Here is a 206,194-nt window from a genome sequence, read left to right as displayed (position 1 = left end):
GATGATGATGATGATAATAATAATAATAATAATAATAATAATAATAATAATAACGACGACAATGATGATGATATAATGTTATTCATTGCAGTTCTGTAGTGCCTCTCCTAAGGGAGCGTGCCAGAAGTTCCTCATTCACTGCTTATTACACTGAGCAAATTCTAGAAGTTTTGGGGATGTTTTCCAACGGCATTAAAGAAGATCACTGGAAAGACTTCCTAGGGCTTTTCTGGGACAAGATTGTGCATGTGTGATTGTGTGTGCGTGCGCATATCCTCCTTTTCAAAAGGCAGCAAGTACTTATGAGTTACCTATTGCATCAGGAACAAAAGCCATCAAGCTTTGTGATCAGGATGGCGGTTCTTTCAGGGTGCAATTATTGTGGGCAAAGGAGCATGGGAACCTCAACTGGAGTCAGAGGAATCGTGTGCTACAGCAAGGAACCTGATCACAATGGGAGCCATGGTTAATTGCAGTTTGGAGCGGCCACATTGACCTGGTCAGGATCAATGCGCCTTTAGACAATCTCTGCAAGGAGTGAGCATAAAACAATGGGTGAGCTGGACCTTCTGCTAGTTCAGATGTCTATTCAAAGATGAGAGAGTCCTACCGGTTAAAGAAAGGGCAGACAATGGACCACCAGGGGCTTTTTTAAATGATGATTTTGCTTGCTCCCACAGGAAGAACAGTGCAGGGGTATTGTTACCCCAAGGGCAGAGACCGAGTGCGCTACCTTATTTTCTCTTTGGGGGAGAAAGGATTAGATTTTTTTTTTTAAGAAATACAAAACAATGATCCGAATGTTTGCTTACTGGTTTTATTTCCTTTTTGACAGAAATCAGGAGGCATTTAAAACAGTGTTTCTCAGCCTTGGGAACTTTAAGATGTGTGGACATCAACTCCCAGAATCCCATGGCTGGCTGGGGAATCCTGGGAGTTGAAGTCCACACATCTTAAAGGGGCCAAGGTTGAGAAACATGGATTTAAAGCAACAGCAACAACAAGAACTAAATAGGCTGCTGTTGACTTCTGCTGGCAAGGTCTGGGAGAAAAAAAAATGGGCTGGTGGTCCATGGAACAGTTGCCCACCCCTTGGATAACTCTCAGGCTGTCTTTTCAATTGCTTGAAAACTACTCATGTACCATCTGGAGTACTTTCCTGGCTGAAAGAAAGGCAAACAAACAAATAAAAGGGGGGATATAGTAAAAATGAAAAAAATCTTGGGAATTGGTTGACACACGGCTCTTTTTTTCCTTCCAACCCTGTCATTTTAGAATCCTTCATAAAAAGGAGGCAAGGATTTGCCGGTCTTCTGATTCTCCCTGGTTTTTTGGGGGGGAGGGGGAGCAGAGGGTCAGCTTGCTTGCTCTAGAAATTGCCACGTAGGTCAGGTCTGCTCAAATCTCAAAGGTCAAAATTAACATCTGCTGTATCCTTCCTCTTCGTCCATCTACGTCTCTTTGCTTTCTGAGCGTCCACCAGATATTACGGGTTCTCATCCCTTTGAAACAAAAACCCTGCATTTGTTGGAGCCCTCTAACAAGACGGCTGAAAACAGAAGGTCCAATTTCCCACCATGTTGGGGTAGGAAGCAGAAAAAGTGTAGTTCAGGCTACCTAAATAGGCAAATCGTTGATAAAAAAAAAAGAGGAAAATCTCTAAATCTGTTTTTCTCAAGCCTATAATTTGTGTGGTTTGACTCCCCTCTACTTTACACCCTACATCTTCTTTCCAAAAACGTTCAGTGTGGTCCTTTGGCCATCAAAAGTTGGCTATCTCTGCTACAGGTGACACTTGATTTGCTCCTCAGCTGATACCTGCAGATCACTGTCTCTGCTATGATTAGATACAGTGAAGGAACGGAGCAATGATGTCTGGCCTTCCTTGTAACTCTGGTTCAGGGGAAGGTCTCTAGCATGATGGTTGAACCATGCTTGGCAGGCAGGAAGTCCCAACTTCTTCCAACCCTGAACAAAACCTTAGAAACATGCTGCCATTCAAGTTCTGAGTCTACTGGCCATGTTGCTCAGGTGGTCCTGGGGTAGAAGCAAGGCTCTCAGCTGTCTCAGATATAATTTCCCCAAGTCTGGGAAAACACTCCTAATCCTATAAAGAGAAAGTCCTTTCATTCAATAGAACTGGGGAGAGTGGGGACTGAACTAGCCACTATTATGAGCCTTACTCCAAAAACAGGCAGGGCCAGGACCCATTTTTGGAAAGGGGGTTCAGAGGCTTTAGGGTGTGAATGGGGTACCTTAAGCATATACAAGGCTTAAGGCTTAAGATCTTGCCCATAACCTCCCAACACTTAATGAAAAACAAAGCCAACTTCATGTGCTCACCTCCTCTAGGAGGGCTTTGGGGTTACAGAAGGGATGCTGGAAGAGTGCATGTGGTCCCCAGACCACACTTCTTCCATCCCTGCCCTAGTAAGTGTGCATACGTTTCTAGAATTCAGCTAAGGAATTGTTCTTGTGTCTTTGTTGATGGTGGCTCACACCACGAGCTGTGATTTGGCTGGGGGAAGACAGGAGGGCTAAGAGTGCTGCAATCACAAACAGCCCAGCAGAGGGCACTGTTTGTCTACTGTCAAGAAAGTGCCTTCATTTAGCTGCAGAATGCAATAAGGAACAATTAGATTTCTTGCATTTTTTTTTAACACTGCAGTGAAATGTCCTCATTGCAGGAATCATCTGGAGAATATGAATTAACTGCAGCTTTATTACTGAGTAGAAGTTGTAGTTAATAAAAACAGAGGAGCTTTTTGGCCTGACATTTCTGCTTTCCTTTTCCTTAGTTCTTCTCTTCTCTTCTCTTCTCTTCTCTTCTCTTCTCTTCTCTTCTCTTCTCTTCTCTTCTCTTCTCTTCTCTTCTCTTCTCTTCTCTTCTCTTCTCTTCTCTTCTCTTCTCTTCTCTTTTTTCTTTCCCAGGACTTTAAGGTTCTTCCTCCATTCAGTCTTCACAAGCCTAGTGATGGGAAGTTAGGAAGAGAGAGGGAGTAGCCTAAAATGGCTGAGTATTTAATCTTGGATGGGCCAGACCTTACACTGAAATGACTGCAATTAAACATGACCTTGATTTATCTCTTTCTTAAAGGCACAAAAACTGGACCCAGCAAAAGAATTGGCAACTCTGTAGAGAAAGAGGCCCAAAGTGGTTCCTCAACATGAAGGTGAGACCTTAAACTGTCTATTAAGGCTAGCAGGTCTGGGTGACAAGAACTTGGATGGAAATTAGATGGCAGTTTTATGTAGCAGTTTACTTCCAATTAGTAATCATCTGGGTTTTGCAGCCAGATTTGGTAGCTTCTCCATATCAAGAATCAACTGTTACAGAAATCCTACAGGACATGCACATCAGGAAACCGACAACGCATATGTAATCTTCCTGAAACAAAAGGAGAATGCCATCTGGAAATTTTGAATTGCCCAATAGTGATCTCAGTTCTCAAAGTGTTGGTCCTTATGAAGTCAAAGCAGCAGAGCCTTTTTAAAACAGGGAGCTACACTTGAGCAAAGTCACAGCTGGGATGAGATGTCACATGAGGCTTCCACAAATCTGTGGTTACTTCTCTCTTTTCTGGGGGTATGGTGACTTTGGCTACAGAAGGACTAGAGCAGTGTTTCTCCATGTTGGCAACTTTAAGATGTGTGGACTTCAACTCCCAGAATTCCCCAGCCAGCATGGCTGGCCGGGGAATTCTGAGAGTTGAAGTCCACACATCTTAAAGTTGTTAAGGTTGAGAAACACTGGATTAGAGTCTTGAGAACTGAGGTTATGATGGTACACAATGTGATTTCTCAGAGATTGCTGCATGAACACTGCAGCCCATTCACTCATGACTCCAAGGGGGGAATGTAGTGGGAAGGAATTCTTGATTCCTTCAAGAAACTGTTATGTGAAAATTAGGTTGTGATCTTGTTTGGATCATTTAGGATTAAAAGTTTACCTGGCAATCAACCTCAATCTCATCATTGGGAGCAAGAAATAGCAGACTCTGGATGTTTGGAAGCAGCTGTTCAAACATCTCCAGCACAAACAATGAGTGCCCATCGCAGAATTTATATACATAATCATGGCTTGTAGATAGTGATTATAAGAGAGAAGCATGGTGTTGGGTCACGTAGTCTTAGCATGTTTAACCTATAAACTCCTGACCAAATGAGCATGGAGACTCATTCATGGGCTCCAGAGTTGAGTGCTGTGCCCATGTAGACCCCTTTTTGACAAGCAACCTGGGTCGTCCTGGCTGAACAATGCTAGGATTTTGTGTGCAATAAAATCAACTTCTTTTCTTCTTATTTGAGGCTGTCTGTAGTCTTCAGATCATCTGAATTTGATGGAAAGGGTTTCCTTTCCCTGGTTTGTTAAGAAATATGCCTGATCTGGGTGGTGTGAAATGTGTAATTCCAAGCTCCAGTGGGAAGCTTGACATGCACATGTAGGTAGACAACCTGTTTATTTGTCTAACACCTTCTGCTAACACAGGGTAAATTTCTCTTTTAAACTAGTCCAGGCAGTGTAAATTTTCCAGTGATAGTTTAGGCTGGTGGCCAAAGTGCAAAAGAATAGAAACTTCCCAAATTATAAATGAGCTGTTAAATTCCAGTTAAAATATTGATCCTCTGGGCCTGGTTTCTTTGTTAGTCTATTTTCATTTGAGTATATGAAATATATTTTCATCAGGCAGGGTGGAGGACCAAATCAATAAACACCTGTTTCACCGAACAACATGGAACAACTCTGGCTCTTACGTGCATGTGCATTGTCACTGGGTTCTAATAGCTGGAGGGAAAAGGCATTTAAGAGGTGACCTTTTCTATAGACTCCTGGGGAATGTCCAACTTTGGGGACAGTAGGAGGCCAACGCAAGCCAGATGGGGTTGCTGCTTCATTTTCTTGCTCCTGAACTTGAAGTGGGCAAGCGAACAGGCAGGAGGAAAAAAAAGTCGCAAGGTTGTAAGTTAGGGCAGGAAGATCTAGTGATCAGCACTGGGTCACTTACAGAGATGTGGGCCTGGGCACATGCCTAGTGATTTTGATCCTGGCCCTTGCTCTGCTGTCACTGTTTCTTGCAGAGTTCTTCTAGGTGTTTAACTACTCTGCTCCAATGGCTCTCCCAGTTAGTGCAAAAAATGAAACAGGAATATAATTCTTAGCCATTGATTTGGAAGTTAAGTAGGGTCAAACTTGGTTAGTACTTGGATGGCAGACCTCCAGGGAATATCTGGACTGTCCATGAAGACACCAGGAGTCAAACTCAACTTGAAGGAGATTTGACCTTGGTCTGGATAGTCTCAGGCACCTCATTGGGGCATCTGTAATCCGTAATCTCAGCCTTCCTCTTGAGTCTCAGACAGGGGTTGTTGTAGGGCAATACTTGGTCTTTGGCTGGCATACCAGTGGCCACTTCCCAAAAAGTGTGGGTCTGAGCCAAATAAATAAATTCAACTTACATTTTAAAAATGAAATTAACTATGTATAAATATGACTACTCTCCATAAATCTAACCACATTTCCCTTTTGCTACAGTATAAATTACAAATTACATGCTACTGAGGGTCTCTCTGAGGATCTCACAAGCATCTGTTAATTATCTGCAGTTCTGGTTTTCCCTCTTGGATTTAGCTGATAAAGTTCTGTTAGCATTTCATCAACTTTTGTAGCGTTATTATTAGCAGTATTTTCTAGGGGCCTTGTAATTTCAATTTCTAAAATGTCTGCAGCGTTCGATAATAATATTTTCAATACTTGGAAGGGCAGCTGTGGATGCCTTATAGAAATCAGGGAGTGACCATAAAGGGTTAATTCAAATTACAAAAGTGTTTTTCCTTACTTGTACAGTATAAGGATAAGGGTGACTGGCACAGTGGAGAAAACTCAGCAGAGAAATAACTAATCAGCTTACTATAATCATAGCAGTTAAAACTCATATACATGCAAGCCTGGATTCCCGAGTCTGATGGCATGGTCTGTTAACCTAAAACCAAAAAACAGCAAGCATAAGGAAAATTCTGTTCTGATTTGAATAATTTGGATATCTCAGTGGTTTTATTGCACTGGTTTCATGGGGGAAAGAATAGGACTATATGAACTGGAAAACAATTATGCACTGAATGCTCCTTTTTTTTTAGTTTTGGAAGGCAGTTTTCACCTCCAAAAAGTGCACCAAAAATATATATATTTGGGGGGAAAGTTTCCGTACAAACAGTTGTAATATAAGATACTTTGGAACGGTTCAGCTTCAGATTTGGTCTGCTTCCTTGTGCTTTGACTTGGCCATCTAACTAATGGTTAGTTAAATTGTGTCTTGGATTTGACCAAATCTGAAGCCCACCTCTGTTTTAAATTTCTCTTCCAGCCAACTAGGGAAGGAAGATCGCTTAGCAGTGCAAAGGAGCCTTAGTGTGAAATCACCCTTTAGAGCAGTGTTTCTCAACCTTGGGACCTTTAAGATGTGTGGACTTCAACTCCCAGAATTCCTCAGCCAGCCATTCCCATATGTATACATAGTGATAAATGCTGGCCTGGTTTACACTGTACTCATCTATAATACAGTACGACAAGGCTGTATACTGTCACCCTGCTTATTTAACCTATATGCAGAGTACATCATGAGAAATGCCAGGCTGGAAGAATCACAAGCCGGAATTAAGATTGCAGGGAGAATCATCAATAACCTCAGATATGCAGACGATACCACCCTAATGGCAGAAAGTGAAGAAGAACTAAAGAGCCTCTTGATGAGAGTGAAAGAGGAGAGTGCGAAAGCTGGCTTGAAACTCAACATTAAAAAAACTAAGATCATGGCATCTGGACCCATCAATTCCTGGCAAATAGAAGGGGTAGAAATGGAAGCAGTAACAGACTTCATTTATTTGGGCTCCAAGATCACCGCAGACGGAGACTGCAGCCATGAAATTAAAAGACGCTTGCTCCTTGGGAGGAAAGCTATGGCAAACCTAGATAGCATATTAAAAAGCAGAGACGTCACCTTGCCGACAAAGATCCGCATAGTCAAAGCTATGGTTTTTCCAGTAGTAATGTATGGCTGTGAGAGCTGGACCATAAAGAAGGCTGAGCGCCAAAGAATTGATGCCTTTGAACTGTGGTGCTGGAGAAGACTCTTAAGAGTCCCCTGGACTGCTAGGAGGTCAAACCAGTCAATCTTAAAGGAAATCAACCCTGATTGCTCATTGGAAGGACTGATAATGAAGCTCAAGCTCAGATACTTTGGTCACCTAATGCGAAGAAAGGAGTCTTTGGAAAAGACCCTGATGCTGGGAAAGATTGAAGGCAAAAGGAGAAGAGGACGGCAGAGGATGAGATGGTTAGATAGCATCACTGAAGCAATGGCCATGAAACTGAGCAAACTCAGGGAGGCAGTGAAGGACAGGAAGGCCTGGCACAATATGGTTCATGGGGTCACGAAGAGTCGGACATGACTTAACGACTGAACAACAACATCTATAATACACTTGGCTGATTTTGGTTTCATACAGACATGAACACTCTGCCCCAATATGATTAGTATGGCATGTGAAGAAGGCCATTATGACTTAATCAACAATTCGTGGTTATAAATTTGGGAACAATATTATGTGTGAATGCAGCCTCTGTGATTTCCATTGTCTGTTAGTCTTCATAGTTCCTTTGACACCTTCAGTTTTATGGAGACAAGTGTGCTTCTGTATGGTATTATGGTCAGACCATAGAATAGTGCTAAGGTGCTGGACTGTGACTTGGGAGACCTAGGTTCAAAATCCCATTGACCTTGGAGCACAATGGTGATTTGGGGCCAGTAACGTTCTTTCAGCCTATTATTTTTTACCAGCTTGACGTTGCAAGGACAAAATAAAGATGGCTTCTTATAAGCCATCTTGTGCTCTTTAAAAGCAGAGTGACAAATAAATGAGTGATAAAGACTGCTGAACACTTCCTCTTAACTAATCTAGCTATGGGTTTTCTAGGTTTCCTGGATCACCCATGGATATACCTTTGAAACAAAATGTAACATAAGAAGGTGAAGTCAGGCTGCTTTGAAATGGAACTCATCATCTCACACTCTCTGTAAGTTGAGAAAGGGTTCTTATTCTTTACTTTATCATCAATATATTTATTAGCAATTTTCCAGCCCAGGCCTATAAAGTCGTATATAACAAAAGATGTCCAACTCAGGAAGTCATCAAAACAGTATTTGTAGTGGTCATGGATGAATTCAGAGAAGGGTTGCATAAGACCTTAATTCCTTTGTATGCAGTTTCAGTCAAGAGCAGATTAAAGAGCCATGACTGTGAAAATCTCTTCCCATTTAATCCCCTGTGAAAGCAAGTAACAAATATTGATAAGATGGCTCAGCAAACATTTTGAATGTAAAGTTCTGAGAAAGGCTAAACAAAAAGGAGTGGTCGTTTTGGGTGGCAAAAGAAATGAGGGAGTGCTGGAAGGAGACCTGGAGCAGAAAGTGGCCTACAGGCAAAAGTAGAGGAAAATAATGGGTTGGGTGAAAGTAAAGTAACTTTTTCTTCTGAATCTCCCCTGAAAATGCTCCCATCCTAAATTATGCTATGAGATGAATGCTTCGTTGAGAACTGTGCATTAGACTCTAAGAAACGCAAACCACCAGATTCTTCCTGAAGTGGCTTTCCATTAAGGAAGATGTCAAACCCATCCTCTCCAATGTTTTGGAGACAAGACTCAACCAGTCCTCATGCATATTTGCTAAAAGTAAAATTCTACTTCCTTCAGCAAAACTTTCTTCCAGGTAAGTGTGCTTCAAACTAATTGTGGGTTGTAATGCAAACGGTGAAGTCACATATCTCTGAATTTTGCAATGTAATCTGCTGCTCAATTTACAAAAACTACAAATAAACTTTGTCTTTAGAATCAAGATGGAATGTGAAGGAAATGCATTTAGAAATGTTTATTTTTTAAATAAATCAATATGTTCAAGAATGCTATTTAAATTATGTATACATTGTGAATTTTTTAAATTTTAAAGATTAATGCAGACTCTTTTGAGTTTTGGAAACTTGCAAAAGTGACACAGAAAACATCTTATCTATCCATCTTGATTATTTATGTAAACTCCATTCCTATAACCTGTAATGTGGGAATGTACTTCCTTGATCTCAGAGTTACATCAGTAAAAACATGTATCTGATTATACTATCAAAGACCTGCACAGGTCCAAAAGGTTAACTTTTTGTAAACATATCAGAGAACAAAATTTATGAAAGAGCATGGAAAATTGCACCAAATGAGCTGACATAGGCTGGAGATCAAAAAGAGGATGCTCAGATTCCTTTAGTTCTACTAGAAAAAAATATAGAAAATTTAGTCAGGATCCCAACCTCAATACTTGTGGTGGACCATGACGTGGTGAATTAATATCATTTTAAATCATCCAGGAGAACTGAGTTTGTATTGACCCAAAGCCAAGTTTAGCATCTCTCCTCCCAGAAACAATAATGACTCAACCTGTCACTCCTATACCTGAACGTATTCTGGGCTCCCACCTATATATAAAGTCTGCAGACAAGGCGCCAGGATACAGGGTTTCATCAGCAGGTAAGTGTGATGCTCTCTTTAACTTCTTATGAAACAAACATGAGAAGCTGAGGTCATTGCAGATTTTGTCTAAGCATTAAGAAGGCGGTTTAATGAGGGAGCAGGTGGCTACCAAATACGGTGAATTTTCTCTTTCTAAAGGTAGTTAAGTGGAAACCAAACAGCCATCTACTGGAGATTATGTAACACGGCCTCCTCTTCTCTGACACCTTCCAGAGGTGTTGGAATTACACCTTCCAGAATTCCCAACAGGATGGGATTTCTGAAAGTTGTTATCTCATGATGAATGGAAGATACCAGGCTGGGGAAAGCTTTGTAGCAAATTACTCCCTGGAAATTTGAAAAGAAGCTGGGATTCTGTTTCTAGATCCAAAGGCCAATCTTAACCTTAGAGTTGCATACCAGGGGGCACTCTCAGAATTTTTTTTAACTGGGCTCAGGGTAAAAACTAAATAAGTTTCATACACACGGGTATGTGTGTGTATGTGTATAGATAGATAGATGATAAATAGGTAGATAGATAGATAGATAGATAGATAGATAGATAGATAGATAGATAGATAACCAATATTCAGTCCCCATAGGCCAATCACAATATGTTTTATTAATTTTCTTTTTAGAGAAAATGTTATTGTACTTAGGAATGTTCAAAATCGTGTCAAACGAATAAGGAAGGGTTTAAAAGAAAATGGCAACCAATTTGAATATTTCATATAATTTATATAATAAATTGTCTATAGGGCCTGACTTGGTCTATGAAGGCTGATTTTTGGAACATCCTGTATATGCACTCTCCAGTCATGTATCTCCTAATTATTTATGCTATCATATCAAAAATTATCATTTTTGATTTTTTTTTTGAACATTTTTTTTTAACATGTTTGAACCATGTTTGAAAGATCTCCAGGGGAGTTGTACCCAAAGATTTCTGACACCAGGTCTAAACCTAGGCCCATAAATAGCCCATTTCTGGGAGAGAAAATTCCCCCGAACTATAATATGAGCTTTAATCAATTACAGCTTGAGCAATATGCATCTGAATAAAACAGTAAATTTGAATAAAAGGGAGAAACTTCTTTTTATTTTTTTTTTAGATAATTGAATGTTCTTATCATGGCAGGCATCATTTTTAAAAAAGCATTTTGCGCCGTGCACGGGAGGAAGATGGTTTTGATTGATTCTGGAGCAGCTCCATGAACCAATGAATTGAAGAAAATGTTGCAGCCCCAATAGAAAGAAGAAATATTTTTTAAATTAGCCACAGCTGGTGTGAAACAATAATGAGCATTTTGAAGCCATTCCACTCATGTTGAAATAGGCTGCTTCATTTAATCAATCTTTTCATCAAAATAAATGAGAAAAAGCAATGTGTTTCTTCCCCCTGCCCCCTCCCCCCAAAGCATTTCAGGGATTGGGAGCAGGAGAAAAAGAATTGGAGGTTAAGGTCCAGCCCAGTCCAGGTCTAATCAGAAATACACCCCATTGAGTTGAGTGGGATTTATTTTCAAGTAAATATGCTGGAAAAGCTGCAAAAATCAACCAGCAGAAGTATGCGTGTGTGTGTGAGGGAAGCCAATTTTTCAGGTCACTTCTTGAATACTATATCAATTTCACATTGCTTGGAATCGCTGTTTCTTGCAACTTCTAAATTTATCATGTCTTTTTACAATTTCAGGATTTCAGAATAATAGGCACGGAGGGAAAGGGGGGTGTTCCTGATGGGGGGCATTGTGATACACGTGGCTTTTCTTTCTTTTTATACTATGATTCTGTCAGTCTGGGGGGGCCTAAGCTATCTTCTGGGAAGAAGTTGTCCTAAAGACTGGGGTTGTCTGTAGGGTGGTCAGAAAAGTCAAGATGGCCCACTCCGTGCATTTAAACAATGTTCCCAAGACCTGGAAGCCCAACAGGACCACCCTGCTCTACCCAATGACATTTTTCTGAGCAGTCAAGCCCCTTTTTACAAACCAGTGGGATACTCACCTCATATAATCGTTGCTTCAAGACTCTCCCCAGCCGTTTTGGAGGGCTTGTCAATTATACATTTATACTGCTGTAAAATTAGGCAGACGTTGATTCCCCATCGATGAATCCACCACCAATTGTCATATTTGAATCCTGTTTTGTTTTTAACTTTATTTTTATTCTTTTTTAGATGTTTTAATCCTACCTTTATTATTTTTATAAATCACTCAAGGCAGTGAACATATCTAATACTCCTTCTTCCTCCTATTTTCTCCACCACAACAACCCTGTGAGGTGAGTTGGGCTGAGAGAAAGGGACGGGCCCAAAGTCACCCTGCCGATGACTTAAAAACAATTTTTTTTTGATGTGCTTCTATCTGTAACTCTAGTCTGTGACCATAATAAAATTAAAATTCTATTCTTCTATTTAAGATGGCATCCATGACAGTGTGATCAAAGCTCTGCCCTTTTAAAATATGCACATAGACATTTTTGCCCCCCATTACCACAGATGCACGTGTCCATTTTTTCCCTCCAATAAATTTCTGCAGTGGGCAAATGGGCAGGGTCAGACTTTTGCTAGGCCCATGGTAATATTCTATTTGGAATGTTTTGGATTTGATTTAATTAAGTCTAGTGATCCTTGATATTGAATTTTTACCCTCTTGCAACTCCTGGTCCTTAATTATTGTTTTCCCTTCTCTTTTTCACAGCCATGGGGACGTGCAAACTACTGCCACTAGCTATGGGGCTGGCCTTGCTCACAGGTGAATAGGAAATTATCTTCCAACAAAGGTCTATAGATACACTGGGTTCATGGAATCAGATGAATAAATTGCAAATTGAATTTAGGTAAAACTAGAGAGCAGATTCACATCACAGAGTCAGGAAAGAAAATAGCTTTGGGATTTGAGTTGCAGTAAGTGAATAAGTCTGCCAAGACATTAAACTATTCTGGTGGATGTGCTTTGAAGATATATGAACTCTCAGAAATTTGGTGAAATACTTTAATCTAGAGATAAATTATTATTTATTCAAAACATTCACATGTGAACCATTTCCTCAATGTGTTTGCTAAATATTTTAAGGAGGTGATCAGTTTAAATTGTTCTAATTGTGGATTTGGGGACCCCCTATACATATGTCAAGAGTGCCTGTGGATTTAGTAAAGACTTTGGTCACTGAGTCCCACCCTGCTTTGTGCACGAATCTATATTCAGACATTTCAGATGGCTGTTTAGCCCCTGCATTGATGCATCTCATGGAGAGAAGCCCATCACATTTAAATAATTAATGCCTCTGTTAAATCACTCTTAGGAATTTTACGTTGGACATTCAACAGAAATCTGTCTTTCAGTAGCTTAAACGTATTATTCTGTATCCAATTTCCTGAGCTGAGAGAGGATAGACCATAGACAGCCTCTCTGTGATGTTCTTCAGGCATGTGAAAAGATCGCCGTCTAACAGAAATGATTACTCTTTCCACTGAAATAGTTAGTTTAGGAAGATTTATGAAATGGATATGTGTCTTTTTGCCCACAAAATCCTCCAGACAGCATCCCTGAACATGTCAGTTGTAAAAAAAAAAAAAAAGACTAAAAGCTGAGACATGACAACATTTACAAAGTGGGTAAACTGCCCAGAGTTGCTGGGAGTTCCAGTGACATATCAATTTAATTATTATTATTTGAAACCAATGTTAACTCTGGTAAGAACTAGTTAAAATAGCAATCTGAGGGCTGTTTTCCCAATTCCGGAACCACTGGCCACCTAACAGCTTGAAAACACAAGGGTTAAGCCAGGAATGTCAAATCTGTTTTGGACTGAGGATTTTCAATAGCATTCTTGGGGTTGCACTTCAGAAGGTACATGTATCTAGGCTGATGAAATGGATGGAAAGGGGACAAAAGCTCACTTGATTAAATGAATTCAGTGCAGTTGTTGTAATTGTCCCCCATGTATTTAATAATTTCCCCTGTCATATCAATATTATTATTTAGTGGCACCTTTGGGGTGGTGGGGACTGACACTCAAGGTGTTGGGAAGTAGACTGCAGACTGTTTCATCATTTTCTAGGATTTTACCAAGCCTGTATTTGGAGACTACACTTCCCTGGGTTATTGAATTAACTCATTTTAGGGTTTTGTGTCAGACATTGAACCATCAACAAATTAAATGGGGTGGGTTCACCAACAGACAAAGTTTCCCCCTCCCTAAAGTTACAGAGGTTGACGTTAAGCAAATGTAGTGGCTGTGCAAAAGGAGGAACTGGGTTTTTACCTGATATGGTTAAGCTTGTTGTGTGAATTCATCCAATGAAAGGACATTTCAGGTGACTCAAGCATGTCCGTACGTTGCCTTGTTTTACTTCCTAGCTCTCGTTACCTATGTTTTCCCTTCCTTGTAGGCCTCCATGCTGCAGGACCTATTGGCAAGGAATTCATCACAGCCTTTATGCAAAATTACCAGTTAGACTATACTAAGGCTGAATTTCAGCTTTTCATCTCTGGCAACTTACCGCTCACTACTGTTAACGTCGCAGTCTATAAATCCAGATTCCAGCTTCAGTTCTCTCTTCCCCCAGGACAGACCACATTAGTGAAGATCCCTGCTTATGCAGAGATGTTTGGCACCATTAAATTCTGCCACACTGTCTTGGTGACAGCCAATCAAAATATCTCTGTGGTGGCCTTGAGCTCAAAGAAAAATTCAGCTGACACCACAGTTGTCTATCCTATCCAGAGTCTAGGATTGGAGTACTATGTTCTCACACCTTTGGGAGAAATCTCCAGAATGTACAAGGAGTTCTCTGTCATTGCATGGCATACTCACACTGAAGTAGAGATCCATCTCAAGGGAAGTGTGAGATTCCAAAACCGCATTTATCCTGCAGGCAGCAAGCTGCATGTTATCCTTCTACCCTACGAAGCCATCCAGCTTCAGAGCCACCAAGATCTCTCTGGCACATTTGTCAGAGCAACACACCCAGTAGCAGTGCTAAGTGGGCACAGCTGTGCTCAGAAGAACACCAACTGTAATCATGTGGTAGAACAACTGCTACCAGTGCCAAGCTGGGGCCGGTCCTTCTTTATTCTTCCTATTTCCTTCCAAACTCAATATGATATTGCATATATAATAACCTCCCAGATGACCAGAGTCACCTATATCTCTGGTAGCATCCAGAACATTTATGACCTCAAGCCTGGACAGATACTTCTGCTGAAAGTCACACAATCAAAACCCATCTACATCACAGCCAATGTTGGCATCCAGGTCTTCTTTTTCTGCACTGGTGATACCCATTCTGGTCGCACGTTTGACCCCTTCTTTCTGACCATCCCTGATATTCTCAGCTATTGCACGTCCTACTCTTTTCAGAGCCAGGTGGGCTTTGAGAATTATGCACTCATCATTGCTAAGACTGCTGCTGCTAATGGGATCACTGTGGATGGGAATTCATTGGGAGGTGTCTCTTGGAAACAGATTACAGGAACAGAATATTCATGGAGCGAGTATAGCCTTGGGAAGGAAGGACGTACCCATTCCATAGCCCATCCAAACACCCCCTTTAGCTTGCTAAGTGTTGGCATTGCTGATAGGAATGGCTATGGAGCAGTAGGAGTCTGCCAAAAGGGTGAGTACTGGGATCATAAAGGCAGGACCAGGGAGCTGGATAACGCTTATGAAGCAAAGTGCCATGGTCTTTTGTAGCTGTGGGCATCCAATTATGGAATGATCTCCCACAGAGGCCAGGCTGGTAGCAACGCTGGCTTTAGGTCAAAATCAAATGACTATTCACTTATGATTTGGGGGTTTAATATTCTCATTTTATGTAGGTTGTTGGAAGGGGGGGTCTCTTATGCTTTATTGCTTTTATTTATGGTATCTTACTCAAAGATCTGTTCTTATAGGCTGGTTATAATTATTCAGATTAAGAAATGCAGACATTTTATTTATTATCACATTTATATGCTGCCCATCTCCCCCAGACATTCTTAGTGAACTTTCCTCAACTTGATCCTCTCTAGGTGTGTTGGATTTCAACTCCTTAAACCTATCGAATGAGAGATTCCCTCTAATTTTCTTCTTTTTCTTTATTTCTCCACTTCCTTTTCTCTCCTATTGTATCCTTCTCTTCCTCACTTTTCACTCCTTACCATAGAATGGTTGTAGTAGGTAAGGTGTTGGGGGTCCTAAAGGAAAGGTAAGATAACAATGAACAATTAAATAACATCCTGCCTTTCTTGTCCAGAAGTTCAACCTGTTCCCAAAGCTTCCTGCAGTTCCATGAAATGCCGGAAGAAGGAGACTTGCCAAATACAAAATGGCAAGACGGTGTGTGTGCCTCAGTCTACTGCCATTTGCTGGGCCGTGGGTGACCCACATTATCGGACATTTGACATGCAGAAATACGACTTCATGGGCACCTGTACCTATACCATAGCCAAGACCTGTGGACCAGACACAACTCTCCCAGCCTTCCACATTACCATCAAAAATGAGAATCGGGGCCAGAAGAGTGTGTCCTATGTTGGACTGGTGATGATCCAGGTCTACGGATATGACATAGCGGTAGCCAGAAAGGAGTATGGATTTGTCAGGGTAAGAATAACTACATTTCTACCTCTTAATTATATATGCAAGTGCCCAGATCGTGCTGTAAGACTTCTTGTGTTATCAAAGCCTGTGTACCCTACTCAGCTTTCAACTGGGGGCAGCTCCTTTTTACAACTAAGGCAACATTACCTAACTCACACATCTTCCAGAGGTGTGGAACTCAATATTTCCTCAAAAAATTAGACTTGGCTTTGGTGCAAATTCAAGTCTCCTGGAAATAAGTTAAATATTCAAAGCCAAAAGTAGTGGAATTAAAAATAGAATCCACTTCTCCAAAGGTGATGAATTTTCTTTGATTCAAAATCTACACTGGCTCCCTGGATACCTCTTGAAAATCAAGAGGTAAATTTAAGCAACTTAACTTGTAGGAGCAGAAAGGGGATCCTTCTTAACCATGTTTAGGTTAGCTGAGGAGTCCTGAAAGCTGAAGTACACGCAAACAGCAGATATCTAGGTTGGGGAGGGGGAGTTAACATCAGGCAGCAAGAATGGAAAATGTATCAGGCTGCTAACTGGTTGTTTTATATGTTAGTGAACTGGAATTTGGGTTATATGCTGCCGGTGATTAAATAGCACATCCCCTTTCTGCTCCTACAAGTTAAGTTGCTTAAATTTACCTCTTGATTTTCAAGAGGTATCCAGGGAGCCAGTGTAGATTTTGAATCAAAGAAAATTCATCACCTTTGGAGAAGTGGATCCTATTTTTAATTCCACTACTTTTGGCTTTGAATATTTAACGTATTTCCAGGAGACTTGAATTTGCACCAAAGCCAAGTCTAATTTTTTGAGGAAATATTGAGCATTTGCCAAGACTCACTCCTTTCTCTGATTTTGGTACCTCCACCAAGAAAGAAAGAAAGAAAGAAAGAAAGAAAGAAAGAAAGAAAGAAAGAAAGAAAGAAAGAAAGAAAGAAAGAAAGAAAGAGAAAGATTCATTCATTCATTCATTCAATCAGTCAATCAATCAATCAATCAATCAATTTGTATGGCCACCCATCTCAAATAAGTGACGCTGAGCGGCGAACAATCATAAAATCAATTAAAGCCAAATTACAATCACAATATATAAAAAAATAAATACATACAGCAGCCGAGAAAATATAATCCATAAATGTTAACATAACCAGGAAATGGGGCCCTTAACACACTTTGGGCCCCAGGCCTGGGCATATAACCAGATCTTCAAGGCCTTACAGGGTCGGGGCCATCCTAATCTCTGGAGGGAGAATGTTCTAGAGGGCAGGCCCTATGGCAGGGAAGATATGTCTCCTGGCACTGCCAGCTGACATTCCTTGGCTGACAGGACCCAGAGCATGCCCATCCTGCTGGACCGGACAGGTAGAAACAACTGGGAGAAGATGGTCCCTCAGGTAATCCGGTCCCAAGCCATGAAGGGGCTTAAAGGTGACAACCAGCACCTTGAATTGCACCCAGAAACACACTGGGAACCAGTGCAGCTCACGCAGTAGTGGTGTTACATGTGCTGAGTAGCCAGCACCATTTACTACCCATGCAGCTTCCAAATGCTCTTCAAGGGCAGCCCCATGTAGAGTGCATTGCAATAATCTGGTTGAGCAGAGCCTCCCGATCCAGGAATGGGTGCAACTGGCTCACAACCCAGAGGTGTGCAAAGGCTCTCTAAGCCTTGGCTACCACCTGCTCATTCAGCAAGAGCCATGAGTCCAAGAGGACCCCCAGATTGTGCACTGGGTCTGTCTGAGGCACTGCCACCCCATCCAGGACCAAAGATGGAAAATCCTTGATTCCAGAAGACCCAAGCACCCAAAGCCACTCAGTCTTGCTTGAGTTGAGCTGAAGCCCATTGCACCCCATCCAGGCCTCTACAGCCTCCAGGCGCTGGGATAGGACATCCATGGCATTACTCTGGCAGTCTGGGGTAGAGATATAAAGCTGGGTGTCATCAGGATACTGATACCTTACCCCAAACCATAGGATCACCTCACCCAGCAGCCTCAGGTAGATGTTAAATTTTTGTTTGTCTTCAGCAAATAGTTTAGATCGTAAGGTAAAGCTGATGATGACATGATGTCATACACAGTGTAAGAACGTGATCCCATTCTGTTCCAAACATGGGAACTGACTGAGCATGTAAATGCATGATATTTCAGATGTTACTGTCAATATATTCACCAAAGGCAATGTCATCATTCAATTTGCAATATGTTATGTGATTGTCTTTAGTACTATGATAGTGGTAGGAGCAAATCTCACAAGTAAGGCCTATGTTTGCTTGGCAAAGATCCCAGGTACGATTCTTAGAAATGCTAGTTAGAACAATGAGAAGGATCTATGCTTGAAACTATGGCTGGTCACCGAAAGACACATAATATGAAATGGTATTAGAAAGCTATATTTTTGGCTGCAATTTCCCTTCCGTATGAAATTCTGCTGGGGAGAGATGAAATGGCATGACTGAAAGCATTGCTTTTTCCAAAGGTTTTTGTGTATGTAGAAAACTAACTGATCTAAATGAAAGCTGGATTAGAACATTTATCCCTGAGGTGCTAGTTTTCTGAGGGTAAGAAGAGAAGCCTTAAAAAAAAAAAATCTAAAATGGTCAAACTTGCACTTCTCCCCATCTGCATTCTGGGATGGTCGAGTCCTATGGGGATTGAACATTCTTCTATTCTGAGCATTCTTGCATAGTTCTGAACTTCAGCCCAAACTGTATAGGTGAGTGACTTTTTAAGAGTGGATGGTTCCGCTTTTCAACAGTGGTTGATTCTTTGAGTTGTTATCTGTACTTGAAGTACATTCGGGTGAATCTTTAACACACTTATTGCACCAGGTGAATAACCAGCGCTCCCGACTGCCTGTCTCCCTGCTCAAGGGGAAAGTATGGCTCTTCCAAAGTGGGACTTCTGTCATAATTAAGGCGGACTTTTCACTGACGGTGTCCTACAACTGGAACAGCGGCTTTGCAGTGAAGATCTCCAGTAGTTTCTTTGAGAATGTTTGTGGCCTGTGTGGTGACTATAATGGAAAACCTGCTGATGACTTCAGGACCCCCAGTGGATCCTTGGCCCCAGGTCCTGTGGAATTTGGGCAGAGTTGGAAAGTGGAGGATGGAGACCCATTGTGCTGGAGTGACTGCCATGGACAATGTAAGAATATCCCTGGGGAAAAGCTGATTAAATACAGAGGTGAAACTTTTTGTGGCTGGATCAGCAAAAAAGAAGGTGGCCCATTCAGAAATTGCCATTCCTTGGTTGATCCTGACATCTTTGTGGAAAATTGTGCCTATGACCTCTTTGTCTATGAAGGCCATAGAGAGATTTTGTGTCAAGCGCTGAAGAGCTATGTAGATGCCTGCCAGCAAGAAGGTGGAGTTGTGTTTGACTGGAGGAACCTCACCGGATGCCGTGAGTAGAAATTGTTTGCTTGGGGTAGCTTTCCTCTAGATGCGTTAGGCAGGGACTGATGGGAATTGTTGTCTAGAATACCTGAAAAGAGCCCTGGCTGAGAAAAATTGACTTGAAACTTTGTCATACAGTGGGATGAATACAATAATAACAAATCTTAACAGTTACTTAGAAAGCCCAGCCTTTCCCCCTCTTGTGGAATGACTAACTCCAGGTCAACTTCAATTAATGTATCCCACAACAGCCCATTCATTTCAATATCTTTTGAAAAAGACTACACAAATTCATTGGAGGCACATTTATCAGTAGGTATCAGAAATGAGGAATAATGGGACATTCATGGTAAATGACTCCTGTACCTTTGAGGTTTAGAGAAGAAAAGAGAGAGATTCCCCTTTTACTTAATTTTTATCTTTTGAACTCAATGCGCATCCATCATTGTCACCGTGAGGAATCAAGAGTTATCTAGTATAGCATGCAAATTCTTTAGCACGCTCCACACTTTTTTTACTCACTCTTTGATTTTGTAGTAATATTAATGGGGAACAGAGTCATGGGAATGATTACCCAGCTAAGAGGATTTGATTTGGTGAATGGACAAACTCCCTCCCCTGACAGTTAGTTTGTGAAAGCACACACTGTCAACATTTTAAGTGCGCCTACAGCCCAGAAAAGTTAGGAACTTCTGCTCTAGAGAATCTGGTTAAATAGAGGCTGTTTTGTGTGGGGGTACTCCAAAAATTGAAACCTGTCATAGGAGTAAGATATGAAAAAATGGATGTTTACCAGTCTTCCTTTCCTCACCCATAGCTTTATTCTGCCCTGAGAACAGCCTCTATAAAGTCTGTGGGTCACCCTGTCCTGCCACTTGCAGTAATCAAGACCTTCCATCCCACTGTTCTTCTTCACAATGCGTGGAGTCTTGCCAGTGTAAGGATGGCTTTGTGATGGATGCTGGGAAATGCATCCCACCAGCTGCCTGTGGCTGTCTTTTTGAGGGTCGCCTCTTGGCTCCCAATGAGCAGATCTGGAGAGACAGCACGTGCACGAAGCGCTGCTCCTGCGATCCGCAGACCAAGAATGTGAAGTGCCAGGCCACCGCGTGCAGGCAGAAAGAGCAATGTCAGGTGAAGAACGGCATCCAGGACTGCTATCCAGTGAGCTACAGCACATGTTCTGCCATTGGTCACTCCCATTATCATGGCTTCGATGGACACAGTTTTAACTTCCAGGGCACCTGTCTCTACACGTTTGCTGGGCTGAGTAAGAAGAGCCAAGGTTTGGTTGATTTCCAGATTTTGGTCCAGAACTTACATCGTGGGGGCTGGTCCAGCACCCCTAAAAGGGTGGTCAAGATTGAAATCTACAGCCTGCAGATAATTGTCAGTTGGGCTTATCGGGGCAGAATTATGGTGAGCTGAATCTCATGTGCTTCCATCAGTGTCTCCATTGATAGCTTTAGAATGCAATATGGTAAATCTGAAAACACTTATTTAAATATTTATATTGAAAGACTTATTTCATAAAATCAATATTATATTTATATGCTACTTATACTGCTAATACTTATACTTAAATTTAATTTAAAGTTAAATATTTATACTGAATTTCAGTAGGATTAGATGGGCATTTAATTACTTGTGTCTCTTCCTCCTTCTGACTCTAATTTTACCTCTCTATCAGTTTGCCTACCTAGTCATCTACCTATCCATATATCTTCCTACTTATCTATCTACCTATCTGGAAAACCCACCAACATATCTTATCTCCATAAATGAGATAAAAAGAATATTACAGTTTGTTTTCTCTTAAAATAACTCTATTGGGGGGTAAATAGCATACTAACTAATTTGTCCTCTCCTAATTCTGAGTGGACATGCCTGGGATTACACTGCTCAGCTTTAAGAAAAAAGGGTTTTCATTTAAGTCAACTTTTAAAAACAAAATTCAACACTTATTTTTTAAGCACCCGAAGAAGAAACCTGTCTATTTTAACAGCTTTGATTGACTTAGAGCAGTGTTGTCCAAACTTGGCCACTTTAAGATGAGTGGACTTCAACTGGGTGGGGAATTCTGGGAGTTGAAGTCCACTCATCTTAAAGTGGCCAAGTTTGGACAACACTGACTTAGAGCCAAATTTCTGGCAGATGGTTTGTTTCTTCATTGTTCCTTCTCCTATGTCTCCTATGTCTCTGCTTCCAGATTAATGGCCAGCTGACCAACTTACCCTACAAGGTGGGCCCAGATCAAATTATCATCTACCAAAAGGGTTGGAACACTGTGATCCAGGCAGATTTTGGCCTCATGGTTACCTTCAACTGGCAGAGTCATCTCACGGTCACTGTGCCAACAACTTACCAAGGTGCTCTGAGTGGACTCTGTGGCAACTTCAATGGAGATAAAAACGATGACATGACATTGATTAGTGGTGGGCAAGCCACCAACCTGACAGCTTTTGGCCAGCTCTGGAAAGTGGCTGAGGTCACTGGCTGTGGAGAAGTAGGCCCAAAGGTGTGTCCAGACTTGCAGAGTGTGGCCCAGCATCAACGAGGCGTTATCACAGAATGTGGACTCCTTGTGGACAAGCATGGCCCATTTAGGGAATGCCATAGCAAAATCAATCCAGAGATGTTTTTCCTCGACTGCGTGTATGACTACTGCACATCCAGCAGTCAAACAGCTGCATTGGGCTATATCATCGCTGCTTATGCATCTGCCTGCCAAGCTGTGAGAGTGACCATTTATATTTGGAGGATCCATATAGTCTGGAGTAAGTAAGATTCCATGGAGTCTCCCTGTAGCTGGGGAAAAGATAGGGCTATTGAAGGTACATTTGATCTGCACTGAATGTTTCTAAGGGACTTGACTTATCTTCTAGCCAGTCTCCTGAGAAATTTCAACTCATTGATTGATTGATTATGTGCCATCAAGTTACTGTCAACTCTTAGCAACCACATAGATACATTTTCTCCATGACACTTCAACTTGTTGATTTCCTACCATTTAATATTTCAAATGTTGGGGTTATAATGAATGCTCTAGAACAGTGTCTCCCAACCTTGCCAATTTCCAGGTGTATAGACTTTAAATTCCAGAGTTTCCCAGCCAGAATGGCCATTGATGAGAATTAAAGTCCACACACCTGGAAGCTGCCAAGGTTGGGGAAGACTGCTTTAGATCAACCTTCCCATCCTGGCCTCTCTCTTTCTCCCAGAATTCAGAACACACCTGGAAGATTAGAGAAAAACAAAGCTTCCTTGTACCTGAACCAAACTTATAAATGATAGTCAATATCTTTCCTTATTCTCCCATTTCAGAACTCATATGTCCACCAAACAGCCACTACGAGCTCTGTTCCAGAAGCTGTCAACAGACGTGTGACAGTCTCTATTCTGCTGTGCCTTGCTCCACTTACTGCACAGAAGGGTGTGTCTGTGATGAAGGCTTTGTGCTCAGTGGTGACCATTGTGTCCCTCTGCATCAGTGTGGCTGCACATACCAGGACCAGTATTATCTGAGTGGGCAGACCTTCTACCCAACCAATAATTGCAATATGGAGTGTACATGCCAAACTGGTGGAGCTGTTACTTGCTATGAATTCTCCTGTGGGCCCAGTGAAGAATGCAAGACAGTGAATGGATTCCAAAAATGCCATCCAATTAGTTCAGCCACTTGCTCAGTTTCTGGTGATCTTCATTATTTCTCCTTCGATGGGTTCCCCTTTAACTTCCAAGGCACCTGCTCTTATGTCCTGGCTAAGACTACCAGTGACAGCAAGAGTAAACTGACTCCCTTTACTATCACAGCAGAAAATGAGGCCTGGGGGACAGGAAACGTCTCGGTCGTTAAGCAAGTATCTGTGGAAGTCTATGGCTTCAAGCTAACTCTGCTGAAGAAGAAAATGGGACAGGTCCAGGTCAGTGTTCACTCTAACATTGTCTAGTCTGTTTATGTAAAACATTGCCCTCTTAATCTGAAAAAGCTTAAAACTGCAGGCATAGATCTTCTACAATCTATATAAATATGATAAATAAATAAATAAATAAATAAATAAACAAACAAATAAATTTCACAACAAAGCTGTAGACTACATTGATCAAAAAGGTAGTGGCTGTGGCAAGCAGAAGCTAGTAAGATTTGGATTGGATTATTTTGATCACAGGTCTTTCTGGTCCTAATCTGTCATTCCAACATTTCCCCATGCAATTTGCATTCTTTGCATTTGTGAATTCCTCTGCCCTATGACATCTCTTCTCCATAGCCCTACAGCCCTGACCTTTATGCAGCATTAATAATAGAACTCTGCTCAGGGGCTGCTGTACATGAGAAAAAGAAGATGCTAATGGAGGTTTTTCAAAAATCTATGGCTGCATAGGAGTGGCAGTGCACATGGAATGCTTGTCTCTTTTTCCTACCAATGAGTTCCCTGAACCCCCAAACCTCTCAAGAAGCTTCCTTGGATACACTGAAGCCTTCTAAAAATACTGAATGGTTTTGAAGGGAGCAAAATAGAAAAGGTGGTTTCAACATGAAACATGAAGGACCTTTTCTATCTGTAGGCCATGGGATACATAGAGAGGCCCTTTGGCTGTATTTTGACTGGAACTACTTTTGCATCTATTCTATTTGTTTTCAACCCAGGAAATCAAAAATGTAATTGACTTGGATTAGGGGGGAAAAAGGGGGGGGGTTGAGAGTTATCTAGCTGAGTATTTTTCTAATTAAATAAGGCATACCTCTTGTGAACTGATCTAGCTGGGTTTGAGGATCTATTTTGAAATAGCTTTTCCAAATGGGTTTGGTCCTGAATGGAGCATAGTTAAACTATGTTGACCTTTCATGTGCATGTTTGTTGAAAAGGTCAATGTGTATTGACTTCCACATGCCAAGAATGATGGTAAGGACTGAAAATATTAATGTTCTGCCATTAGAGATCAAAGATCCTTGAGGCCAACTTTGTGACTGCCTTACCAATTCCTTGCTTACCCTCTCTTCCAGGTGAATGGGGTATTCCAGTCCCTCCCCATAGACCTTTTTGAAGGACATCTCAAAGCCTATCAACATGGTACTAAGGTCCTGATCAAAACCAGCTTTGGCCTGGTTGTGAGCTATGATCTAGTTTATCATGTGAGAATCACTGTCCCAAGCAGCTATCAGAAGCAGATGCGAGGTCTGTGTGGGAACTACAATGGACTGAAGGATGATGAGTTCATGCTTCCCAATGGGAAGAAAACTTCTGATGTGGCTGCATTTGGTGCTTCCTGGAAGATTCAAGTCCCTGGGGCAGTGGGACCCTGTTCAGATGGATGCTCTGGGAGAAACTGCCCAAACTGTGCTGAAGAAAAGAAGAATATTTTCAAACAACGCAACTACTGTGGGATCCTCACTGCCTTGGATGGCCCCTTTCAGGCTTGCCACAGCAATGTAGACCCCAATGTGTTTTTCAATGACTGCATCTATGATTTGTGCCAAAGCAACGGAGACAGCCAGGCCTTGTGCCCAAGCATTCAGAGCTATGTGTCTGCCTGCCAAGAGACCAAGATCCTTATCCAGCTGTGGAGAAGTCCATCTTTCTGCCGTGAGTAATGTTGAATTCCAGATCTTGTGGATCTTGCTTTCTTTTCTTTTAAAAGTTTTCCCCTAAATAGTTTAATGGAGGAAAGAAGTCAACATGCTGCTGTATTTATTCTTTCTCTCCACCAAAATTAGAGAAGTGATCCAGTTGAAAACGTGTTGCAGAGATTGAAATAATGGAACACGTCATAATCCGGCCTTTTACAAAGTGATCCAGATTAAAACACCCATCATCCTCAGCCAGGATGAGCTGATAAGGGTTCTAGTTCACTCATCAGTAAGGTGCTAGGTTGGAGAAGGTTGGCATAAATAATCAGATTATTTCCTGCAAGAAATAGTCAGTCATCCATATATACATACATCGTAAATTCTGGAGTAATAGTCCTCTTAATATTGTAAATCAAAGATACTCAGCTTTTTTCAAGCTCAGGGTAATTCTTAGTGTTAGTGTGACATGGGTCACATTTTCAAAATGGGTGACAAAAAAGTAAATTGAGTTTTATTTCAGTATGCATGCACACACACATGATTACTTACCCATCGTGTTTGTATAAATAATATTATGCAAAGTGTAGAAGAGTGAGAACTAATAAGGCAAAGGAATTAAAGGCATGAAAAAAGCAAAAGAAAAGGAAATATAGTTAAATCTAATCTGCACCAAACAATTCATTATACCTCTCCATGCCTTTCTTTTTTTGCAAATCATCCTTTCTTCTACCACATCCATAAACTCTTCTCTGCATGATATATATTATCCATTCTTTAAATTTAAGCAAGATGTACAGTGGTACCTCAGTTCACGAACTTAATTCATTCCGCGACTTTGGTCGCAAACCGAATCGGTCGTGAACCGAATCAAATTTTCCCATAAGCTTCAATGTAAATACGGTTAATCCGTTCTGAACCATATGTATATTTTTTTTAAACCACAAAAATATGACACAAAGTACAGTACAAAGAGAGAGAACACTAACCTTGCTCGAAGTGACTTCTGGCGTGGAGGACAGGAAGGTGGGTGGGAGGCAGTTATTGCTTGGAGGGAGAGTCCCCCTCCCTACAGGAAGCCACGACCATGTGTCACAGCAGGGAAAATGGCCGCAGATCCTGTTCGTCACCCGATGCGGAGTTCGCAAATGGAAGCAAAATTTTGCCAACAGTGCTGGTCCGGATTGTTCGTGAACAGAAGCGTTCGTGAACCGAGCTATTACTGTAATTACAGTTTAACTAAATACAGCTAATAGGATTAATCCCGTTAGTATTTCCATTCTTACCTTTCCAGGGTATGTTATGTTGATTATCGAATTAACCCATTTTCTAGATTTGAACAGTCCATAGAATCATCTACTTTGGGGCGAAGCCCCCAAAGAACCCTGAACCCAGATTAAAAGGGACACCCACGTTCTGCCCCCTTCAAAGAGAAAGCTTTTTTTGCTCAGCGCATGGGTTTCACATGCCCCTACAGAAGACAGGATGCAGAGCCTGAAATATGCTGTGAAGCAGTGATGTGAATCATGCTCTTCCATGGGTGTGTGTGTGTGTATGTGTGTTTCCTCCCATCTCTTTTTTTCAGCTCTGAGCTGCCCTCCCAACAGCCACTATGAGGAGTGTGCTGATCTTTGTTCTGCTGACTGCTCTGGGCTCATGAGCCCCAGAATATGTCCTGAAACCTGCGCAGAGGGGTGCCAGTGTGATCTTGGATACTTCTTTGATGGGCTGGGCTGCGTCTCAGTGGAGAGCTGTGGATGCTTTGGAAATGGAAGCTATTATAGGGTAAGGCAGCAGTCTTCACTTGAGTCAGATCTTTGCTCCACCCAACCCAGTTTTGCCTGTCCCAGGGCAGCAGCTAGTCGAGCCTTGCTCAAGGGGTTCTTCCTTCGTTTTTCTCTTACAATAAGCTAACAAAGCCCAGGATTCAGCCCTGGGCAAAACATTTTCTTCCTTGTGTCAAATGCATGAATATGAAAAAAGAATAACCCAAAACGTAGACAGAGTTAACAAAATATAACATTGAAAGGTGCCCAAAAATAAACAAGAAAGTAAAGGGGGGGGGGCAGAAAGAGAGAAAAAAATGTAGTTGAAGAATAAAGAAAACAGCAAAAGGAAGTTACAGAGAGTAAATATCCCAGAAATAAAACTATTTAAATCACTATATAGTAGTCCTTGTTTAGCAATCACAATTGGGACCAGCAACTTGGTCGTTCAGCAAAGTGGTCATTAAGTGAAACTTCCTTCAGCTTTCCTTTGCTTTGCAGACCTGCGAAGGTCGTAAATGTGAGGATTGGTCGCAAAATTACTTTTTCATCACTGTCGTAACTGAATGGTTGATGCACAAGGCAGTCACTAAATGAGGACTATCTGTATAGCAGAAGAGTGGCAGGAAAGCTGACTTGCATGATTATAGAAGAATTGTGAAGGATTCCTAAAGAGTAATAGAGGAGGTACAGATGAACCTCTTTGGGAGAAAATCCCACACTGGAGGGCTACTCCTGAGAAGTCCAGCTCTTAACTTGTTATTATCATAGCACAGGAGGCTTTCTTATTTTGAATGGAACTCATGGTATTTCCATATCTCTGAGCCTAAGTTCTTGAGTTTTCCTCTTCCTAGCATAAGGACATTCCATATTACAGATAGAATAGAGAGTTTAGGAATTGTGCTACACAACAGCTTTCTGTTCCTTGATGGGGGCTTGAAAATACCCATTGGAGGCTAAACTTACTGAATACTTCCTTTGTCTCATTCAATGCCTTCTCAGCCCAACGAGCAGGTCCTGCTGAACGAATGCCACCAGGTCTGCCAGTGCATCCCTGGACAAGGACTCATTTGCAGGTCTTACCACTGTTCTTCTGATGAAGCCTGCAGGGTCCAGGATGGGATCGTGAGCTGTATCAGTAAAGGTGATTGACACAAGAGCCAAGTTTGCACAACACGCCAAATCCTAATCCCAAATCACCAAAACAATATGGCTGTGTTCACATAATATGTTATGCCCAACTAAATAAAGCATGTGTTGGCTTAATGTGATGACCTGTGTCTCACAACATGCCAAATCAGTGGCTAGTTTCCAAGAACATCCTGACCCCCCCACCCCCACCCCAGGTTACCCAACCCTATTTATCCTAGCATAACATGAAACACCCAGCCAAGATGTTTCCAGAAGGGGGCATTCAAGATCCAACTGACCCCGATCTCAACTTTCTATAAAACAAGATCGCTACATAGAGTGGAATTCATGCAGTATTAGACTGCGGTGTCCAAGGGAAAGCTAGATGATAGCCATACATCTCCAGTGTTGCAATAATGTTGTGTCCATCTCTTTCATAAGCACCCAAATCTTATATGTGTTTATTTCCAAAAGGCCGCTGCTATCGTGTTTGATTTTCTGTCTTTTCTTCTGTTAGATCCTTGCAAAAAGTTACGGTGTCGGATCAAAGAAACATGTAAACTAGAGAATGGCAAAGCCTCATGTGTCCCAACTTACAAGGAGACCTGCTTGGGCTGGGGAGAGCCACACTATCACACCTTCGATGGGTTGAATGTGGACTTCCAAGGCACTTGCACCTATACTTTTGTGAAGTATTGTGGCAATGACACCACACTGGTCCCGTTTGTGGTGGATGAGAAGAATGAAAACCGGGGCAGTCAGGCTGTTTCTTTTGTGAGGCTAACCAATATCTATGTGTATGGATACAGCATCTCCATCCGCAGGAAGGACTTTGGCAAAATCTGGGTGAGTTTGGGGGGTTTTTTGCAGTGAAATTGAGGTAGCATCAGGACACACCGTGAAGGAACCGGTGGAATGGGCAGCCTTTTAGTGGCTGAATGATTATGGATGAAGATATGATGCAAAAGTAGGCCTGGTCACAAAAGAAACAAACAAAAATGGACGTGGTCCAAATAAATCTTCCCTCTCCCCCAGTGTTATGTTTATAATCATCATCCCCCTCCACCTAAAATGGCTTTAAAAGTAAAATCTCCCTTGGATCAAGCTTACCTTCTGATGATATGAACATGTCCATGTTGTTTTGTTGGCCATGATAAAGAAGTGGGTTGCCTTCATCTTCTCCCAGGATGTTGTTCTGACTTCCCCATCTAGCTTGTAGCCCTGGAATTTTAGGATGATCCCCCGTCCTGATACTACCTATGTCCAGCCCTGCTTACCTTTTTTTGAGATCAGCTAAGCTTGGCCAGGTTCTGGCACCTGATATGCGAAGCTAGTCCAAAAATGTGACTTGATCATCACATTCTGAATGCAAACTAGGCCAGTGCAAGGTGACCTAGATTCACTTTGACAAATGCACGCTGCAGAGGTAACATAATTCACTGAAGCAAAAAGGCAATACTCTTTGCTTAGACGAAGCATTTTGTGGAGGCCTTGAAGCTTCTCCCTGCCGGATGCCGAAGCCAGAATAGGCTTTGGCACAGTTTTGCCAAACTAAACTACATTCTAACCTGTTTCTGGGTCAATCTGCATGATTTTTAGACGGCCCCATGAAAATTCATACTGTACACATATGCAATTGTATACATATGTTGTGTATGTATGTGTGTGTGTGTTTTAAAACACAGCTGAATGGTGTCATCACAAACCTGCCTGTGACCCTGGAGGATGGGAAAATCCAGCTTTTCCAGAGTGGTCTGAATGCTATCCTGCAAACTGACTTTGGGCTGGTTGTATCTTTTGACTGGACTTCCATCCTAATGATCACCCTGCCCAGCAGCTATTATGGTTCTCTCTGTGGCCTCTGTGGGAATTTCAATGAAAACCCAAACGATGACATGGTGACACCTGCAGGGGACAAGGCTAATTCTGTGGTTGAGTGGGCCACAAGCTGGCAAGTAAAGGACCGCGACCCGTTTTGCTGGCACCACTGTAAAGACATCTGTCCCACTTGTGAGGAGAGCAAACGGGAGCTCTTCGAAAGTGACGAATTCTGCGGGCTCATCACCGAGGTGGATGAGGGTCCCTTCCGTAAATGCCACTCCAGGTTGAGCCCTGACAACTATTTTGACAGCTGCATTTATGACGTCTGTCTCAATGGGGGTGCCAAGACCATCCTGTGCCAAGCTCTAGATGCCTATGCAACCAGCTGCCGCAAGGAGGGCGTGATTGTTGCAGACTGGAGGACGCCAAGTGGCTGTGGTGAGTACAAGTTAGTGCAGTGGCGTGAGGCAGGATCGAGCTCCTCATATGTTTTCTTTTTTTAATATAATTTTTATTAAAAACCTTAAAAGGTGACAAAAACAAACAAGAATTACTATAAAGAAAAGAAAAAAGAAGACAAAGAAATAGCCAAAAGTGCAAAAAAGGAAGAATGAAAAGAAATAGAAAGAAGTAGCTTCTGATTTTCTTTTCTTTTTCTCTGATTTTCTCATATTTTTTACTCTGGAAAGGACGGGCTGATTTATTTGATGAGGAGCATACCACTTTGCGCCCAACTAGTTGCTGACATACTTATGCAAGTGCTGGTGTCATAGAGATATGGTGGCCCAAATTGGCAGCCCATTCGATAGAAAGCAAGAGTCTCTCTGAGTTTCTTTTAACAAGAGTTATTAAAGAGAACAGGAGGAAGAACAGGATTAAATTAAATTTAAATTAAATTAAATTAAAATTAAATTAAAGAGAACAGGAGGAAATCTCAGCAACTGGTAGAATTCAGTTTAGAATCCAATTTGTCACTCAACTGGTTAGAGTGAAGGGTTTTTTAGTCAATGCTGAGGATCTCTGGGGAAACTGGCAAGCTGGTTGTTCTCTTAACTGATATGGGTAGAATGTCCAGGTGGTCCAGATGTGAACCTCTGTCAGGCTGTGAAGATGCCATTATACTAATATGTGCAGTAAACACATGAGATGGTTGGTAGAGTTTACTGCAACCCTAACTTGTTACATTGGCATTCCATCTGTTCAATTTACTGCGAAGTCCTTGCTACTCTGTTTTGTATCCTAAAGTCCTTACTCTTTTGCTTCTTCCCAGCTTTGCCCTGTCCTGCAAATAGCCACTATGAGTCCTGTGGAAGCGCCTGCCCAAACAGCTGCTCTGACCGACTGGCTTCCTTATCTTGCGAGAAGCCCTGTGTGGAAACCTGTCAATGCAATGAAGGCTACGTGCTCAGTGTGGATAGATGTGTCCCCGTGGGGAGTTGTGGCTGTACCTACAATGGCCTCTACTACAAACCGGACCAGGAATTCTGGGGTGATGAGAGCTGCACCTCTCACTGCAAGTGTGACCCCAGGATGGGCATGGTGGAGTGCAAGCCAGCTAGCTGCAAGGCGAGCGAAAGATGCAGAATAGTCAGCGGCATCCGAGGTTGTCATGCCATCAGCTCTGCCACTTGCACAGTAATGGGGAATCATCACTATGCCACTTTTGATGGGCAGAGATATGACTTTACTGGCACTTGCATTTACCAGCTGGTTGGCTTCTGCACCAATGATCCTACCCTCACTCCATTCATCATCAAGATCCAGAACAGCCAAGGCAAGAAGATGTTGCCATTCTCTTCTGTCATCATCTTGGAAGTCTATAACATGACCATTACAATCAGCCACAAGCATCCTCACACAATCCAGGTAGGAGGGTAGGCTTGGATTATATTCCTTATTTAGGAACGCTGTTTTTATTGTATTTTAAATGTTTTTTTTATGCTTGTTGTTGTAAACCACCCAGAGTCGCTCTTTGAGTGAGAGGGGCGGTGACTAAATTTGAAATATCAATCAATCGATCAACTGCTGCATTTTGCAGCTAAGTGTTGAGTCCAACAGATTTTGTTCATCTTTATTTGGGAGAAAGTTCCACTGTTTTCTATGGAGTTGATTCTGTATAAGGATGTGGTAGGCTGGAACCTCCCTTAAATCTGGTCTCAGTTGTTTCCTCTGGGGTGATGGTCTTTGTTTTCCATTTTGACAGTATTCTCTGTCTTTCCTGTAGGTTGATGGAGTATTAGTGGACTTGCCCTTTTACTATGAAGACAAGATTAAGGCCTACCTTAGTGGAAATCATGTCCTTATAAAGACTCAGTTTGATCTTTCCGTGATCTTCAGTTGGGACAGACTAGTCCACATCGTTGTTCCTGGCAGCTATCTCGATGCAATTTGTGGTCTCTGTGGAAATGGCAGTCAAAAACCTGGTAGAGATCTGACCATGAAGAATGGGAAACAAACAGCCAATTTTATCCAGTTTGCTGACAGCTGGAGAGAAGGAGAGATTCTTGGTTGTGTGAATGGGTGTACCAGCAACTGCCCAGGCTGTAGTGAAAATGAGAAACAGATTTACAAGGCTGACCGCTACTGTGGGATCCTCTCCAGAAAAGATGGACCTTTCAGGCATTGCCACAAAGCCACTGACCCAGCTCCTTACCTTGATTCTTGTGTCTCTGATACCTGCCTGTACAAAGGCCACCAGAGCATCCTATGCAGTGCCATCACTGCCTATGTAACAGTGTGCCAAGGAGAGGGCATCCAGATTGACCAATGGCGGTTGGCCTCTTTTTGCAGTAAGTATTAGAGAGATTTTTGCAAGGGAGGGTCAAAGAAGGAAGCCAGGAAACAACCCTTCTCCAAACCAAACTAGATCTGATGTACCAATAGAAGCAAATATGTGTAGCTCAGGGTTGAACTGTGGTGTCCTTGGGGTTCTCTGAGCTTGGTTGTTTTCTTGCAAATGTTTCATTACCCAGCTAGGTAACATCTTCAGTGCTAGTTGTTATCTTCAGTGAAGATGTTACCTAGCCGGGTAATGAAATGTTTGCAAGAAAACAACCAAGCTCAGAGAACCCCAAGGACTCTATAGATCTGATGTGTTTAATGTGCAATTTGTTTTTTAAATGAAAGCAATGTCAGCTAGAGGGGGGAATTTACCATTAGATGGAAGGTGAATTAATCTTTTCCTTCCGTGTGCTGATATTTGTGAAGAAAAGTCTTTCTTTGAAGGCATTATTTGAGGGGGAAGGGGCTTTATTTATTTATTTAATTTCTATAGCCACCCATCTCAACCAACCGACTCTGGGCAGCAAACAATTCTAATACAATAAAAACAATTAAAAGCAATACAAAAATAAATATATACAGCAGCTGAGAAAATCATCATAATCATTATCAATATAGCCAAGAGACAGGGCCCTTAATACATTTAGGGCCCCATTTTTGGCCTGCTTTTTATCGAAAGTAATCCCAAAGCAAGGTACAATAAATCGACCCAACAAAAACCTTCTGTTTAATGTTCTTTCTATTAAAAAGAAGAATAAACATACATTTAACATTAGCTCTAGTTTAGGTTCCCTGGTACCTAAACTTTTTTTTGGGTTTCTGGTCATGAATAAAGAAGCAATACAGCAATAATACAGAAGGTTTTATTGTCTTATGGCTGGACAAGAAAGAACTTGTAGGACTGTGCAGATCTTCAAAGGGACACGTTCCTTTGATGGAGGCAGGGGCAAGCATGGGAGGGGGTCAAAATCTTCAAGAGGTGAGGCATGACATCACAGTTAAAGCTCCGCCTTTTTAGTACAAAAGGGGAGGGGCTTCCATCTCAATAGTATGCTTGGATCTTGCAGATCTTGATTCTTTCCTCCCTCCCCCACAACATCCCTGATGGAGGCCCAAGCAAAGCCTCAACCAAAGCAGCTTTGCAAAACAACATGGCCCTCTCACTTCTGAGCACAGGGAGGGGGAATATAGCACCCCCAGTGCCCACCATCAAATAGCCAAAGGATCTTCTTCAATTCTGCAGCCTTCAGTAAGGTGCCAAATTGAGGGAGAAGCGATGGTTCAGCTTCGCTCTGCTTAATTTAACCTGATTGTGAGATGCTGTACATCAGTCTGACAGAAATCCAACAGGATGTCAAGCTCAGGAGTCCTGAGTCCCTTCCTGCAAAGTCAACACAGATCCTATTACATCAAGGGAGATTCAACAAATGAGCTGATTTCACACACTGCACCAAGCTGTGATGGGATTTTCTCAGTTTTGGCTTAATGCATTATGTGAGTCCAAATATTGTTTGTAGATCATGTATTATGGCTTAGCAGAGCATTATAGGATCAGGGAATGAAGGTTTGGGAGGTATAATAGTAATCAGCTAGTCTACCCTCTACCACACCCACTGCCCAATGCAGGAATCCAGTTTTCTGAAAGATGGACATCTGGCCTCTGTTCAAACACTATCACCAAAAGGGAGGCCACTTCCTCTCAAAGTGGTCTTTTCCACTGCTGAAGAGCTCTTACTGTTATGAAATGTTTCCTGGTGTTCAACTGGAATCTACTTCCTTGTAATTTAAACCCATTGTTTCTGTCCTGTCTTCTGGGACAACTTTGAATCATTCTGTCCCCAGGTCTACAGATTCTTCAGATTCTGTCATGTCTTACTGCAGTCTTTTCTTCTCCAAGCTAAAATACCCAACAGCTCCAACTATTCTCCATTTTTCCTTTAAGACCCTTTTTATCTTGATTGTTCTACCCTGAACACACTCCAGTTACACAACACCGTTTCTAAAATGTGATGTTCTAAACTGGATGCAATATTCTAGGTGTGTGTGGCAAATTGCTTGTTGTATGAGCCCAAATAACTGTGAGCAATTCAACAAATCATAGTTAAACAAAGCATACATGATCCCTGCCCTAATATTCAACTATTTCTTTCAGGCCTTTCCTGCCCCCGCAATTCTCATTATGAACTCTGTGGAAATGGCTGCCCTGTTACTTGTCATGGCCTCTCAGCTCCTGATGGATGTGAGATATCCTGCAAAGAAGGTTGTTACTGCAATGTTGGGTTTGTCCTGAGTGGAGATCAGTGTGTCCCAATAGGGGACTGTGGTTGTCTGTACCAAGGCAGGTATTATAAAAAGGGTGATGAATTTTACCCCAGTGCCTCTTGCCAAGACAAATGTCGCTGTGGAGAAAATGGTGCTGTGGAATGTCGGAAAGTCTTCTGTGGGGTTCAGCAGCAATGCAAGATTGAGAACGGGAAGCAAGGTTGCCACCCTCTTGGCTGTGGCAAATGCAGTATGACTGGTGGAAGCCACTATCTCACTTTGGATGGAGAGACCTTCAACTTCCTGGGGTCTTGTTCTTACACTTTGGTCAAAGTCTGTGGCAGGGATCCTGAACTTGTCCATTTCTCTGTGGTGGTAGAGAACGAGCGCTCTGGGGAAGGCAAAGTTGTGCCAAAAATGATTGTCATCACTGTTCGAGGTTATGTTGTCAGACTTGTGAGAGGAATGACCTGGCAAGTTCTGGTAGGTCCTCTTTTCTGTCCATTTTGCAATGAAATCAGCAGTGCATTTCTTCCTGTTCTCTCCCTGGTCTAAAGAATCAGTAATGAATCCAAGAAAGGTTGAGTGAGAAAGCTTGTATGAAACATTCAGTGGTAAGGTTGTCCAGGCACTCTCAAATATGGAGCCAAAGTTCCCTCCTAACTTCTAAAGATATATTTATCCAGCAGCAATAGCAGCACCTTGTGGTTCTAGCAATTTCAATTTCCTGTAGTGTCACATAATGATCTTGCTGCCTTTATTTCTAAAGAGGATTCCCATGCCATTCATCATCAATGGATGCTGATTTCAGCTGTTCACGTAGCCCATTTATCAGATTTCAACACTTGCAGATGAGGAGGGTAAGGGTAACCTATAGTCTGTCTCCCCCTTCTGTTGATTTCTCTATTTGTATATTTGCTGTTTCATGGAGAGAGGAAGCACGTCGTGCTTCTCAGAATCAGAGATTCCAAGGTGATTTCCATGCGAGAGATTTATAGCATCTTCTAAAGCCATCCAACCTTTGCTGTGCCCAAATAGCAGTAATGTGGACAGGCTTTATATCACTTCAGCCATGGCTGAACGATGCTATGAAGACGCTATAAATGAATTGTGCAGAAATGACCCAAGTTGTATGAAAGAGTGTAAACCAGAGCTGGGTACAAATGGCCTTTCTAAATTCTGCAAACTAACTTGAGGACAGCAGTTATTAGGGAGACAAATTCTTAAAGTTTCTCCAGGGTGAGATTTCCCCTTTGTGATGAAAATTGCACTGCTAGTGAAAAACCCCAAATGAGAGAAGTTCCCTCATAATGCCTTTCTTTGGAATTTAAACATTAGGGTGCCGGAGAGAGGATTATGCAGCGAAGGGCAAAAGATTCACACACGTGCCTGGGCTACCTCATAGCAAATTAAACACAAGAATACCGTACTTCACCTATCACAGTTTCAGTGAAATACTCTTCTCCTCTGGGAAAAAAGTCTAAAGCCAATTCTCTTTCACTGAACAAGATTAGAACTTTAAGGAAAAAAATCAGGTTATTTTTCTCAGGCTGACACTAATGAAAACAGGTCATTTGCTCTTTTTGGCTATTTTAGTTGTGCTTTTCTTCCCCCTTGGAACATGTGAAGGTGAGTTGTGTCTATCTTCATGTTAGTTAAATCTCACATGGATTTTTCTCTTCTGCCAACATAGGTCGATGGGGAGTTCTATACCCTGCCACTTGGGATAAAGAGAAAGGCAATTTTAATCAATCAAGAGGGGAAGAATATTGTGGTCCAAACTGACTTTGGTCTCAAAGTTCTCTATGATTCTTCCCATTACATCCTTGTGCTCATCCCTAGCACATACCAAGGACAGGTATGTGGCTTGTGTGGCAACTTCAATGGGGCAAGGCGAGATGAATTCCAACTGCCTGATGGAAGCAGTACCTCAAATGTGACCACCTTCGGAGCGTCCTGGAAAGTGCCAGCTGAGCACCTCAGTTGTTCTGATGACTGCAGGCAGAACTGTCCCTTGTGCAATGCTATTGAGACCAGGCCATATCAGGTGGAGAGTTCTTGTGGGTTGATCAGGGCCACCTCAGGCCCTTTTGAAGACTGCCATCTCCTGGTGAAGCCTGCTGAGTATTTTAATCTCTGCCTGTATGCAGTATGTGCAGCTCATGGAGCCAAAGAAGCTCTTTGCCAGAGCCTACAGGCCTATGTCGCTGCATGTCAAGCAGCTGGAGCCACTATCAAGACATGGAGAACAGCCTCCTTCTGCCGTGAGTTGAGAAATGGATCTGCTTCTGCTATGCTCAGCCTCTGATCTAGACCTGCAACTGTTGATGATTCCTTTACTCCTTTTCTTATATCCCTGGTTTCCCATTTTTCCTGAACATCACTTTCTCTAGTAGTTAGAGCAGTGTTTCTCAACCTTGGCAGCTTGAAGACGTGTGGACTTCAACTCCCAGAATTCCCCAGCCAGCATGGCTGGTTGGGGAATTCTGGGAGTTGAAGTCCACACGTCTTCAAGCTGCCAAGGTTGAGAAACACTGAGTTGGACTAAAACTGGGAAAGCCCAGGTTCAGTCCCACTTCTGTCATAAGTTAAACAAACATGTAGCCATTCCTTCGCCTAAACTACCTTTGAGGGTAGTTGTTAGAAAAATTAAATGGGGTAGAGGGAGAAAACCATAGAGGCAGACCTGAAGCTAGACAGACGTTTTGGAGGAATGCTTCAATCTGAGAGGTCTCCATGATCTATACATTTTATTGATTTATTTTATTTATCTATTTAAAACATTTATATAGTTGTCCATCCAATACCAAACTGGGCTGGTCACAACCAAGAGAGAAAACCGCATCTATGTATAATAAAAAGATTAAAAATAAAAAATGTTAGACTTGGCACCATAGTTTCCCGTGCAGCCCGTAACAGGTTCATTTCACAAAAATCATCCTATCCCAGGTCTTGAGTGCTTTTCGGAAGATTAAAAGGATTTAATCTTAAAATTATCTGATGGCATATAAGTGTAGTAATCAATGAAATCCTATTCTTTATTTGTGACTTACCTTATCTTGTCTGCCTGCTTTATCTATCCTGGATATGACCACCTCAACCAATGGCAGACTAATTTATCTTTGCTCCACCTTTCTCTGATAGCATTAAGATAGCTTAGCTAACCACTATTTTAATATGCCAATAGCTTCCTTATCATCTGATCACTTAGCACAGAAGTGGGAAATCTTTTTCTATTGAGGATCATATTTTCTCAGTGGTCATCTGTTAGGGCCTCATGGTAGATGAACACGTAGCAAGTCTTTAGTTAGGTGTTATAGAGTCAGGCTCAACTCCTGGTGATTGCATGGACTGAAATCACCATGTTCTTCCAGGGACCTTCCAATACAGACACCCTTTTTTCTTTTTGACAGCCTCTTCTTTCTTCTAAGCAGCTGACTACAGGAAAAGGAGAACACATCTCTTACTAAAGATAGAACCTGATCTCCTGCAGAGAGTTTTGAAATTAGCTTTAGGATTTCATTAAGTGAGTCAATTTGCCCACACCACATTAGCACACTGCAATGCAGATGTTCAGCCACTATTTCACATGCAGTTAAGCCATCTCTTTCCTTGAAGCATGAAAATCATGGAACACTTTGTATTGAAGTTCTATAATTGTGCTTTCCTTCTTTCCTCAGCCCTTACTTGCCCAGGCAACAGCCACTACGAGCTATGTACCAGGTCCTGTGATCTTACCTGTGCAGGTCTATCTTCTCCCACTCAGTGTACTAAGAAATGCTTTGAAGGCTGCCAGTGTAATGATGGCTATGTTTCTGATGGGGAAAAGTGCACATCCATAGATAATTGTGGCTGTGTACATGATGGGCACTACATGAAGGTAGGTGCCAGAACTGTTCTTAGCTGTTTCATGAGTTTGCAGAGCTATTGTGGTGCCAAGAGAAGAAGAACCAGAAGCTCTTCTGGTCTGATGCACACGGGGGTACGGTAAAAACACTGAACTGAGATGCTTGCAAAATGAGTAAGCCAGCATTTCCTGCTTGCAATCTACTTGTCCTATAGTTTGAGAATCTGTAGTTGCCTCATCCTTCCTTTGCCTATGCATGGTGACGGACCACAAGTCTTAGAATATGCAAAAGGTCAATAATGCTCTAATAATAAGAGGGACTTCTTTTTCCAAGTGGAATTCGACCCAGAGATTGCCACATTCTGGATAGAAAAGGTGGATCCAGAGTTAGGGTAATGGAGGAGGGGTGCAGAGGAGCATCGCTGGAAATATTTCTTGAACATGCCAAGAAAAAAAGTCTCTGTTTAGATGGAAATGCCATTCTTTTAAGGATGTAAGATTGAATGTCAGCTTTTGCAACAATAAGTTGAAATCTCCATGTCCATTTGAACAGAGTTTTTAAAAGAATCCTTTCCAGAACATTGGTATTTATTTTTGTTTGGCAATGTTCTGCCATAGGCTGAAGAGACCATTAACTCCAGGGATTGTTCAGAAAAATGCACCTGCCATACACCAGGCCAGCTTGCCTGCAATAAAACCAGCTGCCTAAAAGGGGAGGTTTGTGTACTTCAAAATGGCAGACGCGGTTGTGTCAAGCAGGAAGCTCAATGCAACCTCACCTCAGAAGCACAGCTGACCACCTTTGATGGTGTCTCTGGGACAATACTTTATGATGGTGCCTATGTGATGGCCTCTCTCTGTGACAAAACAGCCCAGACATGGTTCCGGCTAGTGGTGGATCTCAGGGGCTGCAGTGGTGGTGAAATAAACTCTGGTTCTGCAGTCTACTTCTTCTTCCGAGAGGCTGTTCTTGCTATCAACCAAGAAAAGGAAGTTTGGGTAAGAGATGCTGAGTTGTTATATTTTGTTATGTTTTTGTTATGTTATGTTTTACTTGCAAGATTGATGTCAGCCTTACCAGATAGACCAGACAAGAAACATAGCCAGACAAGCTAATTCTACTTTATTGTAAAGCTACATTAACAGAATCTTGCAAGGCTGAAAACACTTCTCTCCCCCTGCCCCCTTTACGGCCTAAGAAGTTAGGGAGGGTCCCTTCTGAGCCTCTTGCTGCACCCGCTATGCAGCTATGGGCTAGGCTGTCTCTTATCTTCCCTTTCCCTAGGCAGCATCTCTTTGCCTGGTCTCCCAAGGTCATTCCCACATACCATTACAGTAAGAAATGCTGAGTTGATATATTTTGTTATGAAGGTTTTTGGTGCTATAAGCAAAGAAGACTTGTGAGAGAATTAAACACCTTCACTGAACTTGGATTTTGTCCCTAAGTTTATACCCCAGCCTATTATTTATTTCATTTGATTCCTTTAAATCATTTATATGGCTGCCCATCTCACAACAGTGACTCTGGGTGGTGTACAAAGATTAAAACCCAACAATTAAAACAATAATTCATGGCGCCTCTGGTCAATGACACCTTCCAATCATGATGTTTACCTGAAGAAGAGAACTGTCCTACTTTAAAGGTAAGTGCTTTTCAATTGTGGTGTGACTTTTGCTGCTAAGGGGAAGTCTTTCCCTAGAGAAAGTGCTAGAGACGTTTGCCTTTTTGTGAAGAAAGTTAGAATAATCAATCCCTGCCCATAAATTTGGTGGAGAATTCTGGAAATGCTGATTATGTCCACTTCTAATTTGTTTTTCCCTTATTTTTTTTGAGGAGGGGGGAGTTTTAAAACTGCATTATGCCTAGTTTAGGACTTACACATCATGTTTGGGTTATTTCCTGTCACAAAGCAGCAGTCATAGAGGGATTCTGAAGGGGGCAGAAAAGGAGTCCCTGGGGTCACAACGCCCCATCCCTGAGTTAAACCAACGCAGCTTCCCTTAAATTTTTCCACTAAATTTTAAATGAAATAGTGTAAAATCCAGCTGAATATGAATTCACTTTGTTGATTAAAGTGTGTTAACAAAGAAAATTCATTAAATCTTCTGTTTTTTCAGATAGGCATTCTTACAGGGGAGCCATTTTTAATTTCATACAATTCATGTCTTTCCACTCCTTCTGTTCACTCTCACCTCTTACCTCTGAAACAAACACTGGGGAAAATGCTCGTTAACCTTACCATAACCCACCTCTGATTAGACCATTCCCTCAGCTTTGAACTCTGATCTTCCATTTGCAGATGGACGCATTTCAATAAACTAAACATGTGCCATGATCACTTTTTGTTCAGGTCAATGGGCAGCTGGTGGACCTCCCAGTTTCCCTTTCTAAAACTGTGTCTGTAAGTATCTTGGAAGACGTTGTTACAATTAGTCATGGGAAGGCTCTTCAGGTTCTCTTTGGCCTCAAAGGAGAAGTGACCGTGAAGGCCAAAGACAGCTTGGCAGGCAAGCTGTGTGGATCCTGCAGAAACTTCAATGGTGACATCTCTGATGATCTTATGCTACCCAATGGAAAAGTTGTGGGGGACATTTCTGAGATGATTGATGCATGGAAGGCCAGAGACTTCATCAGCTGGTAAGTTAATGCTTCAATCATTCATTCTCTAATTTAGGAGTGCACAGCTGGAATGCTTTTTCTTGTCCAGAACTGTGTTCCCATTGAGATAATCTGCTGAGAATACATGCTAGCAGTGAATAGAGCCAAAGACAAAGGTCAAAGTGGACAGAGCCAAATATGGGTAGAGGCAACTCTCTCTCTCTCTCTGCCAATCTCTTTCTTTCCCCCCTGCTCTCCCCATCCAGCAGCCTGTCAGATTCTTCCTGCAAAAGGCCAGAAGATAGAGATGGAGGTGGAGATTTATTTGCAAGGGGCTTTTGGAACTTAGCCAGAATGGAGGCAGTTTTCCCATCCTTGCTTTATGCTACCAATTTATTTGTGCTTGTAGCGGTAGACCAATCTTCTCAATTAGAAATAGCCAGAAGGCACAGTCTGTCACGCCAGCATCCCACAAGGAGCCTACAACAATGCTAAAAAATGTAAAGCAATGAGTAGAGCTGTAATGAGTTCTCCAGCAAACCAGGAGCATGGGTAATATGGTATAGGAAATGAGATACCACCAATTCAGATGCATTGAACTGGAAGTTTCTGGGCTAGGAGGAAATGATGTTTAAATAAGGCTGAAACTACCTTAAATTCAAAGTGTCAGGCTACCCTTAGGAGGCATGGAATCCCTTCCCTCTGATGGCATTAAAGCAACCATCCTTGGTCAAATCAATATGGTTCAATATAACACTGAAGTCTATGGCAATCTTCACATTTTCCAAAACCCACCTTAAATACTTTTCCAGACTTACTTCTCGATCTGATTTCCTGATTTCTCCTGTAATGCTGCTCTTAGATCTGTTAAGAAATTTCCGTGTTTTCTCCCCAGGTTTCCTTTTAAAATGTAGGATGTAGGGTGCTAATTTAGGCCAAGAAGACATTAGCACCGTTGTCCCAAACAAATCTGATTCCTGGTGGTTTTTGTTTTGTTTTAAGAAATTCTGATTATAAACACCAGGGAGCTGAGATATTTTTATTCAGGCTGGCTTTGGGTTTGTAAGCTGCTTAGCTGTTTTCACTGGGTTCTTACCAATATCAACCCACCTGAGCATCACGTTTAGCAGGAAAGCAGCTGGGGCTATGGAGTCTATAACAATCCAACTTACTTTTCTTTCTCTTTTCTAGCAAGCATTAGTTCAAAAGCTTGATCCCGACCATCAGCCTACATCAGTGACCATGGCTCACAGCTGCTTTGCATCATTTTGCCCTTAAAGATGGTTTACCTGCAATGCCTCGAGAAGGCACTGTAAAAACATACATACATGTCAATAAAAGATATGTATCTATATCTACAGAATTGTCTCTGGAGAAGTCATTGTGCCCAAGGACACCATCCTTTGCAGATTTCTCAGCCTGGAGCTGGAGTCATGTAAGGCTACTGATCATGGATTTTTTTTTTTTTTTAAATCATGATGAAAGATAAGTCATGCTGTCTGGTTTACAAGGAACTTCCCAACAATTGAGATAAAGGATTTCCTTTGAACCAGTGTTTTGATGTCACACAGCTCAGTAATGAATAGCCAATAGCAAAGGAGTCACTTAAAAAAATAAATAAAGAATTGTTGCTCAAGAGACAATTGAAGTGAAATTCAAGCTGTGTAAGTGGTTCAGTTTCTGGAACTCCTCTTTTCCTGAAGCTTGTATATATGCATTGTTTTGAATTTATTTTTCCTTTCTCTCACCCACTCCCACAGAAATCATTGTGACAACTTTGGGAAGAAATAAATCTGGCTGCTAAACTGCTAACATACTATCATTCCACTTTCAGTACTCACAGCTTTTAAACATTACAGAGGAATGATGGTTTGGAACTCAGGGAGCTTCCCCTCATAGTAACCGCTCAGATTTTTGCAAACCACCAGATAAATGGATCAAGCACACTAGTAATTTATTTTATTTCCCATTTGTAAGATATGGGAAGGATGGGGATTTTTGTTACTCCAGCATTTATGATAGTCCAGGGTGGGAAGGTTACTCACTGGATGATAGTTGTTACATTCTGTTATTGTTCTGCTGAAGTTTGGGCTCTGATTCACTTTTGGTGTTCTTTGTGTATTCTCTCTGTTCCTGTTGCCTTTAAACTGGTTTTTGAAGGATTGGAGAGTGGAAAGTATCTTCACTCAGAATTGAGCATTCTACAGATATTGAATGTTCCCTTTGATATTTCCCACTGCATGTAAGCACATACGTGACACAGAAAGCACTTTTAAAAGGCATTCCTCCTAGATCAGTGTTGTCCAAACTTGGCCACTTTAAGATGAGTGGATTTCAACTCCTTCTGGGAGTTGAAGTCCATTCATCTTAAAGTGGCCAAGTTTGGACAACACTGTCCTAGATAGTGGGAAGAAAGAAGAACTTTGACAGTGTTGAGCTGATGACATTCATGCTTTCCAAGAAGTGTGTGTGTGAGAAAGAGAGAGAGAGAGAGAGAGAATGGGAAAAAATATGCACCTGTGAACTGAGGCCCTGGGTCTGATTCTGGCTATTATTCATCCCACTGTGGAAATGCCATTCAGTAGTAAAAAGGACACCTAGCCGTCTCTTGCTATAAATATTCTATGTCTCTCCACAACTTTCTCAACACAAAACCACATGACTGGTAGCATATCAGGTAGCAACAGACTTCGGTGACAGTATCGGAATGTGTAAATAAGTGGAGGTGGAACAGGTTGGTAGACTCTCTCCAAGCAATGGGGAGGAAGCGAATATAGTTCTGTAATGCTCCGTTGAGGTTCCTTCCTAGTAAGTGACACCCAAAGAGGCTTAATGGCAAGGGAGGGATCATAGCTGGTCTGTCCTTGGAACAGGAAGCAATCTATGGGAAAGAAAGAGGATTTAATACTACAAAACTGTGGCTGGGTTCCGCCCAGCCTGATCTAGCTGAGAATGTTGTGCTGATGAGAAAACTAGGCTTGTACCAACCAGAAGGCTAAGGGTCTTATGTGAACACAACTCCTATAGTACAAGAAACAAGAGGATGCTAATGAATATTGCATCTGCTTTTCTCCCATCATGATTAGAAACATTAAGCTAATATCCAATGAAATCATATTATGGGTGAATGTGTATTTCTGAGCAATGGAAATGGTACTGGGCAGATAGTAAAACAATTATTCACTTTGAACCTTCAGTGTACTTCCATCCCAGCTACAACTTAATCCCCTCTTCTCCTTTAAATATGGCACATGCATATGAAGATATTTCACCCAAATACATCCAGAAATACTTAAGAAAATGAGTTTGCATAAATATGTGAGAGTTATCAAAGGATTTATAGTGTGCATATTAATTTATAATGCTTGCTTGCTAAAGCAATAGCTTTGCACATTTTTGTTTCTGAATATGGCAGTATGGGACCAGATGCTGAGTTCCCATTAAGATTCACAAAGCAGTTGGACCCGTTGAAGATAAAGCTTATGATAAAAGGTTCTTGTAGTTCTTACAGTAGACAGACAGATCCTTATGGGAAATCTACAGGTCATTAAGATGAGAGCAATCTGCTACCTTTTCATATGCTACCTTTTCATATGGGGGTTCCATTCTTGTCTCCTAGAGTTAATAATTGATTGCATATTAATTTAACTCAGGAGCGATGTGTTTTATTCTGAAGCTGTCGATTGTAGTGTCTTTTTATTACGGTTGTAACTGCTGCAAAGATCGGAAGTCACTTCTATAAATATCTTTTTTTCTTTTTTGTCTTTTGCTATCTTTCACTTTTTCATTTATTCTTTATATCTTTTTCTCCTTTTCCATTTTCCTGTTTAAGTTTCTGTAGCTTTTTTTAATCTTATGTAAAATTCTTTCAATAAAAATTATGATGGTAGTGTCTTTCGAAAAAATGCTGAAGTGCTTATACAGCCCAGTACATGATTCTACGTATAACCATAACAGCGAAAAAAGAAAAGGACGTTATTCTTGATCTGCTAGTTGATGCTATTTCTGCAGAACAACTGTCCCCAATCTGTGAACCTCAGATACCAAAGGTATTCTTCTTGGTACTTCCTGCTACCCACTCCACCATCTTTTGTTTGAAGAAGACTTAAAGAGGAAAAAATCCAGCCAAAAGTTTGATAAGAAATCAGGATGTGTTCATGGATCCCTTTAAAGTCCATCAAACTGCCATTATTCTGTTTCTGTAATTCAGATTATGTCCATGATGAAATAACTATAATTTGGAGAATCACTTACCATTCTAAACAGCAACAGGCCTCTTGGGAATTAGTAGCTACAGAAAGAAGCAAAAGAAAAAGCTGTATAGATCTAACTTCAAGGAGTTATTGGAAGCCTGTTTTCACCCGTTCACTATCAATATTCAATCTGAGCCTTTCATTTTTCTATTTTGGAAGGTTAAGCATGGGAATAAAAAATCTTCATTGCTGTTTAATCATTGCAGGAAGCGATCAACAGTGGGTTCACATGCTACAAACGATGATATAGTTTCTTCAGCAAAGCCTGGATAAAACAAAACTGGCTGAATTCAAGAGCCATAAACCACTATTTACAAATGGCTAGGTTCACACACCGCAGTACGCCAATACCAAATAAACAATATTATGGCTTAAGGCAATCTATGAACCCATAATAGTTGGGCTTGTGCAGCATATTTAATCAGGTCGCTTAAAAGGCCCTAACCACTGAATTTGCACAACAGTTAAAGGCTGGATTTTGCAACAATATTTTTATGCAAACCCAGGCTGTTTGATTAACTGTATGAACCCAGGAAAATGGATGAATTCAGTAATCAGGTTAGGCACATTGTGAGCACAGGGAATAAGGAAGGAAGGAAGGGAGTGCATTGAGCAAATGGAACTGGGATTGAAAAGTAGGATGTGAGCTTGGAGGGGGCTCAGAAGCATGTGTTATTCTTCTGATTAGTTTATCTAGTCTATCCATGCTTAGCAAGTTGTAAACCCTCAGTTCTGTCCCTGTGATCTCCAATTTAAGTTTCTTATAGCAATGATGAGAGAGATTCAGGGAGCAGATTATGGAAATGGGTCTTTCTGCCCTAGACCCCAGAGAGTCATTGCTATTAGCTCTTAGATTAGTGGTTTCCTGGTATTGTTGGAATATAACTCTAATGATTCCTGAATAACAGCAATATTGTCTGATGGTGATGGAAATTGCAGTCCAACAACATCTTAGGACCCAAGGCTAAAAACCACTGCCTTATTCTTAAATTGTCACAAGCTGCAACTAGCATTACTTACCACCCCAAGAAATCCCTGGCCTTCCAGGCATCAACCACCTCAGCAATGTTATTTGCAATCTGGTCATTCGGTAGCCTTAAGTCATCTGAAGAGTCGTTGTTAAAGTTCCCACAAGGAGCACATAGCTTCCCTGCCATGTTGCTGGTGACCTTCACTGTTACTTTGCCATTGGGACTGTAGAGAACTTGTAGCTGGGAGTTTTGATTGATGACAATGCTGTCCTGAGATTCAGTGATGGAGATGGCTGTGGAGACATTGTGTGGGAGCTGGACCAAGAGTCCATTGACCTGAAAGAAAAGTAATGGGAGACATGGAAAGTGAAGATTCCTGGGCTCAAGACTCTGCTGTTGTGGGTTAATAATGGAATTAAGTATTGTCACGATTTCTTATGTCTGACACTTAAACCTTTTCATCAGTTTGACTTTGTAAGTTTCCCAAAGAATCATGGGAAATGTAGTCTAATTCAGGTACTAAGAACTGTTTGAAAGCTCTAGCTCCAACCTCTTAGAGGTTGCTGGGGAATGATTATCAAGCAGCACCGTCAAGTAGTTTTCTCTTCTAAATTTCTAATTTGGGGTAGAAAATCTTGAGAATTTTATCTGAATGCAAGAATGTAGAACATAGGATAATACTGGAATCCCATTAAACACAAAGTTATAGGTTTGGACAGTAACTTTGGTTACTGAATTAAGCTATGGGCTGGGTTTGCACACTACGTTAAGCTGCAAAAAAACTTATCAAGGTTCATATATTGTCCAGACCCTGAGTTTGTAACTCACCTGCTTAAGAGTGTTATGCAAACACAGCCATAACATGATTTGTTTGGCCAATTCAACAAACCACAGTTAACACAAACCATGGCTTAATACATTGTGCAGCCTATGTGTTGATATGTCCCATCCTGTACATATGTAAGAAGTGCCCTGCTGGCTGAAGCTGGGAAGGCCCATCTGGTCCAGAAAACCGCACCAAACACAAACCTAGCCAAGGTTGGCTAGCTTAGTATTTTGTTTGCTATATCTAGCCTTTTCTTCAAGGGAGTTTATCACCCTTCATTTTAATCCCATAACAATCCTGTGAGGAAGACTGATCTGAAAAGACGCGATTGGCCCAAAGTCAACAAGTGAGTTTCCCTAGCTAAGGGTAGACTTGAATTTGGGTCTCCCTAATCTTAGTCCAACATCTTAACTCTGAAACCACACGAGAGGCCGTGAGGTCTTTAAGTGACCCAGTTACATAGGTTATGTGAACACAGCCATTCAGTAGCCAGTATTTTGCTTTGAGGGAATTGACAAGCAGGAATGGAAGGAAATAGCCATCCACTATAGTATTTCTGTAGATGTAAAGTTCTGCTAACTGAACTTTAGAGCATCTACAGAATCCAGGGGTTTCCTCAGCATGACAAGATGTATGTTGTGACATCACAGTTCCAGCTTCTCCCCTTACAGGGTGCATATACCACTGTAACTCATATTCAAAAGGGGTACAGCTTGCATTGTAACACTGCAGGCCATTGGCCCCTGACTCTTGTCCCTCTCTCCACCCACCCATAATTTGGTGAGACGTAATTTGGGGACACAGAGTTCTATGGTATCATTGTGGGCCACAGCTTACCCAAGTCTCCTTGAGGTTAGTCACTGTGATGAACGCTTCCCGGAAGAAGATGTAGACTGCTGTAGCAGCAGGCACCATGTCATGGTTACAGTCATTGAAATCCACCACCAGTTTAAACCAGGAGGGTGAGTCCTCCTCACAGTAGGATGCAAGCTTGTAAGCACCGCTGGTGATAAGCTTCCCTGTGACACCATCAAAGGAGCTGAGCCATGCGCCTGGGATCAGAGTGCATTGGCCTTCCTGTCTTACACAGCCATACCCCTTGGCTGTGGGCATACAAGTCTCTCCCACAGCGCAGCGGTTCTTGACACGGATGAGCTGGCTAGATGGGTGGCAAGTGCACTTCTCGGAGCAGTCATTGGATAAGATTGTCTCCCCTGCCTGGAGAGCAATTCCAGATGAAAAAACTCCAGTGAAAAATCGTCTTAGAACTACCAAGGAAATCACGCATGGAGCAGAATCAACAAAGCCAAAGAAACAGCACTCTTAAAAAGAAACACATGAACACTTTCTTACCAAATGGGGCTGGTGGTACCAGTTCAACTCCAAATGCTTATACGTTCTGGGCAAAGCCATTTTGCCACAGACTAAATGCCAAACTGGATATGCTTGAGGCCATCTAACTCATTAAATCAGCCAGGAAATGGAATAATTTACTCTGAGCTGAGGTTCTTGCTTTCATCAGGTGAAACCATGGAATAGAAGCCATGCAATGAATTCAATCTCTAGTCTAATGTTTCTCAATCTAGGCAACTTTAAGATGAGCGGACTTCAACTCCCAGAATTCCCCCGCCAGCCATGCTGGCTGGGGAATTCTGGCTATTGAAGTCTGCTCATCTTAAAGTTGCCAAGTTTGAGAAACACTGCTCTAGTCACTCCACTTAAACAAAGGTGCACAACCTGAAAACATTATGTCCACTAGGAGTTTTTAATAGGATAGGTGAAAAATACTTGCAGAATAAGCATTTTATTCCCACCTCTCCCTGATTACATCAGCCTGTCCCATTAGATCTGGCAGGGAATGTATGCTATGGGTTCCATCAGCCAGGAACTTGTATCTGGTGGGTCCCAGGAGGTGGGTCCTGTGGAACATTCTCCCCACTGAAGTGAGGCTCACCCCTTCCCTGCTGTTGTTTAGGAAGTCCCTAAAGTTCTGGTTGTGTCATCAGGCCTGGGGGCCTTTGGGAACCAGAGACATTCTTAGATGGCTCCACTATGATTGATATTCTGCTCTCTCCGTGGAGCTTGTATATTTATATTTTTTGATAATATTTCCATTTTAATAATTATCTGGAGGTTGAGTCATGGCAACTGGACTTCTTTTCTTTTTGGTAGAGATGTTTCGCTACTTGTCCAAGCAGCTTCTTCAGCAGCTTGGACAAGTAGCAAAACGTCTCTACCAAAAAGAAAAGAAGTCCAGTTGCCATGACTCAACCTCCAGACAATTCCACCAGGATGACTGAGAATCTTCATAAGTAATTTTAAAAATTACTTTTTATCTTTTTATAACAATTGCTTTTTATCTATTTGCTGTTTTCTTAATTGCTGTATGCTGCCCGGAGTCACTTTGTGTGAGCTGGGCAGCTATATAAATGTGACAAATATATAAATAAATAAATAAATACATACATACATACATACATACATATTTAACTGTATTAAGTTGAACAAAATCAAATAACATTAAATTTCTACTGTGACCCTATTACATGTTATAACATCTAAATAGAGTCTTTAGTTGCTCAAAAGTTGTGCATCCCTGGCTTTGAGAGCATCATGGGTAACACAACTGATACTCTTTGCCTGATAACCAATAACTGCTACGACTCCTACTTTGAATGTCATTAGCTAGGATGAGGAAATTATCTAATTTAGCATCGCATGTTCATAATATTCTTGAACATCAGCGCATATTCCAGAGCAGCTGCTGTGCAATTAGGCTAGCGCAGTGAGCCCAGTAACTTTGATCAATGACAGATATGGAGAGAAAAAAGCTTTTCTAAAGTATATCACGTGGCTGTTATAGTTAGAAGGATTGGGGGGGAAAATTAAAAAGCAGAAACCTGGGCTGAACATAAGAAATCGGAAACCAATACAAGCTGGGGATTTTTTTGGTGCGCGGTGGGGGGGAGAGGCTATTTGAGTAACTTGGAAAACATTAGATTTAGCAACAGAGTAATATCTGTCCTATCCCCGGAACAGATGGTATTGGATACATAAAAACTGCAGGAACATGTCAATTATAGCATTCTCAGATGGTCCTCAAGTGATCAATTCTGATTGGTTAGGTATTGTTTTAACATCACATTCACAATAGAATCCCTGACTGGCTAGAATGTAAGAGGGAAAAAAGCTTTCAATATGTGTCCAGATATAAATTAGAGAGAAAATGGTTGTGAGCAAGTGTAAAGGAAGGTGAGCATTTCTAGCTTCAGGATTAAGTTTCAATGACTATATCAGGGGATGCAAAGTCCTAATTTAGTCCAAAGACTAATAGCGTGTGGCAACATCAGGCTTGGGGGCGAGCTGGCTGGAAAGCGAAAAACCTTCATTGCATCATGCATGGATAGCCTCGCTGCGTGAACCAGGCAAGCATGTGAAAAACAAGTAGACGCCACGGCCAAGCCAGACGAACCCTGAGAAGATGAACAGCAAGAGCAAATGAATGTGTGGCATAATCCTCGTTTCAGCACTGCCTGGCATGACATTTCAAATGCACCAAAAACTAAAAATTGCAGAGATATGGTCAGAAGGATAAATCAACACATATACAATTTCTGAACCACGGCAGCCACAAATAACTTTGGAGCAATTTTTTTCCCAGGCTCTATCGCAATCATAGCTTCCTGGCTGAATAATGAAGAGTTTACTTCGTGAACAGCACCCACCTTGATGTAGCGCCTCTCATAAACACATCCGCACTTATCCATAGGCACACATTCCTCCCCGTCAAATGCATAGCCGTTGTCACATTCGCAGCCTTCAAAACATTCTCCTGTGCAGTGAGTTGGAGCAGATAAGGCAGCACAGGTGAAATCACAGGTTCGGGTACACAACTCATAATGACTGTTAGCCGGGCAGGGGAGAGCTGAAAAGGGCAAGGCAATTTGCACACAAAGAAGGTGGAATTAGCCACATTCATTCAGGTGGTTCTTAAAGTTCTTTATCAATGCTGGCATCACATAGCACTGCAAGTAGATCGGTAGATCTGAGATACCTTCTGGAGAGAAGACCAAACCTGATGTCTCTGATGTTTCACTTGGAGCTCAAGGCAGATTGTGTCACTACTGATAGTTGAAGTGACATGCCAAAGTTGATTGTGTTGTAGGAGTTCTCTGAGCATGGTTTTTACTTTGAGACCTTTCATTAATGTCTAGGTAGCATCTTCAGTGTTACCTAGGTGGCTAATGAAACATCTACAAGTGAAAAACCAAGCTCAGAGGATTCCCATAATCCACCCGCCCAACCCTGAGTTACCAATATTCTCTAACACTGCAAAGTACCTGCTTTGCGCAGGCCCAAGGTACAGTATTCCCAGTGTCTCTTTGATACAAATTTGCATAAAGACCTTGCCTTGGAAATATAGTGAGAAATAACCGCCAAAGAAAAGCAGTAGTTAAATATCTCAAACTTACAACAGAAGGAGGCTGTTCTCCAAGCTCCAACATTGGCTCCAGCTAGCTGGCATGCAACTGTATAGGCCTGAAGACTTTGACACAAAGTTTCTCCTTCTCCATTAGTCAAACACATGTCATGGAGGCAATGTCTTAAGTAGTCAACAGGGCTAACCAATGGGTGGCAGTCTTTAAATGGACCTGTCTTGCACTGGATCATTCCACAAGAACTCTCAGCTTCATATGGTGCTGTCTGGATGGCATTGCAGGTGGGGCATGTCTCCCCACAGCCATCAGAGCATGTGACGCCATTCACAGGAACTTTCCAGGAAGCACCAAACTCATCCATGCTTTGAGTTACTTTTCCATTAGGCAGCATAAAATCATCACTCTGATCACTATTGAAGTTGCCACCTAAACCACAGAGGTGCCCATGATATGAGCTGGGGACTGACACATGAACATATGAAGAAGTATCATAGAGCACTCTGAGAATAAACGGTGACTGGACAATGATGTTGTTCCCCTCCTGTGTGATCCAAAGCTTCCCATCAACTGTGCTCATTGGCAATGTATAGTACTCTCCATTCATCTGTATAAAAACACAGTTTATAGTTTAGATGAAGGGTGTTAGTTCTAGTCACACTTGCTTAGTTGCAGCCACCTAGGCATATGCAAAAATCTATGACACACATGTGAAACATTTACATTTGTGAGCAACATCAGGATCTGTTATACACTCATACTAATGTATTAGGAACGTACCATAGCCTTCCACTTTATTCCCCTTTCAAGGACAATAGAATGTCCTTGAACTGAGATCATCACTTTTCTTGTTATAGATGCATGCCAGTGTTCAAGCTTCTCATTCTCCACCAGCACAGAGAATTGCACTAATCGAGGATCCTCGCTACATACTTTGGTTAAGATGTAAGTGCAAGAGCCATGGAAATGAAAACTTCGCCCATCAAAAGAAATGTAATGAGGGTCACCAGTAACTATAGTTGTTACATATCCCAGAGGATGACAATCTTGGATTCCATTTTCCATCCTGCACACCTCATAAGCACCACAAGAGAATTGGTGGCACTCAATGGCTCCATTGTCCATACAATGACACTTCTCCTCGCAAGAGCGGGTTGGGTAGAACTCCTCTCCCTTTTTGTAGTATCTGCCCTGATGCATACAGCCACACTCAGCGAGAGGAATACATTGATCTCCACTGAGAATGAATCCAGAGTCACAAAAACATCCTTCTACACATGGAGCTTCACATGTTTCTGAGGCTGAATGATTATGACAAGTGGCCGGGCAGCTATTTCCACAGAGTTCATAGTGGGAATTATGTGGGCAGGGAATGCCTGGAAAGAAAGAATGGGGAAGAAAAAAAATAGGAGATCTTCATATTCTAGCAGGGAAAACACAGCATATTCCAAACCATAATAGCCCCAATATAAAATGTAATGCCCTTGTAACTTTGAGGAGGGAACAGTCATCAGAGAAGAGGGATGTGTTACATGAACATTGGCAGGGGGCAGTGATGTTACATGTAACATGACGTCATCATATGATGTAACTTGCATAAGTCACATCATTGTGATTCTATCGAATGCCAATATGTTTTTTTTTTTCTGTGCCATCACAATTTGTTCTTCCCCTGCAAAAGTGCTTTCTGACTTGGTTCTCTAGGTTCTTCAACATCTCTTTCAAATTTCTCCTGTGGTGCTTTTAATTGACTTTACTGAAGCACAGAAAGTGTTTTTACAGTTTTTTATGTGTAATTGTTTTTATGTATTTATTCTTTTTAATTGTTGTATGCTGCCCAGAGTCACTTTATGTGAGATGGGCAGCTATATAAATTGATAGATAGATAATAGATAGACAGAAAGATAGATAGATGATAGATAGAAAGATAGAAAGATAGATGATAGATAGATATAGAAAGATAGATAGATAGAAAGACAGACAGACAGACAGACAGACAGACAGACAGACAGACAGACAGACAGACAGACAGATAGAGAGATAGATAGATAGATAGATAGATAGATAGATAGATAGATACTCCTTATGTGGTTCACTGTTATTCCTTCTTCATACTTCTGAAATCTCCCATACATACCATACATACTTCCCAATCTGAAAAAAAAAAACCATGGAGGGAATTGTCTCATGTATTTCATTGGGATTTAAGGGAAATCTGGAAAGCTAAGGAGGCTTCAGACCACTAGAGATATGACTGTACAATGAAAGGTAGGATTTTCATATACCGTCTTTGTAACTAGTATGTGTAATATGGGCAAGAATGCCACACTCACTCTGGCCATAAGAATGTAACCCAATTCTCTTCTCCTTTCAAATAATTTTTGCAAGCAAATTCTCCTTCATCAAATTGAATAAGAGCTGATGGGCAGTAATAGATTTAAGATTGTGGAATAAAAGCAAGGTATTGCAGGAAGGTGACACCCAGGAAGGAAAAATGCACAGAAGAAAGAGATTATTAAAGACTTTTCTTAATGAAGCTCAGAACGAGTCTCCATGTTAGCTGAACATTATACTTCAATAGCCAAGTAAGTAATCTGAATAAATGCTTCAGGTTTTGGCAATGGAATGATTGAAAATTAAGATTTTCAAGAAATACTTGAATTTTAATGGAGTTGGAGAGGGTCCAATCAACTTCCCTAAAAGTACCATATAGCAGATCTGATTTCTGCACCAACATCCTATTCTGAAAGGCCAGAAGCACATGTTGCTGCAAAAGCAGATGTGTCTGTTTATAATACCTGAATGCAACACTTACTGCAGAATGAAGCTGATCTCCACTGCTTAAGTTGGATGCCCAGAGCTTGGCAGGCTGTCACGTAGGCACTGATGGCACCACAGAGAGTGTCATGATGGCCCTTGTACACACAGGTATCAAAGACACAATCATCAAAATAGGATGTTGGGTCAAGAATCTTATAGCATTGCCTGAATGGCCCATTCTTTCTGATAAGGATGCCACAGAATTGGTCCCCCTTGTAGATTTGTTTCTGCTCATCTTTGCAGATTGAGCAGTTAGTAGTACATCCTGTTGAGCACCCTGGGACATCCTTCACTTTCCAGCTGTTTGCAAATTGAATTTCATCCTTAGCTTGTGTTCCATCTTTCATGAGGAAGTCATCCTTTGGATCTTGATTGGCATTACCACAGAGGCCACAGATTGCATTGGCATAAGTGTTGGGAAGGATGACCCTGGCATAGCTGTACCAGTCAAAACTGACTTCCAGTTCAAAGTCTGTCTTGATGAAGCCGTGGACTCCACTCCGGTAGACGCTCAGTTTATTTTCATAGGAGAAGGGTAGATCGATAAAGACTCCATTGACCTGGGAAACAGGGAAGATCAAGGTTTTTTTAGTGAATTTTCAGTTATTTTGTTAGTGAATTTAGGTAACTTTTTACAAGCTAAGCTTTATAAAATAAGTTGATGCTTGGGGGACTATGGGGGTGGAGGTGGGGAGGTGCTCAAGTTATTTCTTGAAATTAGGTGATGATGCCAGACCTGAAAGTTTACTATCCCCTTTATTAGAGTCAGTACCCAGCTAGTCTCACAGAATTTAAGGGGTTTGTCTATTGGAAATTTTCAGAACCAAAATGATGAACTCTCAGGAGAATTTAAAAAAAAAACATAACTGCAAATGACATTTTGGTTGACCTGGCCATTGAAGAGATGTAGCTCCACATAGCAAAGATGAAATATTACAGCAGTATTCAAGCAAGGAAGTGAAAATCAGCCACTGAAGAGCAAGTTCAGGAAGATTAGGATACATTAAGGAGGTAGTAGTAATAAGTGAAGCAAAAGATGTTGGAAAGAAGAAAATATCTGCCTAACAGAAAGAAGGGAGGGAGGGAGGGAGGCTTTGTTTTATACATTGATCTCCATTCTGGTGTAGCAATCAAGTTGCAGACTCATACATTCATAGTTGGCTCATACAACACTCTACCCCTGGTAATCCAAGCCATACGCTTTCCTTTATTTTAGCTTCCCCATTCTTTAGTATTTTTTACCTGAATTTTTTGAGGATGCTTTTGGCTCAGGCTGAGAGTCACATTGTAGACCTCCAGAGTCACTACCTTGGTGAAGGACACTGTCTTACTGCCTCGGTTGCTGTTTTCTACTGTCACTGAAAAGGGGGTAAGAGGGGAATCCTTAGAGCAGACCCCAGCCATCTGATAAACACAGCTACCCTGGAAGTCATACTTCCTTCCATCAAAGGTGGTATAGTGAGGGTCTCCAGTTCCAGTGCAGGTGGAGTAAGCCAGCCTTTTGCAGTGGTGCATACCATTAACCGTGGTACATTTTTCACTGGCCTTGCAACTGGCCTTCCAGCAGTTTACAGTCCCCTGGCTGAGGTCACATTTGCAGCGGGAGTGGCAATTCTCATCTTCCCAGAATTCCTCTCCGGGTTCATAATGGAGGCCATTGTAGACACAGCCACAGCTTTCAATAGGGACACACTGGTTGCCATTGAGGACATAACCATTGTTGCACTGGCATGTTGGCACACAATTCAGGGTACAGGAGAAGGAGGCTGATGGTTCGGAGCAGGTATCTGGGCAAGCATTTCCACAGGCTTCATAGTGGCTGTTCACTGGGCAGATGTGAGCTGTTGGGAGGTTACATAATATTAATTATAATTAATAAACCATTCTGTTAAACCACGGATTAGTCCAGATGTAGATAATCACTGCAAACATTTTTGAAGAGGGTGAAAAATATATTCTAAGAGAGACTCTGAAATCAGAATAGAAGTTGTAAATATGTATGTGTCCCTACATCCAGTTTTCTTGCTTTTAATATTGCTGTTCCCTGGGAGAGTGCTTGACTTAGCTAGCCCAATCATAGATCAGTCATAAAGATGGTTGAGGGAGGTCTTAAACCCCTTTGGATCCTGATTCCCTCCCATCCAAGCTTGATCCGGATCCCCTCTGGAAGATTTTCAGGCTCCAGTGTCCCAGCTCGCAAGGTGAGGGGAACAGGGATCTTCTGTTGGATCCCTCCCCCCAAGATGAGAATCCTATCTTTGACCTTGGTGGGAAGGTATCCTTGGATGTCTTTCCAGGGGCGATCACATTGCATTCTGAATAAATTAATCAGAAGTAGAACTTAAGCTGAGGCTACAAATGATGTTACCCCTGGCAGTTTACATCATGCATTTGCCCACTATGGTATTGCATATCCAAGGATCGTGACATAAAGTATTCCTGCTGAGCCTTTTACAGCAGATTATGGGATGTTACATTTTCAGTGGCTCTGCCATCGATTATCCTCAAGGACATGCATGTCTTGGGATGGGTTTTATTCTGCAATAATACAAAAAGGGAGGGAGGGAGGGAGGGAGGGAGGGAGGAAGAGGGGAGAGAGAGAATCTTCACTGCAGTTTACCAGAATTTGTTAACCAGGAGTGAACCTATTTTCTGTTGAGGGCACATGAAATTATATTAGAACAAAGTTAGGCCAAAGACTGCAGGATCTCTACCCCTGCACTAAGCTTTTCCCTCAACTTGTTCTTGTCTCTAATTCATTGTAATCCAACCATTCCTAATCTCTTAAACCAGCAGCATTGCATCCTCTCCTCCCTTTATGGTGGTTCCATTCACCTTCACCAGCTGTCTCATTTGTCCTGTGGTCAGTCTGTTCTTGACCACAACCAGATGCCATTTTCCCTTCATTAATGAGGATGCCCTGTTCTTCACAGGCAGTGGCATACACCTCCACTACTTGGCACAGCAATAATTTCTGGAGTTTTTGAAGATCTGGGAAAGAGCTGGATGGATTAAATCAAATGTTCCCCAGCCCTATCTCCTCTTTTCAACAATGGCCTACCTCCTCTGCTATATGTTCTATATTATTATTATTGCATTATATGTGTGAGATTGATTAAAAAGCCTTCCACATATAGGATGAATAATAAGAATGTAGCCCAACCTATCTGGAAGGCATCAGGTTAGGCAAAGGTCACTTATAGGAAGAAAGAAAGCTGCTTTAAAACAATATGCTTCCTCTGATTACTGGGTTAATCCATTCCTTGGGTTTGCACAATACTTTAAAATACAAACCAGCCAAATGGGTTGGATTCATGTAATAAAAATTCTAAACTACCAAAAGCCTAACCAAGTTTCATATTAATCAAGCTTAGCATGTTGTCCAAAAGCATCTTTTAGAGCTGTTTTGCTCAGTTGGCTAAACATATTGATTGAATGCAGTCAAGAGGTACTCAAGGTCATGAAGAAAGGAAGAAGCAATTCCATCTTACCATTTGCACAAACAGCAGGAGAACCGTAAGCTTTTCCATTTCCAATTCCAACACTCAGCACCCCAAAGGGGGAGTTGGGATGTTCTATTGTGTAGATGATATGTCTTCGGTCTAAGTGGTGGGAAGTCCAGGAGTAATCGGTGCCAGAAACTTGATTCCATTGCAGACCTTGCAATGGCCTTTTGTTCCCAGTGATCCCAGAAATCTCTGAAGATTTGGCAATGATCAGGGCGTAATTCTCAAACTGGTTATCTCCATAGATGTTATAAGCCAGACAGTAGCTGGAGATATCAGGTATTGCCATGAAGAATGGATCATATTTAAGATTCCCAAGGGTGCCACCATCATTGAAAAACATAACTTGGATGCCAGAACTAGCTGTGATGGGCATTGCAGTTGTGCCTTGAATGCCATAGTATGCTACCCGGGCAGCATGCAAATTCCTGACATTCTTGGTTTGTCCGGCCTGAACATCAACATAAGTATTTTGGGAAGCAGAAACATACACAATGTCATACTCTGTATTAAAAGGTAAAGAGGGAACGATGAACTTAGTGCCCCAGCTGGAAACGGGCAAAAGCTGTTCAAGGACATGATCACACTGGACTTGCCTAGAGACACATGTATGTCCACTGTAGACAGCCACTGGTTTCTGGGAGACTATTTTAGTACCAGAGAGGTCCACCTGGCCTTGGAACTGAGCAGCCTGATAAGGTTGAAGTGAAATGGTCAACTTGCTTCCTCGTAAATAGTTTTTTCCTTGGAAAGTAACAGGACCTTTCAGGTAGACATCAATTGTTGTGGGTTCAGCCCAGCCTACAATGGCAAATTGTCTGTACTGATCGGTACCCACATTTGGTGTAATAACATAATATTCAGTACCCAAGCTTGTTATGGGATAGACAATAGTGGTGTCAGTTGAGTGTGGTTTGTCGGAAAAGGAAAGGATGGAGATATCATTGTTAGCCCTGATGACGAGTGTATTGTCAAAAATATTGCTTCCAACCATCTCAGCCTCTGGTGGGATTTTCACTGACATTATTTCACCAGTGTTCACGATGACTGTTACCCTCAGTGTGGGTTGTTTCATGGAGATAGTAACAGATGTGGACTGAACAGAACCTGTGATGAGAAGCTTAAAGTTTCCCTGGAACCTTTGTGGAAAACCATTTTGCATGAATGCAGTGACAAATTCTTTTCCTAATGAGCTTGAGGAAACTGGGATGGGGAGGACATTTAACATGATCCAGGCAGGCCAACTCAAAATTCCTAAGTAGGAAAAAATAGAATTGATTAAAATTTTATGACATTTTAAAATAATCTTAAAACAGGCATGCCTATGTTCTCTGGAGGTATGGAGGATATAATGGCCATTTGTTGAAAAAGGTCAAGAAAGATGCTCTAAAAAGGGATGGAATCCAGTGGGGATCACTGTATGACTTGGAGCAGGTCAATGTAAGATGTCTATTCCTATAAATATAATGGGATGAGGGAAAGACCTTGGGAGACTGGGCAAAGAGATGCTGCCTAGGGAACAGTCAGATAAGAGACAGCAGAGCCTGCAGCTGAATAGTGGGTGGGGCAAGAGGCTCAGAAGAGAACCTCCCTAGTTTCTTGGGCTGTAAAGGAGACCAGGGTGGGGGCGAATTGTACTTTCATACAAGATTGTTGTTGGCCTCACGGGGTAAACCAGATAGGAATCACAACCAGATGAGCTAATTCTACTTTATTGTAATGCTACATCGACAGAATCTTGCAAGTCTGAAAGTACAATTCTCCCCCTCCCCCACATCTCCTTTACTGCCCAAAACACTAGGGTGGGTTTCTTCTGAACCTCTTACCTTGCCCACTATCCAGCTGCAGGCTAGGCTGTCTCTTATCCAACTCTTCCCTAGGCAGCATCTCTTTGCCCAGTCTCCCAAGGTCTTTCCCACATACTATTATAATAACAGTGATGAAGAACAATTACTAAAGAAGCCTATCTCCAAGACAGTTTGTCAGTTATGAGCCAATGGAGTCAGTAGTTTATTACAGAGTCCCTGTCAATTATTTATTTTAATCTATTAGTTCTCTTTCCCTTGCTTATGTTTGCTCCTCTTGTCTACATGTTCTATTTTCTACTGAGATTGTGTAATTTTATTCAAAGCTTACAAAGGGCCAGCCAACCCCCCCCCCCCCAAAAAAAAGGCATAGCAAGACCACAGCATTGTTCTCTGGACTGAAGACAGTATACTGAAAGTTCCAAAGATTTCTTGATTAGTGCAATTTTGATCTGGCCAGAATTCTACAAAGCCACAGCCAGGAATCTTGCATCTTCTGCCAAGCTTAGAAGGAATCTTGTATTCACATGAGCACAGAATGTTATGACTTGCCTCTTGTGCAATTACATTCCCACTTGTCCTGTTTACAAAGAGAACAATGAGCTCCAGGGATGATATAGAGTACTCACCACAAAATATACCAAACATGGTCCAGAGGTTGATTATCTCCATGCTTGACCACCTATTAACAGAAGCTGCAAAATAAGTTCTACAGTTAGTTCTGTCCTGCATTCTGTTGGAAGTTCTGTCATTCCAACATCTGGCTGTTGAAAGCCATTCAATGTTTTTATATGTGTGTATGCATCTTCAAGTCAGTCTTGACTCTTGGCGACTGCCTGGGCAAGTCCCTACAGTTTTCTTGGCAAGATTTTGGAAGTGGTTTGCCATTGCCTGCTTCCTGGGGCTGAGAGAGAGTGACTGGCCCATGTCACTCAACTGGCTTTGTGCCTAAGGCAGGACTAGAACTCACTGTCTCCCAGTTTCTAGCCTGGTGCCTTAACCATGACACCAAACTGACTCTCCATCTTTTTATAGCATATGCCATTACTTCAACTATATTTGCAAACAGGGGCTAAGTTCTGCAGAAATCTCTGTGATCCAGAAGACATTGTTCTTCAGCCACAGGTAGATCATACTAAGTAAGACCAACAGAATGTTCCCACATGTATAAGATGAATGCTATCAAAGTTCCCTAAAATTTGAAGAGTGTTTTACTTATTTATGAGTGTATATTGGAGATCTTCAAAACTTAAATAATCCATTTTTTTTTTAGCCAATAGAATGGTTTGGGGCTATTAGAGATGGTTTGTTGCTGTTCGGTCTCCAACCATTTTATCAGAAGCCACAGGAACAGCGCTAGTGATATTTTCCTGTCTTGTGTAAATACTTTGTATATTGTATTTTAATATCTTGTTTTAAATTATTTTTGAGTATAGTTTTTAACCATAACAGATAAGTGGGATACAGATGTTTTAAGCAAAGAAAGAAATAGCAATAAAGGGAGCAGGCTGTTTATTTTATTTATTAACTGGGGGGGGGGTGTTAAGAAATACATTATTTACTTAATTTATTTAATAAATTAATTAATAAACTGCGGTCTCTGCTGCTGACTGGGGTCTTGCACCTGATCCCTGATCCCCCCCTCCCCATCAGGATGCAACTGAGTCATTGAAGCCTAGTTAATTTTTTATGCATGTTGCATGAGTCCACTGAGTTGGGTGGCCAATACATTTAAATAAATAAATAATTGTGTGTGTTTTTTTTAAACAAAATTTCAAAAGGGGGGCCTTAATCACTAAGTTGCAGCCATCATCTTGGCTTTTATGAGCCTCCCCTCCCTCCCCACAGCAGGTGCTTCTGCCAGAATTGCAGCATTTTGAGATTAGGGTCCCACAGCTGTTTTAAAAAATGAGACCATTTTCATCCATAATTTAAGAGCTAAAAAAGGAGAGAAGGAAAATGTGTGATCTCAGATGCCTTTGGGCTCATCATATAGACTCTGCCAAAAGGAATTTTCTCCCGCTAGTTAGAATCCTGTGTTTTAAGAGTAAGTGAGAAGAAAAGAAAAGAAAAGAAAAGAAAAGAAAAGAAAAGAAAAGAAAAGAAAAGAAAAGAAAAGAAATTCAACCAGCAGATCTTTTCTAGTTACCCTATCTTGAAATCAAGCAGACTGGCACTAGTTGAATTTCTGCCTGTTCATATAACTGTTACCCTTTTTTGGTGTCTGTGAGCAAAAGCAACAACCCAGAGTTACAGGATGCGCATCTCAAATTGTAATATTGTGTTAAAAGCAAAGGCCAGGATGGATTACACAGTTTGCAAGTAGGAGTGCCTACTAATTTTGCCTCGCAACCGACTATCGCATTCCTCAAGACAGAAAAACAACTATTGTTACTGGAGTTCCTGAACATATTTAGTAAAAGGCAATGCAGATTTTCTTACCTTCTGGTCCATTGACTTTGGTGAATAGAAGGAGATGATGCCACTGTGACTCTGAGCTTCCTCCTTCCACTTTCCTTTTTATAGGAATCAACAGCAATTCCCAGAATACTCTCTGTGGAAGATTTAAATCAGAATGGGACATAAATATATCAACCAACCCTTGGGAGTCAATATTCTTGGGTAGTGGACATGACTTTGGTTGTGAAATGTTTGGCCAGTGGGACTAATAGGAAAAAATGCTACACTGTTCAGATTAGCCTTTCACTTACTCAGATTATACAACCACCATGGCTAACCCTTGAAGAGACTGATGCAGCTGAAGAGAAGTTATGCATGGAGTGTCCTAGATGGGATCTGGCAAGGCCAGTGTAATGATCAAGCTGCCAACAATTTGGCAATAACAACAACCAAGCTCAGAGAACCCCACGCATTCCTGTGAGGTAGATGCCAAGTTAAACAAAGGGATAATAGCCAAATTTGTGTATTTGTGTAAAGGAAGATTCAGGATTTACGTGGACCATGCCGAATTTTGGGATCTTTAGGCCAACACTGGTCATTACCAACCCAAGAGCCAACAATTGTTCATTGTTTGAAAGAGGAAAGTGGAACCAGATGGAGGGAACAGGGTGGAGGAAAGAGAGTGACTAAGAACAAGTTACTTGTAATATAACAAAACAGCTGAGAAGAATTGGGGATATAAAAGGGAAATATGAATAAAAAGGTGTAACATAACAAAGGAGGAACAAAGAGGTTTGGGATTCTTACAACTGATCACCTAGAATGGTGGGGAGACAATGTCCATGGTCTACATGTGGCCTCTAGGACCCCATTTTGGAATTTCTAAGTCCCCCTTTTGCCCACTTGTTTGATAGAGGTCTGTCCCACCTTTTCTCCAGGAACTCAAAGCTGCATGCATTGCACTCCCTCCTCCAATTTTGTCTTCCCCAAAGCCATTGATTTTTCATAGAAAAACCACATTTTAATGATTTAAAGTTTATTGAGGGGACAGCATTTTTTGGAGGGCAGAGTTCTTTATGATTTGGATTTTTTGAAAAAAAAAAAAAAAAAAGCATTGTTTAAGCATCAGTGTCCTGCCCAAAGTGGCATTATTGCCCATCCAGGAAAAAAGAAAGGTGCAATTCTTACGTACTGAAAGATTGCCCACCGTTGTTCTAGGCTGAGTCTGTCAGTTCTGAAGTTTAAGAAGAGTATGACTAGCAGAAATCAGATGATAGGAAGTGGCTGCAGAGAAGAAATCCTTGAAGTGAAATCTGATGCTACTCTGAAAAGCTTTCTTAAGAATACATTTGAGGAAGTTTGAAAGTTCCAATAGAAGAGAATATCTGTAGCTCGGGGTTGAACTGTGGAGTCCTTGGTGCTCTCTGAGCTTGGTTGTTTGCTTGCAGACGTTTCACTACCTGACTAGGTAACATCATCGGTGCTGGTCATGATGATGCACTGATGATGTAACCTAGTTGGGTAATGAAATGTCTGCAAGCAAACAACCAAGCTCAGACAGCACCAAGGACTCCACAGTTGGAAAGCATTTAACAACATTAGCCAAAAATATTGGAGGTGAAGATTCATACAACTTTATGTTAGTTTTTCAATTTAAATTAAAACTCGTTTGAACAGTGCAGCTCCAATGAAACAATTTTAGAAATCTCTAGGCAAATTAAATTGTTCTCAACTAGTACAAAGTATATTTGTATATAGTGCAGTGGTTCTTAAACCGTTTGACCCATTTGCCCCTTTTTCTGGTCTCGAATAATGTCATCACCCCCCCCCAACCCAGACTTTGTTGTTTTACACAAGTGTCTCACTAGCAGCAGTCCCCACCTGGTCCTTACTCACAAACAAGCAACTACAGATTGGTCTATTACCCCCAAGATATGCCCTTAGGGATAATTACCCCACTTTAAGAACCACTGGTATAGTGCCTGTCCCAATAATGCAGGTTGCCTTAGTCCTGGTTTTGTGAGTTGTATCAGAAACCAATGTTAAATAATCCAGGGTTTGGCATGATTAAGAATCCATCCTTAACTTTGACTCAGGGGCTATAGTACAGTATAGTATCCTGAAATAATAGGTCTGCTGAGGAGCAGTGAGGACATTGTATCTCCTCAAGGTTAGCTTTGATTTGCCCACAGTAATGATATGGAAGAAAATATTTTGGTCTTTCCTTCTGCTTGTCCTTCCAACTTCTTACACATTGCCACCATTTCTCAATATGGTCACAAATGACTTTCTGTAGCCTCAATTTCAGATTTGGTTTATCACCACTAAAAAAGATTGCAGACATCAGAGATGAGAAAAATGTTGGCTTTGACCCTTGACATTGTTGGGCTAGGTGGCCAAGTGATAGGACAGGGTAAACTGAAAATAGCAACATCAAACTTCTCCTGTGTTTCATACCCACTCTAGTCTATAATCAGTATTAAACTATATTGGTGATGGTAATAATAGGAAGTCAATTTTACATAAACTAACATAGTTCAGCTATTTCCTACAAGTCTGGCCTATCCTACCTGGACTGAAGATGCATCTTTCTAAATTAATATTAATATATAAATTAGGGTCAGTTCACACCATCATTAGGACACAGTGGAAAGGAAAAAGTCACTTGAAATTTCTATCCAGTGCAGATACTATCTTTGTCCTGCAATGGAAGACAGAATTCCATGTTTAGGGACAATATTTTACACTGGTAAATAATAATAGCAATAAGGATGGTAAGAAGAATAAGTAACACCCGATCTGAATTTGCTTATAGTAACTGAAAAGCAAGCTAGTGAAGGAATTCCGTGCACTACTGTAAATCATAAGGTAGGTTTAGTTTTGTTTAGCATGTTTAGCACTCCCTGATTGTGGCTTGTAAATCAGGTTTGTGGATTAGCTCAGGAGTTGTTGAGTCTTAACATCTTGTGTAACCTCAGCATTGGGGGTTAACCATGCTTAATCCAACCACTGCTTAGTGCAATACATAAACCCAGAGCAGTGTTCATGTTTTCCATTGAAAGAAATCCCCAGAACCTACTGCATTCTCTTTCTTTCCTAGAGACAAAAGCCCATAGATTCCATACAAAAGTTTTCCAAAAGGAGTTTTATTGATTGATTGATTGATTGATTGATTGATTGATTAAAGCAATTTATATGGCCGCCCAACTCACTCACGGTGACTCCAGGCGACTTACAGAAATAAAATCCTAAAATCCTAAAATCCACTACACCCCTACCCCTCTGGCGACAACAATACCTTCAAACAAACCACTTGATTTATTGATATCAGGGAATGGAGATGGGGGAGAGGGTAAGATAGCAATTTTATGCAGCATTCAAAGTAGACTTCTTTCTTTCCTTCCCAACAACCAACCACCTGCTGCTTTGCAGAGAAATGTAAAAGAACAGAAGGTACCAGCAAGCTCCTCCCTTTCTATTTAACCTCAAGGGCAAGGGAATTATTCCCTAAACATAGTTTGCTATTTACAGATCAGTTGTAGGTGTGTCTCTGGTCTACCGGAGCTCTCTAAACAGTAGCATTTCTAGAGGTGCTGTGACATAAAGCTTTCCCTAAGATTTGCCGTAATGCACCAAATCCTCTTAGGGTGAAGGAGAAATGACAAATTATAAAGCAATGAGAACTAAGCCATCTCAGTAGTGCTGAGAGTGAGCGATTATTGTGCTGATCAAATGCAAAACTGAGTGGAAAGGGAAAAGGGATGGAGTATTCTGAAAAAGAACACTCCTAGGAGTTGCTGCTTCTAACTATTGCTTTTGACTTGGTTAATTTTTAATGGCTTTTTATTGGTTTGTGACTTCTTTTAGCCAGCTTAAGACCCGGAAAAGTAGGAAGCAGAAATGTGATAAATGAAGGAGCGAGGTTTATGGATTAAATCAGCAATTTGCTGGCCTGAGCATTTTTCCCTGACCCACAGTGCTTACAGTTGCCACTAGAGCACTGTTTCTCAACCTTGGGAACTTTAAGATGTGTGGACTTCAACTCCCAGAATTCCCCAGCTGCACTAGAGGGTCCTCCATCTCTCTGAATATGGTCCCCCAGCATGTGCCCATTGGGCAAATTGTGAATGTGGAAACAGAGCTGCTAGTTTGAGGAGAGATAGGGAAGATGCCCTACACTTAATAGATAATCTTTCCCTTTCCAGTGAAATGGATAGACAGTTTCTGGTTGCATGTAGCTTTTATGGATATAGCGCTGTCAGCCTTACTAGGCAGATCAGACAGGAAACACAGTCAGATGCACTAATTCTACTTTATTGTAAGCTTACATCAACAGAATCTTGCAAGTTTGAAAGTGCATTTCTCCCCCTTCTCCTTTACAGCCCAAGAAACTAGGGATGGTTCCTTCTGAGCCTCTTGCCCTGCCCACAGTTGTGCTGTGGGCTAAGCTGCCTTTTATCTGACTGTCCCCTTGGCTGCGTCTCTTCACCCTGACTCCCAAGGTCATTCCCACAGACTGTTACAAGCACAGAGTGAAGCATTGAACTCCCCCAGCCAGCATGCTGCTTTAAATCACCAAATCAATTGGAGGCACTCACATAAATGCCTCAAGTACCTTCTCCAGATTGCATGATGCTTCACCACACAAATTGTGAATCTGTGTGAACATTTCCACTTGAATAACTACAAAGGGATGGAGGTGACCCTAGACCTCTGCCTTCATTGTGCTCAAGCAGAACCCCAACCCAATCTCCAAAGCTCCGTGAGAGCCAGATACCTGTTGGATGGTAGCTGTGGCTTATCAAACTTGTATCTTGAGAAATGGCTGAAGTGCAGCCATAGTATTCATAGCTCAAGGGTCATGATACTTGTCCCCTGATTTCCTTCTTTCTCCAGTTAATTTCAGAGCTGCATCTTTTTTCTGTCTGAGGAAATCAAAGGAGACACAGCTGGTTCAAACATCCCAGCTTTGCCACAGTAGTTTATAAGCCATGATCTAGGGCAGTGTTGTCCAAACCTGGCCACTTTAAGATGAGTGGACTTCAACTCCCAGAATTCCCCAGCCAGCCATGCATCCCAGAATTCTGGGAGTTGAAGTCCACTCATCTTAAAGTGGCCAAGTTTGGACAACACTGATCTAGGGCAAATGTGCAAAACTTTTTCATGGACAGAGAGCAACATCTGACCTTTCAATGACAGCCAGGGAGGCATATTGCAAAAATACACACAGGAGAAGGAGAAAAAAGGTTAACTCAAAATGTATTAAACAAAAAGTATTATTCTTCCTGTAGTTAACAGCATTTCCCTTGGTTAACATGAAAAAAGGACAATTGTTCATTTCAATTAAAACTTTTGCTAAGGGTCCAGAACGACAGCCAGGGCTTTCAGATATGATATCTGGCTCCAAGTCCTTCCACCCCCATCCCCAGTTTATGGCTTAACATCTCTGGCTTATGGAATAAATCACAATTTAGGATACTGGGTGAATCTAGCTATAAATTCTCCATTAATCCAAATGGATTCATTCTGCTAAAATTGCTGATGCTATTCTTGCAAATGTTTCCAAGAGAGCTTCTCAAATGCCCCTGAGCTTAGAGCTGAGTTAGAAGAAGAAGTAAATAAGGAGACGGTCTGCAGGGGTGGGAAAAGGCAGCAGCTATGCTTTTCTATAACTGACAACGCAGAATCTTGTCATCTAGGGTGATCAGCCACAAAATATTCAAGTCGTAGGTCAAGTACTTGGCCTTCTCAGGGATGCCATTAATTTTGGTCCATTTTCTCCCTGTGACTTGGTTTGCTGTGATCCCATCCCTGTAGGAATTGAAATAAACAAGAAGTACTTTAGCAGAGCCACGTGGATCAACCGATCTCATCAAATCCATCAGCTCATATATCCAATGGAAGATGGGAAGCCCAGAGTCAGGAAATGCACCTTCGGATGTGTTTTTTCCAATAACTGTTCTTGAGTGTCACATTAGCTGAGTTCAGCCACCATCTGGTCTGTTTGAACCCAGCCGTTGGGAATTATGCAAGAAACCATGGTTAAAACTAACAATGGTTTAATGTGGGTATAGGAACCCAGCCATCTTCTCTGCTACTGGAGATAATGTAAAGTCATCTTGGTTAGTAGCTACTGATTGGAGCACATTGGAACTGACCAAAAGTTGAACCTCTCCATGTTATAGGGAATAGTGATATATTCCTTGCAATATTTTAAGATCCTTTTTGTTCTAGGTCAGAGGTGAGTCTAAACTGATCTTAATAAACACTGTTGCTTCATTTCTTGTGTCCTTGCCTGCTAAGAAATGAGTAGCACACCAATAGCCCTACTCCCTACGGATTTGCCCAGTGTTTTTTCAAAGCTTCAGTGGATCATTCTGGGCTATAGTACAATAAGAAAAGAAGGTGTGGAACAGCAGGCCATTGAGCAACAATTGCAGGCCCCTGTGCTGGCTGACTCCCCCTCCTATTTAAGCCTCCCCAGCATCAGCACGGCAGAGTCCCCAGTAAAGCTGCAACTTTGACACAGGGATGGGAGGAGAAGAAAGGAGATTGTGTGTTTTGGAGGCTCTGCAGCAGCAACAACAAATAAAGCAGCAACAAATAAAGCAACAAAGGCAGCGGCTGAATAAAAAGGGGGGTTTTCTTCACAGAGATTGAAGGAAGGAGGAGAAAGAAGAGGCCCAGCAGAGCACGGCCCAGCACAACGTTGGGAAGGTGGAAGAGCTTTCCCTGCAGCCCATTAAGAAAGAAGAAAAAATAGAAGAAATCCCAGGGAGAGAGAGAGGATTTAAAGACAGACCAGAGTCTGTAAGAGTAAAATCCTCTTGTATGCTAGTAAAAGTATACTAATAATAGTATAATATAGCACAGAAGTAGAAGTAATAGTATAAAGTGTGGTATACAGTAGTATTAGTAGAATAGAAATAACAGGAATAGGATAGAGGCAATAGAGAACACTCACATATAGATTTGTAAGTTTCATATTTCACTCAACATCATCCTGGATGTTGTTTCACAATGAAACATCTCCCCCAACCCTTATAAGGAGATATGAAAATCCAAGGGTCTGGGGTCCAGTGCTTTGGGTGGATCTTTGGAGTCTGAGTCCATCAAATTGGGGACAGGAAAATAAAGAAACAAGAACTCCTGGAAAAACACTTAAGGGTTTTCTTTTAGTAGCCCTTACCTGTAATAAATATATCCTGTTTTCAAAGCAAAGACACGTCCATCACTCCCAGTAGCAACCATGGAGTAACCACTGGTGATGTACTCCCAGCGGGTGCCCTCACACCTTTGTGGCTGGATACCATGACGATAATTTACAATATTGTTACTGGTCACACCCCAACAACCGTTTAAGCTACAGGCGATGGATTTCAGACTTCCTTCCATATCGGTCCAATGTAAAGGAGAGCCTGCTACCATTTTGTTTAGCTCAGAACTAGAAATACAAGTGGCTTGTTCTTCTGAGTTAATACCAGCCACTAAGACAGGTCCTCCAGCATCAATCTCATTAAATGACCCTGAAGAAGAAGAATAACAGTTGAAAGGAGAGAAAGTAGTAATTAACCCAAAGTTACAACTAGGGAGAACAATGGCTTCTTTAATCTCTAATTCCCCCTAAGACAAGCAGAAGGATCCATTTCATAGGCCATGTAGGCATGATATTACTAAATTGAAGGGTTCCACTTATCCCCCACCCTTGCCACACTTCCACTTTGTAGCTTGTATCTTGTTACTATGTCACCTGATCCCCAAATACCCATCAGTTTAGATTTCTGGAAATGAGGATTTATAACTAACATTTGTTATAAGTTCTAAAGAAACCCTGATTTCCAGAAAATCAAATGGTTGCTATTTCAAACTGGGTTGACAAAAGAATCACAAAACCTAGTTAAAGAACACAAGAAATGGAGTGTAACATGGAAATATGCATGCTTGTTAGCTGAACATACTAGCTTAGAGTGTCCTACAAACTCAATCATTGACACTCCAGAGTCAAACCTAAAATTGATTGCTCTTACAGTCAATGAATTGTGATGCATAATATGGAGCAAGTCATTTTGATGTTTAATTTTTCTTGAACTACTAGAAGATGATAAAGTCTTGCTCCAAGATCAATAGTTACAGCAGTTCATTCTGGGATGGACAGATCCCCCGTCCCATCCCCAGGTGTCTACTGCAAAAGAATTTGCTATGGATGTAACACTGCAGAATCTGAATCTCATTTAATGTATTTACCTGTGGAGATCCAAATTGTACCGGTAACATAGCTATAGCAGCTTTCCAAGCCAGTGGTCTCCAGCTATATTGGACTATAAGTCCTAGGAGTCCCAAGCAGAATAACCATACTCCAGTTGAAAAGCAGAATTTCACAATTGCTTTCTCTTTACCAATAACATGATACCTGGTATTCTTTCCAGATTGCCTCCTATCATCCGATAGATCTGGCTACTGTTGTCAACCATCCATATACCACCAACTCCAGAAGTTACATGCTTCATCCCTCCAGCCAGATAGAGCCAGTCTTCTCCATTCATCATGAAAACATTGCCTGTTGGCTCCAGACCAACAACAAACCCATTGCCAGCATGAATCTGTTTCAGGGTTCCTGGATTAGGGATTTCTGTGCAGACTTGAGCTGGAATCAGTACAGCAGAACTTAATGAATACATGTACCTCTAGCATAGTGGCATTTCAGAAGAAATGGATGCCGTTGAGACAAAAAGAGCAAAGTTGGAAATCAATGGTTCTCTTGTCTATTCCTGGTTACTTCTATCATCCACCAACACTGAAAAATTTATTTGTCTTAGGAAATTATAGCAAACACAAGAAACTGTTTTCTCCTTATAGTCATCATTGGTTCACTCAGTCCAGTATGGCCAGTATTGACTAAGCATTAACTTTCTAGGATTTCAAAGAAGGGTTTTTCCAGCATTTCTTGGTGTTGTCAGAGATGGAACTTATACCACTGAACCATGGCCTAAATAAAAGGAATATGTGTGTGTCTAATTGTGTCTAATATGATTTTCAGGACAGTCCTATGGCTTAAAAAAATTCAGAAGTCTCATTTTCCACTAAAGATTAATGGTGGTAGTTTTGAATATTTACAGTGAAGAAACCGTAACTAGTAAGTTTCATGTCTCACATCAACTACCAAATCCCCCTCAAATTCCTTGTTTGTATTAACTGGCAGATATGAGTTAAGTCAATAATCTTCTAAAAAATCATGCAGTTCATATTTCCAGGCCAGTTCTAGCCACCTAAGAATTTAAGGTGGGGATAAAACTGGCCAATTCCCATTCTGAGCTTCTGATCTGATCTGCCAACATTTCTGTTGAGGCCCTTTCTCAAAGCCCTGTCTCCTCTGAGAAGGGAACAGACTTTGGGGAACTGCCTGAAGCAGCAGGTCCAAATATGAACTTGTCTCTCTACTTCATGAACTGCGTAGGTATAAAGCTGAAGCTTCACAGCAGCAAATGAATCCTCCAAGAGCCTGGAGTGCTTTCTGAATTACCATCTCTAATGCAAGATGAGAGAAAATCGTTACATAATGGAGAAACATTGTATTGGTGGCATTTAATTTATTACATTTTATTACATTACATCCAAATATAAAGTTTGTGTCTGGAACAGTAATATTCTAGAAGATAACATATTGTCTGTGTTCATACAAAATGTTAACCCATGCTTTACTTAACTGTGGTTTATTAAAGAAACCACAATCAGTTTGGCACTGAAAACATGCTCAACTACAAACAAGAAAAGCACATGTTGGCTTAAAATATTATATGATCCTATCCAGGGTGTCATGAATAAATAAGCAGAAGAGAAACAGAAGAAGCATTCCCACCCGCCCCAGAAAAAATAGAAGCAAAAGCTGAGATTTCCTCCAGCTCAGCTTAGTCACCTTTTAAGAGCACCACGTTGGCCAAGAAGATCAGGATCTCCTTCATCACCATATCTACAAAACAAAACAGAAATAAAATAATATGAATGCACATTATTTAAATAACATGAATGCATATGAAGACACCAGAACTTTAGAGGTCTGTTGTGGTAGCCAACCCCTGCCCCCTTGAATCTCTATTTCTCTATTTCCATCAGCCCCAGCCAACCTGGCCATAAGAACATATTATGGAAATGATAACCCAAAACCTATGGAGGGAACCAGGTTTCCTAATACTGATGCAGATTGGATGGTGATCCATGGTCTCAATACGCATATATATCTGTTCAGCAAAGAGTATTAACATTCCTTAATATTAGGATTAAATATCACCCAAAACTATGAAGAGAAAAAGAGAATTAGCAAGTGATGATTACAGACTTTCCTCCCCAAATGTGCATTCATTCATGGGAAATGCATGGTCCTCCAACTCTGTGTCCTCTAACTGCTCATAGCTCCAGCCCAAATGGCCAATGAAGACAAAAGCTGAGAATTTTAGTTCTATACCATCTGAATGTCCACCTCCGTTATAGATGAAGGATGATATTTTATTTTTTCCCTGAACTAACTAGCAGCCTTTACAGGCATTGGTGGGAAAAAGTCAGTAAACTACCTGGATCCTTGTTGCTCTATGATGAACAACTGGTCTTGGGGGGGCAACCAGAAAGCAACCCAAGATATAGTCCAAGATAGTCTCTTATCTTCAGCTCTTCACGATACTGCTCCTGAAGAAGGAAAGGAAAAAAGAGGTCCACTGTGTTTTTGACTTTAGTGTCTCTTTCCTTTTTATAGAAGTTCTGACAACGCCTATTTCTAATGAAATTACAGGGAAGTTCCATGGCCCCAAGGGTTGGATTTCTTGGCAGGATGGGAAGAACCAAATGGCCTGCTTTAGGAAGCCAGCAGAAGGCACTCATGCTCTTGGCTCTTCAATAAATGCAAGAGATTGACTGTGATTGTATCCTGGAATTGATACAACATCATGTGGAGGGGCTTCTACAGAATTTCAGCTAAAATAGAATGCAGATATATTTATCACTCCCAGAAGTTCCAAGGAACTTTTAGAAATCAGGCCAATTTTTTGCAAAGTTCAGGCCCATGTGTGTTTTCCTATCAATGTGAGATTAAAGTGTAATCTTGGAAGGCAATAGGCATCTCTCGTTTTTTCTTTTTTCTTTTCCAGGGTTAAGCAAGATAGAAATGTTAAATCTGCTTCACTAGCATGAAGACAATCATTATTTCATTCAGACACATGAGTCATGTGCTGCGAGATAAAGGGCTACAAGAGATAAGGCCCATCTTTCAACCTGATTTACTCTCCAGGCCTTACTATCTAGACTCCCATCATCTTCCTCTAGCCCCCTTCCTATGAGATCCAAACCTTGCTTTGATGCAGATTGTTATAATGCAAAGAAGGCCCATCTCACTGTATTATATGCTTTTCAATCTGACAACTCATTAGCTTCCTTTCAATCACTCAGAGAGCACAAGATCTATAAAGTTCTTTTAAAATCTAAGAAATAGCAAGAATTGGGAGAGGATTGGGGGAGATTAATTGCAGCAGTCAAGCTCAAGAACCCAGCCTGGTTCTGGCACCTAGTTAACTGCCCTCTTATGGGGAGATGTTCAGGTCCTATCTGTCAAATACCCTAGATATTTGAAAGAATTATTTTCAGAGCATTTTCCACTTAAAACTACCAAATAACCCAGTGGGATCCTCCATTGTAATGTACCTCCTGAATGGCCACCTGTGTCTATAGCTGAGTTAAGGATCTCATCGCCCAACTGAAACCTGGGAAAGCTCCTGGAGGTGATTTCATCTTTTCAGAGTTACAAAAGGAAAATAAAGGTTAATCAGCTCCCAGTGCTGGCTGCTTTATCAACTTATGTTAACAGCACAGCATGTTTTCCATGAGAGTAGAACGAGGCCATTGTCATCCCTTTCTATAAGAATGAAGGAAATAGACTTGACCCTACAAATAACAGACCTATTCCCCTAATACATAAAGCAAGCTGTATGCAAAATACCTTTATTTAATTTATTTGTGTATGCAAAATACCTTTATTCACTGGATTGGGTCCAGTGAAAATGTCCTTGCTGAGGAGCAGGAAGGATTTAGAGAGGACCATTCATCTTAGACCATTGTTTGGGCCTGAACCATTTAGTTGAAAAATGCAACTTAATTGCCAAAGGCACCCTTTTTGCAGTCTTCACGGATTTTGATCTGATTCCAGGGCACAAACTATGAGAAAGACTACAGGGATCCTCAATGGATAAAAGATTGTTCCTTCTTATCCAGACTCTTCAGGCTATCACCTCATTGAGATCAGATGTTCCCCCGGAGGCATCTTTCTGGCACCATTACCACCCAAGGAGAGGTAAGGCAAGGGTGCATTCTCACATGCTACTTTTCTAACAGTATATCAGTTCAATCATTTAGGCTCTCGCATCTTCTCTTCATCACTTTCCAACATTAGCAGATTGGGCAATTCCAGTTTTGCTATATGTAGACCACATAGTAATTTCTGTATCTCCCACGTGGGAATGAGAAGGACATTGAGGTCACTGGCTTCCTTCTGCCTAAAAGAACAAATTATAATCAGTTATAAAAAAACCTGAAGTGTTAGTTTTTGCATGACATAACTATAGGATGCATAAATGGCAAATTAACAGGACCTCAACAGAGCAGGTGCACACTTTAAATATCTTGGGGTGTATTGGAACTTAGCACACATTTCTCTTTTTCGGTAACTGTTGCTCTACGTAGCTGTCTTGAAATTTTTCCATTCAAAGGAGACATATTTTATTTATTTTATTTTTATTAATTTATTAGACTTTTGTCCCACCTTTATTATTATTTTTTTTATCAGTAACTCGAGGCAGTGAACATGCTGGCTGGGGAATACTGGGAGTTGAAGTCCACATATCTTAAAGTTGCCAAGGTTGAAAAACACTGATCTATCCCATTTTAAAGAAAGACCCTGGCAGAGAGCACAATGCTTATTTGCTACTTCTTCTATCCAACCAGGACTTTGATGTATCTTCCCAGGTTGCCTAATTCTGTACCTCTATTTTTTCTATTCATCCCACCTACAAATGAGGATTAGTGCTAATCTTGGTGGCTGCCACTCTCATTTGTACTATTTTTGTTATATTAATATTATTGTCTTATTATTTTATTATATGTATGCCTACTTTTTACTCATATCTATATATTTCAGATGCATGTGTTTCTGTACAGTGTTTTCTGGCTTAAAGGCCATAATAAGGGCTATCGGAGGGACCGTCTCTCCCTGATTTCATCTGCCCGTCCTACCAGATCCAGCAGAGAGGGCATGTTATGGGTTCCATTGCCTAGGGCAGTGTTGTCCAAACTTGGCCTAGGGAAATACATTTGGGAGGGCCTGGGCCTTTTCTGCTGTGGCACCTGCACTGTGGAATCTTCTCCCCCCCTGAGTTGAGTCTGGCCTCATCATCAGTCAGCTTGCGGAGGTCCCTTAAGACTTGATTAAGCCAGCAGGCCTGGGGACTCCAGGGGATAGGGGAATTAGTGAGGTGGCTCCCTTATTTTTAACTTCCTTTTATTCTCTGTTTTATTTTGTTTTATATATTTTGAATGTATTTTACTGTTTTTAGCTTTGTTGTATGCCGCCCAGAGTTGCCTGTGGGCGGCTATATAAATTGATATAATAATAGTAATAATAATGATGATGATGATGGTTGGTTTGTTTAACCTGGTTTGTTAACTCCTTCAGTTTTGGGTATGCTGCCTGGAAAGTCTGGGAGTTGTAGTCATAGCACTTCTCAAGAAGACCAAATCAGAGGAGGCTACTTAGTATTAAGAGTAGGGAACCTGCAAGTCCATCACATTTGTTGGACTCTAGGCTCCATCAGCTCAAACTAGCATAGCCAATGACTCAGGATGAGAATTGGAAGCCACCATATCACTAACCTCACTGTGCACAAACATTCTGTTACATTCATATTGGCTTTAAGTAAGCGGGATGAGTCATGCCACCACGGTTTTTTCCACTCACCTCCTTAATTTTTTAAAGTGACAAAGGGAAGTGAATCATGATTGCTTCTCACATATTTCACTGCCACTGATTTAAATGAATCCAAATTTAGTTGGCTCCAGGTAGAAATCTGCTGATGTCAAAAGGATCACTTGTGTAATAACACAAGTACATCATCCATGTCATCTCTGCAATAATGTCATGACCCATGCAGTATCACCTGCCCCCCCTGCAGATGCCCAGGATCATGCCAACCCTCCCATTTTTACAAAGAGTAGACCCCTACCCATACTGAGGTCAAATGCAAAAAAAAAGTTGTACCACTTTGCCCTAAATCAGAGCAAAGCATGATACAAACACCTTATTAAGGAACCACATGTTAAGGAGCTACTATCCAGAAGAAGACACATGTGGTTTCCCAACTTGTTTTGGATCATGGCCCCTTGTCTTGCCATCACCCAAACCATTCTCTCCCTCAAACAGACATTTTCCCCCTCTGGATTTCAAACTTCCTTCACTGCTGAGTTGTAATGCTCCTCACCACTCTCTACCCATTCCTGAGTCATCAGAAAACTCTACTGCCATTAAATTTGCTGTCCCTGCTGACAGAAGACCATATTCCCAAAGAGCTCATCAGCCATTTTCTTGTTGTATCAGCCAGTCTTGCAAGCTACGTTTCCAGGAAAAGAAAAGCTAGAACAGGCCCATCTTTGCGTATTACTCACACGAAGTTGTCTGATAGCAAAACAGTTAATGGGCAAAACCTCGCTTAGCCTAGTAGGGAGTCTTCCTTAGATAATAATTCAAGTATAAGCTGTCTTCAGCCCCAGATTTTTCATCTTCTTGGACTCTCCTTTTCCTTTTTTATTAACGTTTTTAAATTGACGTTTTATGTATTTATATATATTTATGGTTTTAATGTTTTGTGTGAGTCGCCCAGAGTTCCCCCATTGGGGGAAGATGGGTGGGGGAGAAATTTAATAGATAAATAAATAAGCAAGCAAGCAAGCCCTTAGAGAATTGGCCTTGCTCAAACCAGGAGTTCCAAGGGTGAAACTCTGAATCACATGTTGGGCAGATCCCAACACACATTGGGCAGATCCCCTAAGTGCCTGCTCTGAAGTTATTTGTCACAGTTATCACTACATGCGGATCTTGCAGAGAGTGCTCTTTTAGTAACTCCCCGGAAGCTTGGAACAATTATCCTTTTATGAAATTGTCCAAGAGATTTCAGTCCTCTTATAGTTGACTGAAGAACAAGAGGGAGGAAGCACAGGCTAGGTCTTCTGTGCTTGAGGATAGGGAAGAAGAGAGAGAATGGAAGTTACATAGGTAAAGTATTCCAGTTCCATTGCCAATGGGAGACAAGACAAGAGAAACTGGAACCAGTTGTTGGAATTGGTTGCTGCCTAATTTAGGTAACACCCCAATCGGTGCCTTCTAGTGGTAAAGAATGTAGTCTGGGAGAATAAGGAACAGTTAAGATTAAAAGAGACATAGGAAATGCAAGGTGATTTTGATGGAATTAATGCAATTAATGCATTAATTAATTAATTAAGGAAGGTGATTTTGATAGATTGTTCTGGAAACGGGCAAAGAAAGCTAAAACAAGGAGTCTCCGACAGAGTGAATGGAATTAAAAGTGATTAAAGAATTTGAGAACCAACGGAAGAGAGATCATGCTAGAGGAGTGTTTTAGAGATTTCTATGGGAATGATTACAATATCCCCAAAAACTGACTTAAATGCTATAAGTGTTGTTGTTGTTGTTGTTTAGTCGTTAAGTCGTGTCCGACTCTTCGTGACCCCATGAACCATATTGTGCCAGGCCTTCCTGTCCTTCACTGCCTCCCTGAGTTTGCTCAGTTTCATGCTCATTGCTTCAGTGATGCTATCTAACCAATAGTTAAGTGTTAGTGTTCCAGAAAAAAATAATAGAGGAAATCATCAATGGTGTGATAATGTGGAAAGCTACCAAAGGTGCAAGTGTAGGTGTGTCACTGCAGAAATGTTAAAATTTGGATGTGGCTTACTTCTGGAGTGGCTATGCAGCTTACGTCAACTTTGTCTTGTTAACCCCGTTTTGGAATATTGTACAAACTCAGCCTATATCGATCGATATTGATACAGTATGTATGTATGCACACACGCACACACACAGACACACAGACACCAGCATATAACTCTGCATTTTATATCCACTGTCTCTTACCAAACAGGACTCTGAAGAGTGCCCTATTCCTCTATGGGTCCTCTGTGATCATTCTTTATTCTGAATCATTTTTTGCTTCTTTTACAGAAATTGCCTTCTGGATCATTTTTCAGGATCATAGAATTTAGTGTTGCTAAATGGAGTATTATTCAGAGGCAAGTATTATACAGTATATGCACCCAGTGTTTGGGGAAACAGAGGGATAAAAAAGTCAGAGTAAAATTGAGACAAAGGAGATTATTTACAGATCATGGCCATTTACAGACGAGTGGCTAAGTGTGGCACAGGATTATTGTCTTGATGAGTTAATTCATACAGTGTGACTTTGATCAACCTATAGGAACTATTATTAAAGATCTCTAGCTCAACTGATTTACAATGACATGGGGCTTTATAATTTGTAGTCATTTTGAAGTCAGTGTGATCAACCAAATGTTGAAGCATTTTCCTGTGTATGAGCAATATCTAGTGCTGAAAAAAAGGTGGAAAACAACAATGTTTTATCAGATCCAACTTTATTACATTTTGAAATTATAACAATATCTTACTTGCTTCTCCTTCAGATTTGTACCAGTTAAATCTCTGAACGAATTAGAGCATCCTTGATGGGGAATGCACGTGTATCAGTGAGAACACAGAAATACTGGAAGTAATATTGGGTGAATGTTGCGTGCTGCATAAACAAGTGAATATTAAACAAAAGTGAAGTTGCAATTTCAGGTGGGAAATTTGGAGGGGAGAGGGTGTGGGGAGGAGCGTAGGGGAGACAAAGCTTATGGGTGATTTGCAGTCAACCCTGCATTGCTTAAAGTATTTTATTATTTTCTAGTGTGGTGGACAATGTTTTCCCACCAATCACTGCTGTAGTTAGAATTAAGTATAACTTGGATCAACTTCACTATATCCAGGCTAAGCTTAAATGCAGTTGGGTAGTTTCTTGTCATATTTACTGAGCCAAGCTAGCATGATAAGCCATAGTCTGACTTCATACAACACACATGTTTACTGAGTTAATTCATCTTCTGTATTTGCACAATATACCCAACCATAAACAAATGCATTCTGCAGCTAAAGTGTATAGTTGTAGAGAGTAAGGGAGATGACCTTGACAGAGAGATGCAGGAACCATTACCCAGGCAAAAGGGGCTGAAACATTTTTTAAGTCCAGAGTAGCAAGATTACATTCTGAAGTGCCTCAGGTAGACGCCTCCCTAATTCACTGAACTATGAGGAGGAGGAGGAGGAGGAGGAGGACATAAAGCACAATCAGACTTGTGAGATCCTCCTATGATCGCCAATCTCAATAACAGTAGTTTTAGCTTTCCTGTGGAGTTGATTTCCTGGTCTAGTCTACCTAGTGGGGCTGACAGTAGTTCTTCCAGAGTGGCTATTTTGTGACCTCTTACTACAAAAATAAACATATGGGACAACCCAAATTCAGAGGCAGTTTTTGATAGTCCCACTGGAAACTGCCTCATGTCCAATCCAAGCAAACAATCTCAACATTGCAGAGATTGATGACATACACACAGTAAAGAATGTGCACATAGGTGCACATGCCAAAACATATAAGCAGTATTATTTATTTATATCATATTTGTTCAGGATTCAGAGGCTAACCTGTTTAGAATTACAGTTTTTTACTTAAAAGTATAGCTCCAGTGATGGATTTTTTTAACTGGGTAAATTTGTGTCAATCACAATTATAGGGACTAGCCAAAGGATAATGTAACAAGCAGACCTCAGCTTTCTCATGTAACTTGTATGGTTGTAGCTTGGCCCCAGACTCTTCTATCCTGCCACCTAGTTGAAGATATGACATTACCCCCTGATGAGGCATAATGTTCCAGAAATGATATGCAGTAATTAATCAAGTTCTCTGTTCCACTGAAAGTCTTATTAACGAGTTTAGGGATTCTGACATTTCACTCTTGCAGGAGGTTCAGGGGTCACCTTCAAAGGGAAGCTGAGACTCTGGAACATGCAAGAGTGTTGTTTCCCACACACAAGTGTCAGAAGATGTGGTACACAAAATGTTGGGCTTCCATTTTGCTTTGCTATAGTCTGTTCAGACCAAATCTCAAGCTCAGATGGAACAGTCTATGGAGCAATTTAAAGGAGTTAGTAATTTTCCACCTCCCAAGACTTGAGAACTTCATCAAAATTATTTGTTTTTTCTCCACTGGACAGCTTCAAGTCATCCAAATGGTCTCTGTTGAAGTTTCCACATGGGGCACATAGCTTTCCTCTGAGGGTCTCCTTGGCTCTCATTGTCACCATTCCATCAGGATGGAGATAAACCTGCACTTGAGCATCCTGGTCAATAACAATTATATCTTGAATTCTCCTCATGGACATAGAGCTTTTCTTGTATGGCAGCATTACTCTCTGACCATTTACCTGGAAAACATGATTGAGGTAGGACAAGAGTTAGCAACTTGAAAACTTCACTGTATTCATTTTTAAATGTTTGTTTGTTTTCTTCCTTTGATCAACTCAGGTAGTCCTCAGCCTGATTTCAAAATCCTCTGCAAGAGATCAGATGTCTGCACACAGCAGCTATGTAGAAAGACAGACATTCGGGATACAGATAATAGGTATCTCACCATTTCCATAGAGTTGCCAAGAAATCTGCATAGTTTTATCCTCAGGAAGCAACTCTTCTGAAGCATCCCATTAGTTTATAGCTGCTGCTGGCTCACATTATCTAGTTTTGGAAGCTAACCAGTGGCAACCTTGGTTAGTAATTGAAGGGGGGGTTCCCAGAGAATCCTGCAGCTGCAGATCAACTGAGAAGTCAAAAAACATCTCTGAAGTGACAGTGGCAAATTTTTCTGTACAACAGAGAGATGTCCATCAACTCAACCAGAATCCAGCTTGACTCAAGGGAGACTTTACCTTTAATTCAGTTATTACTGAACTTAAAAATCAACTTTATTATTAAAATATGTAAAAGTTATTATAAAGGTAAAGTATGAATTGTCCTCATCAGCTAGCCAATCCCCTTTACATTCTCTAGCTAGAACATCTGGAGGACTATTCTGGAGTGGGGGTGGGGGTGGGGAGGAATTAAAGAATGTATGCTGAATGCTATTAAGTGTTCCAGGCAGCTCTTGATTTGCTCTTGACTTCCACTTACCCATATCCTTTCTTGGTTTTTAATCAGGATGGATCCATCTGGGAAGTAAAAGTAGATAGACCTTCCAGGTACCATGCCAACCTGACGGTCCTTGTCAATGCTCACTAACAGCCTGAACCAGGAGAAGGCGTTCTGGTCGCAAAGAGAGGCTATTTCATAGACTCCACCGCAGGAGTATCTCCCTGAGGCACCATCGAAAGAAGTGATCTGGCCTTGGGCAGTGAGTGTGCACTCTGCTTCCAGCTTCACACACCTACGCACACTCTCCTGAAGGGCACAGGTCTCTCCAATCTGGCAGCTGCTTTCATTACACCTGAGCTGGCCTGCAGTCTTGCAGATACATTTTTCCGTGCAGCCCTCCGAGTAGATGTGCTCACCGGTCTGTTGAGCAAAGTCCCAATGTTTATTATAATGAAAAGGAAAAGTGTTGCTTCCCTCCCTCTCTTTTTCCAATGTTTAATTAATTTAATTTGAAACATAGTTAATGTTGCAGGACCCATAACAAGGGGCATCGGCAGAGGGGTCATACAAGTTCAGATAATGGCCACTGTTTGACGCTCCTGGGTAGAAGCCACAATGACCATTTGGGCAATGATGCAAGTATGCCAGCCCTGTGCCATCCATCTATCATCTGTGTCTGTGTAATCACATCATGATGCACGTGGCATGACTTGCCCCCTCTGCAGATGCCCATGATCGTGTCCCCCACCCATTTCCACTCTTCTGGGGAGCAGACCCCCGTCCATACCAAGCTCAAATGTAACAAAACAAAACGAAGCACAGCTGCCATCTTAACTTTTTTACTCCCCCTGATAGTGCCCCCACCCATAATAATCCTGTTTTCTGACTTTAGAAGTGGCATAATATGAATCAATTTGTTCATTCCTAGAATAAAATCAAAGCAGTAGCTAAAAAATCCAGCTGCAGAGAGAAAAGATTTAGAAGTCAGGATGTTAAAGTATCGTATGAGGATATACGGCAGCCTACGGGCTTATACAACCTTGCCAGTTTGGCCATCTGACCTGCAGAATATCAAGCAATGGCCTTTTTCTTTCCCCAAATCTTGCTTTCCACTTTCAGTTATTTTTTTTCCACTGAATAGTCTGTCAGAAATCATTCCTAGTCTTCATCTGAGCAGAGAAAATCCTTTTCTCCTCTCAACCACATCAAGGGAGAGAAAAATTACCTTAAGATAGACTCCACGGTAAATACAGCCACATTGCTTCATAGTTACACATTGAGATCCATCAAACATGTAGCCGTCATCACACTGGCAGCCTTCAAAGCAGTGCCTTGAACAGTGATTTGGAGAAGACAAGGTAGCACAGCTGTAATCACAAGTTCTGGTACACGGTTCATAGTGGCTGTGGGCCGGGCAGGTGAGAGCTGTGGAAGTCAGAAGAAGCAAAAAGATCTTTGCACAGATGTCCTTTGCACAGATTCAGAAGGATAAGAAGAAAAAACAAAGTACAGGTAGTTTATATCTCCTTTCTCTGCAATTGTTATTAGCCAGGTTGGTTGGAAAAGGCCTCCCCTCAGAAGTCACCATCCTATGAGGAGGGCAACTGAGTCATCTGTTATGGGCTTACATCTGAATGTTGCTGAAGAACCACAGAAGAAAATTAGAAAACCCATAAAACATTATGAAAAAAGCCTTTATTTCCTTTTTTTTTTCTTTCCCCTCACCAGCTTTGATTTTTCTGTTATGTCTTTTCAGACATCAACCCAAGGATGTGGATAGCCTTGTGTTTATTACTCTGTAAACTGTAAACGTGGGGTGCCAGTTTCAAATAAAGAATAAACATCAGAAGCATTCCTTCTATTATACTTTTAAATATCCTGGATTCCCAACATGATATTCAGGCAGGACAGTGTGTCCACCCACATGTCCATTAGCACCTCCTTAGCTCCCTGATCTTTCCAATGTTATTTTTATGTACTTGTAATTCAGAGAAAATGGGTGGAAAGCCAGCATCCTCAAACACTGGTCTCAAGTATAGGTCGTATTTCCAATGAAGTCTCTGAGCCTCAGAATAACTTTAGAAAATAAGATGGCAGGTAAGTACTTCAGCTAAGTACTTTGTTTAACTTATAGGATAGGAGCTCTTGTGATTGGCCATCCTACCATGGCAGTCATTTTAGTGTCCAAAATACGCTCTCACAATTCCAAATGTGCCCACTGGCCCAAAAGGGTTGCGGACCCTTTTTTCATATTGTCTAAGCAGCCTCCATTTCTGTGGCTGGGCCATTCTCTAAGAAAACAGGTGACCCCACTTGGTGACCACAGATAAGGAATTAACTCTAGCTAGAAGAGTGTTACCACACCATCAGCAACAGTGCTCCCTTATCCTTAAAGCAATATTTTTTCTTTCTCCTACAGTGAGTTAGGAGGATGTTTTTAGGTGAACACTCACTGTTCTCTTCTCATGAGAAATTTATCTGAATTCCATTTAACAGGGAGCTAAACTCATGCCTTTTCAAAGCTTCTTGCAGTCCAAAATAAGGGCACAGGGATGGTTGACTGATAGTACAATAGAAATGCAAATGAAAAAAAATATGATGCTAGTTTCTTGAAATTGTAAGATGGTCAGAAATGGTAAAAAATGGCGAAGAATGGTAAGATGAAGAAGTTGTAGTCATGAATAACTGCAGGCTCCTTTTGTCAAAATGATGGAAGTAGCATCATGCCATTGTATTATTGTCCAGTGTGTCACAAGCTCCATCCCCTTGCGACATGCACGCAGCTCGATAAGAGATATACAACAGGGCTCAGTTTGCACTGTGATGGCACAATGCTGCTTTCATGCAACTGACCTTTTCTTGCCCTGTGGATGTCTCTGGTTAAGGTTTTCAACTACTCTAATGAAATGCTGATGCCTAGCGATCACATCGTCTAGGGGAGGATTCCTGGAACAAGTAGTCCCTGAAAGAAATCTGGAATCTCTGAACCAGGATGCATCCAGGCTTGGCTAGACGCCATTTTAGGATTTAAATGGCCGTGAATTTGGATAGATACAGCCATTAACAAGAATATTAAGACAAGGCCTAGAAGGATAGGCTAAGGCATTTGAGACAAATCATTAGTTATTTAGGAAAAATAGTTTGGGGGAAGACTTTCTATTAACTTACGACAGAAGGAAGGGCTTCTCCAGGCTCCAATATTGGCCCCAGATGCCTGGCAAGATGCTACATAGGCTTGAATACTTTGGCAGAGGGATTCTTGAACCCCACTGCTTGCACAGACATCGTTCAGACAGTGTTCAAAATATTCTGCAGGGTTCACCAATGAATGGCAGTCTTTGAATGGACCTGTCTTGGACTGGATCATCCCACAGGAGTTCTCAGCCTCATATTTAGTTTTCTGGGCTTTGTTGCAGATGGGACATTTCTCTCCACAGCCATCAGAACAAATTACACCATTCACAGGGACCTTCCAAGAAGCCCCAAACTCTTCCACATTTTCAGTGAGTTTTCCATTAGGTAGCATGAAGTCATCCTTCTGATCACCATTAAAGTTGCCAGCTAGGCCACACATATGCCCCTTGTAGGTAGTGGGGACAGAAATATGGACATATGAAGAAGTATCATATAGGACTATGAGGCCAAAGGTGCTATGGACAATGACATTGTTCCCTTCTTGAGTGATCCAGATTTTCTCATCAGCTGTATTCATTGGCAGGGTATAAGACAGTCCATCCACCTGTACCAACAACGAAGAACAATAATAGGGGATAAGTGTTGGCTTTACACACACAGAGATTAATGCTTGTTTCACATTATGTTTTATAGCAGTGATTAACACATTTTTTTCCTTCACAACCCTGGGAAAAGAATAATCGGAAGTGCAGCTTCTCTCATGCTCTTGCAGTCAGTATGCATTTGCAAAGTCATCAGAAGTAGAAAGCATGTTCTACATGCAAGCAACTTCACGCAGCTCCCAAATCTCCCCCATTTTTTTGTAAACCCTGAACCCTCTGAGATTAAGATAATAACATTCAGCAGCAAACTGCTGAATGATAACACTGTGCTTTTCTGCTTGATTGTGTGAAAATTGTCCACAGAAAGGTGTGTTAAGCCTCTAATAAATTTAACGCACCTATTTTATTAAAAGAAAACAAAAAGGCAGAGATTTCTGCTTCCCCTCATTTGGGAGATATCCCTGCAATATTTCCATGCTCCCTGCAGTTATACAAAGCCCAAATAAAATGGAGAGAGGGGAGTGTAGCCCTTACCCTCCAAACAGATTGCTGACCCTAGATACCAAAGCTTTCCCCCCAAAGATGATAATGGTTATTGTAATGGAATGTGGGAGAGACCTTGGGAGACTTCGCAAAAAGGCATGCCAAGGGAATGGTCAGATAAGAGACAGCATAGCCTGCAGCTGGATAGTGGGCAGGACAAAAGGCTCAGAAGGGATCTTCCCTAGTTTTTCGGGCAGTAAAGAAGATGGGGGGAGAACTGTACTTTCAGACTTGCAAGCTTCTGTCAATGTCACATTACAAATAAAGTAGAATTAGCTCATCTGGTTGTGATTCCTATCTGGTTTACCCCATGAGGCCGACAGATACCCATAAAATATCCAAGAATAAACTTCCTAATAAGCTCTGTACAACTGTCCACCTATGGAGATTGTGCATTCTCCATTTCTAGAGGTTTTAAAGAAGAGGCCAAACAGCCACACCTTGAGGATGGTTTGACTGGTCACTTGCATAGTGCAGAGGATTGGACTAGATAATCCTTGCGATCCCTTTCAGCTCTACCATCTTATGATTCTAAGGTGGGGCCAGATAGATGTGGCCCTTCTCCATCACATGATGCTTCTTTCATGACTGTATTTTGTAAAGCACACTGTTGTCTAAGGTGTGGTTCACCTACCGTTGTTTGCCACTTTATTCCCCTCTGAAGGGTTACCGTGTGACCGTGAACGAAGACCATCACATTCCGTATTAGGACTAAAGGACCGTCATCAATCTTCTCATTCTCTACCCGCACAGTGAAGTTCTGTAGCCGAGGGTTGTGCTGGCACACTTGGGCTAAGGTGTAAGTACAGGAGCCATAGAAGTAAAAATGCCTCCCATCAAAGGAAATGAAATGAGGGTCACCCAATGCAATGGCATTTCCATAGCTTAAGGGGTAGCAGCCTTGGACACCCTTTACCACCTTGCATTCCTCATCAGCTCCGCAAGAGAACTTGTAACATTCTATGGTGGCATTGTCCACGCAGATGCACTTTTTCAGGCAGGAAGTGGTGGGATAAAACTCTTCTCCCAGCTTGTAGTATCTGCCCTGATCAGAACAGCCACATTCAGTTTTTGAAACACACTGATCCCCACTGCGGATAAATCCAGAATCACAAAAACATCCTTCTATGCATGGAGCATCACACTTTTGGGCTGAGATGAGGCTCTTGCATGTGGCTGGACAACCACTGCCGCAGAGATCGTAGTGGGAATTAGGTGGACAAGAAATACCTGAAGGACAGAATAAAGAGAAAGTTGCTTATCCAATCTGCGAAACTTCTTAGAGAAGCCTACTTTGTTCTATCATTCTCTAATGTGGTTAGACTACATGGTGGTTTTGGCTAGAAATTCCAGCCCTTACCAACACTGAGGAAGCCTGTCTCAGAGTGTTGCTGCTCCTATGAAAGACTGCGTTCAGAAAACGTACATGCTAGGAAAAGGGAGTAGAAAGGGAGCACCTGTGGAGAGGAACATGCATGAAAATACCTATGAATATAAAAACAAATGTATTCTTCGGATGAATTGGTGGAAAAGGTAGAGCCAAATGGAAAATGAAACTTCTAAAGAATGGGTTGAATCTAAACTAAACTTGTTCCAGTTACATCCCATTCATTTGCTATAGGTAATCAATATTTATTATAACCGTCATAACTATAGCTGTTTCCATCTTAAGAAATCCACAAGACTGAACTGAAGCAATGTATCCATTAACAATGGTTCAGAGTTTAGGATACATTACAGCATTATTACTGTTGAAAATACAAACTAAAAATGGGGTGGGGGGATTAATAGAGGGTTTAACATCTATTAAACATAAATGTTTTTCTCTTCAGTAAAGTTGCATACAGGTTGCATTGTTAATTCACAACCACTGTAGTGCTTAATGCATTTGGGGGAAAGACTGTTCTTGTTTTAATATTTAATGTACAATTTGGCTTTTCATGTTGGACCTCCTTCCTTTCTCCAATTCAGGCTGGTGCTTTTGGTTATCACAGATCCTGGATCACAGATGCCTGTGTCTTGGAACAATGCCTTGTCACCTTTCCAGATGTGTTGGACTTTAACACATCTGGGGTATGCCAAGTTGGGGAAGGCTACTGTGATATAAAGTGGGCTCCTCAACAAATGATTTTCACATTTTCTATTACTGGATTTAGGTTCTCATTCATCTATGATGACAAGTAAACCTTTGATCCAGGAGAGAAGACTTACTACAGAAGGATGGTGTTCTCCATCGCCCAACTTGGATGCCTTGAGCTTGACATGCTGTCATATAGGAACTGATGGCACCACAGAGAGCTTCATGGTGCCCCTGGTATACACAGGTGTCATAGACACAATAATCAAAATAAGGTTTAGGATCAATGGCATCATAGCATTGCTTGAAAGGTCCACTCTTTTTCGTAAGAATCCCACAGTAATGTGCACCCTGGTAGGTTTGTTTATCAGCATCACTGCATGGTGGGCAGTTTGTGGTACACCCAGGAGAGCAGCCAGGAATATCCTTCACCTTCCAGCTGTTTGCAAATTGAATCTCATCCTTTGTTTGTGTTCCATTTTTCATGAGAAAGTCATCCTTTGGATCTTGATTGGCATTACCACAGAGGCCACAGACTGCATTGGCATAAGTGTTAGGAAGGATGACCCTGGCATAGCTGTACCAGTCAAAGCTGACTTGCAGACCAAAGTCTGCCTTGACGAAGCCATGGACTCCACTCTGGTAGACGCTCAGTTTATTTTCATAGGAGAAGGGAGGTTCCACAAAGATGCCATTGACCTGAATAAAAATACAGAAGACAGTCAAGGCACTAACAATTATTTCAAACTTAAGAGTAGTTTTGTTCTTGTTATTTTTCAGACTAATCGTCTTCCCTGTTCCACTCCATGAACTGTTTGACAAATAACGAATGGAAGAAATCCATCACCATATAATAGCAATACATTTATTTATGGCCAAAAGACCCAAACAGAAAATTGCAAATATAATCTAAAATTTGGCATTAGATAAAACAGTTTAACAAATAAAATAATTGATAAATATTACACAAAACATTTGAAACTGTAGCTTATTGTTTACTGAAATAATTTCCTCACTAGTTGTGATGGAATTCTCTGAGCCTGGGAACAAAAGTACTGTAGATGTTTCTAAAATATTGCAGAACATGAATAGATGGATATTTTTGTGGTATCAAGTAAATGATTAGCTTCCTCCCCATTAAACCAAGATTCAGTTGGAAAGTGGATCAAAAATGATAGGAAGGGTGTGCCTTTCATATCCTCACTGAGAAATAAGGGTCAAAGTACGCATATCTACTTTCCAGAATTCTGTATCTTAACCCCACTCCACGTTTTTCCCCAAGATTCAAGTTTTGAATCTTGCTCTCTTGGTTATGAGCTACTGTAAAGGACTTGACACTAGAGGAATGCTGGCTCCATAAGTAACATCTTCAGTTGGTCTCTCACTGGAAGAGCTGCAGCAAGGAAAATACGTTGTGTTTTACCTCCCTATATCAGAAGCCAAGAGTCTTTTTAGACTGAGATTTCAGGGGTTTTCCATGAAAGCACATGTGATTTTGCTCTTCTCATGAAAGATCTTGCATGAGACTAATGAGTCTTGTAAACTTTGATGATCTCTTGGGATTCTGCCATTCAGAAAATTATTTTACTATTTCAACATTAATATTGGTGGCATTGACTTAGGGAATGATGAATACTCTGGCCTTTGCAAGTCCCATATTTCTGACTCTTTAAATGTATACAATCTGCAACTATCATCCCATCCTGATCTGAAGAAATCATAGCTAAACCTCCATACGGGAACAAGAACCAATCAACATTGAGAACTTAATGCCTATGAAACTCTTATGCCTGAGAACCTGAACCTTGCAATGACTCTTATTTTTATTACTAATAAACCATTCCAATGTCTCCTTGGACTAGCATATATACCTGGATCTTCTTCGGATGCTCTTGGCTCATACTGATGGTGACGTTGTAGATCTCCACGGTCACCACTTTGGCGAAAGACACTTCCTTACTGCCTCGGTTGTTATTCTCCACGGTGACCAAAAATGGAGTGAGAGAGGGATCCTTGGAGCAGACCCCTGCCATCTGGTAAATGCAGGTTCCCATGAAATCGTATCTCCTGCCATCAAAGGTTGTATAGTGAGGGTCTCCAGTTCCTATGCAAGTGCTGTAGCTGACAGCATGACAGCCCCGGATGCCTTTGACCACAATGCATTTTGTATTGGCCTTGCAGGAAGACTTTTGGCATACTACCTTGCCTAATTTAGCATCACACTTGCAGCGACTCTGGCAGTCTTCATCTTCCCAGAATTCCTCCCCTGCCTTATACTTCATGCCTTTGTAAATGCAACTGCAGGTTTCCACCAGGACGCACTTGTGATTGCTGAGGACATAGCCTTCATCACACTGGCAGATTTGGGCACAGGTATCATCACAGGTACTGGGAGCAGAACGGTCAGAGCAGGTTGCTGGACAGGCATTTCCACAGGCTTCAAAGTGGCTGTTCTCAGGGCAGGATAATGGGACTATTTAATGAAACCATGGTTAACACAGGATTAGGTGCATTTGGAGACACATGTCATTATGGAGATAACACCCTATATGTCTAATGCTAATTGACAAGACATTTTCCCATCAGTTCTGGATAATCCAAGGAGCAGTAGGCTTTCCTTGTGAGATTTTGAAAGATAAGGCAAAGGTAAGTCCTTCTAAACCTTTGGGAAGAGGGAAGAGCATCATTATGGAGGACGCTCATCTGGTCCGCTTCGTAGGAGGAGAGTTGTGTTAGTTTACGGTAGAAGAAAAATCAGAAGGTATCCCGTAGCACCTTTTCCAACTAATACATTTTATTAAAAGGCAGGTGCTTTTGTGAGCTGCGGCACCCTTCATCAGATGCAAAGAGCCATAAAAGCCATAACTTTTTAATAAAATTGGCTAGCTGGAAAAGATGCTACCAGACTCCATCTGGTCTGCTGAATTACTGAAAAATGTTGAGCAAGCGTAGAGAAATCATACAGGAATGGGGTGGGATGAGGAAGGGAGGAAAACACTTCTTACTGATTCAGCAAGAGGAGAAGAAATTGGTACTTTCCATTTCCTCCCCTACTGCCCCAATTTGCTGGTTAGCAATATCACAGGGTACAGGGGACCAAGGAAGAAAAAAAAAGTCAAGCCTTCCTATTCCTTTCTTTTCCTTTTCTTTTTTCTATTCCTAAAGTTTCGATGGGTTGCTTTGCACTTTATAGTTGGGCGGGGGGGGGGGGGGAGAAATAATGGAACCATGGATCATTTGGACTTTGGCTTATAACCTTGGTTTATGCAGTTATAGATCGCCATATCGTTGGGTGTAGTTTTTTATCAGATTAGTGCTTTGGAGGTCTGTAAGTGACTCAGTGCCAGACATGAGTAGAGCAGCATTTAAGCCAAAATAAATAAATATTCAATTGTCTTTCCATAGGCCTTCAATGCTGCCAGGAAGAAAGACTGAATACAGGAGAAGAGCAAACTGATTTAATATTTAACCCTGCTTATGAACTTTTGATTTATTGTTAGTCTGTTTTTCGATGACAGTGTTAAACAAATTGTGCAGTTCTAGCAACCCAAAACTTACGCCCATGCACATCCCACTCATGAGATTTAATCCTGGAAAAAGGATCCATGCCATATGGGACAAAGAATCCTTGGCCAGGGAAAATGCATTTGGGAGCAAAAACCCTATAAGTGATAGCCATCTTACTGTGCAGTTGCAAGGATGAAGTCCCCAAGCCTTACTCTCATGTGCATCCCTCTCAACAGACTTAATCCTGCAAGGAACTACAGGTAGTCCTCACTTACCAATGGTAACTGGGACTGGAATTTCCATCACTAAGCAACACGGTCGTAAAGTGTGACATCATGTGACCGTGCTGCTTAGCAACGGCAGTTCCAGCACTTCTGGTTGCCATCGTTAAGTGAATCCTGTGCCATTGTTAAGTGCGACATCACATGGTTGCCATTTGCAACCTCCTGCCAGCTTCCCCATTGACTTTGCTTGTCAGCTGGCAGTGAAGGTCACAAATGGTGATCACATGACCCATTGTAAGTACAAGGACTAGTTGTAAGTACCACTCATTCAGTGCCATATATGACATGGGACAAAGAGCTCTTGGCCATGGAAGATACATTTGAGATACAGAGGCTCCTCTTCGAGGAAGAGCTGCATCAAGGCACAAATGTATACAAACATGATCAAAAAGACTTGCAAAGCACAAAGAACTTCATCATTACTGGATATGTAGGCCTCACTTTTATACATACAGATACCTGAACCTCCTATATTCTCTAAGGTAAGAATTGTTGACCAGATGCTAGCAAAGAAAACTCTTGTTGACCAGAACGTACAAAGACAACTGCAAGACCTCAGGGATTCTGTAGTAAGCTGAGGGCTACTGAACATAGCAGAAATTATATCAGCCCATGAGCAGCAAGACCCATTCCACCAGCATAAACCAAAGTTGTTGGCTGGGTCAAAGTCCCATCTGAGGGGCTGTACCTCAAAGCCACCATCAAGGAAGCAACTGTGGAGCTGCTCTTGTGTAGGGACACAAAGGAGGAACAGAGGTAGAAAGGGCTGTCCATCTGTAAGGTTGTAAGAGGAAGAAAGGAGGTATGTTATGTCTTAAGGACCCAGATATGCCACAGACCAAGGCAATTGCCTGGCTTTGTGGCTTAACTCATGCCACCTCCCCCCTCAGGTAGGGACTCCTATTCACAAACATCTTGGGGTATAGTCCTCAAACTACCATCACCTTTCTGAGGATACATAACCAGTGAGTACAAGTGAATGAGAACTTACTGTTAACACAGGCCAGGGCTCCCTCTTGAGGGCTGCAGGTTTCATCCGTGGCACAAGTGTGGGCCTCACATTTGAGCCCTTGACCTGGGATGCAGGTACACTTTTCCTGGCAGGCATTCAGCAGAACCGACTCATGGGGCTGGTGGGAAGGAACACCATATATAATTAAAAATACTAAAAATGAGATTTTCTATCTCACATCATACACATATAATATAAATTTGGAATATAAATATAAATCAGGCCCACATCACATGTTCTTCACTTCCTTGGGCAATCAGAGGTGTCAAGGGCACTCCTCAATGGAGGTTGTATCATTTGTAATAAGCCACTTAGATATAAATATTCCAGTAAACATTAAAGGACACAAATAGCACTCCAATAAACAACAAGGCCCCTTATCTCACAGCCCATCATGCCACGAAAGAGCTGTCTCCGGGCACCCCCTGCTCTCCTGGGATTTAGACAGCAGAAACTATTCAATGGGCTAGTGGACAGCCGAGAATAGGATCATGGCTTCCTTCACTAAGCGATACCAGCTCTACAACACACATAGAAAACGAGTGGTAAATACCCCACAACCGCATATGTGTGTCTTGCAAGGGCTTACATTTGGATTTGTTTGTCTTATTTCATCCTTTATTTCCTTTGTATTCATTACTGGATTTCAAAAAGGTGACATCTTTGCCAAAGGTTCCCAAAACAAAAAATGAATTCAGATGAATCTCCATGCAAATAATCGACAATAACATCTCATGAAAACAGTGCTTCCCATGCTTATTCAGTTTTTGAAGGAGATGTTTCTGGTTTCAATGCTCTGAACCATTTAAAGGGTTCAACTGCATAACATAATAGGCATTTCTTGATAGCGGAGGAATAGAATGAATTTTTCTCATAAGTGAGAAAAATCAGAAAACTACAGTACTCCTGAAAAAAACACACTGGTTTCAACATACATGCACACACACCCCATCGTGCTGCAGGAATGTGGACTAGATTCCCTAACCTCATAGTCGTGTCCATTATGGGAGCATCTGCAGCTTTCAACAGAAACGCAGGCAAGGCCATCAAAGAAGAAGCCGGTATCACACTGGCATCCTTTCACACAGGTCTCTGAGCATGGATCGGGGTCATTGATCTTGGCACAGCTAGTGGAGCACCGGTTGCCACAGACCATGTAATGGCTGTTGACGGGGCAGCTTGGAACTACTTTAGGGGGGAAAAAAAGTATACAAATCAGATGAAATATCCTGGGTGCTACTCAAGGTAGAAGAAAATGGAATGAAGTAGACTCAGCTGCGTGGCTGTGATGGAAGGGAGGATGCATGGAGAGGTCTCACTAGGCTGGAAGGAAGCACTGGTGCAAGTAGGGATCAGAATGATTGCATCGCTCTGATGCTTCATAGGACTCCCTCTAAGGAAGCGAAGCAGCCTAAATCTTTATTTGGAAGCCTTTTTAATGTCCTTTCAATGTCATCATCTCCAAGGGAGTCTCGACACATGAGCTTTTTGCTGTCTTAGAACCAGCTCCAGATGCATAAGCTGAGCTGGCTTTGAAACTGACTTTGGTTTTTCCTGCTACCGAGCCAGCTGATCTGCAACTGCATCAACGATGATGCCTTTCGGTTTGGGGTTTTGCAAGGCTCTCACTTGCCATCTGTCTCCCACTGTGTCATCCTCCCTTCTGGATCTCATGTCCAAGACAGTCTTCCCTCACCCCTCTCAGCTTCAGTCACCTGCTTCTCAGGGCTTCTGCTCAGAAAGGCTCTCCGCTGGCTCCCTTAGCCAGGGTTCTCTCCCTGGGAAATAAGCCGGATGGCAAAGGATGCTGACCTCCCCTTCTCCCACTATCACAGTGCACAGGGCATGTTGTATTTAATGGCAGGATTATGGGCTTTTCACTTTCTAATAAGTCATTCCAATTTTCTCAGCAAACGGCCAGATAAATGCATGCAATGACAATTGATAAAGAAGAGAGAGAGGAGAGTGTTAGAGAGATAGTCCAGATAATTCTTTCATGCCCCTTTTTCTGCAGAGTGGAAATTAAGGAATTTTTATGACTTAAGGATGGGTGCTAATTGGAGCCAGAGTGTTCTTTAAGTTAGTATCTTTGCATTCTCCAATTGCTCACCTGGAAATAAAGTCTGGACTGTCTCAGGGTTACCTCTGAGTATGGAAGCCGGTGGAAGAGATAATGGATGGAGAGTGGCCTGAGATACATATAAATGGCCTATATGTCCACTCAAGCTTTTAATACCTCAAACATTTATTGTAATAAGGACTAGCTTTAAAATATAAATACCATCATCATCATCAATTTATGCGGATACTCACCAGAAGAACAATGAGCAGCAGCACCATAGCCAAAGTAATGACCACCGCCAAAGATGAAAAGTCCAAATGGAGTATTCTTGTGTTCCACTGACAGGGCGTGATCTGTCACCTTCACATCTTGTTCAGCCCATGAATATTCTGTGCCTGGGATCTGTGTCCAGCTGATTTCCCCTTCTTCAATTGTGATCCGACTAGATTCTGATGATTTAGCTATAATTAGTGCATGATTTGTAAACTCCCTGATTCCATAAATGTGGTATGAACTGCAATAGCATGCTATGGCAGGGATGTTCATGAGGAAGGAGTCATACCAAACACCTCCTTTTTTGGCACCAGTAAAAAACAGGTGGACCTGGATGCCAGCATCAGCAGAGATGAAAAGTGGTTCAGACCTCTGCACCTCAACCTTGAGAACTTCCCCAGCCACCAGAGTACGGGATTCTTCCCTGGAACGAGACTGATATTTGAGCAAAGTGTTCTCTGCAGAAACAATATATGCAATATCATATTGTGTCTGGAAAGGAAGAACAGGGACAATGAAGGTGGTTCCCCAGCTCTGAACTGGCAGCAGCTGCTCAACAACATGGTCGCTGCCTGCAAATTTGCTAGCACAGATGTGTCCACTGAGGACAGCCACAGGTTTGTTTGATTCCACCCTGGTGCCTGATAAATCTTCTGTACTTTGGAGTTGAATTGCTTCAAAGGCCTTGAGGTGAGTCATCAAGTTGGTCCCAGCAGGGTAAATTTTGCTTTGGAATGTCACACTGCCTTTCAGGTGGATGGTCACTGCTGTGAGATCCTCATGGGCTATAACAGCAAATTCTTTTAACGTATAATATGTATCTTCTGTTGGGGTGACCACATAATATAACTGTCCCAACTGGTGGATGGGATAGACAATTGTACCACCACCTGTATTATGTATATGATTGTAGGAGGAGACAGAGATGTCTTTGTCAGCTTCAATCAGCACCATCCTATCAAAGACGTCAGTCCCCACCATTTCTAAGGAGATCGGTAATTCAATGGGAATGATTTCTCCTTCATCAATGGTTCTGTGTAGTTTCATATTGTTTCTTGACACTGTAATATTGGTTGCAGGATGATATCCAGAGATGTACAGCTCAAGTTTTTGATTGTGTTTCGCACCGCTTAAATTCTCCATGAAGGCAGTAACAAATTTCTTCCCCCGGGAACTTACATTACAAGTTCTCTCTGAAAGAGAGAAGAGGACTTAAGAGAGGATAAATTGTCTTGAGCATGCAATAAGGATGAAAGGCTGAAAATGATAGAGGTTAGGCAGTTGATTGCCATAAGTTCAAATTACAAAATGACAATTAAACATGTACTTTCTTCAATGCCCTTAAAGAGTTTTTGCAAAGATACATTAGTGGGGAGAGATTTCCAGAGGAGCAACATGGCAGATATCCATTTGCTACTTCACTTCCAAGTGAGCATGGGAAACAAAAGGCAGAGGGTCCATGTGGAAAGAGGGCACAGGGTTTGAACAGAGAAGAGTTACATGTTATGGAATGAGCCTTGCCCTTAACGGCTCTGTGACTGCTGAATGTTGTCATGGAAACTCTTCTAGAGTTGCAGTAAAGTTAATACTCTGTCCATGTTGTGTCAACCTCTGAGAACCTTCAGCCAAGTTTTGTTTCTCTGCCCTTGGGGGAACTCAACCATATCCTTTCCATCCATGTTCACTTTTAGAGCCCATATGCAGAGAAAATGATGTTCTGGTTTGGCCCATTATGGAACGTGGCCCATAACATACTATGGAACATCCAATACACTGGTTCAATCTGATGGAGATTGCACATGCTTAACCTAGAGAATAATCTAGGCTGGATAGTGTAGTCCCATTGGCACCAAATCACCCATGGATACCTTCCTTAATGTTCACAGTCTTGTTTCCTAACCCAGCTATTCACATATAAGTGTTTTGAGTTTAAAAAAAAAATTAAATGAAAATGGGTTGGCAAGTTGCCAAGCAAACTACTTCCTGCACTAACTTTACTTTCAAGGAAATCGGAAGGATCCACATTGATTGTCTTAGAAAACAAAAATGGCAGATAGCTTGGAGAGACAGCAGGAAGCAAGGTAGCTGGCTTTAGCAGTTACCAGAACAGCCATATTAGAACAGCCAGTTAGAACCTGTATAATATTTGCTCAAATTCCAAAATGTTTCCACTCTTGGCTTAGTCCACCATTCAAATGCTCCAGCTATATATGTATGTATGTATGTATGTATGTATGTATGTATGTATGTATGTATATTTAGTGGGGATAATCCCTTTTGTCATGGGGAAAATCTGACTATCTGGTCACTAAGAGTTGACACCAACTTGATGGCACATAATCAAGCAATGCCTTTTGATCATACGTCCCTCGAAAAACTCTGTACTATATGGATTTTCTATATGTAGAATGCCTCGATACTTTCATCTTCTGCTCACACCCCTTCTGGCAGATCTTTGAAAGTAAGCTTAGGTTTTAAAACACTTAGAGGAGGAGCAAAAAGCCTGTAAGTGATAGCCATCTTACTGCAAAAGTCCACGGATGAATTCCCCAAGGCTTAGTCCCACGGCATCCCCCTCAATATATACCTTGGGATATAGTTCTCAAGCTACCATCACCTTGCGCTCAGGATAAGTAGCCAAAGCATAAGTGAATGAGATCTTACTCTTAACACAGGCCAGGGCTCCCTCTTGAGGGCTGCAGGTTTCATCCGTGGCACAAGTGTGGGCCTCACATTTGAGCCCTTGACCTGGGATGCAGGTACACTTTTCCTGGCAGGCATTCAGCAGAACCGACTCATGGGGCTGGTGGGAAGGAACACCATGTATTATTAGAAATACTAAGAATGAGATTTCCTATCTCACATCATAGACATGTATTGGCTTCGGAATATAAATCCAAAGGCCCACATCACATGTTCCTCACTTCCTTGAGCACTCAGAGGTGTCAAGGGTACTCCTCAATGGAGGTTGTATCATTTGTAATCAGCCACCTAGATATAAATATTCCAGTAAACATTAAAGGACACAAATAGCACTCCAATAAACAACAAGGCCCCTTATCTCACAGCCCATCATGCCGCGAAAGTGCTGTCTCCGGGCACCCCCTGCTCTCTTGGGATTTAGACAGCAGAAACTATTCAATGGGCTAGTGGACAGCCGAGAATAAGATCATGGCTTCCTTCACTAAGAGATACTAGCTCTACAACACACATAGAAAACGAGTGGTAAATACCCCACAACCGCATATGTGTGTCTTGCAAGGGCTTACATTTGGATTTGTTTGTCTTATTTCATCCTTTATTTTCTTTGTATTCATTACTGGATTTCAAAAAGGTGACATCTTTGCCAAAGGTTCCCAAAACAAAAAATGAATTCAGATGAATCTCCATGCAAATAATCGATAATAACATCTCATGAAAACAATGCTTCCCATGCTTATTCAGTTTTTGAAGGAGATGTTTCTGGTTTCAATACTCTGAACCATTTAAAGGGTTCAACTGCATAACATAACAGGCATTTCTTGATAGCGGAGGAATAGAATGAATTTTTCTCATAAGTGAGAAAAATCAGAAAACTACAGTACTCCTGAAAAAAACACACTGGTTTCAACATACATGCACACACACCCCATCGTGCTGCAGGAATGTGGACTAGCTTCCCTAACCTCATAGTCGTGTCCATTATGGGAGCATCTGCAGCTTTCAACAGAAACGCAGGCAAGGCCATCAAAGAAGAAGCCGATATCACACTGGCATCCTTTCACACAGGTCTCTGAGCATGGATCGGGGTCATTGATCTTGGCACAGGTAGTGGAGCACCGGTTGCCGCAGACCATGTAATGGCTGTTGATGGGGCAGCTTGGAACTACTTTAGGGGGGGAAAAAAGTATACAAATCAGATGAAATATCCTGAGTGCTACTCAAGGCAGAAGAAAATGGAAGGAAGTAGACTCAGTTGCGTGGCTGTGATGGAAGGGAGGATGCATGGAGAGGTCTCACCAGGCTGGAAGGAAGCAGCGGTGCAAGTAGGGATCAGAATGATTGCATCGCTCTGATGCTTCATAGGACTCCCTCTAAGGAACCAAAGCAGCCTAAATCTTTATTTGGAAGCCTTTTTAATGTCTTTTCAATGTCATCGTCTCCAAGGGAGTCTCGACACATAAGCTTTTTGCTGTCTTAGAATCACCTCCAGACGCATAAGCTGAGCTGGCTTTGAAACTGACAGGATTTTCCTGCTACCGAGCCAGCTGATCTGCAACTGCATCAACGATGATGCCTTTTGGTTTGGGGTTTTGCAAGGCTCTCACTTGCCATCTGTCTCCAGCTGTGTCATCCTCCCTTTTGGTTTGGGGCTGGGCTGTTTTGCAAGGCTCTTACTGTGCAGCACTTGCAAGCCATCTGTCTCCTGCTGTGTCATCCACCCTGCTGGATCTCATGTCCAAGACAGTCTTCCCTCACCCCTCTCAGCTTCAGTCACCTGCTTCTCAGGGCTTCTGCTCAGAAAGGCTCTCCGCTGGCTACTCTTCCTGGGAAATACGCTGGATGGCAAAGGATGCTGACCTCCCCTTCTCCCACTATTACAGTGTGCAGGGCATGTTGTATTTAATGGTAGGATTATGGGCTTTTCACCTTCTAATTGGTCATTCCAATTTTCTCAGCAAACAACCAGATAAATGCATACAACGTCAGTTGATAAAGGAGGGAGGGAAGAGAGTGTTAGAGAGATAGTCCAGGTAATTCTTTCATGCCCCTTTTTTTGCAGAGTGGAAATTAAGGAATTTTTATGACTTAAGGATGGGTGCTAATTGGAGCCAGAGTGTTCGTTAAGTTAGTATCTTTGCATTCTCCAGTTGCTCACCTGGAAATAAAGTATGGGTTGTCTCAGTGCGACCTCTGAGTATGGAAGCTGGTGGAAGAGGTAATGCCATTGTCCCCCAGCACTTTCTAATATTCTCCTCCAGTGGTGAGGTGGGCCCCTACCCTCCCGGCTTTCCGAAAAACTCTAAAGACCTGGCTCTGTCATCGTGCACGAAGTGATACGGGTTCTACCCGTCCCTGGGGATGGTTAGCCCTGCAATGATGCTCCCTGGGAATTACTTGCCAATTGTCCATCTTCTTGGAACCTATTTATTTTTAGGATTGTTTTTATGCTGTATTTCAATGAATCTTCATATTGCTGTAAACCACTCAGAGTCAGTTGACGAGACAGGCAGTTGCAAATGGGATAAAGAAATAAATAATAAATAAATAAAATAATGGATTGAAAGTGGCCCGAGATACATGTGAATGGCCTGTGTGTCCAGTCAAGCTTTTAATACCTCAAACATTTATTCTAATAAGAACCAACTTTAAAATATAAATATAAATATCATCATCATCATCATCATCATCAATTTATGCGGATACTCACCAGAAGAACAATGAGCAGGAGTCCCATAGCCAAGATAATTACTACCTCCAAAGATGAAAAGTCCAAATGGAGTATTCTTGTGTTCCACTGACAGGGCGTGATCTGTCACATTCACATCTTGTTCAGCCCATGAATATTCTGTGCCTGGGATCTGTGTCCAGCTGATTGCCCTTTCTTCAACTGTGATCCGACTAGATTCTGATGATTTAGCTATAATTAGTGCATGATTTGTAAACTCCCTGATTCCATAAATGTGGTATGAACTGCAATAGCATGCAATGGCTGGGATATTCATGAGGAAGGACTCATACCAAACATCTCCTTTTTTGGCAGCAGTAAAAAACAGGTGGACTTGGATGCCAGCATCAGCAGAGATGAAAAGTGGTTCAGACCTCTGCACCTCAACCTTGAGAACTTCCCCAGCCACCAGAGTACGGGATTCTTCCCTGGAACGAGACTGATATTTGAGCAAAGTGTTCTCTGCAGAAACAATATATGCAGTATCATATTGTGTCTGGAAAGGAAGAACAGGGACAATGAAGGTGGTTCCCCAGCTCTGAACTGGCAGCAGCTGCTCAACAACATGGTCACAGGCCCCAAATTTCTTAGCACAGATGTGTCCACTGAGGACAGCCACAGGTTTGTTTGATTCCACCCTGGTGCCTGATAAATCTTCTGTACTTTGGAGCTGAATTGCTTCAAAGGCCTTGAGGTGAGTCGTCAAGTTGGTCCCAGCAGGGTAAACTTTGCTTTTGAATGTCACACTGCCTTTCAGGTGGATGGTCACTGTTGTGAGATCCTCATGGGCTATAACAGCAAATTCTTTGAAGTAATAATCTCCATCTTCTGTTGGGGTAACCACATAATATAACTGTCCCAACTGGTGGATGGGATAGACAATTGTACTACCACCTGTATGCTGAATGTGATTGTAGGAGGAGACAGAGATGTCTTTGTCAGCTTCAATCAGCACCAACCTATCAAAGACGTCAGTCCCCACCATTTCTAAGGAGATCGGTAATTCAATGGAAATGATTTCTCCTTCATCAATGGTTCTGTGTAGTTTCACATTGTTTGTTGACACTGTAATATTTGTTGCCAGGTGATATCCAGAGATGTACAGCTCAAGTTTTTGATCGGGTTTCAAACCGCTTAAATTCTCCATGAAGGCAGTAACAAATTTCTTCCCCCGGGAACTTACATTACAAGTTCCTGAAAGAGAGAAGGAGAGTTAAATGAAGACAAATCTGCTTGTAAATGCAAATGGAATGCTTCCCTGTTTGGATTTGTGTCTGCTTTTCTGATTTCTGGTTGTCAGAAAGGCCAGAATAAAGCCCGGGCAAATAGGAGCAAATGGCAACTTTTGTGTTCCAGCCCCCTAGGCAGCAATTTCACCCTTTTATCACTCCATCCCCCCATCCCCCCAAAAACATTTTTAAAAATATCTGATACTTTGGTGACATTGCAACCCCTCCAGCCATGTCCCATGTGGCCATCAGGCAGGACAAAATGTCACAGTATGGCCTTCGGGAACTTACATTACAAGTTCCTGAAAGAGAGAAGGGGATTTAAGAGAGAATAAATCATCCTGAGCATGCGATAAGGATGAAAGGCTGAAAGTGTTAGAGGTTAGGCAGTTGAGTGCCATAACGTCAAATTACAAAATGACAATTAAACATGTACTTTCTTCAATGCCCTTAAAGAGTTTTTGCAAAGATACATTAGTAGGGAGAGATTTCCAGAGGAGCAACGTGGCAGATATCCATTTTCTACTTCACTTCCAAGCGAGCATGGGAAACAAAAGGCAGAGGGTCCACGTGGAAAGAGGGCACAGGGTTTGAATGGAGAAGAGTTAACAATTATGGAATGAGCCTTGCCGTTAATGGCTCTGTGACTGCTGAATGTTGTCATGGAAACTCTTCTAGAGTTGCAGTAAAGTTATAGCTCTGTCCATGTTGTGTCAGCCACTGAGAACCTTCAGCCAAGTTTTGTTTCTCTGCCCTTGGGGGTACTCAACCATATCCTTCCCATCCATGTTCACTTTTGGAGCCCACATGCAGGGAAAATGATGTTCTGGTTTGGCCCATTATGGAACGTGGCCCATAACGTACTACGGAACATCCAATACACTGGCTCAATCTGATGGAGATTTCACACGCTTACCCTAGAGAATAATCTAGGCTGGATAGTGTAGTCCATTGGCACCAAATCACCCATGGATACCTTCCTTAATGTTCACAGTCTTGTTTCCTAACCCAGCTATTCACATATAAATGTTTTGAGTTTAAAAAAAAAATTAAATGAAAATGGGTTGGCAAGTTGCCAAGCAAACTACTTCCTGCACTAACTTTACTTTCAAGGAAATCGGAAGGATCCACATTGATTGTCTTAGAAAACAAAAATGGCAGATAGCTTGGAGAGACAGCAGGAAGCAAGGTAGCTGGCTTTAGCAGCTACCAAAACAGCCATATTAGAGCAGCCTGTTAGAGCCTGTATAATATTTGCTCAGATTCCAAAATGTTTTCACTCCTGGCTTAGCCCGCCATTCAAATGCTCCAGATAGATAGATAGATAGATAGATAGATAGATAGATAGATAGATAGATAGATAGATAGATAGATATGTATATTTAGTGGGGATAAACCCTTTTGTCATGGGGAAAATCTAACTATCTGGTCACTAAGAGTTGACACCAACTTGATGGCACATAATCAAGCAATGCCTTTTAATTATACATCCCTCGAAAAACTCTGTACTATATGGATTATCTATACGTAGAATGCCTCGATACTTTCGTCTTCTGCTCACACCCCTTCTGGCAGATCTTGAAAGTAAGCTTAGGTTTTAAAACACTTAGAGGAGGAGCAAAAAGCCTGTAAGTGATAGCCATCTTACTGCAAAACTCCATGGATGAATTCCCCAAGTCTTAGTCCCATGGCATCCCCCTCAATATATACCTTGGGATATAGTTCTCAAGCTACCATCACCTTGCGCTGAGGATAAGTAGCCAAAACATAAGTGAATGAGATCTTACTCTTAACACAGGCCAGGGCTCCCTCTTGAGGGCTGCAGGTTTCATCCGTGGCACAAGTGTGGGCCTCACATTTGAGCCCTTGACCTGGGATGCAGGTACACTTTTCCTGGCAGGCATTCAGCAGAACCGACTCATGGGGCTGGTGGGAAGGAACACCATGTATTATTAGAAATACTAAGAATGAGATTTCCTATCTCACATCATAGACATGTATTGGCTTTGGAATATAAATCCAAAGGCCCACATCACACGTTCCTCACTTCCTTGGGCAATCAGAGGTGTCAAGGTCACTCCTCAATGGAGGTTGTATCATTTGTAATCAGCCGCTTAGATATAAATATTCCAGTAAACATTAAAGGACACAAATAGCATTCCAATAAATAACAAGGCCCCTTATCTCACAGCCCATCATGCTGAGAAAGAGCTGTCTCCAGCACCTCCTGCTCTCCTGGGATTTAGACACCAGAAACTACTCAATGGGCCTGTGGACAGCTGAGAATAGGATCATGGCTTCCTTCACTAAGACATACCAGCTCTACAACACACATAGAAAATAAGTGGTAAATACCCCATTACCGTGTATGTGTGTCTTGCAAGGGCTTACATTTGGATTTGTTTGTCTTATTTCATCCTTTATTTTCTTTGTATTCCTTACTGGATTTCAAAAAGGTGACACCTTTCCCAAAGGTTCCAAAACAAAAAATGAATTCAGATGAATCTCCATGCAAATAATCGACAATAATATCTCATGAAAACATGCTTCACATGCTTATTCAGTTTTTGAAGGAAATGTTTCTGGTTTCAATGCTCTGAACCATTTGAAGGGTTCAACTGCATAACATAAGAGCATTTCTGATAGGGGAGGAATAGAATGAATTTTCTCATAAGTGAGAAAAATCAGAAAACCACAGTACCCTTGAAAAAAAACACACTGGTTTCAACATACATGCACACACACACACCCATCGTGCTGTAGGAACGTGGACTAGCTTCCCTAACCTCATAGTTGTGTCCATTATGGGAGCATCCGCAGCTTTCAACAGAAACGCAGGCGAGGCCATCAAAGAAGAAGCCGGTATCACACTGGCATCCTTTCACACAGGTCTCTGAGCATGGATCGGGGTCATTGATCTTGGCACAGCTAGTGGAGCACCGGTTGCCGCAGACCGTGTAATGGCTGTTGACGGGGCAGCTTGGAACTGCATTAGGGAAAAAAAATATACAAATTAGATGAAATATCCTGGGTGCTACTCAAGGCAGAAGAAAATGGAATGAAGTAGACTCAGCTGCATGGCTGTGATGGAAGGGAGGATGCATGGAGAGGTCTCACCAGGCTGGAAGGAAGCACTGGTGCAAGTAGGGATCAGAATGATTGCATCGCTCTGATGCTTCATAGGACTCCCTCTAAGGAAGCGAAGCAGCCTAAATCTTTATTTGGAAGCCTTTTTAATATCATTTCAATGTAATGATCTCCAAAGGAGTCTCGACACATGAGCTTTGTGCTATCTTAGAACCAGCTCCAGACGCATAAGCTGAGCTGGCTTTGCAACTGACTTTGGTTTTTCCTGCTACCGAGCTGGCTGATCTGCAGCTGCATCAACGATGATGCCTTTTGGTTTGGGGTTTTGCAAGGCTCTCACTTGCCATCTGTCTCCAGCTGTGTCTTCTGGATCTCAGGTCCAAGACAGTCTTCCCTCACCCCCTCTCAGCTTCAGTCACCTGCTTCTCAGGGCTTCTGCTCAGAAAGGCTCTCCACTGGCTCCCTGAGCCTGGGCTACTCTTCCTGGGAAATACATCGGATGGCAAAGGATGCTGACCTCCCCTTCTCCCACTATCACAGTGCACAGGGCATGTTGTATTTAATGTTGGGGTTATGGGCTTTTCACTTTCTAATGAGTCATTCCAATTTTCTCAGCCACTGGCCAGATAAATGCATACAACGTCAGTTGATAAAGAAGGGAGGGAGGAGAGTGTTAGAGAGACAGTCTAGATAATTCTTTCATGCCCCTTTTTCTATAGAGTGGAAATTAAGGAATTGTTATGTCTTAAGGATGGGTACTAATTGGAGCCAGAGTGTTCGTTAAGTTAGTATCTTTGCATTCTTCAATTGCTCACCTGGAAATAAAGTATGGATTGTCTCAGTGCGACATCTGAGTATGAAAGCCAGTGGAAGAGGTAATGCCATTGTTCCCCCCCCCTCCCCCGCTTTTGAATATTCGCCCTACCCTCCCGGCTTTCCGAATAGCTCTGAAGACCTGGCTCTGTCATCATGCATGAGGTGATATGGGTTCTACCCATCCCTGGGGGTGGTTAGCCCTGCAATGATGCTCCCTGGGAATTACTCGCCAATTGTCTATCTTCTTGGAACCTATTTATTTTTAGGATTGTTTTTATGCTGTATTTCAATTAATCTTCATATTGCTGTAAACCACTCAGAGTCAGTTGACGAGACAGGTGGGATAAAGAAATAAATAATAAATAAATAAAATAATGGATTGAAAGTAGCCCGAGATACATGTGAATGGCCTGTGTCTCCAATCAAGCTTTTAATACCTCAAACATTTATTCTAATAAGAACCAACCAACCAACAACCAATACAAATATACATATCATCATCATCATCATCATCATCAATTTATGCGGATACTCACCAGAAGAACAATGAGCAGGAGTACCATAGCCAAGAGAATTAATACCTCCAAAGATGAAAAGTCCAAATGGAGTATTCTTGTGTTCCACTGACAGGGCGTGATCTGTCACCTTCACATCTTGTTCAGCCCATGAATATTCTGTACCTGGGATCTGTGTCCAGCTGATTGCCCTTTCTTCAACTGTGATCCGACTAGATTCTGATGATTTAGCTATAATTAGTACATGATTTGTAAACTCCCTGATTCCATGAACATGGTATGAAGTACAATAGCATGCTATGGCAGGGATATTCATGAGGAAGGACTCATACCAAACACGTCCTTTTTTGGCACCAGTAAAAAACAGGTGGACTTGGATGCCAGCATCAGCAGAGATGAAAAGTGGTTCAGACCTCTGCACCTCAACCTTGAGAACTTCCCCAGCCACCAGAGTACGGGATTCTTCCCTGGAACGAGACTGATATTTGAGCAAAGTGTTCTCTGCAGAAACAATATATGCAGTATCATATTGTGTCTGGAAAGGAAGAACAGGGACAATGAAGGTGGTTCCCCAGCTCTGAACTGGCAGCAGCTGCTCAACAACATGGTCACAGGCCCCAAATTTCTTAGCACAGATGTGTCCACTGAGGACAGCCACAGGTTTGTTTGATTCCACCCTGGTGCCTGATAAATCTTCTGTACTTTGGAGCTGAATTGCTTCAAAGGCCTTGAGGTGAGTCGTCAAGTTGGTCCCAGCAGGGTAAACTTTGCTTTTGAACATCACACTGCCTTTCAGGTGGATGGTCACTGTTGTGAGATCCTCATGGGCTATAACAGCAAATTCTCTGAAGTAATAATCTGCATCTTCTGTTGGGGTGACCACATAATATAACTGTCCCAACTGGTGGATGGGATAGACAATTGTACCACCACCTGTATTATGCATATGATTGTAGGAGAAGACAGAGATGTCTTTGTCAGCTTCAATCAGCACCATCCTATCAAAGACGTCAGTCCCCACCATTTTTAAGGAGACCGGTAATTCAATGGAAATGATTTCTCCTTCATCAATGGTTCTGTGTAGTTTCATATTGTTGGTTGACACTGTAATATTGGTTGCAGGATGATATCCAGAGATGTACAGCTCAAGCTGTTCATCGGGCTTCGAACCGCTTAAATTCTCCATGAAGGCAGTAACAAATTTCTTCCCCCGGGAACTTACATTACAAGTTCCTGAAAGAGAGAAGGAGAGTTAAATGAAGACAAATCTGCTTGTAAATGCAAATGGAATGCTTCCCTGTTTGGATTTGTATCTGCTTTTCTGATTTCTGGTTGTCAGAAAGGCCAGAATAAAGCCTAGGCAAACAGGAGGAAATGGTAACTTTTGTGTTCCCACCCCCTAGGCAGCAATTTCACTCTTTTATCACTCCATCCCCCCATCCCCCCCAAAAGGTTTTAAAAATATCTCATACTTTGGTGACATTGCAACCCCTAGCCATGCCCCATGTGGCCCTCAGGCAGGACAAAATGTCACAGTATGGCCCAGAGTCGGTTCTACAATATGATTGGTACATTTCATCTTTTCCCACTTGTTGGATTCTCTTCCCTTTGGATAAATATCCTGAGAATGGTATTTTGAGGTGACCCTGAACAATCAGAACCCCTTTCAGCCACCATTCTGAAATTGTGGTTACCTTTCTGAACACATCTCATGACTCCTTCTTGGGTCTCACAGGTCTCCTGAATGGCACAGCTGTGGTCAGTACAGGTCAGCCCCTCACCTGCGATGCAAGTACACTGCTTCTGGCAAGCGTTCAGCAGAACCTTCTCGTTGGGCTGTTGTCAAAGTTGAAAGACAAAATAACAGAACAGTGTCAGAGCAGATTTCCGATCTACAATAACAATAAGAAAGAGATCTGAACTGTTATACTATGCACCCAAACCGTTCTGAATGGACATATCTGTGAGAGTTTCACATAAAACTTAGGTACCCATCTAAGGGGGAATGAACGAGAAAGAGCAAGATGTGAAAAATAATCATTTGCACTCTGTTTACGATGCAATGGCAAATGTGGATCACGTTGTTGGGAAGTATCACCATTTGTGCAAAAGGACAGGCAGGCACCATTTGTGCAAAAGTATAAGGAATCCTTAAGGGAAAGCGCATCAACCCTAAACCCTAACTGATTTCATTTTTACTGCAAAATTGCTTCGTGTCATGAAAGGTTAGAGAGGTGTAGAAATGCTGTAATAAAGAAATAATCATGCTCATTGATCTGGGCCGTGCTGATTGGCTAAAGTTATGAAAAAAAGAGGAAATTGTACAAGAGCCACAACAAGAGCACAGCATTTTGGGGGCTTTTAATGTAATTGCTATTGAGGAAGAATTTTATGCAGGATTAAAAACTACAAAAATGTGAAAAGAGAATGAGAAGAAACAAAAAGATATGAGAAGATAAAAGAAAAAGTGAAAAACAGTAAAAGTCAAAGAAAGAGAAAGAAAGAGAAAGAAAAAAATATCTAAAGAAGCCTTCGATCTTCTTTGCAGCAAACAAGTTTATGGCCATTTCCGCCCTCCCAAATCACATATCATGGATCCCTTCTTCCCATAAACAACCCTTTTTAATCAGTAAATCCCAAGCTCACCAACTCATCTTTGTCCATTTTTAGCAAAAAGTCCATAAAGGATTTCAAAGATGACAAAAGTTCAAAGATACTGATGAAGGGATACTGAGAATTGAGGATCATGATTGTGAGTAGTCTGAAGAACCATCACCACCACCATTTACCCATCATTCATTGAAAAGAACTAATTTAAACACTTACTTTATTGCACTGGGTTTTTATTTGGTGTGCCACCCAGAGTTCCTTTGGGTAAATGGGTGGCCATCTAAATTTGTTTAATAAATAAATGCAATAAAGAAATAAAGGCAGCAACAACATGGAGTACACAAGTAAATCCAAAATATTAGTTACTTGATAATAGTGTCCATTGCTAAAGCATCCACAGCTTTCTTTGGGAATACAAGCAGTGCCATCAAACAGAAATCCATCATCACACTGGCAGCCCTCTGTGCAGGTCTCTGGGCATGGCCGAGGTTCTGTGATGTTGGCACAGAGGTTGGAGCAAGTGTCAGTGCAGACTTCATAGTGACTGTTGGCTGGACAGCTCATAGCTAAATGGGAAAAAGAGACATAGGAAAGCATAACTGCCTATTCAGGATGAGAAGAAAGAAGACAGACCATCTTGGATACCTCTTGGTAAGTGGAGAAGAAAAAGAGGTCCCTGGAAGAAAGGAATGGGTCACTGATCAGATTTTTTTCTTAAGCAGGTCAGCGGATTTTCCCAGCTGGATGCCTTCCAGAATGTTACAGTTACAGCTCTCCAGTTTCCAATCACATCTGATGGCCACCAGCTTAGAGAAGACAGATCTAAAGCTATACTGAGCATTGCCCAAAGCTGAAGTGTACATAAAGTTGGAAAAGAAAGTCCCAATCTTTTCAGATCAGATTATGTCCTTAACTGAATCATGCTTAAAGACACCTAAATACCCCCACATTTTTTTAAATATTTTTTTTATTTTTTACAACAAACACAAACAAACAATAACATAAAAAGCATAAAAAAACCATCTTCCATTTTAAACCGTGTGTCAGCCAGTTACCAATCATTTGTGCCATCCTTTCATAATCTTCACTCATCATTTATATAGAATCTCATGTCATCTATCCAACACATATTTATATATTTATCAGTTATCAATTAATAAATGGTTGGATGAAAAGATATAGTAATGTAATAGATCAGCAAATTATATAATAGAAACTTGACAAACTGATATAAATTATTATATATATATATATATATATATATATATATATATATATATAATCAATGGATAAAAATGATATAAATCCTATTATGAAAGCTGGTGTTATAGACTAGTAACAAATGAATAATAATTAATACCCCCACATTTGTTAATGCCAGATGCTGTCAGATTCAGGGACTTTAAGAAAAAGAAAGGTTGGAAGTGATTGAAGTGAGTCAGTTGATTGCCATAAGGTCAAATTATAAAATGAGAATTAAACATTGAAATCCTCTTTCTTCAATGCATATAAAATATGTGTCAAAGAAAGGACAAACAGGGGGTAGAGATTTCCAGAGGAGCAACATGGAAGATATACATTTGTTACTCTTACTTGTAAGTGAGTGTGGAAACAAAAGGCAGAGGGACCCATGGATAGGAGGACACAGGGTTTGAATTGAGAAGAGTTAAAAATTATGGAATGAGCCCTGCCCTTAAGGGCTCTGTGACTGCTAAAAGTTGTCATGAAAGCTCTTCCAGAGTTGCAGTAAAGGTATAGCTGTGCCCATTTTGTGTCCGTGGGATGCCGTCGTAAGCGCAAGCCAGTTGCCAAGTGCCCAGATCATGATCACATGACTACAGGAGTGCTGGGACGGCCAGTTGTAATCACCACCTGTTCAGCGTTGTTGTAACTTCGAATGATCGCTGAACAAGTGGTTGTTACCTGAGGACTACCTGTGAGGAAAATATATCTTTGGGTGAATCTTTGGGTGAAAGAAGCAAGTTTTTAGAGGCCTCAGATGAATGGGATCGCCTTAATAAAATTGAAACGTAAAGGAATGTGCACACCTTGAAGCTGGTGTGAACTAGGCTGACTGTAAACTCCTTATCACAAACATCCCCATAGCAACATAAGAGAGGATGCCTTCTTCCTGGCAGTTGGCACCTTAAACAATTTGTTTCTTCCTCTCTGACACTATTGCTTTCCTTATAGATAGCAGTTGTCCTGTCCTTGTAGACAGCAGACAAGAGAGGGGCAGAAAGTAACTTGAGAAGTCTTGCTCATTTAGGTATGCCTGCATCATCATATGAATATGTAGACGTATGTGTTCTTTTCCCTTCCCCTTCTTGTAGAACTGTATAAATATTAGGGCATCCATTTTGCCTACAGGAGAGAATGTCTCCCACTAACTTTTGGTGGGGTCCCCCCTCCAGTATGTACTGTCTAATAAACATTGCAGTGAAGCCTTTGTGTCCTGCGTTTTGATTCCACATACCTGTATATTGATTTTCCATATACAGAATGTTTTTATCCTCTGCTAACACCCCACATCCCTTCTGGCAATTCCTTGAAAGTAATGTTAGGTTTTAAAATACTTATCAGAGGAGCAAACACCTATGAGCCACAGCTATACATAATGCTAGAGTATCATACTGTGATACTCTAAGGATAAGGTCTCCAAGGCTTACTCCCATGTACATCTCGCTCAACTGGCTTCATCCTGCAATGAACAATACCATACAGTATAAAGAGCTCTTGGCCAGAAAGAATGCAATTGCGATATAGAGTCTTCTTCTTCAGGAAGAGCTGCATTCAGGACAAACGCAAACCAACACAATCTGAAAGACTCATAAAATTAAATATATTAGGTCTGAAAATACTTACAGGAGGAGCAATGAGCCTGTGAGCCATAGCCATCATACTGTGAAACTCCAAGGATGAAGATCCCAAGTGGAATACCAAGACCATCTAAAGAAAGAACACCTGCTTCTCCACCCAAGCTGTGTTCACTCCAATAGTATTCTGTCCCTGGGACTGATCTCCACTGGCTTTTCCCAAAGGTCATCTCGTCTATTGCAATTCCATTGGGTTCTGAGGTTTTGGCTACAATGACAGCATAATTATCAAACTGGCTCATCTTATCAATGTCATATGATCTGCAAAAGCTTGTAACAGCTGGAATATTAATGAGCAATGGTCCATGGCCTTGGCTTTCACCACCAGTAGAGAAGAAAAGCACCTGGATTACAGAATTGGCAGAAATGTAAATTGGCTCAGAAGAAAGTTTGTTTAACTGGACGACTTCTCCAGGTTCCAGGTTCTGGGAGTTTAGCCTATCTCCCTGTTGATATTTGAGATAAGTGTTTTGGGAAGCAGTTACATACAGAGTGCCATCTCTGTTTTCGAAAGGGAGCAGAGGGACAATGAAGAAGGTGCTCCAGCTTGAAATGGGCAGCAGCTGTTCAACAACATGGTTGCAAGCAACGTCTTTCATAATACAGCTGTGTCCACTCAAGACAGCCACGGGTTCCTTTGATTCCACCCTGGTACCTGATAAATCATCTGAGCTTTGCAGCTGGACTGCTTGGAATGCACCAAGATTAACAGAAAGTTTACTTCCTTCAGAATAAACCTGGGTATTGTATATCACCTCTCCTTTTAGATAAATATCAATATCAGTGGCAGTTTCCTGAGCTACAATGGCAAATTCCTTGAAACCATCTGCAGTACTATCCTTTGGGGTTACCACATAATATACTCTGCCTAGCTGGTGGACTGGGAACACAAGGGTAGTGCCAATGGAAGAGCCTTCACGGCTGCGGGCAAAGACAGAGATTTCTTTGTCAGCTTCAATGAACACAGTCCCATCAAAAACAGCTGATCCAACCATCTCAATTGTGTTTGGGAGCCTAATTGTTGTTGTCATGCCTTTGTTGACTGGAAATGTTCTCCGGTACATAGACTTGCTTACTGTCACTCGGACAATGGTTGCAGGATGATGACCGGTAATGAGCAGCTCATATTTAATGTCAGATGAATTGGGTTGGTTTTTCTGGTGGTTTTGCATGAAAGCTGTGACAAATTTTTTTCCATGAGGACTTGCTCTTTGGGAGCCTAGAAGAAGAAACAAAGATTTTGGTCAGATTTCTCTCAAGCTATCACACAAGAAGTGACAAGAGCAGACTTCCAAAGGCATAGAATTGCTGATAACTGTGGTATAATGAGGTAAAAAACATTCTCTTGGGCGGGGGGGGGAGTCCAAATAGCTCTTGTTCTGCTTTCAGGCTGTTCTGCTCTCAGACTGTTTGCTTGTAATTGTGCGAGAACCAGCTCTTACAGTATTAAAAAGAAAGGGATTGAGAATCAGGGCTAACCCTACCGTTACACAAAGAGAGGTGGCCACCTCAGATGGCAGGTTCTGAGAGGTGACAACTTGAGGATGACAGAGAGAGACTGATCATAAGAAAAAGACTCCCTTAAGTCAAGCTGAACACCTAGTAACCATATGGACACATTCTTCTTTTATTGGGAACAAGATAGAAATGGTTTGTTTTTGAGGAACAGTTTATCAATTATTTAATCTAGCCAACTGCTCTAAATCCTGGTGGTCCTGCAAGGGTCGGAGTGTTATAAAAAAATATGTTTTGGGGTCTGGATGGATTGCATAGTCACACAGCCATTCTTTGCATTCCTACGAAGAAGAAGCAAACTTCAGAGAGCTCTTCACACTGTCTCTTTATAAAGCAGGACATTTTGCTTTATAAAGAGACAAAAAAGCTAAGACCGCTATGGATCATCTCAAACACATTTCAAAAGAGCTCCAGCTCCAGGCATTCTTTGCTCCCTAAATAGATCAGCAATTTTAAGCCTGGATTTTTGAAAAAATTGGAAATCTAGACAGAAAAGAGCCAGAGCAAAAATTTACCGGTTGGCTAATCTTCACTGATCAAGTACATTTAAATGCTAGAGGTAACCTTAGAATGGTCTTGAGAAGATACAGTTCAAATTTTCCCTTTATGCCCAGGCAAATATAGAGAGTCCCCAAATTCCTTACATACATTTGAAACAAGAGAAGCGCGTATCAAACAGTCCAGCTTACTCACCACATAATTGTACCAAGCCAGCCAAAAGGAACAGAAGTCTCCTCAGTGCCATAGCTGCATGGGAAGGGGAGATTAAAAAAGTTTTTTTTCCTGCATGGACACACACTGCAATAGTGATCTCCCACTCATCCTTTAATTAAAGATGTTATTGTCCAGGAAAAGAAATGGAAACAATCAGAAGAATCAATGGGAAAATGGAGGAAACTTTGAAAATGTGTTTCCTTGCTGTAGTTGGACTCTGCCCCCCCATTTTTTTTTTTAACAGCTTTGCATCTCTAGAGACTGCATAATCTTTTGCCATTCCCATTCATCTGTATGGGATTAAAAGCACACACTACATGCCATCATTTCTGGTAGTGTGATGGAATGGAGTTATAAAAGCCGTGGTCAGGGAGATAAGCATGCCCTTAGCCCCCGGCAAGAGCATGGGAGGTTTAAGAAGATGAGGCTGGCACCACCCTAAGGAATTCATGGTGTTGTGGCTTACTGTCTTGGGAACTTAGGTTCAATCTGGAGAGATTTCTGTCTTGAGGTAGAAGCTAATAAACGCAACAGAACTGTATCTGCACTGTCTCATGGAGTTCTTTGGGCTGAACCTGACAGGTAGCAAGCTACCAATCTCTTTCCCATGAAGAAGCAACTTCCTTTACACCATTGAAACTATCGTCAGCAGCTTTCCAGGGTGGGGGTGCATAGCCCATCATTGATTAGGGGGCAAATGTTATTTATTGATTCAATTTGTATAGTCACCCATCAAACCTAATTGACATTGGGAGACTTGCAACAATTTAAAATGTCAACAAAAAACAGCACAATACAAATAAAAACAAAACATATAAAACCATGTCAAAACCATAAAACACATTTGGCAGGCAAGTGTAATGGGAAAAAGGAATAACCCTGAGGAAGAGGAGGAAGAGCTGTTACCAAGACAATGGTCAGATAAAAGAAATATGAGTCAGGGCCAGAACTGTAACCTGAGAAAGCATCTTAGGAAAGGCCAACCCTAGTTCTCACTGGTAGGGAAGCACATTCAGACTCACAAGATTCTGTTACAATAGCACTATAATAAAAGTAGTATTAGCCTGCATGACTTTGGTTCCTAGCCCAGATCCACCTTGAAGGGCTGATAGCAGGTTACCAAAACATTCAACATAGCCATTGAACAGGTTCTACACCATCACTGGATCCCCAAGGCTGGTGGCTTGTCTACGGGGCCTTCTGGCATAGGCTTGGTCTTTTTGACACAAAGCTCTCACAAAATGACTTCCATGGTGAGCACAGGCGTCTCCACAACAATTGGATTTCCCCCCCTAAATGATTAATCATGATATCACAATGCAAGCTTGCATACTTACATGCAACAGCACAGTGCACATTTCATCATTTTTTCCCACCCCCATGGATACTTATGGGTGGGTGTTATGGGGCACAAAACCCTTTTTATCAAAAGCAAATCAGTGAGATGTGTTAAAAAGCCACTTCTTCAAGAGATTAAATAAATAACAAAGTTGGAAATTAATCCCCAAACTGTATATTGCATATTTAGATCCACAAAGTATATTGAAGTATTCATTATGGGGTTATAAAACAGCTAGGATCTGGTTCAAACTGGTGCTTCAGTTTGAAGAGACAAATCAATATGTGTGTCAAGCATGCACAAAAGTCCATGAGATTTCTGAAGTTATTTGAGGGCATCTGATTTGATTTAATGCATTGAACTGACCCAGCAATTTGGTTCATCTGTTTAATTCAAAGGGCCAGTTTGGCTGCATCACCTTCACACCGAAGCTTCACACAGCAATAGTATCAATTTTATGAAAAAAATAATCAGAGAAAACACACACTGGACTCAGCCCCCACAAATGCATACACATACTCACAACATTAAAAAAACACCCTGGAAAAACCCAGAACATTATAAAGCAAACAAATCAGCTAATGACACACATTGACACTAATGAAAGCCGTACAAAAAAACACATATAAAAGTTTACATAGTACAGGAAAATACCCACCAATATCCTTCTTCATATTTAGGATTTTCAGATTCTCACTAGCCCACAGCTTTAAAATTCAAAAGGTGATTCTAGACTACTCTATATTTCTTAGACTGACAGCTTTGTTAAAAGTGGAAGGAAATAAGTTCTGCTTTGTGCTTTTTGGAGAAAAATTGGGGACATAAATAAAATCAGATAAAGGGAACCAGGCAAGATCTATTCTGATTTCTATAAACTGCAAAAGTAAAGAAAATCAAGCAGCATTAGCATTTTTTAAAACTTTACTTATGTCCTCAGTTTGTCTTCAGAGCCTTTGGGATAGAATTTTCAATTTCCTAAAAACCACAACTGATCAGATTCAGTGCCCCATCCTTCCCTATGCGGATACTGTAATACAGAGGCCCTGTTCTTCCTGACAGCTGAAAAACTTGGAGCAGAGCCTCATCTGGTAAGGTGGAATGTTCTCCTCTTCTTCATTGTCAGTAACATCCTTCTAAAAGTCTGGGTTCAAAGAGGAACTGATCAGGACTGCAAGCTGATAGAGGGAAAAACCTGAGGCTTGCTTGAGATGACTCAGGTATGATCTCTTGTTCATACCTAGCCTGCAGGAACAGCTTAGGAGTCACCTAAGGCCCAACGCTGAGAAGCCTCTCTTACCTTCAACCCAGGAGATCAGTCTTGGTTTGACAGAGCAGGAGGAGAAGGGAGAAACCTTCTCTTCTCCTCTGGCTTTATCACTGTTCCTTCCCCTTTTTGTAGAGAAAGAAAACAAAGCCAGATTTCCAGTGAATTTCTATGAAACCTTCTTAAATCCCCAAAGGCTTGGGGTTATTACTTGGAAAAATAGAAGGGGGAAGGAAGCCTGTCCATTACACCCTGGCTGACTTTTTGACAATGAAATCAGGGACTTGAATGAAAACACCTGTGATTTTTTCCCCCAACTACATGTTCAGAAATAAAAATACTAGCAATCTAAGAGACAGATTTCCAAGAGAGAAGTTGATCATTCAACCAATCTTAACCATAATAGAAAACCAGAAGCTAGTGGGTAATATAGATATTAGTCCACAAGGTACTAACTGGTCCACAGAGTTTCTTAATGATGGCATCTGATACATTTGCTCAAATCAATATTAAACTGGAGGGGAAAAACACAAAGAAATTTGCAGTTGAATGAATCTGATTTATGAGACAAGCAAATGAAATTGACATTGATTATTGATTGACTCACCCATATCAGATGAATCTCTCTTAGAATCTACAGCTGCCTTGCAGACAAAGATAATCTTTCATCTGAAAGGATGAAAATGTTCCTTTTACAGAATGATCTGTTATAGGGCTACAGAAGCGGGGAGAAGCCATAAGGGCTGAAGTTCCTCCTATTATTGAGGTATGGGGAGTGAAATTAGTTGGCCAATTCCTACCACCATTGGTGAATTCTGACTGAGAGCTATTACTGCTGATTTGTTATTACCCATCCATTCTTGAGGTGGCCAGAAATTATACCATGAACTTTGCCACCCCATTGATGAGTCCTATCCTGCCTCTCTTATTTCTGTTCCCAGCCAGTGCCTATCCCCCAACTTCCCTGCAAGGCAATAGATGACAAAGCCTGATAGACGTTATATACGTTAGTTACCTTGGACTGCGACAGAATAAATGCTACTTTAATACTGGTATAACTAAGGCAGCTTAGACCCATCTCATTCATGAGTTGGAAAGGAGAAGAAGGTAACATCATGGAGACATAGCAGACAAAAGAAGTCACCAAGCTATCTTAGGGCCTCAATTTGGAGCAAATGGGGAAAGGCCCCATGTCTCATTGAAATAATTACCAGAACTTCAGGGGTCTGGCCACTACAGGCAGGTTGGGTGAACATTTTTGTAACACTTTTTTTTTTTGCTTTCTTTATCCTCTGAGGACCTTTGAGAAAAGAGACTAAAAGTGTTGGGGATTGTTTGTGTTTAGGGCAGGTTAGGAAGTTTAAAGATGCAATATAGCTGCGTTGGGGCTTAATGTATCTATGTTCGCTTTTGTTTGGCTTTAAAATATGAAAAAATGGTCACACCAAACTTTCAGTGGTGGGATCTAGGACATGTTCCTGGAGCCACATGTACAGTTCAGGCTAGAGATTGCCTGCCCTTGTGTTACAGCAAGAGGAGTACATAGGTGAGCACTGATGATGTAACCTACTCAGGTAATGAAACATTTGCAAGAAAACAGCCAAGCTCAGAGAACTCCAGGGACTCCATAGGTGAACAAACCTGGAACCTCCCCTATTGCTTTGGGCTTCATTTTGATCAGTGTTGTCCAAACTTGGCCACTTTAAGATGAGTGGACTTCAACTCCCAGAATTTCCCAGCCAGGGGAATTCTGGGAGTTGAAGTCCACTCATCTTAAAGTGGCCAAGTTTGGACAACACTGATTTAGATGAAAAAAACAGCAGAGTACAACATTTTTAAAGTATCCCCTATACTGAAACTCTTCCAATAGTTTCCCTCATGTTCACTTTAACAGTCTGTCTGTAGTGATGTTTAAAGAAAGGCATTGAAACAGTGTGCGATGTTGCCCTGTGCACCATTTTTATCTCATTGGGAATAATTCAATTACTACTCAATGGGTTGCTGGTTACTTCCAGCTGTTTTTACACATGAAGCCTCTGCACATATGCTGTGTGCCTTTCCAACATCGCCGCATTCCTTTAGACTCACCCATCTCTCTCCCATTTCTGGAGTTTGAGAATAAATATGCACAGTGAGAAGGGATGAATCCTGGCATCGCAACCGCTGTCCATTTTTATTTGAGTCCCATTCCATATTTCTAAGCAACTGACATCCACGGTTCCATGTCTCTGTAAACAATTGCGGGAAGGGTCATAAATCTATCACAATACTTAAAAAATTCAAGGTTGGCTTTGCTTATGGTTGAATATGTTTTAGATGCAGTTGCCATTTCCAAAGAATAAGCTGTCCTTTGGATTTTTTATTATGATTAACAAGGAAGATGAAATGAAACAGCTGTGATCAGCCAAACCGTTTGATGTATCTAAGAATTTCATCTCCTTAACACATGTTATTTGGGGCAGTAACAAAGATAATACATAAAATAAGCAGGGGATCCTGACCTTCTTGGTTTCTGAGAATTCTGGTGAGTACTAACATTTGTGTAGCCTGCGTGTAGAAGCGGCTTTTGCCCCTCTCTCTGTAAAGGAGGGGAAGCTTCAATTTTGCCCCAGATGGGAAGAAAGATACAACTCTGGCAGTATCTGATTGGAAACTTAAACTTGGAGAATATGCAGCGAATGGCAAAACTAACAGTATATATTCACAATAGAAATTTAACCAAATTTAAGCAAGAATGGTTCCCATACATACAATACATCACGCAGCATGGCAAATATAATTACTTAAAGCTTGGCATCTAAGGGGACCTGAATATCCACAGACACTGTAAATCAGCAGGTATATAAAAAAGGAGAAGTTAGAAACCCAATAGTTTTTTTTCTTTTTCCTTTCCCTTTCCCTTTTCCTTTTCCTTTTCCCTCTCCCTCTCCCTTTTTCCTTCCTTCCTTCCTTCCTTCCTTCCTTCCTTCCTTCCTTCCTTCCTTCCTTCCTTCCTTCCTTCCTTCCTTCCTTCCTTTTTAATTTTTGTTAAATTTGCTTTGCTTATCTACTTTTTCCTTTTATTAACATGTAAATAAAATATTAAGTAACAGTACAATGGAGACTGTAATACTCAGTAAACAGCTCAAGAACGAAACCTTTATTATACAACATATAATTTGATGCAATCTGCAGTGGGGTTTTTTTCTAATGTTATATTCAAATCTGGATTAAAAAATCAAATAATCTTATGCTTGTAATACTAACACCCTAAAGTATAATTAATATTGATAGAATACCTCTTTTTTCTTTATTTCCAATAGTCTAAGTTATCTAAACAATAGAGTGTCAATAATCTTCAAGTAAACATCATTGTATTGAAACAACATAAGGTATTAAGATTTACAAAAACATAATAAAAACTATTAATAATAATAGTAATAATTTTTTGCAACAAAAAATAAAGAAGGGGAAGCTTATTTCTATGAAATTAACATAGTTAGTGATGGCCATTATTGCCCAATTATAAGATGCTGATTTTTTAATCTACACTCTTCCAAATCAGCCATCAAGAGTAAATCCTGAGCACAGTTTTCCAATGCTTAGTTAATTTCATTTTTTTCCACTGCAGCCTCAGATTTTTTTTTTTTATGGAATATTTGATTCTGATTGTCTCCAAATAAAGAGAGCAAAGATCCTTGTGGATATTTCTAAACTGCCAAAGGAAATGAAAACATTTGGGGGTTTGCTAATTATCTGGACGGAATCCCAATATCCTTCCAATGCTGTCATGGTCACATTTTGTGAATGAGTTCCAAGTATGAGGAAATATTTGGGGCTTTTTCGTCTGAAAAGGAAAGTGTAACTGATTTCTAGTTCTTTAAACTTTGAGAACTCCTTTAGGGACAACAGCTGTGATATTGTGAAAGCACCCAATAACTTCTGCCCATGATTTTAGCATCTTTCAACATAAAAATGCCCATTTCCCAGTCTGCATCTGATAGTGCCCTCAGTGGTGGCTTGGTACAAGACATGGATAAAGGTCATCCTGGATGTGGTAGAGATAGGAAGCTTGTGGCCTCTTCTTTCCATGACTTTAACCTGGCACCTCCCAGATGGCTTCGACTACAGCTCCCATAATCTCCCAGCTATTCAGTTATGGGAGTTATAGTCCAAAATGGCTGGAGGGGGCCCATGTCCTCCCATGATGCTTTGGGGCATCATCCCAATTTGAAGTTAAATTTTTCATGACACCATCCCTAAGTTCATCAACAAAGTGGAATTATAGGTCCACGATCCATCCCATTCTGTTATCTGTGTTAAGGATATGAAGGATGTGAACATATAACTGCTAATTAGCATAGAGGTACCATTAGCTCTCAGCCTGCTTCTCACCTGCCACTCATTTTTAATACGTAAGGCAAAACTAAACTAGAGTTTTAAGGGTGGTTGAAGTCAGAGAGGGTAGGAAGAAGGAAAACCCACTTGAGGTGGAGAGAATGGATGGGTTTTTAAGAAAAGCATGGTTGTACGCCAGACAGGCCCACTTTCTGCTGTGGCCGTACCCACCGCTCCATGGTTCTGCCCACTGGCGGGCTCCATCATGTTGCACAAAGCCAACCTGTTTCCCTCAATGCCAAAAGGTTGGGCTCCTATAATAAATGGAATAGATCCAAGAGCATTGGCTGGCTGACATGCATGGTACCTCCATTCCATGGATATAACTGGATCAGAACAGTTGATTTCCCCCCTCCCCCCTTAATATTAGGGACAAGGTCAATTTTCATTGGAGAACAGCAGGCTAGCTTCTAAGGAGTGCACAAAGACCTGCCTCCAGCAGCACCTGGAAGGGGAGTTAACGGGGGTGGGGGCAGATTGACAAGAACATTATTATGCCATCCTACTGTAAGCCCTGCCTCTTTTACATGTGCATCATGCTGTCACACACACCCCTGAAAGGGGTGGGCTCATGGAGCAATGGCACCGTGCCGCTTTTGTCATTCTGACGAAAGCTAAGAGATTCTGCAGATGTCTGTGCCTGTCTTCCGACTATTCAGCTGCACAGATCCTAGTCCTTCTTGGGCAGGGCTCTGTCTGATACTCACTCACTGTCTGCGTACCTGTGCCACAGTTCAGCTAAATGGGAACCAGGGTGTGCCCCTTGAGCAAAGCAAAACGGGCAGACATTCATGTGCATCAGCCACCCAAGGCAGCTCTGCCTCAGAGGACCAGCCTGAGAAGGTGGCATCATTATGCTGCAAACATTGAACATAGCCCATACTTCCCCCACCATCTTTCCTCCCAGGATGGCCTCTGCCATTACCATTCTTGGTGGTGCCATCGTAGACAGTCTTCCCCAATCTGGTATTCTCCCACTGTGTTGGACTTTGCATCCCATCGTTCTAAGCCATCAGAGGTCCCTTAGTGTGATACCCCACATGTTTATCCCTTCCTTTGGACTGAAGCAGGCAGAACTTGCTGAATCTCTCACCATTATCAGAGATGCAGCTTTAGAATGTCATAAAATTCATATGTCCAGGAATATTACAGGAGATAACTAATGTACTTGGTTAAACTGAAGACTAAGTCCCTGTCACCTAGTCCTTCTGGATGGCTAGATTAATCAACTTGGCATGCTATTATAACAAATGTAAGTATGCTTCTGATTTATAATTCTGAAGAATCATGTTTCCCAAAGGCTGAGGTTTCATCTAGCCAAATTCTATGACCTGTGTGAACCATTTACATTTCTCTAGAGGCTCTGAATATGCCTAGCATACCACAACTTTTGGCAAGCTGACTTCATTTTGCATCTTGTGGAATTTGGCTATTGCCTTTGCCCAACCAATAATCCAAGTCCAAGAGGTTAAATGAATCTTTCAGTGGCTGGAAAACTTTCCTTGGAAATTGTAAATGAGCTTTTCATTCCTTTTCTCTATAAAAGGAGAAGGAGCAGATGGGAGATAAAGAAGATTAGTCGGGTTGCTTATTCTTTGACCAGCCAAGAAGATCTTCTGTAAAGAGCTGAAGGTAAGAGGTGAAACAGTTTGTGCTACTGATGAGATGGATCATTTCAATAATGGATGAAAGGTGTCTGTGGCTGGATGGGGGAGACTGAGTGAAATTAGAGGTCAGGAGGAAGGAGAAGCTGAAAAGTTATGGAGATCAAGAAGAAAAGGTACATGTTCTGAAGGGGATCCCAGCAAGGTTTGGACTGTGTGACCCTTCAGTCCTTGCTGAACTACAACTCCCAGCAGCCTTAGAAACCACAGCCAATAGTGAGGGATGCTGATAGTTGTAATTCAGCAGCATCTGGAGCTCCATCCCATCCTAATGGTATACATCCTAATTTTACATATTTAGACAGCATCAGTGTTCAGTAGAAACTTGTATTAATTTGCTTGGGTTTACAATTCTATTCTCTCTGAGAACATCACAGATTTGATCAGTATTATTCAGGCTTTGCTAATTTCTCGCTTTTGAACTAGTATTGTCTGTACAGAGCTGTCTGAAAATGGTAAGTAATACAGGATGGAGAATGTCTCAGCTGTAGGCTGGGTGATTGCAATTCTCCTCCTAATCCTCCTTAATCTAGTATCATTAATCATGGTGTCCTTCTGGACTGCATCAGCAAGATTGGAGAGAAGGATAGATGATATTTGTCTCTTAACACAGTATGTTAAAAATTCATCTTCATCATCTATCAGTTGGTCCAAAGTCAATAGCCCCACTTCCATCCAATTTTTCCATATCACCATCTTTTTCCCAATTTTTAAAGTTGGGTTTTCCCATAAAGTCAGTTTGGCATGGGAAAAAGGATCAAATCATTTTTCATTAGACATTACATTCCATAGCTTTCTAACTGACAACATTGTTTCCAGAGACATTAGCATTTAATATATTTAGATCCTAATACTGTCCGTCCAACCAAAGGTGCTATATATGGATATTCCAAAGTTGCCCAAATCGGAAAATTAACACCAATTGTTGGCTTCCAGTATCTGATACTTGACAATAGATAAGCATGATGATATAGCTCCAGATTTTGAAAACCAGATCCTCCCTCATTAATTGGTAATTGCATTTTCTGTAAAGATATTCTTGGAATTGAAGAGCCCCATAGAAGTTTTCTAAACAAAGAATTTATTTTCTGAAAATATTTTCCAGATATAAAAATGGGAATTCCTCTCAGAATGTAAATTAATCTGGAAATAATATTCATTCTGAGAGCGTTCACCCTTCCCCAAAGGGCGAGGTTTAATAACTCCCATCTATCTATATCAGGATATCCATATCAGAAACCAGGGAAAGAACATCTTTGACTTTGAACTGAATTGTACCCCCCTCCCCATTAAGAGATGGTTCACAATTTGAGGCTTCTCCTGAATTAAACACGTCCTGCTCATTCAACAGGTGGTACCTGTGACTAGGAGGGCTCTGATACAGTTACATTTTGTGTACCAATAGCAGCCATTCCTGGGTCTGGAGGTCACTTAATTTTAATTACCTCCCATCTGGATTGCTGTAATGTGGTGTACATGGGGCTGCCCTTGGAAAGCATTAGAAGCTACAACTGGTACAAAATGCAGCAGCTGATGCCATGATGGACATATCCCACTAGAAATGGGTTGCCCCGCTATTTTGGAAGTTGCATTAGTTGCCTGTTGGCTTCCAGGTGCAATCTGAGGTATTGGTAGTCATCTTTAAGCCCTACGTGGCTCTGGACAGGTTATCTTAGGGTCAACTTTCTCCTGCGTTCATCTGTCCATTCAATCAGGTCAAATAGGGGCAACTCCCTCAAGGCCCCATCTATACAGGAACGCCAACTGATAGAACCTCAGAAGTGGACATTTTCAATCATTCTTCATGTTCTGCAATTCTCCCCTCTCCCCATGCAGTTCTAGGCTACTCCTTCCCTTCTGTGTTTCAAGAGAGCAGAGAAGATCCATTTATTCCCTCAAGCCCAGGAGTGGAGTATGCTATGACTAAAGACTTGAATTTGGTAGATGCTGGTGTTTGCACATTTTCTGTTTGTTGGGGGGTGGGTGTTATAATTTTGATATTGTATTGGGGTATTTTATGGGTGGGTTAATTTATTATTTTTGAGGGGGTTTTGCTCAACAAGGATTTTGACTGTCAGCTACCCAGAGCTTTCAGGAATGAGCAGTATGCAAATGAAAATGTAAAGACATCACTGGCAAGAATTTCAGAAGCGATGCTGTGCGTATTTTCCCTTTTTTAAAAAAGAATCTTTTTTCACAGGCATGGCAAAGAGATGGATCCTGTTCCTCGGGACTGTTTTGATGCTGTTGAGCGGTGAGTGAACTGGAGTAGACAGCCCCTCAGTTTCCCCTCCTTTTCATTTACTGAGGGGATAAGCAATCTGGGGCCTGATCAAGGTCCCTATGTCCATTTTTTGCAGACTACCTATGACTGTGAAAAGTCAGCACAGTTTTGTGCAGTTTTGAGATGGCAAATGCATGAAAACTGTAGCGAAAGCCCTAAAATAGACATATCATATTTGTAAGGTGTCAGCCTTACAAGGTAGGCCGGATCAGGAAACTGACTCCATAAGGTTTCCTTTCTCAGGGCTTAAGGAATGCTTCTGCCTTTCTGTTTCTGTAAGGGAATATTCCCTTCCAGAATAAGAATATTCTGATATAGGAATATTCCCTTCCAGGCCACCTCCATGGCTCTCTACAACTGACATCTTAGAGAGTCGGGAGTCAGAATGGGGAAGATGCTGGTGGTGGCATTATGATCAAGGCCCCATTCCATATGTACAAAGGGGTGGGGACTCAGTCATGATTCTACAGTCTCCATTTGACTGGTTTGATATCCCCTGTCGGCCCCATTGCCAAGGTTCAGATCTTATATCTCTTTCTTTCAGTTATTTGTCCTAATGGGCTGAGAACTGGTGGTGATTTTAATGGATTTGTCCAGTCTCAGACCCTTCTGAATTTGCCCATTCTAGTCCTCATAAATTTGTAGGGTAAAACTGAACTTTGGTTCAGTGGAATGTCTTCATCATGACTGCATTATTGCAGATGCAGTCTGCTTTGGGGAAATGAATCAATGAGAACAGCATTCAAATTCCAAATCTGTCCATTTGGTAAACTAATGGTATATAATTAAGATATGCACATATTCCATAAATCTCAGTAAGGATATGTGAATCAGGCAACGTCTGACTTGGATCACCAGCTTGAATTTGAAGTCTAATTCTGACATCCAATTTGATTCAGAAAATTAATCCTATTTGATTTAGATGTCTGACTTGATTTATGAAATCAGCTGAATTCAAACTTTGGAACTGATTTGGGACAAACGTTTCTGCATGTGCACAGAAGTTTCCCAATTCTGAATCATTCAACCTTCATTTTTGAAATTCATTTTGAGACTCAGTCCACTCAGCTTGAAATTGAATCCCTGCAGTGCATAGTTGCATACTTCTAATTCTTAATCCCTTTAAAAATCTTCATTTATTATTTTTTCAGGCTGTTGTAAAGGGAGAACTCGTGGGAAGAAATTTCTCACAGCATTTCTGCTCAACCTCCGAGAAAGCCAGCCCAATGCAAAATTTGAGCTACTTATCACTGCACATCGTCCTGCAACCACAGTTACAGTGACTATAAATGAGCCTAACTTCCAAAAAATAATTTCCCTCAGTGAAGGACATACAGTATCAGTTCAGCTCCCAACCTCCACTGAGATGCAAGGGACTGGTATTTATGATAGTACAGTGCTAATCCAAGCTAACAAAGAAATCTCAGTCCTCTGTCATAGCCACAAGGATTACTCAACAGGTGCCACTGTCCTCTACCCAGACCACCAACTGGGCCAGTTGTACTATGTGGTAACACCAGTGGATGATCTCCCACATTCTTTCAAAGAGTTTGCCATTATAGCTGATCAAGATCCCACTCAAGTGAACATCCATCTAAAAGGACCAGTGACTTTCAAAAGGAAAGTTTACCCTGCTGGAAGCAAATTGGTTATAGATCTCAAGGCCTTCCAAGTAATCCAGTTGCAAAGCACAGAAGATTTATCAGGCACCCGGATTGAATCAACCAAACCTGTAGCTGTCTTGAGTGGACACAGCTGTGCTAAGAAGTTCACAAGCTGTGATCATGTTGTTGAGCAGCTCCTGCCAGTTCCCAACTGGGGAACCACCTTCATTGTTCCTTCTCTGTCTTATCAGAACAACTTTGATGTGGCATATGTTGTTGCATCCCAGAATACTTTGATTACATATCAATCTGGAGTCAAAGAAAAATCCCACAATCTTGTAGCTGGGGAAGTTTTCCAGATTGCCCTAACAAGTTCAGAGCCACTCTACATTTCAGCTGATGCTAAAATCCAGGTCCTTTCCTTCTTTACCGGTGCTACTACGGGTAACAGATCCTACACCCAACTCCTTCCTCTGGTTTCTGAAGCCCCAGAAGGGAGCAGTATCTATGATCCATTCCTCATCAACATTCCATCTCTGGCAAGTTATTGCAGACAATATCATGTTTATGAGATGAAGCAGAAGGATAATTACATAGTCATCATAGCCAATACTTCAGAGTCAAGCCAGATCATATTAGGAAAGAGGGCCATTGAAAACGTCCACTGGAGACCAGTTCCTGGTACAGACTATTCTTGGGCTGAACTTCTCTTGGGCTCAGAAGCAAAGGCCCTCTCTGTAGAGCACCCTACAAGTCCTTTTGGACTCTTAATTGCTGGAGGCTCATACCGGGATGGCTATGGTTCTGTGGCCCTTTGCTCCTGCAGTAAGTATTCACATTCTATCTGTAGTGTAAAATCTTTTGGAGGTGAAAGAATAGCAGTTGAGAAGTTCACAATTAAGCTTTTAATTTTGTCATTTCCATCCATCTAAATATTCCTTTGCTGCACATACTTTCAGTCATCACCAACGTTCTCTTCTCTTCTAACTTTCATTGCTATTTCTTACTTTTATTTCAAATAGAAAATTCTGGATATGGATAATACAAGGCAGCGAATATGCAACCCTCATTTTTATATAAGAAGCTTTAGAAGAGTAATGGATTGCCTATTTTAAAAAGTCTTCATGACCTCCTGAAACAACTCTTTTCTATTAAAGAGTTTCATTTAATTTGCCAGAAATGCTAACCTACCTACCTACCTGCCGGCCTTAACTTAAAAAAAAAAAATCCAGCAGAGTTGAAGAATTCCTTAACTCCCTGTTCTTCATGGTATAAATTCCTTAATTTTACAGTTTCCTATCAAGACACACACATGTGTGCACATGCGCACGCGCACACACAAACAAACCTCCTCTGGGTAGAATAAAGGTCCTTAGGATATTTAGTTTGACAAATACTTCCAACACTTCATTTCTACATGAAGGCCAACATCTTCTTTTTGAGATAAAAGTTGTCACCCAGAGAAAGAGAATGTAGCACAAATGATAGGAGCTAATTTCATTAGTTAAGATGCCACCCACATTTTTTTTCTTAACTGCTTCTTCTCCTGCCTCCCTTTTCTTCTGGGCCTATTTCCTCAACCTTCCTTTCTGTCACCTACTGTGGCTGCCTGTTTCTCCATCTAGTGGCCATTTAGATTTTTTTTTTTCCCCTTCCAACTACTTTCTAATTTTCTAGGAGTCTCTTTCTAATATTGCCAAGCTGCTGTTTCACCAGGATAGTTTTCTGAGATAATGGATTTATCCCTTTTTTAAAGCTGTTCAGAAAAAAGGAATCCCATAGCAGAGTATTATCTGAATATCTTACAAACCTTTTTTCACAGAAAAACTTATTTCTCCCCAGCCTCTGCTATGAACTAGAGCAATGTTTCTCAACCTTGGCAACTTTAAGATGGGTGGACCTCCACTCCCAGAATTCCCCAGGCAACATGCTGGCTGGGGGATTCTGAGAGTTGAAGTCCACACATCTTAAAGTTGCCGAGATTGAGAAACACTGAGCTAGAGCAACACTTGCTTGCTTCAGCAGTTGTGGTACAAGAAGGTTGGCTGTTGGATTAGAGAATACTCCTTTGCCATCTCTCCTATTCCTTTTTATCTACTTCTGAAGGGTACCTTCTCAGAGATGTCCATGAAGATGAAACCTGCCTCTAGTCTGGGTGATGGTGGTACAACATGAGATGGCAGTCCATATCCAACCTTTGGAAACCTCATAGGTGGCCTATGAAATGTCTTTGAAAAATGTCATCAAATTATAATTGTAACGTTTAAGCTGACCAAAGGGAGAAATGTTTATATACATGAGGAATAATTATATTCACTGCTTTTAACTCAACTATAATGCAATGTAATCCCCATCAAATTTAGTTTTTGTTCTAGCTGCATCAGCTGGTTCCACTAGGTTTTGACGTATGGCCCCTGACATTCAAGGTACTTAAAAGTCAATGTAGGCCCTCAGTTTGTGAAATCTTAGACCTGAACCTGAACCCAGACCTGAACCATTGATCGATATTTTATTCCTGTCAGCTTGATATGTTGCCAAGTGGTAGGGGGAGAGTTGCCCCTCACTGCATCAAGATGTGGTATGGAGTCCTGAACTGGTCTCAGTTAAAATCTTTGGTCATTGCAAGAGGTATGCATGCAAAACAGATGCAAATCTGATAACTTCCTTCTGCCTGCCTTTTAGGATTATCAAGTTCTTCTTCCGAGAAGCCACAAGGTAAGTACCATTGAACTGAAAAGGTAGGCTGAAGACTCAGAAAGTTACATCACACACGTGAGAAGTGTTAGATTTTATCTTAGGAATGCCAGACCTAAGAAAAATGTCAGACTCCTAAAGATGCCCAGCTGTGTGTGTATCCCATTCTAGTATAGTAGTAACCATTAATGGTGTCCTGTATTATGAGTTCTTCCAAAATGTTTACTTCTGCAAAAGATGGTCCCTTTTTTCTGTCCTTCATTCACTCTGCATTCTGCAACAGCTAACATTATGCAGAAAGACATTCACGAGATCTGTTGGCTTCATCAACGTGGGGAATTCTGGGAGTTGAAGTTCACTCATCTTAAAGTTGCCAAGGTTGAGAAACACTGCAGTATGGGCATTTATATATGGTCCAGACCTGATTCAACCTCTGTATTTCTGCTTTTTAGAATTGCCACTGACTACACCTGTCAAAAAAACAAAAGGTAAGGTTTGATTGATTTGAGATGTGAGTTTAGGCTAGTGAACTCTTATAGAAAGGCCAGGGTTCGTTGATATATTTCGAATTCAGATTTTTGGATCTCGGTGAAGAACCAGAGCATATGGAATGTTTATTCAAAAGTTACAGTATATGCACATAACATGCTTAACCAGTTCAGTTACAAACCAAGCAGCTGTATTCTCCTAAAATGCTATTAATTTGGTTAATTATTTTAACAGTGTGTGACTTAACATGCTGTACAAATCCAGGCCAGTTGGATTGGTATTGTACAATCTTAGATAATTTGTTAATTCAGTGGTCAGGTGAAACATAGGTGAACAGAGCCACAGAGAATGGAAGAAATGCAGGACAGCTCTGAATTGTTGCAGGACAGAGCATTATCAGTAGCTTGGAGAGTGCCCTGGAACAGTTTGCAAGCTAGTTATTTCTCAGCAAGAGACCTAACATTGTAGTACCTGCTAACAGTTTACGAAGGCCTTAAGAAATTGGAAGGAATATGAGATCCCTTAGCTCTATCCTGGCTGTTGCTGATGTTAGAGTTTAGAAGATTCTTCCATGAAACTGCAGAAAATATTGTAGAATCTGTCTTAGTGTTTTAAGTTTAGGTCTTAGCTCTCAGATCATGGAAGTCCTATAAGCTGGGAAGATACAAAAGCAATGTAATCATCAAGGAATATAATAGCAGAAAGTCCTACGTTTAATTTCCAGCATCTCCAAAGAGAGCTGGCAAAACTCCTACTCAAAAACCTGGAGTTATGAATTGTAAGGAACAAGGATCTAACTCAGAAAATACAAAGAAATCCAAAGTGAAACCAGAATGGTTAGTTTCCTATGGTTTTGTTTCTTTCTTTTTTTAAATTTCTGAATTCTTTTATTGATTGTATTCTGCTAACTACCTTGAGCATTCCAAGTGCAAGATAGAAACTAAATTTTCAAAAAGTTGTGATTGGAAAGGAACCATTGTTCCCTAGAAAGACCAAAAGGGTTCGTGTTAGATAAATTGAATTTTGCCTTCAAGTCAACTCACAATGATCCAAAATCTGAAAGAAACAAAAAGAAAGACTCCATAGAAATTTTTTTTTAACAAGGGAGGTGACTCCAGTTTACTTTCCTATCTAGAAAGATGTCCTTTTTCATCTCCCAATATATTCTCCTTCCTCTGTAGAGGAGGTTGAACTTGCTCCAACACATTAAAACCTGTTTTAAAATTGTTTGCCACCATGGACAAAATGAAATGTTTTCTCCCATTGTAGAATCATTGCTGTATCCTTATGGGACGGACCAAGGAGATGCAAAGAACCCCAAGGCAGATGATGGCTCATCTCCAAAAATCTCTACTGATGTATCTTTCCCCTTCTATGGCAAGGATTATCACTATCTCTACGTATGTAATGAAACCCATTGCTACATTTGTTTTCCAAAGAGGCACTTTGAGATCCAGAGATCTCAGCCTGCCTTTATATTTTGCCTTTTTCTCCAGGAACTGCAACCTATTTTGGACTAAGGGACACCCTAGGTTTCTAAGTAGCATGCTAAAAACTGAACTCCCCAAAATAGACAATGCCAGAACAAAAAAAGTGGACAGGGCCAGGACAAAACTCACATTTGATCTCACTGAAATGCACATACATTTTAAAATAAATTAAATACAGTCCATGTGATTATTTGGCAGTCATTTAACCATGCAATATATATGCACCAGGCAGGTCAGACCATATAGGGTCATACTTTTTTAAAAAAAAGGAAATTCCAATCAATGTATTGACTTTTCCGTTATAAGATATAATAGAAAATAGAACTTACAGTCTCTTCAGATCTTCTCTGGAATTCTTGTTCTGGTGTTTTGGATTTAATTCAAATTTTCTTTCTACATCAAGAAAGACTGCCAAATTCTTAAGTATTGGATTCAGTCTGCTTTTTCAGAGACACAGCGCTAACAATTGATTCAGAACGCTGATAAATTCACCTACCTTTTATTTTCTGACATTTATCTTCTATTTGTGACCCCCTCTTTTTCTCTCTCCATCCTTCCTTCCTTTTAAAAAAAAAAATCTTTATTTTTTTGTAACAAAACAATCTTTAATCTTACAAAGAATAAAAAATAAGGATTCAAATTGAAGATACAAACTAAGAAGGAAAAAAATCTATCTTATATTTTATACTTATCAATAGTCACTGGTTTACCAATGAATTCACTACTATAATATAAACAGTACATTATATTATTGTAAGATATCACAAAACCTGTGCCATAATAACACATATTGCTACATCCTTTGATTGGTAGAAAATATTGCCTTTTCTAAAACAGGTAGATCATACATTTCCAACAACCATTCCTTGACATGTGGAATAATATCCCTTTTCCAATTTCTTAATATAATTCTTTTTGCCACCCCCCATGGTCGATACAACCACAATTCCTGATAAACAGTCAAATTTCAAAGCTTTGGTATATAATTCAACATTACATTAACATCTTTAACATTTAAAGATTTTCCCATAAATCTACTAACATAAATTAATACACAATCCCCAAAAGATACTAAATGATCACATGACCAAATCATGTTGTCCTCTCTCCTTCCTTCCTGCAGGTAGACAACAATGGTGTGATCTCCTTTGGTATGACACTTCCAGAATTTGCATTTACTCCTGATCCTTTACCCTTGAAGGATGGACCACCCCTTATTGCCCCATTTTGGGGTGATGTCTACACTCCTATAAAGGGAGAAGTCTTCTGGAGGCAGACTTGGGACTTTAACCTCCTTAAACGTTGTACTGAAGACATCAATCAGTTCTTTCCTGAGATCTCTTTCACAGCTGCCTGGGCCTTTATTGCAACTTGGGACAATGTGGCCTATTATGGGTCAAAAACAAAGAAGGTAGATCTCTTATTGCCTTGGCATGTTTAAACAAGCTAGTGGAAGATTTAGCTGCATTTGCACAGCATGTTAAACTTGGTTAATTATAACCATGGTTAGTTAGGTTTTTGTGACTTAATATGTTGGGAGAACCAAGGCTTTTTAGTTCATTTATCATTCAATGTAGTGTGCAAACCTGAAAGACCAGGTTAGGGACAGATTGTCATGGAGAAAATCTACCTATGTAGCTGCTCAGAGTTGACAACTTGATGGCACCTAATCGATCATTTGATTACCTTGAAATGGATTCATTCAAAACCTTGAATGAATTCATTCAAAACCTTGAAATGGATTAATTCAATAACCAAGTGTTGTGCCAAAATCCAGACACTGCCTTGTACCCTGTTCTTTTTAAATGTTCTCCTGGTTACTTTGGAACCAGTTCTCCATGTGTCACAGGGAAGAAGGAGAAAGAGAAGAGAAGGGATGATTTATCTAAGCATATAGCTGGGAGGATAAAGATGTTCACTTTACTGAGACTCTTAGTTTGACTTGGAAAGCTGTCTGGGCTCTCCTGATTTGTTAGGGTGGGAAAGAGAGCTCAAATGGATTCCAGGTGAAATAGAAACTGGTCTGAGGAAGTCTCCTCCTCTCACTGGCAACAAAAAAATGAAACCCTCTATATCCTTAGAGGTGCAATTTTAATTTTTTTATAACAGAGTGGTAAAATTATCAAAGAGCCTCCAGAACCAAATTGCTGAGGATCCATCTCTTAAATTAAGCCCAAGAGATTCTCTTACTGAGACTACTTGGGAAAAGAGACGTTTGTGTACAATCTCCTGAACACATCCCATAATTGTCAATGTAGTGCAGACTCATTGCCCCATATATAAGTAAAGAGCTACTGTCTCTCTTTTGCTCTTGTTGCAGGTCAACACTTTCCAGGTTGTTTTGACCACTGATGGAGAACTATCCTTTGTCATGTTCAACTATGCGGATATTCAATGGACCACAGGGACAGCCAGTGGTGGGAATGCGAAGACGGGCCTTGGAGGAATCCCAGCTCAGGTAGGCCGGGACATAGCTTCTCTGGGGAAGCTCTGAATCAGAGGATCTCCTTGATTAACAGAACATGCTGTTCTCTCCCAAAGTGAATCAATATTAACATGTTTAGCTCCAGTGTTTTTCAAACTTGGACTTCAACTCCCAGAATTATCCAGCCAGCATGTTGAAGTCCACGCATCTTAAAGTTGCCCAGATTGAAAAACACTGATCTAGATCATGTCACTGTAAGAGCTAAAGCCCTGCATGTACATGGCCTAGTTTTGCTGCTGAACTAAACTGGCTTTTTCTCAGTATGACTGAAGCAGGCAAACTTTGGGGGGGGGCTGGGGGGGGTTGGATTTACTTCAGTTTTGGGGTGGATGCTCTGACAAGATAGTGGCCACAGTAGGTTTGTCTGTTCCTTGCCATCACAATTTTCCTTCCCAATAAAGAACTGGACTGGAATTTCTTCCAGGGACCCATGCAGGGTACAGAGGCATTCTTGGAAAGTAGAGACCATCCTAAAAGCTGTTGCTTTGGGTTTCTGCATGCTAGCTTCTTGTGGAGTGTGTGTGTGTGTGTGTGTGTGTGTGTGTCCCTTCGAGTCAGTATTGGCTCAAAGTCCCTGCAGTTTTCTTGCCAAGGTTTCAGAAGTGGTTTGCCCTTGCTGTCTTCCTAGGGCTGAGAGAGAGGGACTGGCCCGAGGTCACCCAGCTGGCTTCGTGCCTAGGTGGGACTAGGACTCACTGTCTCCCTGTTTCAAGCCTGGTGCCTTCACCACTAGGCCAAATTGGCTCTCTAGCTTCTTGTGTATGTTTATTTAATTTTTTTACCAATTAAAATCAAATTCAAGCGAGTAAGGAGATTCAGTGATCACATTAGCACCAATAAACACCATGTAATCGGCGTTATAATTTGGTATCGATTATTTCCTTCTTTTGCTTCTGCTTCAGGCTGGATTTGACAATGGAGACAAAGTAAACTACTATATCATGCCTGGATCCCGCACTTCTGATATTATCAATATTGCAGAAACGAGCAATGTGAACAGCCCAGGTTTCTGGATCTTTCAAGTGGATCAAATTGTGAGCGGCGTCAGCACAGACTGCTACTTTTGAATCGTGCAACAGCTTCTCTCTCGCTCTGCAAATCCCTCAGATTCATTTGTGTGCTGGGTATATTTGAGGCAGAAAGTTTCAACATCTCAAAGTGATTCATCCCAACTTTTACTACAAATAAATCAATCCTTAACATAATGGAATTAAAGCATTTCTTATCTATATTTCTCCCTGGACTAAAATAGATACTTTTTCTCCTCTGCAGCCCCACTGGAACAAATGAGACATATCTGAGAATATGGATGTTTATTTCATTTTATAATTGCATTTTTTTTCTAAGTATGCGGGTAATCATGAATTTATCGCCAGGGTTCTGCTGGCTTTAGTTTTATACTCTTGGCATTGCTTTTTCCAAAAGGTGAAAATAATACAGTACTAGTCTTCAGATCTCATTTTGTTTTGCTTTGAAGAGCCATTTCCTGTGAGGAACAGAAAACGACTTTGTGGAGCATGTGAATTTACTCTGTTCAGGCCATTTTGTAGAGCTCAGTCTCCATGACCTGAAATCTTTCCCAAAGAAACAAGTTAGGTTTCCTCCCTTCCAGTAAATTGTACATCAATATTCCCCAGTCTGACATCTCTTGGAGCGTCTCCCTAGTGTTCAGTGGGATTATGGAAGCTGAACTCTAGTTTATCTGGAAGAGTAACTCTGGGGAAAGTCCAGTCTAGTCACCTGCATTAAGGAAAAATACCTTCCAGGCGATCAACAAGCTATGGGAAAACTGGAAGAGAAATAGTTCCTTTGTTTTAAGCAGCCAATATACAACCCCTGAGGTTCCTATGATTACATGAGGCATTAAGTGATAAAAACACACTTCGGGAGTGCCTTCTCTGTGAAAATGTCCTCTTTTTTCATCCAACAAGACTTTATCTCTCTCAGAGGGACTCTATCTCATATTACAGTAAGAAGACAAGTAAATGAGTAAATGCTCACTGAAAAGGGAGGGTTGGGTAAACATCTCTTAAGCAGCAGTTGATACTCAGGTTGTAAGAAACTCTGCAATGATTTGAGCAAACAAAGGCTGCGGAGAGATAAAACAGACAAGAAGAGCTTGGGCAAACATCTTCCTTTTTATAGGACTGCACCCAGCTTAAAAAAAAAAGTCTTGATCACTTTGCCTCATCAACTTCAGGATAGGACATATTATCCCCTTCATAATTATGACAGAAGGAGATGGTTCATATGGTTCCAATCTTGGTTCCAGCTACCTTAAATGCAGTTACAAAGCCTTGAAAATTTCAGCAGAGGAAATCCTACGCCCTATGCCCCATCGGTTCCACCCATGTCACATAAGCAATACTCATAATACTCACCAATAGATGATAGCTTTTGAATGGGCCTGATTTCAAGTGGATAATTTCACAAGAACATTTGTCTTCATCAAATGCTAAGCTGCTTTGCCCAGCATTTCTCCCCACAACCATTAGAGCAAATGGCAGGATTCACAGGTACAGTAATACCTCAGTTCACGAACGCTTCTGTTCACAAACAATTCAGTTCGCGAACAGCAGCATTTGCAAAATTTTGCTTCCGTTCACGAACTCCGCATCGGGTGACGAATACGACCCATGGCCATCTTCCCTGCTCTGACACGTGGTTGTAGCTTCCTCTAGGTGAGATCGCAGTCACAGACAGACACTTGCTGTGAAGGTTTTTGGTGTGCTTTTTAGCACATACAGTACATCCAGCATGGCTCCAAAGAAAGTGCAGAGCAAGCATGGTGGTAAAAAGAAAGTACAGAGCAGTAATGAAGGTGACAAGAACGTGCAGAGCAATAATGAAGGTAACAAGAAAGTGCAGAGCAAGAATGGTAAGAATAAGGTTTTGAAGAAAATAACCATTGAATTGAAGAAGGAAATTGTAGAAAAGCATGAGCGTGGTATTCATGTGACTGATCTGGCCTCGGAGTACAAGATGGCGAAGTCAACAATCTCGACTATTTTGAAGAATAAAGATGGTTAAAAAAAAATACATATGGTTCAGAACGGATTAACCTTATGGGAAAATTTCATTCGGTTCGCAACCAATTCAGTTTGCGACCAGAATCGTGGGACGAATTAAGTTTGTGAACCAAGGCGCCACTGTACCTTCCAGGAAGCCCCAAACCCATCTACACTTTCAATGGGTTTTCCATTGGATAGCATGAATTTGTCCTTTGACCATTGATGTTATCAGTCAGACTATACATATGTCCCCAGAAAGGGCTGGGAACAGTCTTATATATATATGAAGACTCTGTCAATGTCAACTTTTCAACAGTGAAGCCAAAAGATGTCTGGACAATAATACTATTCCCTTCTTAAGTGATCCATCATTTCCTATAATATTTATATATGATGTAGATCACGTTCTAAAGGGAACGCCTCAGGCATTTTACTGTTGCATCAACCAGTCCTGCATGTTACCTTCCCAGGAACAGGAATGCTAGAGCAGGTCTGTCTTCATGTATAGCTGATTAACCAACAAACAAAAAAAACACCTCTTAATGGGCAATGTAAATGAGGAACAAAACAAAAATAATGAACTCTGGCAGAAGCCCTTGAGATGTTAACCTGGCTCAAGCTAAGAATTCAGAAAGATGAAACACACTTTGGGCAGATCCCCTATTGCATATTGTGGCAAATGCTACGAAGAAGTTTTTCACAGAGATCTCTGCATGTAGACATAACAGGAGGGCGGCTACAGCAAACGCCCTTAAACACATATTTGCCACGGGTTCATATGGGAAATGCAGCACCAGACAGGCAATGGCCACCACAGACTGACATCTTCCTCAACCTCTTTTCCCTCCCCACCGGTGCTCTAATGTGGATAACATTATGCATATATTGGTGTGGGATTAGAATGAAGTTGAAGGCTTAAAATTTAGAAATTGGTACAGTGGTACCTCGGGTTATGAACACCTCTACTAACGAACATTTCGGGTTACGACCGGCTTCGGCAGGAAAAATTTACCTCGGGTTACAAACTCGCCTCGACTTACGAACCGGATCCGCGGCCATTTTCCCTGCTGCCACGTGGTCGCAGCTTCCTGTGGGTGAGGTCACGGTAGCAAGGAGACGTTTGGTGAGGCTTGTGGTGTGTTTTGTGGTGTTTTGCGAAGGTTTTTGGTGTGCGTGTTAGCATGGCTCCAAAGAAAATGCAGAGCAGGCTTGGCAGGAGTAAGGCTCTGAAGAGAAAATTGCCTCGGGTTGCGACCAAATTCGGGCAGAGGGTGGAACGGATTAACCGGATTTACATTGAACCCTATGGGGAAATTTGCCTCGGGTTGCGACCACATTCGGAGGGCGGAACGGATTAACCGGATTTACATTGAACCTTATGGGAAACTTTACCTCGACTTGAGACCAACTCGAGTTGCAACCAGAGTCACGGAACGGATTAAGTTCGTATCCCGAGGTACCACTGTATGTGGTACCAAAGTTTGCTAATTGCTGTACTGTGCATTCATTCCTTATTTTACTTTCTTGGAGTGTTTTTTATTCTTTTTTGTTAAGGTCTCACTCAGAAAGAAGGAAAGTTCTTTTTGCTCTCTAATGAACTTTGTCTCATGACCTTTTTTTTCTCTGCATGGGCATTAACTATCCCAAACGTTGAAGCCAGTAGAAACTAAAGCCGCTCAGATCCCACAGGAAGTTTCTTCCTTGATGCAGATTGTCTGCTGGGTGATTTATCCATGGAAGACCTTGGTCCTCAGTAACATTCCCAAGTGAGGACTGAGGTATATTGTTAGACCTTAAGCAAACAATTCAATGAGTGTTGGATTCTTCGTCTGCAAAAGCATCAGAGAACGTCAGTTGGGAAATAATTTCCAGGCAAACGCAAATCCATACAGCTGGTAATCATCTGGCATTTTTCACACCACTGGCTCACAGACTTGACATAACATATAATGTGATTGGTATTTACAAGAATCTTGAATTTCATTCCTCTCTCCAAGACAAGAATACAGAGAAGATTACTAGCTACAGACATTGGCTACCTTATATATGCAAGAGCCATGGAATTTAAAACTGAGGGTCATTGACAAGAATGTCATGAAGATCACTAGAAGCTATAATTGTTTCATATTCCACAGGGTGGCAGCCTTGGACATCATTTTCCACACTACACTTCTCAAAATGTCCATCTAAGAACTTTTGCATTTGGTGGCTCCACTGTTCAACCAATAGGGACTCACTGATCCCCACTGAAGAGAAATCTAGTCACAGAAGCACCACCAGTGCATGAAGCCTCGCATGTTGTGAGACCTGGGAGGTCATTTCCCCATAGATCTTAATGGGAATTATGTGGGCAGGGAAGCCCTGGAAGTAGGGAATGAAAAGAATGGTACTGGCCTTTGCAAGCTAACAATGAAGCATTGCAATGAAAACTTGGACATTCCAATTGTTTCTACAGGGAGCTGAAAACACAACCTTTTTCATTCCATAAAGTGTCATAACACAGAAATGTTAACTGTATTTGTTTTCAGGAGAACAGAGTGCAGCAATCTGAACATTCAATCTTTATTCCTAATATAATTCTCAAACAAGTCCTAACAGCACTTACTGCTCTATCAGGATAGGCCTGAAAGACTATCCAAAACTTAACTTTTGAAACATGGCTGCATTCCAAAACATCATGAATGGAGCCAGGAGAAAAACTAAAAATGATTTAATATCATTTATTTGTTTAATTTAAATTATATTTAAATGTACAGAATAAGGAAAATGATCTAGGAGACATTGGTTCTACTCCTGCCTTGGGCCTGGAAACCATCTGGTGACCATGGGCCAGTCACCCACTCTCAGCCTTAAAATAACTTCTGGGTCTGCGATAAGCCAACTCATGACATTATGCATTGATAGATTCCCTGTGTGAACTAGGCAAACACAATGCAGATGAAGAGACCGTGCAACCAAGAGAAGAAGAAAAGTTAAAATGTTGCTCATAGTCATGTAATTAATCATTTTTAGAACTGTGAAGGGGTGATTTACTTGGATGGAAATCTGAGTTAAAGCATCTGCTCTGAGCTGCTTGCTAAAGCAACAAAATCCCATTGCTTCTAAAAGCAAAGGTGCCTAGTTGCTTCACTCTTAGGGTCCTCCAGCATTTGGCAAAACTGGAACAGCCTTCTGCACCTGTGTCACACCTGTACACATGTGCTTTCTGGCTTTTGTGAGAGCTGGAGGAAGCTGTGAGATGGCTGAGAGGTGATGCAAAATACTTCCTTGAGCAACACCACCACTGTTGATTTCAAGGATGTAAATCACGGCACCTTCATAGCAATGAAGCATCTCTCTGTCATAAATCAGAGCTGCCTTGCTTAATCATTTTTACTTGTACAGCACTAAAACTTAGAGCTTGGTTCAAACATTTACAAGTCTCCAGGACTATTCCAAGTTTTAGAGGCCGTACAGAGGCCTGGGGCTAAAGGTTCTACTTCCATTTCAGAGTATACTTTCTGTGAAAGATTGCTGGTGTCCTTGTGAAAGGATGATCAGTGCAGTTTGGGGCAAACTTTTTGAATTAAAAGATACCTGCTTGCTCAGGATTCTGGATGCCTAACAGTAATGACATTAGAGGCCCAAAAGAATAAACCTCAAATTAGAACCAACTTTTTACTTCAGTGTTACACCTCAAATTATTGCTCTTAAAAGAGCAATAATCAGTGTAAACTTCTAGTGTGGAAGCTCCATACACTCCCATTTCCAACTCACAAGATCACCCACCCCAAGCACTCTCTCTGTTTCCTCCCCCCCCTTTGGGGTATACTCAATTCTGCAGATTTCTTAGTAATCGTTTAGATCTGCTCAAATTTGTTGATCTTTTAGGAAAAGAAATGTTTTGTTCTTAAAATGTGTTGTTCTTCAGATCAAATGGTATTATATTCAAAGGTATGCAACGAATCAATCAATTCAAAAGATGTAATGAATCAACTAAATCTTCTGTAACTGCATGACAATCCTATTTATAAACAGACATTTATCAGAAGGTTAATTTGCTGTGATCAGTTATTGCAACTACCTATGACAGCAGCAAACTCGAGTCTCTGGCACTCTGCACAGCTGCTCTGTACCTCTGTACCTTGCTAGTCACAGATCTTATTTATCTATTAATTAATTGACTATTGCAATGCACTCTACATGGGGCTACCCTTGAAGAGTATCTGGAAGCTACAGCTGGTCCAGAATGCGGCTGTGCAGGCTATTTTTGGGGCCCCAAGAAGGGCCCATGTAACACCGTTGCTCCACGAGCTGCGTTGGGTACCAGTTTGCTTCCGGGTCCAATTCAAGGTGTTGGTTATTACCTTTAAAGCCCTACATGGCATGGGGCCAGGTTACCTAAGGGACTGCCTCTCCCCTATGTCTTCAACCCATCCCACCTGATCGCACAGGGAGGGCATGCTTCAGACCCCCTCAGTAAAAGAACTCCATTTAGCAGGGTCCAGAAGGTGGGCCTTCTCTGCGGTAGTCCCCGCTCTTTGGAACATTTTGCCCCCGGAGGTGCGATTGGCCCCCTCAGTCCTGGCCTTCCGAAGGGCCTTGAAGACCTGGTTCTGCCACTTGGCCTGGGGCGGGGAGGGAATACTTCAAGCAGGGGGATGGCTAGCCCCATAGTGGCCAGCTCTCCGCAGCCTGATTTTCCATCTTCTTGGATCTTCCTTTTTTAGTATTGTTTTAAATTTTGGATGTATGATGTGTTTTAGATATATTTATAGTTTTAATGTTTCCTGTAAGTCGCCCAGAGTCCCCTATTGTGGGGGAGATGGGCGGGGGGAGAAATCCAATAAATTAAATTAATTAATTAAATAAAACTGATCAACTCTCTCCCCAAATCCCCCCCCCCAAAACACACACAACTTCATACACCTTCAAACCCCATTTTTCTGTTTGGAGATTTACTCTCCTACTTCATGATATCCAGTTAGATGGGTCAGGCTAGGCCGTTTCAAAAATGATGGGTCATGTGATCAAGTCATCAGCTCCACTGCTGCCATTTTCATTCTGATTATGTGCCATCCAGTCAGTGCCAACTCTTAGTGACTACCTTCTGCAGGATGATCTGTCCCCTTCAGGTCTTCCAACTCTGCCCATACTGTTAGTCGTCATCTTCTCTTTCTTTCTAGCTTTTCCAGCATTACAGACTTCCCAAGAGAGTTAGGAGAAGACGTAAAGTGTCCAAGATATAATTTGAGCCTGCTCATTTGTGTCTTTTCATTAGCTAGAATATTTTATGATAGGGGTGACTGCCTAAATATAGTTGAATGACAGTTCCCAAAAGCCTTAGCTAGTATAGTCAATGATAAAGGAATTGTAGCTAGGCATCATCCGAGGAGTCTCAGATCCTATAATCCCAGCATACAAAGATAAGCACTCCCAAAGAAGACAATAAACTATGAAAGCCAGAAGTTGCTCAGTTACTATTTTATGGGACCACTGTTCCTATAGCCTGCAGCAGATACTGTATTGTTTAAAAAATGAGTCTCTTGTCTACGTTTGGCATCATTCATTCATTCATTTTGTGGTACTTATACACTGCCAACTTTATACACATCCCCAGCAGTTTACAACATATAAAATCCATAAAATATGGGACATACCACCACCACCCCAACAACAAAAGCAAACCCTGCCATCTGAGCATTTCCAGAACTATTGCAAAGCAAACATTCTACTACAGAAGAGCTTTGTCTGGACTGTCCTCCAGAAAATGCAATGGAGGGTGCCATCCAGATCTCCCTAGGCATGGTGTTCGGCAGGAGAGGGATATAACTGGGAAAGCAATGTGTTCTTGCCCCCTCTCCTCAGATCTCATTGGGGTGGAGTTACATGCTCCTCTGGGCTGAACACACTGAACAGGTTGGTTCTCCATGAAGCAGGTGGCCCTGCAGAGAGACGTAGGCACCAAGGCATTAAGAGCTTGACAGGTTAAAACCAGCACTTTGATCTGTATTCAAAAGCCTTTGGGCAACCAACCCAGTGACTGGTACAGTATACTGGAATTATATGGCACTGGCAGCTCTCAGCCTTCGTGAGTAGGCTGCTGCATTCTGCACGTTATGGTCTAAGGTGGTAGACAGGCGCACATCAAGAAATTCATCTTTGATGGCTAGGATATTAAATTGCATTAGAAAAGGAAAGAAGCAAGTGTCCATATGCCATCCTTTCTCAAATGGTTTCAAGGCTATTTGCAAAATTGCAGTTTCAATTCAAAAACATCAATAAGCCAATCAATAAAATTCAGTAGGAATCATTCATACAATTGCTGCAAGGCATAAGTAGTAAGTGGACATTTATTGGTGTTCATTAGATTACATTGGGATTACTTTAAAAAAAACCCAATACGCTCATGGAAATGTATATAGATTTTGGAACTCAGCTGGAGATTGCCCTACAAGCCAGCATGGCCAATCAAGAATGAAGAAAGACATAAGCCAAAATATCTAGATTTTGTTGTGTTAGGGGAGGCTGGTCTATGGTGATGGGTGCATCATCTAAAAAAATAATCATTTTTTTTCTTTTGAATCATTCATATGCAAATTTGGGTTGAGCATCAATTTGCCCCACTTTAATCAAGTAAATCAATCACAGCTCACAACCAGCTAAGTTTTCCTTCAGTGGCGACGGCCCTATTTAGAAGCAATGATCCTTCTTTAATGCATCGATGAGCAGCAGTGAACTGAAACTCATTGGAGAAGACATTCAACAAGGGAACCCCCAAAGAAGCAACTGGTTTTTGAGTCCTAAAGAACTTGTACATTCTGGTTTTCCAGTTTGGCTTCCTCACTTGGTACAAACGTTATCTGTCTGTCTGTCTGTCTGTCTGCAATAGGTCAAAAGTGCAGAAAAAGTTAAGAAGTAGACACTAATATGCTAAGTTGCAGCAATTTCATAGAAACAAAAGCTGAAAACCGATTTAATCATATTAATAACTTTGTGCTGCATGATTATTCAACTTATAATTATTGTACATTATTCATCAAGTGGCAACCAGCACTTAATTTGATTAGTACTTTTAATTGTTGGCTGAATTGCTGTTAATTCCAGGTTCATTAAGCAAGACAGTACAAAATAAAAACAGGTTTTGCTCTGCTAGGAAACTTAATTAAGAAATGGCTTCTTTAACTCACTGTAGCAGATGCAGCAAACTTAAATTTGACTAGGGAACTGGCAAATGTCACATACATTCATTATATTTGTGTGACCAAGGAAGGCAGCTGATTACTCAACTGAATCTTCTGCCATGCAGAACTGGGAAAAAGAAGATCTCCAACTCTTTCCAACCTGACCTTCAACTAACTCAGGAGCCAAGGCTGTATTTCATTTCATATAAATTTAGAAGCAAATTGCACGTAACATTTTTTCATGATTTTTCCCCCAACCTGCTTTCAACCCTGGTCAATTTTGCTTTATCATTTCCCCAGTTCCCTGATACATATCTTTCCAAAGTTGCCCTTTACCCAGAAAGGGACTTTTTAGCAGTTGTGAAGGTAGAATTTAGTACAAAAACAATGCAAGGTAGTTATCTAGATTGAGAGTGAATACTGCTACTTTTCCTTCAACAGTGGCCACCTAAGAACACATTTTTAAAAATGCATAAATAATATCATATGTGGCCATCAGTTAAAGCAGAAAGTTTAATGAGATTTTCAAACTGCATGGCCTTCAGTAATTTTATTAGAAAGAATAAAAGGTAAAGACTCCCTTGAGTCAGCACCAGTTGGCCGTGCTACAAAAGTGGTTTGCTGTCGTCTTCCTCTGATACATTTTTTGAACTCCTAGCCTAGCCTATAATCCTAGATTTCCTGGTAGTCTCCATGCAAGTCCAGTCCTGCTTAACTTTTTAAAAGATCTGCCAAGGTTGCTGCCTGAATTATACCTTACCACTTTAAAAGTCCTTGGCCCTCCAAGAATGGAGAGCTTCAACAATGTTCTCAGATTTCCCACTTGGCAATTTCAGGTCATCTGTGGGGTCTCCATTGAAGTTCCCACAGGGTCCACACAACTTTTGTGGAGGAATATCTTTGACTTTCACTGTCACCTCACCATCAGAATGAAAATGAATTTGCAGATCAGGAATCCGGTCAATCACAATCCCATCCTGATCCTTGCTTATAGTTACAGCTTTGGAGACTTTGTGCAGAAGTTTTACTGACCGCCCATTTACCTAGAAAACAAAATATTGGGACATCAGAAGCTATTCTGAGCAAGCCCAGGAACCCATCAGGAATATAACATTTCAAGTCCATGCTGAGTGATCTAGGGTAAAAAATCTGCCTGCTGACATGGAATTCATCAGAAGCTGCCCAACTTTACATTAGAAGGAGAAGTTTTTGTTGGTCAGTATACAGTGGCATATGGTTATTTCCTGGAGTGAGTAATCTGGGGTTTAGAATATTTTGGCAGCCAAGACAGAATTTAATATTTTCAAGGGAGACAAGGCAAGTAGTCATGAGAAATGGGCAGGGCACATCACATACATACATGGATGGAGGTCAGATTTTGTTTTTCCTGAGTTTGGGGGGTTTTGTAAAAAAAATATATATATATATTAAGCTTTATTTAGGACTTGCTCTACAATTTTTGTTTATTTCCCGCCATGTGTGCACACACACACATGCAAACAGAAAATACTGCTGATTCTTGGCAACTGTGGTAGGAGTTCTAGGATTCCCCAAATGGGATTCAAGATCAGCTATGATTGTCCTCCTCTTGTAAGCTAACAAAAATTTAAAGTGATCTGAGGATAGGGAAGGGATCCAAATAAACTGATCTTGAATTTCAATGGGAATGAAATACAATTTGAGGCTGTTACTGTGAATGACAGCAACATTGCTTCTGCTCAAATCCATTATTCTTCACCCGAAATTCATACAAGGAAAAGTATATTGGGGGGAAAAATGCCTGTAGAAATGAGTACATAGTAGGGGTAATTATATTTTTCAAAGAAGTATTGGAAGAGTGGGAAATTTGCATACAAAATTATGCACAGTGTTGATCATGAATGCAGATTTTTTTTTCTAATGTTTGTTTTGGGGTTGTTGGGAGAAATCACAAAATAAATCAAAGGAAGAGAAGGCCACATAAACATCAGAAACACCAAAATGGAGCCAATTTCAGCTAATTGGCAACATGGTGATGAAGGGGGAGAAAGAAAGTAGCTTTCAAGGATGCCTGGTGAATTTTATTGATCGATCAAAGAGCTCCTTGCTGCTCCTCTGGCCTCCTCACTTACCCATATCTGGTTGTTGTTTTTCAGAGTAATGGTGGCCTCTCCAAAGAAAACATGAACAGCCTTGCCCACTGATGGATTATCTTCACAGTCCTTTCCGATGTTCACAGATACCCTGAACCAGGAGAGGTCTCTGTCATCGCACATAGATGCCACGTCATAAACCCCACCACAGAGGTACTTTGCTGAGGTTCCATCAAAAGAAATGAGCTGGGCTTCTGGGGAAATTTTGCACCGGCCTTCTCTGCGCTCACAGCCACGCACACCATTTCGGAGAACGCAGATCTCTTCACTCTGGCACGCTGTTTCCTCACAGGTGAGCTGACCTGGGGCGTGACAAGTGCATTTCTCTGTGCAGTTGGTTGAAAAGATACTGTCTCCAGCCTATTGAGATAACCCACCCGTTGAAGAAGATATTATAAGTCACAAGGAAAAGTTATTATATTTACACACTGCTATGCCTTCTATCAGGATAGTGTATGCAGTCTATCTTTCCTTAAACTCTCAGAATAGAGAGATATGGATGTTACATCCTATCACATCCCCATGTACAAGGTTTTACATGACCTCCCCCACCCCCATTTTTGTAAATGCTATTTACAAAAGTAGAATTTCTCTATTTTTACATGGCATTTATCCTGGGTGGTGTTTTCCTGGGTGGTCAACATAACAGCCACTCCTTCTGAACTTGCTCTTGGAACAGCTTATATGTGTTCAAGATATGAACAATATGTTTTCAAAATCCAAAAAAGGAGATCTATATATATAATGAAAGAAACACAATCTGGAAACCCCCTTTTTAGACTGGGGACACTCCCACCTCTGCCTTTCCTCCATCTTCATTTCAGGCTTCCAGACATGCTGCTGTTAACCATCTAGATCTCTAAAATATCTCTTTTGAATTCATGAAATGATACTATTACATGCTTAAGGAGCTAAGATGGTATATTGATTTTCAATTCTAAGATACAGTTCTATTATAGAAGTTTCTATATCATTTATAACATCTAAAGTAGAATTGACAGTTACCTGCCCAAACCAATCCATTCATTAGCAGAAGCTCCTTAGCATAACATCACCTTGTTTGGTTCAACAGTCAGACAAAATTTCATTTTATGTCATCCAGAGAAGGCCACGCCTCTCCACTTAATATAAATCTCAAGAGATGAACAATTGACATATCTTTGCACGAAATGGACAGGACTCTCTGTCCACATGTTGAAATTAAATGAATAAACAGCATGGTTTTTTTTCCAAGCGATTGAAATGTCAGTTCAATGAACTGAAACTGTTAGTACATCAAGTAGCTTTACATCATAAAATACCATGGACAATTCCTCTATAAGCTACTTTCCTGGAAGAAAATTAAACAGACCCTTAACTGGGGTATTGTTGGAAGACCAGAAAGACCAGGTTAGGGATAGATCATCATGGAGAAAATCTATCTACGTAGTGACTAGGAGTCAAAAAGAACTTGATGGCACATAGTCAATCAATTAACTGGGGTGCCCTAGCTCAGTCTTCCTCAACCTTGGCAACTTTAAGAGGTATGGACCTCAGCTCCCAGAATTCCCTAGCCAGCATGGCTGGCTAGGGAATTCTGGGAGCTGAAGTCCACACCTCTTAAAGTTGCCAAGGTTGAGGAACACTGCCATAGCTTACCTTGAAGTAGAGTCCATTATGTGAACAGCCGCACTTTTCCAGAGGTACACATGTATTCCCATCAAACATGTAGCCATCATTGCACTGGCAACCTTCAAAGCACTTCCTAGTACACTGGAATGTAGTGTAGAAACTAGCACAGCTGAAATCACAAGCTGTAGTGCACATCTCATAGTGGCTATTAGCTGGACAGAAGAGAGCTGAAGAGGCAAAAGGAGGGGTAAAAAAAGTTTGCCAAATATTTTCCTTACCCCACCAAGTAAAAATATAGACAGGACAAAGTGTTAGCAATGTGGAAGGTGGTTTTCCTCTATCATAACAGATTACCCAGTTTCACTGCATCCAGTGGAGCTTTTTCTCATATAATAATTGCAAATGCAGATGCAAGAAACCAACATCAGAATAAATCTGAAATGGACTTATCAAAAGAAACGCCACATAACATTTGGAAATGGATCTGGAGATATATTCTACAATTAACGCTACTGTTCTCACCCTTTCTATAATCTGACCTTAGAAGAATGTACAGTTGGGCTAAACTCTATCTAGGACTCCAGAGAAGGAGAAGGGGAATCTCTTGCAAGAAAAACTCAGCAAGAAAGATAATTTTGAACAGTTGGGGATTATCCACCAGAGAGACTATTTAGATATGAAGAATCTATTCCAATAGCACTGCCAGTTTCTTTAGAGTACCTATAAGAGACAATCTGCCAAGTTTGTTTCTCCTGCCACCACAGCATTGCAACCCAAAATAATTCAGTCATAGCTCAAATTATTTGTATGATTTCCTCTGATGGAAGTAGACAAGAGAGCCGACTTTATAAACTTACGACAAGAGGCAGCTGTTCTCCAGTCATCAATTTCAGCTCCAGCTGCTTGACATTTAGCTGTGTAAGCTTGAAGATTTTGACAGAGAGATCCCTCTCCAAAGACTTGCATGTCATACAGACAGTTGTGAAAGAACTCTGCAGAACTCACAAATGAATGACAGTCTTTGAATGGGCCTGACTCCAATGTGATGAGTCCACAGTACCTGTCATCTTCATACTGTGATGTTTGGGCTTGATCATAAGCAGGAAGTTCCTCCACACAGTTCTCAGAGCAAATGAGCCCAGCTGTGGGGACTTCCCATGAGATTCCAAACTCACCCACACTTTGGGCGAGAGTGCCATTGGGCAGCATGAAATCATCTTCAGGATTACTGTTGAAGTTGCCACCAAGTCCAGAGGTATGCTCCTGGTAGGTGCTGGGGACAGAAACTTGGACATAGTTGAAAGTATCATAAAGGACTTTGAATCCTTCAGATGACTGGACAATAATATTATTCCCTTCTTGGCTGATCTGAAGTTTTCCATCATCTCTACTAAATGGTAAGTTGTAAAACTCATCTTCCACCTTAGACAAGGCAACAAGAATAAATAATGAATTGTTTGCCATTATTTCACAGATACACAGCAGGCTAACATAAATTCCTCTGGAAATTAATAGAACAGAAGGTGACATAGGAATGGAACTCAATCAGTGAAGACAGAGGCTTTTCACCAAAGCCAACGTTTTCATCCAAATGACAAAATGAGAGGCATGCTGTCACATGCCAAGCTCCACCCTTTCATACGTGCATGCAACAACATGGCACGCATACAAATGGGAGGAACCTGTATCCCAATGGCACTCCACTTGTTTCATAATTTCTTCCCATCCCTTGATCCTTCCTCCAGATGCCCTTGTAGAGAATCCGGATATAAATACACAACAAATGAGAGCAGCAATGTATCATTCTCAAAGCACAAAAGTGAAACATTTAATACAATCTGTAAATTACTCTTACTAAGAGACTGTGCTGTAGTTGTTAGGTTCACACATAACTTTAAGCCATCAGATGATTTGACTAGCTTTGTGTAAGGTGTAAGCTCAGCCATTGTAGTTTCTAAACCATCATTTATGGTTAATGTTACATGAACCCAGAAAAATGTAGCAAGCCATGCTTTGGTGTAATGTATGAATCAGGTTATTCTCTCCCAAACCCTACTGAAACATCTTATCAGCATCTATTGCAGCACAAAGAGAAAAACGCATAGCATAAACTCTTGGATCTGGAAAGGATCATTTTCTTCATGGTCTGATATATGGCCAACGTTCTCCAAAGCATGGCTAGTAAATCCATTGAACGCTACTTGCTTCTTTAAGGAACAAGAAGGAAAGTATATAAACTAAACTTTAAAAAATTATTAAACCAACGGTATTTATTACAGAGAAATCATAATTGTTGCTCACATGTTATTTTTCACATAGTCACTCACAAAGAGATATTATAATATGCTAATAAGATAAGGCACTTACCTTAACTTGCCATGTCATTCCCCTCTCCAGGACAATAGTATATCCATTTATGTAGACAACAACTGCCTTTATTACAATTAAAGATCCATTAATCACCTTCTCATTTTCTACCGACACAGAAAACTTTACTTGCTGATCATCTCTGTTGGTTACTTGAGTTAAGATGTAAGTGCTGGAGCCAGCAAAATCAAAAGTTTGCCCATCAAAGGTAATGTAATGGATTCCACCAGATGCTATCACTGTTCCATAACCAACAGGGTAACAGCCCTGGATGCCATTCTCCACCCTGCATTCCTCATAATCCCCACAGGAAAACTGGTGGCATTCAACAGCACCAAAGTCCACACAATGACACTTCTCCTGACAGGAGCTTGTAGGATAGAACTCTACTCCCTTCTTGTAGTATCTGCCCTCGTGCTCACAGCCACACTCAGCAACAGGGACACACGTATCCCCACTGAGGAGGAATCCAGAGTCACAGAAACACCCTTCCGTACAGGGAGCATCACAAAACTTGGCACTGGCAAGATTGTGACAGGTAGAAGGGCAGCCATTTCCACAGAGTTCATAGTGGGAATGAGGTGGACAGGAAAGACCTGGAAGAGTAGAGCAATGAGATAGGTTGTCACAATACATTTCAAGTATGGAATTTTGGAACCCTGAAAAGATATTAATTTTGGCCCATCAATAGATTGCCCAGGTACAGGGATTTCCATATATTTTGGGGCCTATCACTAATAGGTGGCTCCCCAGCCCTTCACACAGATCTTGTGCATGGACCTATATGAGCTTCCATTAATTCTGAAACATCTATTATGTGTGGGGGTCATGTAATATTTCTATTTGTACTTATGCATATAGAAATGTCTACCCAATCCTTCTAATCCATGTGCAGAACAAGCATTACTGCCCCACTACCCTTTCTATGCTTAGGGATCTCTTTATTCATCTTGTAAATGAAGAGAACGTCTCTCCCTATCCTATTTAGATAAGAAATTACCATTTCTCCATCACATCCTAATGTTTGCTCAGACATACATGTTGCTTATTTCAAATAAGACTTAGAATAGCATTTCCTGTCTCATCTGTTGAAGCCTTAAGTGTCTGGAACAATACAAATGGGATAAAGATGTGATCAGCTGGGAACGTCTAAGAAAAAGCCTTTCTCTTTATTGCTAATTCTAGAGGAAGCGTCTTTCTCAGAGGATGTTTCCTATGCCTTCTTTGCATAGCATCAAAAAATTAAGTATGCTCTTTCTTCAGATATTTTAGCCTTTGGCTATGGATAAAATGATTCGGCGATTCAATTCAATCATTAAAATATACAAATAACCAGCTATTTCCATTTATCAAGTTTTAACATGAGAGAGACGACTGTGGAGAAACGAAGATAAAGTTCTCCAAAGTTTTGGTTATTAAATAAATCCCAGTATAATGAAAAATCTAAATGACAAAATAACTGCTTTATGTTCAAGCAACAGTGTGTTTTAAAAAGTGTCAATTATTCCACTTTGATATTTGTAACTCCCAAAAATTGAGACTTAATGGAAAGGAGCATGGAATCAATATTAGTGAAGTCTCATAGATTTCAGATGTCTTTCTAGATTATAGAATCAATTCAGTTGGACACTATCTTCCTGTAACTTATACCCATTATTCTGCGTTCATGCTCTGCAATAATAAGAAATGGAACATCATACTACAGTATGCATGAGCAGAATGTCATATTCACATTTGACATTTCACATTTGATTTAATGAGACAGAAATCACTGTCACAAAAATTCATAAAATGACACATACTGCAAAAGGAGTCTGATCGCCACTGCCCAACTTGGATGTCTTGAGCTTGGCAGATTGTTGCATAAGCACTGATGGCTCCACAAAGAACATCTGGCTGGCCCTTGTATATGCAGGTATCAAAGATACAATCTTCAAAGAAAGGTGCTGAGTCAACACCACCATCATGACATTGCACGAACGGTCCATCGCTTTTGGTGAGGATCCCACAGTAACGTTCAGCTTGGTAGGTTTGTTTCTCAGCCTCACTGCATTTCAGGCAGTTACTGATGCATCCTTCAGCACATCCAGGGACATTCCTCACCTTCCAGCTGTTTGCAAATTGAATGATATCCCTGGCTTGACTTCCATCCGGCATGTCAAAGTCATCATGGGGATTCTGGTTGGCATTGCCACAGAGCCCACAGACAGAATTGGCATACGTACTGGGAAGAATGACCCTGGCATAGCTGTACCAGTCAAAACTGACTCTCAGATCAAAATCTGTTCTGATGAAGCCGTGGACCCCACTCTGATAGACACTCAGTTTATTTCCATGAGAAAAGGGTAAATCCACCAAAACTCCATTGACCTAAAAAACAAAAAACGCCATCCAGGGGTTTTAGCAAATTCAGAAAATGTCCTAAGACGATGTAAGCCATTTCCCCACCAGTGACTTACAGTGCCTTCATGGCATCACCCAGCCACTGCTAAGTGATATAAACCCTATCCTCATTACTGTTATACTGGTACAATGACAGTTGGATGAGTCAAAAAGATGCTTTAAGATGCTATAAGGGAAATGTCTTTATATTAGGAGTGGAACCCAGGCAGAATTTATGAATTGCCCTCTAGGTTTGGCTCACCTTTGCTCTACCATGATAGAAAAGGAGATTCCTTATCATATGATGCTGTCAGAAATTAATCTGTCCAACCAAGATAACGCACTGATATTTTGCTGAGTGTTTGTAGGATTTTGCTAACTGCTTATTGTGCTCTTCATTAGCCCAAGCCTGGCATCAGGACATTCCTGTGGCATGCGTGCAGACTACCTGTAGGACTGACTCCATTATAGCTGCCTTCTGGGACCAATATCCAGAGAGCATGGAAAGAGAAGGGCAGGCACTGATGTAAAAATTTAAAAAAAGAAGGATGAATCTCAAGTGCCGGTAAACTTTTAATTTGGCCATGTATAAACTGTTTCACTGGCACTTGAGATTCTTCCCTCTCCCTTTCATCTGGAGTCATCAAAGAAACAGATAACGTATTCTGCATAAAATATGGCCTTGTAAATCAGTTTTAAGTGAATCTCTTGTTACAGAATGAAGAACAACCAGGATTGGGTGTGGCTTACAGAAGTACCTTCTACAACAGAAGAACTTCAGTGAATGATTTGGAGGCTGGCTGGGGAATTCTGGGAGTCGAAGTCCACCCTTCTTAAAGTTGCCAAGGTTGAGGAACCCTGATTTGGAAGATTCAACTTTTTCCCCTATAGAAATAGCAACAGTCCACACCTTTGGTAATATTTATCTCCATTTTCCCAAGCAGATGTAAAGCACTCTCTTGAGCTTTACTCTCCAAATAACCCAACTTCTCTTTAGATAGGAAAAATGAAAATTGCATGCCACAGACTGGAGGTGCTTTGCAGAGTATTTTAACTGGTCCCCAGTACCAAATTTAAGCCTCCCCCTTTGTTCTCCAAGGTTCAACCCCTGTACCTCAATCCGATGCCGGGTATTTTTGCTCAGGCTGATGGTCATGTTATAGACCTCCAAAGTCACCACTTTGGTAAAGGACACAGCCTTACTGCCTCGGTTGTCATTCTCCACTGTGACTGAAAATGGGGTGAGGGCTGGGTTCTTCGAGCAGACGCCCACCATCTGATAAACACAGCTTCCCATAAAATCATATTTAGTTCCATCAAATGTAAGGTAATGTGGGTCCCCAGATGCAATGCAGGTACTGTAGCTAGTGGTGTGACAACCCCGAATACCATTGATCACAATGCATTTTGTCTTGCCCTTGCAAGAAGACTTCACGCACACCGTTTTGCCTAATTTGTTATCACACTTGCAACGGGACTGGCAGTTTTCATCTGCCCAAAACTCCTCCTCTGCTCTGTAGGTCACACCTTCGTAAGTGCAGTTGCAGCTCTCTTTGGGGACACATTTCTCTCCACTGAAGAGATAGTCTTGATCACAGAGGCAGACTTCGGCACAGGTATTTTTGCATCGGGATGGAGCAGTTCGGTCGGAACACGTTGCTGGACAGGCATTTCCACAGGATACGTAGTGGCTGTTCTCAGGGCAGGTCAGCTGGACAGGAACCGGAACTGGAACTGGAGCTAAGTGAAAGAATGATCAAAAGAGGCAGGGGGAATCCCAGCACCGTTAGGTCTAACAAGATGACTTTCCTTAGGAAGAGAAACACATACAGGTAGTCCCCAGTTTAAGAAAGAGTTCTGTTCCCAAGGTCTGTCCGTAAGTCAAATTTGTATGTAAGCCGAAATAGTATTATATACTATTACATTAGTAGTATTGGGTAATGAACTCAAACCATTGTGTATTTAACTCAAATTTTGCTACAGTGGGCTCTGTTCTTAACTATGGGTCATCTGTAACACAGACGTTCTTAACCCGGGGATTCCCTATATACATAACATGCATTTGCAATTGACTGCTTCGATGTCCACATAAGCTGCAACTCTGTTATGGTGTTGCTGTATGGAATAGCCTCCCTCCAGAGAACTGGATGGCCCCAACTCTACTGATGTTTCAGAAGGTGGTAGAGACCTGGCTCTTCCTCCAGGCATGGGGCCAGGATGTTAAGTTATTGGAGCTTTGGCATGGATACATGCAATATTGAGGAACTGAGATTCAAATTGGCCCTCCACTTGGTGGTGGTGTGGTGTGTGTGCGCGCGCATTTTCTTGGCTTAATGCAGTGTTCTCAACATCATGCTGACTGAGGAATTCTGGGAGTTGAAGTCCACACGTCTTAAAATTGTTGAAGTTGGGAAACACTGGCTGAATGGATTGGATATATTTTGATTTTGTTCATCACCCAGAGTTTCAGTGCAGAGATGGGCATCATATAATTTCATGAATACATGAATACATGAACAAATCAGCTCTCAAAACTTTTCTGAACCAGAGAGGGCAACTTAGAGTCTCAAGACTCCGCCTGCCATTCCATTCCATTCCATTCAGAGCCTTGGATCCCTCTCAATCTGTACAGACGATTGCTTTCCTGCTAATTTTGAGATGGGGAATGCTTAGAAACCATAGTAGCGTGAGGCTAAAACAAACTTAGTGCCACTGAACAAATATCAAAGAAAGAAAACTTCCCACTCATTAAATGGAAAAGACGCAAAATCCTAGGCCTGCCACGAGTATGATCCAACTCCACCTATCCAACGCACTGTAAAGTCACATACTCCCCCAAACCATTCTTATTCTGTCAGATTAAGGGAGAATTGTCCAGCCTTGAGACAGGATTAAGGAACCAGGCTACGATCTTGGCGAAGCGAGGGCTGAAAAGTAAACTGATGACACCAGTAAAGACTGTAGCCGTCTGTTTTTTGCTATGAAATCATTCATTCTGAAGGCATGGCCGTGTGTGCGTGTGCGTTTAATAAGTAAATACGTTTTCAGCGTGATGTGGTATAGCTTGAGATATGGGCTTGTATGCATTGAACGCTGTATTTGAGTTTCAGGAAATGATTTCAAAGTTGTTGAGTTGGTTGTGTTTTCCTGCCAGAAGATCTGCTGTCCCTGTCACTTTTTCAGCAGAGATACATAAATAGTCAAGAAAAAGGTCTCACACTGAGATTCACCTGAGCAAAACATGCCAGATTACAACTATTCAGCTCGGTTTTGCTCCCTGTATAAAAAGGTGAACTTCTTGTCACTTCATGGACCCATCTGCATAGTTTTTGAAGCAATAAGACAAAAGTCTTTACCTTTCCCCAGGATGTTTTTTAAGGTTTTTTTTAAAGTTCTCAGTCTAGCCTACAACCATGGAATGTCCTGGTGGTCTCCCATCCAAGCACTAACTGATCAGGCATAGCTTCCCCACCCAGACTATCTCTTTCCATCTCTTTTAGCAACCCTAAAATCTCTGAAATTCAAAGAATGCTACCTGCAGCACTATATTTAAAAGAAAAAAAAAGTTCATTTAGATGGAAAGTTTCTGTTTCCCAAAGGAGAACTTTTGCTGATTTTTTTATGGACGATGTATGGGCTCCTTTCATACAGGTAGCCCTCAACTTATGACCACAATTGGGACTGGAACTTCCATCGCTAAGCAATGTAGTTGTTAAGTGAGTTGCACCTGATTTTACGACCTTTTTTGCCATGGTTCTTAAGTGAATCCGGCTTCCCCCCTTGATTTTGCTTGTCGAAAGCCCCCTAGGAAGGTTGCAAATGGTGATCACTCATTTGCAACCGTAGGGATGGTGCAATGGTGTGAGGACCAGCCATAAGTCACTTTTTTCAGCACCATTGTAACTTTGAACAGTAGTTAAACAAATGGTCATAAGTTGAGGACTACTTGTACATCTGATGTAACAAGTACCGCAGGGTATGGTAAAAAAAAGTCAACATGGCGGTGGAGCTTCAATTGCTTATGACTTCATAAATTATGACTGCCATCTTGATTTTTCTGACCCCACCCTGTGATACCCCTGCAAAATACCATAGATATATCCCATTTTCTCTTCAGCAGTCTGCAGCCTCCCTGGGTCCTCATGTTTCAATTTAATCCAAAGGGAAGACTTCTAAGTTTGATTTATGTTAATGCTGATTTCAACTTCAGCCTGATATACAGTATTTTAATAAATAGATTTATGATTGATGTCATTCCATTTTTTTGTGGGGGAGGTCAATGTTACAGTGCTCATAAACCCCTTCTTTATTTACATCTTGCTTTTCATGTCTTTTTCTGTTACATTTGTCAATGTAATAAATAATCGTTTTTTAAAAAATTAAAAAGAAATATCCTCTACGGGGCTTTTTCCAGATCAGGAAGAACAGGGTGGCTGTTGAATAGCTGAGAGAGACAGAAAGAGCAACAGTAGCCCATTCAACCTCTGACAAGATTAAAAGAAGCTAAAACAAGAAATAAAATGCAAATGCACAGGGAGAAAACGTGGGGGAAATTAGTGGGCAAATCATTGACACAGTATTAGCAATCTTGTGAGAAACTTTTCTAGGGTGCAGCTCAAGAGGAGTAACTATGAGAGAATGCTAGAACATGGGTCACAGTGCTGATTCTACATAAAGCACAACTAGTTACCAAATGTGCCGAAAGGTGATGGAGCGAAGCCGTAGCCTTCATAATTCTTGTTTCCAAAGGCCAAAATGCCAAACGGAGCTTGGCGATTCTCAAGGAAAACTGACTGTTCATTGTTATCCACTTTCCAGAGGTATTCTCCCCAGGAATACTCTGAGCCAGGGACCTCTTGCCATCGAATGCCTCCTACAACAGACTTATCCCAGGCAATGATTTCATTCTCAGAGCTTTTTGCTATGATAAGGATATAGTTGTCAAACTTGATGAGACCATCAATTCGGTAGGCCAGACCATAACTGGTGACATCAGGGATGTTGATGAGAAATGGATCATACCCTATGTCCCTTATTCTGACACCAGTGAAAAACAGAAGAACCTGGATTCCAGCATCGGCAGAAATGTAAAACGCGTGAGGGGACTGGAGCGACAACTGGGTGATTTCTCCAGCCACCATATCTTGAAAGCCTTTGTTTTGCCCTGACTGATAAACAAGACGTGTGTTTTGAGAAGCCACCACATATATAACATCCAAATCAGTCTGCAGAGGCACAGGAGGAACGATGAAGGTCATGCCCCATTTGGAGACTGGCAACAGTTGCTCAGCAACATGGTCGCAGTAATAATTTCTCTGCACGCAGACATGGCCACTCAAGACTGCCACAGGGGCCGAGGACTGAACCCTGGTGCCAGACAAGTCATCGGGGCTTTGCAATTGAAGAACTTGGAAAGCTCCAAGGTACACTGTGAGGGTACTCCCTGCCGCATACGACTCTCCGTTGAAGATGACTTTGCCTTTCAGTTCAATGGTGACTTTGGTAGAACTCTGCCAAGCTATGACTGCCAATTCTTTCTGGTAGCTTGGCAATTTGGTGCCAGGAGGTGTGATCACATAATAGGTAGTGCCAAGCTCATGGACTGGGTAGACTGTCATGCTTGCAACAGAATACAATTTACGGCTAAATAAGACCACCGAAATGTCAAACTCAGCCTGAATCACGATGGAACGTGCAAAAATGCCACTGCCTTTCACTTCTGAATTCACTGGGAGATCCACAGACACCGTTTCATCTTCTGCGACTGAGTAGATTTTGCGGGAGGAGGACCTGGTCATTGTCACAGTAACCGTGGTGGCATTACCGTGGCCGACAAGAAACAGCTTCAAGCTCGTTTCAGAAGGCCTGTTGGTCTCAAAATTTTCCATGAAAGCAGTGATGAATTGCTTTCCCTGGGAGCTTGATAACCCTTGGCCTGGCAGAAAAATGGAAAGGCATGAAAAACTGAGTTCAGGAAAGAACAATAAAACACCCAAACAAAGAAGAAAGTAGAAGAGGGGAAAAAAAGAACATGTTTTGGGAACGGCCATGGGCCAAACTGGAAGGCACCAATGATTTTTTTACTTCCCTTATCACTATTGAAGAGATAAGAAGTCTGCAGGTTTAATTTATTTTATTATCCCTTACATTTCTCACACACCTTCCCTCCAGGACCTCAAGGCAGCACATAATTTTTCCCACAACAACAACTCTGAGGGAGTTTGGGCTGAGAGAGAGAGAGATGCCCAAAATCACCCAATGACTTTTTAGGACCTCTCCAGTCCTAGTCCAACATCTTAAAATGGGCTTTTGTAGGTTGGGTAAGTCTTGCCAATTGTGGTTCATTTAAAATCTGGATCTCCCCAGTCCTAGTCCGTCATCCTCAGCACAATGTCACATTGGCTCTCCTGAGTAGGGCTGTGTGATAGAGAGAGAGAGGGAGAGAGAGAGAAAGAGAGAGGATAGATAGAAAATATAGACAGACAGATAGATGAGAGATGATAGAGATACAGAGAGAGATGAGAGAGAGAGAGATGATAGATAGATAGATAGATAGATAGATAGATAGATAGATAGACGAGAGACGATAGAGATACAGAGAGAGAGATGAGAGATGATAGAGATACAGAGAGAGAGATGAGAGAGAGAGATGATAGATAGATAGATGGATGGATAGATAGATAGATAGATAGATAGATAGATAGATAGATAGATAGATAGATAGATAGATAGACAGACAGATAGACAGACAGACAGACAGACAGACAGACAGACAGACCAGTCTAGGATTTGGGAATAAGCTTCCTCCATTTTTAGAAAAGGGTTGGGGTTTACTCACCACTTGGTAGCATTAAACCAGCTGAAAGGAGGAGCAGCAGCAGCAGCCGTCCCATAGCTGCAGGACATAGAAGGGAATATAAGAAGAAATATTAAATAGGAATATAAGAAGAAATATTAAATAGGACGTAAATGCTATCATTGAATGGTAGAGAGATTTCCTGATGAAACGCCAGATCCTGTGGCTTTCATCAGGCATCGATCAGCAGGGCTAGCATTTCCCATTTTCTCGTTAGTTTGGTTCCTCCTTTCCCCCCTCCCCAAAAACCCACGCAGCTCAAAATTTAGCACCAGTTCTGGGGCCCAAGGCAGCTATCGGTTTCACTTTCCTCCATGGGCAGTAAATAGGGTTTTTTTCAAATCTCAAGTTCTTTCCATCCCGTTTAGGAAGAAATATGCAATTTTTGCTATACCCTTACAAAAATCATCACCATCATCATCATCATCATCCCCAAACAAGTAAACAAAACAAAATTCTCTACTTGCACAGGATCCTGCATAGAACGCCACAAAGATGTCTCACTCAATATCCAGTGGCAGAGAACCTATTTCCTTAAGCAATTGAAAGTAACCATTACGTCTGTTTAAGGAGACTTGTATTGGGTGTGATATTTGTGTATAGCTGAAAATAGATTCTTTTTTCTTTCTTTTTCTGTTTGGCTATGCTTTTTTTTTTTTTCCTTCTCAGGTTTTCTGTTGCTAATGAAACCTGTTTGACAAGATGCAAGAAAGAAATACTCGTTTATTCTTCAGAAAGCAATTTCTCTCTGAAAAAAAAAAATCGTGGGTTAAGTATTGTTGAAAAATGAAGCTCAGTCAGGCCTGGATTAAGACATGCTGAGACTCTAAACCAGTGTTTCTCAACCTTGGGAATTTTAAGATGTGTGGACTTCAACTCCCAGAATTCCCCAGCCAGCCATGCTGGCTGGGGAATTCTGGGAGTTGAAGTCCACTCATCTTAAAGTGGCCAAGTTTGGACAACACTGGCATAAGGGGTAGAGCTTTCACAGGGATGTCACAACTAGAGATGGGAAGGCCTAGAAAAAAGCCAGAAAAAGTGGGGAAAAAACAGGTTTTTTTCTGTTTTTTTCCAAAGCTGTTTTTTTTTTCAGAAAAATTGGGAAAAAAAGTGTGTGGAATATATTCTTTTCCAACGATAAATAATATATCTATGACATGGTATTCGAACTATATAACATGAAGACCTTAAGGAAAGATTGCTGAGACTTTTTGTAAAGTCTTCAATTATTGCAAGTTCTCTCAGCTGAAGACAAGCAAATCCTGGAATAGAATTCAAATAACACTGGACTTCTCAATGCAGTTCTCAAACAGGAGAAATATGCATTTGTGCCACGAGGGGGCACTGCATGGAAAAGCCTCCAGTTTAGTTTCCTGGTGTACCTCGGACCTCCTACAGGTGACTAATTGCTGGTGTACAGGAGATGATGGTTTCTGTCCTCCTCTCAGGCCTTAACTGACAGGTGAGAGGGTGAATTTGTCTGACAAATTAGTTTCTCTTTTGTGACCCTTAAATGATACCTATTAATGTTCTCCACCATCACAGCACAATGTTTACCTATAGTCTGGTCAGTAAACTGGTTTTTCTTTTCCGCCTAAAATGGTGAGACCAACATCTAGAGTTTGGAAACATTTCCACACTGCACTTTCTGCTGAGAGCAAAGCTGCAATTCGCAAATATTGTGAGAAGAAATATTCTTTTCCAAATGCTACAAGGATGACAAAACACATTCTTGCATGCCAGAGGTGCCCTAAAGACATTAAAAAACACTTTATGGAATTAAATGATGAGGACCGGAAGGAAAGTGCAAGTAGCTTTTCCTTCCAGCGTTCTAGTTCCAGAAACACTGTTTCTGCTGCTTCTGGATCATTACCAAGTGTTTCTTCACCAGCAGCATCTTCAAGTGAAGAAGTGCTGAAAACCACTGCCTCGCAAAAATGCACCATACCTTCATTTATAGATAAAATGACACCTGAAAATCAGGAGAAAATTGATCATGCCCTTGCAAGAGCAATATATGCGTCTGGATCAGCATTGTCAATAACTGAAAATGCATATTGGCCGGAAGCTTTTAAATTATTACGACCATCATATCATTTGCCAAGCAGACATTCCTTGAGCAAACCTCTTTTGGAGTCAGAATGTGAGTGTGTGATGGAATCTGTACAAGGAAAAATCAGTGAAGCACTATGTCTTGCAGTACTTACAGATGGATGGACAAATGTTCGGGGAGAAGGAATCATCAACTTTGTGATAACAACACCTCAACCAGTCTTTTATAGAAGCATTGAAACTGGAGAGAACAGACATACTGCAGAGTATATCAGCAGTGAAATATGTGCAGTTTTAGAGAAAATTGAGAGTGGTAAAGTCTTTGCTTTGCCGACTGACAATGCAAGTAATATGGAAGCTGCGTGGGAAATCATAATGGACAAGTATCCACATATTACTGCAATAGGATGTGCATCTCATGGACTAAACTTACTTCTTAGTGACTTCATGAAACTGGACACCCTTCAAAGGATTTATAGAAGAGCTAAAGAAGTTATCAAATATGTAAAAGCTACTCATGTTGTCACTGCAGTCTTCAAGAAGAAGCAAGAAGAAAAAATAGTGACACTGAAACTCTGTAGTAAAACACGTTGGGGTGGAGTGGTGATCTCCTTTGAAAGTTTACTAAAAAACAAAGAAGCTCTTCAAGCAACAGTAATAATTGAGGATCTTAAAATTCCCAGAAATATTAGGAACACTGTGCTTGATGAGGACATGTTTTGGGTTCAGCTGCAGAACTCCCTACAGATTTTAACACCAATTTTTTCAGCAATCCGTTCATCTGAATCAGACACGGCACTTTTGTCAGAAATTCCTAACCACATGGCTATGATAAAAACATCTGTTTTTGAAAACCTAAGTGCATCTCCGCTTACTACTGCTGCAAAAAGTAAAGTGAAAGATTTTATTGAGAAACGGGAAGAATTCTGTTGCCCTCCAATACATGCTGCTGCAAATCTACTGGATCCAAGATTCAAAGGCAGCGGTGTGAGTGAGGAGAAAACAGCTGCTGCGTTTGACTGGATGACAAAACAAGCTGCGCACTTCGGACTTGATGTTGGAAAAGTACTTTCAAAGGTTGCAGAATATAGAACATCTTCAGGGATTTGGGCCAGGAATGCATTCTGGGATTCTGCAAAACAGATCCCTCCTGCAACATGGTGGCCAGGTCTCTGCACCACACAATCTCCCACACCTCTCGCATCTCGCTGACTGCAGATTCCTGCATCTTCTGCTGCATGTAAAAGAATCTGGTCTGTGTTTGCTAATATTCATACCAAATCAAGAAACAAACTGACCTGTGAATGGGTAGAAAAGCTTGTTTCAATCCGTGCAAACCTAAAGTTTTGAGAAGTCCATGAGAACAATGACAAAGAGGAAGAGGAAGAAGAAGCAGAAAATGATAGCAGTAGATCAGAAAATGAGATAGAATAAACTGCATGTATATGTTGTGTCTTCTGTTTCTTTTTTTTTTAAAGCACCACTCAAAGGGTAGACCTTCTATGGAGCTTAAATATTGAGGTGGACCTTAACGTTATTGGCTGTTGGTGCTAGGGGGCAAATCTGATTATTTTTTATGTTGATGGTTTCTTGCTTTTTTTCTTGCTTTTGAGGGAAAGGGGGGGTGGTTACCTGTTTTATTGCAAGCATAATACTTTGATATACACTGCATTTCATGCAATTTGTAAAACTACTCCACACTGGATTTTTTTTCAATTTTTCCAAAATTTCTATTTTTTCCGGAAAAAAATCAGGGAAAAACACGTTTTTTTCTCATGGCTTCAAAATTTCCAAAAATTTTACATCTCTAGTCACAACCACCATTCCTCATTGTGATCAAACCTCCAATTGCTGCAGATGTCCAGGTCTTTGTGGAAGTTCTTCAGTGGCAAAGGTACCAGGGAAAGGAGAAGAAGAAGCCACAAGGGTCCCATCTCTACTTCCCCAGCGTCCACTTCAACCTTGCTATGTCCCTGAATTACAGAGAATTCCTGCCAAATGTATTTACCCAAATATATATGTGGTAACTGTATTGCTTTACACACCCTTATGCAGTCTCGGTCTCCAAACTCTTCTGACCTCTCTGTTGTTGGAACCAACCGACTGACCATTTTCTATCTTTGTATCCCAACCTTTGTCCCACCTCCTTCTATTTATCAGGAGCTTTTCCTTTCACATATTTTTAACCAACGATGCAAAACTTGAAAATCCATCTTTTTTATATTCAATGATTATGGATTATCATTTTTAGTCCATAACCAATGAAATTCATCAACTTAAACTGAATCTCAGTGAAATAAAATCAAGTCTAATTTTGATCCTACTCCCCACTGTTTTGGAGGGTGTAGTATTTCATTCATAAACTAGACATGGGTCTCTTGGCTTAGAAAGAGTTGCACACTTATGCCACAGGTACGAGGCAGATATCCCACTTCTGGCAGATACCAGCTACTAATTGCATGATGGAGAATAAAAATGCACAGTACAAAATTCAGCAGCAACTCTTACCTTCCACAATTTAGGAGACTTCTTTGGGTTTGCTGAAGGAGGAGGAGGAACACTGCTCATGCTCACCCCCTTTCTCTGTGCGGCTGTTTCCTCTTTTATAGGGACCAGCGTTCACAGAAGTGACTGGGAAACACCCACAAGGTCAAAAGCGAAACAACCACTAGGGTTACTGCCAGACAAATAGAGACCCAAAGGGTTGCAGTTCCTGGTAGGGGAGGAGAAAAACAAAAGAGATCAGATCATACTTCATATGGGGGGTTGATTGATTCAGCCATCTAACTCGAACAACAACGAACCTATCTAACCATTTTGAAAAGGGGTGGTGTCTGCTGTGAGGCTCAAGTGCCTGCAGGTGAATTCCATTCAGTCATGAGCACTTCTCAGCATCTGACTTTAGTAAATGATGAATCTTAGAAGTGCTTAAAGACACTTTGTGGGTTTTACTGCAATACAGCTAGCTCTTGTAAAAGCCCTGTGCAGGATTTGTCTTACCATGAACTGTGGTAGAAACAGCACCCAATGAATTTGGATGGAGTTTGAGGAGAGAATCCAATCAATCATTTTGCTATATTTCTTAATACAGTGAGTCACTGGACCCTAAGCCTTAAAGGGCCAAAACCCCAGTATATATATAGGCTGCGAGCCTTTAAGATTGAATACATGTGCAATACAGTTTTAAAGCCAATTACATAGGCAGTTACTTAGCCACAAGGGTGAAGATGATAATTATCTCTATATTTTTAATAACTAGACTTCTATATTTTAATGGCTATACACTACAACAAAGTTTGTTTGTTCAACTACAGATCGTCCTTGATTAACCACCATTCATTTAGTAACCTTTCAAAGTTACAACAGTGCTAAAAAAGTGACTTACAACCAGTACCCGAAGTTACAACCATCACAGTGCTCCCACAGTCATGTGATCGCGATCCAGGCACTTGGCAACCAGCTCACACTCATGACAGTTACAACATCCCAGGGTCATGTGATTGCCATTTCTGACCTTCCCAGCCAGTTTCCAGCAAGCAAAATCAATGGGGAACCATGTGATTCACTTAACGACCACTGTGATTTATTTAACAACCACTACAAAAAAGGTCATAAAATCGGTACCAGTCATGTGATGATTTCCTTAATGACCACATGCCTTAGCAACCTAAATTCCAATCCCAATTGTGGTTGTTAAGCAAGAACTACCTACTTTGATAAGAGTGTGCTGAGAACCTTACTTTTCCTTGAAATGTCAGATCTCCTTGGTGACCTGGCATTTCCTCCTGGATCCAAAGGAGTACTTTTGTGACCTGTTTATCACTATTTACATTACTCATTTATGGTTGCTTTGAAGTTAAAAGGTACTATGAAAGGAATTCTTCACTTATGTTCAAGCGTTTTCTCTCTGGTTGCATTTTACTGCAAGCAGATCTGCTTTAAACACTAGAAATTCTTCTGCAGAACCTAAGTAAAGAATGGCTTGTATGTTAGCCTTCCCCAAACATCTTTGTTCACCCATGAGTGCTATGTAAACATCTGCAAGAAAATTAAGTACTGTGTCTTTGGCTCAACAGACTTATAGCTCTCTCTGCAATTGAAACTCTTGGCTGATACAAATTCCCAATTGCAGATTGGGTTATAAAGATTTTCAGCTCACAGACCAAATAAAAAATAAACCTCTTAAAGCCACACTAAATGGGCAGAAAATACAGTAGAGAAAATCATGCAGCTGTCCTTCAAGAACTTAAAAACATGACTGAAGACTTAATGTCTAGTGTTCAGATGAAGGTACCTCTCTAGAAAAGAGGTAAAATAAGGAAAATCCAGTGGAATTTTGTCACAGAACAAATCAATCCAAAGGTCTCATTTCAGACATAAATGACTAGGCTCAAATTATATTTTTGATACATGCAAAGACCTTGTCCGCTGGAGAGGTCTATAATGCTGGGAGAAGTGGAAGGAAAAAGAGGACAACCAGTGGCAAGGTGAATGGACTCAGTTACAGCAGCAATACCGTTGGAAGATCTGAAGGACCAGGTTGGATAGATCATCCTGGAGAAAAACACCAACTTGATGGATCACCATCACCACCATCAGATGGAAACCATACCAAAGACATTGATTCTATTCCTATAAATGAACCCAACCAAGACTTTTAACCCCTTTGCTTCACTAGGGCCTTTCAAAGTTTTCTTAGTTCACTTTGGGATGTAGATTCTGTTATGCCTTTTAATCCTTATTGGGTTGCTTTTATAAATGCAATGCTTTTTCGAATGTTCCAGGAGAGTAACGTATAAGGCTTTGAGTATTAATACTATTTCTTTTGATGCCGAAAGTGTAGGCTCTGATTCAGTTAGGTGTTTGCCTTGCTTATGGCACATCCAGTTTCGTTTGATGCCAAGGGGAGGAGTGAATGTTATACACCAAGCCAAAGCAGAGCCATCTTTATGAACTTATGAACGATCTGCCCTGAGCTGAAAGCAGAGCCAGCCTGTCTGCAGGATAAGAAAACCACAAGAGGAAGCAAGCGGGAGAAGCTGAAGGTCCTGGTCACTGTAACAGGTCCTGGAAACTACAGCAGAGTACAAAGAGAAAGTGACTAATTTCTCAAGTACCTAAATTAATCCAGAGCTACAGGACAAGATTTATATTTTCCAGGAACAAGGCTTTGTATAAAACTAAGCAAAGCAAAGAAAGGAGCTAAGCTGCTTCTGTTTGGATCAGATTTCTCTAAGCCAGTCCTTTGGCCAGGCCAGGTTGAGTGGGGCCAGGCTAGTGTGTGTGTGTGTGTGCGTGTGTGTGCATAGCTAGCTTTGCTTAAGAAAAGCAGTGAAGCTTTATGGTTGGTCTGATTTCATTCCAGTACAATATATCTGGGGAGAAACTCTAACCCACCCTGCAACAACTAACCCAACATGACCTGCAAATAAATCAAGATATTATTTTCGGGGGTGGGGGGGAGCACAGGATAAAGGATCTTAAAAGGGCACAAAGAAAAGATCTTGTTCATCTCTTTGCAAACTTGCTTTTCAGACCCATCATACGACATCCTTCCCTAGTCTGGTGCACCTGTTCGATCACCTGGGCAAAGCAGGTGATCAAACAGATGCTGCTGTTGCATAGCATCCAAAATTCAGGTAGCTAATGGGTTTCTGGTGCAATCTGCTATATTTTCGTGGCCTGGCTTTTATACTGATGGGATTTGCAAGGATTTCTTCCCATTCAAATGTATGGAGAAAATACAGACATACCTTCCAGAGAAATGACAAACAAAAGCCGTGAGGGATGAGGTCTAGCCAATTTATTTCAGAGCAGAGAAGCTCCAGAAATGGGCATGTTTCTTCTTGAAACTCTGCATCAACTAAGTTATGCTTACCCCATGGACCGCCTTCAGCCTTCAAAAGGTCATCGCTGTTGTTAAAAAGATGGCCCCCAAGGGGCTGTTCCAACAGCAATCAAATGGTTGAGCTGTCAACATTTTAATTGGACAATCCATCCCTTGTAAACTTTACACTTAGTCCCACAGCTAAAACCAAGACATATTTTAAAAAGTTGGGTTGTTGGTGTTACAGATGCCTTTGTAGGTGGAAGTTAGAAGGGATAGATAAAGAAGCTCTTTTTCACCTTTGCTGGTGGTGGGAAATTTTGCAATGTGTGCAGGCTGTCAGCAAAGTGGGATTTATTTGAATTTCAGCCCCCTTTTTCAGAGATTTCTAGAGGTGTTACATCCTATGGGCCTATTGCCACTTCAATGTCTGCATCATTCTGTTAAAGGATATCAGCTAAAGAAACGATGCGCAATTTCTTTGAAAGAAGTGATTTCCCTTTAGGTTAATGCGGTTACCCTGTGCCATTTTAGGGAAGTGTGTCATCTGTTTCAGAAGATAGTTGCACTATTAAGAAACTCTGCAATTCGTTATGTGGAAGCTTGGAGATTTGTAACCACAGATTCGAACAACCAGATTAAATTAATGTGTGGAAGGCAGATATTTGCCCTCACTTCTCTCTATTGCAGTCCCAGGCTGGATCTTCCATCCATCCATCCATCCATCCATCCCCCCCTGTATTTTTCAGGACAATTTCACTCACCCACTAATAATAGCCCTTGGCTTACAGTTACTTGTATATCTTGCTGGCTCAGCATGTGAGGAAATGCTTCCAGAGCTCTCTGGTAAGGCAAGACTTGAGCAATGGGTTATTCTCCTGACCCTCTTTCTCTTTTGCTGATGCTCAATGTATTGGTGTGTGTGTTGTGCATGTGAGTGCAATATGCGCCAAAGTATGTTTGACTCCCAAGTCATTCCCAAGCTGTTCATTCAGATTTGATCCAAAGTTGGTGCAAATGGGGCTGAAGAAGGCATTGTGTGGACCTGTGGCCCTCCAGATGTTAGAAAACCATAACACCATCCCTATTGGCCACAAGTTGAGATTCTACCACATGAAGGCGGCACAGGATCCCGACCTCTGCATCAAGACTGGTTAGAATATCTGGGTGCCTGAAGCATCATACAAGGGTGTGCCCCCATATGATTCTATGTGCAGGCATTAATGGGAATAACTGACTTTTTGTCCTGCTGGTTTCGCATAGTAAAATAGCAAGAGGGCTCAGGAGGAACATCTGGAGACTGCAGTCTATGTCACCAAAGCTTCTGATTCTGCTTAATGGTTGGATTAGGCTGAGTTGTTTCCTACAGTAGGTTCACGTGCTGCCATTTGCAGAATTCCAGGACAGCTCCTTATAACCTGCTTGTCCCCATTAACATGGCGTTTTGGGGTTGTTCATACCCTGTCATGGGAGTGAAACCTGGTCAGCGGTTCATGCTCCATCAAAGAAGAAGATTGCCTCCTTGCCTGTTCCTGCTCCATCCGGGGAAGAGTCTGGCTGAACCCTGTTCCGGCAACCCTCAGGCCTCATAAAAGCCTGGTGAAATTGACCCAGGATCTGGGTCATGGGTTCTTTTTTTAAACCACGCCCAATTGGGTTGGCCCAGGCTCAAGAGAGACACAAAAACCCTGGACAGGGGGTTTCTTTATATCTCGCTAGAAGGATTGGGGAGATGTTTTATTTTGTAAAAACAAACATACAAAAGTGATATATGAGTGCTTCCTATATTCTGTACTATTCCTATCTCTATTTATTTTATTTATTTATCAAGTTTTTCAACCGCCCATCTCTCCCCAGTGGGGGAACTCTGGGTGATTCACAACAAACATTAAAACATAAATATATATAAATACATAAAACATTAGTTAAAGACATTACTAAAAAGGAGGAGAGTCCAAGAGGATGAAAAATCTGAGGCTGAAGACAGAAGGCCTCTATGGGGCTAGCCAATCCCCATGCTTGAGGTATTCCCTCCCCACCCCAGGCCAGGTGGCAGAACCAGGCCAGGTGGCAGAAGGTATCATATTACTATAATTACTATTACTATGACAATTACTATTACTATGTCCTGGGTCAGTCCCTTCCTCAGGACTCCAGTGAGGAGTCAGCAGATGAGCTGTCCCTGTTGGGCTCTCAGGAGGCTGAGGAAGAAGTAGCCACAGAAGCACTTCAGCCTCGCAGCTCATCCCCAGCTCTCAGCCAGCATCCAGCTGAACCTACTCAAGCCCTCAGCTCTCCAGAATCACCTGTGGGAAGATGCAGGCATCGGCTGAGGGCTGAGTTAAAGGAAAGGCGACGTAGTGCTAGGCTTATGGCATGCAGACATCTGACACAGGACTCTGAGTCCTTCCAGGATGCATCTGCCAGCTGAAGATAAACACCAGGAAGACAGAGAGCCAGTTGTGGATGCAAACTCGTGCATTCCTGAGCTGAAGTGCTGACGCTTTGAATCTGACTCCTTGGCTTCTTGACCCTTCAGCTGCATTCCTAACCTCTGCATTCCTGACCCACAGCTTGTGTTTGGACTATGCTCTTTGGACGCTGAATCTCAGCAGCTTCTGGCCTTGTAGCTGCTGTAATCTGATCCCTGGCCAAGCCAGCACATCCTATTACTCTATTACAATTACCAATATATTATTTTCTATACCAGTGTTTTTCAACCTTAGCCCCTTTAAGATGTCTGGACTTCAACTCCCAGAATTCCCCAGCCAGCATGGCTGGCTGGGGAATTCTGGGAGTTGAAGTCCAGACATCTTAAAGGGGCTAAGGTTGAAAAACACTGCTTTATATTATTACTAGCATGCATCAATGTTTTTTTCTTAAGCCTCTTCTGTCTGAAGTCCCCTCTCTCTGAAATTTCTTCTTTTTCTGTTAATGACCAGCATGTAGAGCTCTTGCACCTTTTTTTTTTTTTTTTTTTTTTTACGTTGCACCTTGTCTTGCTGGGCATCTATACTTCTTTTCTTCTCCTTCGGACATCCACTCCTTCTGAAGGAAAAACACCTTTTGTTCAACAGCTGTTCTCAGTTTGCTGATGGCTGCAGAGCTCCAGAACACACGTCTCCTCCCACCCCTACATCCAGGTTGCAGCTTTATCGGCAACTCTGCTGTGCTGGCGCTGGGGACGAGGCTCCAATGGGAGGAGAAGGAGGCAGCCCAGGCGCCTGCAGTCTTGTCAAGCAGCCTGTTCTTCCACAACTGAAACGGTTATTCCTGGTTTTGTTCATGCTTCTTCTCTTGCCCTTGTGTGAATTGAGCACCTGGATGAAATAAAACTTAGGTGGTGGTCCCTTTAAGCCTGTAGCTTTCCAAATACGAAGGCAAAACTGGTTTGGAGAAGGAGCGCTGTAGAATAAGAGGGATTTCCTGGTGTGGTTCTCGGTTTTCTTCCAGTGAATAGACCGAAGTGTGCAAGCTGTTTTCACTCTGCCCTCTGTTGATTCAGCCTCTTAATCAGGTTACTGAATGCTTCCCTGTTGGCAGTTCCCAGAAGTGGAACTCACTCTGTTGCAAACTTCTCAATAGTATGGAAAGAAATCTGGTTGAGCCCAAACTTTGATTGCAGGTTCCATTTGCAGGAATGGGAAAGAACTACTGCAGAGGTGGGAGAGCCATGACCCTCTCCTTTACAGCCCAAGAAACTAGGGAGGGTCTTTTCTGAACCTCTTGCCCCACCCACTATCCAGCTGTGGGCTCTGCTGCCTCTTATCTGACTGTTTCCTAGGCAGCATCTCTTCACTCCATCTCCAAAGCCTTTCCCACATACCATTACATTCTCCTGGACAAATGGCTGAGCCGCTAGAATTTCATTGGAAGTATACTTTTCTCTTTATAAAATCTAATGTATCAAACAGAGCTCAACCACCCAGAAGGCCCCTTCTATCTCCCCACTTTTTCTTTTCTTTTTATAATATGGCCACCACTATAGGAGCCCAACCAGCTGGCCAATGATGAGGACTCTAGTTCTCCAATGGAGAAGCTCTTCAACTTCAAACCATAAGATGATAATGGCAATAGAGGAGACTTCTGGACTACAACTCCCATCATCCTTTCTCATCCTTGTATTTTTTTTTTTTTTTGATCGCATTAAAAATTATAATTCAGTGACAACCTTTAGAAAGATTTTTTTGGGCTGAGATCCACTGGTTCTAAAGGTTTTTGTGTGGTTTTTTTGGCTTTGCATAAAGCAGGGGTTCTTAAACTCCCAGGGGATTGTGATCAACCTAGAGGGGGGATTCTATTTTTTAAAAACTTGATAAGGTTTGGACAGGCAAAGTAGGAGTGCTATTAAAACTTACTCTGAGTTTTGCTCCTTGCTTTGTCCAAACCAACTGTGAGCTTGCCCAGACAAAACAGGAGCAAGATTTGACAATGGTCCTGCTTTACCTGCTCATACAAAGCTAGCAAAACTCAGTCTGGGCTCTGCCCCTCATCTGACTTGCACAAACCTGCAGGGAACAATTGCGATACCACAAAGTTGGTGAACCCACTTTACCTATTATATTTATGGGCAGAGGGTTCAGATTCATTTCTCAGTTTAGAGGACACAGGACCATCAAGTTTGTGATCTACTGGAACGAAGGCAAGCCTACTGTCCAACCTGGAAATGGGAAGTTTGGCATCAGATGAGACATTAGAGCAAATATTTCACTGTTGACTGATGTCGTGTCAACCGACAGGATGCCTAATAGTCTCCCTTTTCATTTATAAAGAAAGCAGGCACGTTTACTTTTCTTTTAAACAAATACAGATGATTAGTTTTAGGGTCAAAAAAACAGATGAAAAGATTAAGTTGAGTTGAGAAGAGAACTCAGCCCAGAATGATGTCTTTGCATCACCACATGTGCAGATTAATAAACATTCTGTATGAGTCATATTTTGTAGTTGGAAGATCTGGGATCACATGATTACCTAACCATACTGTTTCATTCTTGGACCCATCTTAAGGTTGCCAAGGTTGAGGAACCCTGCTCTTAAACTAAGACACTAAGCTAGAGGGCTTTACCTTGCCTCTCCCCCACTATTTCAGAATTGCTCACTTGGGGAGCCAGCATCCAGACTTCAAAAGGATTCCTTGTGGTCATTCAGTGGCACTGGATCTCCACAATTAGCTCATCTGTGGACTTTCCCTCACACAGGCCTGCATGTGGAGACTGGAACCTTGAGCAGTGTCTCTGGAAAGGTCCTGTTCCACTAAGCGATTGTGAATCATTTCATAATTGTACGCTGTCCAGAGTTGCTTACATTGTGAGGTGGGTGGCTATATAAATTGAATAAATAAATAAATGATCTCAAACTTCTCACTCCTGAAAGTCAGGAAAAATTCCTTCATGTTTTGCACAGTGTGACTTCCTTAAGAGGTGTGATTTCCCTTGGTGATGAAACCATTTTAAAGGTCTTTTTCAAGCTACGCTCACATCCTGATGATTTCATGTGCTCCCCGTGTTCTTATCTTGGCATATCCTTGGTATGGAAGTGGATTGTCTTTGCCCTCTTTGTTTCATATATGTTTTTCCCACTCTAGCCCGTAGTCCTGAGAGTCTCTGGTGGCCTCTCATTCAAGGATTAAATCAGGTCTTGTCAGGTTCAGCCCAAGAACCACCACGAGAGAGTCCAGAAATCAGCTCAGCTTCTTTATTAGCTTGCACCTAATAGACAGAATCTCGCCAGACTAATTCTAATCCCCCAACGACAGCAACTATAACCATCATGCCCTCAGGGAGGGTCCAGTCTCATTCTCTTGACCTTCACACAGTCCAGCTGGGGGCTGAGGAGACGCTTGCCCTGGAAAGTCTCTCCCCCCTCCCTGTAACCTGGAAGCTCCATTCCAGAATCCTCCCCGCTCACACCTTCCATCACAGGTCTGACCCTGCTTAGCTTTTTGAGATTGACCAGGATAGCCCCCACTGAGATGCACTTTCTTATGGCATTCAGGGCCCCGCAGCACCTGGAACAAGATGAATGCTAAGTTGTTTTTCTGTATTTATTAGCTGTGAACATTTCTTCCTTTTGTTCTGATTCAACCCAGGATGCTGACCTGCCCATCAATTCTGGTGTTGACTCTTTCTCACAAAAGATGGGCAAATAAATACAATGGATTAAAGTGTGCAAACAGTGTTTTGGTTTGGTTAAGGTCCCCTTTCCTTTATGACAAATCTTTGCTGCCTTTGTAAACCTAGGTGTGGCAGATGCATATATGTGTCTTTGTGTACAGATATATATACACAACACCCATTTGGTTTTTCTCATTGTGCAAGAAAAGGAAGGCATCACAGATCACTGTAACAAACTTGCAGACATTCCTTTAATCAAAAAAGGAACAGGATGAAGACCCTTTATACTTTCCTTCTACTAGCAGTGGGTAAGTGAAGATCTCAAAAATCAGGTATTTTTTCCTGCAAATGGCAGATCAAGCCTCATTTTAATTTACCGAAAAGGAAGTTAAATTTCAGGTCAGTTTTGTGTGATAGTAGTCTACTAAGCTATCTTCATAAAGATAAAAAGCATTTAAATATATTCATGTTAACACTTTAGTCTATCTACCGTTCAGACAGCCTAAGGCAGTTCATAATAGTATCATATGATATCCGGGCTGGATATTTAAAATGAGACCATCTCAGTTTAAACCTGAGAGCACCTAAGTGGCTTTTTAACCTAAAAAAAGAAGGGTAACAAATGGTAACTGTATATGTAGTTAATAAAAATAAGAACATGTTTTTAATTGGACTAACCAGCTTTATCAGTGACTTTACATTGTTTTTAAATTTTAATGCTATGAAGCACAATGGGATGGAAAGAACTCATGTGGCTACATGATCTGGCTGTTCATGCAACATGATAACCCTCAGCCAAAGCTATAAAATACAGTGACCATCTTCACATAATACACAATGCCCCAATAAACCATGTGATGTCTTAACATGGTGAACTGGTTTCCATAGCATACAAAGATAAGAGCTGAATTCTTACAACATACTGAACCAGAAATTACCCAACTCCATTTTAGCCTAGCCTAACATGTCCTAGGTATCGAATAAATAAGTAAATTATTTGCAGTGCAAAGAAACGGCAAATCAATCTCTGGGGTATCCTTCTTCACTCTAGCATTTTCCAGATAGCTTGGAGAATTGCCAGCCATTTCTTGGTCCTGCTGGCCAGCCATTGTGGGAATGGTAGTCCTAATGTATCTGGAGGGCATCTGGTTGGAGAAGGAAGCTTGAAGGAGGCTGCTTCAGTTTTGGTGTTTATAAGGAGACTGCAGCAGAGATCAGCACACAGTGGCTATGCAGGGTGGGTGGACAGGATGGCGCTGCCTTCTGACCATGGAAACATTACAGAAAGTACTGCCGTCAGCACATGTCCCATCCTCTTCAAGAAGATTATGCCCAAGAGGAACTCGCATGTCAAAAATGTACAAGCTCATCTGAAAATTATTCCCATTCCTTATTCTGAGTTCCCCTTTTGACATTGCACAGCCAATTTAAAAAACAACTGCTGGTGCTTCTTAAAATCTCTGAATATTTATCTGTATTTCTATCTACTACCTTTGGATCAAATGACCCTCAAGGTGACTTGTCTTCACTCGCAGTTCTAAAACTAAAGCCCAACTTGACACACCCCCATTGACTTTAGTCTCCTACTCAGTGGGTCCAGAGAGGGCTTCTCTTCTGCATGGTAGCCCCAGAACAACTCAGTAATCCTGTCACACAGGGAAAGCAATGAAAACGATGATATCCGGAGCAGGAGTAACACTCTCAAGCTCATTCTCACTTTAAAACCACTGAGTAAAGAATGCTTGCATGCATGCATGTATGTATGTGTATTTATACATGTGAGTAATGTAGTACAGATCTGATTGTGTTTTTATTTCTACTTCTTTTAGGATCAGCATTGCCTTATCTGGCTGCAAGCCAAAAGGGTAAGATTTAGTTGAGTCCATCAATCTGACTAGGGAATTTTCTAGGGCCAAAGGACAATGCTATGCTGAGACAATAGCAAAATGGAAATGGGAGAGGCTGAGCCCAGGACAAGGGTCACAGTTAGCTTCATCCCCAAATAATCCCCCACATCCTAGATCAACCTTGTCCTACCATGTCCTCCAGTTGTTTGGACAGCTCCCAGAAGTCTCAGCAACATCAAGTGGGAAGAATTCTAGGAGTTGGAAGTTTGTTGTTGTTGTTGTTGTTGTTTAGTCGTTAAGTCGTGTCCGACTCTTCGTGACCCCATGAACCATATTGCGCCAGGCCTTCCTGTCCTTCACTGCCTCCCTGAGTTTGCTCAGTTTCATGCTCATTGCTTCAGTGATGCTATCTAACCATCTCATCCTCTGCCGTCCTCTTCTCCTTTTGCCTTCAATCTTTCCCAGCATCAGGGTCTTCTCCAAAGAGATCTCTCTTCGCATTAGGTGACCAAAATATCTGAGCTTGAGCTTCATTATCGATCCTTCCAATGAGCAATCAGGGTTGTTGGAAGTTTACATACATTCAAGTTGGGAAGACAGCCTTACATCTTCCCTTCATGCACATTCAGACTTCTCTTCCGAGACCTTGCCGTACTGAATGGCAAAGTCACAGGAGAGTTCTTCTCAAACACATCCGAGTACAAGGACAAGCTTCGTCATGATCATAGTCTCTGCTTTATGATGGGATTAACTACCAGCAGCACCTTGGAAGATATTATTATTTATGTATGAATATGGTTTTATTACATTGTTATTGTGTTTTAATTTATATATATAAATTAAATATATATGTATGTATGTGTGTGTGTGTATATATATATGTGTGTGTGTGTATATATATATGTGTGTATATATGTGTATATATAATATACACACATATAATTATTATGTGCCACCCAGAGTCACTTCCTACTGAGATGGGCAGTGACCAAATTTGGAATGAATACACACACACGTACACACACACCCCTAGCAAAACTCTAAAACTCCATCAATGTTTTTGTAAGCAGAAGTCAGATGATATTGGCAAAGCATTCTTTAAAATGCAGAACAAACATGTTCTGAAAATCACAGAATATTCAGGGCAAAGGTGTAAAATGTCAGATGCCTACCTCCCTGATGCTAATAACAAACTTCTACTAGCACCTATTGGTTATTCCCCAAATTAAACTGACCAGAGTTCCTGCCAAGAGTAATCATGAGCTAGCCACTCATGAGTAAAGATGAGTTGTTAGATGCTACCCAGTAGACCATCGGTTGAGCAATCAGCTAGGGGTTAGCAGTTGAAAATCCCAAAACCAAATATGGTTTTCTGAAGAACAGGATCCAACCTAAGTGGAGACAGGAAGGGAGTTTAGAATGAGCGGCATCTGCAGAAATTGATCTTCCAGGGTGGCTGCTTGGGGGGAAGAGAAATCAAGGTCTGAATGAACACATGGTCTGCTCTTTTCAAAGTGGTCTTTTGTAAACCAGTGATGTTCTCTCTTATTCTAGCATCGTTGCTATATCCTTATGGGAAAGACCAAGGTGACTCAGAAAACCCCAAAGATGACGATGGGAATTCGCCAGAGATCTCCATCCAAACACCATTCTCCTTCTATGGCAAGAAATACTACTCCGTTTTTGTATGTAGTATCTGCCAGAAATAAACCTCATATTTCTTTATAAAAACTAAGAAAGGGGCCACATGACTCAGCTTGTCCACCCACCCACTCCCATTCTTGATATGCCTTAATGCTTAATTTCTTTACACCTATCTGGAGAGGCAAGATGTATCATTTGGTGAGGTAGCTGGAGAGGACCAAACAAACTTCCCATGACTTTCATTTCTAAAAAGGCTTCATAGATGCATAAGAGTAACAACCTATGCTTGCCCACTAATATGCCTTTATGAAAATGGACGACTGGGATTCGAGCCATTTACAGTCATCTGAATACAATCAGAAACCCAATCATGAGTACACTAGAAACCAGGCATGAGGAAATTATGGGGCTCCCAATGTTGACCTCCAAGTCCCAACAGGTCCAACCAGAAGTTAGGGTTGTTGGGAATTATAATTTTGCAGCATCTTGAGACCTACATGTTCCTCTTCTCTGATATTAACATAGTAGTTTCATGATTTCCATTGAGGAACAGTGGGAACTAATCTAGTCTGGTCTCCTCATTTGCTTCACCATATGTGGGGGACACTGACATTATGATCCTACATATAACTCCTCAGAAGTAAACCTCAGTGATCTGTTTCCTTATCATCTGCACTATTGCCTTTTATGGCCATTGTTTGGGGTTCCCCATTTGGTGTTTGGGGCCCTGAATTATGCCATGAAGTCCAGCTTTAGTTCAATGTCTCTTCTATCACTTTCTTGTGCCTGATTCACATTAAATGCTAGTTTTCAAGCACTGCTAGGCAATCTCTCCTTTATGTGATTAAAAATTGGGGAGTAGGGGGACCAGGCTGGGACATCTCACTTCATCTAATATGCCTCCTTCCCTACATTTGCGTCCTCTCAAGAGTTGAATGGCAAACATCTGAAACAGGAGATGTCTTTGATGCATGAAGGCTAAATATTTTGTGAGAAGTCTTACAGAGAACCAAGCACTCATCTTATGAAGAATTTTGCCATTCAGCTCAGAAAGAGATGGTAAATGTCAGAGAGAGAATTCTACTGGAGAAGAATGCTATGGCTGCATTCATACAATATGCTTAACCAGGTCACGTACAAATCTAGCTAACACGTACACACAACATGCAAAGCTTGATTAGTTACGTTTGGTTAGAGAAAGACAAAGAGTGTGTGTGTGAGTGAGTGAGTGAGTGAGTGAGACTTAGCATGTTATGTAAACCCAGATTGCTTAGTTTATATTTTAATGTATTTTAGGATTCTAGAAAATTGGCTAATTTGGTAACCATATTGAGTGTGTCAAATGAACACAGCCTACCCACCTTTCTTTATATTTCTCCAGGTCAACAACAATGGGGTTGTCTCCTTTGGAAAGAATGTCTCACAATATACACCTGATCCTTTCCCTCTGGATGATGGAGTGCCCTTTGTTGCTCCATATTGGGCTGATGTTGACAATGTAATTGCTGGAAACATCTTCTGGAGACAGACCCAAGACCCAACGCTGCTTAGTCGGTTCACTGCAGATATCAGTCGGTACTTCCCTGATATTTCCTTCACGCCCATCTGGATGTTTTTAGCTACCTGGGAAGGGGTGGCCTACTTTGGATCTGCTTCAGATAAGGTAGGTCTCACACAGGCCTGCAGTCCATGGTAATCTAGAATATTTCCCCCACTCCAGTGGCTACTGCTTATTCACTGAGAGTAAATGTAGTGTAGAGGTAAAGGTGCTGAACTAGGATCAGGATCTTCTCCCCCCATCAGTCACAGAAACTCACTGGATGACTTTGGGCTATCTTTCCCTCTCAGCCCTAGAGCCATGGGAGTAGAGCGGAAAGTGTTGGACTAGGAGCAGCAAGACCCAGTTTCAAGTCCACCCTCAGCTGTGGAAGCTCCCTGGATGACTTTGGGCAGATCCTTCTCTCTCTACCCTACTTACCTTTTGGGACTTGAGGAATGTGATGGGAATGAAAGAAAAATGGGCAGAGTGAACACCTTTGTTTTTCTTAAACCCTACCCATAAATTGAGTCCTTCACCTCTTCCATTCTTTCTTATTTTATCCAATTTTAAAACTATTACTTTTATTTAATGGACTTTCTGAGACCTGGTGGTAGCAGAGAAAGCAGCTATACAGTCCCAACAGAATCCTCAATTCCCAGGTTACTGAATGTCATCCATGGTTTAAATGTCCTAATACTTGAGAGGTGGGCTGATGTTGTGGGGAAGACCTACATTTTTATCAGGAAAGGAAAGAAAAACTCTAATCACATTGACTTTTGACACACAGACACAGAGAGAAAACTCTAATCACATTGACGTTTCTCTGTGATCATCAACATGCAATGTTCAATGCTGCCACTAGATGGCCTCTCTATCATCCTGCAAAAAAGTTGTAGCCAACTTTGGCTGATCTAAAAAGCTAAGTAGAATTAGCCTGGGTGAGCACATGGATGAGACTGGAAGTTGACAATATACCACAAGAAAGGAATGGCATAGCCTTTTTTAATAGAAGAGAATATATGTAGCTCAGGGAGTCCCTGATGGGTTTCATTACCCATCTGGATAACATCATCGGTGCCCTACCAGTGTTGGTGGGGGTGTGATTTTCTCCTTGATAATTCCTTGGCAGTACCTAGTACCAAGGAGAAAACCACACCCCTATCAAGCCAATAACCAATCTCAGAGAGCACCAAGGACTCCATAGCTCTTTTTAACACAACAAGAAATTGCAGGGATACATTCAGGTAAGTCACTAGGGCTCGAATTCAACTCCAAGGTGACTTTACTTCAGAGACAACCTTGCTAAGCAAGAGATAGTGAAGCTTTGAAAGATCATCTTTCCTTTTTGCTGCAGGCCAACACCTTCCAGGCTGTCTTGGCCACCGATGAAAAAAAATCCTTCATCATGCTGAACTATGCTGATATACAGTGGACCACCGGAATAGCAAGCGATGGAGATCCCATGACAGGACTTGGAGGAATCCCCGCTCAGGTAGCTCTGGGGCAGCTTGAAGGCACAACAAGAAATAGAGGGATAAGTTTGCCCAGTTAATGCAACCTTATCTCATAGTAATCAAAGTGAACTGATACAAAAAGTGACCCTTGGTTATGCTCCTCAATTCATGCTTTTACGCTGCTGTTTTTCCTTTTTTTTATGAGCGTCAGAAAACTTCAGAAAACATCAACTTCCATTGGGTAGTTAGTGTTCTCTTAATTGCTTATCAACACCATGATCACCAACAGCGACCAAAAAATACCCCAAAGAGAATTAAGGAGGAATATGATGGCATAGCTGCACAATGTCTTTTGAATGATACCGTTGGAATCAGTTCATCTGCATTGCCATTGAATTTTGGGGAGGCGGGTTAAGTGTCACTGGATTTTGCCTAAATATTTATAGGAAGGATGTCTACAGCTGGGGGGCAGGGAGGGGGTAAATAGAAAAAATAGGTTTTCCAGGAACACATACCGAGAGAGATTTCCAACTATTACTGAACCAGTCCAAATCTGTTTAATTGCAACTGTTGTTTAAGCTTCCTGTCCTTTCTCCAAGGAACTCTAGCTGGCTTATCTTCTCTGCCACTCCATTTCCTCTGTCAGACATACAATTTGAACATATAGTAGATGTGCGGGTGTGAGTCATGTGTGTGCAAATACTCTTCTCCCATTCCCAGCACAACAGTGGGTAAAAAAAAACGGGGGGGGGGATATGCCATGAGGGGGTGACAAGATTTGCACTTCCATTCTCCATAAGAGCTTTCCACGCATGAATTGCCCACTTCTACCTAGGAGGATCAGAAGAGGCCCAAAACAAATTGGAGGAGGAGGAGGATTGATAGTAATGCAACCTTCCACTGCAGGTGAATCCTAGATTTCGAAGGGACATAAGATGGCATCTAATCCAGCCCCCTGCTCAGTGTAGGATCTCCTGAAGCACTTTGGACAGATGGCTATCCAGCCTGGTTGAGGACCTGCAGTGAAGGGGAACACAGCACTTCATGAAGCAACCTATTCTACTGGTTGGCAGTTCTTACTGTCAGGAAGATATTCCTCCTAATATGCAACCTGAATCCACTTCCCCGTAGTTTCAACACATTGGTTCTGGTCCTGCCTTTCTGAACAACTGAGTTGCAAGCCATTCCCTCCTTATGGGGCAGCCCTTTAGACATCTGAACTGCTACAAATCTCCTCTCAATCTTTTCTTCTCAGGCCAAACTTGCTCAGGGCCTTAACTGTCCTCGTAGGACTTGGTTTCCATTTCTTTCAAGACCTTGGTAGCTCTCTTCTGAACTTGCTTCAGTTTCTTGATGCTCTTCTTAGATTAAAGTGCCCAGAATTGGACACAAGTCTCTCAAAAGGAGCCTAACCAAGGCAGAGTAGAGGGGGACAATTCCTTCCTGTGATGTAGACTCGATGCTCCTGTTAACACATCCCAAAAGAATGCTGCCCTTTTGAGAAGCTGCATTATACTGTTGATCCATAGGCATGGAATCCAGTGAGGTGGTCTGTTAGGGTGTTAATGAGAAAGGATGTCATTCTTTCCCCTCCTCTTTACCTCTTCACCAGGCTGGCTTTGACAGCGGGGACAAAAAAAATTACTACAACATCCCCGGTTCCCGAACTCCTGAGATTCTCAATATTGGGAACACTACCAATGTGGGTGAACCAGGTTGTTGGGTGTTCCAAGTGGATCAGTTAATTATTGTTCCCACGGCGAAAAGTGATTGCTTGGTTAAATAAGTAAGTACCAGGCCATCTCTCTCCTATGGTAAGACAGGTCTGTAAGTCATTACTAAACCCACGGTCCCTGCACTTATTTTGCTGTTGTCCCTCCTTCCTCAGGTGAAACCGCTTCCAATGCAGACAGTCTGCTGCTATAAGCCAGCAGACGGGAGACGAGTGGGACTACATCCGCGGTCTGCAAAATCGCTCTGCTGCCCCCTCCAGGCATGGAATGTTCTGGAGCCGCAGCTGACTGTAGATCTAGCAATAAATGATTGGCCTCACATTGTTTATGTGTCCAATGATAAGTGCAGGCAAGAAATGCATGACGGTTATGGGTGTGAAATGTCAGCCTGTGCACATATAAAGATATGTCTGTACAGGCCATGCTTTTTAGGGGACCGATAAGACGTTGGTTTCCTTCACAGGAGAGGGAGGCAGATACATGATCCCAGGGGATGGAAAACAGCCTGACATGGTCACTCATACAGATATCTCCATACAAATTGCCCATTCAATTCTTTGTGCAATGGGACCAGGCACTTATGTCAGCCCTTCAAGGTGGATCAGACTAGGGATCCAATGGCATGTAGGTCAGTACTACTTTTATTATAAAGCCTTAGTAACAGAACCTTACAAGTCTGAATATCCCCCCCCCCCGCCTTTATATTCATGAAGGTATTTATCTATTATATCTCTGTATGTTTGATAAGAAAACTGCATGGACCTGGAGTCCTCAATTCAAGAGTAAAACTAGGTTTCCAGAATGCATTGAACCGTAAACTAAGTACACTAATGATGAACTAACCCAGGTTAAAATTATCCAAGTGTAGTTTGTTGTATGAATGCAGCTGGGTTAGTAACTAAGCTGGTAAGCTTCTTTGGTGACCACACGCAGATTTGGCTAAGCCCTGATGTGGTGGGCCACTGTGATGTAGAAACTATAGTTCATCCATAGCATGTTGTGTCAACCCAGCTGATGGCGCATTTTCCAGCAGCAAACCATAACGTGGTACAACGCGCCAACCAGCCCACAAAGGGACACTTTAGCCAGCAGTGAAGAACATTCACATTCTCAAGATCTTTTACGCAGGGTGCTTTGCTCAGTCCATGAGGTCTTTTGCGTTCCACCGACTAAAAAGTCACGTGCAGTTCCTTTAAAAAGTTTAAGGCTTCAATCTGCAGCAAGCAAGCGCACTCGGGAGTCGCTGTCATGAAGGGAAAGCAATTCAGGGGGACTCCGGCTGTTTGCACTCGACTGGTGGGTGTTCGGCATTCGCTGGAGTCACATTCTGATAAACGACCACGACCTAAAGAAATGAATAACGGAGGCTTTAAGGCCATTTGTTGTGCGTGCATTTCTCCTTCTACAGCAACGAATAGAAGTGCTCAGCTTTCCAACAGCCTATTGACTGCTTCTGTCTCTTCTTGTTTGGAATACGGCTCTGCAGCCTTTTCATTGCATTCCCAAGAGGAATCCTGATCCTCACGGGAGCATAAGATAGCACTGCCTCTCTTTAAGGCAGCTGCATCTTCTCCTGCTTTTGCATGAGAAAAAAGCTGCCTCCCAGGTCCCAGAAAGAGATGCAGTTGCTTTAAAGAGTTTGGCACAGATGCTGGGTTCAAGCTCCCACAATTCCAAAGCACCTTTCTGGAGTCCCATCTGAGGTGCTGCCTGGACCGTGGATAGATTAGGTGGCACTTATTGGGTGGTGAGAACCTTACACCCTCCTCATGCAATCAGAGCCGTAGGATGGGCTCACTGAGATTCGTAAGGTGGATTGTCTCCTTTAGGTTTATCACAATATGAGAATCTATCCAGTATCATTTATAATCCAGGATCTGCAATTTAGCTTCCTGTCTGAAGCCAGATGATTATTTTGTTCTTTTACACCACATGCAGTACAATGTGTGAACTAGAACATAACATTATTTTTATTTTTTATTTATATTCAAATTTATATGTGCCACCCATCTCACTGTACAAGTCTTTCATCTTTACTGCCAAGGATATCTTTTAGCCTCAAGCCATAACATACACATTACTTTTATTTATTTATTGTCATCATGGCATCCCACAGCCATGCTCTTTTTTCCTTTTCAAATGTTTTTCTTTCCCTATAACTTTCTCTTAAAAATCAAAAGGGTGGTGATCCTCGGCAATAAGGGAACCTGCTATGCATGGTGCTTCTGAAAGAAGCCTTTGCTTAAGAAACACACTGGGCAGACGCGAGGTGGGCCAGCCCAGTCAGTCTCACGAAAGCAGCATCGCACCTTTGCACAATAAACCCTGCCCCTTCTACACAGGCCTCATGATGTTCACACCACCCAAAAGGGGCAGAGTTTACAATGCAGGGCAGCCCACACGCTTTCATCATATGCCAAAACAGCCAGCCTGCAGAATCCGTGAGTCACGCTAAATGGAGAAGTGGCTTACGGGGGTTCTCATCCCTGCAGCCCCCAGCCAGGCTGTTTTGCACCGTCCTCTGAGGTCCAACCCGCGTCCAGCACAGCCTATGCCAAAACAGCCCCCCAAACTATTTTATCCCTTGAACTGTCATCTCTAAACACATCTGAATAGGTCCGTCTGCACAGGAGTAACAACGTAATGCCTCCCAATCCTATTCTTTCACACTATTGCACAAAAGTATCAGAAAGCAAGATCTGTTTCTCAATCCGTTTGCCTGGATTAACTACCCACCTTCCTTGGGAATCTTACCGTTTGAGTGTAGGGATCTCGGCAAAGCACCTTACATCCAAAGGACGCAACAGAGATGGCGATGCAAAACTCCAGGATGGTGAACACAGTAAGAATAGCCAACATTCCTCTAACGATATCCTATCAATGAAACAGAAAAGTAACATATCTATTTTTTATATATACCTGTGGGCACATTTATCTCCAACTGTAGAAAAAGGAAGATGACCGGGATGGAGATATGGAGGATCCGTTTCCTGAGCAAAAAGGGGGTGAAGCGTTTTTTCAGTCCAGAGCAATGAGATAACATTTGGAAGTGGATCAGGCAGTGGCCTCCCTAAATCACGGGATTATAAGAAGTGGGAGAATGTACAGCCCAATCAGATTTGCAAGATTCTCTAATTACCATCAATTTCAATAAAAGTAGTTGTAGCCTTTCTGCAGGATTGATTTCCTGGTCTGGTCTACCTCGTGGGGCTGCCAAATGCCTCCTGGGTAGCATAGGAGCACACCGTCCAGGTGGCTCCTGGTGAAACCATCTAGTTTGGTAAGTCCACAAAGCAAAAGCTGCAACTCACGGTTTTGTCAAAAAAAAAAAAGTTAAGATGTGGTCAAAGAAGTCAAATTCCAGCCACAACAGTGCTTTTTTGGTTTTGTTTTTCGTTTTTTTGTGCCACACATGAAATCTGAGAAAGCTTTGACTGCACAGTTACAGCTGTCACCATAAATTCTTGGCCAGCCCTGAGGACACCCCTGGGTGCAGCTGCTTTGAAAAGAGTGGGAGAAAGAAAAGTACAAGAGGCCAAATTCTAGAAATTCCAAGACAATGTTCCCACCCAACTTTTCCATGGCTGAAACTCTGCTTGGGACATATTTTTGACACCAGGTCCTCCAAAGAGCTACATGTCCATCTAGAGGTCACCATGAGCTCCTTTCTCCCTCTCTACCCTGTTGAAAGCAACTTCTTACAGATGAATTCTGGAAGGTCACATACTTATAAAAGGTCTCACCTCGATTCTGTAACATTTTTCCTTAAATTGGTTAACAAGATAATTGCAGTAATGCCCCAGATGGAAGTGAAAGAAGTAGATAATGGTGAGAGACTGGCAAACGATGCTAATAGCAGCTGTTATGGCACTTATCACATTCATTGCCAGCATGCCTTTCACCTAGGAGGGACAACAAAAATTAATAATGTCTCACACACATGCACACATAAGCAAACAGTAGCTGTGTTGCAATCACCAGATTTCTCTGATGGTGATGGGAACAGAGGAGTTCAGCTGCCTTTCAGTTCTGCATTTGCTTTAGGCAGAAGAGTTGAGGCTTTTACCCTCTACACCATTGTAAGAATGGCTAAATTCCTTCTTGCTCCTCTTGAGGGGTGCAATTTGGACACAGACTCTCATTTCTCTGCCCAACTGGCCACCATGGTGGAAGAGAGACAGGTTCAAGACGTTTGCTTCCTTGGAAGAAACTGGCTCACCCAACCAGAACATTCAATCAGAGATGGAGACACAGAACCTCTTTGCCAAACACTGGCATAAAGAGACCCACAAAAGACCTGGAGCTTTCAAAAAGGGAATTCAGGCCAGGAATTTGGAGGGGAGAGGCTTTTAAACAAAAGCCACAATCATCAGGATGCTCCATTTGATGGTAGCTATCTAGCAACATCAGAAATCCACCAAGCTCATGATTGGCAACCCAATGGGTTGTAGCCCCCCAAGGTGTTGGATGAGCGGCTTTCTCAATCTTTCTTGAAGAGGGTAGAGATTCTGGCCGGGACCCCAGAGATGGATGGTTTCCGATTAAGCCATGGCCTTCACTTGTATCCAGTGGGCTACTTACCAGAGGCAACTTAGGCTTCCGAGCAGCTGCCACAGCTAAGGATCCGGATATGATGTACTAGAAGAAAAAGAAAAGCAACTCAACAGCCATGGCTCCATCCCCAGAGGACCAGGATCTCAATTCTCTCCCTTCCACCATAGACCTGTCATCTCTCTCCCGCCTTAGGTTGCTCCCTACTGTCCTCTGGTCATCTTTTGTGCTGAACCCCAACCAACTTTCCCTATTCCAGTTGAAGATGAAGCTGCTTTAAGGCGTTGCAGACAGGAGCTACATTCACACATCTTTTGTGCAGCACACCACACCATTAATATTCAATTTTTCCCCATGTCGCTATGGCAAGAACCGCAGCTGCCCAGATGCTACAAACAACTCTCAGCCTCATGTTCACCTTGCCACTAGGAAGTGTAGCTCAGTAACGCTGAGAGTACCACAAGCACCTCCTATCTGCTCAAAAGATGGTTTTCTTTCCTGAGCAAATTAAAAGTGAACTATGGAATGGTAACTGATATTCAGAATTATAGAGCTAGTCCTCACTTACTGACCCACATTGGGACCAGCAATTCCATCCCTAAGCGGCACAGTCATTAATCATGATGTCACATGACCATTTGGCTGTGAAGGTCGCAAATGGCAATCCTGTGACCATGGGGATGCTGCCATGGCCACAAGTTCGAGGACTCGTCATAAGTCCCCCTTAGTCAGCAGTGTTGCAACTTAGAACAGTTGCTGAACGAGGCAGTTGGTAAGTGAGCACTACCTGTACAATGAGAGCAAAGGATATTACTTCTACTAATGTTTGTAATCAGTTCAGGGTTCAGTGGCTTTCTGAAACTTTGGAGAGCAGACATGATCCCAAAAATGGCACTAGAAAAGCAATCATTTTCCTAAAGCGAAGTCTGTAAAAAGATTTGGAAAAAACCAACAGCTGCTACATCCTTCAGCAATGGCCAGTTTGCCCTGAGGCTGCTGTGATGTGCACTTCAACATCTGGATCCCCAGCTGTCCTGTTGAATTGTTTGAATACACCATCATGTAGAATTACCAAGATTCCACTCCAATAGGGCACCGTTATAAGTGCGTAGACAATCATCTCATCATACATTAGGTTGATCAGGAGCCCAAAAACAATTCCTATGATTCCTGTAAATATCTGTGTGATCTGCAAAGAGAGAAAGAAACACTGCCTTCAGTTTCAACTCACCTTCCACAACAGAGCAGGAGGTTAGGGGCATTAAGATGCATGCCACTGCCTGCCTGTTCAGATTTTCTCTCCTCCACCCCGCAAAACTGAGAACTAATAATAATACAATATTTTAAGATAAGATATCTAACTAAAAAGGCCATTCAGCTGCAACTACAACCTTCCTGCAATCAGTGATATACAGGAGTGGAGAACCAACCATACTCCAGATGTCACTGAACTATAGCTCCCAGCATCTCTCAGCACTGGCCATTGGTTTGGATCACTATTGTTCACCAACATCTGGAGAACCTTTTTCTTTCTTGATGTTGTATTAGCTACTGGCCAATTAGCTACTGTTTCAATGGCTGGGGTAGTGTCGGGCCTAGCCCAAGGAACTCCAGGAGACCATGCAGAATCAATCCAGCAAGGTTTATTAGCTACAACCAATTAACAAGAATCTTCCCAGAATGAAAACCAGTTCCCAGGCTCAGTCAGTTCACACTGATGGAATTTCTTAGGGAGGTGCCAGTCTCCTCCGCTTATCTCTTCCTCGCTCCTCTGGAGATCAGAGCACATTCTTTACTCCCCTCCCACCATTCCAGTCCATCACAGGTAGCCATCATCCTAAATCAGAAGAAAGGCCCCAATGTAAAAGAACGTATGCCATGGATTCTATCATGGTCTGCAATACTGGATTTTGCGGGGGGGGAGGGGATCTGCCTTTCCTGAAGGGGACACTCACAACTGAGCCTTGGAAAAGGCCCATCTGTCACTTCAGAAAGTCACAGAATGCAACCATTATTTCCAGTGGCTGGAGAACTTAGTCATATACCTCAGCTGGTATGGTCTCTCTGCCCCCCTCTTTTGCCCAATTGCTTCTTCGTCCTTGGCAGGAATGGGCAATAGCTGGCATCCAGCAATGCAACTCCCAGCATCCCTCAGGACTGGTCCTGCTCAAGGCAGCTGTTGGGAGTCATATATTAACATCTGGATGACCATCCATGTTTTCCACCCTTCCAATATGGCAAGAACTTCCAGGGCCAAACTAAACAAGGAACATCCCTGGTCCTGAGCCAACTGCACAGCCAGTGTGGGTGACAGCTAGGACCACTCTGGGATGCCCCGCAATCTATTCCAAGAGTCACTCAAAAGGAGAGGAACCATCATTTCCCCTCATCTCCATACTCACCCCCAGGGCCAGTGGTTCACCCTCATAAAATGTCTTCACCGGGAGAGGAAGATCGGTCCCAGGGGAGGAAGGCAGCGAGCCAGGCCCCACAGCTGGAAGGGAATCCATACTGGGGTTTGCAAGAATGGAGGCTCCTTTAGGTTGGCAAGCTCAGCAATGCTGGGGCCTTAGAAAGGAAGGGAAGAAAGAGAGAAAGTATTAAAGGCACGATCCCCATCTTTTCACTTCCCATTCCCAAACGTTTAGGTTCTGCATTAAGAAACCTAGAAGGAAGGCACTTCATCCTTTATCCTTAAATGTCGGTTTTTGCCTTTCGGCTGAGTGAACAGAAGTTGGGAGGAATTTTCGAGAACAGGAAACACAGGAAACGTCAATCCTGCAGATCAGCTTGGTTTACTCATTGCACATAGTCTCTGCGATTTGCAAATCATGTTTGAACCCAATGGTGTCTTTGGTAAAGCATGACTGACAGCTTCTTCCACAAACCAAGATGTAAAAGCCACACTTTGTAGACAGGAATCCAATCAATGCCTTCAATGCAACTTCCATCTGATATCAAGGGGGACAGTGTTATTTTCAGAAAAGAGCAAACAGAAGAAGCATAGAAAAAAATATAAAAAGAGAAGTTTGGAAGATGCACAATGCTTTTTGGTAATATTGGTAATAATAATAATAATAATAATATCATCATCATCATCATCATCATCATCATTTTTGCCTAGTAATAATCCCAAAACATCTGGAGTACCACCTGAACACCATCAATGTTGAGAAAATTACCATCAGTCAATTGCCAAAGGCAGCTTTCCTTGGGACAGCTTATATATATATATATTATGATTGATTGATTGATTGATTGATTGATTGATTTCTTATCTTTCTATAGCTGCCCATCTCGTACCACCATCCAACAACAATATCTGCCCATCTCAGGGCCTTGGGAAGGACTCGATAGGTGGATAAAAATGCCAGATCCACTCTAAACATCTGGCTGACTGTCTGACCAACCATAATAGTAATAATACAGTATAGAGAAGGAATCGGCGAAAATGCCAGCCTTGCTCCTACCCGTGCCACCTGCCAAATTCATGCCAATGGTAGGGAGAGAGTCCAGCGATTCAGGCCCACTGGGCCAAGGATGCCCCAGCCCGGCCAAACCCCTCTTCTACCTCACGCACCCGGGCAAGCCCCCAACGGTCCAACAAGGAGGCCCTGGAGATGAACGCCAGCATCTCCCTCACCACCTAAGCGGCTCCTGACGCCGCTGGATGCCCTTCAGCCATTCCAGGAGAGTTTCTCCGCCCTTGCCATCAGCCCCACAGAGGCTGAACCTCCCCAGCCCACCTCCCCGTCGCAGATCGGCGTTCACGGGACCTTTCCTGCATTCACGCAACACCCTGAACCCCGTTGCTTCATTCACCTGCTTTCGAAGCGCACGACGCGCTGAACCGCACGCCAAAGGCGCTGCAAGCACGCAGATGCTAAGCCCCCACCCCGCAAAAAAAGGAAAGGAACAAAGAAGTTAATTAGCTTGAAACTCACGAGGGTTAGTTCGTCGCCCGAACGCAGCTGCCGGGCTCGCATCGGCCGGGTCAGGCGCGAGCAGCCGCCCCGAAGCCCCGCAACCCGGCCGCCGCCTCTCGCCCAGCGCCTCGGGCCGTCCGCTGAGCCGCCAGCGCAGGCGGTCGCAAGAAGCCGAAAACGGGCTCCCTGCTCTCAGACGCGCCCCGCGCTTGAGACGCGCGAGCCGCCGAGAGCGCCGCCGTCCCGACCTGGCCCAAGGAAGCGCGCAGCCAGCGCCAGAGCCAGACCCGGAGCAGCCGCCCCTCCGCGCCCCGCGCCACCGCCCCGCGCAGCGGCCCCTTTTGCTGCCCGCCGACGCTGCCTCCCCGCGGCTCCGGCACGGCGAAGGCAGGCGAGTCGGCCGCCATCCCCCGCCCTTCGCACTGCGCCTGACCGTTCGCTCCGCTCGGCTCCCTCCTCTCCCGGCCGAGCCCGGCCGACAGCGGGGCCGAGCCTTGCCGAGGGCCGCCCCGAAAGAGGAGGGGACTCGCCCGGCGGAGCTTCTCCGACTGGCGGCCATCCCGGCGCCTCGCCCCCTCCCGCAAGGGAGGAGGCAGAACGGGGCCGGGGAGGGCAAGGCGTCCCTCCTTCAGCATCCCGGGCTCGCTGGGCGGGTCGCCTCCTAGATGCTGGAGGAGCTCCAGCTGGGGCAGGAAGGCCAAGTGGGGGCGGGTCAGCAGATTCAGGGATCGGAGATTGCCCGGGTCCTTCCACTCTTTTCATTGATGGATGGATCGATGGATGGATCGATCGACTGATTATGTTGGCGTCAGCTCTTGGCGAGCCCATACGTAGATTTCCTCCAGGACGCTCTGTCCCTAACCTGCTCCTTCAGCTCTTCCAGCAGTGCCCCCATCGCCACTGTAACTGCCGGTCTGCCTCCTCTTCTCTGTCCTTCCACCTTTCCCGGCATCAGAGCTTCTCCAGAGAGTTGGGTCTTGGCATAATGTGTCTGAAGTAGGATAATTTCAGCCTGGTCACTCGTGCCTGGAGGAAAACTCTGGGTTGATTTCTTCAGTTATCCATCGGTTTCTTTTCTTGGCTGTCTGTGGTATTCTCAGGAGTCTTCTGCAACACCAGAGTTCAAAGACGTCAATATTCTTCCCATCCTGCTTCTCTAAAGTCCAACTTTCGCTTCCCTAGAGTGCCACAGGGAGTGCCATGGGTTGCAGGATCTGATCTTTGTAGGTACAGACACATCACAGCATCTGCATATCTTTTAAGCCTTCCAAACTTTTGCTTGCTGTGAAGCACACGGGCCACTTGCTGGAATGTTGTAGCATATAAAGACGTTAAATCAATCTTTAAAAACAGAGAGAGAGAACACTAAAGTATTCCAAACTATTATATGATTTGGAGGGGGGAAAAAAGGAGCAAGTGACAAAATTTGAAGCCCCCTTTCGCCCATTGAGACCTTTCTGCCTCTTCCCTTTGAATGTCTTGGCGCAGAGTGGTCCTGTACCCATTTATCAGAAAGGGAGCATTTCCTCCTGAGTACATCTAGGCAAATAAAGGGATAAGCCAATCGTTAAAGAGGAAATGAGAAATTCTCACAAAACTGATTTTTGTGTGTACTGTTATTTGGCTGTCCTTGCGTAACAAGGAATACAGGATTTCCTGCTCAAATACCAGAATTTAGGCAGAAATCAGTTGTGTTATTCCCACTTCCCCTTTAGAAAAGCAGAAGGGGAAAATGGCCATGAATTTTAAAAAATTAAAAAATTAAATATAAAATTTTAAAATTTTAAGAAGAATTTAAAAAATTAAAATTAAAAAAAGATTTGCTTTTTTAAAAAAAATGCTTCTAAGAACAATAGCATGATATAAATTGCAGTGGCTTGTTAAGACTGGAATATTGATACCATTTTCACCTTTTTTTTTTTACTGGCGCTAGAAAAAATAAAAAAGATCCTGGATTCCAGCAGCTGCAGAGATGAGAAGCAGCCATGAAGATGACCAGGCAAGTTGGCTACTTTCCCCAACTATTTATATGATGGGATTGTTTTTTCGGGCCCAGAGTGGTGTTTTAGCAAAGTTGTTTGGAAGCATAAAGTTTGTTATGTCCAAACTCCTCTGGATGGCCAGAGGAGAGATTATGATAGTGGTCAGAAGTCCCTTTTGGTAAGCACGTCTGTTCCTACTCAAGATAGCCCCAAGATCAGTCAGTTGGAGCTTAATTAATTATCAATTATTAATTACTCCTGGAGCTGGATTAATTCCCCATCTTTGCAGCTTAGACAGCCTTGTTGCAAGCAATAAGTTTGTTCTCTGTGGAGTAATTTTTGCATTGGGATGTCACAACCCCTTTCAGGTCGGGGGGGCAGTTCTGATCTGTCTCCCATTGGGGTGATCATATACTCTACTTTGCCTCCTTGCTGGATTGAGTAGAATACATGGGAGCAGGAGAAGACAAGCACGATCCTTTTCTGGTTGGGCATAGACATATATATTGACATGAAAGTCTTGGGCAACAAGGCCATGTGCTGAATGGACACCAACTTCCAGTACCAACAAGGAAAAACAAGGAAAGACATCTAGAGAGAAATGGGAAATTGCAATGGGCTGTGAGAATAACCTTGGGAGACAGGAGGAAGAGCTGCAGCCAGGGCAACAGTTAGATAAGAGATATCTCAGCCCATAGAAAGAATGGGGGTGGAGAAAGCATCTTTATGTCAGCCTGTGCACATATAAAGGTATGTCTGTACAGGTCATGCTTTTTAGGGGAGGGGTAAGTCTTCCTGCCCAGGGATGGAAAACAGTATGACATGGCCATTCATAGAAATATCTCCATACACATTGCCCATTCAATTCTTTGTGCAATGAGACCAGGCACTTATGTCAGCCTTCAAGGCAGATCAGACTAGGAATCCAATGTCATGTAAGTCAGTACAACTTTTATTGTAAAGCCTTAGTAACAGAATCTTGCAAGTCTGAATATGTTCCCCTCCCCTTTATCTTCATGAGAACTAGAGAGGGTCTTGTCTGAAACATTTACCCAGGGTACATTCCTGCCCCGACTCAGCCCTCTTTTATCTGCCCATTGTCTTGGTAGCGGCTCTTCCTCCTGTCCCTCAGGGCCTCTGCCCCCTACAACTTAGGAGCGATTGTACTGATCCCAAGTCATCTTACCATTTCACAAGTCAACCGGAATTTTTACCCAATTTTTGTTGTGGTGGTGTCTCTGAGTCAGTTGATACTCTGGACTACCTGGACAACTCTGTCACATTTTCCTGACAATATTTTCAGAAGAGGTTCACCATTTTTTCAACAACTCGCAGTCTCCTGCTTTCTAGCTGACCAGTTTTAGTTTCAACTAGACCACCCATGGCCTGTTGGGTCATCGTTTCAGAGATATTTCCTAACCTAAACACGGAAACAGAATGACCAAGGGCAACAAAGCAGTGGGAGTGTAAGCAACTGTGATTTTTTTCTAGTTTCCCCACTGACTTTGCTTGTGGGAAGCTGGCAGGGAGCGTCAAAAATCTTCCATCCTTCATTCCTCCTTCCTTCCTCCCTCCCTTCCTTCCTTCTTTCCCACATATAACATAGGCTTGTGCCATTTCCCTCCCCCCCCACAATCCTCAGAAGGGCCCCATGAAGCCGCCTCCTCCTCTTCCTCCTCAGCTGACCAGCGGAACTCCCAGCCACTTTGCTGGGGGCAGGTGGAACAAAGGGAGCCATGGACCTTGAAGAAAACTGCATTCCCACTCCCCATTCCAGCATGTCCCCCAAGGGCCCCCTTCCTTGAAGGAAGAGGGCTCACCTGTTGACCCCCACCCCCCACCCCAGCCAGCTCTTCTCTCTCCAGCAGGCATCCACGTCAGTCCCTCATCCTTCCCTCAATGCCCACAGCTGTTAAGAGATTTCCAATTTCTGCCTTGGTTCCAAAGCAGCCAATTGCCACTCACCCGTCAGGCCTTGCTGCCAGCTGATTGGGCACAGGAGCCAGAGGAAGGTGGGAAAGAGGTTGGGGATACACCCATGACGATCATGTGACATGGGCTGAGTTTTAGTAGCATATAGGTGACACCATTGAGCAGTCTTTCATTTAACTCTGTGTGTGATGGGGTCTGCTGGGGAATCAGTTAATCTCCCTAGGGGTGACGCCTTTTCCTGTCCCCATGACACATCCGCCTCTCCATTGACCCAGGAACAGACCCACTGAGAATCTACTGGAGCCCTTCTGACATTCCAAGAGTTTTTATTTTTTAAACAAAAAAGATTTTGTTGAAAAGAGAATCAGGCACAAACCACCAGACCCCTACAATCATCTTTGTTTCCGTGGAATTCAGAGAAAATAAAAATGACAAACGACAAGCTCGGGGGTTATTAGAAGATTTGGAGGTGTAGCCATGCCTAAAATAAACAGTGAGATTAGCTGCAGTGGCAAAAGGCAGTCTGATGGCAGGTCGAGTGGCAGAGAACAAGTTTTCTCTTCCAATAAATTTGGCTCTTTAGTTATTGTGCAAATGTATGGCTGCCCGGCCTCTTCTCTGAACAGTTCCCATGGACAGACTTATCTCCCACAAAATTAACTTCTGGAATGCGTTGCAAACATTAGATGGTTTCACACAAGAGGCTTAAATTCTTCTCACAGCTAAAGGCTACACTACGAAATATTTTTTTTTAAAAAGGGAGAGGCTGATAGCAAATGATTTCTGTATGTTTGATAAGAAAACTGCATGGACCTGGAGTCCTCAATTCAAGAGTAAAACTAGGTTTCCAGAATGCATTGAAACATAAACTAAGTACACTAATGATGAACTAACCCAGGTTAAAATTATCCAAGTGTAGTTTGCTGTATGAATGCAGCTGGGTTAGTAACTAAGCTGGTAAGCTTCTTTTGTGAGCACACGCACATTTGGCTAAGGCCTGATGAAGTGGGCCACTGTGATGTAGAAACTATAGTTCATCCATAGCATGTTGTGTCAACCCAGCTGATGGCGCATTTTCCAGCAGCAAACCATAACGTGGTACAACGCGCCAACCAGCCCACAAAGGGACACTTTAGCCAGCAGTGAAGAACATTCACATTCTCAAGATCTTTTACGCAGGGTGCTTTGCTCAGTCCATGAGGTCTTTTGCGTTCCACCGACTAAAAAGTCATGTGCAGTTCCTTTAAAAAGTTTAAGGCTTCAATCTGCAGCAAACAAGCGCACTCGGGAGTCGCTGTCATGAAGGGAAAGCAATTCAGGGGGACTCCGGCTGTTTGCACTCGACTGGTGGGTGTTCGGCATTCGCTGGAGTCACATTCTGATAAACGACCACGACCTAAAGAAATGAATAACGGAGGCTTTAAGGCCATTTGTTGTGCGTGCATTTCTCCTTCTACAGCAACGAATAGAAGTGCTCAGCTTTCCAACAGCCTATTGGCTGCTTCTGTCTCTTCTTGTTTGGAATACGGCTCTGCAGCCTTTTCATTGCATTCCCAAGAGGAATCCTGATCCTCACGGGAGCATAAGATAGCACTGCCTCTCTTTAAGGCAGCTGCATCTTCTCCTGCTTTTGCATGAGAAAAAAGCTGCCTCCCAGATCCCAGAAAGAGATGCAGTTGCTTTAAAGAGTTTGGCACAGATGCTGGGTTCAAGCTCCCACAATTCCAAAGCACCTTTCTGGAGTCCCATCTGAGGTGCTGCCTGGACCGTGGATAGATTAGGTGGCACTTATTGGGTGGTGAGAACCTTACACCCTCCTCATCCAATCAGAGCCGTAGGATGGGCTCACTGAGATTCGTAAGGTGGATTGTCTCCTTTAGGTTTATCACAATATGAGAATCTATCCAGTATCATTTATAATCCAGGATTTGCAATTTAGCTTCCTGTCTGAAGCCAGGTTATTTTGTTCTTTTACAGCACATGCAGTACAGTGTGTGAACTAGAACATAATATTATTTTTATTTTTATTTTTTATTTATTTTCACATTTATATGCACTGCCCATCTCACTGTACAAGTCTTTCATCTTTACTGCCAAGGATATCTTTTAGCCTCAAGCTATAACATACACATTACTTTTATTTATTTATTGTCATCATGGCATCCCATAGCCATGCTCTTTTTTCCTTTTCAAATGTTTTTCTTTCCCTATAACTTTCTCTTAAAAATCAAAAGGGTGGTGATCCTCGGCAATAAGGGAACCTGCTATGCATGGTGCTTCTGAAAGAAGCCTTTGCTTAAGAAACACACTGGGCAGATGCGAGGTGGGCCAGCCCAGTCAGTCTCACGAAAGCAGCATCGCACCTTTGCACAATAAACTCTGCCCCTTCTACACAGGCCTCATGATGTTCACACCACCCAAAAGGGGCAGAGTTTACAATGCAGGGCAGCGCACACGCTTTCATCATATGCCAAAACAGCCAGCCTGCAGAATCCGTGAGTCACGCTAAATGGAGAAGTGGCTTACGGGGGTTCTCATCCCTGCAGCCCCCAGCCAGGCTGTTTTGCACCGTCCTCTGAGGTCCAACCCGCGCCCAGCACAGCCTGTGCCAAAACAGCCCCCCAAACTATTTTATCCCTTGAACTGTCATCTCTAAACACATCTGAATAGGTCCGTCTGCACAGGAGTAACAACGTAATGCCTCCCAATCCTATTCTTTCACACTATTGCACAAAAGTATCAGAAAGCAAGATCTGTTTCTCAATCCGTTTGCCTGGATTAACTACCCACCTTCCTTGGGAATCTTACCGTTTGAGTGTAGGAATCTCGGCAAAGCACCTTACATCCAAAGGACGCAACAGAGATGGCGATGCAAAACTCCAGGATGGTGAACACAGTAAGAATAGCCAACATTCCTCTAACGATATCCTATCAATGAAACAGAAAAGTAACATATCTATTTTTTATATATACCTGTGGGCACATTTATCTCCAACTGTAGAAAAAGGAAGATGACCGGGATGGAGATATGGAGGATCCGTTTCCTGAGCAAAAAGGGGGTGAAGCATTTTTTCAGTCCAGAGCAATGAGATAACATTTGGAAGTGGATCAGGCAGTGGCCTCCCTAAATCACAGGATTATAAGAAGTGGGAGAATGTACAGCCCAATCAGATTTGCAAGATTCTCTAATTACCATCAATTTCAATAAAAGTAGTTGTAGCCTTTCTGCAGGGTTGATTTCCTGATCTGGTCTACCTCGTGGGGCTGCCAAATGCCTCCTGGTTAGCATAGGAGCACACCGTCCAGGTGGCTCCTGGTAAAACCATCTAGTTTGGTAAGTCCACCAAGCAAAAGCTGCAACTCACAGTTTTGTCAAAAAAAAAAAATCACCATGAGCTCCTTTCTCCCTCTCTGCCCTGTTGAAAGCAACTTCTTACAGATGAATTCTGGAAGGTCACATACTTACATATAATTGCATGGTGGTTTCATAACACAACTTTTCCAGAGATTTGTCTTCAAGATAATCGCATGAGTGCCAGACATAGTATAGAAAGGGGTGGCTTAAGGTGATAAACAGTAAGATGATGCCAATACCAGCTGTTACGGCACTTATCACATTCATTGCCAGCATGCCTTTCACCTAGGAGGGACAACAAAAATTAATAATGTCTTACACACATGCACACATAAGCAAACAGTAGCTGTGTTGCAATCACCAGATTTCTCTGATGGTGATGGGAACAGAGGAGTTCAGCTGCCTTTCAGTTCTGCATTTGCTTTAGGCAGAAGAGTTGAGGCTTTTACCCTCTACACCCTTGTAAGAATGGCTAAATTCCTTCTTGCTCCTCTTGAGGGGTGCAATTTGGACACAGACTCTCATTTCTCTGCCCAACTGGCCACCATGGTGGAAGAGAGACAGGTTCAAGACGTTTGCTTCCTTGGAAGAAACTGGCTCACCCAACCAGAACATTCAATCAGAGATGGAGACACAGAACCTCTTGGCCAAACGCTGGCATAAAGAGACCCACAAAAGACCTGGAGCTTTCAAAAAGGGAATTCAGGCCAGGAATTTGGAGGGGAGAGGCTCTTAAACAAAAGCCACAATCATCAGGATGCTCCATTTGATGGTAGCGATCTGACAACATCAGAAATCCACCAAGCTCATGATTGGCAACCCAATGGGTTGTAGCCCCCCAAGGTGTTGGATGAGCGGCTTTCTCAATCTTTCTTGAAGAGGGTAGAGATTCTGGCCAGGACCCCAGAGATGGATGGTTTCTGATTAAGCCATGGCCTTCACTTGTCTCCAGTGGGCTACTTACCAGAGGCAACTTGGGCTTCCGAGCAGCTGCCACAGCTAAGGATCCGGATATGATGTACTAGAAGAAAAAGAAAAGCAACTCAACAGCCATGGCTCCATCCCCAGAGGACCAGGATCTCAATTCTCTCCCTTCCACCATAGACCTGTCATCTCTCTCCCGCCTTAGGTTGCTCCCTACTGTCCTCTGGTCATCTTTTGTGCTGAACCCCAACCAACCTTCCCTATTCCAGTTGAAGATGCAGCTGCTTTAAGGCGTTGCAGACAGGAGCTACATTCACACATCTTTTGTGCAGCACAGCACACCATTAATATTCAATTTTTCCCCATGTCGCTATGGCAAGAACCGCAGCTGCCCAGATGCTACAAACAACTCTCAGCCTCATGTTCACCTTGAATGAAGCCACTAGGAAGTGTAGCTCAGTAACGCTGAGAGTACCACAAGCACCTCCTATCTGCTCAAAAGATGGTTTTCTTTCCTGAGCAAATTAAAAGTGAACTATGGAATGGTAACTGATATTCAGAATTATAGAGCTAGTCCTCACTTACTGACCCACATTGGGACCAGCAATTCCATCCCTAAGCGGCACAGTCATTAATCATGATGTCACATGACCATTTTCAACTTTTTTGAAGCCGGCTGTGAAGGTCACAAATGGCAATCCTGTGACCATGGGGATGCTGCCACGGCCACAAGTTTGAGGACTCGTCATAAGTCCCCCTCGGTCAGCACTTTTGTAACTTTGAACGGTCGCTGAACGAGGCAGTTGGTAAGTGAGCACTACCTGTACAATGAGAGCAAAGATATTACTTCTACTAATGTTTGTAATTAGTTCAGGGTTCAGTGGTTTTCTGAAACTTTGGAGAGCAGACATGATCCACTAAACGGCACTAGCCAAGCAATCGTTTTTCTCAAAGTGAAGTCTGTAAAAAGATTTGGAGAAAACCAACAGCTGCTACATCCTTCAGCAAAGGCCAGTTTGCCCTGAGGCTGCTGTGTTGTTCACTTCAATATCTGGATCCCCAGCTGTGCTGTTGAATTGTTTGAATACACCATCATGTAGAATTACCAAGATTCCACTCCAATAGGGCATCTTTATCATTGTGTAGTCAATCATATATCCATCTATTAGGTTGACCAGGAGCCCAAAAACGATTCCTATGATTCCTGTAAATATCTGTGTGATCTGCAAAGAGGGAAAGAAACACTGCCTTCAGTTTCAACTCACCTTCCAGAACCAGACCAAGAGAGCAGAGGGTAGGGGCATTAAGATGCATGCCACTGCCTGTTTAGATTTTCTCTCCTCCTCCCCCACCAAAAACTGAGAACTTTAATAAAATAATACATTATTTTAAGATGAGATATCTAACTAAAAAGGCCATTCAGCTGCAGCTACAACCTTCCCCAGTCAGTGATATACAGGATTGGGGAACCAACCATACTCCAGATGTCGCTGAACTACAGCTCCAGCATCTCTCAGCACTGGCCATTGGTTTGGATCACTATTGTTCACCAACATCTGGAGAACCTTTTTCTTTCCTGATGTCATATTAGCTACTGGCCAGAAGGAGGCACTACGAACCAGATTTATCCTTGTTGGGACTCATCAGAGACAGATATCCTTATCTTCAACCCTTTACTGGGATTTGAACTCACAAGGCTTCTACTTGTTGACTATATAGCACATTCCGCTTTAGAGGTACCTTGGCCTGGCTAGCAGTAGCTTGCAGGAAGGGCAGTCTTATAGAAGCTATGTACATGCACCTTCCTCCCCCCGCCCCCCCCCCCGCCAATATGCTCTCATACTAGAGAGGGGATTCTTTGTGTAATTTTATCAGTCTGGGCCTCGTGCTTCAGGCCTCAAGACCACATTCCCTTAAAGGGGAGGGGGTGATACAGTGTTTAGATGTTACATGAACTGGTCACTATAACAAATGGCTCAGCAATTTTCATACGTACACAACAGAGAATCCCTGTGCCCTGAGGCAACAGAACAGGGGACTTGGGGATTTCTGCCAGCTTTAAGGGGGCCTGCATAAAATTCTTCAGTACGACTGGGAAGATTTTTTGTTTCAATGGCTGGAGTAGCCATGATCCTAAATCAGAAGAAAAGGCACAACGTAGAAGAACATATGCCATGGATTCAATCATGGTCTACAATACTGTTTTTTGGGGAGGGGGGGGATCTGCCTTTCCTGAAGGGGACGCTCACAACTGAGCCTTGGAAAAGGCCCATCTGTCACTTCAGAAAGTCACAGAATGCAACCATTATTTCCAGTGGCTGGAGAACTTAGTCATATGCCTCAGCTGGTATGGTCTCTCTGCCCCCCTCTTTTGCCCAATTGCTTCTTCATCCTTGGCAGGAATGGGCAATGGCTGGCATCCAGCAATGCAACTCCCAGCATCCCTCAGGACTGCAGCTGTTGGCAGTCATACATTAACATCTGAATCACCATCCATGTTATCCACCCTTCCAGTATGGCAAGAACTTCCAGGGCCAAACTAAACAAGGAACGTCCCTTGTCCTGAGCCAACTGCACAGCCAGTGTGGGTGACAGCTAGGACCACTCTGGGATACCCTGCAATCTATTCCAAGAGTCACTCAAAAGGAGAAGAACCATCATTTCTGCTCATCTCCATACTCACCCCCAGGGCCAGTGGTTCACCCCGATAAAACTTCTTCAACGGGAGCGGAAGATCGGTCTCAGGGGAGGAAGGCAGCGAGCCAGGCCCCACAGCTGGAAGGGAATCCATACTGGGGTTTGCAAGAATGGAGGCTCCTTTAGGTTGGCAAGCTCAGCAATGCTGGGGCCTTAGAAAGGAAGGGAAGAAAGAGAGAAAGTATTAAAGGCACGATCCCCATCTTTTCACTTCCCATTCCCAAACGTTTAGGTTCTGCATTAAGAAACCTAGAAGGAAGGCACTTCATCCTTTATCCTTAAATGTCGGTTTTTGCCTTTCGGCTGAGTGAACAGAAGTTGGGAGGAATTTTCGAGAACAGGAAACACAGGAAACGTCAATCCTGCAGATCAGCTTGGTTTACTCATTGCACATAGTCTCTGCGATTTGCAAATCATGTTTGAACCCAATGGTGTCTTTGGTAAAGCATGACTGACAGCTTCTTCCACAAACCAAGATGTAAAAGCCACACTTTGTAGACAGGAATCCAATCAATGCCTTCAATGCAACTTCCATCTGATATCAAGGGGGACAGTGTTATTTTCAGAAAAGAGCAAACAGAAGAAGCATAGAAAAAAATATAAAAAGAGAAGTTTGGAAGATGCACAATGCTTTTTGGTAATATTGGTAATAATAATAATAATAATAATAATATCATCATCATCATCATCATCATCATCATCATTTTTGCCTAGTAATAATCCCAAAACATCTGGAGTACCACCTGAACACCATCAATGTTGAGAAAATTACCATCAGTCAATTGCCAAAGGCAGCTTTCCTTGGGACAGCTTATATATATATATATTATGATTGATTGATTGATTGATTGATTGATTGATTTCTTATCTTTCTATAGCTGCCCATCTCGTACCACCATCCAACAACAATATCTGCCCATCTCAGGGCCTTGGGAAGGACTCGATAGGTGGATAAAAATGCCAGATCCACTCTAAACATCTGGCTGACTGTCTGACCAACCATAATAGTAATAATACAGTATAGAGAAGGAATCGGCGAAAATGCCAGCCTTGCTCCTACCCGTGCCACCTGCCAAATTCATGCCAATGGTAGGGAGAGAGTCCAGCGATTCAGGCCCACTGGGCCAAGGATGCCCCAGCCCGGCCAAACCCCTCTTCTACCTCACGCACCCGGGCAAGCCCCCAACGGTCCAACAAGGAGGCCCTGGAGATGAACGCCAGCATCTCCCTCACCACCTAAGCGGCTCCTGACGCCGCTGGATGCCCTTCAGCCATTCCAGGAGAGTTTCTCCGCCCTTGCCATCAGCCCCACAGAGGCTGAACCTCCCCAGCCCACCTCCCCGTCGCAGATCGGCGTTCACGGGACCTTTCCTGCATTCACGCAACACCCTGAACCCCGTTGCTTCATTCACCTGCTTTCGAAGCGCACGACGCGCTGAACCGCACGCCAAAGGCGCTGCAAGCACGCAGATGCTAAGCCCCCACCCCGCAAAAAAAGGAAAGGAACAAAGAAGTTAATTAGCTTGAAACTCACGAGGGTTAGTTCGTCGCCCGAACGCAGCTGCCGGGCTCGCATCGGCCGGGTCAGGCGCGAGCAGCCGCCCCGAAGCCCCGCAACCCGGCCGCCGCCTCTCGCCCAGCGCCTCGGGCCGTCCGCTGAGCCGCCAGCGCAGGCGGTCGCAAGAAGCCGAAAACGGGCTCCCTGCTCTCAGACGCGCCCCGCGCTTGAGACGCGCGAGCCGCCGAGAGCGCCGCCGTCCCGACCTGGCCCAAGGAAGCGCGCAGCCAGCGCCAGAGCCAGACCCGGAGCAGCCGCCCCTCCGCGCCCCGCGCCACCGCCCCGCGCAGCGGCCCCATTTGCTGCCCGCCGACGCTGCCTCCCCGCGGCTCCGGCACGGCGAAGGCAGGCGAGTCGGCCGCCATCCCCCGCCCTTCGCACTGCGCCTGACCGTTCGCTCCGCTCGGCTCCCTCCTCTCCCGGCCGAGCCCGGCCGACAGCGGGGCCGAGCCTTGCCGAGGGCCGCCCCGAAAGAGGAGGGGACTCGCCCGGCGGAGCTTCTCCGACTGGCGGCCATCCCGGCGCCTCGCCCCCTCCCGCAAGGGAGGAGGCAGAACGGGGCCGGGGAGGGCAAGGCGTCCCTCCTTCAGCATCCCGGGCTCGCTGGGCGGGTCGCCTCCTAGATGCTGGAGGAGCTCCAGCTGGGGCAGGAAGGCCAAGTGGGGGCGGGTCAGCAGATTCAGGGATCGGAGATTGCCCGGGTCCTTCCACTCTTTTCATTGATGGATGGATCGATGGATGGATCGATCGACTGATTATGTTGGCGTCAGCTCTTGGCGAGCCCATACGTAGATTTCCTCCAGGACGCTCTGTCCCTAACCTGCTCCTTCAGCTCTTCCAGCAGTGCCCCCATCGCCACTGTAACTGCCGGTCTGCCTCCTCTTCTCTGTCCTTCCACCTTTCCCGGCATCAGAGCTTCTCCAGAGAGTTGGGTCTTGGCATAATGTGTCTGAAGTAGGATAATTTCAGCCTGGTCACTCGTGCCTGGAGGAAAACTCTGGGTTGATTTCTTCAGTTATCCATCGGTTTCTTTTCTTGGCTGTCTGTGGTATTCTCAGGAGTCTTCTGCAACACCAGAGTTCAAAGACGTCAATATTCTTCCCATCCTGCTTCTCTAAAGTCCAACTTTCGCTTCCCTAGAGTGCCACAGGGAGTGCCATGGGTTGCAGGATCTGATCTTTGTAGGTACAGACACATCACAGCATCTGCATATCTTTTAAGCCTTCCAAACTTTTGCTTGCTGTGAAGCACACGGGCCACTTGCTGGAATGTTGTAGCATATAAAGACGTTAAATCAATCTTTAAAAACAGAGAGAAAGAGAACGCTAAAGTATTCCAAACTATTATATGATTTGGAGGGGGAAAAAAAGGAGCAAGTGACAAAATTTGAAGCCCCCTTTCACCCATTGAGACCTTTCTGCCTCTTCCCTTTGAATGTCTTGGCGCAGAGTGGTCCTGTACCCATTTATCAGAAAGGGAGCATTTCCTCCTGAGTACATCTAGGCAAATAAAGGGATAAGCCAATCGTTAAAGAGGAAATGAGAAATTCTCACAAAACTGATTTTTGTGTGTGCTGTTATTTGGCTGTCCTTGCGTAACAAGGAATACAGGATTTCCTGCTCAAATACCAGAATTTAGGCAGAAATCAGTTGTGTTATTCCCACTTCCCCTTTAGAAAAGCAGAAGGGGAAAATGGCCATGTGAGTTGAAGAATTAAAAAAAGAGATTTGCTTTTTCCAAAAAAAAAAAAAAACCCTGCTTCTAAGAACAATAGCATGATATAAATTGCAGTGGCTTGTTAAGGCTAGAATATTGATTCCATTTTCACCTTTTTTTTACTGGCGCTAGAAAAAATAAAAAAGATCCTGGATTCCAGCAGCTGCAGAGATGAGAAGCAGCCATGAAGATGACCAGGCAAGTTGGCTACTTTTCCCAACTATTTATATGATGGGATTGTTTTTTGGGGCCCAGAGTGGTGTCTTAGCAAAGTTTTTTGGGAGCATAATGTTTGTTATGTCCGAACTCCTCTAGATGGCCAGAGGAGAGATTATGATAGTGCTCAGAAGTCACCTTTTGGTAAGCACATCTGTTCCTACTCAAGATAGCCCCAAAATCAGTCAGTTAATCTCTGCAACTGGATTAATCCTCCATGTTTAGAGCTTAAACAGCCTTTTAGCAAGCAATAAGTTTGCTCTTTGTGGAGTAAACTTTGCATTGGGATGTCACAATCCCTTCAGGTGGGTGTTTGCTGGGCTTTGATAGGCTCCAGCGGCAAATCCTTTGAACATGTCTGATCTGTCTCCCATTGGCGTGATCACATAATCTGCTTTGCCTACTTGCTGGATTGCGTAGAATATATGGGACCAGGAGAAGATAAGGAAGATGCTTTTCAGGTTGGGCATAGACATATACAGTATATTGACATGAAAGTCTTGGGCAACAACACCATATGATGAATGAACACCAACTTTCACTATGAAGCAAGGAAAAACAAGGAAAGACATCTAGAGAGAAATGGGAAATTGCAATGGGCTGTGAGAATAAGCTTGGGAGACAGGAGGAAGAGCCGCAGCCAGGGCAACAGTCAGATAAGAGATATCTCAGCCTACAGAAGGAATGGGACTGGAGAAAGCGTTTCAAAGGGACCCTCCCTAGTTTTCTTGAAAGTAAAGGCAAGGGAAGGGAGAGGTGTTTTCAGACTTGCAAGGTTCTGTTACTATAATCTTACAATAAATTTAGTGTTAGTACTCATGGTTTTAGTTTCCTGTCTAGACTACCTCAAAAGGTGACAGAAATAAAAAAGGGGAATTAGAATTGTTTTTAAGAAAATCAGAAGTTGTCAAGGTACTCATTTAAAAAGACAATTCATTAGGTCTTTTTAGTTGACTCACACATGATGCACACTAGAGGAACAACTCTTAGGCATTTCTGGTTGTGCCAGCCCCAGCTGAGATGTCACTGTTTCTGGAAAGAAACAATATTTCTGAACATATCTGTTTACAACCTGGAGTTCATGCATGTCTCCTAAGATGACATGAAAGTGTCTAGAAGGGAAACTGCCTCTGAAACTGTTAGGAGTCAACACCCTGCCAAAAAGTGTCCTATCCTTCATGCAGATCTTCCTAATTATATGTGTCAATCAAACCCAGAAAAAGTCAAAAAGAATTTCTGTGCAGTCAAGGAAGGGGAGAGAGGGGCACATGCAGAAATTAAGGGCTCCTCCTTCTAAAACTTAGGACTTAAGTATTGATATGTAGTATCAAAGTCTTCTTACAATAATTTTTGTTCTCTCAATCATATTTTTCTGGAGTATTTTTCATCATTTTAAATTCTCACTGAGAAAGTACAAATTCTCTTTTTCTTTCAGATGAACTGAATATTCTTTAGGTGGGGGTAGTGAGTAACCCCCCAAACTGAAACCAGTAGTTGGATGGGATCAAGGAAATGGAAAGAATGTCCTTGGAAGAACTGTGGACTGTGCACTGTTATAGGTTGATCCAGAGAACCTTTGTCTATGCAATCATCAAGAGTCAAACCCCATTCAGTTGAATCAATCTACCTATCTACATGCTGATCATCTCTACAAAGACCAGGAGTTCAATCAACAGCATTTATCCTGCAATAATAAAACTGGAATGCAGAATTATTCACTGTTTCCATGAGAATGGTTGCAGAATGATGTCTAGCAATAAAGAACTCAGACTTACGATCCAACAGGCTCATCCAGCCATTGTACAAAATAGGCACAAGAGATTCCTTCCTTCTGGAATTTTTTGATGCATGGATCCGAAGGAAAGAGAGAGAAATGGGGGTGGGGGGAAGACATAATAATGTAAAACCAATGTATGCTTTTTTTGTAGTGGTCATGTTGTTTCCAAAAAAGACTATCATAGAATTCAGAAAAGGATGGAACTTGATAACTTAAAAAAAAAACAAATACTCAAAGCAGCGTGGTTGGATATC

The 206,194-nt window shown here is 42.1% G+C and overlaps 13 protein-coding genes across 20 annotated transcripts; 4 read left to right on the top strand and 9 right to left on the bottom strand.

Moving 5' to 3' along the window:
* Positions 1-12,281: 12,281 nt before the first annotated feature.
* On the top strand, positions 12,282-15,247 carry LOC148216128 (IgGFc-binding protein-like). The gene is made up of 2 exons (XM_088140222.1): positions 12,282-12,303; positions 13,944-15,247. Exons 1-2 carry the CDS (start codon positions 12,282-12,284, stop codon positions 15,245-15,247), a joined length of 1,326 nt encoding a protein of 441 aa, XP_087996348.1.
* A 576-nt stretch (positions 15,248-15,823) lies between these two features.
* On the top strand, positions 15,824-41,345 carry LOC103051592 (IgGFc-binding protein-like). Its single transcript, XM_088140221.1, has 17 exons — positions 15,824-16,138; positions 18,963-19,536; positions 20,347-20,948; positions 21,739-22,306; positions 22,854-23,452; positions 24,535-25,114; positions 26,681-26,880; positions 27,864-28,005; positions 28,510-28,838; positions 29,678-30,251; positions 31,084-31,679; positions 32,038-32,602; positions 34,747-35,339; positions 36,550-37,120; positions 38,537-38,736; positions 39,322-39,729; positions 41,055-41,345. Exons 1-17 carry the CDS (start codon positions 15,824-15,826, stop codon positions 41,343-41,345), a joined length of 7,707 nt encoding a protein of 2,568 aa, XP_087996347.1.
* On the bottom strand, positions 39,821-62,401 carry LOC103051109 (IgGFc-binding protein-like). Its single transcript, XM_007432877.3, has 12 exons — positions 62,362-62,401; positions 60,549-60,614; positions 58,100-59,368; positions 55,851-56,449; positions 54,604-55,168; positions 52,569-53,164; positions 51,825-52,395; positions 51,078-51,277; positions 48,190-48,570; positions 46,576-46,862; positions 45,557-45,593; positions 39,821-44,183 (listed from the first exon to the last, which is right to left on the bottom strand). The coding sequence occupies exons 2-11, from the start codon at positions 60,589-60,591 to the stop codon at positions 45,587-45,589; spliced, it is 4,518 nt and encodes a 1,505-aa protein (XP_007432939.2). The 5' UTR covers positions 60,592-60,614; positions 62,362-62,401; the 3' UTR covers positions 39,821-44,183; positions 45,557-45,586.
* Positions 62,402-66,612: 4,211 nt separating this feature from the next.
* Positions 66,613-73,028, bottom strand: LOC103050872 (fish-egg lectin-like). The gene is made up of 5 exons (XM_007432876.3): positions 72,885-73,028; positions 72,233-72,286; positions 70,730-70,963; positions 69,509-69,845; positions 66,613-68,130 (listed from the first exon to the last, which is right to left on the bottom strand). Exons 2-5 carry the CDS (start codon positions 72,282-72,284, stop codon positions 67,986-67,988), a joined length of 768 nt encoding a protein of 255 aa, XP_007432938.1. The 5' UTR covers positions 72,285-72,286; positions 72,885-73,028; the 3' UTR covers positions 66,613-67,985.
* Positions 73,029-79,015: 5,987 nt separating this feature from the next.
* Positions 79,016-113,933, bottom strand: LOC103051353 (IgGFc-binding protein-like). The gene is made up of 11 exons (XM_025169556.2): positions 113,864-113,933; positions 111,645-112,874; positions 109,146-109,345; positions 92,739-92,877; positions 89,828-90,429; positions 88,091-88,655; positions 86,514-87,109; positions 84,768-85,338; positions 82,825-83,024; positions 81,639-82,019; positions 79,016-80,899 (listed from the first exon to the last, which is right to left on the bottom strand). The coding sequence occupies exons 1-11, from the start codon at positions 113,913-113,915 to the stop codon at positions 80,621-80,623; spliced, it is 4,815 nt and encodes a 1,604-aa protein (XP_025025324.2). The 5' UTR covers positions 113,916-113,933; the 3' UTR covers positions 79,016-80,620.
* Positions 93,226-96,895, bottom strand: LOC148216127 (IgGFc-binding protein-like). Its single transcript, XM_088140195.1, has 4 exons — positions 96,850-96,895; positions 95,073-96,287; positions 93,745-93,947; positions 93,226-93,279 (listed from the first exon to the last, which is right to left on the bottom strand). Exons 1-4 carry the CDS (start codon positions 96,893-96,895, stop codon positions 93,226-93,228), a joined length of 1,518 nt encoding a protein of 505 aa, XP_087996321.1.
* Positions 97,697-103,412, bottom strand: LOC148216126 (IgGFc-binding protein-like). Its single transcript, XM_088140194.1, has 4 exons — positions 103,400-103,412; positions 100,505-101,716; positions 98,760-98,962; positions 97,697-97,897 (listed from the first exon to the last, which is right to left on the bottom strand). The coding sequence occupies exons 1-4, from the start codon at positions 103,410-103,412 to the stop codon at positions 97,697-97,699; spliced, it is 1,629 nt and encodes a 542-aa protein (XP_087996320.1).
* On the bottom strand, positions 103,477-108,917 carry LOC148216125 (IgGFc-binding protein-like). Its single transcript, XM_088140192.1, has 5 exons — positions 108,816-108,917; positions 107,951-108,005; positions 106,191-107,402; positions 104,538-104,737; positions 103,477-103,677 (listed from the first exon to the last, which is right to left on the bottom strand). The coding sequence occupies exons 1-5, from the start codon at positions 108,915-108,917 to the stop codon at positions 103,477-103,479; spliced, it is 1,770 nt and encodes a 589-aa protein (XP_087996318.1).
* An 8,489-nt stretch (positions 113,934-122,422) lies between the features above and the next one.
* On the top strand, positions 122,423-135,021 carry LOC103050644 (IgGFc-binding protein-like). The gene is made up of 9 exons (XM_007432875.3): positions 122,423-122,496; positions 124,729-124,782; positions 125,964-127,241; positions 129,099-129,131; positions 129,563-129,598; positions 130,869-130,999; positions 132,213-132,500; positions 133,410-133,547; positions 134,477-135,021. Exons 2-9 carry the CDS (start codon positions 124,731-124,733, stop codon positions 134,639-134,641), a joined length of 2,121 nt encoding a protein of 706 aa, XP_007432937.1. The 5' UTR covers positions 122,423-122,496; positions 124,729-124,730; the 3' UTR covers positions 134,642-135,021.
* A 7,022-nt stretch (positions 135,022-142,043) lies between these two features.
* On the bottom strand, positions 142,044-163,780 carry LOC103058029 (IgGFc-binding protein-like). 3 transcript variants are annotated; one of them, XM_025176235.2, is made up of 11 exons: positions 163,657-163,780; positions 159,079-159,135; positions 156,931-158,175; positions 153,355-153,980; positions 151,661-152,228; positions 149,859-150,454; positions 148,349-148,913; positions 147,519-147,718; positions 145,860-146,240; positions 144,509-144,791; positions 142,044-142,509 (listed from the first exon to the last, which is right to left on the bottom strand). In XM_025176235.2, exons 2-10 carry the CDS (start codon positions 159,131-159,133, stop codon positions 144,513-144,515), a joined length of 4,515 nt encoding a protein of 1,504 aa, XP_025032003.2. In that variant the 5' UTR covers positions 159,134-159,135; positions 163,657-163,780; the 3' UTR covers positions 142,044-142,509; positions 144,509-144,512. The 3 variants fall into 3 exon arrangements, with proteins under 3 accessions (XP_025032003.2, XP_087996138.1, XP_007443211.3); XM_088140012.1 differs by lacking the exon at positions 142,044-142,509 and adding an exon at positions 162,447-162,486 and having other exon boundaries at positions 142,516-144,791; positions 163,657-163,701; XM_007443149.4 differs by lacking the exon at positions 142,044-142,509 and having other exon boundaries at positions 142,516-144,791.
* Positions 163,781-173,359: 9,579 nt separating this feature from the next.
* LOC103058266 (sushi, nidogen and EGF-like domain-containing protein 1) lies at positions 173,360-181,843 on the top strand. Its single transcript, XM_088140007.1, has 6 exons — positions 173,360-173,396; positions 174,918-174,953; positions 176,490-176,620; positions 177,961-178,242; positions 179,474-179,611; positions 181,186-181,843. Exons 1-6 carry the CDS (start codon positions 173,360-173,362, stop codon positions 181,357-181,359), a joined length of 798 nt encoding a protein of 265 aa, XP_087996133.1. The 3' UTR covers positions 181,360-181,843.
* Positions 181,844-181,993: 150 nt separating this feature from the next.
* On the bottom strand, positions 181,994-190,399 carry LOC103048290 (membrane-spanning 4-domains subfamily A member 4A-like). Of its 4 annotated transcripts, none has more exons than XM_088140011.1 (7): positions 190,217-190,399; positions 188,260-188,425; positions 186,930-187,046; positions 185,888-185,944; positions 185,050-185,208; positions 184,061-184,180; positions 181,994-182,651 (listed from the first exon to the last, which is right to left on the bottom strand). In XM_088140011.1, the coding sequence occupies exons 2-7, from the start codon at positions 188,365-188,367 to the stop codon at positions 182,571-182,573; spliced, it is 642 nt and encodes a 213-aa protein (XP_087996137.1). In that variant the 5' UTR covers positions 188,368-188,425; positions 190,217-190,399; the 3' UTR covers positions 181,994-182,570. The 4 variants fall into 4 exon arrangements, with proteins under 4 accessions (XP_087996137.1, XP_087996135.1, XP_087996134.1 ...); XM_088140009.1 differs by having other exon boundaries at positions 188,260-188,808; positions 190,217-190,398; XM_088140008.1 differs by lacking the exon at positions 190,217-190,399 and adding an exon at positions 189,802-190,210.
* A 3,601-nt stretch (positions 190,400-194,000) lies between these two features.
* On the bottom strand, positions 194,001-202,749 carry LOC103064026 (membrane-spanning 4-domains subfamily A member 4A-like). Of its 3 annotated transcripts, none has more exons than XM_088140006.1 (7): positions 202,623-202,749; positions 200,660-200,825; positions 199,083-199,199; positions 198,017-198,073; positions 197,164-197,337; positions 196,506-196,625; positions 194,001-195,093 (listed from the first exon to the last, which is right to left on the bottom strand). In XM_088140006.1, the coding sequence occupies exons 2-7, from the start codon at positions 200,765-200,767 to the stop codon at positions 195,013-195,015; spliced, it is 657 nt and encodes a 218-aa protein (XP_087996132.1). In that variant the 5' UTR covers positions 200,768-200,825; positions 202,623-202,749; the 3' UTR covers positions 194,001-195,012. The 3 variants fall into 3 exon arrangements, with proteins under 3 accessions (XP_087996132.1, XP_087996130.1, XP_087996131.1); XM_088140004.1 differs by lacking the exon at positions 202,623-202,749 and adding an exon at positions 202,208-202,543; XM_088140005.1 differs by lacking the exon at positions 202,623-202,749 and adding an exon at positions 200,923-202,201.
* Positions 202,750-206,194: the final 3,445 nt, after the last annotated feature.

The sequence above is a fragment of the Python bivittatus genome, unplaced genomic scaffold (assembly GCF_059951505.1).
Source record: "Python bivittatus isolate LINGU-HERP-01145 unplaced genomic scaffold, Pbiv_v1 ctg000310_np1212, whole genome shotgun sequence".
Lineage (NCBI taxonomy): Eukaryota > Metazoa > Chordata > Lepidosauria > Squamata > Pythonidae > Python > Python bivittatus.
The sequence above is the reverse complement of the archived record's forward strand: the minus strand, read 5'-3'. Positions and strand labels throughout refer to the sequence as shown.

Bases quoted from the DNA above. Each gene is read 5' to 3' on its own strand.
- LOC148216128 (XM_088140222.1), top strand. From the start codon at position 12,282: ATGGGGCTGGCCTTGCTCACAG. The intron at 12,304-13,943 runs GTGAATAGGAAA...CCTTCCTTGTAG, and splicing joins GGGGCTGGCCTTGCTCACAG to GCCTCCATGCTGCAGGACCT.
- LOC103051592 (XM_088140221.1), top strand. From the start codon at position 15,824: ATGAAATGCCGGAAGAAGGAGACTTGCCAAATACAAAATGGCAAGACG. The intron at 23,453-24,534 runs GTCAGTGTTCAC...CCTCTCTTCCAG, and splicing joins AGAAAATGGGACAGGTCCAG to GTGAATGGGGTATTCCAGTC. The intron at 32,603-34,746 runs GTAAGTATTAGA...TATTTCTTTCAG, and splicing joins GCGGTTGGCCTCTTTTTGCA to GCCTTTCCTGCCCCCGCAAT.
- LOC103051109 (XM_007432877.3), bottom strand. From the start codon at position 60,591: ATGGAGATAATCAACCTCTGGACCATGTTTGGTATATTTTGTG. The intron at 56,450-58,099 runs GTAAGATGGAAT...ACCTCCCAACAG, and splicing joins TCCTGCTGTTTGTGCAAATG to CTCACATCTGCCCAGTGAAC. The intron at 51,278-51,824 runs GTAAGTTTGAGA...TGCCCTTTTCAG, and splicing joins GAGAACAGCCTCCTTCTGTT to CTCTCCCCTGCCCGGCTAAC.
- LOC103050872 (XM_007432876.3), bottom strand. From the start codon at position 72,284: ATGGTGATGAAGGAGATCCTGATCTTCTTGGCCAACGTGGTGCTCTTA. The intron at 69,846-70,729 runs GTATCATGTTAT...CTTCTTCTTCAG, and splicing joins CAATCTGGAAAGAATACCAG to GGTCATTTAATGAGATTGAT. The intron at 68,131-69,508 runs GTAAGGGCTACT...CAATTCCTACAG, and splicing joins ACAGGATATATTTATTACAG to GGATGGGATCACAGCAAACC.
- LOC148216127 (XM_088140195.1), bottom strand. From the start codon at position 96,895: ATGTGCAATCTCCATCAGATTGAACCAGTGTATTGGATGTTCCATA. The intron at 93,948-95,072 runs GTGAGTATCCGC...TCCCCCCTAAAG, and splicing joins TGCTGCTCATTGTTCTTCTG to TAGTTCCAAGCTGCCCCGTC. The intron at 93,280-93,744 runs GTTAGGGAATCT...TGTGTGTTGTAG, and splicing joins ATAATGGACACGACTATGAG to AGCTGGTATCGCTTAGTGAA.
- LOC148216126 (XM_088140194.1), bottom strand. The intron at 98,963-100,504 runs GTGAGTATCCGC...CCCCCCCTAAAG, and splicing joins TCCTGCTCATTGTTCTTCTG to TAGTTCCAAGCTGCCCCATC. The intron at 97,898-98,759 runs GTTAGGGAAGCT...CCTTCCCACCAG, and splicing joins ATAATGGACACGACTATGAG to CCCCATGAGTCGGTTCTGCT.
- LOC148216125 (XM_088140192.1), bottom strand. From the start codon at position 108,917: ATGATCCTCAATTCTCAGTATCCCTTCATCAGTATCTTTGAACTTTTG. The intron at 108,006-108,815 runs GTGAGCTTGGGA...CTTTGACAACAG, and splicing joins AAATGGACAAAGATGAGTTG to CCCAACGAGAAGGTTCTGCT. The intron at 103,678-104,537 runs GTTAGGGAAGCT...CCTTCCCACCAG, and splicing joins ATAATGGACACAACTATGAG to CCCCATGAGTCGGTTCTGCT.
- LOC103051353 (XM_025169556.2), bottom strand. From the start codon at position 113,915: ATGGCACTGAGGAGACTTCTGTTCCTTTTGGCTGGCTTGGTACAATTA. The intron at 85,339-86,513 runs GTAGGTGAACCA...TTGTTGGTACAG, and splicing joins GAATAAAGTGGCAAACAACG to GTGGATGGACTGTCTTATAC. The intron at 82,020-82,824 runs GTAATTTTTCTC...TTTGCTCAACAG, and splicing joins ACCGTGGAGTCTATCTTAAG to ACCGGTGAGCACATCTACTC.
- LOC103050644 (XM_007432875.3), top strand. From the start codon at position 124,731: ATGGCAAAGAGATGGATCCTGTTCCTCGGGACTGTTTTGATGCTGTTG. The intron at 129,599-130,868 runs GTAAGGTTTGAT...CTCCCATTGTAG, and splicing joins ACCTGTCAAAAAAACAAAAG to AATCATTGCTGTATCCTTAT. The intron at 132,501-133,409 runs GTAGATCTCTTA...CTCTTGTTGCAG, and splicing joins ATGGGTCAAAAACAAAGAAG to GTCAACACTTTCCAGGTTGT.
- LOC103058029 (XM_025176235.2), bottom strand. From the start codon at position 159,133: ATGGGACGGCTGCTGCTGCTGCTCCTCCTTTCAGCTGGTTTAATGCTA. The intron at 158,176-159,078 runs GTGAGTAAACCC...TTTTTCTGCCAG, and splicing joins TGGTTTAATGCTACCAAGTG to GCCAAGGGTTATCAAGCTCC. The intron at 153,981-156,930 runs GTAACTAGTTGT...TCTTTCACTTAG, and splicing joins ATCACCTTTCGGCACATTTG to CTCCAGTTCCAGTTCCGGTT.
- LOC103058266 (XM_088140007.1), top strand. From the start codon at position 173,360: ATGAAGACCCTTTATACTTTCCTTCTACTAGCAGTGG. The intron at 173,397-174,917 runs GTAAGTGAAGAT...TACTTCTTTTAG, and splicing joins TTTCCTTCTACTAGCAGTGG to GATCAGCATTGCCTTATCTG. The intron at 178,243-179,473 runs GTAGGTCTCACA...TTTTTGCTGCAG, and splicing joins TTGGATCTGCTTCAGATAAG to GCCAACACCTTCCAGGCTGT.
- LOC103048290 (XM_088140011.1), bottom strand. From the start codon at position 188,367: ATGGATTCCCTTCCAGCTGTGGGGCCTGGCTCGCTGCCTTCCTCCCCT. The intron at 187,047-188,259 runs GTGAGTATGGAG...CTCTCTTTGCAG, and splicing joins GTGAACCACTGGCCCTGGGG to ATCACACAGATATTTACAGG. The intron at 185,945-186,929 runs GTAATTCTACAT...TTTTTCTTCTAG, and splicing joins CCTATTGGAGTGGAATCTTG to TACATCATATCCGGATCCTT.
- LOC103064026 (XM_088140006.1), bottom strand. From the start codon at position 200,767: ATGGATTCCCTTCCAGCTGTGGGGCCTGGCTCGCTGCCTTCCTCCCCT. The intron at 198,074-199,082 runs GTAATTCTACAT...TTTTTCTTCTAG, and splicing joins CCTATTGGAGTGGAATCTTG to TACATCATATCCGGATCCTT. The intron at 195,094-196,505 runs GTAAGATTCCCA...TCATTTCTTTAG, and splicing joins GAGATTCCTACACTCAAACG to GTCGTGGTCGTTTATCAGAA.